The 279,347-nt window shown below is 55.1% G+C and overlaps 5 protein-coding genes across 11 annotated transcripts; 3 read left to right on the top strand and 2 right to left on the bottom strand.

The window, feature by feature from the left end:
- The first annotated feature begins 92,762 nt into the window (after positions 1-92,762).
- On the top strand, positions 92,763-139,479 carry CERS4 (ceramide synthase 4). Of its 4 annotated transcripts, none has more exons than XM_075903148.2 (11): positions 92,763-92,913; positions 111,760-112,028; positions 127,003-127,120; positions 129,292-129,410; positions 131,105-131,162; positions 132,292-132,342; positions 132,589-132,681; positions 134,477-134,605; positions 134,970-135,076; positions 136,511-136,667; positions 138,216-139,479. In XM_075903148.2, the coding sequence occupies exons 2-11, from the start codon at positions 111,856-111,858 to the stop codon at positions 138,408-138,410; spliced, it is 1,200 nt and encodes a 399-aa protein (XP_075759263.1). In that variant the 5' UTR covers positions 92,763-92,913; positions 111,760-111,855; the 3' UTR covers positions 138,411-139,479. The 4 variants fall into 4 exon arrangements, with proteins under 4 accessions (XP_075759263.1, XP_075759267.1, XP_075759264.1 ...); XM_075903149.2 differs by lacking the exon at positions 92,763-92,913 and adding an exon at positions 98,810-98,935; XM_075903152.2 differs by lacking the exon at positions 111,760-112,028 and having other exon boundaries at positions 92,795-92,913.
- A 19,219-nt stretch (positions 139,480-158,698) lies between these two features.
- LOC142819038 (kelch-like protein 23) lies at positions 158,699-175,137 on the bottom strand. Its single transcript, XM_075903155.2, has 3 exons — positions 170,909-175,137; positions 168,441-168,852; positions 158,699-164,542 (listed from the first exon to the last, which is right to left on the bottom strand). The coding sequence occupies exons 1-3, from the start codon at positions 171,828-171,830 to the stop codon at positions 164,230-164,232; spliced, it is 1,647 nt and encodes a 548-aa protein (XP_075759270.2). The 5' UTR covers positions 171,831-175,137; the 3' UTR covers positions 158,699-164,229.
- Positions 175,138-175,276: 139 nt separating this feature from the next.
- LSM7 (LSM7 homolog, U6 small nuclear RNA and mRNA degradation associated) lies at positions 175,277-185,022 on the bottom strand. The gene is made up of 4 exons (XM_075903156.2): positions 184,880-185,022; positions 184,156-184,246; positions 180,251-180,322; positions 175,277-176,473 (listed from the first exon to the last, which is right to left on the bottom strand). The coding sequence occupies exons 1-4, from the start codon at positions 184,883-184,885 to the stop codon at positions 176,331-176,333; spliced, it is 312 nt and encodes a 103-aa protein (XP_075759271.1). The 5' UTR covers positions 184,886-185,022; the 3' UTR covers positions 175,277-176,330.
- SPPL2B (signal peptide peptidase like 2B) lies at positions 184,994-231,101 on the top strand. 2 transcript variants are annotated; one of them, XM_075903153.2, is made up of 15 exons: positions 184,994-185,132; positions 194,231-194,350; positions 195,861-196,043; positions 200,093-200,182; positions 204,256-204,395; positions 206,290-206,432; positions 211,937-212,033; positions 212,312-212,428; positions 216,704-216,785; positions 219,211-219,285; positions 219,408-219,470; positions 220,743-220,842; positions 221,449-221,526; positions 223,120-223,280; positions 226,226-231,101. In XM_075903153.2, exons 1-15 carry the CDS (start codon positions 185,073-185,075, stop codon positions 226,538-226,540), a joined length of 1,824 nt encoding a protein of 607 aa, XP_075759268.1. In that variant the 5' UTR covers positions 184,994-185,072; the 3' UTR covers positions 226,541-231,101. The 2 variants fall into 2 exon arrangements, with proteins under 2 accessions (XP_075759268.1, XP_075759269.1); XM_075903154.2 differs by having other exon boundaries at positions 223,120-223,347; positions 226,226-226,365.
- Positions 231,102-247,547: 16,446 nt separating this feature from the next.
- TMPRSS9 (transmembrane serine protease 9) lies at positions 247,548-278,073 on the top strand. 3 transcript variants are annotated; one of them, XM_075903157.2, is made up of 20 exons: positions 247,548-247,637; positions 259,645-259,812; positions 261,060-261,187; positions 262,323-262,390; positions 263,144-263,319; positions 265,125-265,166; positions 266,002-266,115; positions 266,534-266,705; positions 267,154-267,428; positions 267,930-268,066; positions 268,391-268,718; positions 269,310-269,481; positions 271,089-271,360; positions 272,610-272,746; positions 273,996-274,347; positions 274,497-274,613; positions 274,867-275,038; positions 275,276-275,541; positions 277,405-277,541; positions 277,725-278,073. In XM_075903157.2, the coding sequence occupies exons 2-20, from the start codon at positions 259,671-259,673 to the stop codon at positions 277,884-277,886; spliced, it is 3,369 nt and encodes a 1,122-aa protein (XP_075759272.2). In that variant the 5' UTR covers positions 247,548-247,637; positions 259,645-259,670; the 3' UTR covers positions 277,887-278,073. The 3 variants fall into 3 exon arrangements, with proteins under 3 accessions (XP_075759272.2, XP_075759273.2, XP_075759274.2); XM_075903158.2 differs by lacking the exons at positions 247,548-247,637; positions 274,497-274,613 and having other exon boundaries at positions 259,656-259,812; XM_075903159.2 differs by lacking the exons at positions 247,548-247,637; positions 275,276-275,541 and having other exon boundaries at positions 259,656-259,812.
- Positions 278,074-279,347: the final 1,274 nt, after the last annotated feature.

Below are 279,347 nucleotides of genomic sequence, written 5' to 3'. Positions count from 1 at the left end.
GCCCGTTCCTGCCAGCCGCTCCGCTGGCCGCCTGCCACCGCTCCTACCAGCCGCCCGTTCCCACCAGCCGCTCCGCTGGACGCCTGCCACCGCTCCTACCGGCCTCCCGTTCCTGCCAGCCGCTCCGCTGGCCGCCTGCCACCGCTCCTACCGGCCACCCGTTCCTGCCAGCTGCTCCGCTGGCCGCCTGCCACCGCTCCTACCGGCCGCCCGTTCCCACCAGCCGCTCGACTGGCCACCTGCCACCGCTCCTTCCGACCACCCGTTCCCGCCAGCCGCTCTGCTGGCCACCTGCCACCACTCCTACCGGCCGCCCGTTCCTGCCAGCTGCTCCGCTGGCCGCCTGCCACCGTTCCTACCGGCCGCCCGTTCCCGCCAGCCGCTCCGCTGGCCACCTGCCACAGCTCCTACCGGCCACCCGTTCCCGCCAGCCGCTCTGCTGGCCGCCTGCCACCGCTCCTACCGGCCGCCCGGTCCTGCCAGCTGCTCTGCTGGCCACCTGCCACCGCTCCTACCGGCCGCCCGTTCCCGCCAGCCGCTCCGCTGGCCACCTGCCACCGCTCCTACTGGCCGCCCATTCCCACCAGCCGCTCTGCTGGCCGCCTGCCACCACTCCTACCGGCCACCCGTTCCCGCCAGCCGCTCTGCTGGCTGCAATGGGTCTGGCTCCAGGCCAAACCAGTGACTTCAGCTGTTAGTGATTTCAACTCTTTAGCCACCATCTAGGCTGGCAAGAGATTCCAGCTTCCACAGGACTAGCAAAAAGGCTCCTGATGGAGTCTGCTTTAGGTCTATCCTTAGACCAAGGGAGGAAAAGGCAGGTTGAACCAGTCTTACAGCTCACACCTGGCCAGCATGAAGCCAGCTGGCTCAAGCCCTTTCCCCCAGCCCCATTCACTCAACTCTGAAAGGGGGAGGCTTGTTCCTCTGAGACCTCTTACAAGGATGGTGTCTCTCCTGCAAGCACTGGTGTCATATTTTACAGTTCCCACATTTAGGGGTAGCATGATTTGTGACCCCCACAACAGCCCCAAATGAGTTACAACACATCACATTCCATTCCAACACTGATCCTCCATCAGCCCTGGCTGAATTGGATTTACAGAACCACACCTCGGATTCCTTCCCCCTCCTGGCATGAGCTGTATTTACGTATGAACAGTTCACAGTTAATTATCTTGCAGCACTAACCCATTTGAGTGAGCATACCCACCCCCAGGGCAGCTCTCTCCTTTCAGCTGGCTGATAGCAAGCAGTAGTTCAGCCCTTGCTTACACCAATGTCCATAAATTGGGGGATAGAGAACAGCAGGGCTGTGCTACATTACTCCAAGGACAGGGATCACTGTTAGCAGGGGCTCCACTCTCTGAGCTCCGTGGGAGGGAAGGGAAGGTTAATTGGGTCTGGAGACTGCTTTGTGCCCCCTTCCTGGACTGGTTCCCTCCCTCCCAAGAACAGAGCTAAATTAGGAGCCTCTCTTCGTATGCTAATTGTGTTGGCGTGGGGGTTGTTTCTCTACCCTGCTTGCTAAGTCCTGATGGGCAGAAGTCGCAGCCAAGAAGTGGGTGGCAGGGCTGGCCATGAGAGATGCGACCTGCATTGTGAGCGGAGTGAGATGCCTCCTTCTTCCCGCCACTCAGGATGGGAGGTGACTCTGTGGCTGCACCTCTGACCAAGGGCAGCAAAGGGCCTGCGAGGGCCGGACGCTGCCCAGCCTGCGTGGGGTGGGCTGGTACCCATGGGTTTAGTGATGAAGTCTGGGTGCCGTGTCGCACAGTGAATGCCAAGTGACTTATTACAAGTTTCATTCCTACACTCAGGCTCTGTGTGTGCGTGTGGGGAAGCAGCCTCACAGAGACACCCGGGGCGGGGGGGGGGGGTGAATTTCCCAGGTTACCAAGCCGGGGGCTCAAGCCAGTTCTGTGTGGGATGGCTGGAGAGAAGCCACTAGATAAAGAACCCGGCCCTGGCAGCTGCTGGCTCCTTCTGGCAGAGGGGTTGCAAAAATAACCCAGCAAAGGCTCTGGCAAGCTGACAGCGGGTGGGTGATGTGTGCGAAGGACGGTGACGAATCTTAGGCAGAGCTGGAGTAAAATGGAAACTATCTCATAGTTTATGCAAACCGAAATGAATGGAATAAAAGACATCTGTGAGCCATTCCCACAGCTCTGCAACCCGGCGCTGGCTGAGCGATTTAGGACAGGGCTACCCTACAAACGTACATTGCTCTACCTGTGCGCAGGGGCGCCGCCAGCCTCTGTGACCCACACACCTAGTGCGGGTCACGGCCCCACGCGCACAGCAAGAGGTAAGAACGAGGGAGCTCCCCAGCCTGCGCCGAGAGGCTGCTGGCTTCATGGCTCAAGCTGCAGAGACTCCTACGCTAATCTCCAGAGGTCCCAGGTTCCGATCTGCCTGGTGGTGGATACACCTGCATGGGCCCCTGCAGGGCCGGCTCGAGCCCTTCCTGCGCCCCAGGCAGTGGGTGCGTGATGCATGTGCGGCTCTGCCCCCAGGTGCATGGCGCACGCGTGACCCTGCCCCCTGGCACGCTGCGCCCCTTACAGCTGCCATCAGGCGCCCCCCATAGGTTGGCATGCTGGGCAACTGCACGGCTAGCCCCCCCTTCTCCCTTAATCCGGCCCTGGGTAAAGGGGGGTTGCATGCTCCCAGAAGGGTGGGGCCTCAGGCTGAAGAGGTGCAGCCAGTCCCCCCCCCCCCCCAGCGCTGCTTCTCCATGTCCTCAGAGCTGCTTGGAGGGTGCAAGGTGGGGCTCCGGCAGTGGTTTAAAGGGCCCAGGGCTCTGGCTGCTGCAGACGCAGCCTGGGCCCTGGGGCAACTCCCCCTCCCCCCTGCTGGCAGGCCTAGTGGTGTGTAAAATGTCTGCTCCCCTGAGCTGTGCAGACAGGACGATGCTGGCAGGAGGCTTCTCCTGTCAGTGTAACTCCTGCCTCTTGCACAAGTAGGTGCGGTTGGGTCTTCACTGTGTGGCTGGTGCAGGCCTGTCCCTGTCCTGAAGCTTTTGGGGGATTCCCTTGGTGAAGGCGGAGCGGGACTGAGCGGATAGAGGTCTGGGTCTCGCGCATTGACCCAGGTGAGCATCAGAGCAGCCAGGCTGGTTCAGCCCAGGGCCCTGGCTGCCCCCAACGGCCAATGCAGGCACCCCAGAGGGAGTGAACAGAACCGGGAACCGTCCTGTGATCCCGTTCCCACCCCCAAGCAGACTGAGGCCAGGGACCCCTCCCCGCCCAGCCGGGCTAATCGCCACAGATGGGCCTGACCTCCATGAATGTATCTCGCTCTCCTTGGAACCCTGGGAGAGTCTGTCACAGCTCAGCCTGTATCTGAAAGCCGTGCAGGCGGGATGAGGCTGTCTGGCTTCTCGTGAGCTGCGCACCATGCGTGAGGAAAACGAGCCCTCATTTCACAAGTGGGCAGGGTGCAGAACGGGGCTGCCTGGCCCCTCCCCAGTCAAATGGCTGGGCACAGGGTCGGGGCTGAGGTGAGTCTCACCGGGGGAAGGGCTCGGGGGTGACGCCATGCAGCGGGGGTGGGCAAGAGATGCTTTTCTGACACGCCTGAGGCCCTGGCAGAGGGAGGAAAGAGGAGGACGTGGGGAATTCGGGCTGAGGGGCCACGCGGGGGAGGACGGTCTGGAGTTCGGGGGGGTGCCAAGGCGAAGCCCCGTGGCTCAGAAAACCTGAGCGAGGCTCCCTCTGTGGTGCCTGGGGAGAGGAAAGACCTTAGACCGTGAGTCAGAAAAGCCCACCCACAAGGCAGGGAGCCGCCTCAGCCAAGGGGAGGTGCGGGGAGGGGTGCGAGTGAGCTGCCTCCGTCCAGGCCTGGCCCTGCCAGTGTCCTCGCAGGGGCCCTCTTCGGAGTGAGAGCTGCTGCCGTGCTTGCAAGGGGCTAGGGGGTGATGCTTCTAATGTTAGCGCCGTGGATCGGGTGGTGGGGAAGGTACGTGAGCGAGGCAGCGCCCTGACCACTGGGCTCTGGGGCCGTCTGACGGGGGTTCCCTGGGACTCTCCTGTCCTGAAGCAGCTCCTGTTGGATAGACACGCAAAGAGTGACTGGAGGGGGGCAGGAGCCTGGGTCTCACATCCCAGGGCAGGGCTGTAGCCAGCCGGCCTCAGAGCCATCCTCACACATGCTCATGCTCTCCTGTGTTCTCGGGCCAAGTCCCTGCCTGCGAGCCTGATCCCCTTAGGCCCTGCCTGAGAACCCAATCCCCTAGGCCCTGCCCGTGAGTTAGGTGTCAGGACACCGCTGATCCCCAGGTTATGAACCACTCTAAGGCTTAGGTGAGAGTTGGTGCCTGGGTGCTCGGAGGCACCGGGATGACCTCTGTCTCTTTCAGAAAGTATCTAGTGTCTCAGTACGCAGCGATCCAGCCTCCCGTACAGCGGCGGTAAGGATCCAACCTGCCTCAGCCCTAGCCCCGGGCGCACGCCAGACGCTGGCACTGAGTGATTGCCTCCGGGTGGAATATGAAAACTCAGCCACCCAAAACTCCCCAAACTGAAGCCTGCTTCCTGTCCCCTTCCTGTGACCGCTCTAGTGAGCTGACTGATAGGGCTGTCTGGGGAACAGCCCGTTTTCAGCCAGTCCTCCAGAACAGTCGTGGGACACACATTTCATTCTGGACTTGAGAAGAGTTCTTCTCCTCCAGTCAGAGAACAGACCGGTGCAGTGAGACTCGTGTGACCACACAGCCCGGAGTGCACATTTCAGACACCCGCAAAGATCGTGTTGTGAACAACAAAAATATTGTCCAATATTTGAGACAACAATTCTGCCAAAGGAATATATTTGTGCTAATGGGAAAGAGGCCGACTTTATTCACTAAATTATTTGCTACTAGAAGATTTACCCAGTGTTGCTGTTTTTGTTCTTCATTTAAATCATAGCTCTGAGCTGGGACTGGAGATGTGGGGTTCAAGGTGTTGGTTGCCTCAGGGAGAGAGGCCAACCCCAGCCCTGTCTCAAGCAGCAGCTTGGGGCCAGGTGAGAAACACCTCTTCATGGCTACTGCAGCTCCAACCCACACAGCCAGGGGAGGGGTGCATGTTCCATGGCTGGGGGACAGATAGACACACAAACAGACAAACTCTCTGAAATATCTAGTCGATAGCTAGCTGTTCCTTTCCCCACTCCTTCCCCCTGCTGGCCCAATGGGGTTATAGCTGTCCTTGTCCCCATTTCTGGCCCCTTGCTGCTCTCTGTGGTCATTCTACAGTATAACTGTCCCTCCTACCAGACCCTTCCCTTTCCATTTAATGGGAAACAATTGAACTTCAGGCGCATCCCATTGTCCTGGCACAACCAAACCATGAGCTTGCTTTAAGCTACAATAAGAGGAAGCTGTATCCCAAATTTGGTGGTCGTCGTTCTTAGGGTATGTCTATGTTACCGAGTCTTTTTGGAAAAACTTCACTTAGGTCCACAGTGCAATCGCGTTCTTTCAAAAGAAAATCAGAAGAACAGGGGTTTTTCTGGTATTGGTAAACCTCTTTCTACGAGAAAGAAGCCTTTTTCGGAAAAAGCTCTTTCGGAAAAAGGCATGTGTGGATGGGGAAGAGGGAGTCCTTTTAGAAGAAGAGGAAAGAGGAAAAAGCACAGGTACCCTGGTAGCCACTCTGCCATAGCAATCACAGCTCACATGTGCGAGAGCGTCCATTCAGTCTGGACGCAGTGTGGATGCGCTCTTTCGGAAAAAGTTTTTTTGGAAGATCTCTTCCAGAAAAGCTTCTTCCGAAAGATGCCTGGAGGCTAGACGTAGCCTTACTGTTGAGGAGGAGTTTTTGAACAAACAGACTCATGGACAGACAGGCAGACAGATGCACATTTCTAAAATAGATAGATAAATTATTCACTCAGCTTCTCTGTACATACCCATCCCACGCAGGTGCCTCACACAGAGTGTGTGTGGCGAGAGTTGCTCTATAGACATGGTATTCTTGGCATGGCCAGCCAGTGCTGGACACAAGCAATTACTTCAGGATTGCATGAAAAATATGGATCCCCTTTGCCGAGTAAATTCAATTTGCCGAGCTGTATGCAAGCTAATGGGAAAGGCCTGATGGCAGCCAGCCTGGCTTGCATTTAGCAAAACTCCAAAGGTAGGGGATGGGGTTGTTTACCTCCCGGCTCTGCAGAGGGTGGAGTTTGCGCTGTCTGGCTGGGGCTCCATCTGCTACTCATGGAGAATTGGCTGGGTTGGCTTCCATTGTCATCCACTGTGTAATGAGAAACAAGCAGGGGTGAAACAAGCGATGTAATCAAGCGGGGCTGTCGTCAATTGTGAAGTCACCCCCTCCGGACGGGGAACGTGAGGGCGCTGCTCCGCATTAGCTTTGCCGCTGGCACGGCGTGTTCTGGGAACCGCACCGCGCTCTCAGGAACCAACCCCTGCCGCAGAGCTGGGATCCAGTGGCGCCATTCCCTAGACCCCAGGACAGGTGCCACCTGCCCCTCAGGCTCTGCTAGGGCACAATCTGTTCTGAGTAGAAATCAGTCGCAACAGCCCACCAATGGCTGTGGCCGTAGGTAGCATCTTTCCCCCGACAGCGCCTCACACCACGTGCAGGGGTCGCGTCCCCTCTGCAATGCAGCCATCGCCAACGTGAATACAGCTCAGGAACGTGACGCAGGCGCTGAGGCCTGGAAGGGAAGGGGACATACTCAATTGGCAGCAGAAGCTAGAACTTGGCCATGTCTCTGGGTACAATGAGCTGGCTCTCCTGCAAAGGGCTCTGGGATCTTCAGTGATGACGCATGCGGAGGGCTTCCGTCTCATTCCCAAGATGGCAAGAGAGAGGCCTCTAGCCTCATGCTGGGGTCTGCCCCACTCATCGGAGTGGCCCTTTCTAACTCTAACCAGCACCGCCTGCTTGTCGAAGATGCCCTTTGCTGGTCTCCTAGCCACGTACAGCTTGAACCTCTGTAGTCCGGCCCCTACGACTGACTGGTGCTGGCCTAGAGAATTTGCCGAACCACAGAGGTTGATCTTGTCTAGCAGCTTTGCCGGAGCTTCCCGGAGGGGTCACTGGCACCGTGCGGACTAACAAGCCGTAACCATCTTTAAGGTGCCACCTGACTTCTTGCTGTTGGATGTAAAGTTAGGAACATGAGCTGACACTACGACTGACGTGTCATTACGAGTCTAGTGAGGGGCAAATCTGCTTCTCGGGCACACGACAAGTTGTCCTCTAGCCAGCTGGCCTGAGAGTGGATTGGCCATCCACAGTCAAAGGGCTATTCTTTGGCAGCACAGGGATGGATCTGCGCTCTAACAACCAACAACATGGACCCTCTTCACAGGAGACTCCTGCTCTCTGTCCTCACAGCAGGAATAAACTCTCTCAGGCCCCTCGGGAAAGGGCATTTCAAGGGTGACTGGACTATCCCAGAGAGTGGAAAACCCCACAAGTGTTCTTCCTTTCTCGGCCAGCTCTCTCTTTCCCCTAAGACGACGAAGGAACCAGCCCTTTGACTACGGGCAGGCGCCCTGACCTGAGAATTTGCTCGTCAGCCTTGCTGGGGCGTAGTGGGGAGGAGCGGCAGCCCTCCGACCCCGAGCGGGAGGTGTCTCTCCCAGAGCCGTGGTGGGCAGCACCTGGCCCTGACGACCCACCTGACCGGAAGCCAGGAGGCAGAGCCAGGGATAGAAAAGGCCGGCCAGGGGGAGGCCAGTGCTGGAAGGGACAGAAGCCCCCTGTGCACCCAGAGGAAGAGCTGGACCCAGGAGAGGCGGAGGACTGGCCTGGGCTGCCGGGGCCCCTATGGGACGGTGACCTGGAGGGACTGCTTACCTGGCCCTTGGCTGGGACATGGCAGAGTAGGGGGCCCACGTCCCCCCTGCCACCACGCCCTTGGGTGGCAGTCTCCCCCCTCGGGTGTTACCCCACCGCCGCCTGCACCTGCCGGACCCTGCAGGGTGCGCATCCCAAGACTGCCGAACTGTTTGCCTTGTGGCAAGGGCCTGGCTTTCGAACTGTCGTCTGCTCGCCGCCCCAAACCAGGCCCTGAGCCACCGGACCCTTCGCTCACCGCCCCGCCCCAAACCAGGCCCTGAGCCGCCGGACCCTTCGCTCACCGCCCCGCCCCAAACAAGGCCCTGAGCCACCGGACCCTTCGCTCACCGCCCCGCCCCAAACCAGGCCCTGAGCCGCCGGACCCTTTGCTCGCCGCCCCGCCCCGAACCAGGCCCTGAGCCGCCGGACCCTTCGCTCACCGCCCCGCCCCAAACAAGGCCCTGAGCCGCCGGACCCTTCGCTCCCCTCCCCGCCCTGAACCGGGACCTGAGCCGCCGGACCCTTCGCTCCCCTCCCCGCCCTGAACCGGGGCCTGAGCCGCCGGACCCTTCGCTCCCCTCCCCGCCCCGAACCAGGCCCTGAGCCGCTGGACCCTTCGCTCGCCACCCCGCCCCGAACCGGGGCCTTCGCTCGCCGTCCTGCCTCGAATCGGGGTCTGAGCCGCCGGACCCTTCGCTCCCCTCCCCGCCCTGAACCGGGACCTGAGCCGCCGGACCCTTCGCTCCCCTCCCCGCCCTGAACCGGGGCCTGAGCCGCCGGACCCTTCGCTCCCCTCCCCGCCCCGAACCAGGCCCTGAGCCGCTGGACCCTTCGCTCGCCACCCCGCCCCGAACCGGGGCCTTCGCTCGCCGTCCTGCCTCGAATCGGGGTCTGAGCTGGAAGGGACAGAAGCCCCCTGTGCACCCAGAGGAAGAGCTGGACCCAGGAGAGGCGGAGGACTGGCCTGGGCTGCCGGGGCCCCTATGGGACGGTGACCTGGAGGGACTGCTTACCTGGCCCTTGGCTGGGACATGGCAGAGTAGGGGGCCCACGTCCCCCCTGCCACCACGCCCTTGGGTGGCAGTCTCCCCCCTCGGGTGTTACCCCACCGCCGCCTGCACCTGCCGGACCCTGCAGGGTGCGCATCCCAAGACTGCCGAACTGTTTGCCTTGTGGCAAGGGCCTGGCTTTCGAACTGTCGTCTGCTCGCCGCCCCAAACCAGGCCCTGAGCCACCGGACCCTTCGCTCACCGCCCCGCCCCAAACCAGGCCCTGAGCCGCCGGACCCTTCGCTCACCGCCCCGCCCCAAACAAGGCCCTGAGCCACCGGACCCTTCGCTCACCGCCCCGCCCCAAACCAGGCCCTGAGCCGCCGGACCCTTTGCTCGCCGCCCCGCCCCGAACCAGGCCCTGAGCCGCCGGACCCTTCGCTCACCGCCCCGCCCCAAACAAGGCCCTGAGCCGCCGGACCCTTCGCTCCCCTCCCCGCCCTGAACCGGGACCTGAGCCGCCGGACCCTTCGCTCCCCTCCCCGCCCTGAACCGGGGCCTGAGCCGCCGGACCCTTCGCTCCCCTCCCCGCCCCGAACCAGGCCCTGAGCCGCTGGACCCTTCGCTCGCCACCCCGCCCCGAACCGGGGCCTTCGCTCGCCGTCCTGCCTCGAATCGGGGTCTGAGCCGCCGGACCCTTCGCTCCCCTCCCCGCCCTGAACCGGGACCTGAGCCGCCGGACCCTTCGCTCCCCTCCCCGCCCTGAACCGGGGCCTGAGCCGCCGGACCCTTCGCTCCCCTCCCCGCCCCGAACCAGGCCCTGAGCCGCTGGACCCTTCGCTCGCCACCCCGCCCCGAACCGGGGCCTTCGCTCGCCGTCCTGCCTCGAATCGGGGTCTGAGCTGCCGGACCCTTCGCTCCCCTCCCCGCCCCAAACCGGACCCTTCACTCGCCGCGCTGCCCCGAACCGGGCCCTGAGCCGCTGGACCCTTCACTCGCCGCCCCGCCCTGAACCGGGCCCTGAGCCGCTGGACCCTTCGCTCGCTGCCCCGCCCCGAACCGGGCCCTGAGCCGCCGGACCCTTCGCTCGCCGTCCGCCCCGAACCAGGGCCTGAGTCGCGGAACCTTCGCTCACCGCCCCGTCCCGAACCAGGGCCTGAGTCGCCGGACCCTTCGCTCGCCTCCCCACCTTGAATCGGGCCCTGAGCCACTGGACCCTTCGCTCGCCGCCCCGCCCCGAACCGGGGCCTGAGCCGCCGGACCCTTCGCTCGCCGCCCCGAACCGGGGCCTGAGCCGCCGGACCCTTCGCTCACCACCCCGCCCCGAACCGGGGCCTGAGCCGCCAGACTCTTCATTTGCTGCCCCGCCCGCCCCGAGGATTGGAGCTCAGAACTGTCTACCTGTTTGCCACCCGCCCTGAGCAGGGGCCTGAGCCCTGGACTGTTCATCGACGGGCCACCGGCCCCGAAGAGCCGAACGCCACGGCTAATTCCCTGAGGGTATGTCTACACTACCACCCTAGTTCGAACTAGGGTGGTCAATGTAGGCAACCGAAGTTGCAAATGAAGCCCGGGATTTGAATTTCCGGGGCTTCATTTGCATTTTTAAAGCGCCGCTACTTCGGACTCCGTGTCCAAAGTTACACGTGGCACGGACTAGGTAGTTCGGAGTCCGAACTAGTGGACATTTAAAAATGGCGGCGCCCGGCAAGATGCAAATGAAGCCCGGGAAATTCAAATCCCGGGCTTCATTTGCAACTTCGGTTGCCTACATTAACCACCCTAGTTCGAACTAGGGTGGCAGTGTAAACATACCCTGAGAGACTAAGCAGGGGCAGTGGGGTGGAGTGGCTGCCCACTGACCCCGAGGGGGAGGCGCCCCTCCCCGAGGCCTGCAGGCTCACATGGGGTTATGTGAATTTACCCTGGACCAAGTTCGGTTTAAGTTTTCCCCTTTGGAAAGTGTTTTATCTTTATTTCGCTTGTCACCAGTTCTGACGCTAATGCTTCGTGCGGGTGTAAATAATCTTCTTCTATTCTTTAATCAAAACTAGCCCAGTGCTGTGTTTCCACCAAGCCGTTTGGGTGACAACAGTTGAAATAGCAAATTGCTGGCTACTGCTCTCTCGCGGGGGCAGTGTCTGGACTGTCCAGGCGAGGGCTGAACACACACGGGGGGAGCCAGGGCGGGGAGCATGCTGGGATCCCCTCGCGGGTAGTAACCATGGCTGGTGGAAGTCAGAGGGCCTGGTGTGTGGCGGGCGGGTTGCAGCTGGGTCCAGACGCTCAGGGCTGGCCGGCTTGCTGGCTAGTGTTCGTGGGGCTCGGGCTGCAGCAGAGCATTGTGAGGCACCCCGGTTGCCAGACAGGTGGCGATCCGGCCCTCACTAGTCCGCACTGCACCCCAGCGTGTGGGGGTGCTCACAGGCGTAAGGTACCCACGGCCAGAGCCCAAGCAACCCAACACCCTCTGCAGAGACAGCCTGGCAGACGGAAGAATGTTTCCGCCAACTTAGCTTCCTCATGCGGGAGGGTGGTTTTCTTCCCGTGCTGGGGAAAAACCTTCTGCCGTCAGAGGCTGCATCTCCACTGCTGGGTCATGCTGCGACTTTGCCACGTGAATCCTGGCAGTGTGGACAGAGCCGTGGGCCATTCCCAGGACACACGGGGGATGGGGACGGACCTCCCTCCCGTCAGAGCCAGCAGCTGAGCAGTTCGGCTACCGACCTGGGTGGGGTGAGTCTGCTCTGAAAGTGGGACGGGAGCCCTGCTCTGCCCCCCCTTGTGAGTACACTAGAGTAGGCTGGTGGGCCAGCAAGCCTGAGAACGGCTCTTATTGGCGGAAAGTCCTGCTGTCGGACGAGTCTAATTTGTGAAGCCCTGTGTGTTAAAAGGCGAAGACTGAGAAATGAAAAACCGGGCAGTCACAGGCCACGGACCTCCGAGCTCTCCGCCCGCTGCCCATCACGTCACCCTGACTCAGGCCTGCTCGGCGTCAGAACGATGTTTATGGTTGTTGTGCAGGGCTTGTGTTGTGCTGGAAAATGTCTCTTGATTGGTGTGAGCAGTGAATGGGGGCATGTGCTGTGTATTGGGAGTTGTTGTATATGCTGGTTGTGTTGTGTGTTCATTTGCATCTAGTATGCACTGGGTGATTTCTGTAGTCCAAGTAATCTGCCCGCTGTGCAGTCACTCACACAACCCATGAATGGTTGCTTGCAAATTAGCGGTAGAGTAGTGCTGGCGATTGGGGAGTTACTCTGGTGTCACAATCGGCCTGGCTGGAGGGATGCTGTGCTGCAGCTACACACCACACGGGTGTACATCGGAATATCCAAAACTGGCCTGTGACAGACTGTGAAAGCCTGTGACAACTCGCCCCAGCCTTGTGCTGAGCAAAACAAGCTCTCCGGGAGGTTTGTAGCTGCTTCCGTCACATGCATGGACCTTTCAGGCTTCAGAATGGGACACAGCGGGACCAGCCTGGGAACCCACTTAGGATGCGTCTACACAGCAGGGCTGACCTCGAAACAAGCTACGCAAACTGAGCAACATCAATTGCGGAGCTTATTTCAAAATTGGGAGCGTCTACCCAGTGCTTACTTGGAAGCAGAGCGCTCTTCTCCGACCGCCCTTCCTCCGCGTACAATGGGGGTTACGGGAGTCGGAGTGAGAAGTCCTCCAGCCTGACAGTATTTCGACGTTATTTCCAAATAACTGCCTGCTGTGTAGACACAGACTAAGTTATTCTGAAATAATGTTGCCGTGTAGACCTACCCTAAGAGACACAAAGGGGAATTGCTCCTACAGCGAGAAAGAGACAACTTCTCCTCCACCCTACTGTACAGCCTGCAGCCTAGTGGTTAAAGACCATTTCCTTGGGACTAGGCAAAACCGCATCCCGGCTCCAAAGACACCATTAAAACCAGGATCTTCCCCATCCATAGCAAGTGCTCTACAAGCACCACTCCCTTGTGTTCCCACCCTTCATTTCTTTTACTTTTATTTGTTTTAAAAAGGTTACAAATGCTCAAAATCAACTACTCAGCTAAAAAATCCAACTTTTTTGATTAGTTAATAATTCTGAAAATCATTGGTTTTGGTTTGGGTCGACATGAATTTTTGTTAGGTTTCTGTTTTGTTTTGAGTCGTGCGAGTGAATTGAAAAAAATCAGCTACTCACACAGTTCCGTTGCTCACAATGTGGGGCAGAGTTAAGGCTTTTATGAGCAATGTTAGCTTTGGCATTTCCTGACTGTTTCATTGTTTTGGCTTGGAACAGCCAGTGACACCGTGGCGCGGTGTCCCATTGCTACAGAGATCTGTTGCCAGCTCGTCTGCTTCCCCTTACCTGGCCTAGCCAACAATTCAGCAACTTTCCAGCTAAGCTCAAACCAAAAAGCCCCCACCCCCCGCCATTCCTCATGTTCAGTGCTCCTTAGAATAGTGCCACAATAAACATCTGATGTCAGGAACCCAGCTGGGCTACATCACGTTGTCCCTTGGTAGTCCCAGACCGCACATTTTCAGGAGTCCTGACAGCAAGACACATGCTTCAAATCGGTTTCCTTTGCATTTACAGCAGTGTGAGATCAGACAGGAAGTGATGTCATCTCCCCACCCACCCACACCTCCTGTGGCGCATGACATCACTCTCGGGATCTCCAGCTCAGGCAGCGATCAGGAAGAACTTTCTCCAGTATTTTCCAGAAAAAATGCAAAGGCATCCGTCATGTTGTTTGTGCTGACCCAGACTCGCCTGGCTACCTCTGAAACCTGTTTACACCTAACGTTGCTACCCACATTTCCACAACCTGCAGCCCAGTGAGACGCCTCAGGGATGTGTGAATTCCAAGGGTGATTACAGTGGCGCCTCAGCTGTAAATACAGGGGTGCCCCCCCCACACACACACACCATCGTTACAGAAATCTTAAGTGTAGACCAGGCCTCGGGGCACATCTTATATGTCACTGGCCTGGTCTCTCTTGGCCCATGCAGAGGAGAGTGTCAGGCCAGAGAGGATCATGACCTCATCTAGTATCAATTGCTCCTAGACCGGCCACAGCTCTTCACCCTGCTTCTGGCTCAGTCTGTGTGTGAGCGAGAGTGTCATGGTAGGAAAGTGTCCAGGTGATGGACAGCCTTTGCCTTCGTTCCAGTTGTTAATCCCCTTCCTCATAGAGCCACAAAGCTTATTTCCCATTTGACCTTTGCTGACTCCAACATCCAGACATGGGTCGTGGTTCACTCTTCTCTGAGAACCTCACTGGCCTGAGAAGTCCCCAAGAGACTGTGTCTCCAATTGAGCTCGGCAGCTGTGTGCTCCCAGCGGCTTGGACAGGAACCAGAGAGTCGTCCCCATCTGGCCAATGCAAAGAGCCGCATTTGTGGCCTCCCACAGGGAATGATCCCAGCCAGGACGCTCCACCTCAAAGTGGCACCAGACCTGACAGAACGACAGCCACAGCCCCGTGTGTCCAGCGGTTAATGCCTCTGCAACACCCGGCTCTGGACCCGTGGGTCCCACACACACCTATCACAATGTGTGGTGTACTTCGTCCGGAGCACGAAGGCCCCAAGTGCAGCGACGCTCTCACAGGAACTCGCGCTGGAAGGGGATAAAAGACAAAGCACCTTGTCAGCCGTGGGCGAACACTTCGTACAACGTGAGCGCGCTACATGTGACCTCTCAGTCCTCAGCATCAAAGGAAGCAGGCACAACACCTTCAGGAGATGCGCCTGGGAGTTTAAATTCCTACATCAGGCCAGGTCTACATCGGCAGAGAAAATCGATGCAAGATACGCAATTCAGATGTGAGATACGACAGTTGCATAGCGGGAGTCAACATTCCTCACATCTATTTTCTAGGGCACCCCAGAGTGGGCGGTCGACGGGAGAAATGCTCCCACTGAATTCCCTGACTCCTCGGGACTGCGAGGAGTACTGCGGTTGATAGGGGTGTCATCAGCATTCAATTTAGCGGGTCTTTACTAGACCTGCTAAATCGAATGCTGGGAGATCAATCGCCACAATGTGTATTCCGCGGCAGTGAAGACAAGCCCTAAGCAGCAAGGACTGAGTGGAGACCTGGGCGTCATGGCCTATTACAACAACCCACCAGCTGTCCTGTGACTACTGAGCTGTCAGGGACCTTGCAGAGGAAGAGGCCCATTTACTCTTTATGCTGAACTAGCTGTTCCACCCTGTATCCAGTGGGACGCTCCGGCGCTGTTCCCAGCCCAGAATCCGAGTGCTGGGCAATGCAGACGTTCGTCTCTTTCCCCGGTGGAAGTCAGTCTAGTAAAAGGTGCCCCCCTTGTCACCGCAGCCAGGGCCACGGGGAGGAGGAGCCGCATGCTTGGGGATGCTGGAAGCTGCCGGCCACAAACACAAACAGCAGGACAGAGAACCCTGGGAGGGGGCAGTCTCCCCCCTTCTTATGGGAGAGGCCCGCAGGCCACCAGCCGTGACTGCCTGTGGGACGAGGGAGCCCTGCAGGGCCTCAGATCAACCCCCAGCTGCAGGCAGCGCCAAGGCCTGGCCAGGACTAGCAGGGCCTGGAAGCGTCAAGAAGTTTGTTTGTAAAGCAACGGGCTTGTCCATCACATGCTCAGGCTTTTTGTGCCTCATTTGTATAAGCTCCCCCCCTCCAGTGGTTATGTGACCTGGCCCGAGAGAGTCACTTGGCTCCATCCATGCACCACTAGGCCGCACTTCCCTCCCTGTGGTCGTTGCATCTGCAGCAGGTGCCATTGGGTGCCTGCATCTAGCAGGGCCTTGGCAGCAGGGTGCGAACGGCGCCAGAGAGAGCTAGAAATAGGCGCTGGGTTGGCAGGAGCAGCCACAATCCCCCCAGCTCCTGAGCTAACCCCCCTGCCTCGCTGCTGCTCCCTCTTCCCTGAAAGCCCGGGCAGGGCCAGTGGGTATGCGAGGCAAGGGGAGGCGTTGCCTTCCCAAATTGTCAGCCTGGCCCCGCCCACACTCCGCCCCCAGAACGCTTGCCGTAGGTGTATTGGGAGTGGAGCGTTGCTGCCCACAAGCGCCTGTCCTCTCCATATTGTGGGGGGCTGGGGCTTCGCTCTGCCCCACCTCCCCGGGTTGCTGGGAGGGGGCCTTGGCTCTGGTGAAGGCAGGGTCTCAGTAGGGAGGGCTTGGGGGTCTTGCCCTTAGCCCTACCTTCCCCCACCGCCCGTGAGCCCTGGGCGCCAAGGGAGTTATGTGCTTGCTCTGGGGCAGGCAGTCCCAGAAGGGAAAACGGCAAGTACGGAAACGCCGTCTGTTTAGAAACAGCAACACAAAATTTGTGGGGGGGTCGTTCCTTCCCAGCACCCCCGGGACCAGCGGAGCTGGGGCATGCAGGCGTCCTGGACAGAGAGGGCTCCGGGCCGGCCTTGCTGGAATGACGTTTGCTGCTTTTCTCAGCTCTCCAGCTCCAGCTGCCGTCTGAGTGACATTAGTGGGATGCCAGGAAATGGGCCTGGCCCAGCCCCCTCTTTCGTGTCTCCCTCCCATTCTCGACGGCTGCCTCTGGGTGGCCGTGGGGGTCGGGGCTGCGGGCGGGACTGTCCAGGCCACCAATCCCCCTCAGGTGCTGGGCTTGGCGCTTCTCCCGCCTTCCCCAGCCGGACCCAGAGAGACCACCCACCGCTCCGCTGCCTACGCGCTGCCCTGGGCCTGCCCGTGCTCAGAAGCCACGTGCCGAATGCCCTTCTGCTCCCCCGCCAGCCCCCTTCTGAGAAATGCACGTTGCCTCTGCCCCGCACGTCCTTCTCCAGCCCCGTGCCAGGTCCTCCCGGATCGGAGTCCAGAGGCCACGTGCTTCCTGCGGAGCAGAGACTCCTGTGTTGCATTTCCCGCACCAGAGGTGACCTGGCTGAGACAAACCAGGATCACCAGGCCCCTGGACAATGTGTGTGGGGGGAGGGCAGGGGGCAGGGGCTCCATGTTCCTGGAAGGGGCGGGGCCTCAGGCATAAGGGGCGGGGCTGAGACAGACAGCCCCCAGCGCCATCCTGATGGCCTGGCACTGCCCCCCAGTGCCATCCTCAAAGCCGGCCGGAGGGCATGGGCAGCAATGCCAAAGGACCCAGGGCTCCAGCCGCCGCCACTGCCACATTAGCAGCGTTCGGGAGCCCTGGGGCAATTGCCCCCTTCTCACCCCCACCCCTCCACTGGCAGACCTGGTCACCCCGACCCGTTTCTTGGCCGCCTGAGACAGGACAGATGCTGAACGAGAGCTCCGGGGCAGCACTGAAGAATTATCCGGCGGCGTCTATTGCTGCCGCGTAGCACGGAGGCGCAGAGCCGGGTGGGATTCGCCCATGGCATCGACCAGCTGCCCAGGGGGGTGGCACGGCCACAAGTCGACCCCCTCGCAGGGCAGGCAGCTCTTGATCAATAGCAAGGCCAGCTGTCCTGCGTGGGGAGCCGGGCAGCCCGTCTGCGCAGCACGTGAGTCCTGCGTGCCTCAAAGGGGGGGACTCCCAAGCCACGGTGTCAGGGGAACGCGGCGGCACCAGTCCCTCCCAGACCTATCGACCTGGCTGCACGGGCTGGCTCCAGCCGAGGAGACCCAGCGGGATTTCTGACCTTCTCCAGGGGACACGTCTCTGCTCCCTCTTGGTCCAGGGAGGGGCAGAATGGAGACAGCCCCATGGGACGCCGAGGGACGCTGGGATGATTTCAGAGCCCTTGTCCGGGAACTGAGAACGCTGGTGCCCGGGAGCCCAGCAGTGTCCCTGACAAGGCTGAGCCCCCCGACGAGGAGGGGCAGAAGGACGGTGAAAACAGGCCTGTTGCTTTAAGCACCCCCCACCCCAACTTTGCTCCTGCCGGTCACGCGACTGCAATTTCCATTTGTTGGGGCAGTGGCTTTAATTAAAGGGTTATTTATAGCCTGTTAGTCAGTAGATGGTTTGGTTAAAACAGATTTTCAAATCTAGAAACATCATTTTGCCGTTGGTTTAATTAAAACTTCATTGTAGTTTCTGGAATTGTTCCTTTGTACTAAAAAAATGCACAATCCACGCACGCTGAGTCCGTATTGCGCAGGACTCAGAACTCCTTTAAATTAGGCTGCAGGCATTCGTGCGGATTTCCAGACGCTCCTGAGCGTGACAGACTCGGGCCTGCTGGGCCCAGAAGAGCAGCTCAAGGCAGCTAGACGGACCACAGGAAAAGCAGGTTCTGGTCCCTGGGTAACCCAAACAAACAAAGGTTACTCCGGGCTAATTGAGACACCTGACGCCAATTAGCCTTCAAGGAGTCACTGAAGACCTTTAGCCTAATTAAGGCACCTGATGCCAATCAATGTGGAGTCAGTTGAGCCTGTGAGGCTAATTGACAGGCCCGGCCTTTGGGCAAGGTGAGGGAGGGGCGAGGAGGTTGCCTTGGGCCCAGCTCCCGGCCCTGGCCACTCGCTGCCCTGCCTGGGAGCCGTGTGGCTCAGCCAATCACAGTGTGTTGCCTCGGACTCCAGGCCCTCTTTGGCCAGGCCTGCTAATTGAGACACCTGAAATCAGTTACGGGCCTGCTAGCCACCCTGAGTCCGGAGACCCGGCGAGCAAGTGTAATCGAAACCTGGGAAGGACAAACACCAACAATCTACAGAGAAACGTTTTTACCTCCCTGGACATAGGAGAATGGATTTGAAAGTAGCCATTCTTCTGCAAGGGAATTTTAGCACCCAATTACAGGGAGATACTGCAATCCACCTAAAGTCTGACACCATCAACTTGGGCTTGGATAATGATAATAGCTCGTTAATGCACTACAAAGCCAATGTGAACCATTAATAACTACTCCCTGAGAATGGTTATCCAGCCAATTATGCACCCACCTTATAGTAGCCTCATCTAAGTTGTATCTGCCTAGTTTATTGATGAGAAGATCATGAGAGACTGTATCAAATGCCTTACTGAAGTCTAGGTATACCACGTCCACCACTTCTCCCCTGTCCACTGGACTTGTTATCCTAGCAAAGAAAGCTATCAGATTAGTTCGACATGGTTGGTTGTTTACAAATCCATGCTGGTTGTTATCTTCCAGGTGTTTGCAGATAAATTCCTTAATTACTTGCTCCATTATCTTCCCTGGCACAGAAGTTAAACTGACTGGTCTGTAGTTTCCTGGGTTGTTCTTATTTCCCTTTTTATAGGTGGGCACTAGATTTGCCCTTTTCCAGTCTTCTGGAATCTCTCCCGACTTCCATGATTTTTCAAAGCTGATAGCTAGAGGCTCAGATACCTCCTCTCTCAGCTCCTTGAGTATTCTAGGATGCATTTCATCAGGCCCTGGTGACTTGCAGACATCTCATGTTTCTAAGTAATTTTTAACTTGTTCTTTTTTTATTTTAAATTCTAACCCTCCCCTCTCCCCCTAGCATTCACTAGGTCAGGCATCCCTTCATCAGACTTCTCGGTGAAGCCTGAAACCAAGAAGTCATTGAGCACCTCTGCCATTTCCAAGTTTCCTGTTTCTCCCTCCTCACTGACAGTGGGCCTACCCTGTCCTTGGTCTAGTGGGTGTGTGGCTCTGTCCGAGGGCGAGGTGGGGTCAGGGGCCACTGAGACACAGAAAAGTCGGGCCCAGGCTAGTAGATTTTGTGTGCTCCAGCCCCATGGGGAGAACAGCGGGGATGGGGGGCTGGAGTGCCAGCGTGGGCTCCCCAATGCTGAGGGGGAGCCCCGAGCCTGAGGGGCCAGGTCCAGACAAGCCTTCGGTTCCCCATCCCTTTCCCAGCGTGGCAAAGCTCCAGCCTTGTCTCCGTGGGCTCCAGGCTTGCAGGTAAATTGCGCTTGCCTCGGGGACTTGCTCTGACCCTCAACCTACCCCCCAGGGCCAGGGGTCACGACCTACTGAACCCTTTCATCGTAAGCCAGCAAGGTGGGGGTGGATGGAGAACTCCCACAGTCTCTGTTACCCTCTCAGGGTACGTCTACACTACAGCGCTAGTTCGAACTAACTTAGTTCGAATTAGTTAATTCGAACTAAGCTAGTTCGAACTAACGCATCTAGAACTAAAAACTAGTTCGAACTAGCGTTTTGCTAGTTCGAACTAGTAAGTCCACATTGAGTGGACTCTGAACAGGGCTTAAGGATGGCCGGAAGCAGTGCCGGCAGGGCATAAAAGGAGGACTTAGAGCATGGAGATACTGTCTCAGGCTAGCCGAGGGCTGCGCTTAAAGGGTCCCGACCCCCACCCTGGACACACAGTTCTAAGGGGTGCCCCGCTTGCAAAGAAGTTCTGGCTTGGAGTGCCCTGAGTGCCCACACTGGGCACATCACACCACTCGGCCATCAGCCCGGCTGCACTTGCCGCAGGCTGCCATCTGGGGAGAGGGAGTAATTGGGGGGCTGCAGGAGAGCTTCCACCCCCAGAAGCCCGCAGAGCCAGCCCAGTCCTCCCCATCGGGGGCTCGTACCCCATTCCTCCCTCACCTCCTTCCACTTGCCCTTCCCTAGCCCCCCTTCTTATTGATGTACAAAATAAAGATAACGTTTCTTCCAACATTGACTCTGTCTTTATTGAAAAAAACTGGGGGAGACTGGGAAAAGGAGGTGGGAGAGGGGAAGAGAAAGGCTGGGAGAGGGGAGGGCAACTAACATGATCAGGGGTTGGGAACAGGTCCCAGATGAAGAGAGGCTACAGAGACTGGGACTGTTCAGCTTAGAAAAGAGGAGACGGAGGGGGGACAGGATAGAGGTCTCTAAAAGCAGGGGTTGGGTGGAGAGGGTGCATTCAGAAAAGTTCTTCCTGAGTTCCCATAAAGAAGGACTAGAGGACACCAAAGGAAAGGAATGGGTAGCAGGCTTGAAACTAGTAAGAGAAAGTTGTTCTTGACAAAGCAAATAGTTAACCTGTGGAACTCCTTGCTGCAGGAGGCTGTGAAGGCTAGAACTAGAACAGAGTTTAAAGGGAAGTGAGATAAAGTGATGGAGGTTGGGTCCATGGAGTCCTATTAGCCAGAGGTTAGGAGTGGTGTCCCTGCCCAAAGTTTGTGGAAGGCTGGAGAGGGATGGCACGAGACAAATGGCTTGGTCATTGTCTTCGGTCCATCCCCTCCAGGGTCCCTAGGGTTGGCCGCTGTTGGCAGACAGGCTACTGGGCTAGATGGACCTTTGGTCTGACCCAGGACGGCCATTGTAAGCTCAGGGCTCAGTGTCGGGGGTCTCAGTGGACCCCCTTGATTTTCATGCACACCTGGTCCTGGGTGGCCAGGCTGGCAGCTCTCCTGCCCTAGACGGCCACTTTCCTGTGCCTAGTGCGGAGATCGTGGACGAGGTCCACGATGTCCGCACTAGCCCAGGAAGGTGCCCGCCTCTTGCGGTCCAGGGCAAACTCCCGGGAGCCGCCAGCCTGGTCCCGGCAAGAGGGGGTGGGCTGGGGGGCATCGGGTGGGTGGCTCTGTGCCGTGCCAGGTGCAGGGTCTGCTAGCTGGGTGCTGGCAGGCTTGCACCTGGCACGGGCACCGTAGCCAGCCCGTGCCCCTTTAAGGGGTCCGGGGCCGGGAGGGGGGCATAGAGTGTCCCTGGTGTTGGCCAGAGTGGCCACCAGGGAAACCTGGGGAGGGCTAGCCTCCCACTAGTTCGAACTAAAGGGCTACACAGCCCTTAGTTCGAACTAGCTAGTTCGAACTAGGCGTTAGTCCTCGTAAAATGAGGTTTACCTAGTTCGAACTAAGCGCTCCGCTAGTTCGATTCAAATTCGAACTAGCGGAGCGCTAGTGTAGCGCATAGGAAAGTTAGTTCGAACTAACGTCCGTTAGTTCGAACTAACTTTCTAGTGTAGACATACCCTCAGGCTTCGTAGCAGCTCAACCGCCTGTCCCAGCAGAGCCTTTCCCCCCTCGGGGTGTCTGTAGTGAACTGGGAGCCCTGTGGCAGTGCAGCTAGCCCCCGGTGCCATGCTAGGACCTGTAAGGCCTGTATACGAACAAGGTCTCTCTGTCTGAGGCCTTGTTCTTAAGCTGAGGCTTTGGGCACGTTCCAAGCCGGGCCAAGGCATTCCTTTTGCCATAAGGCCCATGGCAGCCACGGGGGCTATTACCTAGGCTACCGACAAAGGGAAGAGCCTAGGTCTGTAAGATGGCAGCTTTCTGTCCGGCCAGGGCCCACGCGCCATTCCCTGGTGTTTACCTGGCTGCCTCTTCCATTGTCTCTGTGGGTATGTCTACACTACCCCCCTAGTTCGAACTAGGGGGGGGGTAATGTAGTCATACGGAGTTGCAAATGAAGCCCGGGATTTGAATTTCCCGTGCTTCATTTGCATAAAGCCAGCCGGCGCCATTTTTAAATGCCGGCTAGGTCGGACCCCGTGCCATGCGGCTACATGCGGCACGGACTAGCTAGTTCGGATTAGGAACGAGGTGTACAGCTAGTTCGGATTAGGAAGCTTAATCCGAACTAGCTAGTCCGTGCCGCGTATAGCCGCGTGGCACGGGGTCCTACCTAGCCGGCATTTAAAAATGGTGCCGGCCGGCTTTATGCAAATGAATCCCAGGAAATTCAAATCCCAGGCTTCATTTGCAACTCCGTATGACTACATTACCCCCCCCCCCCGTTCGAACTGCCCCCAGAGAGCGTAATACAGGACAGAAAAGGAAATGGAGGCCCAGAGGAGGAAGGGACCCAGGCCAGCGCGTAGGTCAGGGTGAGAGCTGGGAGCGGCCCGTACTCCAGACAGTGCGGTCTCGCCTCTCCTCTTGCACTGCCTCCTGCCCCAGCCGGCACTACGCCAGCCCCCAGGGCTCTGAAACTTCCTTCGTCCCAGAACCATCCAGTCTCTGCCACGAACGGACCACGAGGGGCAGCTAGTCTGACCCTACCACGAAGCAGGATTTGTGGTGTTCACCCAACGCAGGCGGCTGCCCGGCCTCCTTTGGGAAACCCCAGCGACGGCGCTTCCACAGCCTCCCTGGCACCGTTCCCTCCCCCGGCTGTGCTTGCAGCTGGCGAGTTTGTCCTGAGAGCTGGAGCTGGAACCCGCTGCCTCTCGTCCCGTGTGCTCTGGGTCCTTCCCCCAGGGACCGAGCGACCCTCTCGCCGCCGTCCCGGCTCCCGACGAGCGCGCTGCCCTCTCCCACTGCCCCAGTCGACTGGAAAGCTCCAGGCACAGACTCCATGTCCCTGCTCAGCTCTGGCCCCTCGGTGGGATTCTGGCAGAGGCTCCTGGCTGGCAAAAAGCCATGGATTTCTGGAACGAATGCAATCGACTAATTGGTAGAAATCGCTTAATCCCTCGGTAATTGAGTGGCGGTGACCCTGAGGGGAGACGTGGTGGGAAACAAGATGGCAGGGCGGGGCCGAGGGCCGGTCACGCGGCTGGCCTGGGCCCAGTGGGCGAGGGGCGGCCGGCCTGTTGAAATCAGACAGGCATGAGGCGACGGAAGCCACGGCGGATGCGGAGCTGGAAGCGGGTTTCCCCACAAAGCTGGGGCTTTGCCCCGAGCGTGGCAGAGCCCTCTCCTCCTCCTGGGACATGGGGCACTTCCCAAGCGGCCAACCTCCGGGCTGTGCTGCTGAGACTAACCGCGCCCAGGGAGAGGCCAGGCGGGAGCCGGAGACCACCCAGCAGGCTGCACTCGGGGGCAGCAAACCCCAGGGAGGACAATGAAACTCCTGTCGTGGTGTGACCCACGTGCTGCCCCCACCTGGCTGCTGGGCCCACCCAAAGCCTCTCGCAAGAGCGAGGTGGGGCCTGAAACAGCGACTAGCTTGTTTGTCGGGGGGAGGGGGAATCGACTGGCGCTGGAATGCTGCTGGTCCAGTCCCCCTGCCGTGCCAACCCAATCGCTCAGGGGCCTGCTGCAGTGTGACGGGAAGGCTCTCTGGACAGGAGCTAACGTGGCTTTGTCCACACTAGCATGTTTGCTGGTAACAATTTTGTTGGTCAGAGGTGTGAAAAAACACCCCCCAATGGACATACATTTCACCCCCAAAAGCACCAGTGTGGACACGGCTCTGCGACTCTCCTCTGACACAGCTACCACCACTCGGAGGGTCATTTAATCATGTGGCAGGAAATCTCTCTCCCACCGGCCAGGAGCAGCCACATGGTGTAAACGGAGCCTCAGTGCGGAGAATTCAAGCTAACCCTGCAGTGGAGACAAGCCCCGAGGGTGTGAAACAGCCTCATTTCCAGAGCTGGGTGGGAAATGCCTTTCCCATCCAAGGAAACATTTGAGTCTTAAAAAAATTTTCCAGTCCTAGATCAGGCCAAAAAGTCAAAATCTCAGCAAATTTCACACACCAAGAATCAGAAATAAATCAGTTCGGGTCAATCGAGACACGTTGCTTCAATAATGTGAAAACGGTTCATTTTGGTTTCCACACTTCAACTTTTTGTGTCAATTTATTTAAATTGACTTGAAAAGTTGTTTCAGACAAAACCCGTTTCACTAGCCATTTCAACAATTTGGAGACGTTTTCCCCCAAAACATTTTTGACACTGGAAATGTATTGATTCCCACATTTCCTGCAAAATGCGTCCGTGTTGATAAATCAGCATTTTTCAACAGAAAAACGTTTTATCAAAAAACTTCCAACCCGCACTACTAATTTCCCCACTGTGGTGGTGGGTCAAGGTCTTAAACCAGTGAGTGTTTTTCTTCCTACATCCCCCACAAACTGCACTCCATACTCTTGAAGCCATCAGCTGGCTCCTTATCTACCTCGGGGCTGGACTAGATGACCTCTCCCCCCTCACTAGGAGTCGGGCCTGTTGCGGGCGGAGGGGCGCAGTCTGTGGTGCAGGACAGGCAGGGCCCTGCCCTAGCACCCCCACTGCTCACCTGACCCCCCCCCCCCCGCAGCAATGAGCCCCAGAGTCCAACACTCCCGGTCCAGTCAGGGTCGCGCCCCGTCGTGTGAGAGCCCCTGGGCGAGAGGACCCAGGTGTTCAGCCAGCGGCTGCGCCGGGGTGTGTGTGGCTGTGTCCCCCGGGAGGGGTGGCTCAGTCAGTCAGAGCCCAGCCAATAGCATGGGGAATCCCGTGGCCATGTCAGTGGCCAGCGCTGTGGTGCCCGTGGGCTACGTGTGCAGCCAGGGCGTGCGAGGGTTAACGTCTCCAGAGCTCTCCTAGAGGGAGCCCAGCACAGACCCTCCTTCCTCCAACGGATTCCAGCCACATTCCCGCCAGGCCCCAGAGCAAACAGCCCCGTCTGCTTAACACCTGCAGTGTGGGCCCCACAGGGAGCAGCCAGAGAGCCCCGCACACACGCACTGCCTTGGCCTCCCGGCCCCGGGGCACAGGGAGCACCCTGCCCCCATCTCCCTCCCTCCCCCCGCGCCCAGGAGCCAGGCGAAGGGGCCACAGACAGAAGGGGTAACTCAGGGCACGCCGCAGTCTCTTGTCCTGGCCCCTCCGCCTCTTGCACGTCCTGGGGACCCTCGGGCCCTGCCCTGGCCACACAGGCCAGCCAGCCCGCAGCCGCCCTGGGCTTGAGTCTCTGCTTTCACCCTGCAGGCGGGGGGTTTCTTAAAGTGAAGTGTTGGACAGAGGCGCTAGGGGCTGCATCTCCCGCCTGCACCCAGAATGACACCGCCTCCCTCGCTCGTCCTCTGGGGCTCCTGCAGCTGGTGTGAGCCCTGGCCAGCCAGATGGGAAGCAGGAGGTGGAGACATTAGTCAGAATGGTGAGTGGGAAAGGAGAACCCCAAACACTGTCCCCATGAACTGAGCACTTGGGCAGCCACCCTGGAGAGATTCAAATGCCGCCCAGCTGATTAGCAGAGCACCCACAGCCAGCAGCAGCTGTTTCTCCTGGTGGTGCACGTCTGCACCTGTCTTGGTGCACAGACCAAAATTTATTCTGCACACAGATGGAAAAAATTACAAGGAACGTTGACCCCCCAACCTTCCATCTCTCTGAAAAGAGCAGATTCTTTCTTTCTTTCTTTCTTTCTTTCTTTCTTTCTTTCTTTCTTTCTTTCTTTCTTTCTTTCTTTCTTTCTTTCTTTCTTTCTTTCTTTCTTTCTTTCTTTCTTTCTTTCTTTCACATCCATGTTAGCTCTGTGGCCATGGCTGTCTGACTTCTCCTCCATGAGGGGCTAATTCCACTGGTGGGCCAGTGAGCGCAGGGGGCTGATTATGGCTGGGGACCAGCTCTGCTTGGCACTGACCCTTTGGAACAGCTGAACTCTGTAATAAGGCTGTAATCAGTCCAGGTATCTCTAGTAAGGCACAGACAGGTCACAGGCAATGAACAAAAATGCTTGGCCCAGGCCATTTCCCTCACTTACCCTAGAAATACCCCTGGCTGCACCCCCCTTACTTACACCCCCCAGCAGGCAGGGGCTGGATGTTGAGGGACATTTGCGTTCCAACCCGGGGGGCGCTGAGAACCGCCGAGACACACCCAGGCTGCTGACCTGGGACCTTTCTCAGCACAGACTGGAAAAACGGAGCAAGAGAAAAGGGGGCAGAAGGGGGAATGTAACATTTCCGGGCCATCTGCTGGGAGTCCGTCTCCCTGAATGGGCTCTTTCTTGCCTGTGTTTATAGCGAGTGACCTAAGTGTTCCTAGCTGTTTGGAGTGAACCTGGGCCAGGCCATCTGAGCCTCAGCCAGGTGCTCACTTGGCCCCAGCTCTTGGTCGGGGGGTCCTTGGCCAAGCCCCGTATGTGCCATAAGACAGAGCCCCCCCCCCCCCCCCCAGGAATGGGAAGTGGCCCCGACTGGTGGATTCATCATAAGCAGTCCAGAGCAGGGGCCTTCCGCCATGGCACGTGCCAGGACACAAAGCACGCGAGGTAGGCTGGGGACCGTGGACGTGCTTGGATGGAAGAGAGACACCTGAGCAGGGACATGACATGACAGAGGGCTCAAGTATCTAAAAGGGTGTTGCAAGGAGGAGGGAGGAAAATGGTTCCCCTTGGCCTCTGCTAATGGGACAAGCAGCAAAGGGAGGTTTAGGTTGAAAATGAGGGAACCTTCCTGTCAGGGTGGTGAAACACCGGGGCTACGGCCACACTGGAGCCTTCTTGTGGAAAAGCTTATGCAAATGAAGCTCGGCGTGGAATATTGCTGAGCTTCATTTGCATAATTAATGCTGGCACAGGGAGGGCTCCACAGGGGGCTGCTCAGAGCTCTGTGCCAGGGGCAGCCCTGAGGCCAGGGCACCTCCGGGACTCGGGAGCAGGAGCAGCTCTCTGAGGGTATGTCTACACTACAATGTTAGTTCGAACTAACATTCATAGCCGCTACACTAGCGCTCCGCTAGTTCGAATTTAAATCGAACTAGCGGAGCGCTTAGTTCGAACTAGGAAAACCTCATTTTACGAGGATTAAGCCTAGTTTGAACTAGCTAGTTCGAATTAAGGGGTGTGTAGCCCCTTAATTCGAACTAGTGGGAGGCTAGCCCTCCCCAGGTTTCCCTGGTGGCCACTCTGGCCAACACCAGGGAAACTCAATGCCCCCCCTCCCGGCCCCGGACCCCTTAAAGGGGCACGGGCTGGCTATGGTGCCCGTGCCAGGTGCAAGCCTGCCAGCACCCAGCCAGCAGACCCTGCACCTGGCACGGCACAGAGCCACCCACCCGATGCCCCCCAGCCCTCACCCTCTTCCTGGGACCAGGCTGGCGGCTCCCGGGAGCTTGCCCGGGACCGCAAGAGGCGGGCACCTTCCTGGGCTAGTGCGGACATCGTGGACCTCATCCACGATCTCCGCACTAGGCACAGGAAAGTGGCCGTCTATGGCAGGAGAGCTGCCAGCCTGGCCACCCAGGAGCAGGTGTGCATGAAAATCAAGGGGGTCCACTGAGACCCCTGACCCTGAGCCCTGAGCTTACAATGGCCGTCCTGGGTCAGACCAAAGGTCCATCTAGCCCAGTAGCCTGTCTGATGACAGCGTCCAGCCCTAGGAACCCTGGAGGGGATGGACCGAAGACAGTGACCAAGCCATTTGTCTCGTGCCATCCCTCTCCAGTCTTCCACAAACTTTGGGCAGGGACACCACTCCTACCCCCTGGCTAATACCACTCCATGGACCCAACCTCCATGACTTGATCTCACTTCCCTTTAAACTCTGTTCTAGTTCTAGCCTTCACAGCCTCCTGCATCAAGGAGTTCCACAGGTTAACTATTTGCTTTGGGAAGAACAACTTTCTCCTACTAGTTTGAAGCCTGCTACCCATTCCTTTCCTTTGGTGTCCTCTAGTCCTTCTTTAGGGGAACTCATGAAGAACTTTTCTGAATGCACCCTCTCTACCCAACCCCTGCTTTTAGAGACCTCTATCCTGTCCCCACTCCATCTCCTCTTTTCTAAGCTGAACAGTCCCAGTCTCTGTAGCCTCTCTTCATCTGGGACTTGGTCCCAACCCCTGATCATTGTAGTTGCCCTCCCCTCTCCCAGCCTTTCTCTTCCCCTCTCCCACCTCCTTTTCCCAGTCTCCCTCAGTTTTGTTCAATAAAGACAGAGTCAATGTTGGAAGACACGTTATCTTTATTTTGTACATCAAGAAAAGGGGCTAGGGAAGGGTAAGTGGAAGGAGGTGAGGGAGGAATGGGGTACGAGCCCCCGATGGGGAGGACTGGGCTGGCTCTGCGGGCTTCTGGGGGTGGAAGCTCTCCTGCAGCCCCCCAATTGCCCCCTCTCCCCAGATGGCAGCCTGCGGCAAGTGCAGCCGGTCTGGTGGCCGAGTGCTGTGATGTGCCCAGTTTGGGCACTCTGGGCACTCCAAGCCAGGACTGGTTTGCAAGCGGGGCACCCCTGAGAACTGTCTGTCCGGGGTGGGGGTCGGGTCCCTTTAAGCGCAGCCCTCGGCTAGCCTGAGACAGCATCTCCACGCTCTAAGTCCTCCTCTGATGCCCTGCCGGCACTGCTTCCGGCCATCCTTAAGCCCTGTTCAGGGTCCACTCAATGTGGACATGCTAGTTCGAATTAGCAAAACGCTAATTCGAACTAGTTTTTAGTTCTAGACGCATTAGTTCGAATTAGCTTAATTCTAATTAACTAATTTGAACTAAGTTAGTTCGAACTAGCGCTGTAGTGTAGACATACCCTGAATGAGCCGGGCTCGGCTCCCCGGCGGGGCCCTGTCCTGCGGATGGAAGTCAGAGCCCTGGAGAACAGCCCGTGTGACTGCGAGAAAACACTTCCTGGCTCGGGAGAGCGGGAAATGAAACCTTCTGCAGGGCACTTCCCCCACGCCCCGCCAGCGCCCAGTCACCGAGCGCGGTGCTGCCCCGAGCCAGAGCGCAGCTGCTGGACCGACTGCTTGGGACAGGGCCCACGACGGCTCGTGGCTCCGGAGAGCAGCACCGGGCTGCCAGCAGGGGATGACAACAGCCTGGGAGTCAAACGTTCCTCCTGCACTGCCAGCAGAACAGGCACGGGGCTAGGTGGGCCCTGCCCCCGTCGCCCGCTGTCAAGGAAAGCGTCGGGACGGGGAATGAAGAAAAAGCCGGCTGCGCAAATAAGCAGCTCCCCTGGGCACCTCGGGCAGCTCCGGTTCCCGCCTGGCTCCCCTGGGAGACAGTGCTCGGTGGCCACTGTAGCCTGCAGCAGCGTCTCCTGGCAGGGAAGGGGGGGGAGGAAAGGGAGCCCCCAAAAGGGGGGAGGCGGGAGGGGCTGGCCACTACAAGCAACCCCGGCACAGGCCGGTGACACGGAACCCGCATTCTTCTCAGGGGTGTCGTTACGATGTGACCAGAGCACAGGGCGGGTCCCGCGAGGTGTCGTTGGGAAAGATCCGATTGGTGGGCAGGACTCTCCTATCTGCGCGCGTCACTTCTGGGTCTGAAACGCTGGGGGCCGATGGTCAGTGTTGAGGTAGCTCCCCGGGGAACAAGGTGCTTCCAGGAGAGAGAGGGGTGGGGAAGGACCTATTCAGGGCAAGGAGCTGTTAGGAAAAGCAATGGGCCTTAGGACACGGGGGGGGGGGGGGCATTGACCCACAGAAAAATCAGTTGGGGGAAGCAAAATCAAGAACAAAAGCCTTCACTGAGCTGGCCCCCAGGTGAGGAGCAGGGAAAAGCCAACCCCCTCTCTCCCTCCAGCCCCAACCCCACAGGGGTGGGGGCAGTACGGAGGCTCAGGGCTCCCTCCACCCCGCAGTATGGGGGGAATGGGAGCACCTGCTGGATCATGTGCTGGATTAACTCTTCTGGGGGCCCAGGACTAGTAGATTTGTGCGGGCCCCCTAGGCTCTGGGGTGGGGCCAAAGATTAGGGGTTCAATGTGCAGGAGGGGCTGCTGGGGAGCAGGGTGAGAGTGGGGAAGCAGGATCTGAGCAGGAGCAGGGGGAGGGGCGGGTTCTGGGGGACAGGGTGCAGGAGCTGGGTGGGAAGAAAGGTGCAGGGGAAGGCGGGGGTGAGGTGTGGGGCCTGGGTGCAGGAGTAACCTGAGGGTTGGGGCACAGGGTCTGCAATGGAGGGAGGGTACAGAAGCAGGCTGAGGTGCAGGGTCTGGAAGGAGCAAGGAGGGGGTGGGCAAGGCAGGAGGACCACACCAGAGGTGGGGGGAGGAGTGGGGGCCCTTGCAAGGGGGAGAGGAGGAAAGGGCAAGGGGTGACCCTGAGAAGGAAGCCAAATAGCACTCCCTACTGAAAGGCACAGTGCGCTCGGCTCCCACGGGCTGCGGCACAGAGCCCAGTGCTGCTCCAGGGAGGGACACCGCGCCGCACCGCACCGTGCCGCATGGAGCCCAGCCTCCATACAGGCAGCACCTTGCCACTCCACGTGGTGTCACTGAGTCGACAGAAACACCTGAGATTTTGCTAGAGATGTTAATGTCCCCTGCAGGCTTTCGGCACAGCTGGCAAAATAATTAACTCAGATCTCAGAGACGGCATGTGAGCAGGGCCCCCAACTCCCCAGTACTGTGCTTAACCACTGGGGTTCCTGATGATCTCACAGTCCAGCGAGGACTCAGGATTCTGTACATAGAAGGGCCGTAGACGTTACTCCATGTCTGCTATGAGTTCTGGGCCATAGACGTTACTCCATGTCTGCTATGAGTTCTGGGCCATAGACGTTACTCCATGTCTGCTATGAGTTCTGGGCCGTAGACGTTACTCCATGTCTGCTATGAGTTCTGGGCCGTAGACGTTACTCCATGTCTGCTATGAGTTCTGGGCCGTAGACGTTACTCCATGTCTGCTATGAGTTCTGGGCCATACACGTTACTCCATGTCTGCTTTGAGTTCTGGGCCATAGACGTTACTCCATGTCTGCTATGAGTTCTGGGCCATACACGTTACTCCATGTCTGCTATGAGTTCTGGGCCGTAGACGTTACTCCATGTCTGCTATGAGTTCTGGGCCGTACACTGTGACGGACCGGGCCATGTCTGGGCACAACTGAGGGCGTCCGCTCAGGGTGAATTGCTCAAATCCGGGGCTCCTTACAGCCCCCCGACTGGTGACGTTTCCAAACAGGCCACAAACCAGTCCCACAGAGCGCTTCAGCTGCCTGCCTGAAGCCTCACGAGCAAAACCCCTCCGACACCCCAGCAATATCCGTGCCCCAGATGGCCCCGGGCCTATACACAGGTGGGGGGTCTTAGCACCCAATCCCACCTACCCCAAACAAGTTCTGTCCGGTTCCAAGAAACCAGCCACAGATCCCTGGTCAATTTACCCTCTTCCTGGCCTCTTCTGGTCTCAGCCGGTCACCTGGTCCTCAGCCTCTCTCTGCTGGCAGCTCTTAGGTCTCCGCCCTCATGCTTTAGGTGTGTCTTTGGCCCATCAAGTGCCATTGTTCCACAGGGCTTCGCTACTCAGCCTGTCCATAGCAATGCTTAACCACATTCCAAGAAATATTCAGCTTCCACACAGATTCCTATCTACACACACAGACATTATATACTCACATAAACAGTGTACACAGGATCAACAAACAATAAGCTCCCATTCAATACCCCACATGGCTCCCTTTTTTATACCAATTTCTGGGGCCAACACCCCCACCTAGGGGTGCAGCAGCGATCTGGCTACTTCCCTCCAATTCAGTAATGTGACATACACGTTACTCCATGTCTGCTATGAGTTCTGGGCCATAGACGTTACTCCATGTCTGCTATGAGTTCTGGGCCGTAGACGTTACTCCATGTCTGCTATGAGTTCTGGGCCGTAGACGTTACTCCATGTCTGCTATGAGTTCTGGGCCGTAGACGTTACTCATGTCTGCTATGAGTTCTGGGCTGTAGACGTTACTCCATGTCTGCTATGAGTTCTGGGCCAGAAGTTCCCCTATTAGTTATTCATGCAGTGCATAGTCAGCCTGTGGAACTCCTTGCCAGGGGATGTTGTGAGACCGGGAATTTAACAAGGTTCAAAGAAGAGCTAGCTAAATTCATGGAGGTTTGGTCCATCAATACTTAGCAGCCAGGCTGGGCAGGGAGGGGTCCCTGGTCTCTGTTTGTCAGAAGCTGGGAATGGGCGACAGGGGAGGGACCCCTGGATGGGTCCCGGTTCTGTTCACTCCCTCTGGGGTGCCTGCATTGGCCACTGTCGGCAGCCAGGACCCTGGGCTGGAGGGGCCTTTGGTCTGACCCGGCCTGGCCGCTCTTATGTTCTGTTTAAAAGTTTCAGTCATCCAATCCAGCCACAGAAAATAAACAGGTGACCAATCCAACTGCCCCGGAGTGTGAAATTCACCCCGTGCAGATGGCCAGGAGTGGGATCAAAGTGCGTCTGGACGTCAAGCTGCCCTTGTGGATGGGCAGATTTTCAGCCCCAGTGACCAGTCACAGAATAGTTCCAACCCACGTGGCGAAGACGTTGGCGCAGCAAGCGCGGCCGCAGGGCTCGGGTGAGCGAGCTCGCAGCCCAAGGTGGCCGCGTGTGTTTGGTTCAGCATGTTGTCCCATTTGACCAGCTCTAGTGTTCAGATGAACAGGGACATCATCCAGCTCAGGGACAATCTCCAGCTGAACCTTCAGAAACCGCTCTGCAAAAATAACCCTCCCAGCCTGTCCCCTGGACTCTCCGCCCGGAGTTTCCTTTCCCTTGTTTGCTTTGCCTCGGTGGTTTATTTTTCATTAAATAGCTTGGCTCACTTCCTGCAGTGAGGTCACCCTCTGCTATGCGGAAATGAGGTGAAATCCAAGCGGAGAACTTGCCATGAGAACATGAGTGATGGGAAAAAGGGGGAGGACTCTCGGTTCTCGCTCTGTGGCTCAGAAGCCAAGGAATGGCGGCGGAAGCGGCTCCCAGCAGCGATTTCTCCGACAGACGTGGGTTTGGTGATGAATTTTCCATCAGTGCATCTGGAAGCCATGAAGACAGAGTCTCTCTGTGGCCATTAGGGCTCCCCGGGGGGTATTTGGAAATATTTCCTATGGCGGAAACAGGAAGTTCTGTCTCGCCCTGAGCGATGGGGCTCGGGTCTCCTCTTACGGAGCACGTCCCGGCCGAGCAATGCTCAGAACACGCTGCGGCTGTGTCGTGAGGGGCGCTGGCCCTGGGCACACTGGAGCAGATTGCGGCCTTGGGATGGGGACAGGGATGGAATTACTGTGTTCAGAACAGCCTGAGCTCAGCGTTAGACAACGTTCCCTCTGCAGCCAGGCATGGACACTGGGCCCTCCCGCCAATCACGCTGCTTCCTTTCCACTGGGGAAACCGTTTCAAATGGGGATTTTGCTGCAGGCCGTGGCATGTGGCACCCCCTAGGAACGATCAAACCGTCTTCCACCGGGTCTGAGAACTTCCTGGAACTTCAGCACTTTAGTCCCAAGGCAGGCGGCTCTTGTCCCCCCAGCCCCATAACAGCACATTGCACTGCAGGGGAATAAACACGCATGCACCGGTTCCTCCAGGGCACAGGCCTGGCAAAGGGACCACGCCCAGCGGTTAGCACTTTGCTGAGGCTATGGAGGATCGACGCTGCGAAGGTCGATCTTCCAGCATTCAATATGGCAGGTCTTGAAAGGCCTCACTAAATCAGGGCTACTCAACTTTGGAAGCTCCAGAGGCCACAATGATACCCACAGCACATGCCGAAGGCTGCAACATAAGTGTGGTTTCATATACATGCAAATATATATGCAAATATATGCAGATAGATTCTTTCATACTGATGGCATGAATACAAAGATTAAGGCAAGACTACACAACACACGGGCCCCATTTCAGTCAGTTCTGCTGATAATAATAAAATGCAATATTTACCTGATTTCCACCCATATGACAGCACTTTTAATGAGCAATGACAGTCCAGGAAGCTAACTACTAAAACGCAGCTCAACAGAAGACCATGATATTGACTCGCCGTTGGGGAGCATGTTCCAAGTGGAGGCCATGTTCAAAGGATCCCACCCGCAGGCCTGTTGAGCCCCATGTAAACCCGAACCGCACCGCAGGCTGCAAACAAACGGGTTGCATGTTTAGCCCTGCACTAAATCAAACACTGAGGGCGCCAGAGAAATTCGGCTTAAGATAAGTTGACTCCAGCTATGTTATTTATGCAGATCTTAGCTGACCTTCTGATTTAGTACAGACCTGCCACTAATGCGTCAGCTGTCCCGGCGACAGGCATAGTGTCAGAAGGACGAGTCAGATGTTTCTGTTCATCTTTCAGTAATGAGAGAACCAATCCACAACCCCGGTTCCCCCAGGATCGGGGCACTGTGATCACTTCTAGGAGAAGGAGCGGAAGAAGGATCGGCAGCTTCACAAATTGATTTGTGCACAAAACAGCCACCTCCACTCCACTGCTGTAAGTCAGGCCCGGCTGCGTGTCTGTTCTCAGAACTCAGCGGATCAAACGGTGGTTTGCCAGTCCCCGACGATTCAGGAGTCGTAGAACGAGCCACCGCTGTGCACGAAACAAGCTGAGGCCAATCACCCTTTAGCCTCCCCCATTGCCCTGGTTAAAGAAGGACAAGTCATCCTTCAGGAAGCAGAGGCGACACCAAGCGACACGGGTGAACAACAGCCCATCGCTAACAGTGTAAGTTAAATAGCCACGGAGACCAGTTCACAAGGAACCGGCTTTCTGACAACTGTTCTTCCAAACGGCGCGACCGGCACCCGGCAAGTATCTCTGAGGATCCTCAGGCAACCAGAGAAGGCTGAATTTGTGACAGTTTTCGTCTGCCTCACGTGTAAATCTGGAACCTGAAGCCATGGGAAGCCGGTGCCTTTTTATTCCTAATTAGAGGTCTTGCAGCTGGAGCACCCCTTGGTGCTGTGTGCCATGTAGGTGCCTAAGTACCCACAGCCCTCCCCCGCCACGCGGCTCCCAGGACACCAGGGAAACAATATTACCCCCAGCGCCGTCTTTGGCCCTTTGAGCAAGCTGCGGCGTGGCACTGGGTTAGCGCTAGGCCCGTGCCCTTTGCTGAGGGACTCATGGCCATCATGGAACGCCAGCGATTCTAATCTGCAAGCCGGCACTAACGACGGAGGCCCAGGGTGGAATGAAGGACTTTCTGGGCTGGAAATCGCAGCAGTTTCCTGATGGCTCTGCCCGGAGGCCCAGAGAGAGACGGAGCCAAAGCACTGGCTGGGCCCCGGGGCACTGGCGTGGGCAGTACAGGCCGGCGTTCGTGGGCTGCCAGCTCTCCGGCCCGATGTGGCAATGGCGGCCGGTCCTTGCAGTCGGGAAAGCAGGCACCTTCGCATCAGCCCCTGCTCACGGCTCGTGCTGGGGGGGAGGCCCAGGTGTGACGGGGGGACGGAACCCCCGCCAGACTCCCCAGGGACATGGTGAGCTCACCGGGGGGCTGACAGACTTGCTGGGCCCCTGGGCGGGGGGGGCAGTTCTGTGCTCCCAGAAGGGGCGGGGCCTTGGGCAGAAGGGGCAGGGCTAAGGCAGCCAGCCCTCAATGCGGCCCAGACTGTGCCACCTCCCTCCCAGCCACCTCTTACTGCTGCCCAGAGCGCGCCGCCATGCTCCTGGCGGGGCGGAGCCCATGGGTGGAAGGGGCGGGACTGGGGCAGCCAGTCCTCTGCAGCCCCTGGACCGTGGTGCCCCCCCCAGTCCTCTGCACCCCCTGGACCGTGGTGCCCCCCAGTCCTCTGCACCCCCTGGACCGTGGTGCCCCCCAGTCCTCTGCAGCCCCTGGACCGTGGTGCCTCCCCAGTCCTCTGCAGCCCCTGGACCGTGGTGCCTCCCCAGTCCTCTGCAGCCCCTGGACCATGGTGCCCCCCCAGCCCTCTGCAGCCCCTGGACCGTGGTGCCCCCCCAGTCCTCTGCACCCCCTGGACCGTGGTGCCCCCCCAGCCCTCTGCAGCCCCTGGACCGTGGTGCCCCCAAGTCCTCTGCAGCCCCTGGACCGTGGTGCCCCCCCAGTCCTCTGCACCCCCTGGACCGTGGTGCCCCCAAGTCCTCTGCAGCCCCTGGACCGTGGTGCCCCCCCAGTCCTCTGCACCCCCTGGACCGTGGTGCCCCCAAGTCCTCTGCACCCCCTGGACCGTGGTGCCCCCCAGTCCTCTGCACCCCCTGGACCGTGGTGCCCCCCAGTCCTCTGCAGCCCCTGGACCGTGGTGCCCCCCCCAGTCCTCTGCACCCCCTGGACCGTGGTGCCCCCCCCCAGTCCTCTGCACCCCCTGGACCGTGGTGCCCCCCAGTCCTCTGCACCCCCTGGACCGTGGTGCCCCCCCCCAGTCCTCTGCAGCCCCTGGACCGTGGTGCCCCCCCCAGTCCTCTGCACCCCCTGGACCGTGGTGCCCCCCAGTCCTCTGCAGCCCCTGGACCGTGGTGCCCCCCAGTCCTCTGCAGCCCCTGGACCGTGGTGCCTCCCCAGTCCTCTGCAGCCCCTGGACCGTGGTGCCCCCCCAGCCCTCTGCAGCCCCTGGACCGTGGTGCCCCCCAAGTCCTCTGCAGCCCCTGGACCGTGGTGCCCCCCCCAGCCCTCTGCACCCCCTGGACCGTGGTGCCCCCCCCAGCCCTCTGCAGCCCCTCGACCGTGGTGCCCCCCAGCCCTCTGCAGCCCCTCGACCGTGGTGCCCCCCAGTCCTCGGCACCCCCTGGACCATGGTGCCCCCCCCAGCCCTCTGCAGCCCCTGGACTGCCGCGCCCCCAGCCCCCAGCCCCCAGCCCTCAGAGCCAGCGGCACTCCAAAGGGCCCAGGGCCGTAGCCGTGGTGGTGGCCAGGAGCTCTGGGCCCCTTTGAATCGTTGGGCCCCAGGGCAGCTGCCCCCATGCTCCCCCCATTGGCGGGTCTGTCAGCAGCCCTCCCGCCCGCCCAGCGCCGGCGCCCTGCCTGGGCAAGCCCCGAGGGGACTCCGGGTGGTGGTTTGTTTTGTGTCTCATTTGTGTGTCGCCCCCGACCGATGTTTCTGGGGCCAGTGGCCTCGGCCCTGGGCTCGCGACGCCCCCCGGCTTGAAATGGGCGACTCCGTGGCAGAGATAGAACCGCTGGGCTGGCCAGTTGGTGCCTCTGCCCGTCGGCCAGCTCTCCAGCCGGAGGTGGAACTGTGGCAGGACAGAGGGCACGGCCGGGCCTCCTGGCACCCGCCCGGCAGAGCTCGCAGCCCGCGTCCTTCAGGGCCCTGGGCTCAGACTGTGCCCCCGGCTGTAGGGCCGCGCCCCCGGCTGTAGGACTGCGCCCACGGCTGTAGGGCTGCACCCCCGGCTGTAGGACTGTGCCCCCGGCTGTAGGGCCACACCCCCGGCTGTAGGGCTGTGTCCCTGGCTGTAGGGCTGCACCCCCGGCTGTAGGGCTGTGTCCCTGGCTGTAGGGCTGCACCCCCGGCTGTAGGGCTGTGTCCCTGGCTGTAGGGCCGCGCCCCCGGCTGTAGGGCTGTGTCCCTGGCTGTAGGGCCGCGCCCCCGGCTGTAGGGCTGCACCCCCGGCTGTAGGGCTGTGTCCCTGGCTGTAGGGCCGCGCCCCTGGCTGTAGGGCTGTGTCCCTGGCTGTAGGGCCGTGCCCCCGGCTGTAGGGCTGTGTCCCTGGCTGTAGGGCCGCGCCCCCAGCTGTAGGGCCGCGCCCCCGGCTGTAGGGCGGCACCCCTGGCTGTAGGGCCGCGCCCCCGGCTGTAGGACTGCGCCCGCGGCTGTAGGGCTGCACCCCCGGCTGTAGGGCTGCACCCCCGGCTGTAGGGCTGTGTCCCTGGCTGTAGGGCCGTGCCCCTGGCTGTAGGGCGGCACCCCTGGCTGTAGGGCCGCACCCCCGGCTGTAGGACTGCGCCCGCGGCTGTAGGGCTGCACCCCTGGCTGTAGGACTGCGCCCCCGGCTGTAGGACTGCGCCCGCGGCTATAGGGCTGTACCCCTGGCTGTAGGACTGCGCCCGCGGCTGTAGGGCTGCACCCCTGGCTGTAGGACTGCGCCCCCGGCTGTAGGACTGCGCCCGCGGCTATAGGGCTGTACCCCTGGCCCAGCTCTTCTACTAGGGGCTGCTGGTGCCCGAGGGGGCAGGGGAGAGAGGGGCCACCCTGGGACAGCCCGTGGCAGCCCCCAGCTGCGGAGCGGCAGTGGCGGGCCCTAGAGGGGGGGCCCATCCAGCCTGCAAGGGAACGGCCGGGAGCCCGGGGGCAATGAAGGACAACACTGCGCTGGACTTCCCCTCCCCGCGTGGGCTGGGCTGCCTGTGCCACAGAGCTACCCGGCAGGGCTGGGCCCTGGGCTGACACCCAATGGCGGCGCGAGTGGAGCGACGCCCTGGACATGGGGGCCTGTCTCAGCCCCCTGAAAACAGCAGGAACCTGTTGGCACAGCTCAGCCAGGCCCGTGGTGCTGCTGCCCACTCCAGCGTGGCACCGGGGGTGCTGCTAGTTCTCAGGTGTCTAACCCTAATCGCGCCAGCAGGGAATCCCGCCCTGAGCGCATGGTGCTGCTGGTTGGACCAACCATATGCGCATCGCTGGTGCCACCTAATGGCAAGCGTGGCCCATTGCGTGGCCTGGGAATCCCTTGTTCAAGCTCCCTTCAATTCCTGCTCATGTATGAAGGGAGAGGAAGGAAGCACCAGGACAAACTTCCCGCCTGTCAGGGTGGGTAAACACTGAAATAAATTGCCGAGGGGGTTGTGGGATCTCCCTCACTGGAGATGTTTCAGAGCAGGTTGGACAGACGCCAGCCAGGGCTGCTCTAGCTGGTGCTGGGTCCTGCCCTGAGGGCAGGGGACTGGACTCGATGCCTCTCGAGGCCCCTCCCAGTTCTCCATTCCATGACCCAAATGAGACCCTGGCTAGAAGTGATGTGCGGGGGCCGAGGACTGGGCTATGCCACAAGCCGACCACCAAGAAAAATTGCCTCCCGTAGCAGCTGGCCTGTCGCTATGGAAATAGCCAGGAAGGCCTGAGAGCAGATTTCACCTCAGCTCCGCGGACCCGTTCCGTGGGGCGTGTCCCTTGGTGTGGCGGAGGCACGTTCCAAATGGCCAGTCAGAATAGCTACCTCCTCCGTAACAGGAGCTTCGTTTCTTGTCTAGCACGGCCCAGGCCTGAGGTCTCCCAGTGTTAGTGAGAAATTCCTGAGGGCTAAGGGGGTCAGACATTTAATGTGTGGCCCCTGCCGCCTGCCCGCGAGCCGCCGGGTGGAGAGGGCTATTCAGACTGTTAAGAATCAAGCTGAGACAGAGATGAGGGGTCGTGGCAGACCAGGGTAAACAAGCGCATGAGCACCTGGAAAATACGGAACAGTCGCGAGTATCAGTAGGGCCCTCGCCGTGCCACATGGAGTCCGTCTGGGCCTGTGGTTTTGTGCAAATGCCCAAGTGCTTGTCTGACAGGGTGTGAGAGCGACAGGCCCATTTTCCCAGCGGATTTCTGAAGGCGATTCCCTCACCAGTGGTTGGTTAAGTGCAAGCATAACACCCTCACTAGCGAGGCCAGCCCGTGCCAGCCTAGCACCACGCGCACAGCAAATCGGAGGTCCCTCCGGGCAGAGAATGCTATTTTGCTCTATCACAAAACAGTGTCCTCCTGTGGCCAAAGTGCTGGTAAGTTGTTTCGGCTTGGTCTGGCTGTATACAGCCCAGCAGGAGGTGCGCTAGGGAGGAGGGGAGGAACTTGAGTCAGCTTCAATTGCCCCACCATCTCCGCCTGGCGGTGGTGGGTCAGCGGGTCGACTCACACAGGCAGAGGTGGGCGATGTACAGGGCTGGCCGTCTCCAGGGACTCCTCATCTCCTTGTGCTTTGTGAGGGCGCAGCCGCCCCGAGCCTCTCCCAGCTCCCACGTCTGTCCCCCGCGTAGGGAGCCAGAGACGCCGTTACGCCCGCACGCTCTCAACACACGTAACGGGGCTGCCCGGCCACCCTTCCCGCCAGAGACCAGAGTGCCAGCTTTTTCCCCAGCCCGTGAGGCCGTGGTGGCTGGAATTGCTGCTTTGCCGCCCCCGTCAATCCACGGAGCAGGATGGGGAGCCGAGGGGGAAGGTAAGGAGTGTGCTGGGCAGGCAACAAGGCCTGCTCTGTTCCAGGGGCAGCTCCCCGCGGCCTGTGCGATGGAGCCAAGCCAGGCATGACGCCATGGAAAGAAACACGTGGAACTGGCGGCACCATTCTAGAGACCCTCCTCCCTTGCCCAGTGCCAGGGGGCCTGCTGAGCTCACTGTCAGCCCTCCACCCCCTCCCACAGGGGGCCTGATTGAACCCTGCAGGCACGGCCTGGCAAACGCTTCCTGCCATGGGCTTGGTGCCAGCCCTCCGCTGCGAGAAGGCCCTTCCCTGACAGCTGCCCAGCGGCCGACCGGCCCCGAGGTGCCCTGTGCCGAGCAGACAGGCTGGACTCACGGGACTCTCCTGCCTGGCGTGGGAGTATCAGCTCTCCACAGAGCCCAAAGCCAGACGTCCAGCCTCGCTCGGCGAGCACAGGTCGTTTCACTGGACTCTTGCTAGTTCAGAAGGGGATCCTCCATTTTCGCTGTGTGGCTTGGCCAGAGGGTTTGACACATGGAAGAGCCACAGGCAAGTCAACACCTGACGGAGGTGCCAGCAACAGGCGAAGGCCTGCACACAGGCGCGACAGCATGCAGTGCTCCTGGGGTGAGTGTCCCAAAACACCTTGGCAGCAAACACATTCCCCAAAGATAACAAAGTGGCCCACCCTAAAGCTAAGGTCAGGAAGGCAGCATGATGGCCAGAGATGTTGAAATCACCAGGCACAAGGTAATGGGCAGCGGCTGGATACGTCAGAGCATATCACCCAGATATGGCAGAGGGGCAATACGTACCTTGTATTGGGGTCCAAGGATGTATCTGGGGAAGGAGCTTGGTCTAGCCAAGAGTGCAGTGGAAAGTCCTGCCGTTCACCGAGCTTGTCCCTTATTATGTGTATTAATGACTTGGTGGAGTTTGTGGGGCACCAGGACCCTGCTTTGTCGCCAATAAACCATAACAGAGCCTGTCTGTGGGCGGTTCGCTCGAGCCATTGGCACAGAGCTGGGACGGCACGGAGGGAGAACACACACGGGCAGCCAAAGGTCTGTCAACACGTGAGCCTGGGAGGAAGCCAGATGGCTGGTGCTCCCTGCAAGCTGGGCGCTTGCACAGCCACTCGGGAGATAGTCAAACGCCGCCCTGCTAATTAGCACAGCACCCACAGCGAGGTTCGTTTCTAATGGGGGGGGGGGGGGCGTATGCACACGCCTCCGTGCACACAACAATGTATTCTGCATGTGGATGGAGCAAATCCCCATATGCAGAGAAAGGGTTAGAGGAAACGTTGTGGGTGTCCCTAAGGATTCTTGCCTGAGTGCTCAGATCAGCCCCACTGGGCCTGGTGTGGGGCTGGAGGCTGAGCATCCCTGGGGCCCAGAGCGAGCCGGTGCCTGTGGGGCCCACAGTCATTAGCCACAAGAATGGGGGACAGTCTCCGGCCATTCAGCGATGGCAGAAAGCTGCTTGCCCACCTTCTGCAGAAGAGTCCCTGAGACCCCCAGCCTGCAGCCCTTCCCGGCAGGCTGCAGCGTCTGTTTTGGTGTGGGCTGCTCGGGGGAGCTGGCGCAGCTGCCTGGCACACCGTGAGCATGCTGGACGTAAGACCAGCGGCAGAGGCGTGGCTGGCGGGTAATGTGCAGCTGCGGTGGCCCCAGTCAGCAATGACGCCAAGCATGACGTGGCCGTGCTGCAATATAACTCGACGGAGAAATGGTCTGGAGCCGCCCCTCGGGCAATGAGGAGTAACAGTTAATTCGAGGGAAGGGTTTTGGATCGGATTACCGTGTCTACACGCAGCAAGATAAATTGGGCAACCGGCATTTTAAAATGGCGACCGGCCGCGAATATGCCAATCAAGAGCACGATATTTAAATCCCGCGCTTCATAAGCAACTTCGGTATGCTTCATTTGCCTCCCTAGGTCGAACTAGGGGCAAGTGTAGACAAACCCTCAGGCACTGCAGGACTCTCTGTTGTTTGTTAAGGTTTTCCAGTTACAGACTCTGGGTATGTCTACACTACCCCGCTAGTTCGAACTAGCGGGGTAATGTATGCATACCGCACTTGCTAATGAAGCCCGGGATTTGAATTTCCCAGGCTTCATTAGCATAAGCGGGGAGCCGCCATTTTTAAATCCCCGCTGCTTCGAACCCCGTGTAGCGCGGCTACACGGGGCTCGAACTAGGTAGTTCGGACTAGGGTCCTATTCCGAACTACCGTTACTCCTCGTGAAACGAGGAGTACCGGTAGTTCGGAATAGGCACCCTAGTCCGAACTACCTAGTGCGAGCCCCGTGTAGCCGCGCTACACGGGGTTCGAAGCAGCGGGGATTTAAAAATGGCGGCTCCCCGCTTATGCTAATGAAGCCCGGGAAATTCAAATCCCGGGCTTCATTAGCAAGTGCGGTATGCATACATTACCCCGCTAGTTCGAACTAGGAGGGTAGTGTAGACATACCCTAACTCGGCTCCCCTATGGAAGCTTTTAAACCATCCCAGACAGGCGGCTGCCCGGCCTGCTTTAGAAACCTCCAGTGAAAATTCCACAACCGGGCCGCCCCCCAGTATCTGTCCCATTCTCCTGTTGCTCTAACAGGACGTTTCTCCTGAGGTTTAATCAAACTCTGCTGTGCTGGTGCTTGAATCCTTGTCTCCTGTCCTGCCCTGTGTGGCAAGAGAGAACAACTTTGCTTCATCCTTTTTGTGGCAGCCTTTCAGCTTGCTGAGGAGAAGTATCGTATCCCCCTTAGCCCCCCCTTTCCAAACCAAGTACACTCCAGTCCTTGCCCCTTGCTCACACAGCTGCGTTCCGTCCCTTTGGCCCCTTTTGTCACTCGCCCCTGGACCCTTCCCAATTTCTCCACATCCTTTCTATACACTGGAGACAAAAACTGGGCCCAGGACTCCAGCTGAAGCCAAAGTAGCACTGAATAGAGCCGTGTTATCACCTCCCCCGACGGCTAGGGCGGCAGCCGCAGTGGCTAGAGCCTGGGCCCTTTCAGTCCCTGCCGGAGAACCATTCCACTTGCTCTGAGCGCTCGGGGGGGCCGGCCCCCCTCCACACCTTGACTGGGGGCCCGCGGAAGCTCTCAGCTTCCCTGCCCTGAGTGATGTAAGTTACACCAAAGTCACCTGTGTATGACCTAGCCTGAGTTACGCTGGGATGGGAGGGTGGGCCACAGGGACTCACACCAGTCCCCTCACTCTGGCACTCGGGGGCGGGGGGGCTATGGGGTTAGGCAGTGGCCAGGGCTCCACCGCTGCGCAGATCTGCAAGCTTAGGGGGCACACGGCTCCAGCCGAGGGAGGCCCCTTACCCTGCACAAAGCCTGCGCCCTTGACGCTGCTGTGGCGCAGGGGCAGAACTGGGCTCTATGAGCCCTCGGTCTCTACGGCAGCAGGGCTTCGCGGGGGCTGCTGAGGAGCCCCGGAGAGCCTGCGCCCTGCCCTCTGGCTCTGTAACAGACCCATTGGCTGCACAAGGGGCTCTTGGCTCGAGGGGAACAGAGGAGGACACTGGAGCAGCTGCCAGCCAGCTCTTTCTAGCCCACGTCCTGCCGTGTCCCCCCTCTCTGTGGAGCTGGGGTACACAAGTAGGGGAGGGGGACACCCTGATATCAGGGACCCCTCCGCTGCCTCCCCACCCAGCACAGCCAGTAGGAGGCTCTGCGGGTTGGGGGAGGGGAGAGCGCCAAGGCAAAGGGCAGGAGCAGCAGTGGGGGAGGGGCAGCTGAAGGGCCAGCCCTCGAGAGCCTCCCAGCCAATCCAGTCAGGATCCCCCGTCAGAGGCTCCAGGATCGACCAGTTGATCCCGATCGACTGGCTGGTGGCCACTGCCTTAAAGGGACAGGCAGCCTATGGCCCCTCTGCGCTGCGTTCATCCACCGGCATGGATTACAGAAGCGGTTTAGCTGGGATTTTCATTTGGTGCCCATATCCACGGTGCCCGAGGGCCGAGTAGCTGAGCGTCGTTTGTCCTGAGGGGAGGCAAGTCCCCTCCCCTTTACCAGTAGCCCAACTCTCTTCCCCTTTTCGATCCCTTCCTCTCACTGCAATCATTCCCTCCAAACACCCCAGGGAACTGGGCTTTTCCACCCCCGCGTGTCTTCCCGTGCAGACCGGATGCCTTTGTGGTCTGTGCTTCGGTCCAGACTCACTGCTGCGCCATGCACCAGGCCCGTGCTATGCAGCTGGGTCAGATTAGATCTGCTGTTTCCATGTGCAGCCTTCTGGGTCCCAGAACGAACTCTGAGTGAGTGGGGGCAGCACGGGGGGAGCAGCTCAACCAAGCAAGGGGGCCACCAGAGGCAGGACATTAGCCCTGCAGGGCAGAAGTGGGTGTGGCAGTGACATCATACGGGGCTGTTGCAGAGCCTCAGCTTATTGGTTAAAGGAGGTTGGAAAGTGGTGACCTCACACAGAGTCCATAACAATGGCCCGGTGGGACAGGCTGCAGGGCAGGGACAATCCCAGATATCCCTGTGGCTTTGCTGCAGGACGTCTCCTGCTTGACGTCTGCCCTTGAGGCCTGAGAGAATTCAGGGTCACATACCCTTTGAGTGTTCTCCTTTCCCATGGCTACTCGAGCCAGGACACAGACGTCCCTGTGGAGAAGCTAAGAGCCAGGGAGCGTTTGGGTTGGGCCTTTCCTCCTGCAGGGCCAGAGCTCTGCCTGGTTCAGTTGGGCAGTGAGTGGCCACAGGCCCAGGCTGGCCTGGTGAGAGAGACCCTCCCCCCACCCCCCAGCACGAGAGCCAGAGGCTGGTTCTCAGAGTAGAGTCGCTGGGGCAATGTCTGGACTGCAGGCATCTTTTGGAAGAAGCTTTTCTGGAAGAGATCTTCTGAAAAAACTTCTTCCGACAGAGCACCCACACTGCCAACGCGCATGGAGAAAGTGATTGCTTTTTCCAAAGATAGTGTCCACACTGAATGGATGCTCTCTTGCATGGGAGCTGTGATTACAATGGGCAGAGTGGCCACCAGGGCACCTGTGCTTTTTCCTCTTTCCTCTTCTTCCGAAAGAACTCCTCTTCCCCATCCACACGCGCCTATTTGTGAAAGAGCTCTTTCGGATAAAGGCTCCTTTCTCGTAGAAAGAGGTTTACCAATGTTGGAAAAACCCTCTGTTCTTTCGAAAGATAAAATTTGCAGATGACACAAAGTTGGGAGCTATTGCCAATTCAGAAAAGGATCGGGATATCATACAGGAAGATCTGGATGATCTTGTAAATTGGAGTGATAGCAATAGGATGAAATTTAATAATGAGAAGTGTAAGGTTATGCATATAGGGATTAATAACAAGAATTTTAGTTATAAGCTGGGGACACATCAGTTGGAAGTAACGGAGGAGAAGAAGGACCTCGGAGTCCTTGTTGATTATAGGATGACTATGAGCCACCATTGTGACAGGGCCGTGAAAAAGGCTAATATGGTCTTGGGTTGTATTAGGCGAGGTATTTCCAGTAGGGATAAGGAGGTGTTAGTGCCGTTATACAAGGCATTGGTGAGACCCCATTTGGAATACTGTGTGCAGTTCTGGTCTCCCATGTTTAAGAAGGATGAATTCAAACTGGAACAGGCACAAAGAAGGGCCACTAGGATGATCTGAGGAATGGAAAACCTGTCTTATGAAAGGAGACTCAAGGAGCTTGCCTTGTTTACCTTAACCAAAAGAAGGCTGAGGGGAGACACGCTTGCTCTCTTTAAATATATTAGGGTATGTCTACACTACAGAGATAGTTCGAACTAACGGACGTTATTTCGAACTAACTTTCATAGGCGCTACACTAGCGCTCCGCTAGTTCGAACTTAATTCGAACTAGCGGAGCGCTTAGTTCGAACTAGGTAATCCTCATTTTACGAGGATTAAGCCTAGTTCGAACTAGCTAGTTCGAATTAAGGAGTGTGTAGCCCCTTAATTCGAACTAGTGGGAGGCTAGCCCTCCCCAGGTTTCCCTGGTGGCCACTCTGGCCAACACCAGGGAAACTCTATTGCCCCCCTCCCGGCCCCGGACCCCTTAAAGGGGCACAGGCTGGCTACGGTGCCCGTGCCAGGTGCAAGCCTGCCAGCACCCAGCCAGCAGACCCTGCACCTGGCACGGCTCGAGCCAGCCACCCGATGCCCCCCAGCCCTCCCCCTCTTCCTGGGACCAGGCTGGCGGCTCCCGGGAGCTTGCCCGGGACCACAAGAGGCGGGCACCCGCCTGGGCTAGTGCGGACATCGTGGACCTCGTCCACGATCTCCGCACTAGGCACAGGAAAGTGGCCATCTAGGGCAGGAGAGCTGCCAGCCTGGCCACCCAGGAGCAGGTGTGCAAGAGAATCAAGGGGGTCCACTGAGACCCCCGACCCTGAGCCCTGAGCTTACAATGGCCGTCCTGGGTCAGACCAAAGGTCCATCTAGCCCAGTAGCCTGTCTGCCGACAGCTGCCAACCAGAGGGACCCTGGAGGGGATGGACCGAAGACAATGACCAAGCCATTTGTCTCGTGCCATCCCTCTCAAGCCTTCCACAAACCTTGGGCAGGGACACCACTCCTACCCCCTGGCTAATACCACTCCATGGACCCAACCTCCATGACTTGATCTCACTTCCCTTTAAACTCTGTTCCAGTTGTAGCCTTCACAGCCTCCTGCAGCAAGGAGTTCCACAGGTTGACTCTTTGCTTTGGGAAGAATAACTTTCTGTTACTAGTTTGAAGCCTGCTACCCATTCCTTTCCTTTGGTGTCCTCTAGTCCTTCTTTATGGGAACTAATGAAGAACTTTTCTGTATGCACCCTCTCCACCCCACTCCTGCTTTTAGAGACCTCTATCCTGTCCCCCCTCTGTCTCCTCTTTTCTAAGCTGAAAAGTCCCAGTCTCTTTAGCCTCTCTTCATATGGGACCTGTTCCCAACCCCTGATCATTGTAGTTGCCCTCCCCTCTCCCAGCCTTTCTTCCCCTCTCCCACCTCCTTTTCCCAGTCTCCCCCAGTTTTGTTCAATAAAGACAGATTCCATTTTTTAATACAATTGTCCTTTATTTTGTACATCAATAAGAAGGGGGGCTAGGGAAGGGTAAGTGGAAGGAGGTGAGGGAGGAATGGGGTACGAGCCCCCGATGGGGAGGACTGGGCTGGTTCTGTGGGCTTCTGGGGGTGGAAGCTCTCCTGCAGCCCCCCAATTGCCCCCTCTCCCCAGATAGCAGCCTGCGGCAAGTGCAGCCGGGCTGATGGCCAAGTGGTGTGATGTGCCCAGTGTGGGTACTCCGGGCACTCCAAACCAGGACTGGTTTGCAAGCGGGGCACCCCTGAGAACTGTCTGTCCGGGGTGGGGGTCGGGTCCCTTTAAGCGCAGCCCTCGGCTAGCCTGAGACAGCAGCTCCACGCTCTAAGTCCTCCTCTGATGCCCTGCCGGCACTGCTTCCGGCCATCCTTAACCCCGCGTCAGGGTCCACTTAATGTAGACTTGCTAGTTCGAATTAGCAAAAAGCTAATTCGAACTAGTTTTTAGTTCTAGACGCATTAGTTCGAATTAGCTTAGTTCGAATTAACTAATTTGAACTAAGTTAGTTCGAATTAGCGCTGTAGTGTAGACATACCCTTAGAGGGATAAATACCAGGGAGGGAGAGGAATTATTTAAGCTCAATACCAATGTGGACACAAGAACAAATGGATATAAGCTGGCTAGTAGGAAGTTTAGACTTGAAATTAGATGAAAGTTTCTAACCATCAGAGGAGTGAGGTTCTGGAACGGCCTTCCAAGGGAAGTAGTGGGGGCAAAAGACCTATCTGGCTTCAAGATAAAGCTCGATGGGTTTATGAAGGGGATGGTTTGATGAGGTAACATGATCTTGGTAACTAATTGACCTTTCACTATCAGTGGTAAATAGGCCAATGGTGGGAAGATAGGAGTTGCTATAGAGAGCTTTTTTCTGGGTGTCTGGCTGGTGAGTCTTGCCCACATGCTCAGGGTTTAGCTGATCGCCATATTTGGGGTCGGGAAGGAATTTTCCTCCAGGGTAGATTGGCAGAGGCCCTGGAGGTTTTTCGCCTTCCTCTGTAGCATGGGGCACAGATCACAGCTGGAGGATTCTCTGCATCTTGGGGTCTTTAAACTATTTGAAGGCTTCAATATCTGAGATATAGGTGAGAGGATTATTCTAGCAGTGGATGGGTGAGATTCTGTGGCCTGCACTGTGCAGGGGGTCAGACTCGATGATCATAATGGTCCCTTCTGACCTTAAAGTCTATGAGTCTCTGAAAGAATACGATTGCAGTGTGGATGTAATTGAAGTTTTTTCAGAAAAGCTCTGTAGTGTAGACATACCCTGGCTCCTGCCCAGAATTGCCACGAGGTGGGCAGAGTCTGAGCAGGGGCAGGGATTGACTGGCGGGCGGCAGGAGCCGCGGTTAGGTTGGGGGGGACGCTGCCAGCCCCCCTGCAGGGGGTAGGGTGGGGAAGGAGCTGGGGTTTGCCTCAGGAGGAGACGCTGCCAGCCCCTGTGCGGGGGAGGGGGCACAGGAGCTGGCGTTTGGCTCGGGGGAGATGCTGCCCGCCTCCGTTTGCCTGTCCCAGCCTAGCCACATTGCAGCCCTGCTGGACTTCCGCACAGGTGGGCAGAGCTGCCGGCGGCTCCCCCAGCCTCTCCCAGGTGCCAGATTCCTGCCCAGCAGGCGGGAGCCCTGTGCCCCCAGGTTGTGAGTGGGGAACAGTTCTCTGGGGGGGGCATCCGCAGCACCCCACTGACAGCATCAGGAGGGGCCTGGGGCAGGGGGCACGGCCAGTGTGGGGAAGGGGGTGGATGGAGACTCACTTTCTGGGTACAAACCTTCAGTGCTGAGAGATGGCAGCAAACTCCCTCCAGGTACCATGCACAAGGCAGAGTTCATGCCCCGAACACCATTCCCCACTGCAGCCACCTCCCACCTCTGGGCACTGTCTATAGCCCCCCCTCCCCGACGGCTGCAGAGACCCCCCCCATGGCTGCAGGGACCCCCCCTGCCGACGGCTGCAGGGACACCTCCCCCGATGGCTGCAGGGACCCCCCCAATGGCTGCAGGGACCCCCCTGCCGACGGCTGCAGGGACCCCCCCCGATGGTTGCAGGGACCCCCCGATGGCTGCAGAGACCCCCCCCCCCCGCCGATGTCTGCAGGGACCCTCCCCATGGCTGCAGGGACCCCGCCCCCGCTGATGGCTGCAGAGACCCCCCCCCGCCGATGGCTGCAGGGCCCCCCCCATGGCTGCAGGGACCCCCCCCCATGGCTGCAGACCCCCCGCCGATGGCTACAGAGACCCCCCCGCCGATGGCTGCAGGGGCCCCCCCCATGGCTGCAGGGGCCCCCCCCATGGCTGCAGGGACCCCCCCGCCGATGGCTGCAGGGGCCCCCCCATGGCTGCAGGGACCCACCCGATGGCTGCAGAGACCCCTCCCCCCCCCCCCCCCCGCCGATGGCTGCAGGGACTGTCATGATTATGAGGGTTAGCCAGCAGCCTGGGGATTAAGGGGTTAACTACACCTAGCCCGGTGGAGTGACCAATAAGAATGTAGGTGGGACTTTTCAAACTGGGACAAAGGAATATATATATATATATTTTTTTTTTAATAAAAAGAAAAAAAACAAAACCAAATTCCTTTGTCCCAGTTTGAAAAGTCCCACCTACATTCTTATTGGTCACTCCACCGGGCTAGGTGTAGTTAACCCCTTAATCCCCAGGCTGCTGGCTAACCCTCATAATCATGACAGGGACCCCCCCCATGGCTGCAGAGACCCCCCCGCCGCTGGCTGCAGAGACCCCCCCCCCCCCCGATGGCTGCAGGGACATCGCTCTCCCCCGCTTGCTGGCCAGCGCGAGCGAGGCGAACTCGTAGACGGGTCCCGCCCCGCCCGTCAAGCCCCGCCCACTCCGTGGCGATTGGCCCCTGGCACGAGCCCGCAGCAGGGCCTGACTCCCCGGGGGCGGGGCAGAGAGAGCGCCAGCAGTCCCGCTGCTTTCACTGCGCATGCGCAATTCGCGCATGCGCATGCGCAGGGCGCCCAAAATGGCGCGTTGAGAGAGGAGTTAGTTTGAGTCACTGCAGCGCCCAGCGGGGGTGGGGCCCAGAGGAGCCGAGGTGCTGGGGCGGGGCTGGGTGCAGAAGGGGGCTCGGGGCGGGGTGTAGGGGGGTCTGGTGGGCGGGGCTGGGTGCAGAAGGGGGCTTGGGGCGGGGGTATGGGGGGTCTGGTGGGCAGCGCTCGCTGCAGAAGGGGGCTCGGGGCGGGGGTTGGGGTGTAGGGGGTCTGGAGGGCGGGGCTGGGTGCAGAAGGGGGCTCGGGGCGGGGGTTGGTGTATGGGGGGTCTGGAGTGCGGGGCTGGGTGCAGAAGGGGGCTCGGGGCGGGGGTTGGGGTATGGGGGGTCTGGAGGGCGGGGCTGGGTGCAGAAGGGGGCTCGGGGCGAGGGTTGGGGTGTAGGGGGTCTGGAGGGCGGGGCTGGGTGCAGAAGGGGGCTCGGGGCGAGGGTTGGGGTGTAGGGGGTCTGGAGGGCGGGGCTGGGTGCAGAAGGGGGCTCGGGGCGAGGGTTGGGGTGTAGGGGGTCTGGAGGGCGGGGCTGGGTGCAGAAGGGGGCTCGGGGCGAGGGTTGGGGTGTAGGGGGTCTGGAGGGCGGGGCTGGGTGCAGAAGGGGGCTCGGGGCGAGGGTTGGGGTGTAGGGGGTCTGGAGGGCGGGGCTGGGTGCAGAAGGGGGCTCGGGGCGAGGGTTGGGGTGTAGGGGGTCTGGAGGGCGGGGCTGGGTGCAGAAGGGGGCTCGGGGCGAGGGTTGGGGTGTAGGGGGTCTGGAGGGCGGGGCTGGGTGCAGAAGGGGGCTCGGGGCGAGGGTTGGGGTGTAGGGGGTCTGGAGGGCGGGGCTGGGTGCAGAAGGGGGCTCGGGGCGAGGGTTGGGGTGTAGGGGGTCTGGAGGGCGGGGCTGGGTGCAGAAGGGGGCTCGGGGCGAGGGTTGGGGTGTAGGGGGTCTGGAGGGCGGGGCTGGGTGCAGAAGGGGGCTCGGGGCGAGGGTTGGGGTGTAGGGGGTCTGGAGGGCGGGGCTGGGTGCAGAAGGGGGCTCGGGGCGGGGGTTGGGGTATGGGGGGTCTGGAGGGCGGGGCTGGGTGCAGAAGGGGGCTCGGGGCGGGGGTTGGGGTATGGGGGGTCTGGAGGGCGGGGCTGGGTGCAGAAGGGGGCTCGGGGCGGGGGTTGGGGTATGGGGGGTCTGGTGGGCGGGGCTGGGTGCAGAAGGGGGCTCGGGGCGGGGGTTGGGGTATGGGGGGTCTGGTGGGCGGGGCTGGGTGCAGAAGGGGGCTTGGGGCGGGGGTTGGGGTATGGGGGGTCTGGTGGGCGGGGCTGGGTGCAGAAGGGGGCTCGGGGCGGGGGTTGGAGTGCAGGGAGGGGTTGGTGGTGGTACAGAAGGGGGTTTGAGGCAGGTGTGTTTAATTTCAAGCATGTGAATGGTCCTCTTGACTTCACTTTATCTCTGGTCTGCAGCAGGTTTATGAAATATGTTGGTTTAGTCCTGAGGGCCCAGGTGTCTGCTGCGAATAAATGCCTGAAGACCAGTTGCTTTAACTACAGGACCCTAAATTTAGACACCTAAATCCATATTCCGACAGGTTATGTGGCTTGTTTATCAGAAACACTGGACACATGTTGATAGAAATGAACATGGGTTTTGGGATCTACCGTATTTTAGCGAATATACCCTGCGGTTTTTGCTGTTTGAGTAAAAAAAAAACAACCAAAAACCTGTATACCCCATGCACAAGTATAGCCCGCAGGAGAGACTCTGTGGATAAGGGTAGTAATCACCTGTTAATGAGCCGCTGCTGGTAATGCAAAACAGCTGTTTATGAGCCACAGCTAATAACGCCGAGCAGTAAGGGGTATAGAACCCCTTTGAACAAAACCGCTTTTCCATTCATTTGTTCCTTCGTTGGTTTTAACTTGTATAGACTTTTAAACTTTAAACCTTTATGCTTTTTAAACTTTTCAAACTTTTTAAAGCTTTTAGAAATGCCTAAGCGCAAATCATACACTGCCAATTTTAAATTGTGTGTAGTGGCTTTTGCAAAGGACAATGGAAACAGAGCCGCAGGGAGAAAGTATTCAGTCAATGAAAAGTCTGTTCGGGAGTGGAGAAAAGAGGAAGCAGAGCTTGAAAAATTACACCCGAGGAAAAGAGCACGACGCGGACAGAAAGCTAAGTGGCCAAAACTGGAAGAGAACTTGTTGCGTTGGGTCCTTACACAGAGAGAGAGCAATCATTCGGTGTCAACAGTTGCCATACAACTCAAGGCTAGAGTAATGGCCATGGAACAGAAAATCTATGATTTTAAGGGAGGGTCGCCAAATTGGGTTTACAAATTCATGCGGAGAAATAATTTGTCAGTTCGCGCACTGACATCTGCTGGCCAGAGGCTTCCCAATGAATGGGAGAAGAAAATGCATTATTTTAAAATTTTTGTACATAAAGAAATTCAGCAGCTGGGCTTGAAACCAAACAACATTTTTAACATGGATGAGGTGCCCATGTCTTTTGATATTCCAGCTACGCGATCCGTTGCGGAAACTGGAACAAAAAGAATATGTGTGGCAACTACCGGCCATGAGCGGACGTGTTTTACTGTAGTTTTGGCATGCACGGCAAATGGTGAAAAATTAAAACCTATGGTTATTTTCAAGAGGGTTATGATGCCAAGAGAGAAAATGCCGGCTGGAGTTTGCATTGTTTGTAACAGAAAGGGCTGGATGAATACTGATGTAATGAAGACATGGTCAGACAGCTGCTTTAGAGCACGAAAAGGTGGTTTTTTTAATCCTAAATCTCTCCTAGTTTTAGATTCCTTGGCCGCCCACAAAGAATCTTCAGTGCAGAAACTTTTAAACTCCGTGGGTGCACATATTGCCATCATTCCAGGAGGGCTGACCAGCAAGTTGCAGCCACTTGACATGGCTGTGAACCACTCTTTCAAGTGCTTCATCAGAGAGGAATGGGACAATTGGATGAGAAATGGTGAGCACACATTCACTCCGACAGGTCAACAGTGGCACGCTACTTACTTGGAAGTATGCAAATGGGTATTGGCAGCTTGGGACAGAGTAAAACTGGCTACTATTCACAACAGGTTCCGCAAATGTGAAATTTTACCCAACACTGACTTTTCAAGCTCTGAGTCCAAGTACGATAGTGATTCTGATTCAGCACCAGAGACCTCTAATGTCACCGAAGCCAGTCTCGCCTTGGCTATGGGTTTTATGGATGTTTTTAAAGACAGTGACTGTGACGAGAGTTTTGATGGTTTTGAGAACTCAGAGGCTGAGGAGGATGCTGCTGGTGCCAGTAAGTGTGTGCGCTGTTTCTGTAACTATCTAGGGCAGGGGCAGCCAATCCAGTTAGAGACAAAGAGTCAAAATAGCGGTGGATAGAGTGCAAAGAGCCACGTATTCTATATTTATTTTTGTATATCTGTCTATATAGGTAGATCTAATACACAAAACATAGTGATAAAAATAACATTGCAGGACATTTCGGACAAGAGCCACTTTCACTGGGTTGAGACGAGGTGCGGGCTCTGGGGTGAGAATGAAGGATTTGCCTTTTCCCCAGACATCCCTCCCCACTCTAACCAAATCCCCCTCCCCTCCCTTTCCCGCCTCCCTGCTCTAACCCAATCCCTTCCCCCCTGCTCTAACTTAATGCCCGGGTCCCAGAGCCGCCGCCGCTACAGTCACACATGTCTCCCTCCAGGGGCTGGGGTGTGTGCGCTGAGCGGCTGGCCGTGAACTTGCACTGGAATGAGGCATGCAGCAGCCTGGCTGTGTGCTTGCACTGGGGCGCATGCATGGAGCAGCCAGCCTGAGCAGTACCAGCAGGAGCTGCATTTTTTAATCAGAGCCGCATGCAGCTCACGAGCCTTGGGTTGGCCACCCATGATCTAGACTCAAGCATTTGCCCAAAATGTCAGCGTGTAGCCTGCGTGTCAACAGGGACAGAGTCAGGGGCAGTGGGGTTGTGGAAAGGATTAAAGTCCCTTTTGGAGAGTCTCTAATTGCCCTTCTCCCCCGACAGGCTGCAGAACACCCATGTCTGGCCCCAGCTCCGCCCAGGGCCTGCAGAGCCAGGGACAGGAAATGGCCGCGGCGGGGCCGGTGAGCTTCGAGGAGGTGGCTGTATATTTCTCTGAGGAGGAATGGACTCTGCTGGACCCAGGCCAGAGAGCCCTCTACTGGGACGTGATGCAGGAGAATTACGAGGCTGTGCGCTGGCTGGGTAAGGATTCCTGTCCCTTTGGGTATCAGAAGCCAGGTGGGCTCTGGAGCAGCTGGGTCCCTCATTGCCACTTGCCCACCAGTGTCAGGAGTATCAGCCCCAATAATCCTGGCTCCTGTGTGAGAGACCGCCCCCTCCCAGGCGGACACAGGGACAGAACAATGGCGCTGCTGTTCCCACAGCCGAGGTCTCAATATGCTTCCCTACCATCTTGCCCCTAGAATCATAGAACCATCGAGCTGGAAGAGACCTCAGAAGGTCATCAACACCAGCCCCCTGCCCTAGGCAGGGCCAATCCCAACTAAATCTGCCCCTGTTCTGCCTTGGGCGGAAGTGTGAATGGAAGGGCCCAGACAGGAACAGCAGATTCCAGAGTTTGGGGTTTGAGCCTGGCTGCTGTTAGTGCCTGTGGGGTGCCAGTGTGCCCAACCCGGGGAATCAGGGTGCGGTTCCTGGAGTCCTTTCCTGGCTGTGGCTGATCTCTGTGACATGCTGGTTCTGGCTAGTGAGTGGGGCTGGGTACGAGGGTTGGTGAGGCAGTTCACGCTCAGTGAGCATTCTGTGGGGGCAGCTCTCTAGCAGATAAACGTGGGGTGAGCTCTTCTTGCATTTCAAGCACTGAAGTTGGTGTTGGGAGACTTGCGGTTAATTCTCTGCCCTGCCACAGATGTCCTCTGAGACCATGGGCAAGTCACTTAATCTCTGTGCCCCAGTCCTCTGTCTCTGCAATAGCTATTTTAGGATGTCCCTGTTTCATAAGACTGGGGAAGGATAAATACATTAAATATGGGAGATTTTCTGCTCCATATTAGCGCCCCAATAGCACGGTGAGGTCCTGATTGACACCGGAGATCCCAGGTGCTGCTGTGACTGATAATCTTTGCTTCTTGTAGTGGCTGCAGCGCATCTGAATTGCTGCTGGCACCACAGAGCGTTGTTACGGCTGCTCAGGGCAGCTCTTTCTGGAGCTCTGATGCCGGCTTTACTGGCAGATTGTGTGGCTTGCCCATGCAGCACAGCTCAGGGTTGTTGCTAAAGACTGACCCAGCCTGCGTTCGAGGACTGAGGCGCTCGGCCAGATTTATTATCGAAGAAACAGTACTAGTGTCTAGGGGCGTGAATGACTAGCTGCTTTCCCCCCCTTGCTGCCTCTATCAGCAAGGGAGGGGGAAAGACGAGGGGGTGCTTCGAAGTGGCAGCACTGCATTGAGCCTGGGCCAGACCCTGGCTCCACATGGCGTTGCTGCTTTGAAATGCTGCGTGCAGCCTGGGCCAGCTGGGACTGGCTCGGGCTGCATGCAGTGTTTCAAAGCAGCAGCGCTGCATGGAGCCCTGTCCGAAGTCCCACATGGTGCTGCTGCTTTGTAGAGCCTGATGCTGGGCTCCCCCCGGTGTTTCAAAGCGGCAGCGCCACATGGAGCCTGGGGTCGGCTGGGGACTCCGCCGATGATTGCTTGAGTCCCCCGCTGGCCCTGTGCTCTCCGCAAAGATGAAAGCGCTGAAGTGCAGCTGTTGCTACACTTCAAAGCAGCATCACCCTTATCGACTAATCGAATAGTTGATGCAAATTAGCCAAATCAAAATTTTACATCCCTACTAGTGTCCCGGCTCCCCGGGCACAGAGACAGACGTGTCCCACCCCCACAGCGGTACTGGCTCAGTCAGCAACCAGAACACTGCCCCTCCGACAGCACGAGCATGTCCTGCCTGTGACTTCTCCTTTCGTACATTGACAGAAACAAGGTGCACGTTGCTACCCCCCTATCCTTGTGCCTGCTCATTTGAACAAAACATCCGTATCCATTATCCCCTCATCCCTCCGATTTGCACAGAGGGTCAGTGTGTTCCTGAGCCATCGCTTAGGAATGCGTGTTTGCAGTTACTGCAGAGATCAGTAAGTTTTGTATCCTCTTTGCCCATCTGGAGTGCCCTTACATGGTTAGTGTAAAGATGTAATAGTATCACCACTTAAAAGTTTAACTGGTATCGGCTTATTGGTTGCTGTTAAGTTACACACTGGTTCCCAGCCTGCTCCCGGGGTGGCGGCTGCCTCCCCGTGCTCTGGGCCCTGTAGCATAAGCTTTATACTGCAGAACCTGCAGCCTGTAACCACCCAAATTTTCAGCAGTTACATGGTTACCCAGTTACCTGCTTTCTAACATCCCTGGTTAGCTGACACCTAGTGCGCTACCTTTCTGCCAATACGCGGCCTATTCTGGGTCCCAGGCATTGGTTCACCCAGTCATGCCAAGGGCTCCACCAAGGCCTCCCTTCCCCTGCTTGTGTTTTTTATAGGAGGGTGTTTACTCGTCATCCTGTAAAAGCGAAAACTGAAAATATGCAGTGGGCTAACCACTGTTTCTTGGCCAGTTTGCTTTGCCTATCCTGACGTTCATGCCCCCCTGTGTCCAGTGGCTTCCATGTTGTCTCATTCAACCTGTGGACAGGTTTTTCCCCCATCAAGTTGTTTTCAGTTATCTGATAGTGCTTTGTCAGGACTGAGTGTTGGTTACTGGACACTGAGCAGGATGGTTTGGAACCCCATGTGCCTGAAGATGCAGTCGCACTGATCCAAGTCACAGAATGCACCTCCTGCTACGCCTCTCCCTGCAGTAGTGTGTGACCTTTACCAGAGTGAGAAGGTCGCCGACGCGGAGGCCTGGAGGCACGTGGGGCCACGTGGGCAGTGAGTAAATGCAAACGTTAAGGCAGAAGTGCAGCAGGAGTCTCAGCAAGGGGTTCTGGAGGAGACAGAAGAGGGGCTGTAACTCTGGCACACTCCAGCTACAGACAGGCCTGGGCCCTGGGTCTCCCTCTTGCCCAGACTAGACAAGTGCCAGGGAATGCTGAAAACAGAGTCGGCAACACGCCTGTGCTCCATGGCAGAGCCCAGCCAACTCAGATCCCTGCTGGGCCGTGCAGTTGAGGTGGAACATGGGCTGGCCCCCCAGAGCGCATCGTCCTGACGGAAGGCGGCAAGTCCAGCCAGTGCGTATCTGGGCAGGACACGAGTCCAAGGGAATGGCTCATCAGTATGAGTGTGCAGAGCTTGTCCAGCGATGGGACCCAACAGGAGTCACTGGAAGGGGAGATTCAGAGTGTTGGGTGGGAGCCGATGAGGCAGGGGCCTGATGTCAGGCTTCAGTGAACCAGGTGACACAGCAGGTGGGGAACGCTGGGCATGAGAACATCCCCAGAGGCAGGGGCAGAGCAGCCTTTACCTCCTGGAGCCCACTGTGGAGGACATGGTGAGTCAGCAGCGGTAGGGTCCTGCCAGCCTTTCTCCCTGTAGTCACTGGCTTTGGTGACACCAGCCAAGACCAGCCTCTGGGGCACCCAAAGGGCCTCCACCCCATGCCACAAGGCAGGGGGAGGGGGTTGTGCAAGAGGAGGTCAGGCAGGAGGTCTCCACTCTCGGGACATGAGAGGTCTGGTTGCAGCTCAGCTTCCAGGCCCTGAGGAGATCTGTGCAGCTCTGAGAGACATGGGGCCGCACGCTGCTGGTGCTAGCAGAAAAGCGGGTGGCAGGGGAGGCAGGCGTAAGGGCACAAGACTCTGAAAGTGACCATGGGGGATTCCGCTACTTGCCGCTCTCCATTCTGCCACTGCCCATCTTTCTTTCCCTAGAAATCCTTCTGGTCCACCAGCTGAATGGGGCTTCTGCTCTGTCGGTTGCTAGAAGGGTTGGGGAGTGTAGGGAGCATAGGGCCCTCGGGGTGTTCACGGCAAGCTGCTGCTGAGATCAGGGCTGCTCTGTGGGGCAGAGATGGAAGACCCTTGGGTTGCTGGGTTAGCTGTTGCAGAGGCCTCCTGCTGGCGGGGGCAGCCCTGGAACCTGCCTGGCCTCTGCTGCAGTAGCTGCTTTACCGGGCAGCCCTTCTTTGCTGGATTGCTCTGCTGCCGCTGCTCTACAAACACTGCCTTTCTTCCGGGCATCGCTCCCAATGAGCAGAACAATGAGATCCCCAGCACTGTCACTGCATCTGAACTTTCCCATTGATACCACACACGATGTACTTTGCATGAGGTTTGTTGCAAGTGTGTAACAGTGGTAGCAACAATGACCTGCATGGCCATATTTTAATCCTATAGCGTCACAGGGTTTTTTCAAGCACTAAATGATGGTCCGTGAAGGAGTCTGGCTGATGGTGTGAGGAATGTACCCACAGGGTGTAGATTCTGTACAGCTGTAGGGGAGGAGGGAATGTGTGGCAGCAAGTGGCAGGCCAGGTTGGCCACAAGAGGATGGTTGGGAAACCAGACAAAGAGGCTGCCGGTGTTGGCAGCAGAGAGGGAGCTCACCTGCAGCCACAGCCGCACACCTGGGAGAAGCAGCACAGCCCAACACCACCGTGGCAGGAGCAGCAGCTGTTGTGGGCAGTTGGCAGGGCCCACCCAGGCACAAGAAGTCAGGTCAGGAGCATAGGTAGGGTCTGAAACAGCCAGCCAAGAATTCCCCAAGCTGCTCAGACAACTTCCTCTGTCTCTTGGTTCAAGTAGAGCATCCAAGCCAAAGAGCAGGGCGAGCTGAGCTTCCTCTTCTCTCCCTCCCTCCTGTAAGTCAGGAGCTTCATGAATAGAGCCCTTGGGAGCCTAGAGCTCTGCTAGATCCTTTCTCTCCAAGTCCTACTGACCTGCCATGTGGCAGCTACAGCCTGCGTTGCTTGGTGTCAGACCTGCAAGCCTTGGCTAGAGCTCACATTTTGAGCAGTGTGCTCCTGTCCTGCCCTGGGCTTGGGGGATAGAATGGGCCATGAGGGAGATGTAGGCTATGTCTGTACTGAAAAGAAAAGTCGGAAAAAGATATGCAAATTGAAAACCACAATTTGCATATCTTTTTCCGCTTTTCAGAAGAGGCTTTTCTGAAATTTGGCCCATCTACACTGGATCACATTTCAGAATAACCTCTTTCGGAACATCCCTTCTTCCTCATACAATGAGGAATACAGGGATGCCAAAAGAATGCGTCTGATTTTTCAGAAACTGTTCCAAAAATGTGGACACGTTCCTTGGACATGGCATAGCTTTTCCGGGATACTGCCTGTATTCTGGAAAAGCTTTGAAGTGTAGACGTAGCCTTACTTGTACCCTAGAGTGCAGCAGAGCACTCAGCTCCCCTAGGGAGTTAGCTGGGCCGTTCCTGAGGTGGGCGGGGTGCACCTTAACTGTAAGTGAGTGTGTCATGAGATCTTATGGCATTCAGAGCCCGGTCTCTGCAAGGGGGAAGGAGCCTCTCTGGGTGGGTGAATCAGATCCTGGATCTGGAAGTAGTAATGGCGTGGACCTTAATGAACAAGATCAGCACTTAGTTAATTGCTTCCTCAACAGGATTTCCAGTCTCCAAAGCCAATGTGACCTGGGTGGAGCGAGAGGAGGAGCTGCAGATCCCAGATCTCCAGGGCTGTGAGGAAGGGGGGGATCATCATTGACCCACACACAGGTGAGCCATCAGCTAAACTGACTTGAAACCAATTTCTGTGTCCTCATGGCAGGTGTCATTTGTGCATGTTCATCAAGTCTAACTGACCCTTCAACCTGTCTTCACCTTCAGTCGGGAGAGGGTGCCTGGCTGGATTCTCTCCTGTGGGAAGGGTTTGTGAGGAAGGAGGATGAACTCAGCTCATGATCATTCAACCTCTCCAGCCATTCTTTGGGTGTGTTCCCACTTTCAGAGTTACCCTTTCAGCTCAGCACAGAGAATGACTCCTGTCTGGATTCTGTCTCTGTCCCAGCAGGTGATGGGATGGTGAGTGAGAACAATGAGGAGAGTCTTCAGCAGAAAGGAGCAGAGGAAGAAGCTCTCTGTAGAATGTTATTGGGAAGAGCTGAAGGGCATGTTTCTCAGAGTCCTGAGCAAGGAGAGACCTGTGAGCATCAGTGTAGTCCAGAAAGGCAGCAGGGAGACCATGCAATGGAAGGTCAGGATAAATCCAGTCACAGGAGCAAAGGGATGAAAAGAAACACAGAAACCCTTCAACAGACAATCCTGTATCAACAAGGACACTGCACTTGCAGTGAGTGTGCAACTGTCCGTGGACAAGGAAGAACCCACCCAGGAGAGAAGCCCTTCAGATACCCTGACTCTGGGAAATGCTTCAGTCAGCACTCACACCTTACTGACCATCAGCTAATACATGCAATAGACACACCCTATAACTGCTCTGACTATGGGAAAAGCTTCAGTCAGAGCTCAGATTTTGTTAAACAGAGGAGAATCCACACAGGAGAGAAACCCTTCAGCTGCTCTGACTGTGGGAGAAACTTCCATCAGCACTCAAGTCTTAGTACCCATCAGAGAATCCACACAGAGGAGAAACTCTTCGACTGCTTTGACTGTAGTAAAAGCTTCAGTGAGAAGTCAGAGCTTGTTACACATAGGAGAATTCACCCAGGGGAGAGAGCATTTGACTGCTCTGAGTGTGGGAAAAGCTTCAGTAGGCGCTCACTTCTTGTTAGACATCAGAGAATCCACAGCGGGGAGAAACCCATTGACTGCTCTGACTGTGAGAAAAGCTTTAGTAGGAGTTCACATCTTGTTAGACATCAGAGAATCCACAGCGGGGAGAATCCACAGCGGGGAGAAACCCATTGACTGCTCTGACTGGGAAAAGCTTGAGTCAGTGTTCAGATCTTAACCATCATCGTACAGTCTACGCAGGAGATAAACCCTTTGACTGCCCTGACTGTGAAAAAAGCTTCAGTAGGAGCTCAAATCTTGCTGCACATAAGAGAATCCACGCTGGGGAGAAACCCATTGACTGCTCTGACTGGGGGGAAATCTTGAGTCAGTGCTCAAATCGTAACAATCATTGTACAGTCCACAAAAGAGGGAAAACTTTTGAGTGCTCTGACTGCAGGAAGAACTTCAGTGAGAGGTCAAATCTTGTTATACATAGGAGAATCCACACAGGAGAGAAACCCTTTGACTGCCCTGACTGTGAGAAAAGCTTTAGTAGAAGTTCACATCTTGTTAGACATAAGAGAATCCACATGGGCAAGAAACCCATTGCCTGCTCTGACATGGGAAAAGCTTGAGTCAGTGCTCAACTCCTATCAATCCTCATGCAATCCACACAGGAGAGAAACTCTTTGACAGCTGACTGCTGGAAAAGATTCAGTCAGAGCATAGACATAGGAGAATCCACACGGGAGAGAAACCCTGTAACACAGTGTTTCCCAAAGTGTGGTCCGCAGCCCAGTACTGGTCCTCAGGAAATCTGAGCCTATCATACACTGGAATCCCCTGTCCTGAGCCTCTCACATCCCCAAACTCCTGCACCCTCACATCCACAAGTCTGTGGCTTGCTCAGCACCCCAACCCTCCAAATGAGCCCAACACTTCCCAGCCTGGAGCCCCCTCCTTGAGCCAGCATCCCCTTCTCCACATCCTCCTGCATCCAAATTCCCTCCCAGAGCTTCTCCACTCCTAACCCCCCTCCTGAGCCAGTTGTCACACCCCTGCTCCCCAATTCTTTGTCCCAGCCCTGAGCTTCTTCCTACAGTCAAGCTCCTGATTGCCACTCCTGCCACATGAACTTGTTCTGTGTACTGATATGGAGCTGTGGGCTGGATTTGATGACCTCCTGAGGTCTCTTCCAGCCCTATGATTATGTGTGTCACATCATATTGATACCCCTAATAAAATCCAGGAAAAATGAGATGGAACTCTGTGTATAAGAGCACTGAGTGTGAGGAAAGCTTCAGTGAATGCTGACACCCTGTTGCCTATCGTACAGTTCACACAAGATTGAACCCTTATAACTGCTCTGACTGTGGGCAAAGATTCTGTTGCAGCTGCTACCTCACTGAACATCTGGCAGGAGCGAAACGTGACCAATGTAGTTCAAGCAGAAAGTTTTACTCCATGCTCATGCATTCTCTCACATTGGAAAACCCAAAAATGACAGATTCCAAACCAGTCCCTTAGAAATTAGGGGCTGTGAGAAAGGCCATCCAATCTGTCACCTCCAGGTCAAGGGACAAGCCTAAACTATGGGTGGCCAACCCGAGGCTTGCGAGCTGCATGCGGCTCTTTGATTAAAAAAATGCAGCTCCTGCTGGTACCACTCAGGCTGGCGGCTCTGTGCCGCATTCCAGCAAGCTCACAGCTGGCCACTCAGCACACATGCCGCAGCGTGTGGAGGGAGACGCATGTGGCTGTAGTGGCGGCACTGCCTCCAGCACTGGGCAGTAGGTTAGAGCTATGCTGGCGGGCAGGGAGCTCAGCTGCATTGTGGGGCCAGGAAAGTGCTGGGACCCAGGCACGGGGCTCAGCAGGCCTCTGGGAGGGGGAAGATGCTGGGCGCTGTGCTCAGCTGGGTTGCAGGAGAGGGGACATGCCAGGTGCAAGGCTCAGCTGGGCTGCGGGAGGGGGTGGTGCTGGGCCCGAGGCTCAGCTGGGCTGCAGGAGGGGGGAGGTGCTGGGAACTGGGTGTTGTCAGCTGGGCTGCCCAGGGGCTGGACTCAAGGGGAGGGAGAGAGGGAGGAGCAGGGAACTAACTCTGGACTCAGCAGGTCTGCAGGGTTTGTGGGGAGGTGCAGGGAAATGGCTCAGCTGGGCTGAGGAGGGTGGGGGGAGGCAACACACAGGTAGCTTAGCTGGGCTGCAAGGGGGGTTCAGGGAACTGGTGCTGGGCTCTGAGTTGTGGGGGTTGGCCTTTTGTGGAGGTGCAAGGAAGGAGGCAGTCTCAGCTGGGTTGCAGGGGAGGGAGGTGCAAAGAAGCCCAGTGGGGAAGGGGCAGCAGCAGGAGGCATGAAATGACCTCCACGGTCCAAAAAAAATCCCTCATTTGAAACCAGTTAGGTCCAGAGGGTGGAAGACCAGGGCTGGCTCTGCGGAAGGGAGAGGGGATTGGGTTAGAGTTGTGGGGGTAGGGCGCTCGCCTGGGGAGGACAGAGTGGCAAGTTCCATTCCTCCCCCCCCCCCCCACATACACCCTGGGAGAGGCGGGATAAAGGATGCCCTGAAGGGGTGGGAGATTGGGTTAGCGCCATGGTCACCAACCTGTTGATTGCCATCAACTGGTCGATTGTGGGGGCATAATCACCTGACCGCAAGGTGTTCCAGCCCCCCTTCATTCCCTCCCACCCCCAAGAAGCCCACACTGATGCTGCCTCCCGCGAAAATGGAGGTAGCACACCGGCTTTCTGCAGCATGGGGGGAAGTCCTGCAGCTAAAAGCTAGGTTCTGTGTCTGCTCTTCCCCTCCCCTAAACAGCTGGCGCGCCTCCTAAAAAGCTGGGTCTGTGGAACGCCAGCAACTTCCTTCCCCCTGCTGTCTGCCTGCATGGAGGAAGAGGAGTAGGAGTTCTGGGACCATGCCAGCTCCAGCTGCTCAGGAAGTATGTGACTGTTGTAGGGAGTGAGGAGCAGGGCGTGCGCTTCCTGAGCAAGCTGGTGCAGTCCCAAGACTCCCACTCCCCTCCCCCCCAACCCCACAGGCAGGCAGCAGGGGAAAGAAGTTGCCGGTACGCCAGAGACCCAGCTGTTCAGGAAACGCACCGGCTGTTTGGGGGAGAGGGAAGCAGCGAACATGCTTCCTGAGACCCCAGACCTGTTGCGCTGCTGCAGGATCCCCAGGTACTAGCCCCAGCTGCCCCAGCACTCTGCCCCCACTAGCACAGTTGGGGCCACATTAGTGAGGCTTGAGGTTTTTTTTGGAGGGGTTGGTTTTTTGCATCTCACTTGTGTGGCCCTGTCACATTATGGGATTTTAAAGATCATTGCTGCTCCCATGGGGGTGGGGGGTTTGCCCCAAAAATCTGTACAAAGGGGGCCCTGTGAGATGTCAAATGGAAGCTTGTGTGCCACTGATTTTATGTATGTTACTCATGTACTTGTGTGATATGTTATGTGGTGTTATAAATATGCTCTCTGTGTTAATGTTCAGTCAGTGAGTATGCTAATTGGCAAGGCTCTCAGAGAGGTGAATACACACCTGAGGAATGTGTCTGGGTCCTGCAAACCAGCCAGCATCACGATTGCTGACTTGGGACACAGGGATAGGTCACTGGGCCGTGTGACCTGCTCCAGCTTGAAAGAGACCAGGGATGGATGTAAAATGCCATGAGGCAATCTCCATCTTGTCTCCAATTCTGCTCCTGATCCCAGATGCAGCCTTGTGAGGGACAGCGAGCCGGGAAGAACAGTGGACCCATCCTGACATAGGATGTACACCAGAGACTTTTAAGCCAGCAGTTACAACGTCTTTGCTATGAGCCTGCATCGAGAACTTGGTGATTCGATGCACGTAATGTATTCTCCTTAACAGCCTTACTCTCACGCTTTTCTTTCTTTTATTAAAACAATTTTAGATTCTAAAGGATTGGCTCAGCGTGATCTTGTGGGTAAGATCCAGAATGTAAATTGACCGGGGATTTGTGACTGGTTCTTTAGGACCGAAAAGTCCTGTTTGGGGTAGGTGAGATTGGGTTCTATAACCCCTCAGCTGGGTGTCAGGCCTGGAGCTGATTGTGGCACAGAGAGCGCTGGAGTGTCTGAGGGGTTTTGCTCAGTGTGACTGGTTTGTTGCCTGTTAGAGGACGGTCTCTAGTGAGGGGCTGTAAGGAGCCCTGGTTTTGAGCGGTTCGCCCTGAGCAGATGCCCTCAGCGGTGCCCAGACCCGGCCCAGTTCGTCACAGGCCCCGACTGACATTTCTGTGGGTCCGTGACCCCTGACTCAAAACAGGTTCCCCCCTCTTGTAATTAAAGACAATACTGAAACATTTTGTGTTTGACATAATATTTTATTGAAAAATGAATCCTGGCCAACAAGCACTGGGGCCAAACCCCCATCTGGCTGCAGCATCATAACACTCCTGCACACACACCCAGACCTCAAACCTGAGCCTGTCATGCACTGGAACCCCCTGTCCTGAGCCTCTCTCATCCCCAAACTCCTGCACCCCCACATCCCCAGTCTTCTGCCACAACACTCCTGCACCATCCACACATCACAAATCTGTGTCCTGATCCCCTCACGCACCCCAGCCCAAACTCCCGCACCCTCACAGCCACAAGCCTGCAGCTTGCTCAGCACCCCAACGCTCTACCTGACCCCAGCACTCTCCAGCCTGGAGCCCCCTCCCTGAACCAGAATCCTCTTCTCTACTTCCTCCTGCACCCAAATTCCCTCCCGGAGCTTGCACCTCTCATGCCTTCCCAGTGCTTTTTTTGTGATGGTATGCCCTGGGACGGTGTACCGGCACCTATTTTCCCCGAGTGTGGCTTTATTTTGTTTCTCAACAACACCCCGTGCCATCCCCGCCCCCGGTATGTGGCTCTTCACACTCTACCCACCGCTATTTTGGCTCTTTGTCTCTAACGGGTTGGCCTAAACATTTTAAAGAGAACTTAGGCCGATACCTTTCTGTCCGGCAGGACCCACTTATCAATACTTGGAGTTATGAAATTCTCATTTTTTTTATCAACTAGCCAATTAGCCTGTCATAAGACGGGATTTTCAGGACTCTCCTCCTCATCGGTCTTCTCTCCTCAGCGTCCGGTCTCTCTCTCTCTCTCTCGCTCCTCCTCCTTCTGCCTCCCCCTCTCTCTTTCAGCTCTCCTCTGCCTTCTACCTTTCTCTCCGTCTCTCTCTTTCTCTTCTCCCCCTCCTGCCTCTCACTCTCCCTTTCTCTTCTCCTCCTCCTCCTGCCTCTTTCTCTCTCTCTCTCCACTCTGTCTCTCTCTTTCTGTTCTCCCCCTCCTGCCTCTCACTCTCTCTCCACTCTCCTCTGTCTCCATCGGGGATGCACACTTGTCCAGGCCCCGCCCTCTGGGCATGTACATCACCGCCCCACCACTCTTCACCTCCCGCCGTGGCACTCAGGTGACTTCTGTGCCTCTCAGCCGGGCCACCGCGTGGGAGCAAGTGGCGCAAAAGGCCTCTCTCTCTCGTCTCCTCCTCCTACTGCCTCGCCCTCTCTCTCTCTCTCTCTCTCAGCTCTTGTCCACCTCTTGCCTCTCTCTCCTTCTCTTTCTTTCTCTCCTCCTCCTCCTGCGTCTCTCTCACTCTCTCTTGCTGTCCTCCGCCTCCTCTCCACCTCCTCCATTCTCCTCTCTGTCTCCTCCACATCCACTCCACTTTCGTCCTTTTGAATCCGGCGCCCTTTCCTGATGTCAGAGACGCACGCTTGTCCAGGCCCCGCCTCCTGGCTGTTCCCTCTGGGCGGCGCTGTTGCCTCCCGCCGTGGCGGGAGGCAACAGCGCTGCCCAGAGGGAACAGCCAGAGTTTCAGCATTACAGAGTCACAGACATTGGGCTACTATATATATGATGTTGCTATGCTTCACACCTCTGTATTGTTTCTCTCTGTTGCCTCTGGCTGTTTTTTAAATTGTTTCTGTTTGCTATGTAATTAATTTTGTGGACTGTAAACCAATGAAGGTGGTGGGATATAATTGATTAGCTAATTGTGTTACAGCACGTTAGGGTTGACTAATTAAATTTCAGTAGAATGATTGGTTAAGATACAGCTGAGAATATTACTGTATACATTGGGGACAACAGGAAGTGGGTGGGAAGAACAAGGGAAAAAAGGAAAGGAAATTGAATTCATGCTTGCTGGGAGCTAACCCAATAAACATCACATTGTTTGCCTCTCTGGACTTCAGGTATTGCTGTTCTCTGTCGTGTGCGAAGGACCAGGGAAGGGGGAGGGTGAAGGGATAAGCTGCCTGACAGATTTTTGGGGGCTCAACCTCGAACCTTCAGAGGTGGAGTTACCATATGTCCTGTCCTTGGCTCTGCAGGAGGGGGAGGGGCTGGGGGTGCCTGGCTCTGGGGGAGGGATGGGTGCATTGGAGGTACTTTTTTTTTTAAAGGGATACTTTATTTAAAAAAAGGTTGAGAAACGCTGCTCTAAACCATTCCTTTTGGCCTCCCTGTTTCCTTTCTCCTTTGACGAGTTGGCCAGGAGGCAGTTTTGTTAAAAATATATCAGACGTGCACACAGTGCCCTCTCTACCTCAGCTGGTGCTGGATAATAGGGGCCTCAATTCTAAAGGAGTTGGCATTACTGAGGAGATCGATTTCCCCCCACGTTTTGTTGTGGATTTTCCAAAGAAAGTGCTGGTGTTTTCTGTAGGTCACCCACATCTCCCAGTCCTAGCAGAGACTTGGGATTAACGTGGCTTTCTCAACTAAAAGTCTTATATGTCAGGATGTTGAGATTGTGAATACCTGGCGAGGCAGTCTGCCAAAGGCAAGGCTGGCCTTGAATCTTGACCTCTATGGCTTCAGTTGAATGGCTTGTGTGAAATTTGGAAGAGCAGCTCAGAGACCTCTCTCTCCTTTACTTAAGGATAGAATCTCACGCCAGCCTGAAGGAAAAAGTCCTTGGGGCAGACTGAAAGCGTAACCTCAGCGTAACCTCAGCCTTAGGCTACTTACTGCTTAAAGTGCCTTCAAGAAAGTGAGGGCAATTCTTGTGCTGTTAGTTTTATTTAAAAGTTTTTGAGTTATTTTAACAGGTAAGTTAATCTCATACATTCATAACTCTGTGGTTGATCGCTGTGCGATAGTATGAAAACAACTAGGTTAACTAGGTAAGTAACTAGGCAGTTAGGAAGCATTAGAGATTGCTTGCAATAAATTTGATATGCTCATTCTTTTTAACCTTTTATTCATTAAAGCAACAAATCACTCGTTTGCCATAACAGTGGTTTTAAATGCTTGATTGAAATACAGTAATGAAATTCATATTTAGGTTGTATACCATTTATTTTTTTGTGTGTTTTATAAAACTTACATATTTTAAGCATTTGACATTTTTTATGTAAAAGACATGAACCTAGTACAAACAGGACACAAACAAATTAAAGAGAAAAAAAATATTTAACAGACATGTAAACCACAAAAACTATAATTTATATTTTTCTGTAGTTAGCAAAATAAGTAATTAATTAAATGATAAATATCCTAAGAGTGGATTATTTACAGAGGCGTAGCAAGAGAGAGTGTGGGGGGGTTGCCCCTGGGTGCCACACTAGGGGGCACCAATTTAGTCTGCCTCTGCTCCCCCTGTTATCCCTTGGCTCGCTTGCTCTTCCTCCACCCACCACCGCCGGCTGGAGCTGGGTGGGGCTCTGGGAAGGGGCATGCTGTGGCATGGGGAATCACAAACACCCTTCTGATCTGTGTGTTCCTCGCATGTCCTGGGCCTCCCTCCCAGCCCTCGGCTCTGCTGCAGATCAGACCATTGCTCTGGTGGTGGCCACAGGCCTTCAGACTCTAGGGCTGTCTAGACCACAGGTTTACCTGCACCGAGACAGCTGTCGCCTTCTTTCGAAGTGAAATCGAAAACGCGGCGGTTTTTTCGACCGCTGTAAACCTCATGTCACGAGGCAGAACGTCTTTTTCGGAGGAGAGCTTTTGAAAAAAGGCCTGTGTGGACGCGGGGGAGCCAGTTTTTTCACACAAAAAAAGGCCTCCAGGAAAACGCCCTGGTGGACACTCCATCTGCACTAAACAGCTCTATTGTTCCTGTCTGCAGCCGTGTCTTAAAGGCACAGGCACCCGGGACAGGCCTTGTGGCAGGAAGCCAGCTCACAGCAGGACCCCGACCGCGTGGCTTTCCTTGCCACAGGTAGATCCAGCCATGGCACAGCCACAACCCCCCCGAGACCCCGCTGGCCCATCCCAGGAGCCACCCAGGGGCAGTGAACGTTGGGCCCCAGCGTGGTCAGGGCAGAGATCAACACTCCTAGAGCCATGGTCGGAGGAGGAGTCCCTGCAGGCCCTGCAATCCCGGCGCAGGGATGCCAAAGTTTATGGACACATGGCCCATGGGCTGGCCAGGAAAGGCCCCTCTCCCTCCCCCCCCCCCCCCCGCACCCTGGACCAAGTAAGTGTAAACATCAAGGAACTGCGGCAGGGGTACGCCAGGGCCTGTGAGCGCAGCTCCATCTCTGAGGAAGCCCCCACTGTTGTGCTCATTAGGAGGAGCTGGACAGGATCCTGGGTGGTGGGGAACCCCTGTCTCCGCGGGTGCTCCTGGAGTCCGGGATGGAGAGTCCCATCCTGCACCGGCCGGAGCTTCACGAGGACAACCCAGATGACCAGCAGCTCCAGGACAAAAAGGACACTAGGAGTGGTGTGACCCTCACCCGGAGCCGGTCCCCCAGACCCAGGAGGCCTCCCAGGCATTTTCAGACCCGGGGGAGGTAACATCAGGTGAGTGCTGTGAGGTTGCCACACACACAGGGCAGGGGAGGTGGGAGCACGGGATGGGGCGCGATCTTCCCGCATCATGCTTGGCCTGGACAGCCTCCAGCTGTCAGTGCACGTGCAAGCACATGCAGTCCCGGGGCACACACGGGCAGCTGCTCGTGGCCTGGGGAGGGCCCCACACGTCTGACCCCGGGGAGGGCTGTCCTGCCCCCGCCAGGCACTGCGGGAAGCAGGCTGGGCACAAAGGCACACGGACGACACCATGCACGTAGCACTCGGCCATGTGTGCACGTGTGAGACAACTGCTCCCGCAGACAGTGCTGCCACGTGCAGGCGTATCGGGGGGCTGCTCCAGGCCCCCCTCCAACACCTGGGAACCCACTGTGGCCAGACACTTCCCTGGGCTGCTTGGCCATGGGGGGGCAGGATGTTGCCCTGGGCACCTCAGGGCCCCTGTGAGGCCACACGTGGGCTTGCTGTCAGAACACTGGTGCCCCCTGCTCCAAGGACAGTCACTGCTCACAAGCAGGGGCAGCGTGTGCACGCGTGGCTGACAACTTCTCCCTCTTGCCCTCCACAGCCGGGCCAGCCGTCCCTGACGGTCGAGCAACACCTGTCCCAATGGAAGCCGCTGGCACTGGCGCATCTACCACGACCTCACACGCCAGCACATTGGGGTCCTCCAAGAACCGAAGGCCACCACAGCCAAGAGGACAAGGGCAGCGGCTGTGTGGCATGACTGCTTGCTGGAGGAGCTCATCCAGCAGCTCACAACAATCTGTGCCACAATGAGGGAGGTTGTGGCCTTCCCAGGTCCTGTCCTCATTGCCGTTCCTCCTGCTCAACCTGCTCCTGCCCCCCCTCACCTCCTGCCATCCCAGACCCAGCTGCAGGCCCCCCTCCTGCCCAGCCTCCTGATGCCCCACGCCCCACCCAACCCCGATTCCATCAAGGTCTCCGGACCCGAGGTGGCAGGACCTTGCGGTCAAGATGACACCCTCAGCCCTGAGCCTCCCTCCCCCCTCCATGTTTAGAGCCCCCCCCCACCCCAGTAAAAGAAACGTTTGTAAATTTAAGACACAGTTTATTTTGGAACACACTGCTCTTTTGTTACTGCTTCTTATTCAATACAGGCTGTTTTTCAAAGAAAACCTGCTGTCTGTGGTTACTGTCCAAGGCTCTCAGGGCTGGGTTCTGAGTCCAGATGGGACAGGAGCATTGTGATGGTGTCATGGAGGTGCAGCAGAATTTGCAGCATGGCAGTGTGGGGCCATCGCCTGCCCGGGGGCAGCTCCGGCTCCATGGCAAAAAAAAAAGATTCAAAACCAGAAAAACCAACACGAAACCAGACTGCTGTGGCGTCCAAGAAAGCTGGGCAACCAGAGCACGCACGGCAGAAGCTTTGCTGTCCCTCGGAGAGGTAGGCAAGCCAGCAGCAGAAGCAGAGAAACGGCTGTCCGGGGGGGGACCTTTAAGCGTGCGTCTTTGCAAGGCTCATGCAGCAGCACCTGGAAGGAAATGCCGCCCCCGTGCCCTGCCGGAAGTGGTTCCGGGCGCCCTTTTTGCATGGGAGTCCAGGCGGTCTCGAAAGAAGCGTGTAGTCAGACATACCCTGAGTGGCAGGACCCTCCTTCCCTTCTGCGGACAGCTGGACGGGAGGTGATGAGTGAACAGCAGGCGTTCGTAAAGAACAAGGGTGTCAGACCAACCCGACAGCTTTCTCTGCCAGGGTAACGAGCCTTGTGAATAAGGGGAAAGCAGTAGACGTGCTGTGCCTAGACTTTAGTGGAGTGTTTTATAGTCTTGCAGCACCTTATTAACGAGCTGGGGAACTAACACGTGGGGGGTGCAGAACTGGGTGGATAACGTGTCAGAGAGTCATCGTCAATGGGTCACAGCCCTGCTGGACAAGCGGAAGGGGTGCAGCTCCGCAGGGGTCAGTTTAGGGTGGGTTCTGGTGGAGGTCTTTCTCCCCCACCGGCTCCAGGCTAAGAAGGGAGCCCAGGCCAGGCACAGACCTGGCTGGAGCAGGAGCTGGGTCCCCTGGAAGATCCAGGCTCACCACTGAGCCAGGGAAAGAACTTGGCCCAAGCCTGTTTCCTGCCCTGCTCTGACTCTGCCTCCCCGGGGGGACACTCCCAGCCCACCGCCCTGCCGCCCTCCCAGCCAGCCGCCTGGCAGCTGGGGCCAGAGGTCGCATTGGGGGACCGCCGGTGAATAGAGCAGGGCTGTGCTGTACCCCCTGGCCCTGGCTCTCTCTGGGACGCTCTGGCCCTGACCCCAGAGCCGACATGCTGTGGGGGAGGGGGACAGGTCAGGGTCACTGGGCAGGTGCAGGCGCTGAGCAAATGAGCCCTCCCCTCCCCCGGGGCTGGGACAGGGTTCCCGGGGGAATGTCTGACTCCGGGTCATGGAGCTTCCGAGGGGGATCGGTGCCCCAGGACAGTGTCCCCCACAGGTCACAGCCCGTCACTGTCTCTAGCTTGGGGCAATGTTCCGTGCTGGGGCTGGGCCCATCTTCCCTGAGCCCCTGGTCCATGCCCGGATCCCGCGCCCCCTCCCCACACTAATGTCCTAGGTCTCCACCTTTTTGTGCCCAAGATCTCCTCTGCCCCTTCCCAGAGCCCCACCCTGCTCACGCCATCCCCTCCCCTGTCCGTTACTCACACTCCCCGACCTGCCCTCGCTTGACTGCGCTGCAGCGGGGGGGCTGGCTCTTAGAGGGGGGTTAGAGCTGGTGGAGGGCGTTTGGGGTGCAGGGAACAGTATGTGCTGGCCCTGGGGAGGTTGGGTAGGGGGCTGAGGTGCAGGAGGGCGTTGGGGCTGGGGTTTGGGGTGCAGCGGAGGGTGCATGGGGCTGGCTCTGAGATATGGTTCATGGTTGGGGCAGGTGCTTGTGGTGCAAGAGGAGGTATTGGGGGCTGGCTCTGGGGGGGCTCAGGGTTGGGAGGAGCTTTTGGGGCATTGGCTCTGGGAGGAGGCTCAGAGCTGGGGCTCCAGGTGCAGGAGGAGTGTGGGGTGCTGGCTTTGGTAGAAGTGTCAGGCTGGGGCAAGTGTGCAAGAGGGGGTACAGGGTACTGGCTCTGGGAGGGGGTTGGAGGTGCAGCAGGGTGCAGGGGGGGATGATGCTCTGGGAGGGGGTCAGGGTACCAGAGGGGGTGCAGGCTGCGGGAGAGGGCTCACGGTGGAGGGGGGATGATGCTCGGGGGGTCAGGGGTACCAGAGAGGGTGGGGTGCAGGCTGCGGGAGAGGGCTCAGGGTGCAGGGGGGATGATGCTCTGGGGGGGTCAGGGGTACCAGAGAGGATGCAGGCTGCGGGAGAGGGCTCACGGTGGAGAGGGGGATGATGCTCGGGGGGGTCAGGGGTACCAGAGAGGGTGGGGTGCAGGCTGCGGGAGAGGGCTCACGGTGGAGAGGGGGATGATGCTCTGGGGGGGTCAGGGGTACCAGAGGGGGTGCAGGCTGTGGGAGAGGGCTCAGGGTGGAGGGGGGAATGATGCTCTGGGGGGGTCAGGGGTACCAGAGGGGGTCGGGTGCAGGCTGTGGGAGAGGGCTCAGGATGCAGGGGGGGATGATGCTCTGGGGGGGTCAGGGGTACCAGAGGGGGTGCAGGCTGTGGGAGAGGGCTCAGGGTGCAGGGGGAATGATGCTCTGGGGGGGTCAGGGGTACCAGAGGGGGTGCAGGCTGCGGGAGAGGGCTCAGGGTGCAGGGGGGGATGATGCTTTGGGGGGGTCAGGGGTACCAGAGGAGGTGTAGGCTGTGGGAGAGGGCTCAGGGTGCAGGGGGAATGATGCTCTGGGGGGGGGGTCAGGGGTACCAGAGGAGGTGCAGGCTGTGGGAGAGGGCTCAGGGTGCAGGGGGGAATGATGCTTTGGGGGGGTCAGGGGTACCAGAGGGGGTGGGGTGCAGGCTGTGGGAGAGGGCTCAGGGTGCAGGGGGAATGATGCTCTGGGGGGGGGTCAGGGGTACCAGACGAGGTGCAGGCTGTGGGAGAGGGCTCAGGGTGCAGGGGGGGGGATGATGCTCTGGGGGGGTCAGGGGTACCAGAGGGGGTGGGGTGCAGGCTGTGGGAGAGGGCTCAGGGTGCAGGGGGGGATGATGCTCTGGGGGGGTCAGGGGTACCAGAGGGGTTGCAGGCTGTGGGAGAGGGCTCAGGGTGCAGGGGGGGATGATGCTCTGGGGGGGTCAGGGGTACCAGAGGGGGTGCAGGCTGTGGGAGAGGGCTCAGGGTGCAGGGCGGGGGGGGGGGATGATGCTCTGGGTACCAGAGGGGGTGCAGGCTGTGGGAGAGGGCTCAGGGTGCAGGGCGGGGGGGGGGGATGATGCTCTGGGTACCAGAGGGGGTGCAGGCTGTGGGAGAGGGCTCAGGGTGCAGGGGGGGATGATGCTTTGGGGGGGTCAGGGGTACCAGAGGAGGTGTAGGCTGTGGGAGAGGGCTCAGGGTGCAGGGGGAATGATGCTCTGGGGGGGTCAGGGGTACCAGAGGAGGTGCAGGCTGTGGGAGAGGGCTCAGGGTGCAGGGGGGAATGATGCTTTGGGGGGGTCAGGGGTACCAGAGGGGGTGGGGTGCAGGCTGTGGGAGAGGGCTCAGGGTGCAGGGGGAATGATGCTCTGGGGGGGGGTCAGGGGTACCAGACGAGGTGCAGGCTGTGGGAGAGGGCTCAGGGTGCAGGGGGGGGGATGATGCTCTGGGGGGGTCAGGGGTACCAGAGGGGGTGGGGTGCAGGCTGTGGGAGAGGGCTCAGGGTGCAGGGGGGGATGATGCTCTGGGGGGGTCAGGGGTACCAGAGGGGTTGCAGGCTGTGGGAGAGGGCTCAGGGTGCAGGGGGGGATGATGCTCTGGGGGGGTCAGGGGTACCAGAGGGGGTGCAGGCTGTGGGAGAGGGCTCAGGGTGCAGGGCGGGGGGGGGGGATGATGCTCTGGGTACCAGAGGGGGTGCAGGCTGTGGGAGAGGGCTCAGGGTGCAGGGCGGGGGGGGGGGGATGATGCTCTGGGTACCAGAGGGGGTGCAGGCTGTGGGAGAGGGCTCAGGGTGCAGGGCGGGGGGGGGGGATGATGCTCTGGGTACCAGAGGGGGTGCAGGCTGTGGGAGAGGGCTCAGGGTGCAGGGCGGGGGGGGGATGCTCTGGGTACCAGGGGGGGTGCAGGCTGTGGGAGAGGGCTCAGGGTGCAGGGCGGGGGGGGGGGATGCTCTGGGTACCAGGGGGGGTGCAGCCTGTGGGAGAGGGCTCAGGGTGCAGGGCGGAGGGGGGGGGATGATGCTCTGGGTACCAGGGGGGTGCAGGCTGTGGGAGAGGGCTCAGGGTGCAGGGCGGGGGGGATGATGCTCTGGGTACCAGAGGGGGTGCAGGCTGTGGGAGAGGGCTCAGGGTGCAGGGCGGGGGGGGATGATGCTCTGGGTACCAGAGGGGGTGCAGGCTGTGGGAGAGGGCTCAGGGTGCAGGGCGGGGGGGATGATGCTCTGGGTACCAGAGGGGGTGCAGGCTGTGGGAGAGGGCTCAGGGTGCAGGGGGGGATGATGCTCTGGGTACCAGGGGGGGTGCAGGCTGTGGGAGAGGGCTCAGGGTGCAGGGCGGGGGGGGGGATGATGCTCTGGGTACCAGAGGGGGTGCAGGCTGTGGGAGAGGGCTCAGGGTGCAGGGCGGGGGGGGGGGGATGATGCTCTGGGTACCAGAGGGGGTGCAGGCTGTGGGAGAGGGCTCAGGGTGCAGGGCGGGGGGGATGATGCTCTGGGTACCAGAGGGGGTGCAGGCTGTGGGAGAGGGCTCAGGGTGCAGGGCGGGGGGGGGATGATGCTCTGGGTACCAGAGGGGGTGCAGGCTGTGGGAGAGGGCTCAGGGTGCAGGGGGGGGGATGATGCTCTGGGTACCAGGGGGGGTGCAGGCTGTGGGAGAGGGCTCAGGGTGCAGGGGGGGATGATGCTCTGGGTACCAGGGGGGGTGCAGGCTGTGGGAGAGGGCTCAGGGTGCAGGGCGGGGGGGGGGATGCTCTGGGTACCGGGGGGGTGCAGGCTGTGGGAGAGGGCTCAGGGTGCAGGGCGGGGGGGGGGATGCTCTGGGTACCAGGGGGGGTGCAGGCTGTGGGAGAGGGCTCAGGGTGCAGGGGGGGGATGATGCTCTGGGTACCAGGGGGGGTGCAGGCTGTGGGAGAGGGCTCAGGGTGCAGGGCGGGGGGGGGGATGATGCTCTGGGTACCAGGGGGGGTGCAGGCTGTGGGAGAGGGCTCAGGGTGCAGGGCGGGGGGGGGGGGATGATGCTCTGGGTACCAGGGGGGGTGCAGGCTGTGGGAGAGGGCTCAGGGTGCAGGGCGGGGGGGGGGATGCTCTGGGTACCAGGGGGGTGCAGGCTGTGGGAGAGGGCTCAGGGTGCAGGGCGGGGGGGGATGATGCTCTGGGTACCAGGGGGGGTGCAGGCTGTGGGAGAGGGCTCAGGGTGCAGGGCGGGGGGGGGGATGATGCTCTGGGTACCAGGGGGGGTGCAGGGCGGGGGATGATGCTCTGGGTACCGGGGGGGTGGATTTCCCCCTTGAATGTTGTGGCTTGTGTCAGCAGAGGTGCACAAGGGAGTCTTCCTGCGGCAGGGACTGTCAGGCATCTGGCAGGAGAATCGGCCGTGTGCGGAGGTCCCATGGAAGTGGCAGCTCCGAAGAATCCCCCAGGGCACAGGGGAGCAGCGGGCGCCTGCTCCAGGCGGGGGCAGTTTGTGTAGCAGGCTCTGAGGCTGAGCGGCGCCAACACTCGGTATCTCGTTATGGGCCAGACTCAATCTGCCGCTGTCCCTTAGGGGTCCTGGGCGCTGCCCCCGGGTCGCTGTAGCTCCGCTAAAGGAAGGAGGCTCGTGTGTGTTACTGGCTGCTGGGCCAGGCCCGCCAGGTGGCAAGGGAGTGACACTGTCAGACACACAGGAAGCTGGGGCTGCGTCAGGCTGGGAGGAGATGGACATTGGCCTCCCAACCAGCGTCCCCTGCAAGCTGAACATGTCAGCAGCCACCCAGGAGAGACTCAAATGCCACCCAGCTGATTAGCAGAGCGCCCACAGCCGGCAGCCTGGGTTTTTGCTGGTGGTGCACAACTGCACCTGCCTTGGTGCACAGAACAACATTTATTCCACACACGGATGGAAGAAATTAGAGGGAACATTGCTCACAACAGGATGAGAGAGGACAAGAGGGGGGAGGCCAGACCAGGACTAGTCCTGAAGTGCAGGCCGGGAGTTGATGCTGGATGCCGCAGAGAAGGGCAAGCCAGTGGAGAGCTCCCACGAGAGACCAGGCAGATGCTCGTTGCAGCAACACCCTGAGCAGACGAGAGCGAGACAAGGCCCCATTTCTCAAGGCAGCGACACTGGCGTGACCCCAGCTGGGGGGAAGAGCCCCTGGAGGAGTTTTCACTGTGAGCAGCGACAGGCGCAGCCATGGCTTCGTGACGTGGTGCAGAAAGAACCAGCCACGGTCAGCCAGAGCCGCTGTGTGAGGAGCAGAGGAAGGTCTGGGGGGAAGATGGGGACCCGCTGAAGGGCCTGCGGGACAGGCAGGATGTGGTGCTGTCCTCAGTCATGGAGCAAGAGGGGAGCGGGGAGGGCGGGGGACAGACTAGGTCTCGTAGCCGTGGGGAGCCAGAGCTGACAGCTGGCACCTGGGCGTCCGCGAGGAGATCTGGAGAGAAGTGGAGGCGTCAGGGCGGGCGGATTGGAGAAGGGACGTGGTGCTGAGAACCGGCAGCATAGAGACAGCAGCTGAATTTGTGCTGAGGGCTGAGATTACCCAGAGGGAACCTCTTGGCTGCTCCATGCCCTGGGGAACCTGGCCCAGAGCTGGGGCGGAGGGCTGGTGGGGGGGTGAGGAGCGCAGGGAAGAGGTGGGGGCAGGAGGCGGGAGGCGGCAGGCCTGCACCCTGACCTAGTGCCTGGGAAGGGCTCTGCACGTCCGTCTGCGGCACAGGAGGCTCCGAGGGGCGACGGGCTGTGACGGTCGCAGCTGAACGAGAAGGCCTGAGGAAGACGGACCAAGCCGGAGACAGTAGCTCTGTGCCAGGGGAACCTTTCCATTCACTGCACCCCAAGTCCCTACCCCAGCTCACAGCCCCCTCCTGCACCCCAATCCCTACCCCGAGCTCCCTTCTGCAACAGCTTCCCTCCCACCCCCGCCCCCGAAAGGTGTGGCCCTTGACTACTTACCCAAACCTTGGACTGTCCCCCCGTGCCCTGCCCTAACCCGTCTGTGGGCAACAGGGAAAGGAGGCGCTGCCGTGCTCGGCCAGCTTCCCTCGCTGCCCAGCAGATGTCAGCAGAGAGCCGCCTCGGTGGGGCCGGGCAGCAGGGCGGCGGCGGAGCAGAGGCGCGGAAGCAGCATGGGTCTGGGCGCTGAGCGGGGCAGGGACCCAGGTTCCCTGGATCCCACCTGTGGAGCACAAAGGGCTCCTTGCCCCGCGGACGTGCCTGGAGCGGCGCCGTGAGGGCCGACGCTGGGACACAGGGCAGCCGCTCCCGAGCGCGGGGTCCCTTGGCCCGGCCGCACGGTGCCGCGCGCTGACGTGTTCCGAGGCTGGCGCGGTTTCTCCCAAGCAGCCGGGCCTTGAGGATCCCAGGGAGCGGAAGGGACCATAGGGAGGGGGATGGAGCAGCTGCCTCGGGCTGGCTCTGCCTCAGGCTTAGCCCAGCCCCGTGGAGCCCGCAGCTGAGGCAGAGACAGCCAGTGAGGGCCCAGCTGGGGCTGCAGACACGGGGCCCCTGGAGAGGAGACACTCCTGCTCTGGCTGGACATCTAGAGGAGATACCTGGGGCAGGGCGGGGGGCTCTGGCCTGCCCTCTCTCCCAGGCTGCAGGGCCTGGGGGCACTAGGGCAGGCAAAGGCAGCGGGTCCTCCCCGCTCCAATGAGGAGTGGCCTGTTTCAGGCTGCAGTCTGCCCCTGAGGCAGGGGCCAGATGATGATTGGCCATGGGTCACTGAGGTGGGGGTGGGGGGTTGGGGTTCCCTGGGAGGGGAGGACCCCAGAGCGGGGGGGCCCTGCTGTGGGGCAGTACAGCGAGGAAAGGGCACCGTGGGCCTGAGGACGCTCTGAGCAGAAGCGCGGATTCCCTGAGGAGAACAGCAGGAGGCGCTGTGGTGGGGAGGCACGGCCTGTAGCAGGCACTAGGCGTTGGTGCGCGTGGTGCGTGGGGAATCTCTCCCAGATGGAGGGCGGGGGAGGCCAAGCACTAACTGCACCCGACTTCTTCAGCGTGTGTGAATACGGGTCACTGGCCACTGGACCCAGGCTGAACCGGATGGAGCCTCGTGGTCTGTGCTTCTGTGCTACCATTTACCCCCTTCCGAGTTCTGTCTCCCTGGATGGGGGAAAGCTGTTCGGTCATAGCCATGATGAACGGCGTGGCTGGCATCCCGCCCGAAACGGTACCGAGCCAGCGCCCAGCACGGCATCAGGAGGCATTGTGCTGCCGGAGGGGCAGGCTTTCCTGGGAGGGGGCACCAATGTCTTGGCCACGTGACCTTAAAGACCCCCGGCATCTTCGTAAGAGTGGGAACGTGAGTCCTGGGGTCCTGCCCAATGTCAACGTGAGAAAATACGTTTGGTTCCGACACCAACCCCGCAGTGCACTGGACGGACCTCCCGTCTGACAGGCGGGCAGTGGGGCGTACAGCGAGACAGCGCTGCAGTTTGGCCCAGCAGTGAACAAAGTCGCCCTTGTGGGTAAACCCAACCTTGAGACAGGCACTGATCCCCTCTGTCACGTCTCTCGGATTTGGCGCACGCTCCCCATGCTCACAGCCCAGCCTCTCCGAGCAGAGCACGGCTTCTCTGAGCACGGAGAATCGAGCTCTCAGTAGACAGCCCTCTGAAAATGGGTCCGTTAAACTTCTCAACACCCCAGCAGAGCTTTATTGTCCCAAACACGCACAGGAATGGAATAGTCCAGAGTCTTCGTGCTGTCCTGGGTGTTAAAACTCATTGGCTGTGTCTACACTGGGCCACTTATTCCGGAAAATCAGCCGCTTTTCCAGAATAAGCTGCGAGCTGTCTACACTGGCCCTTGGATTTTCGGAAAAGCAACGATGCTCTACTGTACAAAATCAGCCGCTATTCCGGAATAACTGTTCTGCTCCCGCTCGGGCATAAGTCCTTATTCCAGAACACTGTTCCGGAAAAGGGCCAGTGTAGACAGCCCAGTAGTCTTTTCCGGAAAAAAGCCCCGATCGTGAAAATGGCGATCGGGGCTCTTTTCCGGAAAAGCGCGTCTACATTGGCCACAGACGCTTTTCCGGAAAAAGGGCTTTTCTGGAAAAGCAGCCTGCCAATGTAGACGCTCCTTTTCCGGAAAAACTGAAAACGGAATAGTATTCCCTTTTAAGCAGTTCCGGAAATTCATGCCAGTGTAGACACAGCGATTGAGTCTCAGGCATGGGCTGCAGTTACTGAGATTAGGTTGTATTCTATAAATGATCTGGGACTGTTGTATCTAGGGTGTGTCTAGACTACATCCCTCTGTCGGCAGAGGGATGCAGATTAGGCAGGTCAACATTGCAAATGAGGCAGGGATTTAAATATCCCGTGCCTAATTTGCATAAAAATAGCCACCTAATTTTGCTGACTCAGCACTTTGTCTGCAAAAAGTGGCAGTCTAGAGGGGGATCTGTCGAGAAGGAAAGCCTTTTTCGACAGATCCTGTAAACCTCCTTGCAGGAGGCATAAGGGATCTGTTGAAAAAGGCTTTCCTTCTCGACAGATCCCCCTCTAGACTGCCACTGTTTGCCAACAAAGTGCTGAGTCGGCAAAAAGCAGTGGCCATTTTTATGCAAATTAGGCACGGGATATTTAAATCCCTGCCTCATTTGCAATGTCGACCTGCCTAATCTGCATCCCTCTGCCGACAGAGGGATGTAGTCTAGACATAAGGTTGCTGTGGTAGCAGTAACACCATACAATAACTATACAGGTACACGTAAGACATTTTTAGTGTCTGTGAGCATTGGTTAGACTATTTTTTTCTGTTTTCCTCCCATCCACGGCATCCCTGCAGGGCAGACAGAGTTAAGGTTGTTAAGGTGTCTGGGTTCTATATACCTTCAGGCTATGTCTACACTCATGGCTTCTTGAGCGAGAAATATGCAAATGAGGCTAAGCGTGGAATATCGCTGAGCCTCATTTGCATACCTAATGAATCGCCATTTTTGCAAAAGAGATTCTTGCGCCAGAAGGAACTGTCTACACTGCCCCTTCTTGTGCAAGAAAAACCCTCTTGTGCAATGCCGTTATTCCTGAAAATAATTGGCGTAACCGCATTGCGCACAAGGATTTTTCTTGTGCAAGAAGGGGCAGTGTAGACAGCTCTTTCTGGCGCAAGAGCCTCTTCTGCAAAAATGGCGGCTCATTAGGTATGCAAATGAGGCTCGGCAATATTCCGCGCTTAGCTTCATTTGCATACTTCTGACGCAAGAAGCCACGAGTGTAGACATAGCCTCAAAGTTTAACTCCAGTTCTGAATTTCCTGGGTTTTTAATGATTGTTTGAGGATAATGTCAATAGCCCTGTAATGTGTTAAATCCTCAAAGGACCAATTTGTATCTAAAACTACATCTTATCATAATGGTTTGCCTGGAACTATAAATATCGGAGCATTGTCATTGATTACCAAGCGAAATAAAACCGAGCTTTCTAATTATGGATGGCTAGTGACTCATGCAAAGCCATTAGCTGAGGTAATTGTGGACGGTGCTCTTCCAGGCCTGTGCAAAGGGCCCAAGTGAGGCTGGGCTTTGTGCCGACCCTCTGCCCTGGGATGACTTTAATGTCTTCGACCTCACCCGCTACCAGGGAGATGCCGGATCAGCAGGTCTGTGGAGCAGGCACGTTCATTTCTGTACGGATGTAATCGGGGCAGTCGGTCACCTCTATGCTCCACCACCATGTCAACGTTAATCAGCACTCTCTCGTCTGCCTGCCTAATAACTAACCCACAGAAAAGATGCTCAGAAGAGGACATGAGAGCATCCGTCAAAATATCTGAATGGAAAAACCTGAGAGGAGGAGCCAGATTTGCAACGGTGTTTGGGGAGCTAAAGATACAGCTGGGTGCCTGGTGAGCATGGCAGAAGTGCCTCTGCAGGTTAGGTGCCTAATTCACCTAGACACTTTTGAAATCCTGCTCGGTACCTCTCCGCATCTCAGGGCGCTGAAATAACTCAGACTGGCTCAGGGACAGCGTAACTCACCGAAGCCACGGGGACCAGATGTGAGGGGATCTGGAAAGGCTCCACTGAGCTAACAGATTGCAATACACTGTACCCCGTGTCGCCCCTTGTACTCCTGTGTTCGCAGCCGCTGGGATTACGGCCTCTCTGGGCCAGGAGCTGCCGTGGGAGGTATCCTTGGAGGGTGCCCATGACTCTCCTGTTGCAACGTGATTTCACCCCCATTGTCACCAACACATTGTGAGTCTGGGAAACGCCCACAGCCTGGCCCCTCGGAGACCAAGGGAACTGAACACCGAGGCTTTGCAGGCCAGCCTTGCGAGCGGGACCCTGGGATGTACATGGAGACGGGCAAGTGGGACCCTTCGGCTCTGAGTGCAGCTCCAAGTGCTCGGCCTCTCTGATTAACCCGCCTCACGGGCCTCCCATTCCGCACCCAAAAGCCCGGGCCTCAGTCCCTTCTCCCTGCCCTGGGCGCCCCGTGTCCCGCCACAAGTACAGGCCATGCTGTGAACACAGCCTGGGCCGGGGGCTAATGCGCAGCCAGCCACAAGCTGCTATTGCTCCTCCTCTGCCCGGCCACAAAGAGCCCCTTTCAGTTCCTGTTTCCTGAAACTCCAGCTGGCCCCAGGGCCCGGCTGCTTTGTGTGGGCTGCAATGGAGTCATTGTCCTCCCGGCACCTGCGGGGCTCGCCTGCCTCCCCCCAGGCCAGTGCTGGCTCAGCTTTCGGTCACGGCCGAGGATAATCCCTGACTTCCTCAGCCGAGCAGGGTTCCGGGTTGAACGTTCAGAGGCGAGGACGCCCTGAGAGGGAGGGATCTGTATCCGCATGGCCCACTCCCTTGTAGTGGAGTCTAACACATGGACAGTGTGAGTGGGTGGCTCCTGATACAGACACTTCCTCTCGGGCTGGGGGGCCTCTTATCTGAAAGACCGAATATAGTAACCCAGCATCTGACGCAAAAATATCACCGTGCAGGAAGCCCCCCAGCGAGCAGCTGGAACAGGATTTCAGAGCCAGCCCGAAGTGCTGCAGTTAGTGCTACCTCCTCACATGATTGCTCTCAACACTTGAGCTGCTGACTCAAACCCCCCCCACCTCCCACCCCCGGGAAAGGTGGCCAGAGTGAGAAGTGCGGCAGCTGCAATGAAAATGGCTTTATCTCAAAACTCCCATTAGGGCAGAACATTGGAGGGGCTTGTGTGTGGCCAGGGGTGGCTCAGGGTAAGGGAGGGATAGCTAGGGGCTGTGTGTGGCCAGGGATGGCTCAGGGTGAGGGAGGGGTAGCTAGGGACTGTGTGAGGGCAGGGGTGGCTCAGGGTGAGGGAGGGGTAGCTAGGGACTGTGTGAGGGCAGGGGTGGCTCAGGGTGAGGGAGGGGTAGCTAGAGGCTGTGTGAGGGCAGGGGTGGCTCAGGGTAAGGGAGGGGTAGCTAGGGGCTGTGTGAGGGCAGGGGTGGCTCAGGGTAAGGGAGGGGTAGCTAGGGGCTGTGTGTGGCCAGGGATGGCTCAGGGTGAGGGAGGGGTAGCTAGGGACTGTGTGAGGGCAGGGGTGGCTCAGGGTGAGGGAGGGGTAGCTAGGGGCTGTGTGAGGGCAGGGGTGGCTCAGGGTAAGGGAGGGGTAGCTAGGGGCTGTGTGAGGGCAGGGGTGGCTCAGGGTAAGGGAGGGGTAGCTAGGGGCTGTGTGAGGGCAGGGGTGGCTCAGGGTAAGGGAGGGGTAGCTAGGGGCTGTGTGAGGGCAGGGGTGGCTCAGGGTGAGGGAGGAGTCGCTACCGGCTGTGTGAGGGCAGGGATGGCTCAGGGTGAGGGAGGGGTAGCTAGGGGCTGTGTGTGGGCAGGGTTGGCTCAGGGTGAGGGAGGGGTAGCTAGGGGCTGTGTGAGGGCAGGGGTGGCTCAGGGTGAGGGAGGGATAGCTAGGGGCTGTGTGAGGGCAGGGGTGGCTCAGGGTGAGGGAGGGGTAGCTAGAGGCTGTGTGAGGGCAGGGGTGGCTCAGGGTGAGGGAGGGGTAACTAGGGGCTGTGTGAGGGCAGGGGTGGCTCAGGGTGAGGGAGGGGGTAGCTAGGGACTGTGTGAGGGCAGGGGTGGCTCAGGGTGAGGGAGAGGGTAGCTAGGGGCTGTGTGAGGGCAGGGGTGGCTCAGGGTGAGGGAGAGGGTAGCTAGGGTCTGTGTGAGGGCAGGGGTGGCTCAGGGTGAGGGAGGGGTAGCTAGGGGCTGTGTGAGGGCAGGGTTGGCTCAGGGTGAGGGAGGGGTAGCTAGGGTCTGTGTGAGGGCGGGGTGGCTCAGGGTAAGGGAGGGGTAGCTAGGGACTGTGTGAGGGCAGGGTTGGCTCAGGGTAAGGGAGGGGTAGCTAGGGTCTGTGTGAGGGCAGGGGTGGCTCAGGGTGAGGGAGGGGTAGCTAGGGGCTGTGTGAGGGCAGGGTTGGCTCAGGGTGAGGGAGGGGTAGCTAGGGGCTGTGTGAGGGCAGGGGTGGCTCAGGGTGAGGGAGGGGTAGCTAGGGGCTGTGTGAGGGCAGGGTTGGCTCAGGGTGAGGGAGGGGTAGCTAGGGGCTGTGTGAGGGCAAGGTTGGCTCAGGGTAAGGGAGGGGTAGCTAGGGACTGTGTGAGGGCAGGGATGGCTCAGGGTAAGGGAGGGGTAGCTAGGGACTGTGTGAGGGCAGGGGTGGCTCAGGGTGAGGGAGGGATAGCTAGGGGCTGTGTGAGGGCAGGGGTGGCTCAGGGTGAGGGAGAGGTAGCTAGGGGCTGTGTGAGGGCAAGGTTGGCTCAGGGTAAGGGAGGGGTAGCTAGGGTCTGTGTGAGGGCAGGGGTGGCTCAGGGTGAGGGAGGGATAGCTAGGGGCTGTGTGAGGGCAGGGGTGGCTCAGGGTGAGGGAGGGGTAGCTAGGGGCTGTGTGAGGGCAGGGGTGGCTCAGGGTAAGGGAGGGGTAGCTAGGGGCTGTGTGAGGGCAGGGGTGGCTCAGGGTGAGGGAGGGATAGCTAGGGGCTGTGTGAGGGCAGGGGTGGCTCAGGGTGAGGGAGGGGTAGCTAGGGGCTGTGTGAGGGCAGGGGTAGCTAGGGGCTGTGTGAGGGCAGGGGTGGCTCAGGGTGAGGGAGGGGTAGCTAGGGGCTGTGTGAGGGCAGGGGTGGCTCAGGGTAAGGGAGGGGTAGCTAGGGACTGTGTGAGGGCAGGGGTGGCTCAGGGTGAGGGAGAGGGTAGCTAGGGTCTGTGTGAGGGCAGGGGTGGCTCAGGGTGAGGGGGGGTAGCTAGGGGCTGTGTGAGGGCAGGGGTGGCTCAGGGTGAGGGAGGAGTAGCTAGGGGCTGTGTGAGGGCAGGGGTGGCTCAGGGTGAGGGAGGGGTAGCTAGGGGCTGTGTGAGGGCAAGGTTGGCTCAGGGTAAGGGAGGGGTAGCTAGGGGCTGTGTGAGGGCAGGGGTGGCTCAGGGTGAGGGAGGGGTAGCTAGGGGCTGTGTGAGGGCAGGGGTGGCTCAGGGTGAGGGAGGGGTAGCTAGGGACTGTGTGAGGGCAGGGGTGGCTCAGGGTGAGGGAGGGGTAGCTAGGGGCTGTGTGAGGGCAGGGGTGGCTCAGGGTGAGGGAGGGGTAGCTAGGGGCTGTGTGAGGGCAGGGGTGGCTCAGGGTGAGGGAGGGGTAGCTAGGGGCTGTGTGAGGGCAGGGGTGGCTCAGGGTGAGGGAGGGGTAGCTAGGGGCTGTGTGAGGGCAGGGTTGGCTCAGGGTAAGGGAGGGGTAGCTAGGGACTGTGTGAGGGCAAGGTTGGCTCAGGGTGAGGGAGGGGTAGCTAGGGACTGTGTGAGGGCAGGCTGTCAGGCAGGTGTAGGGAGGGTCTGTGCCGAGGGTGTGCTGTTGCTATGGGCCCATCTGCCCACTCAGTCCCTAGCTGGCCCAGTGGGGGCGGCTCCCTAGGGCAGGGGCTGGGGTGTGGGGCATGCTGTGGCCCCAGGGACACAATGGGCAGGGGGAGGGTCACACACTGACCAGGGGGCTGCTGGTCCCGAGCAGCCTGGCCCATGGTGGGGGGAGGCAGGGGGCAGCGTGGGGGCTGCAGACCACAGAGGAGCAGGGCAGCTCAGGGGGGGGGGGCAACTTCCCTCGTGCAGCATCTTCACCAAACTGGTCTGAACCCCGGGGGTTCTAGCCCTGCCCTGGGCCCGTCCGTGCACTGTCAGGGCGGCCGCAGCTGGGGGGGAACCCAAGGGGCAGGCCGGGGCTCTGAGGCAGCGCTGGCCAGTCTGTCTCGGGGGGGCTCATGCTCAGGGTCGAGCTGATCACTTGATGTGGGGCTAGGAGGAATTTTCCCCAGGCCAGACTGGCGGTGACCTGGGGGGGAGGGGTTCCTCCTCCCTCTGCAGCCTGAGAGGGCCGGTCATTTGCCAGGGCCAGCTGCGAGTCTCCTTGCCCTTGGGGGCCTCAGGTGTAGTGCACCTGGGTCCTTCCTACGCTAGGCCTGTGACGCACTAGTCTCCCCTCCCTGGGGCTGACGCGGGTGGGCAGGCGCTGGGTGGAGCGGGTGGTCGGTGGGTGGCAGGCGTCAGTCTGGAACGAGCCTTGGAGACTAACACACGTAGACGGTGTCACGAGCTTTCGTGGGCACAACCCACTTCTCCAGGTGAATGGAGTGAGGGCTCCAGGGAACAAACAAATCGCGAGAGGGGATGGGCAGCATAAGAGAAGGGAAAAAATATTGTCAATTAGTGTCGGTGCTAACTGAGCGGGTTGGCCCGACACCCGTCAGGCACCATCGACGGCGCTTCCTCCTGCCGTGGGGCGGGGGCGGGACCTGATGCCTCTCGAGGGCCCTTCCAGTTCTAGGATTTGATTATTCTATAAAATGCAGAAAGAACAAGGCCTGTGGCTTGGGAAAGGCTTTTTGTCAAGTGCATCGGGAGGGGCGTGCTCAGGACCAAAGCGAATAGGAAGATGTTGGCAGAAGGGCTCAGTTCTGTTTTCCTGTCAAAGGGGGGGTATGTCTACACTACAAAGTTAGTTCGAACTAACGGACGTTAGTTCGAACTAACTTTAATAGGTGCTACACTAGCGCTCCGCTAGTTCGAATTTGAATCGAACTAGCGGAGCGCTTAGTTCGAACTAGGTAAACCTCATTTTACGAGGACTAACGCCTAGTTCGAACTAGCTAGTTCGAACTAAGGGCTGTGTAGCCCTTTAGTTCGAACTAGTGGGAGGCTAGCCCTCCCCAGGTTTCCCTGGTGGCCACTCTGGCCAACACCAGGGAAACTCTATGCCCCCCTCCCAGCCCCGGACCCCTTAAAGGGGCACGGGCTGGCTACGGTGCCCGTGCCAGGTGCAAGCCTGCCAGCACCCAGCTAGCAGACCCTGCACCTGGCACGGCACAGAGCCACCCACCCGATGCCCCCCAGCCCACCCCCTCTTGCCGGGACCAGGCTGGCGGCTCCCGGGAGCTTGCCCTGGACCGCAAGAGGCGGGCACCTTCCTGGGCTAGTGCGGACATCGTGGAACTCGTCCACGATCTCCGCACTAGGCACAGGAAAGTGGCCGTCTAGGGCAGGAGAGCTTCCAGCCTGGCCACCCAGGACCAGGTGTGCATGAAAATCAAGGGGGTCCACTGAGACCCCCGACACTGAGCCCTGAGCTTACAATGGCCGTCCTGGGTCAGACCAAAGGTCCATCTAGCCCAGTAGCCTGTCTGCCGACAGCGGCCAACCCTAGGGACCCTGGAGGGGATGGACCGAAGACAATGACCAAGCCATTTGTCTCGTGCCATCCCTCTCCAGCCTTCCACAAACTTTGGGCAGGGACACCACTCCTACCCTCTGGCTAATAGGACTCCATGGCCCCAACCTCCATGACTTTATCTCACTTCCCTTTAAACTCTGTTCTAGTTGTAGCCTTCACAGCCTCCTGCAGCAAGGAGTTCCACAGGTTAACTATTTGCTTTGGCAACAACAACAACTTTCTCTTACTAGTTTCAAGCCTGCTACCCATTCCTTTCCTTTGGTGTCCTCTAGTCCTTCTTTATGGGAACTCAGGAAGAACTTTTCTGAATGCACCCTCTCCACCCAACCCCTGCTTTTAGAGACCTCTATCCTGTCCCCTCTCCGTCTCCTCTTTTCTAAGCTGAACAGTCCCAGTCTCTGTAGCCTTTCTTCATCTGGGACCTGTTCCCAACCCCTGATCATGTTAGTTGCCCTCCCCTCTCCCAGCCTCTCTCTTCCCCTCTCCCACCTCCTTTTCCCAGTCTCCCCCAGTTTTTTTCAATAAAGACAGAGTCAATGTTGGAAGAAACGTTATCTTTATTTTGTACATCAATAAGAAGGGGGGCTAGGGAAGGGTAAGTGGAAGGAGGTGAGGGAGGAATGGGGTACGAGCCCCCGATGGGGAGGACTGGGCTGGCTCTGCGGGCTTCTGGGGGTGGAAGCTCTCCTGCAGCCCCCCAATTACTCCCTCTCCCCAGATGGCAGCCTGCGGCAAGTGCAGCCGGGCTGATGGCCGAGTGGTGTGATGTGCCCAGTGTGGGCACTCAGGGCACTCCAAGCCAGAACTTCTTTGCAAGCGGGGCACCCCTTAGAACTGTGTGTCCGGGGTGGGGGTCGGGACCCTTTAAGCGCAGCCCTCGGCTAGCCTGAGACAGCATCTCCATGCTCTAAGTCCTCCTTTTATGCCCTGCCGGCACTGCTTCCGGCCATCCTTAAGCCCTGTTCAGAGTCCACTCAATGTGGACTTACTAGTTCGAACTAGCAAAACGCTAGTTCGAACTAGTTTTTAGTTCTAGATGCGTTAGTTCGAACTAGCTTAGTTCGAATTAACTAATTCGAACTAAGTTAGTTCGAACTAGCGCTGTAGTGTAGACGTACCCGGGGGGTCTCCCTGCCTGTTCCCAAGGAAGCTAATCACCTGCTCCCAAATTCACACCCCCAGGAAGGGGAGAGGAGGGGAGGGGCTTGAGTCCGTTTGCTCCTTCCTTCGAAAAGAGAAGCGGCCTGTTCGCTTGGAGGTCGAGGGCTAGTCGGAACGTCTAGTGCAGACTGGCCCGGGTTCCCTTTGTCTGAACAAGGCTCCCTGACCCAGTGGTTCTGGGGGTGGCCCCCGAACAGAACAATGCTCCCTTTCCTATTGCCGGGAATGCCCCTTTTCCATTTGGTTGGTGCAGCAGATGCTGTCGTGGGACTGGAACATGAGGGCGTGTGTTATTGGAGCGTTAGCTGTCGTGGGAATGGAACACGAGGGCGTGTGTTATTGGAGCGTTAGCTGTCGTGGGAATGGAACACGAGGGCGTGTGTTATTGGAGCGTTAGCTGTCGTGGGAATGGAACACGAGGGCGTGTGTTATTGAAGCGTTAGCTGTCGTGGGAATGGAACACGAGGGCGTGTGTTATTGGAGCGTTAGCTGTCGTGGGACTGGAACACGAGGGCGTGTGTTATTGGAGCGTTAGCTGTCGTGGGAATGGAACACGAGGGCGTGTGTTATTGGAGCGTTAGCTGTCGTGGGAATGGAACACGAGGGCGTGTGTTATTGGAGCGTTAGCTGTCGTGGGAATGGAACACGAGGGCGTGTGTTATTGGAGCGTTAGCTGTCGTGGGAATGGAACACGAGGGCGTGTGTAATTGGAGTGTTAGCTGTCACGGGAATGGAACACGAGGGCGTGTGTTATTGGAGCGTTAGCTGTCGTGGGAATGGAACACGAGGGCGTGTGTTATTGGAGCGCTAGCTGTCGTGGGAATGGAACACGAGGGCGTGTGTTATTGGAGCGTTAGCTGTCGTGGGAATGGAACACGAGGGCGTGTGTAATTGGAGTGTTAGCTGTCATGGGAATGGAACACGAGGGCGTGTGTTATTGGAGCGTTAGCTGTCGTGGGAATGGAACAGGAGGGCGTGTGTTATTGGAGCGTTAGCTGTCGTGGGAATGGAACACGAGGGCGTGTGTTATTGGAGCGTTAGCTGTCGTGGGAATGGAACACGAGGGCGTGTGTTATTGGTGTGTTAGCTGTCGTGGGCATGGAACACGAGGGCGTGTGTTATTGGAGCGTTAGCTGTCGTGGGAATGGAACACGAGGGCATGTGTTATTGGCGTGTTAGCTGTCGTGGGACCGGCACACGAGGGTGTGTGTTATTGGTGTGTTAGCTGTCGTGGGAATGGAACACGAGGGCATGTGTTATTGGCGGGTTAGCTGTCATGGGAATGGAACAGGAGGGCGTGTGTTATTGGCGTGTTAGCTGTCGTGGGAATGGAACACGAGGGCTTGTGTTATTGGAGCGTTAGCTGTCGTGGGAATGGAACACGAGGGCGTGTGTTATTGGAGCGTTAGCTGTCGTGGGCATGGAACACGAGGGCGTGTGTTATTGGAGTGTTAGCTGTCGTGGGAATGGAACACGAGGGTGTGTGTTATTGTAGTGTTAGCTGTCGTGGGACTGGAACACGAGGGCGTGTGTTAATGGCAGGTTAGTTGTCATGGGAATGGAACACGAGGGCGTGTGTTATTGGAGTGTTAGATGTCGTGGGACTGGAACACGAAGGCGTGTGTTATTGGAGTGTTAGATGTCGTGGGACTGGAACACGAGGGCGTGTGTTATTGGTGTGTTAGCTGTCGTGCGACTGGAAAACGAGGGCGTGTGTTATTGGAGTGTTAGCTGTCGTGCGACTGGAACACGAGGGCGTGTGTTATTGGAGTGTTAGCTGTCGTGGGACTGGAACACGAGGGCGTGTGTTAATGGCAGGTTAGCTGTCGTGGGAATGGAACACGAGGGCGTGTGTTATTGGCGGGTTAGCTGTTGTGGGACTGGAACACGAGGGCGTGTGTTATTGGCGGGTTAGCTGTCGTGGGAATGGAACACGAGGGCGTGTGTTATTGGAGTGTTAGCTGTCGTGGGAATGGAACACGAGGGCGTGTGTTATTGGCGTGTTAGCTGTCGTGGGAATGGAACACGAGGGCGTGTGTTATTGGCGTGTTAGCTGTCGTGGGAATGGAACAGGAGGGCGTGTGTTATTGGAGTGTTAGCTGTCGTGCGACTGGACACGAGGGCGTGTGTTATTGGAGTGTTAGCTGTCGTGCGACTGGAACACGAGGGCGTGTGTTATTGGAGTGTTAGCTGTCGTGGGACTGGAACACGAGGGCGTGTGTTAATGGCAGGTTAGCTGTCGTGGGAATGGAACACGAGGGCATGTGTTATTGGCGGGTTAGCTGTTGTGGGACTGGAACACGAGGGCGTGTGTTATTGGCGGGTTAGCTGTCGTGGGAATGGAACACGAGGGCGTGTGTTATTGGAGTGTTAGCTGTCGTGGGACTGGAACACGAGGGCGTGTGTTATTGGCGTGTTAGCTGTCGTGGGACTGGAACACGAGGGCGTGTGTTATTGGCGTGTTAGCTGTCATGGGAATGGAACAGGAGGGCGTGTGTTATTGGAGTGTTAGCTGTCGTGCGACTGGACACGAGGGCGTGTGTTATTGGAGTGTTAGCTGTCGTGCGACTGGACACGAGGGCGTGTGTTATTGGAGTGTTAGCTGTCGTGCGACTGGAACACGAGGGCGTGTGTTATTGGAGTGTTAGCTGTCGTGGGACTGGAACACGAGGGCGTGTGTTAATGGCAGGTTAGCTGTCGTGGGACTGGAACACGAGGGCGTGTGTTATTGGAGTGTTAGCTGTCGTGAGAATGGAACATGAGGGCGTGTGTTATTGGAGCGTTAGCTGTCGTGAGAATGGAACACGAGGGCGTGTGTTATTGGCGGGTTAGCTGTCGTGGGAATGGAACACGAGGGCGTGTGTTATTGGCGTGTTAGCTGTCGTGGGACTGGAACACGAAGGCGTGTGTTATTGGTGTGTTAACTGTCGTGAGAATGGAACATGAGGGCGTGTTATTGGCGTGTTAGCTTTCGTGGGAATGGAACATGAGGGCGTGTGTTATTGGCGTGTTTTCTGTCGTGGGAATGGAACATGAGGGCGTGTGTTATTGGCGTGTTAGCTGCTGTTGTGTGAGACGTGGGTTTTTCCTGTTTGGAAAGGTTTTACGGGCAGTTTGTGTTTCTGCCTTGTCTTTCCTCTCATGGGCTGGTTAACGCCTCAGTCCTGCACCACTGCATGTGCTTTTCTGTCTTCGGCCTCCTCTCTCCCCCGACGTGCTGGAAATGAGGAAGTAGCATCCACACCACAGCCTGTCGTCTCCTTGTGCATCACTTGCGAGGGCTTTGCAGGTCGCCCGGCGCTGGGGACCTACGTAACGGCTACACAGCCAGGATTTGGCTTCGGGGGCAGGAACGGGTTTGTGGACTAGGGTCTGACTTTGTGACCATGCTACTGACCAACACGGCAATGGACGCTCTTGGCGTGATTCTATCAGTCGCACTGGCCGGGCGGTGGCCTTGGTGTTCCCCATGGGCAGCAGCCATCTCAGCGCTGGAGATGTGAGGTGGGGGAAGGCATCAGCCCCTTCCCTTCCGCCTCCCTGCTCCAGCACACACACCGGCGAAGGAGCCAGGTGAATTCTCTGCCGGAAATTATGAGACCCCCCTCTCACAGGGGCCGGACAGCCAAAGGGCTCTAGATTGGCTGATCTCCTTGGCAGTCTAGAACGCCTCTTAGTGTCTGACCGGTCAGCTCGTTTGCCCGGCACTGACGTTAGACTTGGGGCTCTGGAACTGCCAGGATCCCCTCTAGAGCCCTTGTACATACTGGCCTCGCCCTCTGTCTCCCAGGCGTTAGGATACAGAGAAGTAGGGGGGCAGAGGCCGCCCCAGGAAGGCAGTGGCAGGATGAGACATCACTGGGGTTGCCAGATGGTTTCAACACAAATAGGGACACACTTGACACGACATCACAATCGACATCCCGAACACACCGGCCGGTTCCATTGTCCCCACGTGGTTCCCAACAGAAAGCTCCGCACTGGCTGGGCTGGGCCCGGGCCCGGCACAGAGAACCAGGCCCCTGCGCTCTCCCCTTGGGGCTCAGAGGCTCCCCGCCGCGCAGTGGGGTCTAGGACACACACGGGCTGGGACTCGCCCCGCGGATTCCCGGCCAGCGCGCAGACCCGGCTCCCGACGGGGCGCTGGGGGGTGGGGGGTGGGGGGCTCGGCCCGCGGCAGGAGCAGGGCGCGTCCGAGCGGCGTCTTACGGGGGGGCGGAGCTCGAGCCATTTTTCTCCGCGCTCCCTTCCCGCCCGGCCTCTGCCGCACCCGCCCGCCCCCCGCAGCCCGTGGGCCGCTCGCCGAGGGATGCCCCGCCCCGGAGCCGCCTCCAGCCTCCCCCGCTGCGGGGCCGAGCCGGGCAGCCGGAGCCGCGGGAGCAGGTGAGAGGCGGCCGTGCTGGGGGACCAGGGGGCAGCGCTGGTGGGGGAAGGTTTGGAGGGGCTGGGGTAGGAGGGGTGGGGCAGTGCTGGGGTAGGAGGGGTGGGGGTAGAAGGGGTGGGGCAATGCTGGGGGAGTAGGGGTGGGGTGGGGCAGTGCTGGGGTAGGAGGGGTGGGGGTAGAAGGGGTGGGGCAGTGCTGAGGGAGTAGGGGTGGGGCAGGGTGGGGTGGGGCAATGCTGAGGGAGCAGGGGTGGGGGTAGAAGGGGTGGGGCAATGCTGGGGGAGTAGGGGTGGGGTGGGGCAGTGCTGGGGGAGCAGGGGTGGGGGTAGAAGGGGTGGGGCAGGGGTGGGGTGGGGCTGAGGGAGTAGGGGTGGGGTGGGGCAATGTTGGGGGAGTAGGGGCAGGGTGGGGTGGGGCAATGCTGGGGGAGTAGGGGCAGGGTGGGGCAGTGCTGGGGGAGCAGGGGTGGGGTAGAAAGGGTGGGGCAGGGCAGTGCTGGGGGAGCAGGGCGTGGGGGTAGGGGCAGTGCTGGGGGAACAGGGGAGGGTAGGAGGGGCGGGGCAGTGCTGGGGGAGAAAGGCAGGGTATTCTGGCTGGCTGTGCCCCGGCACCTTGGACCGTGAGGTTCTTTGGCCTTATCTGGGGGCGGCAGTCGCTCTGAGACCAAGCAGGGGGCTCGGGGCTGGTGGTGCCCAGAGCATGGGGTGTGAGGCTCCTTTATGGCCGCCTGTATGGGGGCAGGGCGGGACAGCTCCAGGCTTGCGGTGCCCGGGGGTGGGAGGCGTTAATGGGGCTGGTGGGTCCTCGGGGAGATGGGATGGGGCACACGGGGCTGGCACACGGGGATGGCACTGTTGGCCCGTGGTGTTCTGCCAGCCCCGCATGGTTCAGGGCTTCGTGTTGTTTGCAGCTCCAGTTTTACGTGTTTCTGTTTTTCTGCCTGTATTTTGGGGGCCTGCCCTGGCCACACGTGGCGCCCCGAGCCCCGTTGTGTACTCACCAGCTTCGCCCCCCCCTTGAACCACTTTCAGACCAAAGCAGACAGAAATGCAAATGCCACAGCACCCTGCTGCTGAAGACTTGCTGGCTTTCCCATTTGTACCATATAAGCACAAAACCAGTCGATGGCAGCGCGAGGATGGCACTTGCGTTTGTGTGTAACGTATAAACCTGTCCCTGTATGGCATTTCAGTTTGTACCGACTTTGCTGGGGCTTTGTGTGTGGCCTGTTGTATCCCCGGTAGAGTTCTGCTTAGCCAGCTTGCCTGAGCCCTTCTTGTTCTCACTCTGGGCCTCCCGAAATTTGAACCCTGGAAACCACTTCCTAGTAATACCGTCCCTCCCTCTCTCTGCTGCCAGTGGTTCTCCCTCCTGTGAATACCTGAAGGCGAAGCAGGTTCCCTTTACTTTTTTTCCATTTTGTGTGTGGAATAAATTTTGTTGTGTGGGCCAAGGCACGTGTGGATGTGCACCGCCAATAGAAACACATGCACCTGGCTGTGGGTGACTCTGGTGCTCTACTTACCAGCTGGGTGGCATTTGAACTAGGGATGTTAAAATATTTTTATTTTGGTAGCCGTGTAACTGCTGGAATTTTCATCAGTTAGACATTTACACGGGGTGGCGGACAGGGAGCTGGCTTTTAACCCTTCCCCTCCCTCCCCTGTGGCTCTGCTGCCACTGATACAGTGAGCAAAGAAAGTGGAGCATCTCGTGCTCCATTCCCTGGATCGTTGCCTGGACAGATGTATCCGGGTGGGGGCATCGGCATCAGGTATGTCTGGCGGGGGAAGGGTCTGCCTTCCCAAACTGCCAGATATAGCCCCGCCCCCGCCCCCGCCCCCGCCCCCACCCCCACCCCCAGCACCTGTCCTCCTGCAGCTGGAGAGGCTGGGCAGTGTGGTGCGCCTTTCTACCTCCCTCAGTGCTCCTGGGCTGGAGCAGCTGGGCCAGCCGCGCAGTGCACCTCCCTCCAGGGCTGGGCGAGCGCCCGCCCGCCCCCGTCCCCTCCTTGTGGTCGGAAGGTGGGAGCATGTTTGCGGTGTGCTGCCCCGCCTCCTGAGGCGGGGCCTAGTAGAAGGGGCGGGGCCGGGGGCGGGGTTGCTGATTGCAGAAGGCACTTTAACCAGAGCAACGGCCAGTGCCGGGCGATGGAGCCGGCCAGACGGAAGTGAAGGCCGAACGTCTCTTTCTAAAGAGCTGTCCTAGAGCTCTGAGGAGCTCGGCGTGCCGTGCAGGAGTCGCTGGGTGGGGCTGATACACCGGATGCCGGACTCGATGGCATAAATAGAGCTTCAGGGCTGCCACTGCGAGAGAAATGCCGTGGATGCTGGGATATTCCCGTCTGGCTTTTCTTTTCCGGTCCTGGGCTTGCCCCACCGTCTCTGCCTCAGGTTTGGCCCAGGTGCCCCCAGTCAGGGTGGGGCGGGGGGGCGTGGGCCAAACCGGAATGATTTTGTGCCCTGGGGTGGCAGGTTGCAGTGGCTGGAGTGGGGGCCAGGCCAAGCTCTAGGGTTGATGTGCAGCCCACGGCAACGCCACCCGGTGCGCAGTGCTGCCCCCCAGCGTAATCCACAGGTGGCCAGGGTCCGGCCGCTGCCCGGTAGCAGTGACAGCAACCTGGGGCTCCGGGCCCCTTTGTAGCACTGGGCCCTGGCGCATTTGTTCCTTTGCCCCTCCTGCCGGCAAGCCTGCCCCACCGGGCTGGGGTTAGGGCTGTGCTGCTGGGGCAGGCGGTGCCCCCTCCTTTGCGATGTCAGAACTCACAAGACAGTCCCCAGACCTGGGCTGCGCTGATTCTGCAGCCCTAGTTACGTGGGAAAACCCAGGACTTGCTCTTGCCTCTGCCACTCCCCCCCCCCCTCGGCTGTCCTCAGTGCCCACGTGGCGCCCGGGCACGGCCGTGACAGGACCCGCGTGGGCTGGGAGCTCAGGAAGAGCCTTGCAGAGAGCGAGCACGTTCCCAGGCCACGGGATTGTGGGTCAGCTGGTACCCGGCCTTGCTCTGATCGCTCCCTTGGCTTCATGTAAATCCTGGCTCGGGGGGGGGGGGGGGGGGGGGGGGGGGGGTTGGGCGGAGGGGTCAGTACGCAGGCGGCCCCGGGGAGAGAGGACCACCCCAGCCCTGTCTCACTGCAGCAGCTTGGGGCCAGATGGGAAGCGCCTCGCCATGGCCGCTGCAAGTGCAATGGGCGCAGCTGGGACAGGGCTGCGTTTCCCCTGGGGGGGACAAACAGACAAGCTCTCTGAAATATCTGGTAGCTAGCTGTCCCTTTCTCCACCCCTGCCCTGCTAGCCAATAGGGTCCTTGCTTGTACCATTTAGGGGGAGTTCTTGAACAGATGGACTCACGGGTAGATGGACAGACAGATGCACGTTTCTAAAACTTGGTAAGAGTTCAGGGTTAAAAAAATCCAACATGCACCCAAGAAATGCAGAGTTACGGTGACAGTTAAACCCAAACAGGGGCTGCAGCCAATGGAAACTCCCCTTCTGGAGTGATTTGGGGCTGGACAGGACGGCACTAGGGAGTAGGAACGAATCCGGCACTGGCTGGAACGACCTGGCGTTCTTGTCTAGCGTTGTCCTAGCCGGGCCCGTGGCTAACGCTGCGCAGGCGGCGCCGTTCCCTGGCAGGAGGGACAGTCTTATGACTGAGTCAGGACATCTGGCTTCTGTTCCCAGTTCTGAGGGGGGCTTCCTGGGTGACCTTGGTCTGCCACGCTCGGAAAATCAGGTCAGTTATTTTCACGACTTAGTTGTGATTGCCTGAGCGGTGCTGTAGTCGTCCGTCCCTGGATATTCGTGAGGCAAGGCGGGGGAGTGAATATCTGTTGTGGGACCATTTTTAGTAAGAGAGACAAGCTCCTGAGATGCACAGCGCTCCTGAAAAAACGACCTGTCCGGTGACACCTTAAAAGCAGACACAGTTGTTAGGGCATCAGCGTCTGTGAGAGGGACCCGGCTTCCTGGGGTGCTTGGAGCGGCAGATCGGCCGGGGCAGAGGGCAGCGCGACATCGGTGCTAATTCAACCCGGGTGGAGGTGGCCCATCTCCGCCAGGGGCCAGAGCCCCTGCAGGGAAATGCCCTATTGCCATGAGAGGGCCAGACTCTCGCCTCCTCATCCCTGTTGGCCAGCAGCCGCCTGCACCCGGGTAGAATTAACACTGGGGTCAGCCTCCCGCCTCCGGGCCCGGCCGTTCTCCCACTCCAAGCGCCCGAGGAAGTGAGTCCCTGATGCCCCAATAAATCGCTTAGCCTGTGCAGTGCCACCGGACTTGTTTTTTGCTGCTTCTCTGAATCAGAGCTCTCGTTCGCCCCCGGTCTCTCGGGGAGTCGGAACGGTGCTATTTAGATACCAACCGTTATCTTCAGGTCAACGTCCGACCTCGTCCCCCGATTTCCCCTCCCCCCAGCGGCGTGGCCCAGGGGACTAGCGGGGAAATGAGGGCTGTGGGAAGTCTGGCTCCAGCCCAAGGCGAGCAGTGCAGCCCAGCCCATCCCTGGCCTGTGTCCCCGGGCGGCAACACCTGAGACCTCACAGGCAGCTCAGGAGACCCTGAGGTTCCCAGTGCCACCCATACTGGCTCTGGTACCTCGGCCTGGAGGTAAATCCACCGCGGGCCCCCGCATGCATCCCTGCCTCAGTGGCACCGTTCCCTGGTGAGGCGCGTCCCACCAAAGGTGTCCGGCCTGAGGTAACGAGGCAGGCTCAGTGGAGCCCATCGTGGTCCCCAGGCCTTGGGGCGACAGCGGGATTCGGGGTGCACCTCGCCAGAGCCTGTTTGACCAGCGCTCAGGCGTCCTCGGTGCATGTCCCTGTCGAGCCTCTCCACACACCTTCGTGGCGCGTTGTGCCGTCCCTCGGCAGGCCGGAGCCAGGCTGGGCTTGGCAGAGCTGTGTCGGTCGGCGTGGCACTGCTCGGGAGTCCCCTCGCGTGGACTGGGCGCGAGCCGGCACGTGAAGGCGACAAGCCAGTGACTGCCCTGTAACTGGGGCCCTTCGAGATGTTGCTCGTGTCCACTCCGTGACCCACCTCCTTCCCCCAGTGGGAGTTCCCAGCAAGAGGGCGGGGGAGGCAGCGGTGCTCTTTATGCTCCGGATACCGCTGAGGGGAAAACACCCGGCTCGGGTGGGTGTGATTATGGGCGTGAGCTGCCCTCTCCCTGCGGCGCTGTTGGGATCCTTCGGCTGTCCCCCACCAGCTGCCCCGCGGCGTGGCAGAGCGCCCGGTGTGCGGAGAAATCGTTTGAGATGCGGGCGCGCTCGTCCGCCGTCCCTGTGAGCCGCGTCCCACGAGGCCGAGGGGCATTCCAGGACAGCGGTTTATTTTGAAATGTGGCGCTGTGTAGACGGTGCCAGATTACGAAACAAGCTATTTCGAAATTACCTGGGAATAAGCCGCGCGCTTTGCGTCGCTCAAATGGCGCCGCTCGTTTGGAGATAAGGCTGCCCACACCCTCCCGGGACGTCGGCTTCTGTCTCTTCCTTGCCATGGAGAGCTGGGGGCTCTTCCTGGGGGGGGCCGCGTGGCCCAGAGCGGGGGGGCGTGTCACTTGAGGACCCTACCGACTTGTGAATGGGGGTGCAGCCTCCTCCCGGTATGCAGCGCACAGGTTGAGAGCCCTCCGGGGGCAGAGACGGGGGCATTTCGAGGTCTGCAGCTGGCGTGGCCACGCCCAAGCAGGAGGATGCTCCTGTGTGAATGCAAGGCCAGGGGAGCCGATGCCTCTGCAGGCCACTGGGCGAGGGGGGCAGTGGCTCTGTGCTGCTAAAAGGGGCGGGGCCTCAGGCAGAATGGGCGGGGCCAGGGCAGCAGCACCACCCACAGCGCAGCCCCCAGAGCAGGTGGGGTGATGATGCTTGGGCAGTGATTTAAGAGCCCAGCGCTCCTGCTGCCGTTGGTGCAGCAGCGGCCAGGAACACGGGCCCCCTTTGAATCGCCGGCCCCAGGGCAGCTGCCCCATTGTGTCCCGTCTCCACCCCCGCGCCGAGAGGCAGGAGACAGCCGTGCGAGCAGGTTGGATTGCGGCGTGGCTTCTGCAGGGGCTCGCTGCCAGAGCCCGGAGACAGAGTGTCTGTTCGCTCTGACAGATGGATGCAGCCTGAGTCAGGCGCCCGTGCTGCGCCTCCGCTCCAGGCAGCAACGGCCAGGCGCTCGAGCCAGCGGGGGAGGTCTAGGAGCCAGACGGTCGCTCCGGCGCTGGGTCGGTTCTCTCTTTGCAGTCCCCTAACGCTGTCTCCTAACTGCAAAGCCCTTAAGCCTCTTTACGGCCGCCCAGCTGCCTCCTGTAGGCGGCCCCAACGCTGGCCACGGCGGTTCGCAAAGCGGATTTTCGGAGCAACGAAGAGCTAAGCAAGGCCGACTGCTGCATCCCTGGCTCCCGGCCAGCTCTCCTGGCTGGGCCGTGCTGCCCGCAGGGCAGTGGCGTGCGCCCAGGCGCGTGCAATGAGGACGAGGCCGGTTGTGTATTTCCCAGGGTCTCTGAGTGAGACACGTGTGCGCGTACGTGGTCGCTGGTGGGAGGCAGGGTGAGTGGGCTCAGTCCCGCTAGGAAGGGCCGTGAAGCGTTTAGGAACGAGCCGTTCATGTGGAGAATCGCTGTGAATCAGACACACGTGGGCCTTGGATCCTGAAAGTTCTTGGGTCCAAAAGGGAATTCGTAGCAAACCTGCCAGAGGGGCTGTTTGCCGCGTCTGTCTCCTTGTGGTACTGGCGGAACCGCTCGACTCCAGCGCGCTCTGGTCCAGCAACATCCCTGCTCCAGCAGGATTTCAGTCAGCCGGGTGTCCACTTCTCATGGGGGGGCCATAAGGTTTGTTTGCAGCCCCCAGGCCTGGCTCTCAGGGATCGGTGCTGGTAGAAGCTCGCTTCCTGGTTGTGTAGGACTCTGGCACCGGTGGCACAGCCTAGCAAATTTCTGTGAACTCCAGCCCTGCGGTGGGGCAGCAGCGGGGTGGAGCACCAGCGCAGGCTCCCCAGTGCTGGGGGGCTCTGAGGTCTCCCACCCCTGCGTTGAGGGCTGTAGTTTCTGTTCCCTCTTGACCTGTAATGCGAAAGAAAACGAACGTTTTTCTTGCACGTTTACAGCCATTGCTTCTGGGGGCCCCGCTCTCTATGACGTTGGCGGATGCAGGAAGGTCTGAGACTGGTCTCCTGACCTTCCAGTGTCCAGGCCACGTGCACGTAGGCCCAGGGCTGCTGGAGATGGGAGGGGACCAGGTGGCTCTCGCGCTGCCCCACCTTGGGGAGAAGAGGGAGGGAGCGGTGCAGATGCAACAAGCAGCGCGAGAGGGCGATGTTGCCAGACTCCTGTCAGCACTCACATTGCCTGGGAGGCCCGTCTGCTGCAGACACTTTGCTAGCTGGGGTGGAGCGTCTGGCCTAGAATCAGCTGAGTGAGCTTTACACAAGCCAAGGGTATGAGAGTCCTTTGCCCTGCGGAACAAGTCTGAGCATGGAGCTGGCGGCAGGGAAAGAGACTCGGCAAACTCTCCGGCAGGAAGAGGACTGCATCAGGAGCAGTTTTGGACAAGCAGCAGTGGGCTTAAACTGCAGCAAGGGAGGATTAGGTTGGACATTAGGAAAAACTTCCTAACTGTCAGGGTGGTCAAACACTGGACTAAATTGCCCAGGGAGGTTGTGGAGTCTCCATCACTGCAGATATTGACGAGCAGGTTGGGCAGACACCTGTCAGTCAGTCTAGACCAGTGTACTCCTAGGGGTACTCAAGAAAAGTCTGGGCGGTCCGACAACACAACAGAAATTTGGAGAAAACTGAATTTTTGTTTTAAGTTTTACAGCGCTTTATTATTTTTGTACTTTTTACGCCCAAAAATTTCATCGCCCACCTGGCTATGATTAAGTTGCTTAAACAAATGTGTTGCAATGGTAGAAAAAATGTTGTGTCTGAAAACTGTAGGTACTGGGGGTACTTATATTTATTTTTTAAAGGGGTACTTTATAAAAGAAGGTTGAGAAACACTGCTCTAGACGGAGCTTGGTCCTGTCGTGAGGGCAGGGGACTGGACTCGATGCCTCTGGAGGGCCCTTCCAGTTCCAATGTTCTAGGGGTCTGTGACCTCAGCGTGGAAAAGGAGTCCTCCCAAAAGGGCAGACGTGGGACGTTGCTAAGGAGAAGCACAAAAGACCTGCAGGGTTGTGGAAGGACCAAATCAGAGCGGCACCAAATGAGTCCCCTGGCGAGGGATGTGAGACGGCAACAAAGTGAGGTTCTGTCAATACATGTGGGGCAAGATGAAGGAAGGTGGAGCTTGCCCCTCAGCGGGGAAGGAAAGGAACAAAAGACACCGTCGCCAGACTTAGCAGTGCGATGGCTATTTTGCTCCCGTGTTCCCTAGGAAGGGAGTGGACAGGAGGTGCAGCACAGACAGCAAACCCAGTGTGGGAAGGGACACGAGCCGGCGAAGGGATTATTAATTGGAAGCACCGGGAGGCTCCGGGGCGGGGGTGGGTGGTAAAAGGCTGATTCTGATTTGTCACGAACAAATCCCTGAATTTCACTCTGACGTGGTCGCTGACCAGGTGGCTGGGGGGAAGCAGCAGGTGTAATTCATCTTTCTTTCAGAAGGGCTTTTGACACTGTGTGCATGATAGTCTCATAAGCAGGAATGACTTGAGGCCGGCTGCAGCAGCTGGTGCCCCAGGCGGAAAGCGCGATCGGTGCCCCCACCTGCACGGCTGTCAATGGCTGTGATGTCATCGTCGGGCGCCCCAGGCCGACAGCGCTCTAGGCGACTGCTGAGTCTGCCTATGCTCACGGGCCACGCCTGCTCATAAGCAAAGTAGGGAAATGACATCTGGCTGGAGAACTGTGCTGGGAGAGTAGTTATCTGTGATTTGCTGCCAAATTGGGAGGACCTGTCTAGTGGGGTCCCCCATGGGCCAGTCCTGAGTCCAGTACTAGTCAGTGTTTTCACTAATGCATGCTTTTATCCAGGTTGTCTAAAATTCGAGAGGGGTTGCAAGCAGGAGCGGCCCTAGACGAGCTGCTGGCAACTGGCGCCCTAGGCGAAATGCACGATCAGCGCCCCTGCCTCCAAAGCCCTCAACGGCCGTTTATCCTGGTGCCCTAGGCGACCGCCTAGTTCACCTGTGTTGACAGGCCTCCACTGGTTGCAAGCACTTTAGGGGACAGAATTAAAACTCAAATGACCTGGCTAGTTAGGAGAACAGGTCTGAGATGAATCAGATGAAATTCAGTAAAGGCAAGTGCACGGTATTGCACGTGGGCAGAAACCAATCAGATGCACGAATACAAGTTGTGGACTGACTGGCGGGATGCTCGAGAGGGTCTGGGTTTTACAGTGGATCATAAATTGCATGTGAGTGACTGGCGTGAAGCTGTTCACCAAAGGAGTGTAATGAGAATGGGGAGGGAACCATTCCTCCTCCGTGCTGCCTGTAGGCCTGGGCGCTGCGCTTTAGGGACGCTCTGGGCAAGATGGGGAGCATCCAGGAGGGGGCATTTAGCAAAGCTGAGCTATGAGGAGTAGGCAGAGGGGGTGGGGGTGGTCTTTAGATAGGCCAGGGAGGGAGGTCATGGAGCCATTTTACAGACGGGTAAATCCAGATGTCGTTTGCCCCTGATGGGCATAGCGGGGTTGAGAACTGTGGAGTCGTTAACATCTGTTGCAGGATGATCCCCTCAGGAGTGGGGGTCAGGCCTCTGAGGCCCTCAAGGGGTGCTTTATTCCCCATGCATCCTAGTGGCCAGAGTCAATAGTAACGCCCATTCTCACCAGGGCCAGCAGGCCTAGCAGCCAGAGCGCATAGCAATGTCCTTTCCCACTAGGGCCAGCAGGCCTAGCAGCCAGAGCGCATAGCAATGCCCTTTCCCACTAGGGCCAGCAGGCCTAGCAGCCAGAGCGCATAGCAACACCCTTCTCTCACCAGGGCAGTCATGCTTAGTGGCCAGAGTCAATAATGACATCCTTTCTCCCATAGGGCAGGCAGTAAGACCTAGCAGCTAGAGTCACTAGCAGCACCCTCTTCCCAAAAGGCAGTGGGTCTAGCAGCCAGAGTCTGAATCAACATCGATGCTCCCTTTCCACAGGGTAGTCAGGCCTAGTGGCCAGAGTCATTAATCACACTCTCCTGTTGTAGGGCATTGTGGCTAAATGGCCAGAGTCAATTACTCTACCCTCTTCACACAGGGCAGCGTGGCCTAGCAGCCAGAGTCAATAGCAACAGGGAGGGTAGAGCCCCCTGTGGGCTTATGGGCAGGGCTCAACAAAGGGCCCGTGGCAAGTAGATCGTAACCCGGAAGAGCCGGGTTCGGGCGATCTGTGCACGCGCAGATCACTGGACAGCGCGGCTGGCGAGCCCTGCTAATGGGGATAGAGTAGGTGGATCTGGGCCTTCCCTCTCCACCAGGTCCCAGCCCAGGGCCCTGTCAGTGGTGGATGGGCCACCACTAGCTCAGCGGGAAATCCCACCGCAACAGGCCAAGCACCCAGGGTACAGCTCCCACCCTGGACTACTTCCTCCCCATCTCTCCTGTGTCTTCTCCGGTTCTTTCCTCCAGCCTGGGAGCTTCTGCTCCGGTTCCCTGCTGGCTGGCGCCAGCGTCTGGGTGCACCTGCACTTCTCCTGGAGCTCCAGCGGCACCTCCGTCCCCGACAGCCCGACTGAGCTGCTCCACCAGCCTTTATAGCTGGCCTCCAATTGGAGCATGCCCAGCAGGGCGGTGGGGGCGGGGCCTGCTCAGCCAGGTGAGCCAGGGTTAACCCTCGCCATCCCAGTGCAGAGTTGGTATATCCCGTCACAACATCCTACTCGAGTCCTCCTGAGTCTCCAGTTCTAACCACTAGGAGACACTGCTCCTCACAAGCTTTAGCTTCAGTTTAGGGATGTAACAGTGGAGTCGATTAACAGATACGCAAAAGCTTCTAGGTTAATGCTACAGACAACACGCATTCCCCTCCCCCCACCCTTGCCAGTGATTTTTTTGCAGCTTGGCCAGCAGCCTGACTCAGTTCTGGCTTCCACTGGGTACAGAACCTACCCTGCTGCGGCTCTGCATGTGAAGTGTATTCGGAGGTGGGCGGGCAGGCTGCCTGGCTCCGTTCTGTCTTGCACCGGGTCCAGGAGCTTAGACTCCCCCTTAGACAGGAGTTGCTGCCACCTCGTGCTGCTGCCTCTTTGTCAGAGGTAGCAGCACTTGGCGACAGGCAGCTGGTCCGGAAGGAGAGCTGGTTTTTAAACTGTCTGGCACCCTGCGCTGCTGCCTCTGATACCCTGGCCCCGCCCCCGGGGACTATAGAATAGTCAACTAACCGATAAAAATTCATGAGGTGACTCGACTATTCAATTAACCAATACTTAACACCCTTGCTTCCCTTACTACGATTTATTCCTGAGTTCTTCCAGTCGGAAGAAACAGAAAACGGGTGTTGGGATTTGCTGTGATTTAAGTCTGTTTCTAAGAACTGGAGGGATTTGACATGAGCGAGGTGTGGGGTTTTTGTAGGGGTGTTGATGCTTCTAAAGCATTAGGGAATTCTTCCCCCCGTTGGCCTTGCACACTGACTGTACTTCCGCAGTGAAGAAAGGAGGCGCTACGGGCACAGCAGGTGCTTGGCATATGATGTGATTTGTGGGCATCCAGTCAGAACAAAAAATGAGACCACTAATTCTGAACGAGGGGGTGTTGGCTCCACTCGGGGGGCGAGGGGGAGGACTGTCTCTCCCAGCCGGGGCCACCGCAAAGCCTTTCCGCCGGGGGCTGCCTGTAGATTCTCTAGCTCTCTCCTCCAGCTGCCTTCCTCCATGGATGTGGAACCTGCCCGTTCAGCAGGAATCGCAGGCTGTGGAGTCTGGGGTTGTGTTTAACGTCTGCCTGGAATCGCAGCATCACCTCCAGCCTGTGAAGTATAAACGTGAAGCAAAGTTCCCAAAATAAACCTGGGCCCACGATAAAGATTCTCTCATCAAGTTCTATGGCCCCGGTAATTGCTTCAGCTTGCGGCAAATTGACGTGAGGAGAAAGTGTCTCTCAGCTGCCCAGGGAGCTGGGTTTTAAAAATAAACCGTGAGCTCAGGCGGCATGAATCAGGGGCAGGAAGGCTGGGAGCTTTGTTCTCGGAGGTCCCAGTGGCATGTGTCCCAGGATGACTCCTGCCTGTACGTGAGTATGGCTGAGCTCAGGCATCCCGGGGCGGATACACCTCCACACCACGTGGTCGGTGTAGAAGTGTCTGCCACAGCCACGCTGTCTGTGAGGGCGAGAATATGGGGCCACGAACTCGCGGCCTCAAGCTTGCAGGGGAGTTTGGGGACGGGAAACGCGTGAGTCTCCCCAGGGGGTACCCTGCGGAGCGGCTCACTAGAGCCCTGGGCGCCATGCATGCTGTGGTGAGCATGGACATATCCGGCCCGGCCCTGTGCTCGTTAATGGTTTATCCGTGATCTGGAGGAAACACAAACTCGTCAGATTGGGGGCTGATAAATCCTCAAGAGGCCACGTCTCTGGGCCTGGGCGACTGGATCTCTTGGGCAACTGGGCAGAAGCAAACAATGTGCATTTCAGTACAGCTAAATGGGGCTGTGTCCCTGGGGTGAAAGACCGTTGGCCATGCGTACAGGCGGGGGAGCTCCCTCCTGGGAAGCCAGGACTCCGAAAAAGCTTTGAGAGCCATCAAGGAGAATGGGCCAGCAGGGTGACACTGGAGGAAGAGCACATACCCCCACCCCCTTAGTCTTCTCTTTTCTAAGCTGAAAAGTCCAAGTCTTCTTAATCTCTCTTCACATGGGACCGGTTCCAAACCCCTCAGCATTTTTGTTGCCCTTTTCGGAACCTTTTCCAATGCCAACAGGTCTTTTTTGAGATGAGGTGACCACATCTGTACACAGTATTCCAGATGTGGGTGTACCATGGTCTTATATAAGGGCAGTAAGATATTTTCTGTCTTATTCTCTATCCCTTTTTTAATGATTCCTAACATCCTGTTTGCTTTTCTGATTGCCGCTGCATATTGTGTGGATGTTTCCAGAGAACTATCCACAGTGACTCCAAGATCTTTCTCTTGAGTAGTTGTAGCTAAATTAGTCCCCAACATATTGTCTGTATAATTGGGATTATTTTTTCCAATGTGCATTACTTTACATTTATCAACATTAAATTTCATTTGCCATTTTCTTGCTCAATCACTTAGTTTGGTGAGATCTTTTTGAAGCTCTTCACAGTCTGCTTTAAGCCTTTCTCCAGATAATTTTTAAAATCGTTGAATAGGATGGGTCCCAGTACAGACGCTTGGGACTCCAGTAGTTATCTCTCTCCACTCGGAAAATGTATAATTTATTTCTTCCCTTTGTTTCCTGTCCTTTAACCTGTTATTGATCCACAAGAGGACCTTCCCTCTTATCCCATGACAACTTATTTAAGAGCCTTTGGTGAGGGATCTTGTCAAAGGCTTTCTGGAAACCTAAGTACACTACATCTACTGGATCCCCTTGTCCACATGTTTGTTAACCCCATCAAAGAACTCTAGCAGATTAGTAAGGCCTGATTTCCCTTTTCAGGACCATGTTAACTTTCCCCCAACAATTATGTTCATCTATGTATCTGACAATTTTATTCTTTACTATGGTTTCAACTAATTTGCCTGGTACTAACGTTAGATTTACCAGTCTGTAATGACTAGGATCACCCCTAGAGCCCTTTTTAAATATTGGTGTCACAACTTAGATGGGGCTACTATAAGGTGGGTGCATAACTGGCTTGATAACCATACTCAGAGAGTAGTTATGAATGGTTCACAATCCTGCTGGAAAGGTATAACAAGTGGGGTTCTGCAGGGGTCTGTTTTGGGACCAGCTCTGTTCAATATCTTCATCAACGATTTAGATATTGGTATAGAAAGGACGCTTATTAAGTTTTCAGATGATACCAAGCTGGGAGGGGTCGTAATTCATAATGACCTGGACAAATTGGAGAAATGGTCTGAGATAAATAGGATGAAGTTTAATAAAGACAAATGCAAAGTGCTCCACTTAGGAAGGAACAATCAGTTTCACACATACAGAATGGGAAGCGACTGTCTGGGTAGGAGTACGGCAGAAAGGGATCGAGGGGTTATAGTGGACCACAAGTTGAATATGAGTCAGCAGTGTGATGCTGTTGCAAAGAAAGCAAACATGATTCTGAGATGCATTAACAGGTGTGTTGTGAGCAAGACACGAGAAGTCATTCTTCCGCTCTACTCTGCGCTGGTTAGGCCTCAGTTGGAGTATTATGTTCAGTTCTGGGCACTGCATTTCAAGAAAGATGTGGAGAAATTTGAGAAGATCCAGAGAAGAGCAACGAGAATGATTAAAGGTCTAGAGAAAATGACCTATGAGGGAAGGCTGAAGGAATTAGGTTTGTTTAGTTTAGAAAAGAGAAGACTGAGGGGGGACATGATAGCAGATATCTAAAAGGGTGTCATAAGGAGGAGGGAGAAAACTTGTTCATCTTGGCCTCTGGGGATAGAACAAGAAGCAATGGGCTTAAACTGCAGCAAGGGAGGTTTAGGTTGGACATTAGGAAAAAGTTCCTAACTGTCAGGGTGGTCAAACACTGGAATAAATTGCCCAGGGAGGTTGTGGAGTCTCCATCTCTGGAGATATCTAAGAGCAGGTTAGATAAATGTCTATCAGTGATGGTCTAGACAGTATTTGGTCCTGCCATAAGGGCAGGGGACTGGACTCGATGACCTCTCGAGGTCCCTTCCAGTCCTAGTATTCTATGATTCTATCTGCCGCTGCTTCTTTTACCTGGTGGTTAAGCCACGGTGGCACTCTTGGTTCTCCTACTATGTTTTTAAATTTGAGGTATTCATTTAAGTTGGGTCTCTATTGTGGTGTCTTTGAAACGTTTCCATACGGCTTGCAGGGATTTTACTTTTGTCACTGTACCTTTTAATTTCTATTTAACTGACCTCCTCATTTTTGTGTAGTTTCCCTTTCTGAAATGAAATGCCACCGTGTTGGGCTGCTGAGGTGTTTTTCCCACCACAGGGATGTTAAATTTTATTACATTATGGTCACTATTTCCAAGCGGTCCTGTTAGGATTCTGCACTCCACTTAGGACTAAATCAAGAATTGCCTCTCCCCTTGTGGGTTCCAGGACCAGCTGCTCCAAGAAGCAGCCATTTAAGGTATCAAGATATTTTATCTCTGCATCCCGTCCTATGTGACGCATACCCAGTCAATATGGGGATAGTTGAAATCCCCCACTAGTATTGAGTTTTTTATGTTGTTAGCCTCTCTAATCTCCCTGAGCACTTCATAGTCACTATCGCTGTCCTGGACAGGTGGTCTGCAAGATAGTGTTGGCTGTAAGGCTGGACCAGTAATTCCCGTGATGCAAGCGTGCCTTGTTTCTTCATCCCCTGCTGCTCCCCTGTTGGCCTGTGTGGTGAGGGCCTCTGCTTTGGCCATGTGTGCAGAGGGGGACACAGTTCGCAGCTCTGCCTGTGCTGGTGCCATGGAGCAGCAGCCTGAATTGTTTTCTTTAAAATCATGGTGAAAAGTCACCAGACTTCCCTGGGAGAATCGCTGGACCAAAGGCCGGGGGTTCAGTTTAATCACAGAAACATAAAACTGATTTCCATTAATTAGTCTTGACACCATTACCTCCTTCATGTGTATGTGTGAGTGAATGTGTAAATGCGCATGTGTGTGTGCATGCGTAAGGGCACATGGGTGCATGCATATGTGAGTGCATGTGCGTGCATGTATGCGTGTGCATGAAAGAATGTGTGAATGTGCATGCGCATGTGCAGGGGTGGCCTGTGCCTATAGGCAAACTAGGCAGCAACCTAGGGCGCCAAGTTGCATGGGGCGCCAAATTCCAAACCCTGCCCCTTCCATTTCCTGTGCCTTACCTGGAGCACGGCTTCCCTGCGGCCAGGAGGCGGGTGAGTCCTGGGAGAGGCAGCGCGCTGGGGGGGGGGGGGGTCAGCCCTGGGGGAGGAGGAACATGGGGAGGGTTCCCCTGTGCTGCGGGGGTTGGCCCCGGGGAAGGAGGAACATGGGGGGGTTTCCCCTGCACCGCGGGAGGGGGGGTTGCCCCGGGAGAGGCGCATGCCGGCTTCTCTCTGGGGGGGGCTGGGATCTTGGGAGGAGGCGGGTGCAGGGGAATCCCTTCCCCCGACTGGCACCCTGTTCCCTCTCCCCGGTCTCCAGCCCCTCTCTCTCCAGCACAGAGCCAAAATCCTCAGTTGATATCTGCCCTTGGGGTTGGGGGGGGGGGGAGCACCGTTTTCATGGTTTGCCTGTTGTACTTAAAAGAAGTACTCAGGATCTTTTTCAGGGGATAAGGCAACACGCCACATTTATTGATCACACATAGAATAATCAATACTTCTCATATGCATATGAGATATATATAATGTCACTCACACACGCTCGCACAAGCACACTCCGTCTTGCTGTTGTTACCAACTAGTTGCTCCCCTTAACTTCACTGGCCAGGTGAGTTAGATGGGGGAGGGATGGAGCCGGGCTTCTGCCGATCCGGATCGATGCTCCGATGGTGACAAGACGAAACCCGGGGTCCTCTGCAAGACACCTCACTTTTATAGCATCCCTCTCATATGCAAATCTATCCCAGATTCAAAATCTGGGTCTGTGTCCCTTGGTCCCTTTATGCTGCTTCTCTCTGGGTGTTGTCTGTCCAGAGAGGGTGTTTTCCAAAGAAGGTGCTTGCTTCTAATACCCAAGGCCGTCAATTATGTCTGCTCTTCTTGAGCCCACTTGACACCTTGGGTCTGGCTTCCACCCCCTCTTCAACTGGTGTAGCTGTCTGGAGGTGCTTGGCTCCCAAGTCTTACTCATTCACACCTCATTCATTTAACAGGGCAATTGATTACAGAGTGAGGGGAAGATCTTATTCTACTCCTAGCAAAAGACACCTTTACCACTTTAACCATATACTCATGTAGCGCCCCCTCTCCACCTGGTTACCTTCTTTTAAAGCCAATCTCCTTTCAGGTTCGGATGGATAGGTCTGGGTTCTTCTGGATCCCGCCACCTACTCAATTTTATTCTTTCTGATTGATGTACTTGGCGGTGCCTCCACCCCCCTCACTCCTTCCTAGCAGGGTCACCAGGGCAGCTTGGGAGGAAAATTCTAGCCCAGGATAATCCCCACGTATTTGCCAGATAGTTGGAGACTCCCAGAAAATAACACAAACACATACACTATAATAAACACAATTATATTAAACAAGAGACAATTATAACAGAACAGGGTAAAACACTATTTTTAGGGTCACCGGTGCCCAGCAACTGTGAGGTTAGTGTCCCGTTGGTACGCGGACTTTGTTGTGGCCCTTGATGACTGTTGACCACACAATCCTTCTCTGCAGTGGTTTAGCAGTGGAGCTGACTAGGTCCAGTACAGCCCAAAGGACTCACACATGGGAGAAGGCAGTAAATCCCTCCACAGTTTAATATGCTACAGGTAATAAAATCCCCAAACAAATTCCCTGCCTGACTAACTAAAAACTGGTGCACTCACAGACTCCATGGATGACCTCAGGTTGAGAGATGACTCAGTCTCTGCAAAGGGCTGCTCTCTTCTCACAGGGGTCCTCTCCAAGCAGGAACCAGGCTGCTTCGGTCCCAGAATTTCCCCTCACCGCGAAGGGGTGCAGGGCTCAAGATGCAGACCACACAACTGCACCAAAATTCAAAACTATAGCCTCCCAGCCCAGCCTCCAGACCCACCCAGCAGGCAGCAGCCCTGAACTTGCTGCTAGAGCCCAGTTGACCATGCAGTGACTGGTCTCACCCAGGGAGCTGGAGCCAACTCCGCCTGGCTGGGGAAGCCTCCCAGCAAATTCCACAACTGGGAATCAACAGTGGAGACATAAACCCAGCTGAGGGATCCTGCCTTCAGGTCCCTAGAGGCTAGTTCTCAGGGGGAACCCTGCATGCAGGCCTGGGGCTTACTAGCTCCCTCACACTCAGTCCTCCCCTTTTCCTGGCTGGCTCCAGACTCCCCTCAACAATGGTCTCCCCTTCCCCCTGGAAGGGGCATCTCACTCCCTGTGGGTTGCCGGGCAGACTCTGGCCCTGGTAGGGAGGGGGAGCCAAGGCAAACTCAGAGCCTCTCCCTGAGCTGCCCGCAGACAAAGCCCCGGGAATCCAAGCAATCTCCTTGGGGGTTACACTCAGTTTTCTACAAGTTTTCTATATAGGGTTCTAATACAAAGTTACAAGGTTATATGGAGAGGCACAATGTCAAGTCATATGAAGTAATATATACATAGATTTATCTACATGCCTAGGGCGCCAGTTGCTGGCAGCTAGTCTAGGGCCGCCCCTGCGCATGTGTATGTATGTGTGAGTTCACGTGCGTGTATGTATGCATGAGTGTGAGTGCGCATGTGCATGTATGTGTAAGTGCACGTGCACGTTCGTGTATGAGTGCACGTGTGTGTGTGTGCACGTGTGCATATGCATAAAGTGAGAGTGCGAATGAAACACAAATGGGGTTGGCGAGCCAAAGGCCCGGGAGGGAGGAGGTGTACGGATGAAAGGAGCTCCCTTGGCAGGCTCGGCAGGGGCACCTCACTGCACCCGCAGGAGGGGAATCCCCTCCGAGCCTGTTTGATGCCGAGGAAGAGCCGCCAGGTTAAGCTAGAAAGTGCCTGGTGCTTCGTGCTGGGGATTCTGGCAGCCCGTGTTCTGCGGCGCTTCATGGCATTTGATTTCCTGTCAGCCTGCTGGGCCCCGTGCCAGTAACCAGCGGTTGCAAAATGTCTGATTGAAAATGTACCAGTGGATTACAAATGGCCTGTCTCATGTGCCTCCGCCCCTTCCTCTTTCACAGCCAGGTGTGTGCTCAGCTCTGCTGTGGCCCCTGCCTGCTTCCCGGGCTGGCTGCTGGAGTCTCCTCACGCTCCCTCCCTCCTCCGGCCCCGGCACGATGATGCACGCTGTGAACGCATGGCTATGGCAGCACGAGTACTGGCTCCCCCCGGGCATCACCTGGGAAGACATGAAGGAATCTGAGGACGTCCAGTACCCCCAGCCTCGGGACCTGCTGCTCAGCATCCCCTGCGCCCTGCTTTTGGTCCTTGTCCGGCGCCTCTTCGAAAGGTCAGTCTGTTCCCCCTGGGCCCTTGTAGGGAGGCAGTTGGCAATTGGGGCTCTGCCACTGCGCTAGCCCCGGGAGCCACGTGTGGCCTGCAGATGTCCTGTGTGGCTGAGAGGTGGCCCCCAGAGAGTTTGGCTTTGAGCACGTGCTGAGACAGTTGTGTCATTCTCCGCTCAGGAGCGCGTGGCACATTGCGGTAGTGCCCGACAGAGAGCACCACCTCTGCCCCCCGTCTACCCCCCCCCCCTTCCAAAGCACCCGAAAGCCTTTTTCCCTCGTAGCGTGTGTCGAATGAGCACGTTGGTCCTGGATCCGTTTTTGTGCTCGTGCTTTAGAAGCAGATGGAATGTCACATGTTTTCCTCACCTGCGTGTGGGCCCAGAGCGCTACAGAAATGGGGCTAGCTTATTCAGGCTGTAAAACGTTTCTCCTTTTCTGATACTCCAAACTTTTTGACACGGTTTTCTTTGGGCTGAAACTTTGTATCCCTGGTCTCTGTGCAGAGAGGAATTCATTCTTTTGAGCTAGTTTGAGCAAAAACCATGCAGCTGTTTTTTAAGCTTGAAGAGGTTAGAGAAGAAAAAAGACCAGTTGGTATTCTTGGAGAATTGTTGGGAAAGAAATCTCAAAGCCGTATGCCTCTCTAGGATTCCTGAACACGGTCCCTGAGGTCCAAGGGATCGTGATCAAGTTTCAGAAAATATTATGGGAAGTAGAGCATTCTGAACTGTGCTCAGCAAGGTGTTAAGTTTGAAAGCAGCCTTCAACTCCCTGGAGGGGGGTTCCAAAGAGGATGGAGAGAGGCTGTTCTCATTGGGGGCAGAAGGAGCAATGGGCTCAAGTTGCAGTGGGGGAGGGCTAGGTTGGATATTAGGAAAAACGATTTCCCTGGGAGGGTGGGGAAGCGCTGGGCTGGGTTCCCTAGGGAGGTGGTGGAATCTCCATCCCTAGAGGCGTTTGTCCTGGCTTGGCCCAGCCCTGGCTGGGCTGATTGAGTCGAGGTTGGTCCTGCTTTGAGCCCCAGGCTGGACTTGATGACTCCTGAGGTCTTCTCCAGCCCTAATTCCTGTGATTCTCTGCATAGCTCCATTTGGCAGACAGGGCTTCAGCCCTAGGACTAGAATCTGTGTCTGCAGCCAGCCAGAGCCATGGTTTTGCGCCACCGTGGTGCCCCCATGCCAACTGCAAGTCAGCACCAATCCCCTGCGTCTTGGTGGCCTGCCCAGCCCTGTGCAGTCACTTGGACAGTGCAACCTGAGCGTGAATGCAGTAGTGTTTCAGTGCCGCTCCATGGGGCTGCGCCTCCTTGCCGCCGTGCGTGGCAGGCCCGTAGCTGGCCCTTGGCATGGGCTTAGCGGTGTTGAACCAGGCCAGCATCTGGAGAAATGCAGCTGTAACTGCACAGCGAATGTTGCTTGCCAAGCTGCAGAGCATCAGCTGTTCTAGCCCCCGGGGGGAGCGTTAGCGTTAGCCCAGGCTGTTCACTGGGCAGGCTCAGCCCCCCACTGATCACTCCATGTGCTGTCGGTGTAAAGTGCGTCTGTGATTCACCCTGTGTCCCCGTTGGGAAAACGGCACCACATGGGGCACCAGGATCTTGTCTAGCAGGCGCTGTGCCCTGTTCCCAAACTGAGCTGTGAGGCATTTGGTGGAGGTCCAGGGGGAACCAGCTGATCGTGTCATTCTGGCTGCTCCTCCTGGTTTCCGGCTGCTAAATCCAGTTGAAAGAAGAGTAGATGTTTTCCCAGTGTTGCTTTTCCATGTAAACATTGCTGGGATTGCTGCCAGGGTGTTTGCAGTTGATTGGGGGGGGGGGGGGGGGTTGGTATGTGAGCATGAGCAGGAGAGGGGATATACCTGAAAGCCAGTTGCTCCATGCTGCGGGATCATTCGAGAACCCTTTATTGAAGGAATTGCTAGATGCTCCCTGAAAGGACACCTTGGTTCAGACCTGGCTGTGTAAACTTGGCAAACCAAATACTTTTTCCATTTGCCCTAGTGATAAAATAGCAGGTACTGCCTTGTGTGTGTACAAATAACAATTAATGGAGACATGAACTCCTCGCGGGGCGATGAGAAATAATGTACAACGTCTGTACAGCCCCAGAAAAGCTCTGCAACGTGATTCATTATTGATCAGATGCTTCCTGGAGTTTGGCGAAGCAGAGAGCTGCGCTGAGCAGGGAAGGTTCTGGGGTAGGTCTACCTAGAACAAGGTGGAAGAGGTGCTGGTTACGTATGTGGGGAGGAAAAAATGACATGAAAGCAAAGTCAAGCACTCGGAAGTTAGGGAAGGCCAAAATTAAGGTCGCCCGTGTAACCTTAACGCTACCTCCTTGTGCGTGTACTTTGGGATGATGATTTCCATATAACCCCACTTTATTCCATGCACGGGTTCTGAGAATGACATAGCTGTTCTAGATGTCTTATCACCCCCAGTGTGCCCCCCACCATCCACCCCCTGCACTTCCTGTGGAATGGTTCGTTCCCTCGTGGACTTTTCCATAGTGCGCATAGCCATGCGCATCTCGCGCTGGAGAGAATTTCTCCTCTTGGCTCCCCTGCAGGCTCTGAGCAGCTCCTGCCCACCTCGCAAGCATGCGGCCACGCGGTCACACCGCTGGGTGACTGGCCGCTTTGCGGGGACGCTCGTCAGTAAATAGCACACGGCATTCAACAGATCCCTCTTCTGTCCCACGAGGATTGTGACAGGTTAGCCACTTAACCAGTGGGGGCTGGCGCAGCTTCCTCCCCCCATGGGCTGCTCCAGCCCCGCAAGGCCTGCCGTGGACAGGGGCTGCTGCGAGCCAGCCAGGGCACCCCCTGCCTGCGGTGAGGGAGCTGTGTCAGCTCCGCTCCGACTCTCCCGTTAATCGGTTAACGAGTTAAGCATTTCGGTTAGCCAGTGGACTGGTTCAATGGGGTTTTACATCCCCCGTTCTCCCACTTGGGACTGTCAGTCGCCGGAGAGCCTGAGCCAGCTCGGGGAGTGGAGTTTCGAGAAGCCTGAGATGGCGTGTCCGTCCCACACAGGACTGGGAGGGGGTAAGATGGCCGCAGCCCGGGAGCAGGGAATCGATGGAAGCAGCGGGCACCCCTAGAAGCCAGGAAGCTGGCTACCGACGGGGCGGCAGTCGCTCCCTGGCAGGAGGGAGGTTGCTCTGCACTTGGGGGTGGGGGTGGGGGGAGTCCCTGAGAGGGAGGCTGGTGAACTCAGCTTGGGGGAAGCCAAGAAGGTAGAAAAGGCCCAGGGGGCGGCCGCAGGGTAGGGCAGTGCAGGCCGCAGCTGCAGACTGGGGGGTCCCTATGCTGGAAACCCTGCCCTGGCTCTTCTCTCGGCCTCCGGCGACGTGGCCCTGGCTAAGCAGAGGACAGTGGCCGGCCTGGCTGGAGGGCTGAGAAGGCTCCAGGGAGGGGCGGAGGGGCTCTAAGGACGAGAAGATGGTGGGAGAGACGCAGTCAGGGGAGGGCGCAGTGTTTGGCCAGAGCTAATTCCAGAACAGCCGGGAGCAGGCGCCACCCCCAGTGCGTGGCCCCTGTGACAAAGCCGTGTGGACGCCATGACAACAATGACCTGTCTGTGCACAGCGCTTTGGAGTGATGTGCCCATGAAACATGGTGCGGCTCAGGGTTCGGTCTGGACTGTGCTCCCATAGCTCTCGCTTGGGGGCCTTTTGATGCTGCTTTGCTGCCTGAGCATGTGGATTCGCTCCTGGCTAAACATAGGAGCGCTCTGACCTGTCACACGTGAATTACGAACAGGGCAACAGCCGCAAAGCCACTGTCCCAGCCTCGTTCCCCTAGAGCAAGGGGCTGTGGTCACCTGATCTCGAAAACCCCCCAAAATCTTGGCACTAGAAAAAATTCAGAAAAGGGCTGCGAAACTGTTAGCAGCATAGAAGAGCTGCCATGTGAGGAGAAACTAAAAGACTGGGACTTCTCAGCTTAGAAGAGAGGAGACTAAGGGGGGATATGATAGAGGTTTATAAAATCAAGACTGGTGTGGAGAAAGTGAATAAGGAAAAGTGATTTACTTGCTCCACTAACATACGAACTAGGGGTCACCAAATGAAATTAATAGGCAGCAGGTTTAAAACAAACAAAAGGAAGCTTTTCTTTACTCAGCACACAGCCAGCCTGTGGAACTCCTTGCTAGAGGATGTTGTGAAGGACAGGACTTTAACAGGGTTCAAAGAAGAGCTAAATAGATTCATGGAGGTTTGGTCCATCGATGGCTGTTAGCCAGGATGGGTAGGGAGGGTGTCCCCGGCCTGTTTGTCAGAGGCTGGGAATGGGCGACAGGGCAGGGATCACTTGATGATTCTCTGTTCTGTTCCCTCTCTCTGGGGCCCCTGGCATTGGCCGCTGTGGGCGACAGGACCCTTTGGGCTGTCCCAGTGTGGCCGTTCTGATGCTCTAGAAATGGATGCCTTGTACAGTGCAGCACAGTAGTGAATGATGCCAGCTGATAAGTCTGCCATTTCGTCAAAGGAAAGTGATGTATTTACTAGCGGTGCTGTCCCAAGTGGAGGTTCCCACACTCTGGCTGGGATAAGGCAATAAGATCCCTGTCTTAATTACAGAAAGACAGATTGTAAGTGATTACAGGCGATGATGCATTGAAGTCAGGATTGGTTGGAAAGGAGAATAAGAGTAATTACACAAGCCAGTACTCAACTTAATGAGCTCAGTGAAGTGAAAAGCAAAAGTTTTGCTTCACATACCCTGTTGTGAATTTCACAGGCTGGGTCTCATTCAATCTTGCGCCCACTCCCCCTTCTTTCAGCTCTTTGAGAGTCATTGATTGCGTGAGAAGAGAGATGGGAGGAGAGGAGAGGTGAGGTGAAGTGTTTTCTTCCCTCTTTACAACTCGCTTTCTGTGCCAGAAACACCCTTGCTGAGCAAGGATGACCCACATGGATGTGAGGTTTTAATTGTGCCTGTGATGAAATGTAAATTTCTTGTTTATACCTTCCCTGCTCTGGTGGAAGAGACTGCTGAAGTTGGGGATGGCCCTTTAATATCTGTATGGGGTGTCAGTGTGCAATGTTCCCTTTAATCCTTTCCATGCATGTATGGATTTTTTTCCTTCTGTGTGCAGAATAAATTTTGTTACGTGCACAGAGGGATGTGTGAATGTTCAGCCCCAGGAGAAATACAAACCTTGCTCTGAGTTCTCTGCTAATCGGCTGGGCAACATTGGAAAATCTCAAGAGTGGCTGCACAAATTCTCAGCTTATAAGAAACACTACCAGTATATCTTTGATGCTAAAAAAGTGGTTTGAGTGTGCCTTTGTAGCTTTGGAACCTGTTATACAATATTACAGAGTAGAAGGATATAGCTTTACATACAGGGTTGAGATACGTATTTCGCCAGGACGGTGATGTTCAGCAGATTATGAAGTTTCAAGTGATACCTTGCAAGGGATACTTTGTACAAAATGTATCGTAGTATTTTAAGTGGTGACCATAAAGCTATTGATCAGTGGTGAGCAACTTGTAGGCTGCATGTGATCCATTGGGGTTCTGTGTGTGGCCCAGGAAACGTTATTTACCATTGCCCAGGAGCAGGGTTGCCAGATTCCCTGGTTTCTGTCATTTGTAGATTTTTTTCCTACTGATATTACTAAAGTGAAATGCTTGTAAAGCAAGGGCATGCGAGGGGAAATGCCTGCAAATTGCATGCAGCACTGACAGGGAGAGCCAATCACAGCGCTGCCACAGTTCCACTGTCACATCCTGCAAATTGTGGGTGGGCAGGCGCAGGAAGCAAAACTGCCTTATCCCGGGAGAGCGCCTTGAAACGATGATCTTGTGACCCCTGAGTTGAAGGCCCGCTTGCTCGCCACACCGCCCGCCTGCCTGCTCGCTCGCCACGCCACCCGTCGCTGATATGGACCATCATGCTTATCTGAGACCATCAGTAAGAACATTTCTCAGGGTTCTGGGCCAAATGGCACCCTGTCCCTGGGGAACGCCGTGTGATAGACTCGGGAGAAGGCCTAGGCGGGAGGTGCAGCTTCCCCAGGGGAGACCAGCCCCCTGCCTCGCCTCTTCCGGGGAGGCCACACCCCCACTCGCTGCTTTTAGAGGGACTCAGTCTTGGCCAGCACCTCAGTAGAGCTTTCCGCCTTGGCTGGAGGTACAGCCTAGAGCCCCTTCCATGCCCCCTCCCCCAGTCCTGTTCCACCCCCTCCATTCATGACCTGCCCCCCTCTCTGCCTCTTCCCCACCCCCACTCATTTCTCTCCCCCCACCTTTGAAGTCCCGGGACCAGAAAAGCTCGGGGGGGGCTGCCTGGTGCCTGCTGCGAGGGGCCGTCTGCGGGGAGAATCGTGTATCTCCCATGCGTTTCGCTTCTCCCGCCTGTCTCACACCCTCCGTAAGGACTGGACGGCTTGTGTCCAGTGGCTGTGATTCTGCATCTCCAAGCATCCTCGCTGCCGTCTGAGCCAATCACGTGCAACTTCCCAGCGCAAGGCACTGTCCTTACCCACACGCACAGTACACAGCTGTGTAGGGCACCCACAAATTTGGGGCACCCCTGGGTCTTGATGTCCACCCCCTGCCGCCTCCTGTCCCTGGTCTGGGGTGCAGCTTCCTCTGGAGAGGAGCTAGTGAACGTACACGTGACACAGCCTCTCAGAGCTGTTAGCGGCTGCTGAACCTGTGAACGAGCCGTTCTCGTGGGAACGAAGCCGTTTGCCAGACCTGCCGACCTACCAGGTAGACGCTGTCGGTTCCTGAATTTACAGCCTTGGTCGACGGGGCCTGAATTTAAACTTTGTGTCCCAGTGTTGCTGAAGATTATAAAATCACATCTCTGGGAAGCTCCGCCCGCTCCAGTTGCCATTGAGCACAGGGGTGTCAGTTTAGTAGTTCTGTGCAGGGCCGTGCACCCTAAGGACGGCCGCCTTGAGGGCGTGCGGGGGCGGGCCAGGCAGGGAACTGCCCAAGGGTCCCACTGGGCCACGGGCCGTGGGCTGGCCGGATGCAGCCTGTGGACCGTATTTTGCCTGCTCCTGGTGGCGCTGTTGCCGGTGTGAAGAACGACTGGAAATGGTGACCTAGAGGGAATGAGCAGAACCCACCTGTGTTATGGGGCAGTATCACGGGCTGGGGGTGGATGTTTGAGTGCGGGGAGTTAGCTCGACTGCAGAAATCCCCCCAGTGGGGCCACCCTGCCCTCTGCTTGACGCCATCCGTGAGTTGCGGTGAGATCTCCGCCCTGGCGGGAGCCCGGACCTGCCCCTCCTCTGCCCAGCATGGCTCGCTCTCTCGCGCGCCTGGCTGCGTCCAGTGACGTCGGCGTCAGGGGTGAGCCTGTTCCAAGAGCGACCCCCTTCAAGGGGGCTGGCCTGAGAGAGCTCCCCTGTGGACACACCACCCCTCGGTCGCTCCTCCTGCAGCCACAGCTCAGTGCCTCCCCCTCCTGCCTCCCATGCACCCACGTGCAGGACCCTGCCGTGGGTCGCTGCCCTCTGAGGCCAGCGCCCAGGAGCAGAGTGCGCCGTGCCCCAGCCACGCGACGCGCATCTCGGCTGCTCTCTTCTGCACGCCCGTGTAAACGCGCGGCTTGTGAAATCAAAGCAAGCTCTCACAGGGCCCCACTCTGGGGAGGCGTCTGCCCCAGGCCAAATTCTACCTCCGCCCTCACGAGGTGATGGAATTGCTGCTCCGAAAAGATTGCAAGATCTCTCTCTTTTTTTTTTTTTTTTTTTTTTTTTTTGTATTTTAGGAAGCTTTTTCTTTCTCCTACGCAGTGCGGGCAGAACTGTTTCTGCTCATGCTCTGCGGAAGAATCCGTCTTCCAGCTGGGGTTGCCAGGTGTCCGGTATTGGCCCGGACAGTCTGGTATTTGTGGGTTCTGACTGGCTTAAAAAAAACCCAGAAAATACGGGACATGTAAAAGGTTCGGTATTTTCTGTTTGTCTCGGACGGAAGGCCGCTTGGGACATTCTTCCCCTGCCGTGTCTGGGGGGGATGGGAGGAGTGTGCGGATTTCAAGGTGTTCAGTATTTTTTGTGAAACTATCTAGCAACCCTCCTTCCGGCACAGATCAGTGCTGAAAAGTTTCAGCCAGTTAAATTCTTCCGAGAGTCGTGAGGGGATGGATACTGTTACGCAACCTCAACTCTCGGCGCCATTCCTCCTCGGAGGCCTCAGCCGCTCGCCCTGCGCCATCCCCTCGCCCGCCCGGTCCCGGACACGTTGCAGAAGCACCAGCCACGCGCTGGGGCTGTGTGAATAGGGCACAGTGGTCACGTAGCAGTCTAGGCCCGTGGCAGAAGGGGGATTCTGTGGCTTGCAAAGTGCGAGAGGTCAGTGCCTTAGTCTGAGAGTTTAAAACAGGGGCCTCAAACTCCGTTTCCCTTAGGGCCAGTGCCAGTCCCCAGCTCCGCACCCCCCTCTGGCAAGGCTCTGGGGGGGGGGGTCTCCACACACACACACACAGCGCACGTCTCCCAGCCCTGCCTGCCAGCCCACGTGCCCCCTCCTGTGTGTCCCTGGCCCTGCCTGCTGCCCCCAGGTGATTTAAACTCCCCCAGGTGTGTGCAGAGCCACCATGGCCTTAGGTTGGTTCGATGCAGCAGCCCCCCCACGTCCTATAGACGGGGCAGTCCCCAGACTCAGCCTGCTGGGGCTGGCCACAGGGGTCGGGCCCCCTGCACTCATCGTGGCAGCAGGAGCCACGGGAAGCGGCGCTCCGCTGCAGCCTGCTCCGCTCTGCCACATCTCCCAAGCCAGCGTGGGGCTGGGGCGCTGCTCTTCCCGCGACCGGGGAGCGGGCGACACCTGCCTTGCTCCGCTTCCCCACAGCGTGTGGGGGGAACCGGCCCCTCTGCCCCGCGCCACGGCCCCGGGAATCCCTGAGGCCGCATCCCTCGGGGAAGGGGTGAGGTGGGAGGGAGAGGGCGGAGTAGGGGCTGGACTTGGGGGAAGGATCCAGCCAGCCCCCTCGGGCTGCAGGGCTGATAGCCCTGCCTGGACCTCAGAGGGGAGCTGCCCGGCCATGAGTGTGAGACCCAGCCTCCTCCTGTGCTGAGCTGGAGCGGCTGTGAAGGGGAGACGTTGGCAAGGGGGGTATGTCGGGGCAGCTTTGGGATTGTGGTTGGGACCAGATCTGAGAGAGACTCGGGCCCTGTCTGTTTCCAGTTACACCCCATCCAAGTCAGGTTACTCGACGTGCCCCGACCCCCGTGTGGGCACGCGGAAATGGGCACGTCGCTGGAGCGGGTTGCTAATTGGCAATGAGATGAGCTCCCTACATCAGTGTTAAGAATTGCTTTTCCCGAGTTGGTGCCACAGTGACTAGCTAAGGGCCTCGCCGTGCAGGGGGTTAGGGCGCAGAAAGCAAGGCGCCCGCTGTCTGTGCTGCTGGGGCCTGGCTGCACCACCCCAGAGCCCCTGTGGAGGCTGCGTGGAGGGAGGAAGCTGCCCTTTGCTCTTGTGCCGTGCTGTGACCACGTTCTCTGGTTCCGCAGCCTGCGGGTCAGGAACGAGCGAGGGAGCCCGTCCTGAGCTGTGCTGAGGCTCTTCCCAGCAAGGAACTCCGCGCCCCCTTTATAATCTGATCTCTGATCTCCACGGCCGCTCCCCTGAGCGGGATCCATCACCCTGCACTGTTTGTGGCGACAGATTGATCTGCTGGGGCTGAGGAACCTTCTTTGAGTCAGGGCCACTGACCCGCAGGAAAATCCGTCGGGGTCTGCACACAAGTGACGTGTGGCCCCCGGGGGGGGCGGAGAAAGACCCTCCCCACCTTCCCCGTGCACACAGAGCCTGGGGGGGCCAGGCTAGTAGATGGGGGAGGGATAGCTCAGTGGTTAGAGCACTGGCCTGCTAAACCCCTGGTTGTGAGCTCAATCCTTGAGGGGCCATTTAGGGATCTGGGGCAGACCTGTCAGGGACGGTGCTTGGTCCTGCCGGGAGGGCCGGGGCCTGGACTCGATCTCAAGGTCCCTTCCAGTTCTGAGAGAGTCTAGCTCCATAGTATTATTATTGTGTGTGCTCCAGCCCCATGGGGAGATGGCAGAGGGCTGGAGAACCTGGGCTGCTCCCCAGTGCTGGGGGGGGAGCCTCGAGCCTCAGGGGCCAGATCCAGACAAGCATCCGGCCCCCGGGCCTGAGGTTCCCCAGGGTTAAACCCTGGTGAAAACCATGATGCTGGGCGGTGGCACGGAGCAGGCTGGCAAGTGGTGCTTTTCCCCGCCCGCCCGCTTGCCCCTCCTCTCCAATGCACTGGCCCCGCTGGCGATCGGGCCCCTGTTCCCAGCCCGTGGCAGCACACGTGGGACTGACTGAAACCGGCCGCCTGGCAGCTGGGTGGCAGCTTTTGCCCGCCCGCCCGCTGGCCCTGGAGACGGGGCCGCTGCCGTCCTAGCAGCTGGTGCAAACTATGCCGGGGAGCAGGAGGGTGACCCTGCATCCCACGCCCCGTGCAACAGCCGGCGAAGCCGCGTGACCCAGGGCTGCTGGGCTGTCGGGCCGCGCTGCGGGTTCCTTCCCCCGCTGTCTGGCTCAGCCCGGCGGTGGTGCAGCCTGCACGGCTACGCCCTTGGGTCCTGCCTGTAATGCCCCCCCGCACCAGACCAGGCCCAGCAGGCCAGGGGGAAGTTCCTGTCGCTGGAGGGCCTGTTTCCCGGGGCCCGGTGCAGGATCTCGCGCCACGTGGCCGGGAGCCCTGCGGGGCAGGAGACTGCGGAGCTGAGGGGAGTGCTGAGCCTCCGCCCGCCCTCCGCTCGTGTCAGTCTCACAGGCGGCACCCACACTCTGCCCGGGCAGAACACCCTCCGGGGGGTCCGCTCTCTCCCGGGGGTCTGCCCCTCCGCCTCTGAGCCCCCACCCCACCTGACGGCCGTGGGCCCCTCGGGGCATTGCCGCGCTCTGCACTCCCCGGGGGAAGAGCCAGGCCCGCGCTCCAGACCAGCTCCACGCACGAGGGTTTGAGCGCTGAACCCAGCCTGTCGGCCTCAGCCCAGCCCGTCTGAGTCGCCTCAGCCGGGAGGGCTCTGCCTGTGCCCCCGCCCCATCCCGCAGCCCCATCTGCCGGCCCCCCAGCAGCCCCGCCCCGGTCGTTGTCGTCTGTCCCAGTAACAGGGTCGCCCGGGCCCCTCTCTTCTCCCCTCCCCTCTCCTCCGTCCTTTGTGTCCCCCTACCCCTGCAACCCGCTGGCTGGCGGCTCTGGGCCCCCTCCGAGCTGGGCTGCAGTTCTGTGCTGGGCCCTGGACCAACACGCTCATGCCCCTCCCCTGGTTACACCGGCAGGGCCCCGCTGCCTCCCCTCGGCTGTGGCCTGGTGGGAAGTGCAGTGGGGGGACGATGGCGCTGGTGGGGGGTGGGGGTGCCTAGCGTGGCTCTGCATCCTAGGAGATTTTTGGCGAAAGCAGCACGGCGGCTGTGATGGGGGATGGGGAGGTTCTGCGCTGGGGGCTCTTACCTGAGCTGCCACCTGCGGTCCGTGCCAGGGCCCGCTCCCTGGAAAGTGCCCCCCACCCTGCCTGCGTGGCTCCCATGTGCCCCCCAGCCCAGCAGGGGAATGCTGGGCACGGCTCCCCCGGAGAGCTGGCCGCCGGCCAAAGGACGCTCGGGAGCAGCCCCGCAGGTGGCGGGAGGGCGGCTGCCCGGCGCAGGGCGAGGGGGCTGCACAGCCAGGGGCCAGCCACTGTGGAAATGCCCCTGCAGCTTAGCTGGGGGGTGACTGCTCCACTTCTTGCCCTAACGGGGTTTTCACGCGGCGGGTCGCGCCCCAGCACTGGGCCGGGAATGTCGGGCGCCGGGGCTCGTGGCTGCGGGGGGGTCAGGTGAGCAGTGGGGGGGCTAAGGCAGCTCCCTGCTGGTCCTGGCACCGCAGACTGCGCTGCGCCCCAGAAGTGGCTGGCAGCAGGCCTGGCTCCTAGTGGGGGGGGGGGGGCGCACAGGGCCCCGCTGCTGCCCCTGCCCCGAACACTAGCCCTGCCCTCCCACTGGCTGGGAACCTGCTGCCGGCTGCTTCTGGGGGCAGCAGGGTCTGCGGTGCCAGGAGAGGCAGGAAGCTGCCTTAGCCCCCCCCCCCCCACTCCACTGCTGCCTGGTCAGCCCCTCCTGCCCCCCAAAGCCAGAGCTCCCCTCCTGCACCCCAGAGCTCCTCCCCAGCCCCACCCCCGCAGCCCACATTCCCGTCACACATTGGACCGCGACATCGATTGTCTTCAGGGGGTCACCAGAAAAATATTCGCAAGCCCCTGGGCTCACCCATTGTGTTGTGTGTGAAACGTTTCGGGTTGTGCAACGTCTGGGCAGCGTGTGCAGCCGTTCGTGTCTCACTACATGACGGGCTCAGGGCGCTGCTGGGGGAGGCGTTCTGGGCGGGGCGGTGTTCTCGCTCTCCGCCCAGACCTGCTTGGCCAGCGCGTCTTGGCAGCAGGCTGCGGCACGTTCGCTCTCCTCGGGGCCTCTGTGCCTCCTGCTGGGCTATTTTAATACGCCGAGAGAACTGGACTGCGTCCTGCATTCAAACAATGCTCGCCGACCACCGGATCGCGTTACTAGGGCCAGGTCTGCCGGGGCGAACGGCCAAGCCCTGCGCTCCCAGGCCAGCAGAGCTAGAGCAAAGCATGGGAGACGGGCTTGTCTTTGGGACACGTTTATTCCCTCGGACTCTAGGGCTTGGCCCAAGGTTCCCACCCCCAGCCGGGCACCAGCTTGCGGGCTGGGATGCAGACCAGTTTTGGGGGGTTTATCGGCAGCTGTCTCCGTGGGCAGCACTTTCATGTCGCACCGAACTTCCCGAGAAGTTCTCCGCCACGGTGGCTCCGACCAGCTGGCTGCCCCGTCCGGCTGGAAGGCGGAGGTGAAATCGGGCACGTTGGAGCAAGGAGGGTAACTAGCCATTGGCGCAGGTCCCCTAGCCCAGAGCTTTTCAAACAACGTGGGGCGCATGCTGCCAGGCCTTGCTCCAGGGGGATCTGGTGAGGAAGGCAGCTTGCTGCCTGGCCTGGCACTGCGGGCCGCAGCGGGTTTGGCTCCTCAGTGGGGGCGGGCGGGGCACGGGGCCCTGTGCGCTGCCCCCACCCTACCACTGGCTCCACGCTCCCTGTGCTTGACTCCCGGCAGCGAGCGGAGCCGGGCCTGCTGCTGGCTGCACCCTGGGCCAGCCGGGGCTGCGGTGCCAGGCCCGGGGGATATGGCGGGTTCTCCCTCTGTGGAGTCTCAAAGTCAAGCGCTCTAAAGCTTCGGTTCCTCAGTTTTGGTTGGTTGGTTTTTGTTTTTTTCAACCAATTTTTTCCCTGCCACATTTGGTATTTTTGGGAAAGTATCTGGCAACCCTGCTCCACGCGGGGCGAGAGGAGACGTCACGCGCTCCCTGCCCCAAAGCCCTGATTGGCCGGGGGGGAGCATGCGAAGCCTCTTCCCGCCCTGCCAGGGGCATGGCTGCCTAATGGGAAGTGGGGGCAAAGGGGCTCCCAGGAGTGGTCTGGGGGTGGGGTAGCCCAGAAGCACCCTGGCCCCTCCTCTTCCAGTTTAGGCCCTGGCCAAAAATTATTGCCCAGCCCTGATGGGTCTCTCCTCCCCCATGGCCCGACCCCTGCTGCGGGCAGAGCTGCAGAGCGCTGCGCGGTCCAGGGGAGTTGAGACCCCTGACGGGGGAGCCGTGCCTCCGAGCCTCTCCCTGGGGTGGGCAGAAGCAAGGGCCCAGTCCCGGGTCTGTCTCATGTCTGGAAACCTGATGCAAAGATCCCTCCGCAGAGGAGCAAGACGCTGGCCCTGTCTAGACCCAGCACGAGAGCCCTGCTGGGCTTGGCTCTACCCACCATCCTGCCCCTGCCCTGGGTGGTGACTGGCTGCTTACGGCTGATTGCAGCCTCCGGCGGGCGGGCGGGCGGAGCTGCCATCCCGCTGGGCACGAGCTGCTGCTGCCGCACGCGCAGAGAGCTCTCCAGCAGGCCTGCTCGCGCCGCCTTGGTGGGAAATCCCTCGCAGGGCTCTGCCTCCGTCCCCTGCCGGTCGCAGGCAGCGCTAAGTCCTGGCCCCACAGCCGCCTCTGGGAGGGCGGGGCCGTTCCCTTCCCGCCCGGGGGGGCTTGCAGAGCCCGGTGCATCGTGTCCGCCCGGTACCTGGTGCCCCCTCTTGCGCGTGCTTCTTTCGCAGCTGGCAAGCCCCTCCGGAGAGAGGGTTAAAACCGGGGGCCCGGAATTGCCAGCCCCTGCCCCCCGCGCCAGGGTGGTGGAATGGGGGGTCTGTCCGCTCTGCTCTGTTGCATGCGACGTCGACTGTCCTGTGGTAACCGTGTGGGTGTGACTCAGTTTCCCTAGGCACTGCACCAATAGCTGGAGATGCGGGTGGGAATTTCGGAGTGACTCACTGCGGGAGGCTGCCCCAGTCCCAGAATGTGCACATTGGCCTGAGCCTGGGGGGTGACCAGGTGGCCCCTTCTGCCCGGGAAGCTGCACAGAGGAGGGGGTGGGGCTGCCTGCAGGCTGGGGGTGGGGGTGAGTCTCAGCTGGCTTAGGACGCGGGTGGGGGGCAGGGCCTGGCTCTGGACACGCTCCCCCCCCCCCCCCAAGCTGGGCTGCACTGGCTGCTCCTGGTTCCTGTGCGGACCAGACTGTGCTCCGCTGGGTCCCTGGAACTAATAACCTTCCGCTCGCCTGCCGGCTGAGAGCCACGTCTGGCTGGGGGGGGGGGGGGGGGGTGTCCGGGGACTCCCCCCCCCCCCCCCCCCAGCGACAGCCATAAGCACACCTGCCTGTTTCTCTCCCACATCTTTCAGTGCGAGACCTGCCCAGGGTCTCCCGGGCTGGGATATTGCCCCCCCCCCCGAGTGTCAAAAGAGCGGCGCAGGGGGGAAGGACAAGGCCCATCGGGTCGGCTGGGCCTGCGGGCTGGCTCCTGTCGGGGGCCGTGCGCTGTCGCTGGCGGGTGCAGCCGGCACCGTGCTGGGGAGCCGAGAGGCAGCCGCCCGCGCTGGGCTCACCCCGCCGTGGTCTCTTGCAGGTTCCTCGCCCTGCCCCTGGGCCGGAGGCTGGGCTTGAGGGACAAGGTGAGACTGAAGATCCCACCAAACCCGGTGCTGGAGACGTTCTACGCTGCTCACGGCAAGGAGCCGGAGGAGGTGAGTCCCTCCCCCCCGCCAGCCCCTTGGCCGGGGCTCCTCTTGCCGCTGGCTGGCTGGAGCTTCGTGGGACTGAGCGTCCTGGCCAGAGGTCACCTGTTCGGTTCAGGCACGTCCTGTAGAGCCTCAGCGCAGGGGGCCCCCGACAGCGGGGGGAGCCTCAGCCGAGTCCCCAGGGGCGCAGGGGGCCCCCTGACAGCGAGGGGAGCCTCAGCCAGGGGGCCCCCTGACAGCGAGGGGAGCCTCAGCCAGGGGCACAGGGGGCCCCCTGAGAGCAGGGGGAGCCTCAGCCGGGTCCCCAGGGGTGCAGAGGGCCCCCTGACAGTGGGGAAAGCCTCAGCCGGGTCCCCAGTGGTGCAGGGGGTCCCCGGGGAGCGGGGGGCACCCAGCCCCTCCCAAAGTGTCATCAGAAGCAGCTTGCAGGCAGGAGACGCTGCTCTGGTCCGTCCGATAGCGGGAGCTACGAGGGGATTCCAGACTCGCCAAAGCTCCAGGGGCCAGGGCGCTGTGACCCCCGAAAGCAAAGGCCCCGACTCCTTGTTCTGCTGCGTTGGAACGTGGCCTCTCTGCCTTGCTTGGCGGAGGCCCCGTGACAAACCCGGGTCTCTTGGGCACCCAGCTGTTCCGCCGGCAGACGCCGCTCGGTGCCGCGCGCTGTAGGAAGCCAGCGAGTTCGGACTCGGTCTCACTGGCAGGGCCATGGGCCAGTGTCCTGAGCATCCTCCCCCTAGGGAGCAGGGGGGCCCTGCGGGAGAGGAGGAGACGGTGCCCCAGCTGGGCAATTTCTGGTGGCCTTGGAGGGATCTCGCCTGTGCCAACACCTGAGCGCCTGGCAGCAGCATCCGGCCCCCACGGGGAGCATCGGCAGGGAGAAGACGCCTCGTGCGCTGGTGTTCGAATCGCTCCGCGAGGGCTCGGCGTGAAACCTGCCTCTCGTGGGCTCCTTCCTCCGGCGTCCAGCCGCTCTCGGGTGCAGGATCCCATGCTAGATGGAGCCGGGGTCTGAGAGTTGCCAATGTTTCGCCCCCTGCCACTAGCACAGGCCCGAAGCAGGGCGCAGGGTCCTGGCCCCGCGCCCCGGCCAGCAATGGCAGGCGCCCGGGTTTCATTCCCCGTGCAGAGGCCCGTTGAAACGGGGGAGGGGGCTAGAGGAGACCCTCCCAGCCTGGGGAGCCCCCCACCCCCACAAGAAAAGAATCAGGAAGGCAAAAGGTGAATGGGGGTGCCGTCCTGGCTTGGACCCCCCTCGGGTGTGTAAATTGCAGGACTCCAGTTACCTGGGCCCGCTAAGGGAGTCCAGCCGAGGGAAATGCCAGTGAAAGGGCTGGGCAGAGCAGGGGGCTGAGGGAACTTCCAGAGCCAGCAGGTAAAGGTGTGAACCCAGCGTCCACGAGGGTTTTCAGGCGCAGAAGCCGGCAGGTGATCCGATGGGGTCGCCGGGGCCTTGTCTGCCAGGAGAGCTCCCCGCGGCCCCAGCCTGGCGCGTCCGTGAGGCTTGGCGATGGGCGTGCGGCCCAGGCAGGGTGGCCCGCTGACAGGCCAGACTCGGCTCCCAGCGCCCTGCGGCTGGAAGAAGGGGTTGCTGGCCGAGGAAAGGGCTGGAGGGCCCGGCTAGTCCGGGTAGTCCAGGCGAGCCGTTCTGATCTCTCTGGTCAGCTTCCCTGCCCCTGCCTGGCAGAAAGGAGCAGCAGCCGCCCCCTGCCCAGGGGCTCCCCAGCGAGAGGGCCACCCGCCTGCCCGCCAAGGAGCGTGGAAGCAGGCTTGTCAGGTGCTGCTGGGTGGGGGTGCTGGAAGAAAGGTGCGAATCAGGAAGCCACGAGAGAAAGGTGCAACATGGCTGGAAACCGAAGCTAGACACACGAGGCTGCGATTTTCCACAGGGAGGGCGCGTGTCGCGGGGGGCCAGGGTGCGCTGCGTTCTCTGTTGCCTGAGGCATCCCAGCCCCGCCTGGGGATCTGTCTTGGCCGCGGTAGCGCGGAAGCTCGGGGCTTGAGGGGAAGTTACAGGAGCCAGCGCGGGCGCTGCGACGAGATCCGTGGTTCCAGCGCGAGCTGTGGAACGGGGCCTCTGAGCCCGAGTGCGGAGACAGGTTGGAAACCTCCGACTGGCTGCTCCCAGGAGCCCTCTGTCCACCAGGCGTCTGACTCCAGATTCCTTGGCTGCTTCCCAGGGGCAGCTGCTCAGCCTGGCCCAGCAGTGCGACCTGCCTCCCAGGAGGGTGGCCAGGTGGTTCCGGGTCCGGTGCAACCAGGACAGGCCCTGCTTGTCTAAGAAATTCTGCGAGGCCAGGTGAGTGCTGGGGGCTGGGGGCTGGGCTCTGCACGTGCGCCCGGCCCCCCGGACACCTCCAGTCCCTGCTGGAACGTGTCCTCCCCCCTCTCTGCTTCGCCACCCGCTTTCTGAGCTGCCTCCTTCCCCTCAGCCCCAGGCCTCGCTGTTCCCTCCCCTTTAGCCCCTGGACTGGCTCCCTCCGGCCTGGGCTCCTCACAGCCCCAAGCAGGGATATGGCAGCGGCGAGCAGGCCAGGACACGCCGGCGCGCTCAGCTTGTCAGGGAGCCCGTGCGGGTGGGCAGCAGGGTGAGGCTGTCCCGGGTGGAAATGAAAGCGCGGCCGCGGCACCAGGACTGGGGACCCACGAACCACACTCCCCCTCCCCCCCCCCCGAGGAGGAGCTCGCAGGAGCTCAGCTCCCAGCCCGGCAGCCGGGTGACACGGGCGCTTTCCAGCGCTGTCGCTTGCCGCACCCGGGGGGGGGTCGCACCCTGAGCTGGAAAGCTGCAGCACAGTCGAGTGTCCGTGGAGACGTGCCCTAGTGAACCCCAGTCTGAGAGGGTTTTAGTTAATCGCCAGCTGGGCTCCCAGGGGCCCGCTTCCCCTGGGCCCAGCTGGTGGGGAGTGGAGGTCAGCCCCCTGACTGGAGCAAAGCTCCCTCGGGTGGCTCCGAGTTCCTCCCTTTTATCGCCTACTAGCCAAGCACTGAGCCCCATGTCTCCTACGGGGCCGGCACAGCCTCCCCGCTCACCCATTCTCGAATCCCAGGCTACAGGATCCCAGATCCTGTCCAGTTCCCAGCCACACCGGCCAGGGCACCAAGAGCCCAGCCTGCGACCCCCCCCCCCCCCCCCCCCCCCGCTGGCTCTGTGCCACCTTCCTGCTCTGGGTGCCCATCTCTTGTGGGCAGGGCCGGGAGCTGAAGCTCTTATATGTAACATGGTGGATCTCTGCCGCCAGCCAGGCCTGTGAGCGAGCGAGCGGCGGCTTCCATACGTCGGAGGAAGAGAAAAACAAAGGAACAGATCCAGTAACACCCTTAGTCTCTGCTGCTCCCGTTGCCTGGTGTGCCAGGGTCGCATGCTGATGTGTGGCTGCCGTGGTCCGCGAGCCGGGCCCTTGTGTGTGTCAGGGTGGGAGAGGAGAAGGAGCCTGGGTTTGCAGCTGATGCCACTTCCCCCATACCCGTCCCCTCCACCAGTCCCAGACTGGGCGCAGGGGGGCGGACACGTGAGGAGGGATTGGGTTGGAGGTAGCTTGAGGGACACTTTGCACCTGGAGAGTTACAATGAGGGAATTAAATGTCCTGGCGAAGTCCTGGTTCTATTAAAGTCAATGGGAGCTTTGCCATGGATTCCTGGAGCCGGATTTCTGCCTGGGATTGGGACTCAGGGGAGATGGGGTGTATTCCCAGCCCTTAGTCTCGAAGTGATCCTGGGCCGTCTCTTCCACACTGTGCCTCAGTTTCCCCATCTGTAGAGTGGAGATGATACTTTCCTATCCTCCATGAGGCTGAGCAACTGCTGTTTGCTGTGAGCATTGAGAGCCTTGAGCCATGCAAAGTACAAGTAGCGTGTACTGCCAGCTGGATGGGTGTCCCCGCCCACGTGCCTTTGAGAATGTCACTGTTGGAATGAACCTCTGACGGGCACCGGAGCTGCAGCCTGGCCTCGGGCGGCACCCTAACATGCTTCATTCTGTTTGTTTGTAGCTGGAGGTTTGCGTTTTACTTCGTCTCTTTCTTCACTGGACTGGCTGTCCTGCTGGATGTGAGTATCTAGGCGGTGCCCGTTCGCATCAGCTGAAATGGTAGATTGGCCTGGAGCGCTCACACCTTCTGCAGTGCACGTCAGCCACCAGCTGGAACCACGTTCGGGCTTGGCTTGAGCTCCCGTTCCAGTCTGGATGTGAAGGGTTTCAAGCAGATCGTCAATGCCCAAAGCTCTCGGTCCCCTCTGCGCGCGCAGACGGCCTCCCCGTGAGCACGTCCTGACTTCGGAGTGCCTGGCTTTGCACTTAACGTTCTTTTCTTGTGTTTTTAGTCAACAAGATGCCACACGTTTCTAAAAACAGCTGGTTGCAAAAATACAAATTTCATCCTGTGGACCCATGTGGGTCTCAGCAGGGTGGATGTACCTTTGCCACTTGAGCTAATGGCTAGCAGTAGTAGGTTGTTGTCCTCTAGTTGGACTCACTCGAGGGAAATGAGACTCATCCTGGGCCAGTGTGATCAGGAGTATCTACTGTCAGCTGAGCAGGGCGAGGCTCAGAGAGCCTGGCTTCATTTTCAGGGTCAGATTTCAGTTCTCTGGTGCGTAGAGAGTGCTTTCCCCGTTCCTATGTCCTGTGTCCCCACCCCACCCACCGCCCCTCCAGCGCCAGTCCGTATCCCTGGGTGACATGCACTGCTTTGGGCTAGCTATAAAATAGAACACGTTTAGTAATGGAAGGTGAGGGGGTTCTAGGTGAATTCAAGTCGAAGAAAAGGTGACAAGCAAATACAAGTGGAAACTTGAACTTTATCTGGCAAGGTTTGGGCCCTGGCTTGGTCGTGTCTCACCCACAGCCGTCCAACATGAAGATCCTTGGTCAGGATCCCTCCCTGGCGCCCACAGGTGCTGGTTCCTTTGCCATCCTGGGTGAGAGAGAGAACTGGGGGTTCTGCCCCATTTCCATAGTGCAGCGCACAGTCGAGGAGGACTCGGCTGGCGGGTGGTACGTGGCACCCTGAGACCAACCAGGAGCAAGCTACTAGTTTCCAAACGACGCCTCCCAGGGGCTGTTCTGTAGGAAGCTCGTTCCCACCGAGCGTCGGTGCGAATACCCTGGGTGGCTTCGCGTCCCTCCAGGCCACGGGGCCGCTGGCATTCTCAGGCCCTGTGCTGTGTTTCTTTACAGAAGCCCTGGTTCTGGGACCATCGAGAATGCTGGGCCGGGTATCCACAGCAGGTGAGTCTGTCGCAGGTGGTGACATGCAGGGACGCCCCTTCCCGTGTGCTACGGGCCTGGCTGACAGTCCCAGACCCGCAGGCACCCAGAATTCAAACCAGTCGCCAGGTTAGACCAGACCTGGCTCCAAAACCAGGGAGCCCCAGGGCAACCTGCCTCCTCCCACAGCATCTGTGGGAGACCTTTCCCCGCGCCCTCGGTCCCTGGCACGTGCGTGTGACCCAGCCCGGCCCTTTGGTGTTGCAGCCCTTACTGCCCTCGGTGTTCTGGTACTACATGCTGGAGCTCTCCTTCTACTCCTCCCTGGTCTGCACGCTGCCCTTCGACGTGAAGCGCAAGGTGAGTGGCCCGGCCCGGGGCACGACGCGGGAAAAGGGTCAGTTCGCTGGCTGTGCCAATGCGCCACGGAGATTCGAAAGTGGCCGGTTCGAGCTGCCCCGCGTCCAGGCGCTGCAGCCGGGGTGAGAATGGCCCTTTCCCCGGAGTCTGAGCGGGACCAGTAGCTCACTTGCTGCATGTGTCTGCTTGACTTGGAACGGCACTTCTGAAACCAGGACGCTGGGTTATTTGTAGCCAAGCCAGGCCCCCGGTCTCCTGCCCCCAGAGTCAGGCGTCGTCCGTCGGGGCAGACACAAGCAGCGGTCGAGGCACGTACCGAATGGGGGACGCTAAATTGGGGAGGGGGGTTGGTAAACGTGTTACACATGGGGGCGGGGAGACAGCTCCAGCAGAGCCCCTGCCCCTGGTGCTGCTGCCTCCATATCAGAGGCAGCAGCGGAGGGAGGGGTAGGCAGGAGCTGGTTTCCCCCCCCCACACTCTGCGTGGGAGGAGGGGAGGAGGCAGGTGGCTCTGTGGGAGCTGGTATGTGCAGGGAGCCTGCTGAAAAGCTGGTTCCCTCCAAGCACCAGCTCCCGCCTGCTCCACGCTGCTGCCGCTGCTCCGGCCTCGCCCGCTAACCGTTTGCACGTCCCCGGACTGAATGCGAGTCTTGCAAGCAGTTGCCAAAGCGGGTGCTGGCGCCGAGCCAGGGCACGGTCACGCCACCGAGCTGCTAGCTCCATTCACGTACGACGCTTGGTTTTAATCCGAGTGCGTCTAGCGCCCCGCAGTGGGCGTCCACGGAGCCGGGGGGACGTGTCTCTGACCCTTCCAAGCGCGTGGGCCCTGCAGCTGCAGAGGTTTGGCTTGGAAGGGGCAAGTGTCGTCTGCCCAAGTGGCTGCTGCCAGTGGTGGCGCCGCTCGCTCTGTGCCTGGCCTGCGAAAGGAGGGCGGGTCCCGGGCCCCGGGCGTTCGTTACCGTCTGGGATGTGGCCAGAGATCTCCCCGAGCGGACTCAGCAGGAGAACTGCCCTGCCCTTCCTGACCCAGAGGGAGCAACGCTTTGAAATGCAACCTCCTCCCTTCTTGGCCTCCTAACCCTGCGGTGGGGGCAGCTCTTGCCACACCGTTGCTCTGGGCACCATCTCCTTCCTTGGGCGTCCCTGCGCCCCCACGTGCCATTGGGGGGGGCTAGAGCCGTGCGTGCCGGGGCGCTGCCTAGCAGAGAGAGAGACACCTCAACAGCACAGCCCAGAAAGGCCACAGGCTCGGCCAGGTCTGTGTCCACGTGGCACAGGCCTCGTGCCGTGTATGCGGCTGCAGACGAGTTACGTGTCCCACCCCGATGCAGGCAGTTACCAGCCCTGTGTCCGGGACCTGCTGCCTCGACCCCCCGATTACTCCTTCCCCCCGGCCTGACTCCGGTTGGCACGTTCCCAGGAGCGCGATAGCAGGGCTAGTGGGATTTAGGAGCCTGTCTCCTCGCCAGCCCTTTGCCAAGTTCATGTGCCAGACAGCGAGCCTGTGAGCGTCCGCCCTCTGCCGGGCCCTGACCCTGGCGCCTGGCCTGGCTACGTGTGATTCGGGCCCCGGGCGCTCTCATAGTCCTGCGGGTGGGACAGGAGCTCTGTGTCTGCATCGCTCGCCCGTCTCTCGTGGGGGGTTATCCTCCCTCTCGCCGCCATCAGGGAGTTCTCGGCTGCCGGGCCGTGGTCGTGGCCGGCTGGGAGCTGCGTCTCGCCTCGCCGTGCCCGGGGGGAGAGGTGGCTCTTGCGCTGTGATCGCCGCCGCACACTCTGATCCCTTCCCCACCAGGACCTTCGTCAGCAGGTTGTGCACCACGCAGTTACCATCTTCCTGATCAGCTTCTCCTACTGTGCCAACTACCTGCGCATCGGCACGCTGGTCATGCTGATCCATGACGCCTCCGACTGGATCCTCGAGGTGAGCGCCGCGGGGTAAAGCCTGGGCGGCCCGTGCGCTTTGGTGGGAGCCTGGGGCAGGGCCGGGGAGCAGCTGTGGAGACGTGGGCGGGACCCTGGCAACCTCCACATGGGAAATGAGCTTCCCCTGTCTCCCTCCTGCACCCTGTGGGAGGCCGGGGGCAGGGCGAGTCAGCCTGGAGGGGCGAGCGGGGTGGCCCTGACCTGGCTGCTGCTCCGCAGGACGGGCCTGTGCAGGGGGTGCACACCCTGCCTCCCCCGTGCAGCCTTCCCACCCCCGCTGTCCTGTCCCTGCGGCTCCTGCCGTGCGGCCGTGGCGGGGCCCTCTCCTGCCCCCCTCGCTCTCACTTGGCTTCTCTGCGCAGCCCACCAAGATATTCAATTACATGAAGTGGCGCCGAACGTGCGACGGGCTCTTCATCGTCTTCTCAGCCGTTTTCCTCTCCACCCGCCTGCTCCTCTTCCCCTACAAGTGAGTCTGCGCCGGAACGCGGCTCCTCGCCCAGCCTCCGGGGGGTCTGGAGCAGCCGGCCCGGCCCGAATCCCCGGCATGGCCCTGCTCCCCCCGCCCCATCATCGGCCCCTCCCTGATGGGGTGCAGCACGAGCATCTGGAGCCAGCCCTGCTCCCGGGGCCTGGGCGGCCGACAGGAGTTCCTGCAGAACGGCCAGTCTCCCCGGTTCGCTTTCAGCAGGGCCAGACCGCGCGAGGCGCCCTAGAAAGAAGTGGCGAGTGCGGAGAGGCGCCGGCCCAGCAGGAGGGCGGAGGAGAGGAGGGAAGGTCCAGGCAAGGCAGGGGGCTCAGAGAGCTGCTGGTTACTTTCCCATGTAGACGGGTCGGTCCTGACCCCTCAGTGAAGCCACACGTAGCTCCCAGCCCCTCCAGCCCGGCTGGGCTGCACAGCAGGAGTCGGGATGGGGGAGCAGTTGTCTGTAGATCAGAGGGACCCAGCTGGCCGGCCCCTGTAGTTTGGTCTTGGAGGAAAGAAGGGGAGGATGGGTGGGGAGAGAACCAGGCGTGAGGGGAAGGGTGTGGCTCAGCGTCCCCTGGGAGCCACGTGCCTGTGTGGCCGCTCAGGAGAAGTCCCCTTGATTAGCAGAGCCCAAGCTTGGTTTTGTGTTTCTCCTGGTGGTGCACGTGCCTCGGTGCACATAGCAAACGTATTCTGCATGTGCATGGAAAAGATGAGCGGGAACGTTGGCGTGGGGCCTGGATTTTAGCAGGCGGGGGCATGTGAGTGAGGGAGCAGCAGGTCCTGTGTCTAGCCCGGAGAGACCTGAGGGGAAAGCCCAAAGCCCCACTGGGGGGGGGGGGGGGGGTGTCTGGCCAATGTGGGGAGAGAGCACAGGGTAGATTTCAAGGCCCATGTTCCTTCGGAGCAGCCCTGAGGCCTGCCTGTTACTGCTCACCAGGCTGTCCGCGCTGCAGTGGCTGGGTCTCCCTGCTGAGGGTCCGGCAGGCTGTGACTGTCCCGGGCGCACCAGCCATTCCCACCTCCGGGGACTCTGCGCATTTTCAAACCGGGCCTCTTGCTTGGGATGCCCACGTGAGCGGCCTGTTTTTCAGAGAGGCAGGGCTCCCCTCGCTGGCCGTGCTCAGCTCGCCCCGGGGAGCCCGGTGCCGAGCGCTGCAAGGGAGCAGTGGCACCAGAGCCAGCCCCACTGGTTCCCACCCGGCTCCCTGGCTCCAGCGGGCCTGTGGCTGCGCCGGGCCACCCGCTGGGTGCAAAGCCGAGGATCCGCACCCAGAGCAGCTGCCCCGTGCCCAGGGCTTCGCGGACAAGCCCATGAGGACAGCCCGGGCGTGAGCAGCAGGCCCAGCAGCGAGAGGTGCAGCACGAAGGCCTGGGGGCAGGGCGGGGCAGCCTGCCCTTCCCGCGGAGGCTGATGGGGGCTCTCGCCTGCAGGGTGCTCTACAACACCTACTACTACTCCATGGAGCTCTACCAGCCCTTCTTCGGCTACTACTTCATGAACGGCCTCCTGCTGGTGCTGCAGCTGCTGCACGTCTTCTGGTCCTGCCTGATCGGTCACATGATCTATCGGTTCATCCTGTCTGGCACGGTAGGGCTCCGCTCCCCGTCCACGTCCAGTCCAGGGGCCAGCTGCAGAGCCCCAGGGAGCTGTCCCTGAGCAAAACTGGCACCCAGGTGGAGACCGGGCCCCGGAGATCCGCACGGGTCTCCCAGGAATGGGAGAAGGGGAAGCCTGTCCCATCACGGACAGCCCTTTGCAGCATCGTCCCCCACCCTGCCTCTTCCCACGTGCTACTGCTACCCTGCAACTCCTCACCAGGCCTGGCCCAGGGGGCTGCCGCAGGGAGAGATGAAAAGCCTGGACTTTTCAGCTTCGGAAAGAGGAGACTGAGGGGATATGAGAGCTGTCTGTACGGTCATGGCCGGTGTGCAGAAAGTGAATGAGGAAAAGTTATTTACTTGTTCCCATCACCTAAGAACTAGGGGTCACCAACTGAAACTAATAGGGAGCAGGTTTAGAACAAACCAAAGGCAGTATTTCTTCACAAAACGCAGCATCAACCTGTGGAACTCCTTGCCGGAGGAAGGGGTGAAGGCAAAGACTATAACATGGTTCAAAAGAGAGCTAGATAAATCCATGGAGATTAGGTCCATCGATGGCTGTTAGCTAGGATGTGCCTAGGCTGGGAATGGGTGAGAGGGGAGGGATCACTTCATGGTTCCCTGTTCTGTTCCCTCCCTCTGGGCCCTTGGCATTGGCCGCTGTGGGCAGACAGGACCCTGGCCTGGACGGACCTTGGGTCTGACGCAGCCTGGCCACTGTGGGGGAAGGAAACGTTCTCCCAAAGGCACAGCCTTAGCAAGGCTCGATCGCCAGGACTGGAGCGAGGAGCATCGGGGCAGGCCCATTAGCAATGGCAGGGAGGCCAGTGTAGTGTCTGAGCATCGCTAACTGCTCTCCGAGCTGCTCGCTGTTCTCCGGTCCATCGTCTCGGCCTCTGTCTCTCACTCTGCCGGCCCAGGGACCAGGCCAGTTATCTCAGCACAGAAGGCAGCCGGGTGGGTCAGGTGGATCCACGCTGCCTGTTCCTGATCAGCAGGGCCACGTTGGTGGCTGCTTCCCGCCGCTCCCATTGGCCGGGAGCAGAGAACCGTGGCCACTGGGAGCTGCCAGGGCGGAGCCTCAGACAGGCGACGTCAGCATCCACGGGGGCGGTCCCTGGGCCGGCCCTCGAGTCGGACAGGGCTGGAGCCCGTTCCAGGGCGCAGTGCTCCAGAGGGCAGCCGGGGAGCACACGGGAAAGTCTTTGCTCAAGCCCAAGCACAGACCCGGCTGCTGGAATAGGGGGGCAGGGGGCCAGCACGCCCACAGTGGGAACGGTGGCTTGGCTGCACCCCCAGGGCGTGAGCGGGACCCAGGAGAGTTGGAGCAGCTGCCACAGGGTCTTGGAACAGAGCAGGCAGGGAGATCCAAGGGGCTGGGAGGGGCCCAGGAGCAGGTAGAAATGCCCAGAACCCTTCTTCCCAGCTGGGGCTGCCTGCCCGAGCTCCCTCTCCTCCCCCTCCCACTGCAGGACGCAGACGCGCCCCTCCCTGCTGCATCCTGCGCGCTACGTTTAACGTCTCTCTCCTGCAGATGGAACGGGACTTGAGAAGCGACACCGAGGAAAGCGACACAGCTGAGGAGGGGGGAGAACCCGCCAGGGCGAAGGAGAGAAACGGGGCCCTGCATCGCCGCAACATCACCAACAACGGTTGCCTCCAGACTCGCGGGGGGCAGCCGCCGGGCAGCACGGCCCATCTCGCCAACGGCCACGCCAAGGGCAGCTAGCCCGGGCCAGGCCGGCTGACGGACCCGTCCGTGCTGAGCATGGCCCAGCAGCCGTAGCACCGGTCCTGCTGCCTGCGGAGACTTGGGGGGAAGCACTTTTATTTTCATAGCTGAATTCCTGCTTCTGATAAGAGCCGTGTGTGGTGGGAGGGGAGAGAGGGTTCTGCTTTTTTGTGCAATAAAAGCTTCGCGCAGGGTGTAGCCTGGAGGGGACCAAAGAGAGAAGGATCCAGCCGGCGTGGGTTTAACGATGCTGTCGGCCTTGGCAACGCGCTTGAGCGCTAAGCAGCTGAGAAATGTAGCGACTGTAACTCCCACTCACCCGCCTCGCAGCGTTGGACTGGGATTAAGGCTAGTCAAGCTCCTGGCTCTAGCTTACATGACAGTGCTGCTTGTTTGGGCCAATGCGTCCCCCCCCCCCAGCCGAGAATCAATGAAAGTCAGGGAGATTTCCTCCGCGCCGATAAAGAAATGGGGGTGTATCCAACACAGTTTGTTGCGGCGGGGACAGAGCTCAGTCCTCCTGCTCTGCCTGAGGTTCTCGGCCGTGCTCGGTTGCTGGAAGACTGGGGCGGAGAAGGGGGTTCAGGGTTTGGATTGGGTTTTGGATCGTTCCTGCCTAGCTCTCAGGTTGGAAGAGTCGGACGATCCATGCAGCTGTTCACTGGCTGTCCATGTTTATCCCTGATGCCAGTTTCTCTCGGGAGCTGGCCGTTTAAAGGGCCAGAGACGAGCCACACGGAACATCTCTGTAATTCCAGCTCCCGGTGAGGGGTGCAGGGCGATTGCTGCAGGCTCGGGGTTTGGTACAAAGGGAATTTCCCTCCTGCTTTCTCCCTCTAGGGAAAGGGACCCAGAGGGAAGCTGCTCAACCCCATGGCCAGGTGTTTTAACCCAGAATAGTAGCTGAGGACTCTGCTAGGCTCCTCGATGATCTGCGAGCCCGGAGCACCAGGCTGGGCCGTGATGGTGCAGCTCTAGTTTCTGTTTGTTTTTATACTTCACGTGAGCCTCTTTGCATGTGCTGTGTGTTCCCAGAGGCTGGATACAATAAAGTCATTGACAAAGAGCTAACCCCGTGCAGACTGAATCTCCAGCAGGCCAGCGTGCGTTTGAAAAACCAAGCGCAGAGCTGAGTCTCTGGCATGAGGCTCCTGGGGTCCCGCTCCCCCACTAGCACTAGGGGACACAGGCCCTGCCCCCCGGGAAGTGCTCCACCCACAAGTGCCGTTGGGCAGACTGCATGGGCCATTTTGAGCTAGTGCTTTCTGTGGAGCCCTCGCTCTGCCCCCAAACTCATCACCCATCCAACCCCACAGCCTCCTCGGCCAGCCCAAGCCTTCACTCTCCCTGTGCCCCCTTCCCCTGTCCCTGACATGTCCCCCCCCCCCGCACTCTGAATGCCTCATTTCTGGCCCTACCCTGGAGCCCCACACCCCCAGCCAGAGCCCTCCCCTCTCCAGCCCCACATCCCCCCATGTTGGGAGCATTCAGGGCCCACCCCACAATTTCCATATCAAGATGTGGCCCTCAGGCCAAAAAGTTTGCCCAGCCCTGGATTAGAGGCCGGAAGAGCTTCCCTCTGAGGCGAGGGTAGCGCCCAGAGCTGTTTCGCTGGGGGAAGGGAGGGCAGAGGGAAGTGCTGTGGGCCCCTTCGCATAACACGGGAACCAGGGGGCTTAAACACAAGGCAGCAGTTCTTCACACAGCGCAGTCGGCCCACGGGCGTTGGGCTTCGGAGGCTGTGAAAGCCAAACTGCGTTAAAAAGGACGGGATGAGTTCATGGCGGCTAGGTCCAGCAATGGCTGAGAGCCCAAAGGGTCAGGAACGAGCACACAGACACCCCGGACTGCATCACTTGGTAATTACCCACGTCCGGTCATTCCTCCGAGGCGCCAGGCACGGCCGGGCTCTGGGCTGCAGAGACCCCTGCTCTGGCTCAGCAGAGCCAGGCCCCTTCTTACGTTCTTGCAACCGGCTTTTCCGAGAGCGTCTCGGCCGGGGCGTGGGACTTGGCAGCACAGCGGCGCGGAGTGATCCTCGCGGCGGGACACGTCCTGGGGGCTGTGGTTAGACCCTTCAGGGATGGGACCATGGGCGGCCCTGGAAGCACCCGTCACGCTCGGCTCGGCAGGACCGGTGTGACGGTCCGTCCCAGCCCCGAGGGGCAGACGCCAGCCTACGACCCAGGAAGCCGTGATGGCACAGACCAGCCCCTGCTTGCCACAGACTCCAGCTTCTGAAACTGGTTTATCCCCTGACCCCAGTCTCCTGGTGACCTGGTCCTGCCAGTGTCTTCACATGGGCCCCTCTCGGCCGCTGACATCCCAGTTCCTGATTTGCCCCAATTCCTGCTCCACCCCCTAGGTGTGACAGCCACGCCAGACATTCTGATCCCAAGCAGCCTTAGGTACCAGCTCCCAGAGAGCTCTAGAACATCTGTGTCTTGTGCCCCAAATCCCGGGCTTCGAAGCACCTTTTTCTGCGGCTCACAGACAAGCAAAATAGCGTCCGGGTCGGAGCGGCAGGCGGCCGCAGGCCAGGGCGAGGCAGCAGCTGGATTAGGCCACGTGCCAGTGGATTCCTCGAGCATTTCTTCACATGCTGAAGGCGTTTTCCTGCAGGGCGTGCCGCTCGCGCGTCTATTGCGCGGGGCTGAGACGGCGGCGGGGGGTGCGTGGAGTCCACGACACAGGTGCAAAACCCAAGACAACCGGTGCCTGCAGATAGGGGGGGGGGGGGCAGAACGAGGGCAGCTGGCTTTAGCGGTGTTTATGCCCCGTCCATCTGAGCATGCTCAGTGCAGACAAGCAGCAAATCGAGGTATTGCCACATGCCCCTCCCCATATGTCTCCCGTGACCACAGACTCTCTTCTTTTTTGTTACTATGTTTAATGGGCTCCTCTGCGTGGCCGAGAAGAGGCGGGTGTCGCCTCAGACCCGGTGTCTTCCCTGTGGTGCTCAGCCAAATCTCAGCCGGCGTTAGCGGCTTCTGGTTTGCGATGGGCTGGTACCTCAGCCAGACCCTCTCGGGCTCTGCCTCAGGCCTCGTGTCGGGCTGGTACCTAGGCCAGACCCTCTCGGGCTCTGCCTCAGGCCTCGTGTCGGGCTGGTACCTCAGCCAGACCCTCTCGGGCTCTGCCTCAGGCCTCGTGTCGGGATTCTGGCGTAGGAAGCCCTGAGCATTAGCAAAGCTCCCAGGATTTTTCAACCTTCCTCTGCAACCTGGCCCCATCCAGGTTTCAGGGTCACCCCTTACCGCGTGCAGCTTTGCCTTGGCCAGGCCTTGGTGCAGGTGGGTGCCAAAGGCTCCTCTGGGCAGAACCGCCCGTCTCCCCACCGCCCCGACCGAATTCCGAAAGAGAACGATTTTGCACTGGCTGACGTTGGGGGTGCGGTTAGCTCCGCACCGCGGCTCTGGGTGCTCTGCCTGTGGCTGGGTGCTCCTGTCCGAATGAGTGGCTCGTTCCAGCGCTCCTGGCGCGATAAACAACGTGACTTATCGGGACCACTGCGCTGCTTCCCTTCTGCGGGCGATGGCTCGGCAGCCTGACGCTTTCCTTCCATCGCCAGCCCTCTGGACCCCGCGACTGCAGCAGGCCTGGGCCACCGTCTGGCTTGCCAGCGCTGGCTTTGAAACACTCGCTCAGCTCACTTTCTCGGCCTCCCGGTTCTCCGTTCGGCCTGGCTGGTTCCCATGTGATCACGGGAGACGGAGCCTCCCCCAACCTGACTCTGCAGAAGGGGACCCGAGGCCTGGAGAGTGACCCCTCCCTTCCCTCTTGCGTTGACCTGCCCCTGGAATGCCCCACACGGAATGGGGAGGCGCCAGGTTCACCCCATTAACTCCCCGCTCTGGAACCCGCTGCCTTCCTCCTAGAGCCTCACCCGGTTGACCAGGCCGGTGGGAGATGGTGGAGACCCTGACAAAGGGCCTTCGGGAAGATCGAGGCCGAGCCGTTGAGACGCAAGCCCTCTCCTGGCCATGGGATTCAGGCTTCCGCTCCCCCCCAGGGTGCCCGTTCCCCACCTCCCGCGGGGCTGGGCCAGGATGGGAACCTGGCTCAGGGTCCTGTTTCCTCGCCCTCGCTGGGCTAGCAGGGGTGACTGGCGAGGGTGGGGAGAGGCCCGCACCTGTTCCTGGGGGCAGAAGTGGATTGCTCACCCAGAGGCAGGTCTCAGGCCGTGTCTCCAGCATGGCGTGGTCAGCACAAGGCACGAACGCGCGCCTGTCGCTTGTGCCTCTGGCTGCTTGGGTCGGTGCCCTGTGGATCCGCCCAGGCTGGGGAACAAGCAGCGCTTGTGCTGTGGGAATTGCAGGGCGCCACGGCCCAGCCCCACGCTGTGGGGGATACGGCTGCAGTGTCCTCTGGGATGTGGGGCAGAGCCCCTGCCTTGCTCCGGGGCCCTGCGCTTCCAGGATGGTGTTTGCCTCACAGGCTCGCTGTGACCCTCGCGTAGCCTGTCAGCCCGCTGAGCCGCCCTCCCCACAGGCCAGTCGCACAGATTGGGGGTGAGCCCCTCTTCCACCCCAGCTTCCCTTCCAGGCTGGGCTCTGTAGCGGCGCAGGGAGGCCTGGGGGGACCCGGCCCGCTCTCTGCTCCAGGTCCCAGCCTGGGGGCCCTGATGGCAGCAGGCAACGGCTGTGCTTCCTCCACCACCAGAGCTGCAGCTTTTCCCGGAGTTCACTTCCCCTCCCAGCCCCTTCCTCCTGGTGCCTCCTTCCGCTCTTCCCAGCACCTCTTCCCTCCCAGTCCTCGGCCTGCCGCCTCCCCCAGCAGGGTGCTCTCATTAGCCTGCTGCTTCTGGCAAGCTCCTCACTGGCTCGGCTCTTCCTGAAGGTGCAGCTGCCCCTGCCCTGGTTCTGTGGGGAGGAGAAAGCTGCTCACCCAGAGGCCAGCATGTCTGCCTGCCCCACACCGCGGCTTGCCCAGAGAGCCCTGGGAGCGAGGGGTCAGCATCCCCGCATGCCCCTTTCTCCGCCCTTAGGGTGTGTCTAGACTACACGGCTCCATCACGGAGCCATGTCGATGAGGCAGGACGACAAAGGGAAATGAAGCAGCGATTTAAATAATCGCCGCTTCATTTACATCAAAATGGCCGCCGCGCTGTGCCGATCAGCTGATTGTCAGCACAGCACGGCAGTCTAGACGGGGATCTGCCGACCCCAGAACCCTTTGTCAGCAGATCCCCATCTAGACTGCTGTGCTGTGCCGACAAACAGCTGATCGGCACAGCGCGGCGGCCATTTTTATTTAAATGAAGCAGCGATTATTTAAATTACCGCTTCAATTCCCTTTGTCGAGTAACTAATCTACGTGGCTCTGTTGGCAGAAACGTACCCTTAGTGTCACCCAACGGCCCGTAATGTTGGACCCTTTTCCGGCAACACGCACCTGTGTGTCTGGGCGGCGCGGGGTAGAACACGGAGCAGACACAAGGGCTAGGCCCAGCCCCACCAGGGGAAGGTAGAGCACCGACCAGACGCAAGGGCTAGGCCCAGCCCCACCAGGGGGAGGTAGAGCACGGACCAGATGCAAGGGCTAGGCCCAGCCCCACCAGGGGGAGGTAGAGCACGGACCAGATGCAAGGACTAGGCCCAGCCCCACCGGGGGGCTGTGTGCGGACGGAGGCTTTGAAAGCGCACGGCAGGACTCGCTGCTGGTGCGTTCCCGGGGTGTGCCACTTTGAGGCTGTGCCTGTCGGTTCTGTGCTTGCTTCCCAGCTATCAGTCCGACTGGGCGTTTTCCCTGGCGGCCTGACGGCTGCGGGACCTGGCGGCATTCAGAAGCACCGTTGGCGCGCAGTCTGCAGTGTGTGCTAGGAACCACAAGCGACAACTGTCTTTCCAGAACTTCACGGTGCAACAAGCCCATGACAGCGTCACGTAGAGTCTTAAGGGCATGGGCGAAACGGTAAAACTGGACGGAAAGTCGGTCGCTCTTCACGGGCAGACATAGGGCCGGGCAGCGTCACGTAGCCTAGCTCGGCGGAGAGGAGGGGCAGTACCGGGACGCAATGGGCTGCTGTCTTGTTAACGGAGGCGCGGGCCAGGCACCATCGTGACATGTAAACGCTGCAAGGGCCAATATATGTGCCCTCTTCCCTCCTCCTCCCGCCCTTTCCTCTTCCCTCCTCTCCCTTCTCCAAGGCTCCCGCAGAATTCAGGGGGGATCTCCGCCGGGCACAGCGGAAGACATGGCACCAGCTCCAGCGCTGTGGCCCTGGCGACGTCCTTGCGCCTGCTGGTCCCTGCTGTGCCTGTTTCTCTGCCCCCTGCCGAGAGCTGGTCTCCTTTCTGCAGTGGGGGGTAGCCAGGCTTGCCCAGACTCTTCACCCCTCCAGCCCTTGGGCCCCAAAAGCTCCTGTCTCCCCCTGGCAGGAGAGTCTGTGCATGGAACTAGCATGATGGAGCTGCTCGGTCTGCGCCATGGTGGGCAGTCAGGCCACGGCATTTCAAAACCACGTGGGGGTGGCTTCCTGTCTGTGATCCCTGGGCACTGGAGTCTTAAAGTGACCCGGGCGGCCACTGCTGCGTGGCATGTTGCACCATGGGCCAGGAGCTGGAGGACTGTTCGGGTACGCGGTGTCACTCACTGCGTTGGCGTCAGCGAGGCAGCTCTGGCTCCACACTGGTTTTACAGCTCCATGGGAGCAGGAAGCTGATCTCGGTGAGACGCCAAGTGAGGAGCAAAATTGCACAAGTACGCCAATGCCGAGTGTCCTCCTGGGATCTAATTTTGTTGTGAAGACCAGCCCTGAATTTCCCAACTCCCTGTCAGTCAGACGCCAGGAGTCGTAAAACACGCGGGTGTTGAAATTCGTACCTGAAGCTGAGCTGCCACCAGTGGATTGCATCATCACTACGCTCTGCAGCCAAGACACTAAAATGCAGGGAGTCCTGGGTTTGCAAGACCACAGCGAGATCTCTGCCCACGCTGCCCCAGTAGGGATGTTTGCGCACGGTTTAGGGGAGTACTCGGCGACAGGCCGTCCTCGCTCTAAGTCCAAGAGACGTTCCAAAAAACGTGGACTTACAGTGAAACAACTTACAGCGGGAATTTTTTTTCCTGCGGCTGACTTCTATTTGCACCATTTTTCTTGCATGACTTAAGAGCGGGGAACTGGGGGGACTTATAACGCATCAGTTCCTCCGAGCATCAACGACTGTCGTGTGGGACGGATGTACCCCAGGGTGACTTATAGCAGGGACACCCTGTACTTGCTTCCCACCCACCCCCGACTGGGCATCTGGCCATTTAAGGGTTGAGGCCCAGCCCTGGGGGAGAGCTGGCGCAGTGGAGCTGTGGAGCCAGCAGCTGTGGCCGGCATGAGCCAATGAGGGCTGTATGAATAAAGGCTCCTGGCGGGCTGGAGATAGACCCACTCATGCTCTGGCTGGGGAGTGGGAGGGACCTGGCTACCAGGGACGCCTCTCGGACGGGCCGCTCCTCTCACAAGCCCAGGATTAACAGAAACAATCGGCACGAACCCGGATCCCCCAGGTGGAGTTTCCCAAACACGTCAGTTCAAACATCCTGGACCAGCTCAAACAAAACCGGCTCCTTAACTACGAAGCCGGAGATTTGAAGTGACTAGAAGTAACGAGGCATGCGTCTCAGGAGCACCTACCAGACGTGACCAGTGCCTCCCTGAAACAAGGTCAAATTCCAGGCAAAGTCTCTCTCGCCAAATGCTCTCGATAGCCCTACTGGCCAAACGTCTAGGTCAGACCAGTGTTCCCTCTAATTTTGTCCATCCAGGTGTAGAATAAGTTTTGTTCTGGGCACTAAGGCATGTGTGGATGTGCACCCCCAGGAGAAACACATGCCGCCAGCTAATCAGCTGGGTGGCATTTGAATCTCTCCTGGGTGGCGGCCCAAGTCCTTATAGGGAACCCAGGTCAGGACCCCGGCTCTTCCTTTGTTCCATCTGGTGCGGTGAGTCGATGGAGCGTGAGGGAGGAAGCCGAGGGGCGGGGCTCGTTGGGAACGTTGGTCCCTCCTTTTCCGAGTGTCGGTCTCCCACTTAGAAAACATTTCCCGCTGAAATGGCAGCTGAGGCTGTCTCCCGCTGGCTTTCCCACCGGCTGGAACTCCTTCCTGCGGGAAGCGTCTCTGTTTCGCGTCCCTGCCAAGGAAGCAGCACACACATTCTTGTTTGCAGCAGACCTGTTGGCCAGCTGCTCTCTGGGCAGGGCTGCGCTTTGGAATGTGTGGGGGGGATCTTGGGGTGTTACAGACGATGTTCCCACACATGTTTGATGAGGACACTATTGGCCAACAAGGGGTGAGTTTTCAGATGCTACTGACCGAGGCATTTGCTGTGCCAAGGCTGCTATGCCAGGGTGAGCGACGCGAGGGGCGGGCGCAGGGGCACAGCCTGTCGCCAGGGCGGGTTCTTGGGCCATTCTGACATTCGGGCCTAGTTAAGGGCCCCAAGGTGAGCAGCCAAACTCTGGGATTAAGCCCTAGCGTGTGAACTCTCCTGGGAGATGGCGGAGGAGAAGGTCTTCACGGGGCCCCTCACCTGCACTAGCATTTGTGAGGGGGGGTGGCTGCTCCACTAGCCACGTGGTGCCACGCCCCAGGTGCACACAAGGGCAAGAGTCAGAGGGGGAGTCGCTGGCATTGGCCCGCTTGGCTAATGGGTTGGAGCCTGCATGGAGCGCTGGCTTTTGGCAAGAGCAGCGCGGGAACTCCAGCTGGGGTACCTGCTGGAGCGGGCTGACCCATATGGGACTAAGGACAAGGGGTGGCCCAGGGGCCCCAGGAGGAGGCGGATGGGTCCTCGGTCAGACGTCCCTTCTTCTTTGGTTCTGAGGGTGTCTGGCCCTTCTGCTGAGCCACCCCGGCCAGCCACGTTCCCGTCACTAGAGCGAGCTGACGGGTTTCACCAGGCAGCTGACACTTTCCAGCGGCGCCTGAACGCGCCTTGGTCCTCAGGATCCCAGCGCAGGTACCAGATTCCCCCCCACGCCGGCCTGGCGCTGCTTGGGAGAAGACGGCCGAGAGGACGGCAGCCGACATATAACTCAAGCTCTTGCTGTCATGGCAGCAGCGCCGGGCAGGCAGAGGCGGAAAGGTTGGCTCGTCTCATCATCTAATGTGTGTGGTGGGCGCAGGCTGCTCCGCTAGCTCAGGGCTGCTGCCACGAGGTGCGAGGCGCCCCCAGGCCTGGCTCTCCGCCTGCAGCCTGGCGGGGCCCTCAGCTGGCAGGGAGAACAGATGGACCCCTGGGACTCAGCGTAGACCAGGAGCAGCCAGTGCAGCCCAGCTTGGGGAGGGGAGGGCGCCAACCCCTCTCCCAGCACCTCCAAGCCAACCAGACTCACACACCCAGCAGCCCATCTCCCCCTGCAGCCAGCTCCGCCTCCGGCCTCTGTCCAGCTTCCAGGACAAAGGGTGTCACCTGGTCACCCCCCCCCCCAGGCTCAGGTCACAGAGAGCAACGTGCAGGAGGCTGTCACACCCAAATTCCCACCCCATCTTGCTATTGGCGCAGTGCCCAGGGACACTGAGGCACACACGGGGGGTTACTACAGGATGGTCGAAATCACACGCAGCAGAATCCAACCCCACTTGGTCACGTCCGCATCTCGGCTTGTGTCTGCAAACATGGTCTTGTGTCTCCAGCAGCCGGGGACGACTCAGACGCCTTTTTCCCTCCCTGCTCCCAGGACAGCTTGATGGTGCTGGCCAAGGGAGCCGTGTGTGCCGGGCCGCAGGCTCAGGCTTCTGCGTGGACCCAGACCCAGAGACAGCACAGCTCGGGGTGCACCACGTGACTTCCACGCACACGCTGCTCACGCTCCCACACACAAACGACACGAGTGTGACGCATGTGACTGTAACGTAGACGCGTCGCTGCTCCTTCTGCGGGGCTGCGGAGCGAGCAGAGAGAGTTGGGAACCTTTGGCCAGAAAACGCCGCCTTGTCGACCCGGAGCTTTGGGTGGGTGCGTTACTGGTCTGGAAGAACGTTCAGCTGGGAAGGGCCAAGGGGGAATTTCTATTCCAAGTGCGGGGGGCAGGGTGCAGCCAGGGGGCTCAGGACTCGCCTGTGAGCTTCAGTGCCCCACTGTTCGGGAGCAGGGGCTGTCTCTGCCCCAGGGAGGGCCCTAGCTTGCCAGCTGCGTCTCTCTCTGGCCCAGCGAGTCTTCAACTTACCTGGAATGAACCTGCGGCAGCAGGAGTGAGCCAGAGAGACTCTACACACTGGACATGCCGCAGGAGGGAGGTCGACACCTCAAAGTCCTGCCGCCCCAGGAGTTGGTTCTGGGTCTCCCACTCCCCCCCCCCCAGTGCCCTGGACTCCTCCGGCTCTTGTGCTTGGCACAAAATAACGCCCCTCGGAAAGGTTTCTGTTTCCACCCCATCTGAAATGGACACAAATTTCAAACCCTCACAAGTCCGAGAAAACGTCTTCCGACAGAGAGCGTCCACACTGCAAAAGTGCATTGAAAGAGCGAGCTGCCTTTTCGGCAGAGAGCATCCAGACTGAATGGAGGCTCTCGCATGGGCGCTGTGACTGCTATGGGTGAGGGGCCAACCAGGGCACCTGTGCTTTGTCCTCTTCCCTCTTCTTCCGAAAGAACTCCTCTTCCCCATCCACACACGCTTTTTGCCAAAAGAGCTATTTCGGAAAAAGGCTCCTTCCTCGTAGGATGAGGATTACTAATGCCGGAAAACCCCTCTGTTCTTTCAATTTCCTTGCGGAAGACACGAGTGCAGTGTGGACGTTCCTCAAGTTTTGTGGGGAAAACGGCTGTTTTTCCGACAAAACTCTGTAGCGTAGACATACCCTTATTGGGAGAGTTTAATTCCTCGGGTAGCACCCAGAGCCCGGGCTGGTGCCTGTAGTTGTAGTTAGAAGTGAGAAGGAATTAATAAAATAACCATCCTCCGAAGTCAACCTTTCTGGGCAGTGTTTCTGCTGCGGGATGATTGTGAAAGTGTGGACTGTACCAGGGAAGTGCTGGATCCCCTGGGGGGGTAGGTGTAGAAATGTGCAGAAATTATACTGTGCGGAGATGAAGCTATCGGGTGACTTTGCAGGGCACGGGCCCTGGCTCCCCACCCCGCAGGGGGACTCTCCTGGTATCCTGCCTCGTTCCCCAGTTTAGTTCTTCATTAAACTCCTACACACGGAGGAGTTGTGAAATGCCTGTTCCCCCCTCTCTTATGCAATGCTGAGCCCGACCACAGGAAAGGAATGAGGCCAGATTTGCAAGGTGACTTTCAGCACCTCATCGCCCTGGGCACCTTTGAAAACTCTGCCCCTGTTACGTGAGGTGTCGATTTACCAGCATCTGAGGGCGGCGAGGTCTGGTGATGGGGGGCAGGCTGAACTGTTGGCCAATAACATTGTTTGCTTTGGGTTAAATATAAAAACAGAAAAGGGAAACTGAGGCCAGGGAAAGGGGAGCTGCACACACGGAGCTCTGGGGGGTGTGAAGGGGGCTCAGACACAGATTAATTGGGGGGGAGCCACACACACGGAGCTCTGGGGGGTGTGAAGGGGGCTCAGACACAGATTAATTGGGGGGAGCCACACACACGGAGCTCTGGGGGGTGTGAAGGGGGCTCAGACACAGATTAATTGGGGGGGAGCCACACACACGGAGCTCTGGGGGGGGTGAAGGGGGCTCACAGACACAGGTTAATTGGAGTGCCAGCTGCCAATATTTGGGAGCTGCACTTCCAGAGGAGTGGGGCACCTACAGCCAAGGGCTTCCCTGGATCTGGCTCCTGAGACTCACATCCCCCCCACCCCAGCATCAAGGAGCATGTGCTGGTGCTCCACTGTGCGGGGGAGCCCCAAGACACGAGAGCCAAAGTCAGGCAGGCCGGGGCCGGGGCCGGGGCTGGGGCCGGGGCCGGGGCCGGAGCCGGGGCATAGACGTGCTAATCATTTTTATCACCCTCCGCTGGACCCTCTCCAGTGCATCCACGTCCTTTCTGTCGTGGGGGCCCCAGAACTGGACACAATACTCCAGATGTGGCCTCACTAGAGTCAAATAAAGAGGAATAATCACATCTCTGGATCTGCTGGCAATGCTCCTCCTAATGCAGCCCAATATGCCATTAGCCTTCTTGGCTACAAGGGCCCTGTTGACTCAGATCCAGCTTCTCATCCTCTGTAACCCCCAGGTCCTTTTCTGCAGAACTGCTACTTAGCCAGTCGGTCCCCAGCCTGTAACAGTGCCTGGGATTCTTCTGTCCCAAGGGCAGGACTCTGCCCTTGTCCTTGTGCACAGGTTTTCTCCCTCAGTTGTTTTCTGTAAGGATTTTGTCCATCTATTGGGCCTACTTTCCCGCCTGCCAGACCCAACCGTGCTGCTCCTATCCAAGGGAGACGTGTGATAGGACGACAGGGGTGCCACACAGGCCAGACACAACCAGCCGTGCCCAGTGGCACGATGCCAGCAAATGTTTCAGGATATTTACTCCTTTTTCTGAAAACCGCAGAGCCAGGGTTCACTGACACCTCAGCTCCTCCGCCCGCGGCCACGTTTCCGGCAGCGCTTAGAGCCTGTGCGCTCAGAGAAATGCTGGGAAAACTGCAAATCGCAGAAGGGAAACAAGAAACTTCCAATCGCTACCACTGGAAATCTGGTTTTGAAGGGATCTCGTGCAGGTTCCTGGCCCTGCCCCTAGGCAGAAAGCTGGGTGTGAGGAACACGGTGAGAGCGACTGTTCCACCCAACCCGGTGCTGCAACGATTCTACGTCACGCACAGTAAGAAGCCACAAGAGGCGAGTTCCTTCTACCATCTCCTAGGGTCAGGCCTCGGACCCGGGCACCTTCTCATCCCTCTCAAGCTACAGGTTAATTAAACTGAGCTCCCATCTGCTAGCTCTCAATCCACATTGGCATATTGTTCACGGCAGGTGGCACCTGCATGCAGAACTGGTAAAAAAAAAAAATCCTGTAACATTTGTCAAATGAAAATATTGAGAAATTTCAGCTTTTCCCTCCTTTTTCTACCCCGTGTATGTTCTCCCTATTTCTGCAACAAATCAATGATGCAGAAGTTCTTTTGTGTTTCCACTTTGTCCTTTTTTATTTTGTGTTTCCTTTTTCTAGTCTTTCACTGCAAAAATTCTCCAACTTTATGAAAACTTACAAAGTGACAAAAGGAAAAAAACAGCCTAAGTGCTCTCACTGTGATTTTCGCAGAGTTGGAAAAGCTTTGAATAGTTAAAGAATGAGAAAAAAGGGGGGAGAGAGAATTAAAAAAAAGAAAAACTCCAGGGGCTACGTCTGGACTGGCATGATTTTCCACAAATTCTTTTAACAGAAAAGTTTTTCCGTTAAAAGCATTTGTGGAAAAGAGCGTCTAGATCGGCACAGACACTATTGCACAAAAGCACTTTTTGTGGAAAAGTGTCCGTGCCAATCTAGATGTGCTTTTGCGCAAGAAAGCCCCGATCGCCATTTTAGCCATCAGGGCTTTTTTTGCACAAAACAGTCCTGAGCTGTCTACACTGGCCCTCTTGTGCAAATACATCTGCACAAGAGGGCTTTTTTCCAAACGGGAGCATCATAGTATTTGCGGAAGAACACTGACAATCGTACATGAGATCGTCAGTGTTCTTGCGCAAATTCAAAGCGGCCCGTGTAGACAGCTGGCACGTTTTTCCGCAAAAACTTGCCAGTCTAGACGCAGCCCAGAACATCATGTTACTGAATTCAGTGAGGAGCGGAGCGGGCATGATAAAACCAGGGTCAAAGAAAAACAAATGTCTGAAGCTTCTTGATTTTTTTCAAACCTGAAAGAAATGAAATTTTCAAATGGGGACTGGTCGTAAAACGACTCTTCTGCACAGTGTTTGGCTTTTGATGAAATCCCATTTTCAGCAGGAAAATGTTTGTCAGAACCATTGCAGCCAGCTGACTCGGCTCGTTCTGCAGCAAGGCTGATGCTGTAGCCAGGGCGTTTAGATGTTGCGCTTGCTGTGCTGTTTGTCAAGTGGTGGGGAGCGTGGCAGGGCCTGCCTGCTCCTGCCCCTTCTCATGTCACAGCCAGCCGGCAGGCTGGGATGCCGGTAGCGCACCCCGGCCACTGATTTACAACTAGCAGATGGACCCGGTGTGGCTCGGGTGTGCAACTCAGGAAATGGCTGGTTGGGTTTTGTTGGGAGCTAAAAGGAGGAGCAGGGCGGAGCAGAGTGGCGGGACGGACAGAGGGCACCCCCAGGCCCAGAGACGAACGGGGAGGGAAGGAGGGCACCCCCAGGACCAGAAAGGAACGGGGAGCGGGACGGACGGAGGGCACCCCCAGGCCCAGAGAGGAACGGGGAGCGGGACGGACGGAGGGCACCCCCAGGCCCAGAGAGGAACGGGGTGGGAAGAAGGGCACCCCCAAGCCCAGAGAGGAACGGGAAGCGGGACGGACGGAGGGCACCCCCAGGCCCAGAGAGGAACGGGGCGGGGGGGACGGATGGAGGAAACCCCCAGGACCAGAGAGGAATGGGGCGGGGGGGACGGATGGAGGAAACCCCCAGGACCAGAGAGGAATGGGGTGGGGGGACGGACGGAGGAAACCCCCAGGCCTAGAAAGGAGCTGTGGGAGGGAAGGAAGTTGGGGGGGAATCCCCAAGCCTCGTGAGGAGGTGCTGGGGGAGGGGATGGAGGGAATCCCCACGCTCCGGATGAAGTGGGGGGAGGCAAGGGGAAAACCACTAAGTCCCGTAGGAGCCTCACAGTGGAGGTGTGGGGGGAATCTCCATGTGGCATGGCGGGGGAGGGGGAGCGTGCAGGTTTGTGTAGGTGGGGGGGCTCCAGAGGTGGAGTGGGGGCGGAGCACTAACTGGAAGGGGCGAGGCAGAGCCTGGTGTGGGAGGAGGTTGACCCAAGCCCCCCAGTCTCCTGGGGTCGGCCCTGAGGAGGAGTGAACGGCCCCGATGGGCGGGGGTGGGGGGGAACGCCGGCCGGAGCCAGCGGGAGGCCTGGGCAGAATGGGTAGGGTGGCCAATGGGTTGGACGTGTTCCTGGAGGCTTCCTCACACTCCGGCCGCTGGGATGTGGGAGCCGCGTGGAACCGGGTGGGTAAAGAGCCTGCCTTGCCCCGGGGCCCCCTGCACCACTGACTGGACTTTTAACGGCCCGACAGCAGTGCTGCAGCCTCTCGGTCCCTTTTCGCCCGGGCATTCCAGCTGAAATGGCCTGCCCGCGGGCTGGGCTCTGCAGCGTGTGCACAGCCTCCTGGACACCTCCAGTCTCCGCTTTCTGAGCTGCCTCCCTCCCCTCAGCCCCAGGTCTCGCTGTTCCCTCCCTCGTCAGCCCTGGACTGGCTCCTTGGCCCTGTCTCCTCCCACCACTGCCCTGTCTCCTGCTTTGTCCACTAAGACCCAAGGAGCATGTCATTTTTAAATTGCCACACAACTGCTCAGGAAGAGCGAGGGGGGATTTGATAGCAGCCTTCAACTTCCTGAAGGGAGGTTCCAAAGCGGATGGAGAGAGGCTGTTCACAGTGGTGACAGATGACAGAACAAGGAGCAATGGGCTCAGGTTGTGGTGGGAGAGGTCCAGGTTGGATATTAGGAAAAACTATTTCACTAGGAGAGTGGTGAAGCACTGGGATGGGTTACCTAGGGAAGTAGTGGAGTCTCCATCCCTAGAGGTGTTTAAGTCTCGGCTTGACAAAGCCCTGGCTGGGTTGATTTAGTTGGGATTGGTCCTGCCTAGAGCAGGGGGCTGGACTTGATGACCTTCTGAGGTCTCTTCCAGCTCTATGGTTCTATGAGTCTATGATTTCCAGAAGAGCAGACAAGCTAACAGGGAAATTCCACCTTAGGCCATCCACGTATTAAAAGAAGTGGGAACTTCGCAGTCTTATGGAAGATCTTGTTGTAAGAGTGTTTCAGAATGAATCCTTTATGATGGGGATCCATATGAGCACCTCCCTTGTAGGCTATGATATAACCGACTGGAAGAGTTACCCAGCGTTGCTCGGGGCCGTAACTCAATTAGTTTTCGTTTTTCAGAAAAATAAAATGAAAATGTCCAAGCTTCATGTAAATCATTGGGGGGGGGGGGGTCAGTGCTCAGGCTGCCCTGGGGAGAGAGGACACCCTGTGACGTAGTGGGGGGGGTACCTTGCTGTTTGCTATGCTGGGCATTGTGCTGTGGGTGACCTCCGCTGTCTGCAGCTCGGCCCAGCAGGGCAAGGGATGAGTCATTATGCAAGGGGGCTTCGAACCTGTCTGACCAGTGATCTCCCAGGGAGCAGAACAATGGGAAGAAGCCGGAGTGGAGTGCTGGCTGGGAGGCAGCGCTGGAAGAGAGTGGTAGTTTCGTTCTGGGAAGCAGGGGAGAAGGAGCTAGGGAGGGGGGCTGGGACTGTAGGGCCCAGCCACCCCTCATCTCAAGGGGGGCACTGAGGCCTCCTAGCCCCAGTTCCTGTAATCAGATTACATCTGTGCTGTGCTATATCCTGGAGAAGCAATCAACTCCCTCTATTCTACTGGCTGGTGGAGTCTGTTCGTGCCACTATGAGGGTGCAGGAGATGGGGAAACCCCAACGCACCGTCTCACACCCCCAGCCCTGTCTCACTGCAGCAGCTCAGGGCCAGGTGAGAAGTGCCTGTGCATGGCCACTGCAGCTGTGGGCACAGCGGGGGAGGGGTGCATGTGACCCCCACCCCGGCTGAGGCAGATCCAGGATCATCTGCTCCCTGTGCTCCCCAGCCAGAGTGGGGAATGCAGCAAACTGGGCACTTTCCCTGGCTCCCTGACAAAAGGGAACGGACAGCAATGTCCCCATATGAATCGGGGGAGGGGGGAGCTTCAGCCCCCCCACCATTACCAAAGGGCACCTGTGTGGGTGAGAGGCTCAGGGCTGGGCCCCTTTCACCTGCCTAGTGATTCTGTCTCAGACAGTGAGTAGATCGTGGGAGTGGGCCTGACTCAGCGGGGCGGGGCGGGGAGCGGAGAGTTTCAGACGTTCTCAGTTAGGTTCCACTGTGTTTCTGGCTCTGGGACAGGCGAGAGTGCTGGGTGGGCTATCCACAGCAGGTGAGTCATCCGGGTGTGTTGGTGCGTGGAACAGAAGTTCAGGTGCTCTCTCGACCCATCAGGGCCTGGGCCAAGCTGCGGGATTCACCCCTCACCTGTACGGCTTAAGGCAGAGCTCAGGGCTCTTTGCCGTGTGTGCCACGGACAGACGGGTAAGCGCCGACGGTCTAGGTTTGAGTCCGGGGAATGGCATCCCTTGTCCGCAGGGAGGCTAAACCGTCAGTTCTGCTGAGGCGTGACTCAGTTTCCCCAGAGCGTGTGTTCAAATCAGTGTGATAGCATGACCCAGCGTGGCAAAGGCTGAACCACCTCTTGCGTGGCCAGGCCTGCACGGCGCTGACGGTAATGGATGTTCAGCCAGCCCCAGGAGGGGTGAGACGTAGAGAGGCCATGTCTGTCTTAGCCAGCTCTGCACCCTGCCAGCAATGGGGGACAAACTAATCCAAGGGGCAAGGAAGGGCTCTGCTAGTGGGGATTACACAGAAATAAGTCTCTTTCTTCAGGGGCCACAAAGATGGGAACCTAGGAAAGCAAACGATGCCCATTGCCAGGGGCAGGAGGACATGCTGAGGACACAGTTCTCAGGTCTGCCACAGGGACTTCTCAGCCTGACACAGGCTTCCCCAAACCACCTTGCTTTGGTCCTCTGGCGCTGGCCACTGTGGGCAGACAGGCCACGGGGCTGGAGGGACCTTTGCTCCGCCCCAGCCTGTCCGCTCTGATGCTCTTGTGACACCCTGGTTTTGCCCTTGGGTAGCCACATGCCATGGAGTCTGGGCATGCGATACCGTGTCCCGCCAGGTCTCACTGGATGGAGATGACAGCCACTCGCTTTCTCAGCCAGCTGGAGGCAGCCTGTCCCTGTGGCTGCAACAAACATGGTGCAGTGTCCTTCCCTCCATCGGCCTGTCTCCAAAACGACGCTCTTTGGAGAAATGCTCTGAGCTCGGCAGCTGCTAAATGCTACTGCTGAATATCAACCGTTTAAATCTGAAGCCATGTGATGTATTTAGTTAGACTTCCAGAAGTGCTGAAAGGCGAAAATCGCAATGTACTGGACACCTGCCTGTTCGTGCATACGCAGGAAGGAGCCGAAGTTCATTTGCAAAGGCGCTTTTAGTTTGAATTCTGCCAGTTCCGAAAGTTGGGGTGCTTGGCTTTGTAACCCTTAAACATGGGCTTCGTAACAAAATACAGAAGTGCAGCATGGGGCAGTGTTTGAACAGAGGAGAACCAGGCACGAGTCTGAAACACCCACTGCTTTGGGAGACATGAGCCACACCTCCTGCTGGGCTCGGTCGTTGTGTAACCTCAGCTATTGTGCCTTTACTCCCGCGCTTGTCTTGTTTCTTACGCCACTTTTCAAAGGTCTTTTTACCAAGCCCTGTTCCTTGTCTTAAGCCAGCTTCTTCCTGGGGGACAGGCCCCTGCCCAAGGCACTATAATACATCCGAGTGTTGACTACGCTACCTTGACACTGTATTTAATGCATTTTAGCCATCGGGCTTTCTTGCACAAGAAATTCATATTGCCGGTCTACACTGGCCTCTTGCGCAAGAACAGTTGTGCAAAAGGGCTTATTCCTGAGCAGGAGCATCATAGTTCTTGCGCAAGAAGCCCTGATTTTATACATTAGAACGTCAGGGTTCTTGCGCGAGAACTCCCCGCCAGTGTAGACAGGCAGCGTGTTTTTGCACGAAAGGGGCCGCTTTGGCGCAAGATCGCGCCAATGCAGACACCCGCGTAGGGTATATAATGTCACCGCATTTCCCAGATTCAAAGGATCTGCTCCCCGCTCTGGAGGCACAAGGCTAAGAAAAGCCGCTGTATGAGATCTGAGGCTCTGAGCACAGCGAAGAATAGGAACAGCTACATGCGCTTACCTGAAAAGAGCCCTTCCTCTGCGTGGTCGGAGCCGCAGACCTGACCGTCAGAATAGAGCTGGACATCGACGTTCCCAGCTCATGGCTGTTCCATTAGGGGAACTGGCCCCTTGCTTTGCTGTAGGAAAAATTAGTTTTTGCTTGTGCCTCAGAGGGTGAGTTGCAGTCTGTGATGCCGGGATCTCGGCGGGGTGGCCTTGGCTGAGGAAGTGGTCCCACTTGCTGCTGGTAACAGACCACTCAGGCTCCACCCCCGCCCTGCCCTTTAGCGTGGCTCTCTGGACCTTGTCAGCGGAGAAAGGAGATCCCCAGGGGAGCATGAGCCTGGCTAGGAGGTGCGTCTGCCTTCCGGAGAGGTGACTGCCGGCTGGAGGAGCCGTGCCCGTGAGAGACAGCAGGCTTGTCGTGGCTGTGGCAGTGGTCCCCCCAGATACATGCTCTTCCCAGAGGGTAGGCCCAGCTGCGAGTCGCTTAGCACCCGCTAGAGGCACTGAGGCTGCGTGGTGGTGTCTGCTCCAGCGCCTGCCGCTCACAGGGCAGACACCTGCAAAGCATTTCTGTGCCTCCAGCCCGCGCTGCGCCCGGAGATCCAGGGGACGTCCCCCCATGTCGGGGAGTTTAGGTTGTCTAGAGACCGTCCCTCCTGCTGGAAAGGCAGCGGCATCCCCGGTGCTGGCCCTGCAGCTCGCAGCAGCTTTGCACTCCAGCTGCCGTCTTATTCCAGGACTTTAAGGAACAAATGGTGCATCACGCAACCACCAACCACCCCCGGCCTGTGCCAACTGCCTCCGCGTCGGGTCGCTGGTGATGCTGCTCCACGCCTCGTCCACGGTTTTCCTAGAGGTGGGTTCCAGCACCACGGTGCGCTTTGGCTTCCCTCTGGCTGCACTGCAGGGGGTGCGTGGCAAAGCCCCTCCCATGCTGCCCCATTGCCTGGGTTTATTGGTAGGACTGGAAGGGACCCTGGGAGTTCTGGCCCGGTCTGGGATCCTGTGGTGTTCCCTCTAAACCCGCGTGCTGAGGCACAAAGTTCGAAGAACTCTCCGCAGCGTTTTCTCTTGGGTGGAGCCGTTCGGTCTCCTGTGCTGGGCCAGGTGCTGAGCCTGCTCTCTACTCACGCAACGTTCCTTCTGGAGGAGCACGAGAGGATTTCACCAGATGTCTCCTAGAGCAGGGCTGGGACCTTTCTTGGGTTGGCGGCCGCTGACCCACAGAAAAATCAGTTGGGTGGGGCCAGCGGGGGCTGGAGCACTGGCGGGGGCTCCCCAAGGCTGGGGGAGAGGAGCCCTGTGCCCGGAGGCTGGAGCCAGGCAAGCTGGGGGTCACAGCTGGCCCCTGGGCCTCGGGCTCCCCGCCCCGTCCTAGACAATTGCACTGGCGTCCCATGAGCAATGGTGTCAAATTCAGAACCTGCATGTCCCGTACGTTGTGTAGTGCAGGGAGGTTAGACGCGTGTGGAGCACAAACGTCAGCGCTCCAGTCCCCTCGACCCTCCAGAGTCCGTCACTGCCCTTCAGTGGCAGCTACCGGGGACGTTTGGCTGGACTGTATAGCTACTTGTGCTCACATGTTAAGTGACCACTGATTTGCATGCGCCAGCTTTGGGGGCCCAGCTTTGACCCCCTGAATTTCAGAGGTGCGGGGACCCGGCAGCTCCCCGAAAAGCAGACTCCTGGTGCCACAAGCTGGGATGTTTCCTTCTGCTTTCCCGGGCATGCTGGCATGGCGCCTCTCTGCAGAGTGGGCGCGCAGCACACGGACCCTGGCTCAGCACCACACAAGTCCCTGCAAGCGCCAGGGCTCTCACATCTGAGTCTAGGTGGCCGAGTGAACATGCAGCCGACCCCAGGCAGTTTCCAGAGCTGGGCATGTCCCCACTTAGGAGCGTCGGATGGCACCTGCCCTACAGGCTACAGACACGCGAGCTCTGGGTTAATGGCCAAATACCAGAATTCATGGATCCCTGTTGCCTCTCCTCCGGCCCCATTTGCTGCTGCTTCCAGACACGCAGAGGCTGTAGAAGGAAGTTCAGCTGTTGGGTCTGATTCTTTGTGCCTTGTGTCACCATTGATACCGGTGCCAAGGGGGGGCGCCATGCTGCCATTCTGAGCTGAGAGCTTTCTACGCTCATTGTGCCCAGCGGACGATGAAGACACGGGGCAGGCAGCTGACAGTCTCGCTGCTGAAAAGACCGACATAAACGTTGGCCCTGGAGTAGGTAAAAACCTAAAAGCGATTTATTAAATAAAATGCAGAGCACGGTATATAACCTCCCCCCCCACACACACACACCGGACATGGAATTTCCTGCACTCAAAGGGTCTTCACAGTCTCCAGGAGCTGCTGCGTGTGCTGAGGGGGGATCTGTTCTCTCAGCCGCTGCGGCGACTGATGGGTGCTGGCTGTTGCACTGCGCTTCCCCGCACCCTGGGGTGTCACCCCCGCCTGGCAAGAGCGGCCGGGTTTGTCTCTCCCCAGATAACCGAGTAGTTTCATTACTTGCACTGGACACGCATGAGCCAAGTTTTCTTCTTAATTTTCTCGTCCATGTTCCTGGTTACTCGGCTCATCGTTTACCCATGCAGGTGAGACCCCCCCTTTGCGTTGCTGCCGGTTTCTTCACAGGCGCCGCCCATGGAACATTCCAGAGTTGCCAGGGGCTCGCCTGGCCATCCTCCCCCCCCCCCCCACCGCATTGAGCAGTTCACAGCTCCTGCAGGGGGAGGGGCAGGATTGATTTCCCCCCCCCCCCCGGTCCTGACCAGTGTCCCTGTGAGCTGAGCACTTGGGCGAGATTAAAATGCCACCCAGCTGATTAGCGGAGCACCCCCTGGAGCCAACAGCCGGTGTTTCTATTGGTGGTGCGCATCCCTCCATGCCTTGGCACACATAACAAAATTTATTCTGCACGTGGATGAAAAAAATTAGCAGGAACCCTGTTTCTGACCCTCTTGAATTGGGGATAATTTTAAAAATGTTTTGTTTTCCCTTTGGTAAATAAACCCATGTAACCCTAAATCTCCACCCTGTGCTCCCTCCCAGACCCCTCTCCAGCATAAGCCAATCTCTGAGTGCCTGGGGCTGGGAAGAAACTTTGTGAGCAAACGATTCCCACTTCAGTGTTTCTGGTGCAGTAGCATTCGAAACCCAGCAGGCGGGTTCTCCAGACTCCCTGGGCGCTCTGCCGCAGACTTGACAGTTGTCAGACTTGAGCAAAAAACCTTCTACGACAGACTGCAGCGTGAACTGGCAGAGCTGGAGCAAAACTTGCCCCTGTCGCAGTGTTCGATGGTGTCCCCAGTGTGGCCATGAGCAGTGGGCAGAGGGAGCAAGTGTGAACCCCCCCTGCGAGTTTTGTTTTGTCGACTTTTGGGTGTCGACGTAAGTTTTGCTGACAAAAGCCGGTGCTATAGACATACCCTGAGTTTTAAGGTGCCTCCGGACTCCTCAGTATTGAAGTTCCAATACTGGAACAAATTGCCTAGAGAGCTGATAGACCAATCAGTAACTGAAGATGGGCTGGTTCTCTCAGACAGGGTCTCGATTGCGAGTGTGAGGTTCCTTGGCCTTTGCATGCACTTACATGACCACCATGGTCCCTTCTGGCAGTAAAACCCCTGCAATGCGTCAGCGTATACCGGACTCTGTGTCTTCACTTTTTGCTTATTGTATGAATTGTTTCATGCGGCAGACTGGCCAAACCGCTTGTTCCCTCGACACTGTAAGGTGCCAGTTGTGGGCTACAATAGAACTGACTCCACTTTCCATCCTGAGCGAGGACTCCGTGCTCGGAGGCTGCCCTCTTGCTGCAGCCGGTGAGATAGCTCATCTGCTCTCCACTGTGTCTCTCTTGCTGCATTGCAGGCTGCTGCACTCTTCGTACTACGGGCCCGTGGAGGAACGCAGCCCTTCTTCGGGAACTAGTTCATGAACGTTCTCCTGATGGTTCTGCAGCTGCTGCACATCTGCTGGGCCAGCCTAATCATCCACACGCTCTGCAAATTCCTCACTGGCACGGTACAGCCATTGCCTGTGCGACCTGCATTCAGTCCCTGTGCTGTATGCAATACGGTCTGGTGCAGTCTAACGGCGGGTTACGTGCTGGGTTTTCCACAAGCCCTCCCTGCCCCCCGCTGCATTGAGCGCACCGGCCAGAGGCTGCTCCGGGCATGACTCCGAGTAGCGAGGAAAGCGCGTGTCACCCATGCAGCCGATGGGACTTGCGCTTTGAACACAGAGCATGTACAGCTATAGCTCCGGAAAGTGAGGGCCTAGGCACCTCAGATTGGGCACACAACAGTAGGGGCTATTTTAGACCTTAATCTCTGTGTGCCCGAAGTTCCATCTCTAGATTGGGGACCATCTCGTCCCTTCACCTGGCGGGGGAGCTGTGAAATGCAATGAATGGGGGCGAGGCAGGCGCGATGGACGAGGAAACGGATCATTCTGTTCTCAGCAGCGGTGGCAGAGGGTGCAGGGAATGAGGAGAGAACCAGAGATCGACTAGTTGCTCACTAAGTTAGCACCGTCCATCCTGCCTGTGCTCGAGCCTGGCTTCCCGCAGGCCCTGCGGCAGCTGCTGGACCTCCAGAGGGGAGCCTGGCTGCTTTTCCGGGGGCTGTTCTCTGGGCACCTCTCTGCCCCTCCCCCAGCTGAGCTCCCGTGGGCATCAGGAGTCTCTGCTTCTCAGTGGACGCTCTTGGCTGGCATGCCCTGGCCGTTCCCACATGTAACGTGGTACCTCGCCACCGTCCGTCCCTGGGGCTCTTCGGAGCCCACTGCTCCGGTCTCCCCTCCTGTAGGGAGCAGTGCTGGCGGGGAAGGAGGGGCACTGGGACGGGTGCTGGCGGGAGACAAGGCGCCTGGGATGAGGCTGCTGGCTTGCTGAGGGAAACGGGCTGTGACCAGGCACCAGGGTGCGGAAGGTCCGGGGCAGATGGTGGGGGTGGGGCAGACGTGGTCACCTGGTGTGGGGGGGGAGCCAGGTCTCCGCTACCCAGTACGATGCCCTCTCCTCTGCCTCCTGGAGCCCTTGTCCCCACAGCAGGTGCTGCCAGCAGTGGGCAGCGGCTCGGGCATTGGGCCAATGGGCTCTCGGTGCTCAGAACCCCTTGGGTTTGCTCAGTTTCCTTCCATGGCTCCAGACTGCGCCGCTCTCCTCCCCCCACTGCAGCCCAGCCCAAACCACCCCCCTCCTCCCCGGAGCCGATGCTCGTCCCAGCCCCGCCAGCCTGGAAAACCCCTTTGCCTTTCCCCAGCCCATCACACAGAGCTCTGCTACCCTGGGGGTGGGGCTGTCACAGCAGGACGGCCCAGGCAAGACCACAGGCCAGCAGAGCCCTGGGTGAGTCTGGCCCAGCTGGGACTCTTGGAAAGCAAATCCCCCGGCCCAGCAATCTCCTCTGGCCTGAAGCTACACAACCCTGCAGCCGTTCCCAGCATCCACCAGGGCTGTCCCTGGCTCGCCCCTCGGGTGAGTCGGGGACAGGGCCCGTCTCAGGGCGGGGAGCTCCCGAGGGCAGCCGGGGAAGGGTCTGCCAAAGCCCAGGCATGGAGCCGGCGGCTGGAATCGTCGCCCAATGGCTCCGCAGTTCCGGGCGCCGCTTTCCGCCGGCTGTGGCCTCTGCCTTGAAATCTCTCTCCTGCAGCTGAGAACCGACGCCAGGAGAGCGATGGGGAGCGAGAGCAGCACGGCAAAGAGCCAATGGGGCCCTGCAGTCCAGCACCATCACACAACAGCTGCAGCCCAAGCGGAGCCCATCTCACCTGCCCCAAGCGGCTGAGCGCCCCGGCTCTAGCCCAGCCCCGGGTCCGTAGGCCTGTCGAGCTCACGGTGCGGGGGGGGGGGGGGGTTGTAGGATTTTAATTTCCAGTCTGAATTCCCACTTCCCATGAACACAAGAGCGAACTGTGTTTATTTGCCTTTAAACGGGGATGGGTGGAGAGGAACCAACCGTCCGGGAGCGGTACCTACGGTGTCTCTTTTAACCATAGCCTGACCAGCTGCCGACTAGCTAACAATGGTGCAAGTACACCAAAGTGAGCAGGACTCCCCATGTGCCTCTGCCCCGCCCCCAGCCTGGGACTCCCCCATCCCGCATTACCTGGGGGGAGGAGCAGAATGCTGGCCCCTCCTCCGGCTGCCGCAATGCCCCCAGCCCCGCCCCCAGAGGCGCGGCAGCCAGTGGAGGGGCTGGAGATGGCTGGCAGCGAGTATTTCCGGTACACTGCACTGGCCAAAAATAACTTGCTGATAAGGTGGACGGCCCGGCCCGGCCCAGCCCCCTTGTACCACTAACGTCAATCAATTGTAACTTCCAATCTTAGCTGCCTAGCTGTGTCTGGCAGGAGTCTCTTGGCCCTGCCCAGCACTCTGCTGGCCATACAGCCATTCGGACAGTTAATTTTAAAACTAGCAACAAAAAGTTGCAAATCTCGTAGCCCAAAAGACAGCGCTGCCTTTTTATTGCAGGGTTTCCCACAAGGCTGATGCTACGTCTACGCCATGCCAGTGGCATGCGAGGCGAGACGTCTCTGGCAGGCACCTGCAGCGCTCTGCAGCTGCCGGTCCATCATTTGCAAAAATCACAGTAACGTAACCAAACACTAACGGCCGTGTTTCGGAGCATCCTTGCAAGGCTGCAATTCCTTTGGCTGCTGCAGAGGCCAAGCTAGTGAGCGTGCTACCAGCCATTGTCATGGAGCCATGCTAGCACCGGTGGAGACGTCTGGAGGAAGAACAGCGCGTGGTCCATTGCGTTTGGGTTCTTCGGGGCAAAGAACACCAGTGTTTGCCAAATTGAAAACGATGAAATCGGGAGGAATAAATGCTGGGTTCAAGTTGCTGCAAGTTCTACAGACAAGAAACCACAACCCTTGTAAACGTTAACCCACGGAACTCCCGCTGTGAACTCCTTAGGCACATGTGTCAAACTTCCGCACAGAGACACACCCATAGACAGGCAGCGGACAAGGGAGCTTGCTCTCTACCACCTGGCACGTGTCCGTGTAAGGGTCAAAGAGCACCATGTTGGGCAAAGCCACATTCCCCTGCCTCTGGGCCAGGAGATAAATTTGGCCATTCACAGTGCAGCATCCCAGGAAGAATTTCGGAGTCAGGCACTCTTCGTCCACGCGGGTCCATTCGTCGGTGTCCATATCGAAGCGAAAGGCTCCGCCGCCGATGGTGTAGACAGCGCCGTTCAGAGCGGTGACGCTGAGGTCATACCTAGTGAGAGGGGATGCTGGTGAGCTCAGCTGGACACAAAGGGCGCGTCTACACAGCAGGGCCTAACTCGAAATAAACGATGCAAACTGGCCATTGCGGAGCTTATTGCAATGTTGGGAGCGTCTGCCCAGCACTTCCTTTGAAGCAGAGCGCTCTTCTCCGACCTCCCTTCCTCCCCTACAGTGGGGGTTGCAGGAGTTGGAGTGAGCAGTCCTCCAGCTTGACGGTATTTCCAAATAACTGCCCGCTGTGTAGGTGCGGATGAAGTTATTTCGGAATAGTGTTGCTGTGCAGACGTACCCAAAGAGAAAGGTCAGCAGCCCCCCCGCATGCACCCAGTTCCCTCTACACTACAAATTACTGAACCATTTTTAGAGATGCTGCGACTGGTTTGATCGTGGTGAGTGGCGATCTCTGCCCCTTTCTAACCAACGCTTTGTTTGAGCTGCATCAGAAGTTACTCGTTAGCTTTCAATTGCAACCATCCCCTCTGGGGAAAATCGCTGCCTTAAATAAAAACAACAAGAAGGCTGGTGGCACTTTAGAAACGAACAGATTTATTAGGGCATCAGCTCTGGTGAGATACAACTCACTTCCTCGGGTGCTTGGAGTGGAAGAACGGCCGGGACGCAGAGAGGGGAGTGCAACATCAGCGCTAATTCTATTAGGCTATTTCTAGGCTACTGTGACGGTGCAGAGCCCCTCTGCCCCTCCAAGGCGAATCCTCCCTGCACTGAGCTGGCGGTTGCGCTTGCGCTCCTCGGTGCCGCCCGGGGAACGCGGCGGTTCTGTGTGCCCTGCACGGCCGCCGCGGGCCAACCCAGCAGCAGGGGCGGGGTAAAAGACGCGAGCCTGGTGCCGGAGTACGAGAGTGCGGGCCGGCGCGCTGACGTGAGAGTGCGGGAGGGTCGAAAGGAGGCAGAGAGCCCCAGGTAAGGGGGGGGGGAAGAGGAAGGGGAGAGGAAGGGGAGGAGACGGATGAGGAATTGGGGGTAGGAAGAAGCCCAGGGCGAGCCAGAGGGTTTCAGAGGAGATCCCCCACCAGCTGAACAGGTCCAGTCGTAGCTGTTCTTAGGGCCCTGGGCTGGGGCCCGTGAGTGAGGGTGGGCCCGGGCCCCCTTTCCCCCCCCCCCATCTGTGCGGCCAAGCACAGGACACTCTGTGCTGAGCATCCGGGGAGGCCGTCACTTTGGGACTAAGACCTTGTGGATCCCCATCTCTGGGGGCGACAATACAAGGCAGGGGGCAGCCCACTCACATCTTGGACTGGCCAGCAGGGCGTGCACCCCAACACGTGGTGGAGAATGTAGGCATGCAACCCCATTGCATGGGGAAGTTAGGATTAGGAGGAGTTTAAAAAAAAACAAAAAAAAACCCCACACAACGCACCGGCATATAGGTGGGGAGTTATATAGGGGTTAAGAGAGGGGAGGAGTTGTTCTTCTCTCGTGTGGGTGCATCGCCCGGATACAGGAGGTGGCACCATGGATGCCGCAGACATATTTAAATGGCTTACGGAAAACCAGCGGCAACACCAACAGCAACAAACACTGCTACTACAACAGCTGTCGAACCAACAGCAGGAGCAACAGAGACAGCTCATAAAAGACCTAGCGGAACAGAACCAGGCCCAACATGACCGGTGGGTGAAACAATGGGGGACCCTGGGGAGAGGGCGGCCCCTGAACCTAGACGGAGAGGAAGCCGGGGGGGGGGGCGTTAGCCCAGTTACCCTTATGGCTAGCTAAAATGGGGCCTGCAGACGACCTCAAAGCTTTCTTGATAATCTTTGAGAGGGTAGCCACTGCAGCCCGGTGGCCAGAGCAACACTGAGCAACCCTTTTAGCTCCATATCTCTCCGGGCCATACCCTTTCAGCGCATCGCACTGGACTTTGTGGGACCACTGGAAAAAACGCGCAACCGCTATCAGTACATCATGGTGGTGATCGACTACGCTACAAGGTACCCAGAAGCTATCCCGTTGAGGAACACTACTGCGCCCACGGTGGCCAAGGAACTGGTGAAGGTCTTCGTGAGGGCGGGGATACCCCACGAGATGTTGACCGATCAAGGAACTAATGTAACCTCAGCACTTATGAAAGAATTGTGTCACCTACTTCGGGTAAGGACATTAAGGACTTTAGTACACCGCCCACAAACGGATGGTTTAGTGGAGAGGTTCAGTCGGACCCTAAAAGATATGCTAAAAACATTTGTGGGAGAAGACCCTAAGGAGTGGGACCACGCACTCCCCACACTGCTTTTTGCGGTACGTGAGGCCCCCCAAGCCTCGACAGGGTTTTCCCCCTTCGAGCTACTTTACAGGCGGCAACCCCGGGGGATCTTAGATATCATTAGGGAATCGTGGGAAGAACAGACAACAAGAGTCCAGGGGTCGGTACCATATATCCTCAAGTTAAGGGAGTGGCTACGCCGTCTTGGCGAATTCGCCAAACAAAACTTAGAGGAAGCCCAGGGGAGGCAGGAGAGGTATTACAATCAGAATGCCTGACTACGGGCCTTCCAGCCCGGAGACCGGGCCCTCCTATTGTTACCCGAGCAAAGCTCTAAGTTGCTAGCCCGCTGGCAAGGTCCGTTCAAGGTGCTGCGGCGGGTGGGGGAGGTAGACTATGAAATTCGAATGCCGGGGAGAAGGAAGCCCACAAACATTTATCACGTCAACCTTTTAAAGGCATGGAGGCCACGAGAGAGCCTGTGGGTGGACCCAGTGGGAAGGGCGACCCACCAAGCGCAGGAGGGGTCCGAGGGTGACGAGGAACATCCCCTACAATTAGGCGCCACCTTAACCACGGCACAGCACGAGGAACTCACCAACCTCCTGCATAGGTTTCCACAGGTGCTAACTACAACACCGGGCCAAACAACACGAACATACCATCACATTGCCACCGAACCCGGGAAAAAGGTCCATGAACAGATCCGACCGCTACCCCAAAGACTGTGGGACACGGTCCGTTAGGAGGTAGATAAAATGCTACGGTGGGGGGTAATAGAAGAGTCGCGGAGTGAATGAAAGAGCCCCATCATTCTGGTCCCGAAAACGGGCGGAACGACTCGGTTCTGCATCGACTTCAGGAAGGTCAATGCAGTGTCCCGCTTCCACGCCTACCCGATGCCCCACGTTGGTGAACTCCTGGAGCGGCTCGGAACTTCCCGTTATTTATCTACCCTAGATCTATCAAAAGGGTATTGGCAAATCCCACTAACACCAAAATCTAGAGAAAAAACTGCGTTTTCAACCCCATTTGGTCTATACCAGTTTGTACGGCCTTCGCATGCCTGGGTGGAGTCTGTACAGCACCAGCAGAACCATTATACCCGCTGATTAAGAACAACTGTGTCTGGGGCAGAGCAACACCAAAGCCCATCCAAGGGCCACGCTGCCCTTAACGTCTCATCTGGGATGCTGCCAAGTTCTTGGTCAAATTTGCACTTAAACAAATTGACGAGCTCGGCAGTGCAGACCGGTGGCTTTTGGAGGCTGCAAATTAAATGAGGGAAATCAAGGATCTGGCTACGGAACTGGAGTATCTGGCTATTCCGGGGACCTCCGGTGGCTCAGATGGGGGCGTTTTCAGCAATTAGCTGGGTCCCCAAACCACTGCCAGTTCTTACCAGGGACTCCCCGTTATTCTGCTCCTTGCATTCAGCAGGCCTCTGGGAACTTAGCATCTAAACTACAGGCCACTCTGGGTGTGGAGCTGCGCCTGGAGCTGCCCCATGGCCAAATGGGTCAGAGCAGGCCGACCTACTGGAGGCCCTGGGAGCTTTGCCACTGAGCTCACCGGGCCAGATTTCCCCCCATGTCTCCGGATCGGGGCTGCGCTTCTGAGAAGCCTCTTTCCCGGGAGCCGCCCCCCGAGCAGAGCGCCTCACCTGGGGAGCGGTGAGACGGAGATGACGTCCCACACATCCTTCTCCACGTCCAGCCGCTGCACACCGCCGTACACATCCCCCTTTTCATCCAGGCCACAGACCACGTAAATGCGGGCGCCCACGCTGGCAGCCCCCGCCCGCTCCACAGGCTGCACCATGGGGCTTGTGCTTTGCCACTGGGAGTCCGTGAGCGCCAGGCGCTCCACCGCCGGCACCACCCCCTCCTCCGTGCTCCCGCCCAGCACGTACAGGAAGAGCCCAGCCCCTACGGCGCAGTGGCTGTTGCGAGACTGCTTCAGGGCAGGCCCTTCCTGCCAGCTGTTGTCCCAGCTGTTGTAGACCAAGACCCAGTCCACGCTGTGCCAGGCAAACTCCTCGCGGAAATAACCGCCCGTCACAAACAGGCAAGGCCCTGGGGAGAGAAGGGGAAGAGGCGTCAGGCTCCCAGCAGCCCCTCCAAGCAATTTGCACATTCAGGCTTCTTCCCGCAGCCTGGTTCCTGCCAGAGACGGCGAGTGATATGGGCTGTGGGGTCCGGGCACCGGGAATATCACTGGCCCTGAGCCCAGCTCCGACAAAACCCGGCCCCGCCCCCCAGCCACATGGCAGGGCTGGAGGAGGAGTGTCTGTGCGCTGCACCTCCTCCTGCACCCCAGCCCCCTGCCCCAGCCCCAGCCCCTGCCCTCAGCAGCCAAACGCCCACCCCAAGCCCACTTCCCTTCCCACCCAAACACCCTCCCAGAGTCACGCTGGAGTGGGGGAGGGGTGCGGGCTCTGGGCATTCTGGGCACCGGTAACATTTCTGCAAACCTGCCGCCCTGTCCCTTGCCCCTGAGCAAGTCCTAGGAATCAGTGGGGCTCCAGGCAGGTCTAGGGGTCTGCCGTGGGGGGCAGGGCGCAGGCCTGGGCTCTTCACCTCTCCTGCAGCTGCTAAGGTGGACGAGTCAGGGACACTTTGCTGCAGGTCGCTGACACTCAGCATTTGCAGTGCAGCAGCGCTGCCTAGTGGTGACTGGTCACTTTAGCTGATGGCTTTGCTGCTCTTCCCTGAGAGGAGGAAGCTAACTCTTAAAATACGGTTTCCTGTCTAGAGCATTAAGGTTAGAATGTGCATGGCCGGAGTATTCGGCCCCTTCCAACCTGCCCACTGAAAACCCACCACAGAGCGGCGGCAAAGACAGACCCTAATCTGCCCTAAACAGCAACAGGTGTTTCGGGGTTTGCCGCTGCGCTCGCCTGGCAGAACGCAGTGACACTCCTGTGTGGGCAAGGCTTTCGGTGTGAGCCAGGGCTCGAGGGGTTCATCCTGAAGACTCCGGGGACACAGGCGGCTCTGGCCCTAAGAAGGGAGCTACAGAACCATGAAGGCAATGGAGTTACTCTGTGCAAGTGGCGTAAATGGTAGCAAAGCCACAGCTTTACTGTGCATGTCACATGGCCAGCCAATTCAGAAAGAATGAAGGTTTCTTTCTCAGTCACATCCCCACACAACCCTCTTGCAGCCGGACAGAAGAATGGCCAGACGGGGTCAGACCCAAGGCCCATCCAGCCCAGTGGCCTGTCTGCCGGCAGCAGCCAATGCCCGGTGCCCCAGAGGGAGTGAACAGAACAGGGAACCATCAAGCGATCCCTCCCGTCACCTATTCCCAGCCCCTGACAAACAGATGCCAGGGACACCACCCCTGCCATCCTGGCTAAGAGCCATTGATGGACCTAACCTCCAGGAATGTATCGTGTTCTTTTTTGGACCCTGTTAAAGTCCTGGTTTTCACTACATCTTCTGGCAAGGAGTTCCACAGGTTGACTGTGTGCTGTGTGAAGAAAAAATTCCAGTTGTTTGTTTTAAACCTGCTACTAGTTCTTATGTTATGGGAACAAGTAAGTATTCACTTACTCCATACCTGTCATGATTTTATAGACCTCTGTCATAGCCCCCCCACTTAGTCTCCTCTTTTCTAAACAGAAAAGTCTTAATCTTTTTAATCTCTCTTCATATGGCAGCCGTTCCAAATCTCTAATCATTTTTGTTGCCTGGTAAACCACCAGGACTAACAAGTCTGTAAAGCAAAGAGAACTTTAGGAGTTAAAAGGCTCAGAAGGGTAGCCCTGCCAGTCTGTAACTTTAAAAACCAGTAGTCCTGCGGCACCTTCGAGACTAACAAAAAGACATATCAAATCATGAGCGTTTGTGGGTAGACCTCATCTGATGAAGTGGTGTTACCCGCACGAGCTCATGAGTCGATGCATATTCTGTGTTAGTTGCGAAGGTGCCACGGGACTACCCGCTGTGTTGAGTTGAGTCACTACGAGCACTAACAGGGTGATTTAGTGGGGGCAGAATCTGAGCCCACAGCAATCAAGGCTCCAAACCCTGACTTCCTCTGAGTTTGCCAAGTCCTTGCTGGGTGCCACCTGTGCCATATGCTGCCGAGTTCTCTGGGGTACACGTCCATCTTGGAAAGAGTTACCTACGGCTGCCACTGCATACTGGATGAGGTTCCTGCGCTGCAGGGGGGAGCAAAGATGCCAGGTGCCAGTTTTAGGTTGAAACTGAAACAGTTCTTGCTGCTCCTTGTCGTGCTTCCCTCCCAGAACATACAGGGTCTCATAGCTCCTACTAGTGCCAGGGGACAGCTCCATGCTCCTCCAGCGGAGTGGAGGACAGCGATTTAACTTCTCTAGCAGCCTGGCAGAGGGATCCTTCTCTCCAGGGTGTTTGCTTTGTTTCACCAAGATGTCGAGGAAGGAAAGACTCAGGAAGGTTACCCTGACCTGGCCCATCAAGTCCAAGAAGTCCTGCTCCCTCGTTGCTGGGTCGTGCATTATCCACTTCAGCACAGTTTCAAAAACCACATCCTCTCGCGGAACAAAGAGGTCGTCACTTTGCAGGAGCTCCAGCAGCGTTTCTTTGGGAAGCATCTCAAACTCTTCTTGAGTTATCACTTCCGTCCAGTGCGTGAGCGCCACGCTGAGAGCTGAGGCATGCAGCTCTGCGCAGGCGAAGCACTGGGCATAGGCCATGAGGCTCAGGCAGTTGGAGACATGCAGCTCCCTCTCCAGGAACTTCTCACACATCCGTTTCACTCTCTCAAACTGGAGGAAGTCGGCTGTTTCTAGGAGGCGGGTGACGTTGTGCGGCGTTATGAGCACCGTGGCGCTGCGGGTGAACTCAAGAAGCACTTGGAAAGTCTCTGCCTCTACTCCTCTGATCACGATGTGTTTTTCAGAGCTCTCCCTAGTGCCCCCAAAAAACATGGCCTCAAAATAGCGACTGTGGCGCGAGAGTGCAGCACGGCTGACCTGGAAAAGTCTCCGTCCGATCTCAAGAGTGGTGTCGGGAACAGGTTCTGCCTGCAGCCTCAGCCGTTCCGACGGCTGTGCACAGTCCATGTTGGCTGTTAGCTGGAGGAGTTAAAATTACCTCAGCCCGTCAGCTCCCTTGGCTCACGTGAGGCTTCTGGAAACGTAACTGCCATAAATATGGGATACGCCAGCCTCCTCCTAAAAATAGACCGTACTGCCTATGGCCCTCTCTGGCTCCCTGTCCGTCTTGTTTTCTCTGAGCTCCCACTTTGCTCTTCTCACACCCCGCAGCTGTGGCAGTGAGGCTGCAAATCAGCACTGAACGTGTTGATCCACTGATAGTGGGTAGTTTATAAACGAAAGAGCAAGCGGTAAAAAGCCCCCTCAGAGGTGCTGATGGATTTCCAGACCCCAGTGGTGAGTGACTACAGTTGCCAGGTGTCTGGTTTTGAACTGGACAGTCCAGTATTTGAGCTTTGTGTTTGGGAAACAAACTGAGACAACAGAAATGTCGGGTATTGTCTAACAAAGATGGAATGTCGATTGTGATGTCATGGCATGTGTGTCCGGTATTTTTGCTGAAACCATCTGGCAACCCTAATTAAGTACTCTGGTCTGATTACAGGCCCGAGACCCAGGCCTATGTGGACTCAATGGACTTAGGTGGAGTGGCCACCCACTGACCCAGAAGGGGAAGAACCCCTCTGCAGGCCCCAACAGGCCACAGTGGATAGGCAGCTGATGTCAGCTCCCAAGGAAACTGAGGCACAGAGAGGTGAGGTGATTTGTCCTGGCCCCAGGTAAATCTGGGTACATCTACACTGCATGCTTATTTTGAAATAAGCTATTCCGGAAGAAATAGCACGTCTACACTATAGGGAAGCCTCAAAATGAGTCCGAGGCATGTTTCCCTAATGTGGACGCACTACCTCGATTCAGAGCCCCAGGAGGCCCTGGGGAGTAATTACTCTGAAAGCCCCGGGGAGGAGCGATTTCGAAACAGCATGAGCAGCACATCCACCCTAATAGCTATTTCTGAACAGGCATTATTCCTTGTGGCACGAGGTTTCAGATTTTGAAATGTCATCCGTTATTTCGGAATTACAGAATTGCTGTTTAGACACTTGCATTACCTTGGAATAATGGCCGTTTTTCCGAAATAACATGGCTGTGTAGACGCACCCTCTGAGATTTGGAACTGGAGCCCGGAACTCCCAGCCCGCTTCCATGAGGTCATCAAGTCCAGTCTCTTGTGCTGGTGGCAGGACCAAGCATCCCTAGATCATCCCTCACAGCTAATCTGCTCTTAAATCTCTCCAGGGATGGAGATTCCACAACCCCCCTTAGGCAATTTATTCCAGTGTTTAACCACCCTGACAGGCTGGAAGTTTTTCTCCTTTGCTGCAATTTAAGCCCATTGCTGCTTGACCCATCATCAGTTGAGAACAATTTTTCTCCCTCTTCCTTAGAATACCCTTTTAAGTACCTGAAAGCTGCTATCAAACAAAACAAACCCAATTCTAGCTTCCCTCATAGCGCATGTTTTCTAGACTTTTGTTTTATTGCTTTTCTCCAATTTGTCCACATCTTTCCTGAAATGTGGCACACAGAACTGGACACAACACACCAGTTGAGACCTAATCGGCACAAAGTAGAGCAGAAGAATGGTTCCTTGTGTCTTGCTCACACACTCCTCTGCTAGTGCAGCCCAGAATCATGTTTGCTTCGTCTTTTTTTTTTAAGTGTCACACTGCACACTGTTGACTTACATTCAGCTTGTGGTCCACTATGACCCCTACCTCCCTTTCCGCAGTACCCCTTTCAAGAGAGTCATTTCTCATTTTGTATGCAAGCAACTGATTGTTCCTTCTTAAGTGGAGTACAGTAAAACCTGTGTTACGTGGCACGCTCAGGGATTAGGGTGTTCCAGTTATCTAAAAAATTCCGGTTATCTGAGGGGCCCATCAACCTAGGAAAAACCAATGGACAATAATAGTAAAACTCAGGTTTCTAATAGTGGTAGTTTTGTAGCATGAGGCAGTGGGTCTCACATTTCTATTTTGAGTTAAAGATGATTAGTACTTCTTAAATAAAAAATTAAGCCAAGCCAATCACGGTAAACAAAGCCAGGCCCATGCACCTGAAGATGTGACAGTATTGTGGCTGGGGGCAATGCTGGTTAGTTTTCTGGTAAACAGAGTGCCGGATAACCAAGGTTTCACTGTACTTTGCATTTGTCTTGAATTTCATCCTATTTACTTCAGATCACTTCTCCAGTTTGTCCAGATAATTTTGAATTATGACCTTATTGTCTAAAGTGCTTACAACCCCCTCCTAGCTTCAGGTCATCTGCTATTTTTACAAGCGCACTCTATGCTCAGGTCAGGGAGAAATAGTGCTTCTTACTCGTTAGATCAGCCCCTCAAACGTCCCACCACACCTGACTCCAGCAGTTGTTCATCCTTGCTACCCCTTTCTCCTCTCCTCTCAGCCATTTCTATGCTGGAGCCACAGCAGAGTGTACATAGAACCCTAAGCCAGCAGGGTAGATACCTGCTCGTGGTGGGTGCTGGCATGCACTGTTAAACTAATATAACTTTTCATGTCCTTGCTTCAGTAGCTTTGCATCAGATATGTTTCTAAAACAGTTTGTGCACGGATCACTCTACATTGGTCTGTAGGACAAAAATCCATCCTTTGAGTTTGCTGCAGAAGCCTCTGTACATTTGAGTTCCATAAAATAGCAAGTTTAATAGTTATACAGGTAAAACTCTTAAGTATCACAATTTCAGAAGAGAACTTAAAGATAGTGGCACAGCTTTGATCAAGAGCTCACAATAAAAACTAAAATCCATCACCATTTTATCCTCCTGAAAACAGCTTTTGAGTGGTACAACCAAAGGGAATTTCTCCATGAAGTTTTACCTATATAAACAGGTTATTGAATTAATCTGCAGCTCCAAACATAAGAACGGCTGTACTGGGTCAGACCAAAGGTCCATCTAGCCCAGTAGCCTGTCTGCTGACAGTGGCCAACACTAGATACCCCAGAGAGGATGAACCGAAGACAATGATCAAGTGATTTGTCTCCTGCCATCCTTCTCCAGCCTCTGACAAACAGAGGTCAGGGACACCATTTCTATCCCCCGGCTAACAGCCTTTTATGGACCTAACCTCCATGAAATTATCTAGCTTCTCTTTAAACTCTGTTATAGTCCTAGCCGTCACAGCCTCCTCTGGCAAGGAGTTCCACAGGCTGACTACACGGTGTGTGAAGAACTCAGGTGTATTCAGAATGTCAACATGCTAGTGACAAAAATGGAAGATTTAGCAGCTCCCACTCTTTAAAATACAGAATTCATGCATCTTTAGTGGCACTGCCCAGACCCAGTTGTGCTTCCACAGATAAGGGCAGCAGTGTTGTTATTGATGCTGCAGGGGCTAGGGGCTCTAGCTGCCCTTTTCATGCGTAGGGAGCTTAGACAACTGCCTTTCCATGTTAGAACTGACATGAGAGGCACAAGAGCAGCACGCCAGCCTCTGAAGAGTTTTTATTTATTCACAATTGTTCTGCACTTTACCCCTATGCCGCGTATGAAGTCTAGAACTGCAGTTACAAATGAACAAGCAGCAAATCACAGACACATGTGCAAGGTGCAAAGTAACCTAGTGGTACGAGACTGCCTACAACAGAAAGTTACATTTTTAAAAGAAGCATAAAGGACAAAACTAGAGTTCTTTCTCCAGAGTCCAGTCTGCCCTATGGAAGAAAACAGGTAACTTCAGTAGGTTTTAGATAACTTGGCCAAAACTCAGATACTAAGAGGCCACTTTTAACACAGATGTCTCTAGGGAAGACTGACTTTACAAATTCCACCAAAGACAAGATTTGAACAAGAGCTGGAAAGTGGTAGGTTCCCTTCTTAGCTCTGGTGGTTGCAAAGAATGGTAACAAGTCAGTATACACAAAAGCTCATTTCCCTGTAAGTATCAGAGTGAGCAAGCAGGCAAGAAATCACTATTACAGAGCCTCAGATGCTCCTTCCAGCTCTGGTGCCTAGAGGAAAGAAAACAGAGCAGAAAAGACAGATCTGAAGAACTGACCAGGGAAGCTTGAAAGTTTTTATTGGGCCAACATCTGTTAGTGAGAAGGCAAAGAAGTTACCTCGCCCATTGTGTCCCCCTACTATAAAAATCTGGGTTTGGGGAATTTAGTCTTTTAGACCCAATCTTCATGCACAGCTGCTGGCCACCAGTACTGTTGGTTCCAAGCAGTTACTGAAAACCTAAAATAGAGAAAGGGATCCCTGTACCATTTAAGACTTCAGTCTGAACACTGACTAAAGCAATTATGTTTTTCTTTATTGAACAAAATCAGAGCTTTTTTTTGTAGTCATTCCGTATTCTTACCACCACCTTTGGCAACCAGTAAAGTAAAAAAAAGTCAAGGTCCTTCTGCCCTTTTATAAAATGAACATTTAAAAAACCAAACGATCTATTCCCCAAAACGGGAAGATTTCTCAAGCACAGTTTATCATCGCCAATGATTTGCATCCTTGAGGCTTCAGTGACATTCCCAAGAAAACATTAGCCATCCTGCTGCTGAATGAAAGGGTTTGGGATAGCCTCCATTCCATCCTGTGGACAGATAAGAACCACAGATGTTCCTCTGCAAACCACAAGTCCCAGCTGACGGGTGTCCTCTGTTAGTTTGTATTGGTCATCTGGATCTGGAAAAAAAAACACCCAGGAATGCTTAGGGTTACAGTAGCAGATTAAAGAAAAGAAATAGAATTCAGCCAGCTTCAAAGACTTAGCCAGTACCTCCCCCTTCGTTCCTCTGAATTTTAAAGAGCAGCAGTTAAATGTCTCTATCTTTCTTCATAGGACTGGAAGGGACCTCAAGGGTACGTCTACACCATTATGTGGAGCTCAAAATAAGCTAACGTAATTTGAGCCATGCAAATTATGTAGCTTATTCTGAGACCGTGCCAAATTTCAGAACAGAGCGCTATTCCGGCATCTTCCTTATTCTGTGCAACGAGGTTTACAAGAAGCCAGAATAAGCCAGCTGTTATTTCGGAATAATGGGTGTGTGTTAAGATGCGCACAACGCTGTTTTGGGATAATGGACGTTACCCTGAAATAGCGTCACTGTGCAGACTTACCCCAAGAGGCCATCTAGTCCAGTCTTCTGCCCTCATGGCACGACTAAGTATTAGTCTTATAATTTTTTATTCCTGTTAGTAACTCTTGATACTCACTTTAATATCAAAAGAAAAGAATAATAAACTCATATGCATATTAACCATTCTCCTAAAATCTTTACAACATTAGCAGGAGTTTAAGTTCTAAGGGCTTGTGATCTTTGAATGACCCATTTTCAGGAATTTCAGGTGATTGAGGGCTGGGCTGTATCTAATTATCCTCAGGATCTCAGAACCTGTAGGAATTCAAGAGTTCACGAAAAAGACCCCTCAAACTAATACAAAAAAGCCTGGAGAAGTAGGTTATAAAAAACTGGTTGATTAATAAGGAATGTGTGTTATGGCGAATGGGTTGTGTAATGGAGGAACGAATAACCACGGAAAGAGGTTTTAAATCATAGAGAGCCGTTTGCCAATTTAGCAATAGTGAGAAGACTGAAGATTCCTTTTTACTCAGTCAGGTACACAGAGAAACAGAAAAAATTCTGTAAGTAATTAGAAAAACCAGAATAAAATCATAAAATTATTGTGGGAAAGTATTCTCCCCTCCCCAACAATGCGTTTTTGATCTCACAACTCTCACAAAACCAGGTCTTGAAAGTCAGGTTAGGGAGGGCAGATCATCAGCAACCTACAAAGAGGGAGAGAAGAGAACAGCATAGGCCAAGTCTTACCATTACCACATTGGTGGAAGGGGTCTGTTCTTTTTGTATTCTGCATCGTACTGTAGAAATCTCTGATCTCGTGATTTAATAATTCCATTCAAGCCTGTTATTTGACTATCTTGACTCATTACTAACTTCAAATAGGCAACATACCTTAAAATGAAGCTGCACATACCCTGTGCGATGACAATGAGTGTGTGTAATTATCTTGTACAAGGTATGTCCGGTAAGGGATCACTTGAAAACTCATAATTGGCTTGTTGTCAGTGTCCTAATAAAACGTGTGTAACAACATTGCATGTGAAGTTACAAGAGTGTATTGATTTCACTGCACGGTGTCATTAACACATGTTCCTAACTGAGGCTGGCAAACAGGTCTGTCTCAAACAAAGGAATATGTGCTTTGTTTAATTTGCATTTGAGCAATAATTAGAGTCATCTTGCAGGAAGAGTGGACAAAAACCTTCTACGGGTGAGGAAGAGCAGGAGGAGACATCCTTTCCCTAGACCAGTGTTTCTTAAACTTTAAGACGACCAAGGAATACCAAACAATAATTAATTATTTTTTTTTAAAGGAACACCAAGGATTTTTTTGTTGTGCCAAAAAAAAAAAAAAAAAAAAAAAGCAGGGGGAGTAATTGAGAGGAAAAAAAAGGCGGCCATTTTGAACTCTCTTGTTCTCCGTGGCAAACCTCCGAATGCCTCGCGGCACACCGGTGTTCCCAAAACACAGTTTAAGAAACACTGCCCTAGACAGTCTCTTGGTTCTCAGCTGGAAACATGTCCCAAGAGGGGGACTAACTACAAAAAGGAGGCGGTATCTAGTCTCTGCCCATCAATTCACTGTACAGAAAGGAAGAAAGGAAGCAGCCAATGAGCAGGAAAAGGGGTCCTAATTAAGAAGTTTGGTCAATCAGACTGCTGAGAGCATGTGGTGAGAAAAGCTTTGCTCTGAATGTACCAATTTAAGCCATGTACCATTGCAACTTTTATTCATTACTTACAATTTATCTCTTTGTAGTCGAGTGCATGTAAGAAACTTATTTTGCTGTTTTATCTAATTCAGTGTTCACACCCAAGTGCCAGTGAAACTCCATTTGGGATAACCAGGTGTGGGCCTATTATTCCAATTAAAAAAATACAGACTTTATATTTCCTTAGGAGAGGTCTGGGAAATACAAGAGATATATTCATGGGGGAAGTCTACAACTGGTAATGCATTGGGGTCACCCAACAGTGGAGCTGCAGCAAGCACACAGACATAAATTGGAGGGGGTGCATGCTGCAGACAGTTTGCGATTAGTCCTTTGCTGCTGTAGCTTCTAGTCTGGACTAACGAGCACGCCAGATTAGCCAGCATGGACTGTATTCTAGGTACATCCAAACTTGTCAAATAAAATATCACAAACAGAAAAAGGAAACATTGACAGTAGTGAATACAGATCAGACATTAAGAACTGTAACAACCTGATAAGGGAGACAAAGACAAGTTTTAAAAAAAAAAAACCTATGAGTTAAACAATAAGGAGGAGTTTTAAAAATATATGTTATGAAGAAAGAATCCTCAAAAGTGTACTGGTCCATTATTAGACAGAAGTGGTAGAATTACTACAGGCAGAAACATTCAATAAATATTTGTTCTGTATTTGGTCAAAACACAGATGATGCAGTCTTATTAACTAGTGTTTAAATAGTATTAAATCTTTGTTTCACAAAGCTCTCTGGAAGATGTTAACAGTAGAGCATTCATATAATGTGCATGTAAGTTTTAAAAGAGCTGGCTGAGGAGCTGCTGGACTATCAATGTTGATTTTTAGTAAGTCTTGGCGCCTGCAGAAGTTCCAGAATTCTAGAAGTTAATAAATATGGTGACAATTTTTAAAAATGGTGAATGGATGACCTGGGTATGTGTCAGGGTGGCATGCTACTGATTTGTGTAAGAGTTTGACTTGTATCTCTGGAAGAGATTTGACACTAGTCTGACTAGACCGCATCAGATACAGGTAGGAGAACAGTCTTTTGTCTGGATATTGCAACATCCAATGCCATACCTTTCTGTAGTCACCACATTTGGCAATTGCTTTTAGCATTTCACAGATTTATTTTTCAATCTACTTTTGAAAAATATAACGTTAGCCTAAATAAAACATTGGCCGACAGGAAAGATGATACTTTGTGACATAATAAACACTCCTACTTTTGAACTTATGTTAGACAGGTCATGAGCATCATGCTGTATCATGAAAGACAATGTAATGCTCACATCATAGCAAGTTTTGTTTTTAAACAAAAAGAGGAAGCAAGGGATAGTGTAGTGGATAATCTGCTTGTGACTGATGGTAATTTTACAAGAGTGCCCTCATAAGACAGCTAAGACTGGAATTTCCGAAGAAAACTAATTGAGTATCAGTAGGCGCTGTGTGTTTAACTCTATTAGGCTTCTTTGAAAATGCAAGCCTGACGGGTTAAAGGATGGGAGGAAGGGGAGAGTAATATCAGGCAATTAGCTGCTGTGAATCAGTGTAGTAAGGTGATCTGCCCCTTAGCACTGGCTCCTGGTTATTCACTTGGAGACTAGTGTGTTTGAATCCATGACAATACAAAAATCAAAGCTTTCAGCTGGCATGCTACATACCTCTCATATATTCAATTGTGCCATCGAGCACAAGGTTTAGAAGAGGATCGAATCCTTTCAAAACTCCGCTAGCTGAAGAACACACAAAAAACAGTTAGAAAAAAAATATTGTTTTTTACAAGACTGCAGTAACAGGAAGAAAAATCCCAAAGCAAGATGTAAAAGAATGACAAGTTCCTAGATTCTAACCCCCTTCCCCACCCCCTACCAGAATGGGGAACCAAATTGGAGCATCCACCAAAAAATGCTTGGTCTGGGAGAGAGAGGGAATGGAGAATGCCCTTTTCATTATGTTAAGATGTCCTTAGTGACAACAACATTATACAACTTGCTTCTAAAACTTACAAGATTTTCAAATAATTAAGCAAAGAAAAAGCCATTTCTACTAGTGAAACTTTTACATTTTTGTTGTGTGGTCTGTAGATTAGCACCACCTTTCATTCAGAAAATTAACTGCCCATGGATCTACTGGAGCAAAAAAGTAGTTTAATACAAGTCCGAGTGGATTGTGTGTGGGCTGATATAACGAAAATCTGAAAATGTAACAACAAAGACATCGCAAAGTCCCCCCCAAACAGACCAACACATCCCATGTAAGCTCTTGTGGCATGGGCATTGCTTTCATGTGTTTATATTGTAAAGAGTCAAGTACCTTGCTCATGCAAAAGTACGTAAAATGATGATTTTGCAAGGCTTGCAATGAACACATTAGGCAGGATCACGTGGATTAATATACCAACCTTGAAAAAGCCTTTTACCATTTGTAGTAGCATGACTAGGTGTGACGTAGTGGGGGTACCTGGCTGGTTTCTATGCTGCTGGCTCTGGGGTAACCCCCACTGGCTGCCGTGGGTACCACGACCCAGCAAAACAGGATGAGTCACTATGCAAACCAGTATGGCCAGACACCCCCCATGGAGAGGAACAAAGGAAGGTGGAATGCTGCCCTGGCTGGGGGGCAGGGCTGGAAGAGAGTTAGTTAGTTGCTAGCTGGGAGCATGGAGGAGACAGCCTAGGGAAAGGGGCTGGAGTTTAGGGCCCAGTCTCCCCCATCTCAAGGGGGCCTGAGGCATCCTAGCCCAGCTCTGTGACCAGATTACATCTGTGCTGTGCTGTATCCTGGAGAGGCAATAAACTTCCTCTATTCCACCGGCTGGTGCAGTCTGTTTGTGCCATTTCGGGGTGCAGGAGACGGGGGACCCCCAACGCGCCGTCACACTAGGGATCCTGGACACTGTGCTAAGACTGCATTGTGCTAGGCCAGTGGTCCCCAACGCGGTGCCCGCGGGCGCCATGGCGCCCGCCGGGGCATTTGTAGGCGCCCGCCGACAACCCGGGCTGGCCCCGCCCCCGGCGCACTGGAAGTGCCGGCCCCAGGTGCGCGACACTCACCGGCGCCTGGTGCGCGGCGCTCTGGCGGCCCCAGCCCCGGGGCACATGCGGGCGCGCGGCACCGGTGCCGGCCCCAGGCACGCAGCTCGGGCGGCGGCGCCAGCCCCGGGGAAAAGGGGAAAAAGTAAATGTTTTGATACTGTATGAGAGATGATAGTAAGACCCAGGACAGGCTGCAAAAGTGAAGACAAGATGTTTGATGTGTTAAGAAAAGGGGAGGAACAGTGAAGGGACGCAAAGAGGGGAAGCTGGATGGGACAACGGTCTTGCAGCAACATTCTAAATGGACAGAGGGCAAGACAAACTGTCAAGGAGAGAAAAGGATGCTGCAGTAATTGAGACGAGAGCCTGGACCAGAGTCTGAGCTGCTTGGATGCATACAGCTGGTAAGGCCGTATCTTAACTGCTTTGCGCATATAGTCTCCAATATACAGATACATCACCTAGATACAAAACACTTAGAAGTCATAGTAAAAAATGATGGGCCTGTGACAGGTGGTGATGGTGCTTGCAGTGACAGAGAAAGAAGGTGACAGGAGAGGGTTAAGAGCCCTGTTAACCATGCTGGACTTGAAGGATGGATGGCTAGACATCCATGGGGAGATGGCAGAGATATAGGCAGAGATTTTAGTTTGAAAAGAAGAACAACATAGAGAGCGACAAGGAGTCCTGTAACACCCTATAGACTAACAGATGTATTGGAGTATAAGCTTTCGTGGGCGAAGATCCACTTCGTCAGATGCATGTAGTGGAAATATCCAGAGGCAGGTATAAATATGCAGACCAGAATCAGGCTAGAGATAACAAGGTTAATTCAATCAGGGAGGATGAGGCCCACTTCTAGCAGCTGATCTGGAGGTGTGAATATCAAGAGAGGAGAAGCTGCTTTTGTAGTTAGCTAGCCATTCACAGTCTTTATTTAATCCTGAGCTGATGGTGTCAAACTTGCAGATGAACGGTAGCTCAGCAGTTTCTCTTTGAAGGCTGATCTTGAAGTTTTTTTGCTGCAGGATGGCTACCTTTAGATCTACTATTGTGTGTCCAGGGAGACTGAAGTGTTCTCCTACAGGTTTTTGTATACTGCCATTCCTAATATCTGATTTGTGTCCATTTATTCTTTTATGTAGGGATTGTCCAGTATGGCCGATGTATATACCTAGATTGAATTAACCTCATTATCTCTAGCCTGATTCTGGCCTGCATATTTATACCTGCCTCTGCATATTTCCACTACATGCATCTGATGAAGTGGGTCTTTGCCCACAAAAGCTTATGCCCCAATACATCTGTTAGTCTATAACAGTGGTCCCCAATCTGTGGAGGTGGCCGGGCGCCAGGGGGCGTGGCCGTTCGCCCGCCGGGCGCCAGGGGGCGGGGGCGTGGCCCCCCCCATAGCCGCGTGCCCCCCCCCCATAGCTGCGCCCGGGGCCGGCGCTCCCCCCTCCTCCAAGCGCCCGGGGCCGGCGCCCCCCCCCGCCCCCCGGTGCCCCCTCCCCCCCAAGCTCCGTGCCCCGGGGCAGGCGCCCCCCCCCTCCAAGCGCCGGGGGCCGGGGCTGGCGTCCCCCGCCCCAAGCGCCGCGCGCCCGGGGCCAGGCCAGCCCCGAGCACGTGGCGGGCGCACACGAATGCCCCTGCGGGCGCCATGGCGCCCACGGGCACCGTGTTGGGGACCACGGGTCTATAAGGTGCTACAGGACTCCTTGTCGCTTTTGCAGATCCAGACTAACATGGCTACCACTCTGAAAGTAGAGAGGTAGCTCTCAGAGTCAGCATAGAGAAAGTAGCTGAATTTGTGTTTGCAAATGAGACAATTCAGAGATAAACTGTGTTGGGAGACAAGAAAGGGACCAAAAAGACAGCCCTTTAGAAATCCTCCCTCCCCTACTGGGGGGTAGGAATGAAGATCACCCAATGGACACGAAGGAGCAATTAGAGAGGTGGAAGGAGAACCAGAAGAGCACAAGGACTTAAAAAAAACCCAAACAAACATGGTCAACTGTGCCCAAGGTAGTGGGTAAAGTTAAGGAGCAAGAGGACAGAGTACCAGATGTGAGCTTTGGCTAGGAAAAATCCATTAGAGATTTTGGAGAGAGCAATTTCGACTGAGTGGAAGGGGTGGAAGCCTGACTGGAGAGTCTTGGATTGAATGGAGAGGACCTTCAGGCAGCAATTGCAAACAGGCATTCAATGAGCTTAGAGAGGGACAGAAGAGAAACAGAGCAGTCACTGGAGAAGCAAGTGGAGACAAGAGTGATATTTTTAAGATGGAAGAAACTGATATTTGCTTGGTGAGGCAAGAGAACCAGAAGAGAGTCAGGGGTTAAGTAGAAGAATAAGGGGTGGGAGGAGGTAATAAGAGTGACCAGCAGGGAGATCACAGGATGCATTGGTGTTACTGGAGTACATGGGAGGAATTTAGGAGACAAAAAGCAGTTAGGATTACAGCTGTGGGATTCATTATGTTGCCAATGAATTATGATTTGCAAACCCGCATCATTTAATTTAAAACCTACCTTCCCTACCACCTTGGAATTTTACTCGAATCGTTTTGTCAATATACTTTGAGAGATCCAAGATGCTCTCTTTCTTTTTCTTCTCTTTATCCTAAAGAAAAGGCAGAGTGACATAACTAAAAAGTAAATTGGAATCCTCTCTTGGTTCCATGTTTAATAATTAATAATACATGATTAAGCGTTAGACAGACAGTGCCAGAATGCCCTGCTTAATTACAAGCGTGGGAGTCAGCATCGCCTAGAGGTGCCTTCAAATGACGGATTAGCCAGAGAAGCTGAGCATCCCCATAAACGACCTTTGTTTGGATCTAGATGGCCCGAAGGCCTCGCAGGATGCAGCTTCATTAGCCAGGCCCGTCAAATCAAAGGTGGCTGGAGGGGAGGGGCGGGGCGGGGGTGCAGGCGGCCCCCAGGGGAACAGAGGGGGCGAGGGAGCACCCAGGCCTGGCAGAGGCACGGGGGGGGGGGGCGCACAGGAACGCTCGGGAGTCAAGGCAGGACGCCAAAAGCCCCCCCCCCCAGCCCGGGGGGCGAGAGAAGCCCCCCCCGCGAACCGCACAACAGCCGGGGGGGGCCTGGCCCAGTAAAACCCGTCTCCAAGCGGAGCCCCCCCCGCACGCTCGGCCCGGGGGGGGGCCCGCTCCCGCTCCCCCTCCCCGCTTCCGGTCCTGAGCCAAAGGCTCGCGCCAGGGCCCCGGCGCTGACCGCCAGGCCCGAAACTCACCGCCATCTTGCGCGTGCCAAGCTCCCCCGCCCTCTTGCGCTTTCACCCCGCCACTTCCGGAGGAGGGGGGGGGGGTCACGGCCCTGCCCTCTGATTGGCCGCTGCGCCCCCTCGCAGAGGCGGGACTTCCGGGCGGAGGGGCCGGGTTGCTGGGTAACGGGCCCTGCTCCGGGACAATAGGGGCGGTGGCGGGATGGTGGCGGCGCTGGCGAGCCGGGTCCGGCCCGGGCTGCTGTTGCTGCTGGTCAGCCAGGTGAGTCCCCCGCGGGCCTGGGCCCCGCCCCGCCCGCTCCGACGTGCCCGGCCCCGGGCCCCGCTGGGAGAGCGAGCGCGGCCTTGGAGGTGCGGGCCCGGGCCGTGCTGGGGGGAGCGCGGCCCCGCTAGTCGCTGCAGCCCGAGGGAAGCGACGTGCCCGGTAGCCGGCCGCCTGCGCTGGCATTTCCCGGGGCTGGACTCCACCGCTGCGCCCGCGCCCTAGCGCTCCCCCAGTCCGCACGTGCCCCGCTAGGCCGGAGTGAAGACTCCTCCGCCCGCCGGCGTGGGGCTGGTGTTGGCCCAGACGCAGGGTTTGGGGCGGTCTTGCTGCTTTCGTTGCAAACGGACAAGAAAGGCCCCGGCTTCCCTGGGGAGCTCGTGGCTGGGAGCCCGGATCGGAAGCTGGGGCCGCTTTGGGCCCTTCTCTCAGCTGGGAGGCAGAGCCACTGCTGGGAGCCCAACAGCCTTGGCAGGGAGCTGTCAGTGGGGCTGAGAGACTGGGCTCCCAGCTCCCCACACTGCCCCTCCTAGGCTGGTGGAAGCACTCCTGATTAGGGCATATGCCACTGGCTCAAGGAGGGTGGTATGGACGTGCACCATCACTGTAAGCTGACTTGATATGTCCGTTTCGATTTGTAGTATAGGACATACCATTTAGCATTGACAAAACTGTGACTTCCTCATAGTTCCTGAAAACAGCTTTCTCTTCCCATTCATAGGAGTCTTTACCAGTATACTCTGCAGAAAAGGGGGTGTGGATCAGAATACTTAATCGTGCATAAGCACCAAGTGGACATTTTTTCTTGATGTTATCATGTGTCCTGAAATTCTCAGTCTTTGTTAAATTTTCTAACAGGCACCAGCTTGCTTTCTCTCATGTTACCCCTCATGTTCGGAAGGACTTTCCCCAAAAAATCTGCACAACAAACTTATTATTCTCCTACAAAACCCCCTTAAAAATACTCCTTTGCTGTGGTGCCTACAAAAAATAAACTTGCCAATGGTTATGTTGCTGATGTGTTGAGACCACTGCTTAGGTAACTAGTGGTGTCCCCTAGGGGTGTGTCCTGGGACCAATCCTATTCAACTTATTTATACATGATCTGGAGAAAAGGATTAACAGTGAGGTGGGAAATCTTGAGCAATTTAGTATCATCTGCAAGTTAATTAAGACCAAAGCAGACTGTGAAGAGCTTCAAAAAGATCTCACCAAACTAAGTGTCTGGGCAACAAAATGGCACATGAAATTTAATGTTGATGAATGTAAAGTAATGCACATTGGAAAAAATAATCCCAAATATACGTATAATATGTTGGGGACTAATTTAGCTACAGCTACTCAAGAGAAAGATCTTGGAGTCATTGTAGATAGTTCTCTAGAAACATCCACGCAATGTGCAGTAGCAGTCAAAAAAGCAAACAGGATGTTAGGAATCATTAAAAAAGGGATAGAGAATAAGACAGAGAATATGTTATTGCCCTTATATAAATCCACGGTATGCCCACATCTTGAATACTGCATATGGATGTGGTCACCTCATCTCAAAAAAGATATCCTGGCATTGGAAGAGGTTCAGAAAAGGGGGAAAAAAAGATTAGGGGTTTGGAATGGGTCCCATATGAAGAGAGATTAAAGAGACTTGGACTTTTCAGCTTAGGAAAGAGGAGACTAAAGGGGGTTATTATAGAGGTCTATGAAATCATGCCTGGTGTGGAAAAAGTAAATAAGGAAAAGTTATTTACTTGTTCCTATAATAGAAGAACTAGGGGTCACCAAATGAAATTAATAGGTAGCAGGTTTAAAACAACAAAAGGAAGTTTTTCTTTACTCAGTGCACAATCAACCTGTGGAACTCCTTGCCAGAGGATTTTGTGAAGATTAGGACTTTAATGGGGTTCAAACAAGAGCTCAGTAAGTTCATGGAGGTTAGGTCCATCAATGGCTATGAGCCAAGATGAGTAGGAAAGGTGTCCCTAGCCTCTATCTGGAAATGGATGACAGGAGAGGGATCGTGTGATGATCACCTGTTGTGTTTACTCCTGGAGCATCTGGCATTGGCCACTGTCTGCAGACAGGATACCAGGCTAGATGGATCTTTGGTCTGACCCAGTATGGCTGGTCTTATGTTCTTATTTTATTTTCTCTGTTTTCTTGTATTCACCTACCACCTGTCTGTAACCATTTGTTGTCTCTTGTCTTGTACTCAGACAAGTCTGGGCAAAATAGAGCCTGCAGATGCTGCGGGGAGCCTGAGGCAGGCTTCCCGCTTATAGAATCATAGAGCTGGAAGAGACCTCAGAGGTCATCGAGTCCAACCCCCTGCCCAAAGCAGGACTAAATCAACCCAGCCAGGGATTTGTCAAGTTGAGACTTAAAAACCTCTAGGGATAGAGATTCCACCACCTCCCTAGATAACCCATTCCAGTGCTTCACAGCCCTCCTAGTGAAATAGTCTTCCCTAATATCCAACCTAGACCTCTCCCACTAACTTGAGACCATTGCTCCTTGTTCTGCCATCTGTCACTACTGTGAACAGCATCTCTCCATCCGCTTTGGAACCTCCATTCAGGAAGTTGAAGTCTGCTATCAAATCTCCTCTCACTCTTCTCTTCTGCAGCCCAAACAAACCCAAATCCCTCAGTCTCTCCTCATAGGTCATGCACTCTAGCCCCCTAATCATTTTGGTCACTCTCTGCTAGACCTTCTCCAGTGCGTCCACATCCTTTCTATAGTGGGGGGAGGAATAGCTGAGTGTTTTGAGCCTTGGCCTGCTAAACCCGTGGTTGTGAGTTTAATCCTTGAGGGGGACATTTAGGGATCTGGGACAAATCTGTCAGGGATGGTACTTGGTCCTGCCATGAGGGTAGGGGATTGGACTCAATGACCTCTCAAGATCCCTTCCAGTTCTGTGAGAGAGGATGGCAGATGGATGACTCAGTCCCTCTTAGGAGGGAGTCCCCAACCACCACCACCCATCTTTTTCTTTTGCCTCACCTCACCCGCATGTTGCTCAGAAATGCGGCTGTGGGGTGATTTTACTTTAAAACCTGAGCCCGGAGGGGGAAGGATTTAGGAACTGCTTTCGCCCCCAGTGCAATCCTATTGACTGGCTTCTGGCCTGTATTTCCCCTCAGTGGTCCAGCAAGTACCCATTCTCAAGCATCCAGCTCCCCAGCTGTTGCCTTTCTCGGTAGAGATCCTTGTTTCTCTCTCCTTTGTGACTGGAATATTTCCAGGCTGCTTAGTTTCTTGTCTTCCCTGTGTATTTTCTAGGACAGACAGGTGTGCTCAAGGACAAGTGTAATTGCAACAAATGTTACCCTCCACCACGCTACCCGTGCAAGCCTACTTTAGTCCTAAGGTGAAAAGCATTCTAGAGAGAACATTTAAAAATAACAGAACTAGGGATGTTAAATTGCATTGAATCTACTAGTCGATAAGGGGGGAAACTGCAGAACTAACCCTGTTGTTGGCTCTGTCTTTTAAATGTATTAAGATCCACCAGACTTGTCCCTGGTCCCGCGCTGTGCCTCTGCCTCCCCTGCTCCCTGCAGAGATGGTGCTGGGGAAAACCAGCTATTAAGCCGACTTCCCCCCGGCTCCTGCTCCCCATCCTTGCTGCCTCTGATAGAGGCAGCGGTGTGGGGGAGTAACTAATCAAGTCACTACTTGACTATACAATACGCTTATGCTTACATCCCTAAACAGAATCCACGTGCATGCTATTGAACTTAACAGAATAACCTGCAATTCTAACATGGATTCTGGCAGGAACAATCCTTCAAACTCACACTCAAGAAATTCCTGGTGGTTGCAACTTCAGTTCCAAACAAGCACCCAGTCCTCCTAACACTTTCCCTCTGATGCACTGCTAACTGAGGAAAAGCCTATTCTTGCTTATAGACCACCCCCCAACCTGAAACGAATTCTTTCCGGTCACTATGCTACACAACCACATCATAATTATCCAGGAACCCAGCCCTGCAATCAGCCGTGGTGCCAACTCTGCCCACGTATCTATACAAGCAATTCATCACTGGAGCCAACAACATAAGCTACCAAATCACAGGCTCATTTAACTGCACATCCAGTAATTTGATCTATGCCATTAAATGCCAGCAGTGTCCCACTGCTATATATATTGGACAAACTGGATAGTCCCTATGGGAAAGAATCAATGGACACAAATCAGATATATGTAGAGGGAACATACAGAAACCTGTTGGAGGTTTCAATCTACCTAATCACTATTTAAAAGATCTCCAGGTGGCTATCTTGTCACAGACCAATTCTGCAAGCCAAATACACAGACAGGTGTTGGAATTACAATTCATCCACAAATTCAGTTCTCACACTGATGACCTCCTCAGTTGACATAACGGATGGCTGGGACATTATCAACGTAACATTCAGTGAAGGTGCCAATAGCTCTTTGTCTGTGTAGATTCTTGGGTTATTACCCTTCCTATCTAATTGCTATGTTATGACTATAGCTTCTTTTAACTATCCAATCTTTAGGTGCTTATAGGTTACCAGTTCTGCCTACTTGTTTTTCCCTTTGATATTTTCATACCCTCTGCTCCTTTCCTACCCCCTTCCTTTTTTTCCTGTCCTCTTCCTTCTCCCCTATTTATTTTGGGTTTGCACATCCTAAACTCAAAACACCAGTCATCTGAAGAAGTGGGCTGTGCCCATGAAAGCTCATGATCCCATCTACATGTTTTGTTAGTCTATAAAGTGCTAGCAGACCATTTGTTGTTTTTTAAGTTTATCCTATACAGACTAACTCGGCTACCCCCTGAAGCTTCCTAATTTAATCAAGTTTATCTGCATTCTGTAAGATTTGATCAGGAAATTACATGATATTGTCACTGTGTCACAGGACCTTGTTTCACCAGCAGTTCTTTTCAATTGCTTGCTGCTCAGAGTACCATGTCTTCAACTTCTGACATTTAAATTCAAGGCAGGATCTGTTTTACTTCATACTATTCTCTGAACATCCATAACAAGTATATATAAAAAAAATTCTAACTGCCAGCCTTTCAGATTCTTCCAGAAGTCCTAGAATCAAGCTCAATTATTACCTACTTATGCATCATCATCATCATCACCACTTTTCAAAAGGACCTGCAATTTAAAAGTCTCAGAGGGGGAGCCGTGTTAGTCTGTAACTTTAAAAACGAGTATTCCTATAGCACTTTAGAGACTAACAAACTGTTGAGCAATCTGTCCTTCCTAGGTATTTACAGCATGTTAATCTGTTAATGAGATTGCTATTATAAATAAGTTTCTCTACTTAGCACTTTCTGTTCCAGGGTCTCAAATGCTTTGCACCCAGCACTGTATTAAACCTGCAAATAGCTAGATGGTCTCATTTTTTAAAGTGATAGAAATGTAACCATGTTAGTCTGGTGTAGCTGAAACAAAATACAGGACTATGTAGCACTTTATAATAAACCATCTTGTTAGTCTTTAAAGTGCTACATAGTCCTGTATTTTGTTTCATTTTTTAAAGATGGGGAAAACAGGTACAAAGAGATTAAATGATCTGCCCCAGGCCTCACAAGAAGCTTGTGGCAGAACTAAAAATAGAACTGCAAATTTATTAATCCCAATCCTTTGCTTTAATGACAAGACTGTTTCCAATGAGTTAGTGTTTGTGCATCAATTCAAGATTGTAAATTGAACACCTTTCAGCTGTTAAGTTCTGTTTTGAAGCCTGAGATCTGTGACTTTGGGAAGATACTGCCATTGTCTTTTTCTAAGATGAATGTTGTCAAATTCTGAATCAATTTCTTCATCCTTAACTGAAGTTTCCATGGATCATGCACAACAGCAGAGGACCAAATCATGTAAATAATCCAAAACTGGATGAGCAGATTGCTTTTGTCACACACACACACACACACACACACACACACACACACACACACACACACACACACACACACACACACACACACGTGTGCATGCTCCTTACAACTCTTTCTGTCTCTTGGGATCTCAGAGTACTACTTGTAGATGGTGAGCGGACACAGTGTAAATTCTCAAGCTGCAATTTGTGTGGTTTGATCAAAGTCAGGTACAGATCAAGTACTATTGATTCACTTGAAAGCATCAGAAATATTTATATGGAAATCAGTTAAAAGGCAACAGCAAAAAGGAACAATATATGGAGTTTGAGTCTGAGTTATGGTAGGCTGTGGAGTACTTTCAGTATGGGAAGATATGGTGTCAGTTAGTACTAATCTTAGTGGAAGTGACCCTAAAACTTTTTTTTAACCTCATTGGAATAATGGAGCTAGCCATAGGGTCAGAAGTCACCCGTCTGGTGTCCTGACCGGGATCTTGCTCTGTCCAATGATAACTGTTCAGCTGGGACTTCTCATCTTAGAAAAGAGGCAACTCAGGGGTATGATAAAGGTCTATAAAATAATGACAGGTGTGGAGGAGGTGGGTAAGGAAAAGTTATTGACATGTTTCCATAACATAAGAACTAAGAGTCACCAAATGAAATTAATAGGTAGCAGGTTTAAAACAAGCAAAAGGAAGTACTTTTTCATGCAATACAGTCAACTTTGCCAGAGGATGTTGTAAAGATCAGGACTTTAGTTCTTTTTTGAATCCTGTTAGATACATTCATGGAGGATAGATCCATCAAAGGCAATCTCCATTAATTTTAAATTTTTACAGCCAATCTCCTAGAACTGGAAGGGACCTTGAAAGGTCATCAAGTCCAGTCCCCTGCCTTCACAGCAGGACCAAGTACCATCCCTGGCTATTAGATAGAATGGGCAAGAATGGTGTTTGTCAGAGGCTGGGAATGGGTGATGAGTGGGATCACTTGATGATTCCCTGTTTGTTCATTCCCTCTAGTGGCCACTGGCCACTGTCAGAAGACAAGATACTGGGCTAGATGGACCTTTAGTCTGACTCAGTATGGCCATTCTTATGCATGCATGTGCTTACATGTGTATATTTCCTTGACTAGGGCCCGCCGTGGATAGGGGCTACTCCAGCTACATTTGAATGCCCTTGTCTGCAGCAGGCCCTACGGGACTGAAGCAGTCCCCACCAGTTAACCAGAACTGGTAAGCATCAATTAAAGGTGATGCTTACTGGTTAACCAGTTAACCTTTCACATACCTAATGCTCCCAGTCACCCCTGTGGGACTCATCTGGGTCCTGTCTTGCATTGCCAGAACTTTACAAAAGGCAGTGTCCTGGGTGGTGGTGAATTGTGGGATGAAATACTGACCCAAGGGCACTGCACTCTGAATCAATACACGCATCACTGGTGAATATGCACATTATTGACACCAGGAACCAAGAGTGCATTTGCATAAGTGTTGTGCTAATTACAGTGACTGTTTGCTGATGTAATTTGAGTTCAAATAACTTTGATCTTGGGCTTTGTGACTTTCCATCACCTTCCAGGCACAGCAGTGCTCAGGCTCACCACCCCTTAGTTCCTTTGGGAAGTTCCTATTCTCTACAGCGGTGGTGTGAAGATTGATGCATTAAAGATTGTGACGCATTCAGATATCATAGAGGGGGCAGGGAGAGGGACTCAGTCTGTGTGCTGGTGAAAAAATATTTCCTTTTATAAGTTATGAATTTGTCACCTTTTAATGTTGTTGAATGGTCCCTTGTTCTTGTGTTACGAGATGGGGAGAACAGAGAAGCTCCCCATCTACTTTCATGAAACCATTTGTTATTTTATATATTTCTGTTATGTCCTCTGTTGTTAGTCTCCTTTCAGTTCCTATTTCGAGGGGAGATAAAATTTTCCATGCCCTTGATCACCCTTGTCTGAAACCTTTCTAATCCTATAATAGCCTTTTTGAAATGGGGTGACTAGGTCACACTACTGATTTTTATAATGGCATTACAGTCTGTTCTTTAGCCATCCCTTTTTGGGGCGGGGGAGGACCCACACTGAGTAGTGATCTACACTGAACTGTTTATAGTGATGCTCAGGTTCCATTGCTAAGTTGATATAATTAATGTAGCACCTGTGACTTTGGGTGCCCCTCAGTGCTAACTGGCCGAAGGTCCCCTGTACATTGTCATGAGGCCTGACACATTCGTTTTCCCCGATACACATTAGGACAACAGTGTATCTAAAAGATGTCATAGTTTTTAATTAAGTTAGTGCGGGTAAAAGCCAAGGAATTGAGACACAACCAAACCCCGACTTTCTTATGGAAAACAGTCGAATTCCAGACACATCCTGTTCTCCTGGGACAACCAAGCCCTGACTTTACTTTAAGTTACAATAAGAGGAAGCTGTATACCAAATAGGACCACCACATCTGTTATCATTTAGGAGGAGTTCTTGAACAAATGGATTCTGACAGTGATATGCACACATCTCTCTCTCTATCTGGTCTGGTTGCTTGAGTCCTGTGCTTCAGTTTGTGGTCCAGTGTTTCTCCAGTTTGTGCCCATGCTGACTTAGGACTATATACATTTTCTACATTATCACTTAATCTTTATCTGGCCAGCCTATAGCACATCAATCCTTTGCAATTTATATAACTTGCCCATTATGCATACACAGTTACGCAACTTTTGCATTTTTCCTGTTGATTTCCTCATGTTGTCACCCATCCCTGTGTCTTCCCAGAAGGAGTGTGTGTATGTGGCTATTTGTCATTATATGTTGGTGTATCTCTTACTTACATCTTTCAACACAAGTTTATTTCAGCATTATCATTGTAAGCTGATTAGCAATTCTATAGAAAAGAAGAATTGGCTAAAACGTACTTACGCGAGCAAGGACTTGGCTGAAGTGTTACCTAGTTAACAAAGCTTTTAACTTTACCATTAACAATTCTTCATTTTATGTTTCAGAGCTGTAAGTCAGCATAGGTTGTTCTGAGCTACTCGTTATCTGTTCAAAAGGGGAGGCAGAGTTATGGGTCTGTATTGTCAGCATTTCTTGTCGTCTTTAAACAAGGGTTATTCATTCCAAGTCGAAGTTTGGTTTGTGAATCTTTATAGAGCAACTTCATTAGAACATGTCTCAGTGTGAAGGCCTTGATGTTTTGTTGCTTTTAATGAAGCCCTAACAAGATGTTTTGTGTTGTCAGGTGTATTGCGAGTATGGCATGGTGCGGGTTCTGTCTGAGAAAGGGAACAGTAAAGGAAAGGACTACTGTATCCTCTTCAATTCTCAGTGGGCTCACTTGCCGCATGACCTGGGAAAAGCTGTAAGTACATAAATCAAGCAATGAGAGGGATAGAGTTCAAAGACTCCCATACTTTAGGGAATCCCTTAGGCCTCACCTAGTTCTAGGAAGGCTGTCGATGAGTAGGATGTTCATTTGTTTTCAGGAATATTCTTTGCTTTTGTGTGTGTGCGCAATAAGCTCTAGCAAACTGATGATTTAGCCACCGTATACTTTTCCAAACACAAGTCATCATTTGAAGTTACCAGTCTTATAAAAGAACCTTCCTTTTACCACCAAAGCTCTTTAATAATGATGGAAATGGCTCTCACCCTGGCAAATTAGGTGTTTAGTTCTTGTATCTGCAAAGATAATGTTGTTTTTGAGAATTGAATATAAATAGATAGTTTAGACAAAGAGTTCTAGTGTCTCTTCAGTAGTTCTGCTAAGATGCAGTAAAATAAAAAATAGACAAGTCTTTTCAGGTTTTACTGCTTTATTCAGACCTGCAAGAAACTTGGGTCAGTTTCACAGTGCTCCCTGAGAAAAGCGATGAGCAAGACTTGACACAGAAGCATAGAAATGGAGACTGAAGGAGGAATAGATTAGCAGAAACTCCCTCTCCACCATCATAACTGCCAGGCATCTCTGGGTGGCAGAAAGAACAGAGGCTCTAAAGTGTATTGTACACCTGCTACTCTGATGTGGAATATGGAGACACTGTGTGGGATTCCAGGACAACAAGAAGCCTGGTAAAGAAGCAGGAAGAATTGGAAGTCCTGGCACAATCAGGAAACCAGGTGTGATTAGAATTACAGACACTTGGTGGGGCAACTCACATAATTAGTGCACTGTCGTGAAAGGATATAAACTGTTCAAGAAGGACAGGTCAGGGAGAAAAGGTGGAGGAGTTGCACTGCATATCCGAGAGCAGTATAACTGCTCAGGACTCCAGTGTGAAACTGGAGAAAAGCCTGTTCAGAGACTCTGTGTCAAGATTAAAGGCAGAGCAACAAGGATGATGCCATGCTGGGCATCTGCTGTTGACCTCAATCAGGCTTCTTTAAAACACAGCCTTCTCTCCTGGGCTCCTTTTCCCCCCTCATATTAGCCTCCCAGGGGATCCTGCCCATCAATTTCCTGAGAGTTTCAAAGTCTGCTTTTCTGAAGTCCACAGTCTGTATTCTGCTGCTATCCTTCTTTCCTTTTGTAAGGATCCTGAACTCAAACACAAGAGCAGGAGGATAATGTAGATGAAGCTTTCCTGACAGATTTGTGCATGTCCAGTTTTGATGTGATTTTAATTTAAATGTTGTATTTTACTACAATTTAAATGCAGATATTTGTTGCTGTTTCTTAGATCTTGGAATTGTGTGTGGTGATGAGAGGGGCAGCATTGTTTGTTTGATTTTTGTAAATGGCAGTTTTTGCTTAATATAAAGAAATTAAGAGTGATATTTTTTCCCCTAAGAGTCCATGTATATCATAGTCTCATTTTTTGGTTTTGCAGCTATCCATTCTTGGTTTTTAACTACTGTTTCTTTCTCTCCAGGCCCTTTTGCAGCTTCAGAATCAAACAGCATCTGTCTTGTGTTCTCCTTCTGATGTACCAGATGGAGGGTTCCATAACAGAATCCCTATGGTGATGCGGAAGAACTGCACCTTTTATGAGAAAGTCAGGCTTGCTCAGATCAATGGAGCTCGGGGTTTGCTGATAGTCAGTAAAGAGAAACTGGTGAGTCCATTCCTAGTTCTTGTCTTCAGTACTGATGTAACTCTGATATTGTTCATGATTATTTATAAGCCTTTATTTTTTTTAATCTTCATTCCTGAGAAGCAGCATTGTCTCAGTGCTTTCTAGAGTTGCTATTTTTTTGTTTACTTGAGTTTGGATTTTCTGATCTGGAGTGTTTCTTCCTAGAATTAAGGTCTCTCTGTGGGCATGTGATGACTCAGCTTGCAGTGTTTTGGTTTTATGAGGGGCTATGAAGCTACATATAAAGTTACTCATGTTTGGACACCTGGCTTAGCCAACAGAAACATATATGTTCGTTGCTGATAGTGTCTGAATAATTGCTATTTTGTGAGTAATTTTGTTACTTTTTTCTGTTTGTGGCATTAATAATTATTCATTAAGCCAGAGGTTTTACTCACACATGTAGTGGTGGTTCCCAATGGGACGTATGCATATACATGCCCCTGGGTAAAGTCTGTTATTAAACACTTTGTTAAAACAATGAAGCTGGCTCCTTGGACGTCAAGAAAATCTTAGTTCTTGTGTTGTAACTTAGTATTCAAAAAGACTAATTCTTGTATGGCTTGTATTTGGTGGACTCTTGAGTGTCAATGCCAGAAATACATGTCTGTCAGACTCCTACCAGACGTGGGGGGGGGATGTTGCATAAACATTGGCTGTTGCTTTTTTCTGGTGTGTCCATTAGTGGCAGACAGCTACGTGGGTGCAGACCTTTTGGAGTGTGACAGTTTGTTAAGGGCGCCTGACATCTTTTTTTAGTCAGTAAAAACAGATCCATTTCATATTAGATATGATTAAAGAAAGGCATCGCAGTGTGGACACGAATGGAAGATAATTATCCTTGTTCACCAGAAAGCTAAATCAAATTTGACTCTGCCAGGCCTTATCTCTTGGCGCCTTTTGGTGAAATGCTGATACACATCCTTATTGTTCAAAGCAATATGTCAGACTGAGTGCTGGGTCTTAAAACTTCCTGATTAAAAAGCCATTTTGAAAATATATTTTGCATTTCTAGTCAAATAAACATTTATTATTTTCAGAGTTCTTTGGGAGACATAGCTGTTTTGAACTTGTCCAAGTGAATCTAATAATGAAGGGATAATCTGCTCTGAGGGTATGTCTACACTACAGCACTAATTCAAACTAACTTAATTCGAATTAGTTAATTCGAACTAAGCTAATTCGAACTAGTGTATCTAGACCTAAAAACTAGTTCGAATTAGCGTTTTGCTAATTCGAACTAGCATGTCCACATTGAGTGGACCCTGAACCGAGGTTAAGGATGGCCAGAAGCAGTGCTGGCAGGGCATCAGATTAGGACTTAGAGCGTGGAGCTGCTGTCTCAGGCTAGCCGAGGGCTGTGCTTAAAGGGACCCGGCCCCCACCCCGGACAGACCGTTCTCAAGGGTTCCCCGCTCGCTTGTCTAACTCGATGAGGGACAGCAAAGCAGTCCTGACTTGGAGTGCCCTGAATGCCCACACTCGGAACATTACAGCACTCGGCCATCATCCCGGCTGCACTTGCCGCAGGCTGCCATCCGGGGGGTGGGGGGGGGTGTCAATTGGGGGGCTGCAGGAGAGCTTCCACCCCGAGGAGCCCGCAGAGCCACCCCAGTCTTCCCCATCAGGGGCTCGTACCCCATTCCTCCCTCACCTCCTTCCACTTACCTCTCCCTAGTCCCCCTTCCTGATGTACAAAATAAAGGACATGTGTGTTCAAAAATAGAAACTAGGCGTTAGTCCTCATAGAATGAGGTTTACCTAGTTCGAATTAAGCGCTCCGCTAGTTCGAATTAAGTTCGAACTAGCGGTTTGTATGTGTAGCGCCTATCAAAGTTAATTCGAACTAACGTCTGTTAGTTCGAATTAACTTTGTAGTGTTGACATACCCTAATAGATTTGGGAAGCAGGGAAGGGTTGAGGTGCTATTGTAAGATTAATAATGTTAGTCTTAGCTGGACAGTTATTTGCATGTCTCTCTAAGGGATCTTTTCTCTTCTGGTAAATGTATTGCGATCTGGAGGTCAGGGTCTACCCATCTTTTGCACTTAAAAGATCACATGATCCTCAATTGTATTATTCTATTTACCATGAGGAAAAGATTGAGTAATGTGTTTCTCCTGCCTGTGCAGAATGGGTGTTGGTTTGAGATGCTGGTGTCACCTACAGGCCACTAGTCAGATTCACATTATTATGGGTAGTAAAGCGGCCTCAGGTAACTTCTATGTTAGGCATTTATTTTCTGCATAACCCTCCTTCTGTTATCATCCCAAATGTTGATACAGAAAAAGCTGTGTTATCTGGGCCTGTAACAGCCAGCAAGCTGTATAGATCAGTGTTTCTAACCTTTGTGGAAAGTCCAGTTAGCAGTCCAGTTGGCATGGGGCTGGCAGACTCCCTACCTGGCTCTGCATGGCTCCCTGGAAGCAGCAGCCTGTCCCTGCTGGACATGAGGGCTTCAGGGTACAGAGCTGGGAGTTAGGGCACAGGAGGGTTTCAGGGTCCCTCATCTAGAGGGTGCTCACCTTGAGCAGCTCCCCCCCATGTGGTAACTGGTCCTGGCGGCCTCTAGGCAGAGGCACGGTAGGCAGCTCTGTATGCTGCCCCTGCCCCACTCTGCCCTGAGCATTGGCTCTGTAGTTCTTATTGGTTGGGAATCGTGGCAAACGGGAACTGCGGGGGCAGTGACTGCGGGTGGGGACAGCGCACAGAGCTGCCTTTGTACCTTCTGATTGTGGAGAGCCCCTTGAGGTGAGTGCCACCCAGGCCCGGATTCAACACCCTGTCCCGCATCCCAACTAGGGATGTAAAATCCCGATGAATTCGTTAACCGGTTAAACAGGTGACTGGGGCTGCCCAGCCTCTGCCATTTAACCTGTAATTGGTGTTTACTGGTTAACCATTTACAGGCAGTTCCCGGGTTACGTACAAGATAGGGACTGTAGGTTTGTTCTTAAGTTGAATCTGTATGCAAGTCGGAACTGGTGTCCAGATTCAGCCGCTGCTGAAACTGACCAGCAGCTGACTACAGGAAGTCCGAGGCAGAGTTGCTCTGCCCCAGGCTTCCTGGAATCAGCTGCTGATCAGTTTCAACAGGCTGAATCTGGACGCCAGTTCCAACTTACATACAGATTCAACTTAAGAACCTCAGGCGTCCCCAAGTCAGCTGCTGCTGAAACTGATCAGCGGCTGATTCCAGGAAGGCTTCCTGTAGTCAGCACTGGTCAGTTTCAGCAGCGGCTGACTTGGGGACGCCTGGGGCAAAGCAGCTGGGGTGCTGCTGGGTTGCTCCAGTAGCGCCCAGAGCAGCGCTGCGGAACCAACCGGCAGCGCTGCGGAACCAACCGGCAGCGCTGCGGAACCAACCGGCAGCGCCCCAGCTGCTCTACCACAGGCGTCCGGAGAAAAGCCTGGTCTGCTGGGGGGGGGGGGCACTAGCTGCGCCTCCCCCCCCCCAGCAGACCAGGGAGACGGGGAGCAAAGACTTGGAGGACGCCGGCAGCGGGACAGCCGCGGCGCGTCTGGGCTGTCCCGCTGCCCGTGTGCTCCGCGGCTTTGCTCAGCGTCTCCCTCCCCCCAGCAGACCAGGGAGACGCGGAGCAGCTTTTCTCACCCCGGAGGACGCGGGTGGCAGGACCGCAGTGCATCTGGGCGTCCCGCCGCTCCCGTCCTCCGGGGCAAGAAAAACCCCGTTCGTAACTGCACATCTGACATAAGTCGGATCCACATAACTCGGGGACTGCCTGTACATCCTTAGCTCCAGCCTCCGGTCCTGAGCCTCTTCCTGCACCCAGGCTCCCTCCCATAGCCCATGCCCCACATCCTGCTCTTATGCTCCAGCCCTGCACCCGAACTCCCTCCCTCTTAATTTACTGCCATTTTCTACTTACTGGCATCCCCATTCCCCAACATGCTGGGTAAAAAAGCTTTTTCTGTCTAGTTCCTTTCAAGAACTCCTCCGATGATTAGAAATGATTATCTCTGCTAAATACAGCCAGCTCTACAAAGACCTCTGTTCTGACTTTCAGGGTCCCCCTAAAGGTAACTGGAGTCAGTATGAAGAGATTGACATTCCCGTGGCTCTGCTTAGCTACACGGACATGTTAGACATTGGAAAGGTAAGCCCTAGGTCAAACACTTTCGCTTACGCCATCGGGAATGTGGCATGCCTCAGTGGTATGTTTGCAGTACATTTTACAAGCTTTTTATGGTGGGTCCTTTTCTCAGTGCGTGAATGGTTCCTGGAAAGCAGTACACTTATTTTTTTCTGTCGTAAGTATCCACACAGAGATTTATGCTGCATCTTCAGTATGAAATCCAACTGGCACTGCGATTTAGAGATGGTGAGATTTAGAACACCTTGCTGCTTGACACACATACCGGGAATAAGTAAAACCGGCTCCTTGTTCTCAAATATTTGTAGTAAGGTTTTGAGTTAATAGGCTTGTCTGCATGGGGGATTTAGCTCATGTTAGTCGAGTTACTCTGCTGTGAAAATACACGCAATGTGATTCATGAGTATGCCCCCACTTGCATTTATTGCAAACTCTGACCTCCTCTCTCTAAGTTTGATGCAAGTTGAGTTAGAGTGCTCAGTTCATGTGCACACAATGCTGCTGCACACTACTTTGCCAATGCTCCAACTGCTAAATCACGCTGTTTTGTGGGCTTCTGCTGAGTGTTGCAGGCATCTGTGTGTTTACTGTATGCCCTCCACTGCTCTGGGATCAAGTTGACTGGATGTCCTCTCCTCCTAACTAAAACTCGGCACATGGCAGGATTGGTCCATTTTCTCCTTAATTCCTGTATATTGGCTCTGCAGCAATATCAATCCAGCAACCTTTACGACATGCCTGAAGGAGTTGCTTCAGATCCTAGATCAGCTTACCATCTGGGGAGAAGCCCTGGGGGGGCAGCCACTGAAATAAAGACGTGTTTGTGGATAGCGCTAGTCAGAGGTCCACAAGTGCTTGCTGTTGGATTGCTGACCAGTGCCAGAGTCAACAGCGCAAGAGGACTTATGCTAAAGCCGAGGGTGTTAGGAAGCAGACTGGCCATGGAAATGTAACTTCTCCATTTTTTTTTGAGGAGCTGAACAGGACTGAGAGTAGCTACGTCACTACGGAATCCAAGGAAGTTGTGGACTCTGAGTTCCCCTTTTCCATGGATACGTGACACGAGTCATTAAAGGAGAATGAAGAGGGCAGTGAAGAGCTTTCCATGGAAAGCCAGAATCTCTTCAGGGTAAACATCTAGGAAGCCATCCTGGTTCTCTGCAGTAAACCCAGCCCAGGACTCAGGAAGCAGGGCCTCTCGGGCACCTCGGCCTTTCCAATTTAGTATTTCACTATGCTATGCTAACTTCTATTCTTCTTTGGACGGTGTCTCTGTGAGTGATCCAGTTGAGCTGCATGTGCACCTCTGGATCACTTCATTGCCAGCTTTGCGCCAGCATGGTCCATTTGGCCCATGTCTACCCTCTAAGCCTCTTCATGCCCGACATCAAACCACCCTCGGTTCCTTCCCAACACCTTGGCTGGAGATGGAGCCTTAGTGTGTCCATCTTGAGCATGCCTCAGCCTTTCTGTTTTCCCTTAGCGATAAGATGTTCAGTGTAGTGGTGGCTAGTTATCAGTTTAGTTACTATAGATAATATGGAGGTTGGTTGTTCTCCTCCTGCTTTTTCCTCTGGAAAACTTGCTTTTCTAGCAGGGTGTGTCTGGCTCATCAGATTTGAAACACTGCCTCCGTTGAGAGGCTATTTCTGTAAACAGCAGCCACCCTATGTGCAACCATTGCTTGGGGGTAACCCACGTCTCCCAGAAGTGCAACATCTGCTTGGCCCTCCAGTCTAGGACAAGGAAGATCAAGCAAAGACTGTTAATGTAATACAAGCTGTGGCCAAACCAGGTCAGGACACATCCCTGTATATCCCCAGACAGACCCTCATGGAAGGCTTTGGAGTCTTCTGTGAAGACTCCCCCAAAGAGGAGGGAGGAGACTCACACCAAAGAGCCTGCTCCAAAAAGGATCAGGTCCTGGACCAAGCCTGTGGTCTTGGAGCTTACTATTGAGGCCAAGCACTCCTCCACTAGTTGAGTTGGGCTGTGACATGCTTACCACGCTCCAAGGAAAACCATGGCTCTACTGGTACCCTCCATCAGCAAAGAGAGCAACTGTAGGGCACGTCAGTTTTGGCTGAGCCACCAGTACCTATGTGTCTGGTGCAGCTGTCAGTATCAGTGTTCCCCCTCGGTTTCCCAATCCACGAATAGAGTGAGTAGTCATGTGCACTTGTGTGCCACCGCGGCACCTGCCAGTTACCAGCAAAAATCCTAGTTATATAATATAATATGGAAATATACCTATCTCACAGAACTGGAAGGGACCTCAAGTTAAATCCCCTGCCTTCACAGCAGGACCAAGTACCATCCCTGACAGATTTTTTGTTCCCTAAATGGCCCCCTCAAAGATTGAACTCACAGCCCTGGGCTTAGTAGGTCAATGCTCAAACCGCTGAGCTATCCCTCCCCCTATTAATAAGATATAGTTAATGTTATCATATATATAGTAGCCAGTGTCTGAGAGTCTGTAACACTGAAATGCTGGCTGTTCCCTCTGGACGGCGCTGTTGCCTGAAATGCTGGCTGTTCCCTCTGGGAAGCCCGTGCTGCATGGGACCTATGGGGTCCAAACAGCCGCTTGCACCGCTTACTCCCCTGTGGCAGCCTGGCTGAGTGGGGCAGAAGTCAGCCTAGCACCACGGCGGGAGGCGGTGACATGCGGCGTGACAGTGGCTCCAGGCCCCGCCCTCTGGCAATGAACGTCACCGCCCTGCCCCCTTTCGCCTCCCACCATGGTGTTCGGCTGACTTTTGCACCGCTCAGCCAGGCCGCTGCATGGGAGCAAGTGGCACACGTGACCGTTTGGGCTTCGCACTCCCCATGCAGCATGGAGAGTGCGGAGCCCAAACGGCTGTTTGGGCTCCGCAGTCCCCCGAGAGAGGCAGGAGGTAGAGGAGACCTGAGAGAGGGAGAGGGAGACGGAGAGGGAGACACACACACACACACACACACACTCAGGAGAGAAGACCAACGTGGAGGAGAGACCTAAAAATCCCGTCTTATGACGGGCTATTTCACTAGTAAAAGAAGAATATACTTAAAATAAGGGATAATTAACAAGGTGCACAATTTCAAAGGTTTGTTTAATGTGAAATCAAATACAAATAAATACTGCAAAATGTTCAGTAGCCATTTGGTATCTTATCTGTATCTGTTCCTTTGAGGCATAAAACAAAATTTGTTCATTTTCTTGACACAGAAACCAAATATTTAATTATTAGTATTGATGCATGAAGTGAAGAAATTTTTATACTTTATGCTTAAAATTAAATGTCTCTTAGCTTGACACACATGGAAAATAACTTTAGTATCTTCTATATTTGCAAAAAAAGTATATGTATAGTCCATTTTGTTATGTTTTGTGAAACATAAAATTAAACATTTTGTTTTGACACAAGAATTTACTTTTTTTTTTATTTAGGAGACCACTAATCACTGTTACTGGAATGAGGTCCTAAGCACTAGTCACTTGCTGCTAGTTATAAGTCACACGCTAATGTGAATAGTAAAAATAAGTAATAAAGTCATGCAGATAGCGAATGTAATTGACACAGCACTGAAAATACAAAGGGAAGAGAAACATCAAGTGGCTGATGGCTGTTACGGATATTTTAAAATGAATATTTCTGTGAAAGTGCAATAACACCCTCCAGGTTTCACATTATAATTTCTGTGTTTCCCCAACTCAAACACAGTAGGAGCTAGGATGCTCATTCTGTTTTACAAGTGCTGGCCTTAAGCAAATAGAGCACATTAACACATGGCTACGGAGTTTTCACACAGACAAACTCTTCCTTCTACAAAACAGCTAGCACCAAGTGGACATTACAGGATGGAAAATACAAAGTCAGTGGGAGTACTAAAAGCAAGAACTATACCAGATAGCAAAGATTATGTTCAGTATCTCTCCCCAAACACTGGAGCTGTCAACATCAATATGAAGTATGAGTGCAGAAACTTTCACCCTCCGAGATCACTAGACATTATCTTATTGGCTTTAAAGAAATAATTGATTCTGATGAGGCTGCAACACTAAGCAGTTTGTAATGTTCATGTTTCCTTTGCAGAGTTTTGGCGAATCGGTGAAGGTGGCAATGTATGCGCCAAATGAACCTGTTCTTGACTATAACATGGTGATTATCTTCGTAATGGCTGTGGGCACGGTTGCAATTGGAGGCTATTGGGCAGGAAGCAGAGATGTGAAAAAGTAAGTAGAGCAAATGGAGGGCCCTGCTGGCCATGTATGGGCCAAAGAATTTGATTCTGAGAAGGCCAAGGCGTGTGGGGGTGCCTGTGAATCTGGAATGAAGTGACAGTTCTAGAAGCAATGACCTTTGGAGGTGCTGCTAAAGAACTTGCACTTCTGTGTTTTGGTACCTTAATAGACAAAGAAAAAACTTGGAGCAGGTTTTTAAAATGTTAAAGAAGAAACCAGTGGCAATATTAGCCTTCCTACCTGAGCCTCTGTGAAGGCTCCTTTAGGCTTTTATTGGTGTTTTTTTGTTCATACAAAATATGTTACATGACTCTTGTTTTCTTTCTAGTATAATTTCATTTAGGGAGGGATTTATTTATCCACTCAGTGATCATTTTAGTGCAAGAAATATAACAATATTTTAATCAAATGTTGACTAAAATGTGAATGTTTTACAGTATCTGTTGAGCAGCTTCATGTTTTAAAATATTAAATACTTGAAGACTTTGCCTTTGCTCCTTTACAGCTGGGTATAGGGGGTGCAGTAGTCAGAATGGGGGATTGAAGAGGGGCTCAGAGCAGGGGGTGGGTGTACAGCTGTCAGGGCAGGGGGTTGGGGTGAGAGGAAGCTCAAGGAAGAGTATGGGGGCTGGTTTCTTAGGGCGCTGGGGACTGCACACCCTGCCTGCTGGCTTCTCCTCAGAGCTGGCCCAGGGAGAAAGGTGTGCACCTCACTCAACACAGGGCTTGTCCTTTGACAAGGTGTGTAAGCTTCCCTGGCCCTAACAGCTTTTCCCTGGGGCTGGGGTGGGCAGAGGGAGCCATTTAGGCCGGCCCAGGAGCACTCCCCTCGCCCTGGAATGGCATGGCACACTCCAGGTGTGGCTTCTAAGGGAGGTGTCGGGAAGCCCGCAGGGACCTGGGGAGAGGGATTTAAGACAGAGGCGCCACTTACCTGGGTCGGTGGCCAGCAAAAAGTTGAGCCTTGGTCCCAGCTGGCTGCTGCCTTCCTTGTGCTGCCACCCACTCCTGCTGCTCCTGGTGGTCGCTCTGTAGTATAGCTGTCCATCCAGTCAGACCTCTCCCTTTCCATGTTATGGAAAACTATAGAATTCCAGGCACATCCTATTGTCCTGACACAACCAAACCCTGACCTTGCTTTAAGTAACGATAAGAGGAAGCTGCCTAGAAAATTTAGTGGTCCTGGCATGCTTACCAGTTAGGAGGGGTTCTTGAACAAATAGACTCACAGATAGGCACAGATCTCTAAAATAAATATATATATGACTTCATTTTTTAAACACTGTTCATTGAGACCCATTGCTGAAATTGTAACGGTTAGTTTAGCTATCACCTGACTTGTTGAGGACTTTATCCACATTAGTACAGGCGCCCCCGACTTGGGACACGATTGGTTCCTGGGGAAGCGTCAGGGGTTTCGTACTCGAACCCTCATTTATGATAGGCGCCGTGCGGGCCGAAGACATAAGTCGGGGGCTTTCGGCCCCTTCCGCACTTACAACCATTTTTGTAAGCTCAGGGAGTCATAACTTGGGTGGTCGGAAGTCGGGCGTTTCCTGTAACGACTTATTCCATGATAGCTTTTCTGATTTCTCTTCATTAGTAGTAGTAGATTGGAACTAATACTAATGATAAAATCGAGACAGATTTTTATACATGGTACATTATCCATTAGGCGCACATGTATTCTAAGCCTTGATACTGCATAGGTAGAGCCATTGGTGGCGCTCTGTTGACTTCAGTAGGAATCCATGAAGGCACGGGTTTTGCCCTGTTCTCATCCTCTTCCTGCCATGGTCCCCTTCCTGTGCTGTGCCCCATCAAGGATTAGAGGCCTTGTCTGTTCACGGCAGGATCTGATTATCGACATGCTGCTCTCTTTCAGGCGATACATGAAGCACAAACGTGATGATGGGGCAGAAAAACATGACGACGAAACAGTTGATGTCACTCCCATCATGATCTGTATATTTGTGGTGATGTGCTGCTCTATGCTGGTCCTTCTTTATTTCTTCTATGATGACTTAGGTGCTTTTTATTGTATTTCTGTAAAAATTATTTTATGCTATACATTATCAAGTAGTGGTTGTTAACGGTTCAGATTCATGCTTGAAGGGCAGAACAAGTGGGGTTCCTCAGGGTCTGTTTTAGGACCAGTTATGTTCATTATCTTAATCAACGATTTAGATAATGGCATAGAGAGTATGATTATTAAGTTTGCAGATGATACCAAGCTGGGAGGGGTTGCAGCTGCTTTGGAGGACTGGGTCATAATTCAAAATGATCTGGACAAACTAGAGAAATGGTTTGAGGTAAAGAGGATGAAGTTTAATAAGGACAAATGTAAAGTACTCCACTTAAGAAGGAACAATCAGTTTCACACATACAGAATGGGAAGCGACTGTCTGGGAAGGAGTCCGGCAGAAAGGGATCTAATGGCATAGTGGACCACAAGCTAAATATGAGTCAGCAGTGTGACACTGTTGTGAAATAAGCAAACACGATTCTGGGGTGCATTAACAGGAGCATGGTGACAAGACACAAGAAGTCATTCTTCCACTCTACTCTGTTCTGATTAGGCCTCAGTTGGAGACTTGTGTCTAGTTCTGGGCACCACATTTCAGGAAAGATGTGGAGAAATTGGAGAAGGTCCAGAGAAGAGCAACAAGAATGATTAAAGGTCTAGAAAACATGAGCGATGAGGGAAGACTGAAAGACTTGGGCTTGTTTAGTTTAGAAAAGAGAAGACTGAGAGGGGACATACTTGAACTTGAAAACAGCTCTCTAAAAGGATGCTACAAGGAGGAGGGAGGAAAAATTGTTCTCCTTGTCCTCTGAGGTCAGGACAAGAAGCAATGGGCTTAAACCGCAGCAAGGGAGGTTTAGGTTGAACATGAGGAAAAGCTGTCTGTCGGGGTGGTTAAACACTGATATAAATTGCCTCCGGTGGTTGTGAAATCTTCATCAGTGGAGATATTTAAGAGCAGGTTGGATAGACATCTGTCAGGCATGATCTAATTCTAGATGGTGCTTGGCGTGAGGGAAGGGACTAGACTTGATGACCTCTCGAGGTCCCTTCCAGTCCTAGTATTCTGTGTTTCTTGTCCCCTTAAAGTGCATGCATTGTTTGAAAAGTGATTGTAAAAATGGCTACAATATCAGAAACAGGTTAGGTTCTTTCCTTTGTTTAGAATCTCATCTCCTTATTCTAGTGCCACGTATGCTTTTTACTACTTTGGATTGCTCTGACAGATTTGCACATCTCTTTGAGGGTGAACTGTATTCTCATCTAGCTTGTGAATCGATGGGATCATTCCAATTGCAGGGCCAAATTCATCTATCGGTTTCCCTTCTGTAGCCCCATTGAAGTGAATGACATTGCAACTGGTGTCAGCTGGAAAGGAAGCCATTACTCTCAAATAACTTCTAACCTGAGGAAAAATTGATCTACAGCCAGTCCCCGAGTTGCGAATGGTCGAATTACGACTTCACATTTACAACCAAAGCTCCCATGGAGCGGTGGTAAAGGCGGTCCCTGAATTACGAACGCGACGCACGCTTACGAACAGCACGGTCGCTATGTAACTCAATGGGGTCCGAGTTACGAACAGATCGAGTTACAGCTAAGTGTTTGGTCTGTAACTCGTTCGTAACTCAGGGAGAGGCTGTACTCTTATTGATGTATAATAGACATGAAACCTTAATTTGCACTTCTTAGAGTAGGAATGCCTGTTAGAGATCAGTTTCTGAATTAAAATGTTTAATGGCTGGTGTAGTGTGTCTCAGCACATTTGCTATCCCATGAATGTGGTCTTCAGCTTTGAATCCATGGCATCCAATGGTCAGAAAAGATGTAGTGTATGAGCTGAAGTTATCTATATTTTAGTTAACCTTTCAGGAACAGACGCTGATTTAGATTTGTTGAATAATTTTATCTTGTAAGCAAAAAACTGGATTTTTTTTTCTCTTCTAAAGGAACCTCTGGAGTAGTTAAGCCCAAAATGTAGCCCAAAGATGTTTGCAGCAGCAGGGTTTTTTAACGTAATCTTGCATTTCCCCCTTTTTTTTGCTCCTAGGGTAAATCCTTCGCCATGGCTCACACACACAGTTCGTGTCCTTTGCAGATTTCTTTGCTTCCCCACAAATGATTTTCTGAAGGGAAAGCAAGTCCCCACAGTGCTTTATTGACAAGTGCAATTAGCAGAATTTTAAAATGAGCGCAGAATTTTTAATTTTTTGATGAAGAATTCCCTCGGGAGTACTTTCCAGCGCCTCTGTGAAGAATGACTGGCTCCGCAGATATGATCTTGCGGAAAGACTAGAACTTCCTACTTCCGTAATAATCATAGAAACTGAGATGGAAGAAGAACCTCGAGGGTGTTGACACATCCTCCTCGTCAGTGCAAGGTTTCCAAGGGTTATCATGTGCCTAGGTCTGGTCTACTAGTATCTGGTCTACTAGTATGTCTACACTACAGTGCTATTTCAAATTAACTTAATTCGAAATAGTTAATTCGAATTAAGCTAATTCGAAATAATGCATCTATACACAAACTATTTCAAAATAGCATTTTGCTATTTTGAACTAGCACGTCCACACTGAGTGGACCCTGAACCAAAGTTAAGGCTGGCCAGAACCAGTGCCGGCAGGGCATCAGGTTAGGACTTAGTGTGTGGGGCTGCTGTCTGAGGCTAATTGAGATCCGTGCTTAAAGGGACCCTACCCCCACCCCGGACAGACAGTTCTCAGGGTTCCCCGCTTGCTTGTCTACCTCTATGAGGGACAGCAAAGCAGTCCTGTCTTGGAGTGCCTTGAGTGCCTGCACTCGGGACACCACAGCACTCAGCCACATGGAGCCATAGCTGCCCCTGGTGCGTTTCGTGGGGTCGTTGCCATCAGCCCAGCTGCACTTGCTGCAGGCTGCTATCTGGGGGGGGTCCATCAGGGAGCTGTCAGGATCCAGGAGGCCCTGAGGGAGAGCGTCCACCCCGGGAAGCCCTCAGAGCCTCCCCGGTCCTCCCCACCGGGGGCTCGTGCCCCATTCCTCCCTCATGTCCTTCCACTTACCTCTTCCTAGCCCCCCTTCCTGATGTCAAATAAAAAACACGTATGTTCAATAATAGAAACTGGGTTTATTGAACAAAACTGGAGGGGGGGGTGGTGAACCTCTGGGGAGACTGGGAAAAGGAGGTGGGAGGGGAAGAGAGAGAGGGTGGAAGAGGGGAGGGGGAAATCTGGAAGGGGAAAGCAAGGGGAAGAAGGGGGAGGGGAAGCTCAGGGCTCAGAGTTGGGGGTCTTGCCGGACCAACCTGACTTTCATGCTAACCTGCTCCTGGGTTCTCATGTGGCCTTTGGTGGCCAGGCTGGCAACTATCCTGCCATACACGGCCGCGTTCCTCCATCTAGTGCGGAGTTCATGAATGTTGGGGGCATCCTCCCCAAACCTGAATAAAGTCCATGATCTCCATCCTGGACCAGGAAGGCACCCGCCTTCTCCAGCCCCTGTCAGGCTCCTGGGAGCTGGCAGACTGCTCCTGAGGAGTGGTAGAGGGCTGTCTGCCAGTGGCTTGATGGCTCATGTTTTGGGGCCACTGGGTCAGGGGCCCCGGTGGCCACTGCTGGCTCTGGGCTGGCAGGCTTGGAGCTGGCACAGGCACTGTGGCCAGGGTCTACCCCTTTAATGGCTCTGGGGCTGGGAGAGAGGAGAGTAAGCTTTCCTGGTTGTGCCCAGAGTGGCCACCCGGGCTCCCTAGGAAGGGCTGAAGGCCCCCGATTTCGAATTAAGTGTCTGCACAGTACTTCATTCGAAATAGCAATTTCAAATTTGGTGTTACTCCTTGTAGAATGAGGTTTACCAAATTTGAAATAAGGACTCCACTATTTCGGATTTATTTCTACATAGCGGTTTGCCTGTGTAGATGCTATTAAAGTTAATTCGAAATAACTACTGTTTATTTCAAATTAATTTTGTAGTGTAGACATACCCCTAGAGATTAAGTTTAAGAAGCCATGTTCAGTTAATGGCTGAAGAAGCTCTGTTTAGCTTATCAAAGAGAAGCTTATTATTTGATCACAGTCTAGAAATACCTATCAGGGGACAAGATTTCTGATAGTAGAGAGCTCTTTAATGTATCAGACAAAAGCAAAATAAGATTCAGTGTTTGGAAACTGAAGTGAAATTGATTTAGGAAAGAAATAAGGCTTGTTTTTGAAACATAGTAATTGAAATCATTTAAGTAGGGGCATGATGGATTCCTCATTACTTAATTTTTTTTTCAGTGTGGGTGTATCTTTCCAAAATACCTACTCTAGCTTAATCACGAGTCGTAGGCTTGCTGCAGAAATTCCTGGGTAAAATCTATTGCTGGTGTTGTGAGGAAGTGCTCCATGCTCTTGGTTGTGCCTGGAGATGATTCTGTAACTGAAATGTATAATCTGAGTTCTGTTAGTCAGTTTAATGTTATTAAATCATGGAAAGCAGCATCAAATTTTATGAGTAATACATTTATTATGTAATTTAGTAAATTATTCTTAAATTATGTGATCACTTCAGAAAGGAACCTGGAAACGCTGCTTGAAAGTTTATGAAGTGAGTTCCAGGTAATAGCCATTGAAGGGTTTGTAGAGCAACATACCGTATTTTCCGGCGTATAAGACGACTTTTTACACTAAAAAACATCCCCCAAAAATCGGGGGTCATCTTATACGCCGGATATAGAACGTACCTGTGCTGATACTGGTCCCCAACACAGTGCTCGGGGCTGGCACCGGGCACATGGGGCGCGGGGAGCGCCGGGCCCCGGGCACGCAAGTACGATAAATCAAATCTGATGTTATTAAATGGTGTTGCCTCGGAAGGGGGGGTAGTCTTATACGGCGAGTATAGGCCAAAACCTATGTTTTAACTGGAAAATTAGGGGGTAGTCTTATACGCCCAGTCGTCTTATACGCTGGAAAATACGGTAATTTTTATGCCCCATCTTTTTGTAAGGAATGGAGTCAGAAAATCCTGTTAGGTCAACATATTAATAAAACTGATTAACAAACCCCCGTTTAATGGTCACATATTCATCTAGTCACTGTAGATAAAGTGGTGAATGTTGGTCCATGTTTGGTGTAATCTAGTGCGATTGCTAAATATTTGCAAGATACAGCTTGTTACCTATTCACTGAACTTAATAAAATCTGTTGCATAACAGCAAATGGGCAAGTGACAGGATGAGTTAGGTGGAATTGAACAGTCTTTGAGAAGTAAGAAACTGAGGGTGCAAGTAGCAATATTTTAGAATCCCCTGAAGAATTCAACTGTTTAGCTACAAAACTGTAAACAGCCTCTACCCTGCCTCCCCACGTCAGCTGCTGTTTCCTTGCATGAAAAGCAACATTTTATTTACCTGAATAATCCTACTAGATAGCAGTGGTGGCTGTTAATACCCTTTTAAAAATGGGTTTGTGTTCTCCAGTTTGGGGCTCTGTGGAGCCATGTGGTTGAGACATGAGTGACCCTCACTGATTCATGTTGTTCTTTCAGTCTATGTTATTATAGGGATTTTCTGCCTGGCTGCCTCCATTGGTCTCTACAGTTGTCTGTCTCCCTTTGTAAGAAGATTCCCATTGGGGAAATGCAGGTATTTGACTATTTGCATACATTTTTAAGGCAAAAATGTGTTTCATGAAGTCTTAGATTGTGTGATCCTTCCCTTTAGCGTTAAATCAGAGTTAGACTTGGATTGTTGCTGTATAATTAAAAATGCTAAACTGAAAAGGGGTAGTTATGCGAAGAAGCTGGAGAAGGTCTGAGTGGTTGTTTTCCGTTATGCTTGTGTGTTGTGAAAAGAGTTACCTAACGTGCTTTTGATAGTCCCTTTGTCTGTTAATGTTTACACACTGTGTGTTCCACTTTCAGGATCCCTGACAACAACTTGCCATATTTTCACAAGCGTCCGCAGGTTCGGATGTTGCTTCTGGCTGTGTTTTGTATCTCCGTTAGTGTGGTCTGGGGAGTCTTCAGAAATGAAGATCAGTAAGTAAAGGCTTTACCTGCCACACTGCAACACTGACTACATTGTGTCACCCAAAAGACCAAGTTAACAGCCCCCTCAGAAGCCTGTGTGGAGGGAGGAAGGAGGGGCTACACAATGTAGGCAGCTAGAAATTGTCAACCGCCCCTTCCAGGGACTGAGCACTTTATCTCTGCACTGCACTCTGAGCCCACTGACCCATGGTCCATAAAGCTGTACCTGCCACTAAGCCCAGGTTTTCATAGGCACTGCATCTTTTGGTGCCATTGGGGTCCCAAATAGACTTACATTTTGCAGGGCCTAAGCCTTCCAGAATGGGAATGGAAATAGGTGATATGTTCCTCTGCTGGGTGGAATTTCCCCCTCCAGTCTCTGTGCTGGACAGGGATATAGGACTGGTCCATGATCTGGCTATGTGGCTCCTAGCGGTTGTTAGGAATGGATCATCTGGGCTCTTTATGAAAGCATTACTCATTTGGTATAGATCGCTCAACTACTCATTCTCCTTCGAGTTCCTGTCTATATGCAAGTTCTGTTAACTGTACCCGGGTGCCTCATGCACTCAAATTCAGAGCCTTTTGGCCAGCAGGATCTGTACATTAGGGTCTACCGTTGGACTGGGACCCCGCAGGTCCCACGGGACCTGCTTCCAGAGTAGTGGGCGTGAGTAAAATGTACTATTTTGTGGGCAGGATTGGGTGGGCAAAAAATAATTTCTCTGGCTTTGTGGTATCTAAGGGTTTTGCATGTGGGAACAGCATAAAAGGCAAAAAGCGGTGCAGGAGTGGGTATTGCAGGGCCTTCAGAGCCTAAGAGCATGAATGTGGACTCTCTACCCCAAAGTCCTGGCTCTGGCCACTCCGGCTTTAGCTCTGAAGACAAGGAGACCGTCAACAAACAAGCCTCAGGGTGTGAGATCCCAAGAGGAAGATCTGTACCTATGCTTCCTCAAAGCACAAGTCCATCCCTTGGCTACAAATGGCTTCTGAGGTTTTATGGCACTATGTAATTCCCATCAAACTCAGTTCTACACCAGTAGTGACATGCCAGGATCGTCTAGAACAGATCTAAGGCTCCCTACTCCCCTAGAAGCTTGGCCATAGTCACCTCTTCTGCTCTGCTGGCAAAGTATGCTTCAACCCCACAGCGCACAGTACTGCATGGCAGGACATCACGTCTGTCTCTGGTAGCCATGCCAACACTGACAGGGAAGACTCGGCTCTGCGTGACATGGCCATGCTACCTGCACTCCTCATCACCATTAGGGTATCCTACAGCTTGAGCCTCTTCTCCCCTGTGCTCGGCGTAGATGTAGCTGTCTCTGCCAAACCCTCCTGCCGTGCAGTGTGGAGTAGTTCTTTGGCCAGTGGCGAAGATGCTGAGGCTGACACCAGCCATGGAACTGGACTGTGCTTTTTCTTCAGCAGTAGCGGGCATGGAAGATACCAACAGCCAACATCTGTTCACCCGGGACTCTCCCCAGGCCTTGCCCTGATAGACATTTGAGGCACTTTTTCTGAGGGAGGCATGGGACCCCTCAGAGCCACAAGCCAGAGTTTCCAGCCCCTTGGCCACCAAGCCCATGTCCCGCAATACCAAGTACCGCCAAGCTAGTGGGACAGACTGTACCGCTTCAAGGCTGCTTCCTCAACTGCCCCAGCCATACAGACCACCCAGCAACCTCCCCAATTCTCCCTTGGGTGAAGGAGGAGGATGCAGTGGAGATGGGAGGAGAGCCAGTGGCCCTTTTGTGGTCCTGTTTTTAATTTCCCATACTGTCCTAAAGATGAAGGATTTTAAAGGATTCCTGAAGTTTTCAAGAGGATGAAACTGGAGGACATTCTGCAGGTTACATCAACAGGGAGGATAGGAGGTAACCTTATTGACTGAAGGACTATCATGGACCTGGCCAGAGTTCTGTAGCAAACACTGGCCACAGTGGCCCCTTCCTCTTGCATGTCAGACAGAAATTAGCTAGTGGCTCCCAATGGTGTGGAATTTTTATACCTACCCGGGACTCATCTTCCTTGTAGTTATGGCAGCCAGCAAAAAAACCAGATAGTCCAGGTCCATGTCAAGAGAACAAGAGCCAAAGAAATCAGATTTATTTGTCCAAAAGGCCACATGGCTTAAAAAGAGGTATAGACCAACTCCACTGACTCCAAACATGTAGATCTCCTCCCTTTGAAAATCATTTAACCCAATTCAGATATGTATGGTCTCACATCACCAAAGATTGGTGGGCTATAGAGATAGTAACATCTGGATATACCTTCCAGTTATTTTCAGTGCCTAATTCCTTTCCCCCAACCCCTTTTTAGGAACCCTTCTTACAAGGACCTCTACATCAGAAAGCCCTCTTTGCTGTGTTCTCTCATAGCGATCAAGGAAGTCCCTCTTCAGTATGGAGGAAAGGGTTCTACAGAAAATATGTCCTTATCCCAAAGGAAAAGGGAGATTGTCAACCCATTGTGGACCTGAGGAAACTCAACACCTTCATATGCAATTGGTAGTTCAGGATTGATACTCTCACATTAGTAATTCCTGCTCTGGAGTCAGGCGATCACTTCAACTGTCTTGCCCTTCAAAATACTTCCACACTCCTGTAAAAGCATGTCATTTGTAAGGGAGGTGAAATTTGGGGTATGCAAGACAAATCTGATTCCTGAAAGTAGTCTGGAAAGGTTGAGAGGCACTGAGTTAAAGCACTGCAAACCTCTCTGGTGCGTCTGCACAGCAGCTAGACACCTGCAGATGCCTGTGCTAGCCAACTCAGGATCATCAGGGATGGGCTGCAGGTCTGTTTCATTGCTATGTAGACTTCTGGGCATGGGGAATCTGTACAGCAAGGAAAGACCTTCATGGCCTGAGCCTCATGAGCCCAAGTTGGCTGACACAAGCCTGCTGCAGGTTTTTCTTTGCTGTGTAGACATCTCTTCAGTGGGCACTCTTAAATCAATTTCAACCTGACAGGTAGCCATTTCCCTTAAGTCTGTTCCTCAGGCACTTGAAGTGGTGTAAGCCAGATTGACATGCAAGAATGTCCCCACAGAGGTTTGTGCTGGTTTTAACTAACTCCATTTAAAATCACATTTTTAGTTGTTCTGGTTTATAACCTGTACTAGAGAGGGGATCCAAGAGAGGCTTCTTTAATCTGTTCTGGCTGTAGAAACTCGAAGCAAGAAGAGACTAATCAGCGTATGTTTGCTGATAGCAGTGATGCCGTCTGCCATTTCTATGGGGACACACAGCTGGCTTTTTTCCCCCAGTGTAAAATTCTTCTTGGCTACCTTGAAAATTGGAACATTAACTGAACTGATTTGATCAGATATAATGAAAATATTTGGCTCTCTGTAACAATGTAAGCCTTTACAACGTGCAGAGCAGCCAAGATAAGGCACAGTGTAACTTACCTCAATATAGTTTGCAGTAGATAACAGTTCACATTCTTTTTAATAGTGGCAAACTTTTGAGCAGCTTGTTTTAAATTTTCTCAGTTAGGACATACAGCAGAACCTCATAAACTGTAACTCAGCTAATTGACAGGCCACAGAATACCCTGTGGTCTCTGCCTACTTCTCAGCAAATAGGGGGATGTTGTGGTGTCTCATGTTTCTAAGAATTCAGTACTGAAGCACATTTACTGGTAAGAAATAAATAAAGCTGAATATTATCTGCCAAAATAAATTAACAAAGTACCTTTTATTACACAATGGCCTTTTTATTCTTACGGTTGTTAACTTCCTTGCTAATAGGTCTGCAGGTAAATTTGCAAAATTAAATTTCGATTAAATCTACACAGAAATTTAAAAGTTATTTTCTAGGCTGTATCAAATAGAAGTACATGAAATACCCCAGCTTGACATCAGAAATGCATTTTATATACACACTATGATGTAATAGCTGACTATATAAATTATACTTCAATAGCACTGCAACCACGAATACCTTTCACAAAGACACTAACTTAAGTTACTGAAATATGCGCTCTGATCTTTTAACAGTCATTCTTAGTTTGTGTCTAAGGACTAAAATTATCCTTATTGTCATAACAGGTGAGGCACTAGCTATTACATTTTATATCCATCTCTGGTTTCTAAGTTTATTATACAGGTTAATTCAAAAGAGAGAGAAAGTCAGCACAAATAACGTGTCTATTTAGTGCCTCCTTTGCCCAAATGGGTGGTGAGTGACTATTCCTAACCTGGTTGAGAGAGCCTGTTTGGATTAGCTCTTCTTGTGCCTGCTGCAGAAAAGTAACATTCTTGTCTCTCTAGATGGGCATGGGTTCTGCAAGATGCTCTGGGAATTGCCTTCTGCCTTTACATGTTGAAAACAATCCGACTCCCTACATTCAAGGTACAGAAACTGCGCACGTGTCAAAATAACCTGCTCAGACATGGGATTTAAAAAGGGCAGGTTTTGATTTCACATATTTATATGGAAACACGTTTCTGATTTTAACTGGTGTTGTGTGAGGATTGATTGGGAGGAAATTTAAATAGCATATCATGTGGACAAAGATATTTCAGAAATCAAATGGCTTGCACAAAGTTGGTAACTTCTCATCCAGTAGAGAGCTGGCTGCTTACCAAAAATAGTCCCTATCTGAAATCACCAACTACTGTCATATACATGTTACTCCTGGCTGACTTTTGTGCATATGTGGAATTTATTTTCCCCGCAGATTACTTTGCTTTCCTGCAGAAAAATGATTTTCTGATGGTGAGGCAAAGGGAAGCCAACAGAGTGGTGACCAACCTCCCAGCAGTATGTTTGAGTGCTGGGGTAGCGAGCAGAGAGGTAGATTGCTGTAGGGGAGGAGATGGGTCTGGGGAACACCCAGCTAGTCGCTTCTATCTGTGCCAGGCTCAGCTACTAGTCCCAACTGGATTGAGGAGGATTGGACTTATTGTCCCGCAGAGCACCTGGGCTGTCAGACCCCACCCCACATTTCTCCCCCAGCTTTAGAAATTTTGCAAACTCCCCCTGCATGCTTCCTCCACCCATTGTGCCTCAGCTGCAGGAAGAGGGATGGCTGTACAGGAAGCTGCTTCCCCCATCCATCCAACCCCCGTGCATCCAGACCACCTCATACCTAAACCTTCCTGCCAAGCCTCCCCTAGACCTCCTCAAGGAGCTTCTCCCCACACTTGGAATCCAGCAGCTCCTATGGAGAGGGGGGATCCAGGTGAAGGTGATGGGAGCTCAGAGAGGGAAGAATGAGTGTGGCTAGAGCTCTTCAGGGGGCTCTGGGTGTGAGGGGGCTCAATGAGAGGTTGGGGGAGTAAGGCTTAGTGGGATGGGGATCCAGAGTCTTATTACTGCTGCACCCAGAACCTCCCAATGAGCCTCTGGACATCCAGATCCCCTCACTGGGCTATCCACACCCAGCTCCCCCCACACTAGCCTCTCCACACTTGGATCCTGCTTTGCTGAGCCTGCCTGCCCGCACTGCTGCTCCTGCCATGGAGGGGCAGGGCTCCGAGGTGTTTTGGGGGCAGGCCTGGTCCTTGTGCTCTGTTAGGGTTGGGTGCAGCCCCACTGCTGAGTCAGTATCTGGGGGAGCTGACCAGTGATCTTCAAGCTCTGTGCAGCCAGTGACACCTTCTCCCCAATGCTGTGCTGGCGCCCCCATTTATTTAACAAATAACAGTGCAGAATTTTAAAATGTATGCAGAATGGCTAGTATTTTGGTGCAGAACGCCCTCAGGAGTAATTAAATGTAAGAGAAAGGAGAGTCCATGAGGGAACAGGGCAAAGGGGAAGAACAAAATGCATTTGTGGCCTCTCCACCAGTGATCAGGGTTCCCACTTGGGGCTCTTCCACAGCTTTCCAAGTCATGGACACAGAAAGGTGCTTGTAGGGCCAGAGTATTTCTATTGGAACTTGACCTGCCAAGAACAGAAGCAGAGTTAGGTTTGTACCTGTTGAGGCTGCTGGGTTATCTATCCAGACGGATGTCTGATGAGGATGGCCCCAGCATTGTGTGTTAGGTCTCAGACTGGTGCTCTTAGAAGAGCATCTGAAGGAGAACAGAAAAGCAACTCCATCGGTTCACAGTGTAGCCCCGCCTAAATGTTCTTCCCTTGGGGGGCCCCCCCATATCTGTAAGTTTCTGTAAAATTAGTTATTGGAGCTTTCAGTTCTCTGTGATGCTGATTCCCTCTGTATTGCACTTTTGTATCTTGGCAACATTCTCATTCTTTGGGCTACATAAACACGCAATGGGGGTGGGATATGCTTTGTTTTTTATGGGTCCCACACCTCTGAATTGGGAACTCTCTCAGCTCTTGACTTTCCTCTGCCTCACATGGAATGTTTGTGTGCCCCAACTGTTCATTTTGGGTCAGATTGGTCTCTCCATCTCATACTGCAAGCGAGCGCCATAGAAGAATTTCTCAATGAGCAACTTGATTTTGGTCCATGCTGGGTCTTTGACAATTGTTTTGCATGGTCACAATAATGAGATACCTGCTGCTGCTGTCTAGAAGAATCCATCCTCCAGAGCTTCCCACAATTCCTAACAAATCAAAATATTTCATGGCAGGAATGCTACAGGGAGGAAGTATAATGTTCTGGCTAAACAAAAGGATAACAGACATTGTGTGCAGAGACACATCTTTCCTTGTAACATATCTGTGCAGAGTTGAATTCAGGGAACTATGTGGGTATATTGGATGGTTCTTGGAAATGAAATACTCTGGAACCAGCTGTGAATTTATTTCAATAGCTAGCACAAAGAACATAAAATATTCGTTAAAGTTCTTATCTTTCTCCCAGGGTTGCACCTTGCTCCTGACGGTTCTTTTTGTGTATGATGTGTTCTTTGTTTTCATCACACCTTATATAACAAAGGTATGTACAGTGTGTCTGTACTGTCTGCTGTTTAGAATAGACTGTAATGCAACAGGATATTTTTGTGTGTGTCCTTAAATTATCCCAACATGCTGACTTACAGTTTGCCCTCTTTTCTTTAGTCAGGTCAGAGTATAATGGTGGAGGTGGCTACGGGCCCGACTGACTCTGCCACTCATGAAAAGGTACTTGTCTGCGTTTTGAAAATATGAGACTAACTCCCAGCTATTAACCTCTGAGGCTTTCAACTTCTGAAAGGGTCAGACCACAAAGAGCTGCTGAAATGGCCTAGTGCTTTTAGGGCTGGTCGTTTCAAAAGCATTTGGAGTGGAACTACAAAGCACTGAATTGCTCCATGGGAATCCACAGCAGTCTCAGAAGCATAATTTTAAGTAACTTCGTACAGTAGGTCCAATCTTACCACATCTTGAATTGTAAGATTTCAGTGCAGGGACATTTTTGTACCGTGTTTGCAAGAACTGTATAAACATAATACTTCCTATGTTTAATAAATGAGTTAGTTTTAAATGTAAAACATGTTTTGTTAAGAAAAGTAAACTCTTATATCCAGCACATTTGAGGTAGTTTTCTGTAACTAGTTAAACATATTTAAAATACTTGGGGATTTTCTGATTATTAATTGAATTCCAATTTTACAACAAATGGGGCTTGACATGCATTCCAAGTTTAAAAAACAATCATCTACAGGTTGAACCTCTCTAGTTTGGCACACTTTGGTCCAGCATGATTTTAGTTATCATGAGTGTGGCCAAGTTTCCCACGGTCCCATAAAGTTTTTTACAGCCACCAGTCCTGGCTCTCTGTATTCTGTCCTGTTATTTAGCTCTAATTTGCCCCTAAATGTCTTCTAAGAGCCTAGTAAGCAGTGGAAGTGTTGGTGATGCTGCTAAACAATACCGTGGTTCGGCAAATTCTCTGGTTTGGCAACAGTCAGGTCCTGAGGGTGCCGAACTAGAGAGGTTCAGTCTGTAATAAATAAGTGCATTAGTCACCATTTTCTAGCATAATAAATGTAAAATTCAAGAATCTGAAGAGATATATGTTAAGCAATTTAATTCTTACCATGTATGTATACATATTTATTTATCCTCCTGGTTAGCAAAAAAACCCAAGCAAATTATATGAACCATTGTGAACCAGCTTTACTTTAGGAAAATAATTACAAAATACAAATAGGATTAAAATCAGTGAATTAAAGCAAGATTGTCTGCTTGCTCACTTAAAAACTGGTGATTTTAGTCAATCCACTCTGTTTGAGGGAGCTCAGTAAAATGAAAAATACTGCTTAGATAATACTTTTCAGTATAATACATGTGTAGGTATCATCTGTTTAAAGTCTGCATGTCCAGCATGACAAGAGGGCCGTGTATTTTCTACTGCTGGAAGATGGGTGAAACCTTTCTACTTCATGAAACATGTTTTCTCTCCTTTCCAAGCTCCCCATGGTCCTGAAGGTTCCAAGACTGAACTCCTCACCGTTGGCTCTTTGTGATAGGCCTTTTTCCCTGCTAGGATTTGGAGACATCTTAGTTCCAGGTATTTCTGAAATTGTTTGCCTAAGCAATATGGTGCAGAAAGAAAAGTTATTATGGAACGTGACCCCTCTCCTTAAATTCCATTCCAAGTGGTACTCGTAACCTGACCCTCCCTAAGCTAATGTATTCATAAACATACATGTTTTCCCTTTGGCTCTGCTCCGCTTGCTTTTCTTAACAGACAGGTTAAATGAGAAGAACTTACATTAATTTGGTGTTAGTATGACATTTGTGCATGAAGGAAAGTCAAGAAATTTAAAGGGATGCAGGTGATGGTCGGTTTGTGTCCTAAATCATGAATGTTGATATTCTTAAATTTTGTACCCTATCTAATGAAACTTGATAGCTAATCTTTTAATTGTGTTAACTTTTAGCCTCAATGAGGTCTTGTTTCACTATATCCACAGGATAATTGAGTTCTGTGTACTTTTTCAAAATCCTCTTTGAAATTTAAATGTGTTGCCTTTCAGTTTCATTGGTCTGAAACTTCTGCTGGTTTTAATTCAAAATTATTAGGGAGGGTTCTCCCCTTTCACCAAAATTGATTCACTCATTTTTGAATCATGTATACATGTTTTAAGTTTACTACTTTCCTTTTTTCTCCTAGGCTTGCTGGTAGCCTACTGCCATCGGTTTGATATTCAGGTGCAATCCTCCCGAATCTATTTTGTAGCCTGCACTATAGGTATGTATGAAGCTGTTATTTCTGCACAGCCGCTGGTGCAGTCGATCCCTGCACAAGCAAAGCCAGAGCTCTCTATCACCCAGCTTGCTTTCTGCTCTGATCTCACTTTCAACAGTTGGGAGTGAAGCAATTTAAAACAAATAAATCAAAAGCAATATACATAACACAGGGTTGAGCTGCTTTGTCTGTCCAAACTAGAAAGTTAGCTCTTGGTTATGCTTTATACCCTCATCAGAAGCCTTTGGTTGAATTACAGTGGCTTTATGTATGTTTGGGATACTCTTATTCTTTCTTATCGTTGTAGTGTGCATGTTAGTGAACCTTTTAGATTACATGCATTACATGAGAGAATTCAAGCCGAGCATTTTCCTTTTGACTTCAGACTTACACCGTGCCCCTGCAAAAAATCTAATTGATTCTATAAAATTAAATGAAATTGTGGAGATACTGCTAGCTCTCTTTTAAAAGTCCAGTTTGTGACACCACTGAGGGCAGGTCTACACTAGAAGCATTGTGTTGGAGTTGCACATCTGGTAAAGGCACGCTATGCCAGGAGAGGGCAGAGTGCCTCAAAAATGATTGATTGGCTGCTTCTGTGTAGGCAGGCCTGGAGACCCATTTTCACTGGGTCCTGAAGCAGGATGTAGTAGGGTTGCAAGACCTCCAGCAGGGGGCCACAAAAGGCCTGGCATACCCCCATCTTAAACACACGCCTAGGTATTTGTTTAATGATGTTCCAGTGATGCCTTGGAACCTGTGTGAAAAGCCAAGTGCTTCCAGATCACAAGACATGCTAGTTATAATGGGCAGACATCATTTATTTGTTTTTATTAAAATACTGTGTGGCTTAAATACAAGGGCGTTTGTGATTATTTTTTAAAATTCAAGTGATTTAATAAAATGTTTCATTAATTTATTCTGTCTTTATAAAATTGATCTAGATACTGAGTTAATTATTCCATAAATACTGAACAGTTGGGTCAGTCTTGTTTTTGTCTTGTTTCACTGAAAGACAGCATCTCGTAGTCCAGCAAATGATCTTTCCTTGTTAAGCAAAGGATAATCCTGAACGACCACTGGACACAGAATGGTGGTATTTAGGGAAGCCTGAATAGCGCTATAAAACGAGCTTCATACTACTAACGCAGGGCCCAGAAGCTGTCAGCACATGGCCCCTCAGGGCAATCCGCTGGTGGGCCACGAGACCTTTTGTTTACGTTAACTGTCCACAAGGACAACACGGCCCCCACGCAGCTCCCAGTGGCTGCAATGCGCCATTCCCAGCCAATGGGAGCTGCGGGAAGTGGCGTGAGCTTCAGGGACATATTGGCCACCACTTCCCACAGCTCCCATTGCCTGGGAACGGTGAACCGCACCCGCTGGCAGTTGCAGAGGCCATGTCTGTTGGATGATTAATGTAAACAAAATGTCTGGCAGTCCACCAGTGGGCTACCCTGAGGTGCCATGCACCAGAGGCTGCCAACCCCTATACTAGCTGAATCGTTAGAATGTTTCTTCTAGTTAACTGTGCTGCCATTTTTTATCAGAACTGTATCTGAATAATTTTCTTTTGTTATTGTTCTCTCCTTTTAGCATATGGCATTGGCCTTCTGGTGACCTTTGTAGCCTTGGCGTTGATGCAGAAGGGCCAGCCAGCTCTGCTCTACTTGGTGCCCTGTACGCTGCTCACTAGTTTTACTGTGGCTCTTTGGCGAAAGGAGCTTACAATGTTCTGGACGGGCAGCGGCTTTGCGGTGAATACCAGTTTGATATGAGTGTCTTCAAGAAATACTAATATTATAAAACCTAAATAGAATTAAAGTTGAGTAAAATATTGTAGTACTATCCAACTAAACAAAGAACTTGGTGTTTTGCATTTATTTAATGTTCATGTTTTGGTTCTAAAGAGTCTTTTAAAGACTTTTAGTAATTGTATAATATGAATCTCAGAATTTTCTGCTTTAATTGTTTGTAGCCACTAAAACTGACCAGTCCCTATCTCTGCACACTGATCCTGTTGTCTAAATCTTGGTAGTTAACTTAGCTTTATTGTACATTTTATTCATTGTAACTTCTATGAGTGTGAAGAATTTAACAAAAGGAGGTAGGGAATTAATTTAGAATCTTGAACTGTCACCTTTAGGCTGATCTGTTAAATTCTTTGTTGCAAGTTAAATGCATCCATTATGAATGGAGTAGGTACCTCATAGTAAGGGATAATTCATTGAATAGGTATTTAATATAAGGGTAAAGATGCAGCAAACTAATACCTGATTCTGCATAAAGAGATTTGGTTTTTCACAGGATGCCCCACAAGCTTCTTTCAGGACACCAGAAATATCTTGGGTTTTCCCTTAAGTCAAAATATTTGTGGATTTGTTTGTTTTAGAGCTACTATTCTTTCTTATTCAAAATGTATTGGCATTATAAAATGTAATTTATTGTGTGTTCATCAGGAAACCCTGTCCAGAGAATGAGAGTTTAGTGTTCAGAGTGTCAAAAAAAGTCCAGTATCAAAGCAGTTCTTTTGTTCAGAGTGAATGTTAGTCAATTGATCAGTGTTTCGTGATCTATTCAGGCCTTGTCTGTACTAGAGAGGGTTGGCCGACATAACTGTATCACTGTAACTCTACTGGCAAACCCACCCAGTGGAAACGTAGCTTATACTGACGGGAGTTCTTTTGCTGGAATAGCTTATACCAGTTCCCTGGCTAAAATGAGTTTTCTGTATAATGTGTCTACACTAAGGCTTTTCCCAGCATAGTGAGCATTTGTCAGCTAAAGTTGTGATTTTTTTTTTTTTTCATCTACCCAGTTGACACAGTTATACTGGCAACATTTTGAAGTGTATACCCAAGCCTCACTCAAAACATTATTATTATTTTTAAAAGATAGCCACCTTATTCTGTAGGCAGTTCAAGGCATGAAAATGGGAAGAAAGTGAGTAATCATAAAGATACACTGTGGAATGAAAAGAACCTCTTCAGTTGATCCTGCTGATACCCAGTTTGTATCTTGGATCTGTACCCCATTGATGGCCAAATTGTTCATAGCTGAGGGCCACATTGGAAACTTGTTGAGAGCAAAACTGCTGCTGATTTGTCTAAAAGAATGCAGTCACTAACATCCTCAGAAGATCAGTTGAACCTGCGTGTTCAGCTAAAGATGGTTTGCTACTCTCCAAATCCTCTACTTCAGATGTGGGAAACCTTTTTAGGGTTGGGGCCCCTGATGCACAGAAAATTCACTTGGGGGCCTCACACAAGTGAGAAACAAACAAAGAAACAAACCTCACTCATGTGGCCCCTGAGAGGCAGAAAGACCCTCCCCATATTTCCCTCACACACCAGAGCCTGGGGGGGCCCAGGCTAGTAGATTTTGTGTGCTCCAGCCCCACCAGGGGTTGCCAGGGGAGAGGGCTGGAATGCCAGTGCGGGCTCCCCAATGCTGGGGGGGGGAGGGGCGCCAACCCTAAGCCTCGGGGGCCAGATCCAGGCAAGCCAGGGGCCGTATCCAGCCCCTGGGCCTTAGGTTCCCCACCCCTGCTCTACATTGAGGTTAATGTTTACTATGGATTGGGCTTTGCCCATCGCTGGTCTACGTAAATGCCAGGCACGCAGGTAATAGGCAGGTGGTGTTTGAGTTGACAATGCATGGGAAGCTTGTCCTTCAGGTTGGAAGAAGCTTGTTGGAATTAAAAGTACAAACCGAATGGCAGTTCAGATAGGAGTAGCTTATACAGAAGTGAAGACAGTGGGAGAAATGAGGAGAACCACTTTCTATTTAAGAGAACATACTACAGGAACCAAACTAAGCTCTCAGGATGCAAATAGAAAAAAATGAAACACTGTGGGGAAAAAACCCAACAGGCCATCTTACAGGTAGCCTGTTAGAGACACCTGATCGGGGAAGACCAGGGTAAATCACTAGTAAAGCAACTAGAACAAATGGCTTCAGTGATCCAGAGGTTTGGGATGTTAGCTGGGTTGGGTATGTACCCTTAAGTGTCATTGCTGTCCAGTAGAAAGAAGAAGTTAGAGATAGGACCTAATGGGTAGAGCTCAGAGTGGGGCATTAATTCCTCATCTCTGGGACACCGTGACATTGGGTCATCACTTAACACTTCCTGTACATCAGCCCTCAATTGGAAAAGGAGAGTGAATTGTTTTAGGGAACTTGTGAAGCTTACTTAATGTTGAAATACTTTGCGATCTGGTGACCTGGCCAGGAAAGTGCCAGCTGTTCTTTATTATTAGTGGGGATTGGCAGCAACTGTGTCATTACAGGTAAACAGGAAGAGAGCAGAGAGGGCTTCCCAAGTCAGTTAGAGATAACGTTAAAAAAGCTGATAGACTTTAAACATTTAATTAGGTTCTGGCAGAGACCATTCTCCCACTGTGTATGCGCCTCAGTGGGACCTGTCCAGAGAATAGATGTGCAACTTTTTCAGCCATTAGGGATGATTTGAATTAACTGAAGTTGCTCCAGAAGTCATCCTTCGTTCAGTGTGCTTCGCTTCGTTTAACTCCACCAAGAGGTCACTGTGTGATTGCTGTTGGCCATTCAGCAAAACGATGGTTCTCGTATAAAAACGAGCACATTTTGAGCTGCTGTGGTTTTCTAGTAAGCCCTTAGTAGCAATAGTGGTTCTTGTTTTCCTGATGCATCATCCTAATTTTATTTATTTATTTATTTTCAGAAAGACCTACCTCATCCTCCATTGGTGCTGGCCCCTGTCAGCTGCCCCAACCCCCCCAAAGATATGAATGCACCAGCATCTCAACAAGAATCAAAACAACAAATGACCAACCCCACACTCCATGCAGATGATCAAAATAACCCCTCCGTGTGTGCAGAAGAGCAGCCTCACTTGGGTACCAAGGAGCTGACCAGTCCCAGCTTGCAAACAGACCAACCACAAATTCCCATCCCACAGATCCAACAAGAAAGCAGTCAGAACAAGGATGATCCTGAAAGCAAGAACCTAAGAGTAGAAAAGACCCAGCCAGCCTAGAGGATAAAATAGGAAACCACTTTTCCTTCTCCCCAACTCCAAACTTCCCCGTGCAAAACCAGAAAACCAGTCAGTAGGCTGGTTGAGCAGTGTTCACGTTCATTGAGGAACCTCGCTGGAAATCTGATCAAGTGCAAGAATATTCTACCTTGGACTTCAGATACAACTATACATTTCAAACAGCTTTCTGAAATATGGTGCTTTACAAAGATTCTCTAATGTATGAATTTCCATGATCATTTTATTAGTTGGATGCCTTTTACCTTTCCTGTTTCATTATGCCAGGGTAATATTGAGAATTTTGACTTATCCAGTACTCTGGGCTTGTGTGGCTGTTGTGCTGCTTTAGCGTAGTGTAGACTAATGTGGAGGAAAAGCATCGGACAAGTCTTCTACAGAGCTAAGCAGAGAAATACTGTAGTTTTGTAGAATTTTCTCTCCTTGAGACTTTTAAATTTCTGCTTGTAAAAGCCATTGCTGCAAGTGAATGGTTTAGGATAAACTGACACTCTCAAGAAATGCTGAGAACTGGCTAAATTACCAGCCCTCTAAAAGGATTTGTTTTTCCATGGTGCATGAAATGCATCTCTCTTCTCAACATTTTTTTCCAGTTCCAGGTGCCCAGGTTGGCTGATACTATAGATTGAAAGGCAGGATGCATGGATCTACAGGAAGCACTGTAAGCACTCCTATGAATTCTAGGGGCTGTCTTTGAAAGAAAATGTTTACTCAGTGGATCTTGAAGAATAATACACAGTAGGCAAGATTACTACACGTATCTTTGATGCTTTGTTTTGTTTTGAAAAGCATCCCAGTCCCTTAATTGCTAGATACATCTGATCAAAAATAGTAACATTCTGCACAGCTTAGTTGTCCGTCAGAATGGTCTGTTGAAGACTTCAGGGACTAACACTGATACTGGAAGTTCAGCTGGTTTCTCTGACTCTCTCACTATCATTTTTATTTCTGTGGGTTTGTCTGCATTACAGATATTTGGCTGACAGTGCTGTACAAAAATCTTTTGTGTAAATGCAGCATATGCCAACAGAAGACTTTTTCTGCTAGCGAAGGGACACCAATTCTCCAGACTGTTCACTGTGCCCCACTGAGCTAAATTCTGTAGCACTCTTCTGTTGCCACAGCTGCAGTTACATTTGGCATGCTGCTGTTGACTGCAAGGAGGGGTTCACTCGGTTAGCCACCATAGCTCTGCGGAGAAAACTGTGTCATGTAGATTGAATCTATTGCTGAAGAAAAGTGTGACATTCTCTAAAGCAGGCCTGTGGTGGTGCAGCTGTTTGTGCTTTTCAGCCTCTTTATAACTGGTCAGCTGCCTCACGTCAGCTTTTGTTTTTGTCCTAGGATTGGTCTAAGTTTGACCTGCAGGGTTCTAGAAGGAGGTCACAGCCACCTTCATTTGTGCTAGCACTGCAGAATACAGGCCCTACCATGACACGGGAGAGCTACAGCTACACAATGAAGTTTAGGGAGACTTCAGTCTATTCAGCTTTATCCAGATTAGGTGCAACTGCCCTTAAATTGCCAGCACTGCTTTTCAGCATCCAGAATATGGGCCTCTCTTGTGTAACCTGACTTGCTCCTTGCACATCTGTGTTGCACATGCAGAGGGGCAAAGTCATCAGACTAACTTTTGTAAATGATAAATATTGTGTTGAATCTCTTCTGTTGGAGAATGTACTGATCAGGACCATTTGATTTATTTCAAAGACATGCACATTCTTTAATTATAAACATTCCAATCAATTTTTTTAAAACCTGGCATTTGAAATGTAATTAACAAGGTTTTTGGGAACCTGTTAATATCCTGGAAATAGAATATAATCAACTCAATGGGGTGGCCATCTCTCTGCCACTCAATAAATATTGTTCTTCTGAGAGCAGAAGTCTTGCAAGACCATATAGTGTGGCACTTTCAAGAGTAGACTCTCAGTGGACCCAAAGAAATGCATTAATAGTAAGTGCCCATTGGCCTTTTGGATCAAGTTTTGAAAGGCTTTCAGCTGGCAGCTCTACATGATTATTCTGTTTCTGTTTTCCTTTCTGAGAGTAAGCCTTCTGAAAGTTTATGCTGTGTCTTTTAGACTGTAACCACTTTCTCTCTACTCTTTCATGCTCAGTGGACAATATTCATTTTCCAGAATATTAGAAGCTTTCTGTAAAAGTACACTGTGGGTTCAGAAGTTTGCCAGCTTCTGTCTAAGCCTTGATGACCTTAACTGGGCTCTGTCTGCCAAGTTGACTCAACTCTGGCTGAAATGATGGTGAGTTTCTTGAAAGGTTTTCTGAGTCCTAACGTCTTTAGTGGGTCAGATTTGGCTTTCAGGTGAACTGAATGCAACATGTTTAAACGGTACAAAAGAGAGTTCACCTGTTTTATTTCTTCTTCTCCTTTATGGGCTACGTTGCTCTCACTGAGGGGAGCTGAACCAGCCCTTAGCCATGCAGAGTGACAGAGATGCTTGTGTTGGACACTTCAACCAACTGGATGATGCCTTAATTTAAGCCATTTTATAAATATGTATATTAAACATTTATAGAAAAACTGTTTAAATAATACACTTGACAGACAAATGCCAAGAAATTCAAAGGTGAGACTGATGTGTCATAACATTTGAATTTGTTTTTGCCTTGTTTCTCTTTCAGTCGTATCATTATGCATCATTTTATATATTTAATATTCAACCTGTTTTATGTGGTGATAAAGTATTAATTTTTATCACACTTTCTGAAACATACATTTCATTTGCTGTGGTGTTGCTTCTGGAGCTGAAACAGGATGGGAGAACGTAGGCCATTGGGTTGCTTGTAACTAAACTGAAAAGGAAGAATTCAGGACATTATAGCTGACTTCTAGTAGGCATTGTAAAGTCACTTCTGTTGTATAGACTTCTTGGCTAATCTGTTTTAGGAGAGAGAATTTCCTTTAGGTTTGTGAATTATCCCCACAAATGTCATGTGCACATTTCACTTACTGTAAGACTTGCGTGAGGAAATGGCACACAAATGCTGTACCTCTGGTTAAAATAGGTGATTTGGAGATGCATCCCATACTTGGACCATTACAATATCATTTAAATTCTGTGTGCCTGAGATTGTCTGGGCTCTGTCTCTGTGCAGTGCAGTAACACTTTTCCATCCATGAGAAAGTTATTTGTTTTAAATACTTCATTATAAGGCTATGTTTTTCAGGGGGGGGGGAGGGATTGGGTTTTTTAAACCTTCTTGATGGTTTCCATAAGTTTCATTTTGATTTTATGACAAACTTGTCAGTTTGCCAAAGCCAAATTATTATTGAAATGCACATTTTAGAAGTAAAGCTGATGCATTTAATATTTACATCCTTCAGTATCTGGTTAACTGAAAATGAATTTGCTGTAATAATCAGACGACAAAGAATTTACTTCCACAGATGTGTATGTGTTCAGTAGCTTTTAGTGACACGTGTATTTGTGTTTCATGCACCTTTAGAATCACTGCAAAAGTGGAACAGGGAACTAGGTTTATTCTGACTAGAATTTATCATTACATTCTAATTAGCACACCAGATCCTAAGTTCAGTTCTATGTATTAACCATCTCTGACCTGTTTCTTTTTGTAGCCAATTTCTTTACCTCTCAGCTGAACTTTCATGCCCTCCATCTTTCCCTCACTTTTATACTGCCGTCCTGGTGGAATTTTTCTCAGCAGTGCACCATTTTGTGAGCCAAGTTTGTTTCTGTGGACCTGAGCCTGAGAGTCCCGGGAGGGTGATGGCTGTGTCTTAAAGAAGGTACCTGTGGCTAGGTGGTGGTAGAGGGACCGGGAAGTGTTACTTTTGTTCACAGGACTGAGGCAGCAGGAGGCAGGGTTCTGAGGTAGGAGCTGCATTCCTTGAACAACTAACAGGAAGACGGCGAATTGCCGTCTGCTTGCAGGTTTGTCCTCTGTGCTGTGCACTGCCCTGCAAGCTCTTGTGGTGCTTTGTGATGAAGTGGGATTTTAAAGGCTGTTTCTATTAAAACCCTATTCTTTGTACCTCAGCCCATTTTGAAACATCTTTCCAAATAAAATGATTGAGCAGACAGGCATGTTGAACCTCCCATTTTTGTGAACCCACCCTGTAGTTTTTGAAAACCTCTTCTGTTCCTTTTCCTGCTTGCTTCAAAGTGTTCACCCCAGCAGCATGCCTGGATCGAGTCTCCTTTAACTACTGTTCTTTGTATCGAACTCCAGTTACATTGGGGATTCCTTGGTTCATTCATGTAACTTCTCTTACAGCCTCTTTGGCTTCACTAAAGAATCACTTTTTCAGGGCTTGTCGCTCCTGTGTTGGGTGTCTAGAAAAGTGGACTCTGTATGTAAATGTCATGAACAACAGCCACGTTTCGGTTTCTCATCCTTTGAGCTTTTGCCTCATTAGTGGATGGACTGGTGCATGAGTTGCTGTGTGATGATTCTTTTATGCACTAAAGATAAGGTCTAGGATGTAAGACTCCAGTAATTTTCTGCAGCTTTACTGATAAATAATAAACAAAACCAAGTATTTTGGTGCTGGCTTCAACCACGTGCAGCATTTTTAGTATATTTTTATTGACGTAAACAGTCTAGTCCCCAACATACCAAACCCTTCTCTAGCAGTTCAGAGAGATGTTGTACTTCAAGCTTTAGAGGGCTGATGTGACACATAACAGTTTGAGTCTTAACATTCTGTGTCTGCATTTCAGACACCATATGGATGAATGACATGAAATGCTTAAGTAGGTTTTGTTTAACCCATCAAAAGATGTAGTAGATACAGCAGCATAGCCAGTCGTGCTGCTGCTGCTGCTTGTGTTACAGAAGTGTCTGAGGATCCCAGTCAGGATCGGGATGAGTGCTGTGCAGACACAGCTGTTGTGACGTGATTTCCATTTTTTGTAACTCTTATTCTAGCTTGTCAGATATCAACCTGGGCCTTTCCTCCACATTCATGCAGTTTGGTATGAATCCATGACCCTTTCCTTTGTGTTTCAGCACAGAAGCTAGAAGTGTCTCATTAATGGGAATTCAGGGCAGGTATAACAGCTTTAGATCGCTTATCCTTTATTATGCCTGTTAAAATCACCCCGTTCTGGGGAGGGAACAGTGATGTAATGACTGGGACATGGGCAGACATACCTAGTGGTCAGGGCAGGAGGCAGGCAGGATCAGGTTACCAGGGGATTGGGATTGGGCGCCAGGTTACAGACAACTTTTGAGGAGTGAAACCTAAGACCAACCAGGGTTGAAAGCCAGAGTCCAGGGACAATTGCATGCAGGATGTGGAGCAGAGAGGTGTGGACAGCCTGTGGTATTGCTCTGACCGCTCCCCTTCATAGCTTCCTGGTTTAAATACTGATATTAGCCAATCACTTTGAGGGGCTGCCACTCAGCTCCAGATGGATCATACTTCCTGCCAACCGCCACCTCTTAGGATCCCCTTTGGGAGCCCCAGCTAAGCCTCCAGTGGCAGTGCGGAGGTGGTAGCAGCCCAGAGCCTCCCAGTTTCCAGCCCTACAGGCTCTTACAAATGGGGAATTGTTGTCAACACTGATATTACAGGAAAAACTTCTGTCTGAAACCTCAGTATTTTGAAACACATCCCACGTTATCATGAATCCAAGAATTCCACTCTTTCTGGCCTAACACATCTTTAAAGGTGCCACCAAGTACTACAATAGAATGAATGGTCTTATAAAATCAGTCGTATTTGGAATAATTTATTAATTGCGGTTTCTAACTCGAATATAAAGGAGAAGCTGAATTCTTTGCAACTACTTGGGTGAAAGTGATCATGAAATCCTAGCATTTGTGATTCTCAGGAATGGTAGAAAGGAGAACAGCAAAACAGAAACAATGGGTTTCAGGAAGGCAGATTTTAGTATACTCAGAGAGCTTGTAGGTAAGATCCTATGGGAAGCAAGACTAAGAGGAAAAACAACTGAAGAGAGCCGGCGGCTCTTTAAAGGGATATTACTGCATAGGAAAGATAGAAAGTATGGCAAGAGATCACCGAGGCTTAACCAGGAGATCTTACGTGATCTGAAAACCAAAAAAGAGTCCTGTAAAAAGTGGAAATTAGGTCAAATTACAAAGGATGAATATGAGCAAACAATGCAAGTATGCCGAGGCAAGATTAGAAAGGCAAAGGCACAAAACGAGCTCAATATAGCTAGAGACATAAAGGATAACAAGATGACATTCTACAAGTATATTAGAAGCAAGGGGAAGATTAAGGACAGGATAGGCCCATTGCTCAGTGAAGGGGGAAACCTGGAAATGGCAGAAATTCTTAATGACTGTTTTGGTTTTTGTCAAGAAGACTGATGGTGGCAGGGTGCCTGACATAGTAAGTGGTAGTGGAAATGGCGTAGGTTTAGATGATAAAATAAAAAAAGAAGTCAAAAATTACTTAGAAAAGTTAGATGTCTGCAAGTCACTAGGGCCTGATGAAATGCATCCTAGAATACTCAAGGAGCTGATAGAGGAGGTATCTGAGCCTTTCGCTATCATCTCTGAAAAATCATGGAAGTCGGAAGAGATTCCGGAAGACTAGAAAAGGGCAAATATAGTGCCCATCTATAAAAAGGGAAATAAGAATAATTTAGGAAATTGCAGACCAGTTAGTTTAACTTCTGTGCCAGGGAAGATAATAGAGGAAGTAATTAAGGAATTCTGTTTTGGGACCAGTTCTGTTCAATATCTTCATCAACAATTCAGATATTGGCATAGAGAATACACTTATTAAATTTGCAGATGATACCAAGCTGGGAGGGGCTGCGACTGCTTTGGAGGATAGGGTCATAATTCAAATAACCTGGACAAACTGGAGAAATGGACAAAAGGACAAATGCGAAGTGCTCCACTTAGGAAGGAACAATCAGTTTCACACATACAGAATGGGAAGCGACTGTCTAGGAAGGAGTACGGCAGAAAGGGATCTAGGGGTCATAGTGGACCATAAGCTAAATAGGAGTTACCAGTGTGACACTGTTACAAAAAAAGCAAACATGATTCCGGGATGCATTAACAGGATTGTTGTGAGCAAGACCTGAGAAGTCATTCTTCCGCTCTACCCTGTGCTGATTAGGCTTCAGTTGGAGTATTGTGTCTCATTCTGGGCACCGCATTTCAAGAAAGATGTTGTAAAATTGGAGAGGGTCCAGAGAAAAGCAACAAAACTGATTAAAGGTCTACAAAACATGACCTATGAGGGAAGACTGAAAGAATTGGGCTTACTTAGCTTGGAAAAGAGAAGACTGAGAGGGGACATGATTTCAAGTACCTAAAAGGGTTTTACTAGGAGGAGGGAGAAAAATTGTCCTATCCTCAGAGGTCAAGGAGAAGAACCTATGGGCTAAAATTGCAGCAAGGGCAGCTTAGGCTGAACGTCAGGAAAAACTTCTTTACTGTCAGGGTGGTTGAACACTGGAATAAATTGCCCAGGAAGGTAGTGGAATCTCCATCACTAGAGATATTTAAGACCAGGTTGGATAAACATCTATCAGGGATGATCTAGGTCAGTGGTCACCAACCTGTTGATTGTGATCGACTGGTCCATCATGAGGGTTTGACCAGTCGATCATGAGGCGTTCAGGGCCCTCCCAATTCTCCCCACCCCCAAGAAGCCCCACTACCTACCTCCAAAAATGGAGATCGTGCCGGCTTCCCGTGGGGAGGAGGGAAGTCCGGCAGCTGCACACCACCTCCAGGGTTTCTGGAAGTGCGCTGCCTGCTCCCCTCCTCCAGGTCTGTGACGCGACGGGAGGAGGTAGGAGTCCCAGAGGAAGGCGCAGGCTGGGACTGAGGCTTGGTGGGGGGGGAGGAAAGGAGGAGAGGCACACAGCGGTGCTCCCCTCCTCTGCGGGGGAGGAGGTAGGAGTCCCAGAGGAAGGCGCGGGCTGGGGCTGAGGCTGGGGGGAGGGAGAAATAGAAGAGGAGAGGCATGCACTGGGGCTCCCCTCCTCTGCGGAGGAGAAGGTAGGAGTCCCGAGGGCAAGTGCATGCCAGGGACGAGGGGAGTAGTCCCAGGGGGAAGTGCGTGCTGGGAGGAGGAAGCAGTCCCAGCGCGAAGCATGCACCGGGGGAGGAATCCGGGGGGGAAGCGCGTGCTGGGGGAGGAGGGAGGAATCCCGGGGGGAGCGCACACTAGGGCTTCCCTCGGGGGGGGCGGGCGGGAGAGGGGAAGGGAGGCGCGCACACTGGGGCTCCCTTCCTCTGTAGGGGAGGAGGTAGGAGTCCCATGGGGAAGCACGCGCCGAGGAGGGGAGAGGAGTCCCGGGGGGGAAACGTGCGCCGGGGCTTTTCTCCTTTGCAGGGGAGGGGAAGAAGTCCTGGAAGGAGGCTCTTGCTGGAGCTTTCCTTCTCTGCGGTGGAGGGGAGAAGGCGCGTGCCCAGGATTCCCTGCTCAAGCTAACACTCTGCCCCCTGTTCTCACTGGCACCCTGCCCCTGCCGGCATCCTGTCCATTGCCTCCACTGACACTCTGTCCTCTGCCCCAGGCCCTTGCCCTGGAATCCACTGGCCCTCTGTCCCCTGCTCCAGCACCCATTGGCACCCTACCTAGCACCCTGTCCTGGTGCCCCCTGGCACCCTTCCCCAATACCATGTCCTCTGCTCGCACCAGCACAGTTGGGGCCACATTAGTGAGGCTTGTGGGGGTTTTGGAGGAGTTTTTATTTTGCATCTCACTTGTGTGGTGCCAACTGATTTTTCTGTGGGTCAGTGACCCCTGACTCAAAACAGGTTCCCGGCCCTTCTCATAAATAAAGACAATACAGAAACTTTTTGTGTTTAACATAGTATTTTATTTAAAAATGAAGCCTGGCCAACAAACCCCCCATTGGAGCCAAGCCCCCATCTGCCCACAGCATTGTAACACTCCTGCACTCCCCCTTCCCCAGACCCTCGATCTGAATCTATCATACACTGGAACCCTCTGCCCTGAGCCCCTCACATACCCCAACCCAAATTCCTGCACCCTCATATCCACAAGCCTGTGGCTTACTTAGTACCCCATTGCCCGGCCTGAAGCCCCTTCCCCGACCCAGCGTCCCCTTCTCTACCTCCTCCTGCATCCAGATTTCCTCCCAGAACTTGCATCTGTCACCCCTTGCCACACCCAAATCCCTCATTCCCACCCCAGAGCCTACACATAGTGCTTCAGCCCAACTAGGGTACGGCTAGACTGCAGGGCTGCGTCTCGACTGGCAAGTTTTTCCACAAAAGCAGCTGCTTTTGCGGAAAAACTTGCCAGCTGTCTACACTGGCCGCTTGAATTTCCACAAGAACACTGACGATCTCATGTAAGATTGTCAGTGTTCTTGCGGAAATACTATGCTGCTCCCGTTCGGGCAAAAGCCCTCTTGCACAAATGCTTTTGCGCAAGAGGGCCAGTGTAGACAACGCGGTATTGTTTTGCGCAAAAAAGCCCCGATCGCAAAAATGGCGATCGGGGCTTTCTTGCGCAAAAGCGCGTCTAGATTGGCACGGACGCTTTTCCACAAAAAGTGCTTTTGCGGAAAAGCGTCTGTGCCAATCTAGACACTCTTTTCCACAAATGCTTTTCACTGTAAAACTTTTCCATGAAAAGCATTTGCGGAAAATCATGCCAGTCTAGAGGTAGCCCAGGAGTTTTTCAGGATTCTGGAGATATCCCAGAAAAACTCTTCTGCATCCAGGGATGTGTTTGTTCTTCCACTTTTTTCAGTGGAAGAGCAAACATGATCTTTTGGTCACCCCTATATTCCTCTTTCCACGAGGAATAAGGGGGCTTCTAAAAGAAGGGTTTTTTCTGACATTTGGTCCAGTCTAGACAAGCCAAGGAAAAACTTCTTCCTCCAGAAGAATGGGGGGGGGGGAAGCAGAAATATAAGGGTTGGGGATAGCAAGTGATGGAGAAGAGGAGAACAAAGAGGAAGGGGCGGGGCTTCAAGGAAGGGGTGGGGTGGGGTGGGGCAGTAGATCTTGGTTTGTTCTGTCATTTTAAAAAGTGATCTTGGGTGTAAAAAGGTTGGAGACCACTGATCTAGATGGTGCTTGTTTCTGCTGTGAAGGCAGGGGACTTGACTTGATGACCTCTCAAGGTCCCTTTCAGTTCTAGTGTTCTATGATACTGCTTCATGATTATCTGAATCCCTTTCTCTTTTGAATATAGTGAGCCATCACGTTGCCCAAAATTAGATTTTATTTGTTGTTAAAACAATTTTGGAGAGCTTCATTTCAGTCATTTTCCAAAAGACATTAGGACGGAGAGCATGGGCTGCTGGCTCTCTAGATTTGAGAGGTCTAGGTTCACTTACCAGCTCAGTCACAGATTTCCTTTGTGACCTCATGCAAATCTCATCTTCTCTGCGCTTCAGTTCTCCATGTGGAAAAGGGAGATAACACTGCCTTTCTCCTATCCTTTGGCTAGCTGATCTGTTTCTCTTGTAGCTTTTCAAGTATGTATTGCAATGCTGTCCTGATCTTGACTGGGACTTCTAGGCACAACTGTAATAAAATAATGAATACTTGATACACACACACTGAGTCAGAATGTCTTGCACATAAACATTCTTCCCATAAATGCAGTTTTTATTTCCAGGATCACTTATACGTCTTACCCACTCTGGCCGTGCTGTCACTATGTAGCACTATGTCTGTGTTCCAAAATAATTTGTCAAGCCAAATTTCAGAACTGTGCCATGCACTCTCTACTACGTATTCGAGAGAGTTTGTCTGTAAGTGTGAGTATCTGTTCAAGAACTCCTCCTAAACAGTATGAGTGAGGTCTGCCAAATTTGGTGTGCAGCTTCCTCCTCTCATAACTCAAAGCAATGCAAGGGTTTTGTTATGCCAGGAAAATGGGATGTGCCTGTAATGGGATTGTCTCTCATAATGGAAGTGGAGGGCTTCGCTATATAATGACCACATGGAGGCAGCAGGGGATATGGGATGGAAAGTGGGGACAGTTATACTGTACGGTGGCCAAGGGGCCAGAGATGGGGACCGGGACAGCTATAACCCTGTTGGAGCAGCAGGGGTGGAGAAAGGGACAGCTATCTGCTAGACATTTGAGAGTTTGTGTGTCTGTCTCCATAGGCGGCGAGTTATATGGGCTCATGGTGCCCATGCTCCAGGAATATTCAGTCAGGGGCCCTGCTCCACCTATATTTGGAGCTGGGTCTCCTCCCCGGCCCTGCCTGGAGTGGGCCCAGGCCCCCACCTGCTGCCCCCCCTCCCGGCCCTGGAGAGTATGCACAGTGTGCTGAAACGCTGTGCAACAGCTGAGAGGGGAGACACCCGGGTGTGGCGTGACGTCACGGCACAGGACTTTAAAACCACACAGCCCAGCTCCAGGTCCAGCAAGTGGTCTGGAGCCCCGGAAGCAGCTGGGCCCTGATCAGACTCCAGCGCTACAAACTGGAAGGAAGAGGGGAAGGGGTGGGGTGGGGGAAAAATAGAGGGAGGGGGTGGGAGAGGAAGAGGGCAGGTCAGGAGAAGAAAGGGGAAGAGATCAAGGGACAGGGTGGAGGAGAGACAAATGCCAGGCGTAGGGTTGCCAGGTGTCCGTATTCACCCAGACAGTCTGGTATTTTTGCTTCCTGTCCGGTAAGTTCAGAGAATACTGGACACCTGAGCTGTCCGGTATCTTCTTTTTTTTTTTCCCCCGGCCAGGAGGCGAAAATGCTGGGCACCTGGCACCCTACAAACACGCAGCACCCGACCTCTCTCTCTCTCCCCTCCTCCCCCCCCCCCCGAATTCAACCCCCCCCTCCCTGGCTCCCAACACCCCCAGCCCCCATGCTTACCTGGTTCCCCAAGGCTGCCGGCACAAAATGGTTGCAGGCCAAAAGACCTAGGGGTAGCAATGCTTCCCCTGGGTCTTAATGCTCAACCTCTCCCCTGTGCCTAGCCCTGCACTCACTGTTAAAAGGGACATGCTGTTCTAATGCTGGGTTATTTTTTCTCGGCAACTTTGGTCTCCCCCCCCTTTTTTTAACTTCAACAGAATTTTTTTTTGGGGGGGGGGCATGTTCAGTATTTTTGTTTCAACCATCTGGCACCCCTAGCCAGGCGGCCAAGTGGAGACACAGGAAAAGGGCAGGAGGGAAGGTGTCAGTGGGAGGGGGGACAGGGTGATGCTGGGAGAGGAGAGGGTAAGAGCATTGGGGACTAGAGAGGGGAGGGGAGGGGAGATGCTGGGAGAAGGCATGAAAGTTGGGGTGGGCATGAGGAAGGCGGGGATGGAGCAAGTCATGTGTGAGGGCACAGAGAGGAATGGGGGGCAGAGGGTGGTGAGGGGGTGGGCATCAGGGAAAAAGAGGGCAAAGGGGGCATCAGGAGGGTGCAGGTGCCAGGGGATTCTGGGGGTGAAGCAGAAGGGCAGACACCTGCAGGGGAGGGACCAGCACCAGAGGAGAGAGGCAGGACAGGTGTGTAGAGGGAGGTGTTAGAAGGGGGGATTAAGAGGGGTAGCTCACATGATCAGAGTGGGGCTACTGGAGGAGTGGGCACAGGGGGAGAGAAGGGCTGGTGAGAGGGGCAGGTCTCAGGAGGGCTGAGGGCAGTGAGAAGGGCAGAAGTCAGGACAGCAGAGGAGGGTGAGGGGTTGGGGGGCAGCAGGCACCAGGGGAGCTTATGGAGCAAGGGGAGGAGACATGGCAGCAGAGAGAAAAGTGACAGTGATATTGTGCAATAAAGGGGAACTGTTAAATGCTCACCATTTCCAGTCCATTTTTAATTATTTAATAAAATATATATCGGCGTACAGGGCGGGCAGGCGAGGGACTGGGGGGGGGGGGGCGCTAGACCCATTCTGGGCACCACCAAAAATGATAGAAACCTGCCATCCCTCTCTGTGTCTCCCCTATCTGGAAGCCATGCACCTCTCCCCTGGCTGTGCCCGCTGCAGCGGTTGTGGAGAAGCCCTTCTCCCCTGGCCCTAAGCTGCTGTGGTGAGAGGGCTGGGGTTGTCCTTTCTCCCTGGGGCTGCCTGCACCCTGAAGCCCTCCCTCCCTCCAGCCCCACCCCAGAGCACTGGTTTACATGAACAAAAATTAATTGTCCCAAGCAATGCCAGGTAAATCTAGTAGGTTTATAACAAATTTGGCCTGACTTGCTTTTATCATCACAGCGACTCGGGTGAGCTCAGCTTTGTTTAAAGTTTATACTCCTCCTACAATACCGTTTGAGATTCCCTAGCACACTTTCTTAAAACAGTGTTGAGTGTGGACACAAATTGTATTCGGAGTTTTGAGACACTTTCATGCCTGATTATAGGCCCTAGTGTGGAGAGTCTCAGTGATGTTATTGCTAATTAACACCTTCAGTTATTCTATTTACTGGTCTCTTTTGTTCAACATCTTTATTAATGACCTGGATGTGGGGATGAATGGCACCCTCAGCAAGTTCAAAAATGGGGGAGAGGAAGTTCCGCTAGAGGGGCAGGGAAAGGGTCCAGAGTGACCTAGACAAATTGGAGGGTTTGGCCAAAAGAAATGGGACGGAAGAATCCCAAGTGTTGTTACAGGCTGGGGACCAACTGGCTAAGCAGCAGTTCGGCAGATAAGGCCCCGGGGATTCCAGTGGCTGAGAAGCTGGATAATGAGGCAATAGGGTGCCCGTATAGCCGACAGGCTAAGGGTACATTGGGCTGCATTAGGAAGAACATTGCCGCCTGATCCAGGGAAGCGATGAGTCCCCTTTATTCAGCGCTGGTGAGGCCACATCTGGAGTGCTACAACCTGCCCCTCTGCTCTCCACCAGGGCACGGTCGTCTGCAGCAGTGTTCCCTGTGCCAGTTCCACCCAGGAAATAAACGGAGTGGCAGCATGGTGCGCAGTACGTACTTTTACATCACATTATGCTATTACCCAGAAGGTCAGAGACTATGTGACCTTTGGTAGAACTGCCACTCTGTGTATTTCCTGGGTGGAACTGGCACAGGGAACACTGCTGCAGACGACCGTGCCCTGGTGGAGAGCAGAGGGGCAGGTTGTAGCACTCTCGGATGCAGGAAATGTTCCATGATGATAACTTGAGAGGAGCCTGGAAGCCCTTTCATCTGTCTGCCATGGCCACAAACAGTTGAGTGGACTTGTGGAATGGTTTTGTTCTTTTAATATTAAAGTCTAGCACCCAGTGAATATCCAGCGAGTAAAGCCTCTTGTGTGACATAGGATAGAACACAGGGAGGGAAAAGTCCTCGTTGATGTGAAATTGGGAGACGGCCTTTGGGAGGAAAGCTGGATGTAGCCTGAACAGCACCTTGTCCTTGTAGAACACTGTAAGGAGACTTAATCAGTAAGTACTTAATCTCCAGTCCCACCTCCAAAGGTAGCCTTGGCAATCACCTGATTCAAGCACTCAATGAAAAAAATGGTTACTTCCCTTCTCATAATTGTTGTTCTTTGAGACATGTTTATGTCCATTCCAATACCCACTCGCCTATCCCGCTCTTGAAATATCTGGCAAGAAGTAACTGAGTGGGGAGGGTGGGTTGGCAGCGCCTTATATCAAGTGTCATGAAGGCGCCACTCAGGGGGCACGAAGGCTGACCTATTGGGTGTTGCTAGGGGAAATATCTTAGAATTGTAGAACCATAGAATCACAGGGTTAGAAGAGTCCAACCCCCTGCTCAAAGCAGGAGCAATCTTCAGGTTGCCATGCATGCGTGCACACTTGATTTGAAGGGACATAACTCATCTTGAAAAACAAGTTATAAGAAGGTAACTGCTTTTTTTTCTCTGGGAAGATGTAGCCTGTTATCAATAAAGTGCATTTGCTGATGCTCTGAAGACAATATGGTAAAACTGATCACTGCCAGATTTGTAATCACACACATCTGATTGACTTCAACAGCTAGATGCCTAATCACTGTGCACCCAAGTCCAGACGATGAAGAGGACTTTCCTATTTACATGCACTCAGTAGGAGATTTGGTATTTCTTGGACACGCAGTTGCAAAATTCTGTACAGTGATAGGCAATACCTGTCTGTATTCTTTCCCATGAAGCCTAACGGTGCAGGTAACCTTTTAAATTGCAATCTATAATCAAGGAAATGGACATGATGCTTTTCCTGTGACTAATAATATCTATGTTGACAGTAGACATTACTCTCTTTTTGTAGAGCTCAAGTTGATGTCTTATCCACGTGGGGAAAACCTCTTACCTGTTTACTAAATGGCTCTGCTGAAGTATATACAGGCAGCTGAGCTCTGTTTATCTGAACTAATTGGGGCCAGGACCAGATCGGGTAATCACAAATTCAGATAATCTAGAGAAAGGGAAAGTGCAAGGCTATAGTGCCATCTGGAGAGATTGCCTCTGTCTGGACGTGTGTGCGCTGGTTGTCGGTTTACTACAGAGAGCTAGAAAATAGAGGATAGGGTAAATGGGTTCTACCATATTCCGGATCATTATTATTCTAGGTTTTCATTGCATCAGATCTGTAATTCTGTCTGGGTGGGTTCTTTGTGCCATATGAGTATTTTTGGTGCTCAGTTTACCACCTTAAGCTTTTGATATCAGCCGCCCTGGTGACTGAATTACAGCCTTGGATTCAGTTGCACGGTGTATCAATATATATTTATATATGTAAATATATTGTCATTCATAACATTTCCACTGACCAAAAGTAGCTTCCAATCCTCCTCCTGCTGCATTATCATGGAAAATGCCCTGTTTCAAATCTAGCAGTTGAGGGGAAGGAGATTGGGCTCCAGATTAGAAATATTTTGATGTTTTCTGCAGACTGACTTACTGTTGTTATCCTTGGAAAGTAGAGGGATAGGTCCATTTCAGGCTCTTACTACAGAGAGCTAGAAAATGGAGGACAGGCTAAATGGGTTCTGCTGTATTCCAGATCATTATTACTCTAGGTCTTCATTGCATCAGATCTATAATTGTGTCTGGGTGGGTTCTTTCTGTGAAATTAAATACAAACTCAACCATCAAGTCATGTGTCATCTGTGCTGGTCTAAATGAAATTGTGGGCGTTTGGGTTTTGTTTGAAAAGAAAATTGGAATTGACTTTCTTGTAGCTTCTCTTATAAATTCAAATGTTTTTTTAAAGTTAAATAAAAATACTTCATTTTAAGTAGATTTTGTTCAGTTCTTTTAAGGTCACTGCATGGCTTGAAATCCAATTGTTTGCCTTTTGTCCTTTACAGTGAGATTACAGAAAAGTCTCCCTGATTTAAAGGGTCACTGCCACAGAGTTTAGACCTCTAATGAAACCTGTCTTAAAATGATTCAAGCTGGTGTCTAATATCCTCATTTCCTGTTACTTCTTCATAAGAAGCCTATTGTACCTTCATAAAGAATTGTTCTCTATCTCTAGGTGGAGCTACATAAATTTCCATGGGAATCTCTTTTCCTTTTTCTTCAGAAACTTGAGTAACGACACTACCGAAGGAACTTGCTGTGGCGATTCTGGCCTGTTTTATTGTGTGTTTGTTTGTTTGTTTGTTTTTTGTTTTCTGAAAGGCAAATGTCTGAAGGACATAAATCTCCACTGAAAGCAAAGGCAATTCATGGATGCAATAAAAGAAATGTGTCCTGCTGGGGGGGGGTGAGTACTGGTAAATAGTGCATGTACCTGTTTCTGTGCCCCTTGTGATGTCCTTGTACAGATGCAAAGCAGCATAGTATGTCAAAATTCAGACATGGCTTATTACCTGCTTTTTTTAAAAAAAAAAATTAACAAAGCGACATCTCTTTGGTCTGAGGGGGACTGAGACACAACTACTTCCATTCAGATAAAGTGAACTGTAAACCAGAAAGACTGGTTTTGTGAAAAGAAAGGTTAGTAAGTAGTAAGATGCAATCTATCCACAGAGCCGACTCAGGATCTCTGTAGTTGTATTAGTTGCAGGGTTAGCTGGGTAAAAATTCATGTGAATTGTAAAAGCGTAAAACCCACATGCATCTGACGAAGTGGGTCTTTGCCCACAAAAGCTTATGCTCCTACACTTCAGTTAGTCTATAAGGTGCCACAGGACTCCTCGTCGCTTTTGCAGATTCAGACTAACACGGCTACCCCTCTGATATGTGAATTGTAGAATGTTAAATCATTTTGAATGGGAAACACAAAACCTACATCTCAGGTTGTGCTGTTTATATGAATCGCTGCAGCATTTGCACCTTGGCAAATGTTAGGGGCCAGATCTGTTTGTTGCCAATTTCAACGGAGAAATGCCTTAAAGGGTTTGGGGTCCAGAGCTGTCATCTTGCTAGCTCTGCACCATTTCTACTGGAGTTCCCCAACTCTGGCGGGGGAGGAGGTACCACTGGGGGTATCTTATGCATTTCCGCTGGCCCAAGGAAGCTGCTGCAACAGGAGCATTAGTGAAGGCAACCCCCAGGCCGTCCTAGCTCATGATAGGCATCAAACCCACCTCCAGGCCTCTCGCAGTGAGAGAGGTGTAAGGCTTCCCCTGACCAACCTGCTGCAGAATCTTCCCCGGCGTGTTTCTAACGTGCAGAATTGCAGCGTGACTGATGGAGTGCTCAGTGAGGGAGCAAAACCGGAATCTGCTGCCGTACCGCATTCCACTATAAGTTGGTCAGATCAGAAAGCGGCTGGGAGACCTCCAGACAAGGCCATGGTCCTGCTGGTTAGGAGGTGGCCTTTGTTCCTCGGTCAGTACTGAGCAAGGTGCCCCTCTATCTAGGTGTTTCTGCGGCCTCCGTTGCCGTAAGATTTGAGCACAGCAGAGGCAGAGTCTTGACTAAGATGTAAAACCAGGCTGTGGACTGCAAAATAGTCTGTCCTAAAAAAGAAAGTTGGCCAGCCCTGAAAGGGCGGTGAGAGCCAAAGGTTCCTTGCTGTGCTTCTGCAGGTCAGGACATCGGGGCATTGCTGACAAAAGACAGGGTGTTTCTTGGCCAGGAGGAGTTTTCACTCCAGAAGTCTCCACGCGCATGCAGGGAGCCGTCCTTCGAATGGAATACAAAGCTTCGTCAGAGCCTCACTGGCCAGCGTAGGTGCTGTCACCACAACGTCCTGGGGCAGCATCTTGCAGCAGTGTACCCCGGGAACCAACATAAATGCATGATGCCAACCTGAGGCTTTTGCACGCGTGTTGGCTGTGCCCAGTGACCCATCCCCTGGCATGTGCTGCAACGGGCTCTAATGTGTCTAATCCGCTCTGCGTCCGCGCTCAGGAGGAGTCTTTGGGGGAGAAGGTTGTGCCAGTGGCTAACTCCTTGCCAATCAGAAAAGCTGAAGTGTTTGTTCCCCCGTCCCAGCAGAGCCCAGAGAGGACTCTGCAGCCTGGAGCTTTTTCCTGACCCTTGCCTGGTCACGGGCTGTTCCTTCAGTCTAGGGAGGAGACCTACACCCAGACCACCAGAGAGAGGTCAGTTGCGGGAATCAACCCTGCCCTGCCTCCCTGGTGAAGCAACCCGCAGCCACTGCCCCCCCCCACCACCACTGCCACTGAGTGCAGGGGCCAACCCCAGCCACTGCTAGCCTCTTGCCCCTCCTATCCATAGTGTTTGGGATGGGCCACATGCCGCCTCCCCCACACGTTGCCCCTTGCGTATGTGATTTAACTAGCGCAGATAATGCAGTTCACAAGCACTTCGCTGCGTTTATACCATGAAGATGCTGAATTTCAGCGACAGATGCAGAGTGGTAAAGGCGTCCTGCACATGCCAGGGGGTTCCCCCAGATTCAGCAATTTCAAAGCCAGAAGGGAATATGATCCTCCAGGCTGACCAGCGGCACAGCACAGAGCATGGAAACGCAGCCAGACGTGCGAGACCTCTGGACTTGGCTTTAAAGTGACAGAGAGTCCGCTCGCTCCCTGGTGACTTCCCCTCCCTACACAGCCTGCGGGTCCAGGTCAGGTTTGAACGTTCGTCTCTCTTCAGCTTCTCACCATTGGATCTTTTTCTGCTTTGACTGCTAGAGAGTCCTCTACTGTCAGCAATCTTCTCCCCAGACAGGACTTTATAGACCAGGATCGGGTCACTTCTTAGCCTTCTGTGTGAGTCCTACACCTCACCCAGTCAGAATCGGAGCTCAAGCATTCTCCCTGCCCCACTCAGCTGAGCAGATGCACTGCAAGTCTCTTGTCTTTTTTGCTGTAGGTTGACTTCTCCATGCTGGTCAGTGGGCACTGCAGTTCCTAAGGCCATGTCTACATTATGTAGAAGAGCGACACTGCCACAGTTGATCTTCCGGGGTTCAATTTAGCGGGTCTAGTGGAGACCCGCTAAATCAAATTCAGAGGGCGCCCCCATTGGTGCCAGTATTACTGCTCCTCACAAGGAGTAAGGGAAGCGTTTGTTCCCATCAGCCTCCCACTGTGTGGACAGTGCAGAAACTCAAGACACGTCAACTCTAGATACATAATTAATGTAACTGGAGTTGCGTAGCTTAATTTGACCTTCTGCTGTAGTGTAGACTGGACCTCACAGTTCCATGCTGTACTGCAAGAACTTAGGGAAAAAGGAACAGCCAGTGTCTCATGGATTTTCAGCCAATTTTCAACTTCCCAGAGAGACAGTGCAGAGTGCGGGAGGCTGGCCTAGTGGCTAGGGTTCTAGCTGCTCCTTCAGGGCACTTGGATTTCCTGAGTGGCCTTAGAGGAGTTCCTAGGTGTGGCTTCCTGTCACACACAGCTACTACGAAAGTAACTTCATTAACAGTTGAGAAGAACATTGTAGAGGTTGTTGGTTTAAGAAATGAGGCTGTCAAATGACCTGCCAGGTTGTGTCCCATGTGAACGGGGCCCTGCATTGGCTGACTTTCCTCACCCGCATGGTTTTACAAAGCCAGCCCAGTTCTGGAGAGTGGGGTGGATTCTGTTTGCATGTCCAGCAGCGGCAGAACGGAACTGAGTGCGTCAGATGGCCTGCCAGGGCTTTGTGCCAACAGAACATAAGAACGGGCAGACTGGGTCAGACCAAAGGCCCATCCAGCTCAGTATCCGGTCTTCCAATGGGCCAATGCCAGATGCCCCAGAAGGAGTGAACAAATCATCAAATGATCCCGCTGCTGTCACCCATTCCCAACTTCTGATAGACAGAGGCTAGGGACACCATTCCTGCCCATCCTGGCTTATAGCCATTGATGGACCTCTCCTCCATGAATTTATCTAGCTCTTCTTTGAACCCTGTGAAAGTCTTGGCATTCACAGCATCTTCTGGCAAGGAGTTCCACAGGTTGGCTGTGTATTGTGTCAAGAAAAACTTTCTTTTGTTTGTTTTAAATTTGCTACTTATTCATTGCATTTGGTGAGCCCTAGTTCTTGTGGTACAGGAGCAAGTAATACGTTTTCTTTAGTCACTTTCTGCACATCAGCTGTGATTTTATAGATCTCTAGCATATCCCCCCTTACTCTCCTTTTTTTTTTTAAGATAAAAAGTCCCACTTATTAATCTCTCCTCATATTGCAAACCCATGATCATTTTTGTTTCTCTTTTCGTAACTTTTTCCAGTGCCAAGGCATCTCTTTTGAAATGAGGCAACCACATCTGCACACAGTATTCAAGATGTGGGCATAACATGGATTTATATAGAGGCAATATTCTCATTCTCTATCTCTTTTTAAATGTTCCCCAACATTTGCTTTGCTTTTTTAACTGCTGCTGCACATTGGAATGATGTTTTTAGAGAACTATCAACAATGACTCCAAGATCTCTCACCTGGGTCTAAATTAGCCGTTACCACCCATCATTTTGTACATACAGGTGGGATTATGTTTTTCAATGTGCATTTACTTTGTATTTATCAACATTAAAATGTATCTGTCACTTTGTTGCCCTGTCACCTAGTTTTGGGAGATCCTTTAGCACTTCCTTCTAGAGTGTGAAGAATCATGAACTATGATACCGTCATGACACAAGTACACCCTAGAAAAGAACTGGGTTTGCAAGTGAGTCTCCTCTGGGTCTCTTAGCCCTGCGCCTTTAAGCTTGGTGTACAGACTGACGGCACACCTCCTGCTCTCCTCAGCTAACCTCCCTCACCTAGTGTAACTGAGCAGGCAGTTAGTGAGGGGAGCTTGTGGGAGGAACCAGAGCTGGATGAAAGGGCTTTTCTAGGGGAAAACACCTCAGCGGAAAGAGGCAGAGCAAGCAGGTGAGTTACTTACAACTTCCTAAAAGTCATTCTTCATTTCCCTGCAGGTTTGCATCCTTGCCTAGCGGGAGCTGAGCGGTTGCTTCCTGCCGAACTCTCACTGAGCCTGCCAGTTTTTCGCTGCCTTGCTTTGTGAGCTGCACACACACTGCAGCACAGTAGGAAAAAGTAAATTCAGAGTGTGTCTAAGTGACCCCCAGCACCATCTCTGCAGCTGTTATTGGAGGAATTGGATGGTTGGAAGGGCTTGCTCCATCATGCCTTGTGTCTCCACAAAACTGGCTCATTTTTTCCTCTCTGAGCTGGGAGATCGAGACTAGGAACAGCTTTCTCCTGCCTGAACAGGGCACCAAGAGCAGCAGTTCCGTAGGGAATAAATCACATGCATGGAGACAGCCCACCTGTTTGTCTGGAGTGGGGGAACGAGATGCTAGTTGCTGAAGTTCTCGCCTGTTATTAGGTTGGTTTTATTGTTTAATATTTTATTGGAAAGGCTTTCGCGTGTGATGTGTCGGTGACTTAGTCCTAAGGTGCTAGTGGTTCCCAGCCCCTGGAGAATCCGTCACTTTCCTTATCAGTGGAACACGGAGTTGGTCACCTACTGGCTCAGAAGACCTGGGCTCTGCCTGACTCCGATCCCTGTTCCACCCGCAAGCACAGGAGGGCTCCTTGGGTGGGATCCTTTGCTGGCACCTCAGCCATGCTGGGGAGATGTGCAAAGGCGATTCAGTGCCCATTGACTGTCTGTGGAAATCGGGCATCTCATTGCCATGCTCCCTGCCATGGATCTTTTCTAGGTGTTTTACATTGGCACTACACCGGCAGGTGGTGTCCCTCGCCAGCGTATCCCCAGCCTGGCTGGAGAGAGAGGAGCCGGGGTTCCTTTGGAAAAGGCGTTCTGCGCCCTTTGGGGAATACCTGGGCTAAGAGAGGACGTTAGCCTGTAGGGCTGGAAGCCACAAGGAAAGGGTTACAACTCACAAAGAATTGTGAGCGTTCAAATTCAGAGGAAATACAAGTGTGAGAAATAAAAAGACAGCGCTGGGAGCCCTGCCTTGGTATAGCTAAGGGGAAACAACAAAAGTATTAAATGTGTTTAAAATGCACAGATGTGGTAACTCAGGGTTGTCAAGCTGGGACACATGATTCTGGGTAGCATGAGCATTGCATTGGAATAAGTATAGTCACTAACTGGGGCGTAACACAGCCACGGATGGGGCATAGTCCCTGGTTGGAGCCAGCTGTAATTTCCCCAGGGGGAGAGTCCATACCCGTTTCTGGGCTCTGAGGTGGACATTATATAATATGAAAATATCTGGGGTTGGATCAGACAACCGTAGGAATCAACGAAGACACTCCCACTGACTTCACTGCTGCGGATTCCAGTCATCTGCTTTCACTCCCACTTTGGGGCCAGTTCCTGAGGTGAAGTCATTTGTGCTCTAGGTAGTTTTACTGTGCAGGGGGAGGGTGCACATCGCAAAGGACACTTTCCAGCCTATTCAGGGTTTTGTGCTAGCAAACGTCTATCAACAAACTGTCACGCTTGAAAACAAGTTCAGCCCATGTACCCGCCGGTGAAGTGCTGCTAATTTGTATATCCATAAATTCGCCTGTTTGCTCACAAGAAAGAGCTGTCAAGTTAAGCCTTTAATGTTCCAAGTTAAACCAGGCCCCCCCCCCATGGGGCTGATGCTGGCCGGTTGGGGAAGGCAGCAGGGGTGCATTGCTCCAGCCTCCCTCCCCCATGCTCCAGCCAGCCAGGGGAAGGCTGGGGCAGTGTGCGCTGCCTGAGCTTTTCCTCCCCCATGATTCGGCTGGACAAGGGAAGGCTGCGGCTGATTTTCCCCCCACACACACACCTCTCCCAAGAGCGAGGCTGGGAGGAGGGGCTGGGCCTTGCTCCTGGGGGAAGAGGATGGGAAATCAGCCCAGCCTTCCCCCAGCTGGATCACGCTTACTTGCGGTCCACATTTATTAAAAAAAAAAAAAAAAAGCACTCACCCCTCCCCTGGAATATCTGTGTACAGGTCTGTAAACTTCCACTGATTTCAATGGGGTCACAATTCCACCCTCGTTCTTCGTATTAGGGCGGGCAGAGACCCTGAGCAGAGGGGGAATGGGTCTGTGACCAAAAGGAGACTTGGGTTATGTTGTTGAAGCAAACAAGCTATTTAGGTCTTGTTGGCGTATTGTGTCCAGTTCTGGGCATGACATTTCAGGAAGATGTGGAGAAATTGGAGAGGGTCCAGAGAAGAGCAACAAGAATGATTAAAGGTCTAGAGAACATGAGCCGTGAGGGAAGACCAAAGGAATTGGGCTTGTTTACTTTGGAAAGGAGAAGACTGAGAGGGGACATGATAGCCGTTTTCAGGTATCTAAAAGGGTGTTACAAGGAGGAAGGAGAAAAATTGTTCTCCTTGGCCTCTGAGGATAGGACTCATAGACTTTAAGGTCAGAAGGGACCATTTTGATCATCTAATCTGATCCCCTGCTCAACGCAGGCCACAGAATCTCACCCACCCACTGCTAGAATAATCCTCTCACCTATATCTCAAGCAAAATGCAGGACAATGTAGCACTTTAAAGACTAACAAGATGGTTTATTAGATGATGAGCTTTCGTGGGCCAGACCCACTTCCTCAGATCAAACGGCTACATTTCTATCACCTATATCTCAGATATTGAAGTCCTTGAAACGATCGTTCAAAGACCCCAGGATGCAGAGAATCCTCCCGCTAGTGACCCGTGCCCCATGCTACAGAGGAAGGTGAAAAACCTCCAGGGCCTCTGCCAATCTACCCTGGAGGAAAATTCCTTCCCGACCCCAAATATGGCGATCAGCTGAACCTTGAGCATGTGGACAAGACTCACCAGCCAGACACCCAGAAAAAAGTTCTCTATAGCAACTCCTGTCTTCCCACCATTGGCCTATTTACCACTGATAGTGAAAGGTCAATTAATTGCCAAGATCATGTTACCTCATCAAACCATCCCCTTCATAAACCCATCTAGCTGTATCTTGAAGCGAGATATGTCTTTTGCCCCCACTACTTCCCTTGGAAGGCTGTTCCAGAACTTCACTCCTCTGATGGTTAGAATCCTTCGCCTAATTTTGAGTCTAAACTTCCTACTAGCCAGCTTATATCCATTTGTTCTTGTGGTTAAATAATTCCTCTCCCTCCCCGGCATTTATCCCTCTAATATATTTAAAGAGAGCAATCATGTTTCCCCTCAGCCTTCTTTTGGTTAAGGTAAACAAGCCAAGTTCCGAGGAGTCCTGTGGCACCTTATAGACTAACTGAAGTGTAGGAGCATAAGCTTTCGTGGGCAAAGACCCACATCGTCAGATGCATGTAGTGGATGCATCCACTACATGCATCTGACGAAGTGGGTCTTTGCCCACGAAAGCGTATGCTCCTACACTTCAGTTAGTCTATAAGGTGCCACAGGACTCCTTGTCGCTTTTGCAGATTCAGACTAACACGGCTACCCCTCTGATACTTGAAGCCAAGTTCCTTGAGTCTCCTTTCATAAGACAGGTTTTCCATTCCTCGGATCATCCTAGTGGCCCTTCTTTGTGCCTGTTCCAGTTTGAATTCATCCTTCTTAAACATGGGAGACCAGAACTGCACACAGTATTCCAAATGAGGTCTCACCAATGCCTTGTATAACGGCACTAACACCGCCTTATCCCTACTGAAAATACCTCGCCTAATGCATCCCAAGACCGTATTAGCCTTTTTCACAGCCATATCACAAAGGCAGCTCATAGTCATCCTGTGATCAACCAGGACTCCGGGGTCCTTCTCCTCTTCCGTTACTTCCAACTGATGTGTCCCCAGCTTATAACTAAAATTCTTGTTATTAACCCCTAAATGCATAACCTTACACTTCTCACTATTAAATTTCATCCTATTACTATTACTCCAATTTACAAGATCATCCAGATCTTCCTGTATGATATCCTGACCTTTTTCTGAATTGGCAATACCTGCCAACTTTGTGTTATCCGCAAACTTTATTATCACACTCCCACTTCCAAAATAAATAGTAGGGGTTTGGGGACAGGGAGAGAAGGAAAGGAAAAAAGGGGATTTTTCCCCCTTTTCCCGTCCTTCTCTCCCCCCAGCCCATCCCCGACTATTTATTTTGGAACTGGATTTTTAATGCCCCAGTCATCTGAAGAAGTGGGTTGTGCCCACGAAAGCTCGTGATTCCATCTCCATGTTTTGTTAGTCTTTAAGGTGCTGCGAGACTATTCATTGTTTTTTCTAGTAGGTGAGACGTGATTTCTTCACCAATAACATATTGATTCTATCCAAACAGGCCATGTTCTTCTGTGTGTCTGATAATACTTTATTATAATTTCAATCAATTTGCCTGATATAGTAGTCAGTCTTACTGGCCTGTAATAGCCAGGATCACGTCTCGAGCCCTTTTTAAAACATAGTGTCACGTTAGCGGTCCTTCAGTCATTTGGTACAGAAGTGTTATTTAATTATTTAGATATAATTATTTCAATGATAAGTTTCATCCCCCTTTAGAACTCCTGGGTGATTCTGTGTTTGTGGAGCTACCCTCATCATTGGCCAGCATGGGAAAAAGAGGAGAAACCAAACTCCATAGTCTCTGTGGCCCCTCCAAGTGGTACCATGTAGGACCAAAGTCAGTCTCTGTCTAATACTGAAATGTCCTGATAATTCCCTGGGCTGAGATGAAAATACAGAGCTGCACTGCGGGAGGAAGCGCAGTGGACTTAAAATTCCTGTTCATTCATTCTTCCTGGTGTCTGTGTGTTAACCCCACGGCACTTTCCCTAAAGAACTGTGGCTTTATTCAGCTGGGAGGGGTTGACTGGGACTTTTCAGCCTGGAAAAGGGGGGGTATGATAGAGGTCTATAAAATCATGACAGGTATGGAGAGAGTGAATTAAGGAAAAGTTATTTACTTGCTCCCGTAACATAAGAACTAGGAGTCACCAAATTAAATAATAGGTAGCAAGTTTAAAACAAACAAAAAGAAGTTTATCTTCATGCAGCGCACAGTCAACCTGTGGAACTCCTTGCCAGAGGATGTTGTGAAGACCAGGTCTTTAACAGGGTTCAAACAAGAACTAGATAAATTCATGGAGGTTCGGTCCATCAATACTTATTAGCCAGAATGGATAGGAATGGTGTCCCTAGCCTGTTTGTCAATGGCTAGAAATGGATGACAGGAGAGGGATTACTTGATGATTACCTGCTCTGCTTACTCCCTCTGGGGCATCTGGCATTGGCCCTGTTGGAGGACAGGATTCTGGGCTAAATGGACCTTTGGTCTGACCGAGTATGGCCGTTCTTATGCAAGTGCTTTGGAGGATAATGTTATAATTCTAGCCGAAATGATCTGAAATAAAGAGGATGAAGTTCAATAAGGACAAATGCAAAGTGCTCCACTTAGGGAGGAACAATCCATTTCACACATAGAGAATGGGAAGCGACTGTCTAGGAAGGATCTAGTGGACCACAAGCTAAATATGAGTCAACAATGTGACACTGTGGCAAAAAAAAAAAAGCAAACATGATTCAGGGCTTCATCAACAGGAGTGTTGTGAGCAAGACACGAGGAGTCATTCTTCCATTCTACTGTGTGCTGATTAGGCCTTAGCTGGAGTCTTTTGTCCAGTTCTGTGCACCACGTTTCAGAAAAGATGTGGAGGAATTGGAGGGGGTCCAGCGAAGAGTAACAAAAGCGATTAAGTCTAGAAAACATGAGCTATGAGGGAAGACTGAAAGAATTGGGCTTGTTTAGCCTGGAGAAAAGAAGATTGAGAGGGGACATGATAGCAGCTTTCAAGTACCTAAATGAGTGTTACAAGGAGGAGGGAGAAAAATTGTCCTCCTTGGCCTCTGAGGATAGGACAAGAAGCAATAGGCTGCAGCAAGGGCGGGTTAGGTTGGACATTAGGAAAAACTTCCTAACCATCAGGATGATTAAACGCTGGAATAAATTGCCTAGGGAGGTTGTGAAATCTCCATCATTGGAGATAATTAAGTGCAGGTTAGACAGGTTTCTTCTGTCCACTCACTGAAGAAATCAATAATATGAATTACATGTTAGAACCCCCAGCATCTTTTGGCCATGAGCGAGTCTTGTACTGAAACAGGCCTGTTTTCAAATACAAATCCAGTCCTCTCAGTTTCACCGTGTCTGCGATGTTGTTGTCCTATTGGAAGTAAGTTAACGTCAGTTAATATTAGTAGCCGACATGGTCACTGTATCCGGACCAGCCTCTGAACCTTATTTTCTTGCATCTGAATACACCAAGACAGAACTAATGGCTCTGAGACGCAATGGAGGCGAGAGCTCATTCGCATGCATCTAGGTCACAGGTGCCACTGGGAAAAGACGTTTCTTACCTGTCTCCTCTTTGCAGCATCTGAAGTGTCAAATCAAGAAATTGTTAACAAACACACTCACATCAGACAAAACACGGAGGCCCAAAGCGCCGGTATCTGCCCTATCTCAGCAGCGGCTCTTTTACAGTTGAGGGGAAAAAAATCCTGAACTCCATTTAAAAAAAAAAAGCAGTTTGGACGGATGATTTCTCCCTCCCCCACCCCGTTCCCCTTTCTCTCTGTCTCTCTCCTCACAAAGAAGTGACCTTTTCCAGTCTCTTATCAGGAAGCTTCACTTAAAAGGGCCGCTGACGCCTCCTGAAAAGCGGTGAAAAGCCCTTCTCTTCAGAGACGATTCTGCTGCTCTTTTTTCTGGGCTTCTTTCTTCCCTTTTCCACTTTGAAAGCTCCACTTCTTTGGCTGACAAAAGGCTCTGTGTTCCTTATCCGGCCCTGCCACTGCCATCCGCTCTCCCTCTCCCTCCACAATCAGTGTTGTCTGTAGCGTCACGGCCGCCTGCACAGCAGTGAGTGAATGTTTCAGGCACGGGGAGATGCAGACGAGGGTTCAGGGAGATGTCTTCTGAGGTAGCCTGGAATTTGGAGTCCGCAAACCACCGCTGCTGAGGAAATGCCTGGGTGGAGTGAGATGGCCTCCGTGTTCTTGAAGCCACTGCCACGTGGGCTGTGTCTGCAGTCGGTCTGCTACGCCAGCTGATTGTCTGAGCCTGCCTGCTGGCCCAGAGCTCTGGCTACCTGTTAAGGGGTATGTGTCATTCTCCCCCCCCCCCCCCCAAGGTCACACAGAAGCAGAGCAGCTTTGCCCTCATGAGGAAGATGTGTGGCGTTGCGGGACCACCCCTTACCCGCTCCGTCTGTGCTCTGTGCATGTGAAGCATTTGCATGACTTGTACTGCAGCAGTACCACGGAGCCCGAGTCATGGCCTAGGAGCCTATCATGCCCAAAGAACAACATGACCCTGCCCCTCACCCTCTCTGTAGAAACAACCAGGAGTCCTGTGGCACCTTGGGATATGTCTACACTACAGCGCTAATTCGAACTAACTTAGTTCGAATTAGTTAATTCGAACTAAGCTAATTCGAATTAGCGCAGCTACACTTAAAAGCTAGTTCGAATTAGCGTTTTGCTAATTCGAACTAGCATGTCCACACAGAGTGGACCCTGAACAGAGGTTAAGGATGGCCGGAAGCAGTGCTGGCAGGGCATCAGATGAGGACTTAGAGCGTGGAGCTGCTGTCTCAGGCTAGCCGAGGGCTGTGCTTAAAGGGACCCGACCCCCACCCCGGACAGACAGTTCTCAGGGTTCCCCGCTTGCAAAGCAGTCCTGGCTTGGAGTGCCCTGAGTGCCCACACTCGGCACATCACAGCACTCGGCCATCAGCCCGGCTGCACTTGCCACAGGCTGCCATCCAGGGGGAGGGGGTAATTGGGGGGCTGCAGGAGAGCTTCCACCCCAAGAAGCCCGCAGAGCCAGCCCAGTCCTCCCCATCGGGGGCGCATACCCCATTCCTCCCTCACCTCCTTCCACTTACCATTCCCTAGCCCCCCTTCCTGATGTACAAAATAAAGAAAATGTGTGTTCAAAAATAGAATCTTTCTTTATTGAACAAAACTGGGGGAGACTGGGAAAAAGAGGTGGGAGAGGGGAAGAGAGAGGCTGGGAGAGGGGAGGGCAACTAAAATGATCAGGGGTTGGGAACAGGTCCCATATGAAGAGAGGCTTAGAGAAGAGGAGACGGAGGGAGGATGTGATAGAGGTCTATAAAAGCAAGAGTGGTGTGGAGAGGGTGCATAAAGAAAAGTTCTCCATTAGTTCCCATAATAGAAGGACTAGAGGACACCAAAGGAAAGGAATGGGTAACAGGCTTCAAACTAGTAACAGAAAGTTGTTCTTCACAAAGCAAAGAGTCAACCTTTGGAACTCCTTGCTGCAGGAGGCTGTGAAGGCTAGAACTAGAACAGAGTTTAAAGAGAAGTGAGATAAAGTCATGGAGGTTGGGTCCATGGAGTGTTATTAGCCAGGGGGTAGGAGTGGTGTCCCTGCCCAAAGTTTGTGGAAGGCTGGAGAGGGATGGCACGAGACAAATGGCTTGGTCACTGTCTTCGGTCCATCCCCTCCAGGGTGCCTAGCGTTGGCCGCTGTCAGCAGACAGGCTACTGGGCTAGATGGACCTTTGGTCTGACCCAATACGGCCATTCTAAGCTCAGGGTTCTGGGTCGGGGGTCTCAGTGGACCACCTTGATTTTCATGCACACCTGCTCCTGGGTGGCCAGGCTGGCAGCTCTCCTGCCCTAGCCGGCCACTTTCCTGTGCCTAGTGCAGAGATCGTGGACGAGGTCCACGATATCCGCACTAGACCAGGCGGGTACCCGCTTCTTGCGGTCCCGGGCAAGCTCCCGGGAGCCGCCAGCCTGGTCCCGGGAAGAGGGGGAGGGATGGGGGCATCGGGTGGCTGGCTCGAGCCGTGCCAGGTGCAGGGTCTGCTGGCTGGGTGCTGGCAGGCTTGCACCTGGCACGGGCACCGTAGCCAGCCCGTGCCCCTTTAAGAGGTCCGGGGCCGGGAGGGGGGCATACGAGTTTCCCTTGTGTTGGCCAGAGTGGCCACCAGGGAAAGCTGGGGAGGGCTAGCCTCCCACTAGTTCGAATTAAGGGGCTACACACCCCTTAATTCGAACTAGTAAGTTCGAACTAGGCTTAGTCCTCGTAGAATGAGGTTTACTTAGTTAGAACTAAGCGCTCCGCTAGTTCAAACTTAATTCAAACTAGCGGAGCGCTAGTATAGTGCCTATCAAAGTTAATTCGAACTAACGTCCGTTAGTTCGAATTAACTTTGTAGTGTAGACATACCCTTGGAGACTAACAGATTAATTAGGGCATCAGCTTTTGTGAGTAAAACCCACTTTGTCAAGCGCATTAGTGTGGAAGTTACACAAGCAGGAGTGTATATCAGGAAGAAGTTGTTTATGTTAATCAAACTAATCAGGTCAGGATGGAAGTGAGTCAGTCACAGCATTTGGGGTGGAGATGTGAATATCCAGAGAGGGGAAATTGCCTTTGTACTGAGTTAGCCAGTTGACTTCCTTATTCGACCCTAACTGTATAGTGTTGAATATGCAAATGAACTCCAGTTCAGTCCTCTCCCTTTGTAACTGGTTTTTTAAATTCTACTGTAGAAGAATGGCTGCTTTCAAATCCATGAGTGAGTGTCCAGGGAGGTTCAAATGTTCCCCTGCAGGTTTATGTGTGTTTCCATTCCCGATGTCTGACTTGTGTCGATTTATCATTTGGTTCAGAGACAGTCCAGTTTGGCCAGTGTACATGGCAGAGGGGCATTGCTGGCACTTGATGGTGTAGATCACATTAGTGGATGAGCCCCTGATGCTGTGGTTGGGTGCTTTGATAGTGTCGCTTGTATAGATATGCCTTGTTAACACCGATCCTACCCTTCTTCTGATATACTAGTATGCGCACGTGCGTGTGTATAAGTGTGTGCGTGTGTATCCCTGCCTCTCTAATTTCCACTCCAATGCATCTGATAAAGTGGGTTTTGCCCACAAAAGCTTAAGCCCTAATAAATCTGTTAGGCTCCAAGATGCCAGAAGATTCGCTGTTGTTTTTGCAGATACAGACTAATCCGGCGACCCCTCTGAGACCTCTCCATAGATGAGCTAAGTGGACCCAGATGGGGCGTGCAAGGGAATGGCGAGACCGTTTAATTACGGAGATTTTTGGTCCTTTAAGTAGTGACTTGAGAGCTGAGGTGACTCTCCCATTCTCCTGTGAAGCCACCAGCGCCCAGGCTGGCTGAGGAGCGGTGCCTTGGCAGGCTCACAGGCCATCGGGGGCCAATCAAGTGGCCACCAGGGGGTCTGCAGCATGGCACCCTGCTTGCCAGGGACCTACGCCCATCACTCACTATTGCATCCCGTATCGTTCCAGGGGGCAGTGACCAGGCAAGGCAGGGTGCAGCTCCAGACACCCCACCCTGGAGCAAGTACTGCCACAGGGCCACCGTCACCATAGCAACAAGAGAGGGCCACAACTGGCCACCCAAGCTGGAGTGAGGCCTGGGCAGGCCCGGCTCATCCTCTTTGCCTGGGAGTTTGTGCAGGGCCCTGTACAGGGGTCCCGCCGGGCTGAGGCTGAGGGAGCCCCCTGCTCTGTGCATGTTACTGCTGCCCACCACACAGGCCCGGCGGGCGCTGTGTACTCGGCCGTAGCAGGTTGAGAGCTGCTGGACTGACTGCGGGGGGTGGGGGGATTAATGAAGTTAAAACAAAAACCCAACGAGCCCTTGTTTCTTTTTAATCATGCACCCCGAAGAGCATTTCTTTCCCTCCCTAAGAACAGCCCCCCGTTCCCCCCGGTTTGCAGCTAGCTCGGCACGAGCACAAGTGGCCTTTTAAAGGGGAGCATAAAGGAGTGAGTGTTTCCTCTCTCCGGCGGCGAACCGCCCCTGGGGGCTTATCCTTTCGCTGCCGCCTCGCCTTCCCGTGCCAGAGCCGCTTTGCTGCTCCGTGCCTGCGCAGCCCAGGGAACGGCTGGCGGGACAGAGCCGGCTGGCCGGGCTCCACGGCCGATTCGGTGCTGTCATCGCCCGCTCTGCCTGGACGGGCACCAAGCGTCGCCGCTCGAGGGCCGGTGCTAAGGGAGCCGCTGCCATTGTGGGGCGGGGCCGTGGACACTGGCAGGGATGGCCGGGCTTTAGCTCCGGGCCGTCTTTCCAAGGGAAGTAAGGTGGAAGCGTCGTCCCTTCCCGGAGCTCCGCTCAGACGTGTGGGGCCAGCAGCAAAGCCCTGAACGATGGGGGCAGGGGAGCAGCTTGAGCCGTTCGGCACCACCACGTGGCTGGAGGGTGCACGCCAGGCTGAGGCAGCAGGCCCCTTCGGCCCGTTTCTTACCTAGCTTCAAGCTCACCAGACAGGCCCTGCCTGGTCTGACCTTGCAAGACTCGAACCCCGACGGCCTCTTCTCCTGACCAGGGCCTCAGTGCTCCAGGAACTGATGCCCCCTCCTTGCCCCATTGCCTGCCCCACGGCATCAGACTTCCTTTCATGCACCTTCCCATGCACCTGGAAGGGCCCTACATACAGAACCAGCCCTCACACCCCAGCCCTATGGGCCGGGCCTCTTGACAGGAGGAACGTATCTGAGACCATATGGAAAAGTTATTTACTTGTTCCCATAACACAAGAACTAGGGGTCACCAAATGAAATTAATAGGTAGCAGGTTTAAAACAAACCAAGGGCAGTATTTCTTCCCACAACACAACCTGTGGAACTCCTTGCCAGATGATCTTGTGAAGGCCAGGAATTTAACAGGGTTCAAAAAAGAACTAGATAAATTCATGGAGGATTGGTCTATCAATACTTATGAACCAGAATGGATAAGAATGGTGGCTCTAGCCTCTGTTTGTCAGGATCTGGAAACGGACGACAGGAGAGGGATCACGTGATGATTACTTGCTCTGTTCGCTTTCTCTGGGGCATCTGGCATTGGCCCTGTTGGAGGACAGGATTCTGGGCTAGATGGACCTTTGGTCTGACCCAGTCTGGCCGTTCTTATGTACCCCAGCATGCCCACTCTGTCTTTTCAACCCCCCAGGTCCCCTGTCGAGTTGCTCTGAAAGCATGGAACAAAGGGACCCAGCTCTAAAGCCAGTGCCGGACAGAGAGAGGGTGAGGCTGGCAGCTCGCAGTACCTGCTGTAAGGTAACCATCGCAGCTGTACTCGTGGGTGGCTTTGCTCTTCTTTCCCTGGGCATTCTAATGGGTAAGTTGGCAGCTGGATCCTCTCTTACTGTCTATACGCTACTAGCAGGCTAGGCAGCTGGTGCCCCTGTTCCAGGCCTGTCCCCCTCTGGCCAGTGAACCTCCAAAGACAGGACATTTGGATACTCAGCCGGGAGTTAGATGCTTCCCTGGAGATCTGGATGGGAGACAGCGCCGTGTTTCTCCACAGCAACGCCCCGCCCCACTGAGCACCCAGCCAGCCCTCTCTGGCCGGGGATGGCTGTCATCACAGGGGAGCAGGGAGACAGGGGGAGTCTTCTGGTGAGGACACAAAACAGCGCGGCCCCCTCCCGCCCCACTAGGAGTTGGGGTGCCCTCCTCTCAATCCGTGTCCTTTCCGTGTCTCCGCTCTACCGCCAAGGTCCTGCACAGCCTCTGCCCCTCTCTCCTTCCCTCCTCTTCCTTCTCCCCTGGGGGCCTTTCCCAAGATGGGCTCTTGGCTCTCCTTTCCATCTGCCCTGGACACACCGTCTTCTAGATGCAGCCCCTTCCTCCCGGGGCCCCCTCCCTTTGCCGGCTGCCCCCTCCCAGCCCACCTCTGCATCCCAAAGCTGCCACAAAACCACAGCCACTGCACGGCCTCCCATGCGAATTCCCTGGCTGGGAGGGGTGGGAGGCTGTCACACGCAGGAGGGCAGCTGGTCCCTGCAGGATGGCTTGCTGTACTGGGAGCAGCTGGGAGGTCACTGCCTATTTCCTGCCTCTGTGGGAAACGAAAAGCCGCTGTAGAGCAATGAGACCGGCCCCCTCGGGACCACTTCTTGGCCTCTCCTTCTACTCCCTGATTGTCCCAGTGGCAATTCCAGAGGCTAAGCACAGTCCGGTTGGCTGAGAGCCCGTCGTGCGACTATGGCTGGGATTACTAAGAGTATCCTTGAGGCTGCATTGTGGCTGGGCCCTGCGCTGCCCTGAACCAAACACCGCCCTTGTGACAGCTCCGTCAGCTAACGAGCCAGGGCGACGTTCCACCTGACTCCCAGGGGACTCCCAGGGCTGGCATTTTGCGCCTCCTGTCTGCACGAGCTTCCGAGAGGCTCCTGGAAGACCAGGGGAGGTGGGTGCTGCAGGGAGAGCCCCAAAGCCCTGGAGGCACCAGGAAGAACAGAGACAGAGAATCCTGGGATTAAGCAGGTGGTTTCCAAAGCCAAGACGCTGGCCCAGCCTGAGCCATTGTCAGCTTCCCAGTGCCCCTTGTCTGCTTGTGGAACACTCGCCCTCTGCCCGCAGCGCGCGGCTCCGCACAGGGGCTCAGCTTCGAGCACACGGCGGAGCTGCGAGGGATCGCGTATGACCGCAGCTTGCAACGGAGGAACTCGGATTACTCCCAGACGCTGACCCCCGCTCTGGAAAGGCTGGTAAGTTGGATTCTTCACCTGTGGGCTAAGCCCTCTGCTTGCAGCGACCATATGAGCTGCCTGTGCCTTGCACAGCCGGGGCCCCAGCTCAGCAAGAAGCGCCCCTTGGATCTACATCACCCTGCACTAGCTCCTGTGCTGGCTTAGAGACACCTGCAGCCCCACCCTGATTTCCTCTGCCCAGAGGATGCAATGGCCATGGCATAGAGTCATGGAATCTTAGAGGTAAAAATGGTGCCAGCAGTGGGATGTTCTGAAATTGGCCAGGGGGCCCAGAGAGCCCCGCTCCTAGATCTGTCTGAGGTGAGCCAGTGAGTGACAGAGACAGAGGAATTCATACAGCAGAGATGCTTGTGAAAACCACATGCTCTGGGAAATGCCCTAGGGCTGCAGAAGTGAAACTGCTACAGCCTCAGGCGAGCAGGCAACCTCCTGGGCCACATCGGCAACACGCCTAGCAAGTGGGAAAGGGCTGGTGGGGCGGACCCTACAGACCTCCTGATATTGGGGCATGGGGTGTCCTGACCCAGCTGGAACATTTCTGGGCTCCTGCCCTGCAGCGCAGACCTCGGGGAGGCGGGTGAGCCTGCCGGAGGAATGGGGAAAGCCGAATTGCACAGCTCGGCGGGAAATGGCCCAGAAAAAAGCAGTGGGAGGAGGATGGGAGCGGAACTCACCACTCAAAGCCAAGGACACATGGCTAGAAGCCCACTAAGGCCAGGCCAGCTTTGGGGGACGGGAGGTGGTGGGCCAGGGCACACACCCATTACCCATGCTGCATGCCATGGGCAGAGGCCACCCCACAGTGGGGGGGCAGTGAGGCCAACATTGAGGGAATGGCACTGCAAGCCCCACGCACCAGGGGTCACAGCGCTGCTGGTGGCGGGAGGGACGCTGCCCAGTAATGGGCCAGGCTAGGAGGCAGGAGACGCAGGGGCTGTGGGGATCTCTACAGGGGCTGACAGTGGGACCCAGAGCAAATGTCTGGGGCAGCACCCAGCTGGCTGTGCTTCAGGACTCAGGCGCTGGCTGGAGGGGGGCTCGAACTTAGACCCTGCTCCAGCATAGCTCCCCGAAGGGCTCCCCGGGACGTTCTGAAACCTGAGCCAGCCGGTCACTCGTCTTCCCCTTGCAGTTTCTTACCAGCTTCCGAGGCTCGCCGCTGGAAGGGAGCTGCCTCGGCTGTGCCATCCTGGAGTACAGGTGAGAGCCTGCTGCTCTCTTGCCTCCTGCACCCAGCTCCGGAGTGCTGTGGCTCCGGCCGTCGCTATCCTGCCGTGCGGGGCGTGGGGGAGGGAAATGGCTGGGGGGTTTTGGTCCGAAAGTGGCCTTTTGCCCAGGCTGCAAATTCCTTTCCCTTTCTCTCTTGCTCAGAAACTGTTGGTGTTTTTAAGCCTTATGAAAAGGTCACTAAATGGTGATTTATTTATTTTTTTTTTGTTGGACAAAATCATCCTTGGTTTTGACAAAATAAATCAGTGTCTTTTTTTGTCGGGGGGCGAGGTCACTCAGAGGTTTGAGCACTGGCCGGCAAAGCCCCCAGGCTTGTGAGTTCAGTCCTTGCGGGGCCATTTAGGGATCCGGGGCAGATCTGTCAGGGTGGTGCCTGGTCCTGCCGTGAGGGCCGGGGCCTGGACTTGATGACTGCGTGAGGCCCCTCCCAGCTCTAGGAGATGGTCTGTCTCCATAGTTTAGTTAATCACCTGGGTCCAACTTTCACATTTCTGAGAAACATTTTAATGAACCTTTCTACAGCCAAACACAGACCCACTTTGCACCCTCTGGCCGGAACTGGCATGGCAGCCCGACGTGTCCTCACTGAGCAATGGGTCGGCACCTCCCCCAGGCCCCGCCAGGAGCGCTGCGCTGGGGGCCGGGGCTGGCTGGAGGGAGGGCAGGCCCGTGAACACAGCCCATCCTGGCCCTGTCCTGAGGAAAGGTTCTTCCCTCCAGCAGGAATGGGAACTCCAGTGTGCTCGTCCGTTTCCGCCTGCGCTTCAGCCCCCCGGCTGCCTGGTCTCTGAGCCCCAGTGTGGAGGAAGAGGCCCTCAGACACGGGCTGGCTGCAGCACTGAGGGAGCAGGGCATCCCCCTGGCCAGCTATGGGACCATCGCCTCGGCCTCTCTCACAGGTGAACATCTCCTGTCCCGGCCAAAAAGCACGGCAGGCCCTCCCCGGCAGGGGCCTGGCGCCAGAGAGAAGTAACCGGAGCAAGGGCTGCACTTAGCAAAGCCACGGACCTTTTCCTGGATTAGACCAATCCCCTTCGGGCTTTCGCTCGCTCTCAGGTTGGCATTTAAAGCCCCGTTGGGTCGCCCTGTAGAAACGCCCCAGACGCAGCACAAGGAGAGGCTGGCGCTGGCTTGACGAGCCAGGGGCCATGTCCCTTGTGCACTGTAGGCACCGAGTTTGGTGTTGCCCATAGGACCACCTAGTGGCCAAGCGTAATACGCCCAATGTAAACCAGCGAGTCGTCCTCCAGCGCTTAGACTGACAAAAGTACAGATGGTACCAGGAGCTTTCCGGGGGCGCCATGTCCCCCAGCTGCAGCTGCCCTCCAGCCTCCTGGGAGATACTTAGCGGATATTTCACTGCTCGCCTGCTGCTGCCCACGCAGGCCTGGGGGTGCTGGAGGAGGAAAGCACGGGGCATGCTGAAGCACACGTGGCTTTGCTCAGCGGCCATCAGTGCTGGATCCCCCCCCCCCACACACACACACAAAGCTTGGGGCTGAGAAGCGTTAGCCCTGGACTGTTACTCACCAGTGAATAGCCCAGGGGAGTCACTGGACTCCTCCGAGTCCCTCAGCGCTGCTCTGGAGAGTTGGTGGCTCAATGTGTGTTCATGGAACCCCAGGGCTGGAAGAGACCTCAGGAACCATCGAGTCCAACCCCTGCCCAAAGCAGGGCCAACCCCAACCCAACCCAACCATCCCAGCCAGGGCTGGGTCAAGCTGGGACTTAAAACCCTCTAGGGATGGAGATCCCCCCCCCCCCCGGGAACCCAGCCCAGCGCTTCCGCACCCGCCTAGGGAAATAGCTTTTCCTAATATCCAACCTAGCCCCCCCCCACTGCAACTGGAGCCCATTGCTCCTTGTTCTGCCACCTGCCCCCACTGAGAACAGCCTCTCTCCAGCCTCTTTGGAACCCCCCTGCAGGGAGTTGCAGGCTGCTCCCAAATCCCCCCTCCCTCTGCTCTTCTGCAGACTGAACAGACCCAAATCCCTCAGCCTCTCCTCGTAGGCCATGTGCTCCAGCCCCCTCATCATTTTGGTTCCCTTCGCTGGACCCTCTCCAATGCGCCCACGTCCCTTCTATAGTGGGGGCCCAGAACTGGACACGATACTCCAGATGTGGCCTCACCAGCGCCGAATAAAGGGGAATAATCACTTCTCTGGATCTGCTGGCAATGCTCCTCCTAACGCAGCCCAATATTCCATTTGCCTTCTTGGCTACAAGCGCCCTGTTGACTCCTATCCAGCTTCTCACCCACTGTAACCCCCAGGTCCTTTTCTGCCTAATTGCTACCCAGCCAGTCGGTCCCCAGCCTGTAACAGTGTTTGGGATTCTTCCGTCCCAAGGGCAGGACTCTGCACTCGTCCTTGTTGAACCTCATCAGATTTCTTTTGGCCCAATCCTCTAATCTGTCCAGGTCACTCTGGACCCTCCCTGCCCTCCAGCGTATCTACCTCTCCCCCTAGCTCAATGTTGAGTCCCCCTTGTCTGATCCACTGGGACGGGGTCTGTTACAGCTGCCAGTGGCCGCACCTGCTTCTTTAGCTGCAGCTGGGGAGGCTCAGACAGTCACAGGGCTGGAGGTCCCCGGCTACATGTGAGAGCTGAAAGGACGAGCCCCTCAACCCTGCCTGCTGTGTCTGGCCCAGCGGCCCTAGAACTACCGATCCTCTCACACTGCCCATCTCCCTTATGTTACAGGGCCCAGCAAGCCAGCTCCCTACGGACTCGAATTGAAATCAGGTACGAGCTCTCCCTGCCTCGGTGCCAGGCCAGCCCCCTCCCCAGCAGACCCCCGTGGCTAGCCCTGGCAGATCCAGCCCCGCACACAGGCAGGACTTTCTTCTGCATTGGCAGTGGGGGGACGCAGGGCTGGGAAAGCTCTGCCCCACCCCCACACGGGAGCCAAGCCCCTCGCCCAGCACCGGGGGAGGGCTGGGAGCACGGGGAGAGCAGACGCTCGGGGACTCCACCCCCAATACTCCTACAGCAGGTGCTCCGGGGGCGGAGTCTGGGCGGGGCGAGGCTGGCAATTTGGGAAGGCAATGCCTCCCCCTCTCGCGTACCAGCCGCCCTGCAGGGTGCCTCTCCTCCCCTCGCTCTGCGCCAAGAGAGCCCGGCCCCAGCTCCTGTTCCATGCCAATGTGCCCGTCCTGCTCCGGGTCTGGAGCTGAACTTTCCCGGAGGATGAGGTGGCTCTGGGGGGCTGGGCACAGACTGGGGCCTGGTTCAGTTATGGAAAGGCACCTGGAGGCACAGCCGGCGCTCAGCCTCGGACAGCCCCGCTGGAGCAGCGGCTCCCTGTCTCCTGTGGCGCTCGGGACGAGCTGGGGACGGGCATCTATACAGCTGCCATTATCAATGGGGACGGGCTGCCATTTTGCCCAGAGATGCGTCCTCTCCATTCTCCACAAGGCGCCAGCCCTGGCGTTTCTCACCCGCCATCCGGGGATGCTGCAGGGTTCGCTCTGTCGTACCCGAGAGACAGGCCCTGCAGGGGAGGCCCCAGGCTGGCGGGGGGCTCTGGACGGCTGGTCCGTGTGGAGGAGCCCTGTTAACTCCCCCCCTTTCTCCTCAGGCAGGTGCCCAGGGAACGTGTTTGTCTGTCACAACAGCCAGTGTGTGTGGAAAGAGAATCCGGAGTGCGATGGCCAAGCTGACTGCGCCGATGGCTCCGACGAGGCAGACTGCGGTAGGTCTCCTGCACCGGGGGGCCTGGGCTGGGGTCGTCGGGCCAGCTGCAGGTGTATTTGGGAGGCTGATGGTGGAAGGAAGCAAGTCCAGGAAGGGCTTAAAATCTGCGGCATTTGAGGCAGGGCCCTTGCTCTCTGGGGCGCTCGAGGCAGGGCCCTTGCTCTCTGGGGCGCTCGAGGCAGGGCCCTTCCTCTCTGGGGCGCTCGAGGCAGGGCCCTTGCTCTCTGGGGCGCTCGAGGCAGGGCCCTTGCTCTCTGGGGCGCTCGAGGCAGGGCCCTTGCTCTCTGGGGCGCTCGAGGCAGGGCCCTTGCTCTCTGGGGCGCTCGAGGCAGGGCCCTGGTTGTGCGCGCGGCTGGAATGAATCCATCCCCACCTGCCACGGCAGCACTCACGCAAGGTCTCTTCTGCCCTTCCAGCCTGCGGGAGCCGCCCCGCCATGCAGGTGGCCCACCGAATCGTGGGCGGCACCGAGGCCTCCAGAGGGGAGTTCCCGTGGCAAGTCAGCCTGCGGGAGAACAACGAGCACTTCTGCGGCGCCACCATCCTCACCGAGAAGTGGCTGGTGTCGGCGGCTCACTGCTTCAATGAGTACGGGCCAGGGCGGTGCTGTGCTGCTCGGCCACACAACACCCGCGCCGTCTGTATGGCCACGGGGCAGCCGGGGGCCGCAGCTGTGTGCCGCTTGGGCCCCGCGCAGCCTGCGAACCGCTGCTCTAGCCCTGCATGCAGCCACGTCTCCAGCCACGGCAGGGCCGGGCTCCCATTCGGCACGTACCCCAGGGCGCGGGCGCCTTCCCACTCTGCAGCTGCGGAAGGTGTAAATCTGGCCAGCTCCCGCCGCTCTGAGCCCACCGCCTGGCTCGTCTGCACCCTGGGCTGCTGTGCCCCGCGGCAGGGCCCGGGGACGGGGTGGGGCCTGCCACAACGGCCGTGGCTCCGCCGCTGCTCCTGCCAGGCCCCGCCTCTCACACGTGCAGCGGCCGGGCAGGGGCGGCTGGGAAGGGGTCACGCATGGCCCCGCCTCTGTGCCTTTCAGGTTTCAGGACCCAGCGGTCTGGGCCGCCTACATGGGAACCGTCTCCCTCAGCGGGGCAGACAGCAGCACGGTGAAAGCGGGCGTGGGCCGCATCATCCCCCACCCCTCCTACAACACTGACACCGCCGACTTCGACGTGGCCGTGCTGGAGCTCGACCGCCCCGTGCCCTTTAACAAGTACATCCAGCCGGCCTGCCTGCCCGGCCCTGGGCACCGCTTCCCGGCCGGCAGGAAGTGCCTCATCTCTGGCTGGGGCTACCTCAGGGAAGACTTCTGTAAGCAGGGCCTCCTTGGGGCGGGGCACAGGGCTAGGGCCCCCCTTGAGTGGCAGGGAAAGGAGACGGGGGGGGACCTCAAGAAAAACAGGGAGGACACCTGAGCAGGGCCAGCTGCGGGAAGGGCTGTGTGTGGGGGGGCATCCCGAGGGAGGAGGTGGTACACCCTGTGAAGGGTCAGGGCTGGGGGGCCAGGGGCGAGACATGAACCCCAGGAAGGGTTGGGGGACACCCTGAGAGTGGCTGTAGGTGGGTGGGAACCCTAAGGAGGAAGGGAGGATGGCAGGGAGGGAGGAGGCACAGCCTCAGAGTGGAGGGGCCAGGAGAGCGGGTGCATACCCTGGGAGGGGGGGTGTTTCATTGTGCAGAAGCCCCGCCTGGGTCTGCCCTTGGCCCGCCTGCGGGGCTGTGGTGCCTGGCTGCGCAGGGCAGGTTCTGCAGAGGGGGGGGCCGGGGGGCCCAGGGGCAAACCGCGTTAGTTGCCTTGTCTCTGTCCGCGAGTGGTGAAGCCAGAGACCTTGCAGAAGGCCCCTGTGGAGCTGCTGGAGCAGGGCCTGTGCGCCAGCCTGTACAGCCACACCCTGACCGACAGGATGCTGTGCGCCGGCTACCTGGAGGGGAAGATTGACTCCTGCCAGGTGAGGACGGGCTCCCAGCGCCGCTCCCAGGGTGCTCCCGCCGTCACTGCCCTCACCAGCCCTGCAAGCCGGCCGAGGCCCCCGGAAAGGCCATTCCCCGGGGCGGGCAGCCAGGACGCGGATTTGAGGCCACCCCAGGCAGGCCCCCAAAAGCGCCTCACTTTTGGGCTCCTTGGTCCACCCCACCACGCAGCCAGCTCTGGGGCTCGGTGCAGCATCCCTGCAGGGCCGCGCAGAGCGGGGAGGCGCAGAGCCTGGGGCCCCGTCTGGCGTTGGCCCCGGACTGCCCTGACGCAGGCTCTTGGGCCGGCTTGTCTCTGGCAGGGTGACTCCGGCGGCCCCTTGGTTTGTGAAGAGCCATCGGGCAAGTTCTTCCTGGCCGGCATCGTGAGCTGGGGCATTGGCTGTGCCGAAGCCAAGCGGCCGGGGGTCTACGCCCGAGTCACCCAGCTCCGAGACTGGATCCTGGCGGCGATCTCCACCTTCCCCACGCCCGCAGCCCTCACCCTCCCGACGACGCTCCCCCGCCCAAGCAGCGGCGCTGCCCCCGTGGAGGGGACCAGCAGCAGGACGACGGGCAGACTCAGTGTGGGGTCCACCACCCGCCCGGCACCCGCCACCAGCACGCTGGCTGCTGCTTCCCGGCCGCAAGGTCTCCCTCCCCTGCCCTTCCTCTGCATTGGGACAGCCTTGTCTGGGGGGCCCACCCCAGCCCCAAACACACAGAGACCTGCTGGGCAGGCCCGAGCGCCGGAGCCCGTCGTGGCCTTTCCGGCTGCTGGGCAGGGGCGTGTCCCTGCCAGCCCATCCCCCGGGGACACCAGCATTCCTGCCATGCCCCGGGAAGGGGCTGAGACCTGCCCGTGGGCACTAAGCGCTCCTGGCAGCAGCCCCACAAGCGCCCTGCAGCCCCCACCGCCAGGGAGCCGGCAAGTGCCCCCCCCCTCGGCCGAGCGCTGGTGCAGGAGGCAGCTTCTGGGCACCTCTCCGGCTCCAGGCCCGCGGGGTGAAGGGGGCACCAGCGGGCAGGCCCAGGAGGGCTGGAGGGACCTGGGCCCAGCGGGCGGGCGGCCTGGAGACGACCATGCACGAGGCAGCGTCCCCCTGGGCGAACGGGCCCCTGTTGGCGGGATCAGACTGAGCGTTGGCCCCAAGCCGGTCCCAGCCCGCGGGGCTCAGGGCTCCCTCCCGGCCGGGCCCAAGGCGGCGCGCGCTGACGGGCTGTGCTCTGGCTTTCGCTCAGGGTGCGGCGGGCGCCCCGGGCTCTCCAAACCCAGCAAGATCGTGGGCGGCGCGGAGGCGTCCAGAGGCGAGGTCCCCTGGCAGGCCAGCCTGAAGGAGGGCGCGAGGCACTTCTGCGGGGCCACGGTCGTCGGGGAGCGCTGGCTGCTGTCCGCCGCCCACTGCTTCAATCAGTAAGAGCCCGACTCGGCGGGACCGCCCGGGCCGCGGAGCCTTGTTCCCAGTGCCCGGGGGCGAGCGGCAAGGGGCGCAGGCGGGTCTGCAAAGGTACCGCACCGGGCCCCGGCGTTGATGCTTCCTGATGCGACAGGACGGGGGCTACGGTGCAGGCTGCCGAGTGCGTCAGGACAAGCGGGGCGGGGAGGCGCGTCCGTGCGCCCTGAGCCGGCGGGTGGAAGGGCCGCCGCAGAGCAGGGCTGGCACATTAAAGAGACGGGGTGAAGGGCAATTGCAGACGCTGCTAGCGCAGGGCTCTAGGGTGACTGCATCAGCGCAGGGCTGGGGCCAGAGCGTCCCTCTCACCAGCTGGGCGGAGCGGGGCTGCCCCATGCGCTAGGGCCGCCTGCGCCCGGGGGGCAGGGAAGCCGACACGCTGTGGGGCCCTAAGGAACGGGGCAGAGATCACGACTCGGAAGCCAGGCTAGAACTGAGCGAGAGCGGCAGCTGGATCCTGCGAGGCAGCCAGGGCACCAGGCCCGCCGGAGGCTCCGGTAACCCTCTCCGAGGACAGAGGTTGAAGAGCCTGAATCAGCCTGAGGAGGTGATAAGGGGCACGGGATGAACCTATAAAATAAGGACGGGGTAGAGCTCGGTTGGGGCCTCACAGCCCAAGGCCGAGCGCTGCCAAGTACAAATTAAACCCCCAAGAAGGGAAATGCTTTTACTCCACAGACACAATTAGACTGTGGAACTCCGCGCCACTGGACATTCCCGAGGCCTAGATTTAAAGAGGGTTTACGGCCTGGCTAACAAGCCCAGGCAGCGCGACAGTAATGCAGATGACAGGCACACTGGAGGGAAACGACGCCTGACAGGGTTTGCACCGGGGGGAGGCAGGCTGTACTGGAGACCTGCCACTGCGCGTTTCTCGCTGCTTTCTCGGCAGCACCTGGCGCTGGCCACGGTCAGACGCAGGGTGGGGACTGACAGCCCTCGGGGCTGACCGGGACGGCCCCGCCTCTTTGCCCGTGTCTCAAGACGTGGTGCGAGCGCCCCTCCCACTGCTTTGGAAAAGGATTTCTTGTTTGCGCCGGGTTCCTCCTCCACGGGAGAGCGCAGGTGCTGAGAGGTGGTGCTGAGGCATGGGCGGTGGGCGCAGGTAGGGCTGGGGGCAGAAAGCCCCACGCCCCACCCCACAGGAGCCAATCTGTCCCCTAACACCACAGGGAGCGGGGTGCTGAGTGGTCCCAGCCTCCCCCCGCACAGCACCATGAGGAGGGTGGGCGGCTCGCAGCCCAGCCTCACCAGCCCCAAAGCACAGCGCAGGCGGGCGCTGGAGCAACACGCTGCCCCCCGTGTGCCTACAGCAGGCGTCCTGGGGGCGGACTCTGGGCGGGGCCCATGGCACAGGCCACCCTGGCGGAGCGGCCCCAGGGGAGCCAAGCCGGCCTAGTAAAGGGCGGCTGCTGTGGAGCGCGACGGTTCTGCTGCTCGCTACCCAGAGCAGGTCCCGTAAAAGCCCAAGCCCCCTGCACAAGAGCCCCTGGACCAGCCCCACTGACGCTGCGGCCCTGGGGGGGGGGCAGCTGGTCAGAGCTCACGGGGGGGCGGGCGCTTGCAGGACCAGGCTGGACTATCTGAGAGCCGACCTGGGCACCACGTCCCTGAGCGGCGCCGACGGCAGCGCGCTGAGCGTCAGCATCAAGCAGGTGGTGCAGCACCCCTCCTACAACCCGCTGCTGCTGGACTTCGACGTGGCCGTGCTGGAGCTGGCCAGCCCCCTGCGCTTCAGCAAGTACATCCAGCCCGTGTGCCTGCCCCTGGCCGTGCAGAAGTTCCCCGTGGGCAAGAAGTGCATGATTTCCGGCTGGGGGAGCGTCCGGGAAGGCAACAGTGAGTCACACGCGGGGTCCACCGGCCTCCCGGGAGCCCCGCCGCGAGAGCCAGGCACCAGCAAGGGCCAGGGAGCCTGGGCTGAGACTCGGGGCCCTGTGACGAGGGAGCTGGCTGAGCCCTGGGCAGGCTCCTGGGGCCTTGGCCCTGCCCCCAGAGAAGGCCGGGGCCTCCCCAGTCACATTGACTTGGTCCCTGCCCCCCAAGAGCTGCAGCTCCCAGCTAGCGCTGGCCCTCGAGGCAGTGGATGGGGGCAGACAGGCGGGAGGGGCCCTGGCAGGCCCATGCCCCGTCAAAGGGAGCCTGTGGCCCTGCCACCCCGGGCCACGAAGACGCCCAGGAGGTCCTGGGTGCTAAGAAGAGTTAAGGTTCTCTATCCCGGGCCCCTCCGAACCAGAGAGCTACGGCCCGGCGCCGACCCTCACCCAGGGACCTGGGACACCAACCCCCCTGGTGCTGGAGGGGGCAAGAGTTCCCTGCTCCCCAGCCCTGCGTGTGGGCACAAAGCTCACCCTACGGGAAACGGGGCAAAGGACCTGGCCCAGCCGCCCGCCCTCTGCCCCAGCCTGAGCGAGGTCTGGGTGAGATTGTGCAGGCAGCTGTGGGGGGCTGCAGACCCTCTACCTGCCCTGCTCCCCCCCCCGGGGCAGATGGAAGAACCCGACCCCCTGGCCTGACGCCGGCATCTGGCTTGGCTGCTGTTGGCCAGTGAAGACCCGGAGCTCGGAGCTGCCTCCCCAGGGCCCATCCCTGCCCCTGGACGGGTGGGAGTCCAGCAACACTCCGCTGCTGCTCTGCCCCCCCCCCCCCGCTGCGCCCCAGAGTTCAGCCCCAGGAATCCCTGGCCAGAAACACGGACCCGCCCTGGAGTCCCGCCTGCTCCAGCCTCACGCCCAGAGAAGAGGGGCCCCCGCCCCTCAGGGCTCTTTAGGCCAGAACACCTGCCCTCCCCCCCCCCCCCCCGCTGAGTCCCTGGCTCCTGGGCCCCGCCATGGGCCTGAGATCAGGGCGGCTGGCGGCTCCCTGGGGCCGAGTGGGCTCAGCCCTGCGGCCCTTGCGCGTCCCCCAGGAGAACACAGAGGGGACCCCCAGCCAGCCTCCTGCTGCACCCCCAGGGCAGCCCTCAGCCCCCGCATACACAGCCACCGAGCTCGGGCAGCCGCCTGCCCCTCCTCTGCCCCCGTGGCCGGTCCCCTGGGGCACCTGCCCGCCAGCCTACGCGAGGCACGTCCCTCCCCGTGTCTCGCAGTCAGCAAGCCCGCGAGCCTGCAGAAAGCCTCCGTCGGCATCATCGACCAGAAGACCTGCAACGTTCTCTACAACTTCTCCCTCACCGAGCGGATGATCTGCGCTGGCTTCCTGGAGGGCAGGGTTGACTCGTGCCAGGTAAGAACCTGGGTTCTGGGCCCGCTTCACCCTGAAAGGCCCCCAGGCAGCTGCCAGGAGCTCAAGGGGCTTGGGGCCTGCCCTGGCGGGAACTGGGCCAGAGACTGGGTCTGCCAGAGGCGGCGCCATGGAGGCGAATGAAGCCCTGTGCAGTGGAGCGAGTGACCTTCTAGACCAGGATTTGGCGACTCGGCTGGAGTAGTCGCTACCCCAGGGACAAACTGGCCGAGGCAGGCGTGTCCAGCAAGACAGACCTGTAGAACTGCTGCGTGGCATAAGGCACCAGGGCTGCTCCCCTTGACCCACCGCGCTCCTGACAGGCGGCCCATGGGCTGTGCAGTACATGGGAAGAGCAGCGCACTGAAAACTCAGAACAGGAAATAGTGTGTTACTGTTCCCCTGTGGAACTCCCTGCTGCAGGGGGCAGTGAGGCCCAGGGGTTCTCTAACCACAGCTGGCCACTGAATTAGCTAGGACAGTGGGTGTCTGTCAAATCTTTTTTTCTGGTAACCCAGTTGAAGAAAATAGTTGCTGCTCATGACCCAACGGTGCTGGGGATGTGGGAGCTGGGAGGGGGCGTCAGGGGTGAGGGCTGCAGGGCGGGGCTGGGAATGAGGGGCTTAGTGTGGAAAGGGGCTCTGGGCTAGGGCATGGGGGTCAGGCTCTGGGGTTTGGGGTGCAGACATCCCTAGCGGCTCCGGGTCAGGGGCACAGCCAAGGGACTAAGGCAGCTTCCTGCCCCTCCCCCCCGGCATGGTAGCCCACGCGGCTCCCAGAAGTGACCAGCAGCAGGTCTGTGGGAGCCGCCCCCAGGCACCGTCGCCCCAGCTCCCCCTGGCCAGCACCTGCCCGGTGGAAGTGTGGAGCCGGGGGGGGGGGGGGCAGCGCAGGAGCCGAGCTTACCGGGCCAGCCCAGTGGGTTCCGCAGAGCGGGTCTCGGCCCGGCAGCCCCGCCGATGGGCGTCTCTTGGCCTGGCCGGCCGTGCAGCCCCTCGGCTCCCTGGCAGGCAGCGAGGTGACCCGGCGCCTGCCCTGCCGTGGCGCACGACTGGGTCACTTGGAGCATCGCCGCGCTAAGGCGACGGGGGGCCGGTGGCCTGGCGCGGCCGCGGGACCTGACAGCCCTGATGCAAGGCACCGGGTCTCGTCCGTCTGCGGCGCCTGGCCCTGGCCGTGCAGAGCGTGCGCCTGCCTGGGGCCAGCCCTGCGCTGCGGAGCGCTGAGCCGGCCCTGCCTGGCTCTTCCCCAGGGGGACTCGGGCGGCCCGCTGGCCTGCGAGGAGAGCCCGGGCCTGTTCTACCTGGCCGGCGTCGTGAGCTGGGGCATCGGCTGCGCCCAGGCCAAGCGGCCGGGGGTCTACGCCAGGGTGACCCAGCTCCAGGACTGGATCCTGGCCACCATCTCCCCCAAGTCCCAGCTCAGCTCGGGTGCGGGCACCTCGCCCAGCCTGGCCACCGCCAGGCCCCCCACCGCGAGCAGCGCCCCAGCACCGCCCTCCCCCAGCCGCCAGCCAGGCACCAGCCCGGCCCGCCAGACGACCCCGCTGCCTCCCACCACCGCCCGGAAAACGTCTGCTGCGCCCCGGCCCAGCCAGCTCCCAGGTAACGGGGGGGGGGCTCAGACTGCGCGGCAGGCACCAGTGGGGGGCACCAGCGGAGTGGGGGGCGCCCCTCCCTTGCAGGGACAGCCCCGTGGCGGCGGCCGGGGGGGTGCAGGCCCCGTGCTCAGGGGCGGACTTGTCGCCTTCCAGCCGTGCCCTGCACCAGCTTCACCTTCAAGTGCTCCAGCAAGATCTGCATCGGGAAAGCGAACCCCGAGTGCGACGGAGTCGCCGACTGCGGCAACGGCTCCGACGAGCGCAACTGCAGTGAGCGCCCCCCCACACCTGGCCCCCCCCGCCCCCCCGCCTGCCCCCCCCCCCCCAGCCCGGCCCCTCCCGCTGCAGGGAGCCGCCCGGCCCGACCCGACCCCTCTGGGACAGCGCTTTCGCCCTTTGCCCCGGGGGCCCCGCTTCTTCCTGCCCCACTGCCCCGTCCCCATCCCTCGGCCTCCCCCAGCACCGCGCTCTGCCAGGGGCCGAGCCTGGGGTGCGTAACCCGCCCCTGCCTTCTTCCCCTCAGACTGCGGCCTGACTCCCGCCGTGGCCTTCAGCAAGATCGTGGGCGGCAGCGGCGCGGCCCGGGGCGAGTGGCCCTGGCAGGTCAGCCTCCGACTGCGGCGGAAGGAGCACAAGTGCGGGGCCGTGCTCATTGCCGAGAAGTGGCTGCTCTCCGCCGCGCACTGCTTCGACGTGTGAGTGAGACGGGCCCAAGGCCCCCGCCTCCCCCGCCTGCTTCCCTTGGAGGCTGCTACGTCAGCAGACTGCCCCGGGTCAGAGCCCCCAGCCCCGTCGGGTCCTGGGCAGAGAACCTGGAGAGCCAGTCACAGGGCACCATCACGGAAACCAGGGCACAGGGCAGGGGCTGGGCCCGGCCCGAGCACCTGCAGGCCTCCCCCCCAAGGGCCCTCCTGCTCTCTCCCATCCCACAGCTACAGCGACCCCAAGATGTGGGTGGCGGTTCTGGGGACGCCCTTCCTGAGCGGCATGGACGGGAGGGCCGAGAAAATCTTCCACATCCACAAGCACCCGTTCTACAACGTCTACACGCTGGACTACGACGTGGCGCTGCTGGAGCTGGCCACGGCCGTGCGGCTCACCAGCACCATCCGGCCCATCTGCCTCCCAGACAACTCCCACGTCTTCAGGGAAGGGGCCCGGTGCGTCATCACCGGCTGGGGGGCCACCAAGGAAGGAGGTGAGGCCCGGGTGGTACCGCACGGTAGGCAGCAGTGACATGTCCCGCCAGGGGTGGGCCACGCTGCTCCAGCAAACAGCGTTTGTGCCACACCCGCCAGCCAACAGCCGCACTGCACCACACCCGGCAGCCCACAGCCCCACTGCACCACACCCGCCAGCCCACAGCCGCACTGCACCACACCCGCCAGCCCACAGCCGCACTGCACCACACCCGCCAGCCCACAGCCGCACTGCACCACACCCGCCAGCCAACAGCCGCACTGCACCACACCCGCCCGCCAACACTCATGCCAAGCTGTATCTGTCCAGCCAACACCCCAGCACTCCACACCCCCTCTAGCTTCTTCCTCCCGCCCAGGCCAACCCATCACGGAGTCACTGCAAGGCCATACCAGGACATGAGGAATGAGCTGACCCGTGAGTTCCATCCATTGAACATACTTATGAGCAGGGCTCGCCAAACTGTGGCAAGCTCCGCTCACCAGCCACGCTGGCCGGTGATCTGCGCATGCATAGATCATTCTGCACAGGCACAGCTTGCCCAAACCTGGCTCTTCTGGGTTGCAATCTACTCGCCACGGGCGAGCAGATTGCATTATTTGTCGAGCCCTGCTTACGAGTATCAGGCAAGAACAATATCCCAGGAGCTGGTTGGTTTTGTTCAATTGGACTAGTCATTACAATTAGTAGATTGGTTGGTAGTGTGCGTAGGGTGAGCCCTTAAGGAGCAGGAAGCCAAAAAAGCAGGTAGCTTTGTGTTCTTTGGAAAAAGAATGAAGTAGTTAGCCAGTAATTGCTTTCTGTTCTAATCACAGAGAAGCCGCCTTTTCTCTGATATTTCCAGAGCATTTCTATTTCAATTATAATCAGTGGTATGTTGGGACACAAGATTGGGGCATAAAGAAAAATGATGATTATACTTCCCCCCATGCTCAGAGCTGTGCTATAGCCTATGTGAGCATGACAAATTACACAGTTCTTTGTTCTTCCCCAATCACCTCTTCAGCAATCCAGCCTATCCTGAAGGAAAGCGCTTGCTAGTTCAAAGGTGGGAGTAAAATAGTAGCATTAGAATCTGTGGTTAGTGCTGTTGAGCAGTAAAGAACGAATCAGCCCTAGGAACAGGCTCTGTCTACACTGGCATCTTCTTGCCCAAGAACACGTCCACACTGCCATGTGCGAGCTGTGCTTTTGTGCAAGAAAAGCACAAGAAAGCTCCGACGGCCATTTTAGCCATAGGGCTTTCTTGCACAAGAAATCCCTGCTGAGCGTCCACACTGCCCGCTTGCGCAAGAGCTTACACCTGTTAAAGAGCGTAGCTCTTGCGCAAGAAGCCCTCTTACCACTCCGTCCTGTAAATTTCCTTGCGCAAAAGCAGGAGGGTGGTGTGGACGCTCTGCGGATTCTTGCGCAAGAAGCCATGCATGTAGACGTAGACTTAGGGCTCATCTAGACTAGGCCGAAGTTTCGAAAGAAGATATGCAAATTCTGTGGGCATTTGCATATCTTAGTGTGATCTCGCTTTCGAAAGCAGAGCTTCTTCCTCCTGCCCAGGCCAGCCCATGGCCCTTACATCTGTGCTGTCATCCCCTACCCCACGCCCATCTAGCTGGCGTCAATGCCATCCCTGACACACACCCCGCCACTCCAGCTAAATCAGCTGGCCATGACCGACGCACCTGCCTGGCACAGGCTTGCTCTGACAGGCAGGGAGCTGGGCTCATTCCGAAACGGGCCTCACCCACATGCCACCAGCGCCAGCCAATAGCCTGGTACTGCCAGAGACGCTGCTCCCTAGAGCCATGGGCCTTCCACCCCAAGTTCCAGGCTCGGGGGCCCATGCTGACTGTGACCTTTGCAGGCCTCATGTCCAAGCACCTGCAAAAGGCAGCCGTGAGCGTCATGGGCGAGCAGGCCTGCAGGAAGTTCTACCCCATCCAGATCAGCAGCCGGATGGTGTGCGCCGGCTTCCCGCAGGGCACCATCGACAGCTGCTCGGTGAGCATGGGCAGGAACCTCCCTCCGCCCCGCCTCTCCCTTTCCACTGCCTGCCTGGGGCCTCCGCTGGGCGCCTGGCTGGCCCTACGCAGGGAGAGGCAGGGACACACCAGGCTGCCGGGGGCCCCATGTTGCCACCATAGGGCTGCTTGCCCTGACCGGCCGGTCTCCCTCTTCCCGCAGGGCGATGCAGGGGGCCCCTTGGCCTGCAGGGAAGCCTCAGGACGATGGTTTCTGGCTGGAATCACAAGCTGGGGCTATGGCTGCGCAAGGCCTTTCTTCCCCGGCGTCTACACCAAGGTCACGGCCGTGCGGGGCTGGATCGGGCAGAGCCTCAAGCTGTGACGCTGCCTTTTGCACTCAGGGAAGGGGAGAGGAGCGGGCAGCCGGAGCGCTCCTTCCTCAGCCCCAAACGCGCGGGGCAGCTGACGGCCCTGCGCTCGCTCCGGCCCTGCCCGCAGTCTGCACGGCTCCGAGTTCGCCTGCCTGGAACGGTGCGACCCTGTAAATAAACGTGGCCTGTTTTACAGTGTGAGGGCCGGGCTGGCCTTGGTCTGCTGGAAGCACAGGCTGCACCGAGTGAAAACCTGCCCACGGCCCTGCGGCGGCTTGGGAATCCCTCCCCCCAGCACGTACTTACACCCGGGGCTATTGCCGCCAGCCCCTGCCGGCTCTGCCCAGCCGTGTCCCTTACCCACACGGTGGCTCTGCAGCCCCTCGGCCCCAGGGGTAAGAGCAAGGCTGCCAGCAGCAAGAAACCAACCCCCAGCTTGGCCACCCAAACCCTGCTCCTCGAGCCCCTTGCCAGCTGCAGCCCCCACCCCAGATCCATGTCCTGGCCCCAGGCAGCTCCCCGCCCCCCCCCCCAGATCTGTGCCCCCGACCAGCACCGCCCCCTGCACCCACCAGAGAACTTGGATGAGATGGCAGCATTGGGTATCGCAGGCCTACCGCCCAGCCCCAACCTGCCCAGGGAGAGGTACCCACATACCCAGCAGCCGACCAGTGGGCAATACCTCCCCCCCCAAATTAATATGGCGCCTGCCCACCTCAGCAGTCTCAGCTCCGAGCTTTCCCATGCCTGGGACAGGGCAGCCCCCACCTCCCTCCTGGAGCCCAGTGCCCTGGCACTCCCCCAGGCCTCAGTCCGGCCAGTAGTGAGTTACAGAGGGGCACCAGCTTCGACACGAGCGGCTGAGTCACCCGCCAGGCAGCTCACGGCCTGGTGTTCAGTTGCCCCCATCCCAGCAGAGGGCTCCACAGCTGCCCGATCGGGCCCACAGACCATGGCGGGACATGGAGGTGCGAGCCGGGGCGGGGCAGAGCAGCGCAGCGGGGTCAGGGCTGAGGCAGCTTTGTGCACAGGCCTGTGGAAACAGAGGCCCTGCCAGGATCTAACCCATGGCTGACTGACAGCTGGTGCGCACATCCCCTCAGCCTTCTGTGCCCACGTGCGGCCCGGCCCCACAGCTCCCAGCAGGTAGTCTGGTGCCGGGGAGGAGCGCCTGAGCTAATGCTGCTACTGGCTGGGTGGGCCAGGCACTGCCACTCCTGGGCCAGCTCCCAGCGACTTAGGCCTCCGGGCTGCCAGGGAGCCCGTGGGACCGATTCCCACCCTGCCTCCATGAGAAGTGAAGCTCAGACGCTGCCTGCCGCTCTTGCTGTTATTTCAGCAGCACCTCACAACGTAGCAGCCCCAGGACTCTGGCCGTGCCATGCTGGCTCCTAGCACAGCAGCTGGGCTCACTCGCCCCGGCCGCGATCTGAGCGCAGACGTCTCCTCCTTTGGGATTAGGACTGGGACTA

The sequence above is a fragment of the Pelodiscus sinensis genome, chromosome 32 (genome assembly GCF_052426305.1).
Source record: "Pelodiscus sinensis isolate ZL-2025 chromosome 32, ASM5242630v1, whole genome shotgun sequence".
Lineage (NCBI taxonomy): Eukaryota > Metazoa > Chordata > Testudines > Trionychidae > Pelodiscus > Pelodiscus sinensis.
Note: the sequence above shows the minus strand (reverse complement) of the source record. Positions and strands in the feature narration are given on the sequence as shown.

What these genes read in the sequence shown, in the direction of transcription:
- CERS4 (XM_075903148.2), top strand. Translation starts at nt 111,856, where the DNA reads ATGATGCACGCTGTGAACGCATGGCTATGGCAGCACGAGTACTGGCTC. An exon ending in AAGAAATTCTGCGAGGCCAG is followed by an intron (nt 129,411 to 131,104) that starts GTGAGTGCTGGG and finishes GTTTGTTTGTAG; the next exon opens with CTGGAGGTTTGCGTTTTACT. An exon ending in CTGCTCCTCTTCCCCTACAA is followed by an intron (nt 135,077 to 136,510) that starts GTGAGTCTGCGC and finishes TCTCGCCTGCAG; the next exon opens with GGTGCTCTACAACACCTACT.
- LOC142819038 (XM_075903155.2), bottom strand. Translation starts at nt 171,830, where the DNA reads ATGGACTGTGCACAGCCGTCGGAACGGCTGAGGCTGCAGGCAGAACCT. An exon ending in GTATGCAGTGGCAGCCGTAG is followed by an intron (nt 168,853 to 170,908) that starts GTAACTCTTTCC and finishes TTCTCTCCCCAG; the next exon opens with GGCCTTGCCTGTTTGTGACG. An exon ending in TCCGTCTCACCGCTCCCCAG is followed by an intron (nt 164,543 to 168,440) that starts GTGAGGCGCTCT and finishes CCCTCTCACTAG; the next exon opens with GTATGACCTCAGCGTCACCG.
- LSM7 (XM_075903156.2), bottom strand. An exon ending in ATTCCAAGGTGGTAGGGAAG is followed by an intron (nt 180,323 to 184,155) that starts GTAGGTTTTAAA and finishes TGTGTTCTTCAG; the next exon opens with CTAGCGGAGTTTTGAAAGGA. An exon ending in CACAATTGAATATATGAGAG is followed by an intron (nt 176,474 to 180,250) that starts GTATGTAGCATG and finishes TTTTTTTTCCAG; the next exon opens with ATCCAGATGACCAATACAAA.
- SPPL2B (XM_075903153.2), top strand. Translation starts at nt 185,073, where the DNA reads ATGGTGGCGGCGCTGGCGAGCCGGGTCCGGCCCGGGCTGCTGTTGCTG. An exon ending in GGAAGCAGAGATGTGAAAAA is followed by an intron (nt 204,396 to 206,289) that starts GTAAGTAGAGCA and finishes GCTCTCTTTCAG; the next exon opens with GCGATACATGAAGCACAAAC. An exon ending in TTTTGTAGCCTGCACTATAG is followed by an intron (nt 221,527 to 223,119) that starts GTATGTATGAAG and finishes CTCTCCTTTTAG; the next exon opens with CATATGGCATTGGCCTTCTG.
- TMPRSS9 (XM_075903157.2), top strand. Translation starts at nt 259,671, where the DNA reads ATGGAACAAAGGGACCCAGCTCTAAAGCCAGTGCCGGACAGAGAGAGG. An exon ending in TTCCCTGGGCATTCTAATGG is followed by an intron (nt 259,813 to 261,059) that starts GTAAGTTGGCAG and finishes CTCTGCCCGCAG; the next exon opens with CGCGCGGCTCCGCACAGGGG. An exon ending in TGCTGCTTCCCGGCCGCAAG is followed by an intron (nt 268,719 to 269,309) that starts GTCTCCCTCCCC and finishes GCTTTCGCTCAG; the next exon opens with GGTGCGGCGGGCGCCCCGGG.